General features: G+C 42.4%; 1 protein-coding gene across 2 annotated transcripts; it reads left to right on the top strand.

The window, feature by feature from the left end:
* The first annotated feature begins 22754 nt into the window (after positions 1-22754).
* WSCD2 (WSC domain containing 2) lies at positions 22755-183538 on the top strand. Of its 2 annotated transcripts, XM_007489968.3 has the most exons (9): positions 22755-23524; positions 104339-105333; positions 133830-133944; positions 142109-142293; positions 154638-154759; positions 160061-160235; positions 163511-163675; positions 172438-172638; positions 179702-183538. In XM_007489968.3, exons 2-9 carry the CDS (start codon positions 104949-104951, stop codon positions 180052-180054), a joined length of 1701 nt encoding a protein of 566 aa, XP_007490030.1. In that variant the 5' UTR covers positions 22755-23524; positions 104339-104948; the 3' UTR covers positions 180055-183538. The 2 variants fall into 2 exon arrangements, with proteins under 2 accessions (XP_007490030.1, XP_007490031.1); XM_007489969.3 differs by lacking the exons at positions 133830-133944; positions 142109-142293 and having other exon boundaries at positions 22765-23524.
* Positions 183539-237500: the final 53962 nt, after the last annotated feature.

Raw genomic sequence — 237500 nt, 5'->3', positions numbered from 1 at the left:
AGGAAGGCAGGTCCTCCCAGTATATATTTGAGATGAACAACATTGTCTGAAGTGTGTGGAGCACGTGGAAGGAGTTATCATGAAATCAGACTGTGAAGACAAGGTGACACCAGGTTATGGCAGGTCTCCAATGTCAAACAAAGAAATCTGAGTTCTATTTAAGAGACAACAAGTATCCATTGAAGATTTGTTTTTTATTAGAGGAGTAACATCCAAATCTATGTATAATAAATAGTTGTCTGGCAGGATGTAGAGGAAGAACTGAAACCTGAGGAGAAAACTTACTAGGAATTTAGTCCTATAGTTTGAGTGAATGGTAAAGGGGACTTAAAAACAGGAGAAAATTCTTTAGGTGTTTGCTCTTATATTTTGAGTGAGTCATAGTGGAGGCTTAAGCTTAACTAGGACGGTCACTAAGGGAATTTAGAGAGGTGGACAGATATGAGAGATGTTGGAGATCTTGGATCAAAAGGACTTGGTCCAGAATGATTGGTAACAACTCATAGGATTTTAGATTTAGAGTTGGAAGAGACCTCAGAGTTCATTTAATCCAATTTCCTCATTTTAGGAAGAGGAAACTGAGGCATAGGGAGTTTAAGTGACCTCATTCACAGAGCTAGAGAGCATCAGAGGAGGGATGTGAACCCAAATCTTTTTTCTATCATACCACAATGCCTCTGAGTGATTCTGGCCCTGGCATACTACATGGCTTCCTCATGAGAGGAGTAACTCTAAATCACTTCTCCTAGTCATCCACATGGGAAAAGCCAAGTGGATGAACAATGTAAAGACCCAGATTAGGACATACAGTTGACTGGGGATCCCATGGGACAAGTTCATCAGCATGTATTTCTTGGACAGGTGCCCTGGCAGGACTATACTCTAGGCCCAGAATTGAATTGGAGAGAAAAATTGAGCTGGATTGCCTTGGGGAAATTTTGTGCTTTTAATGGTCCCTAGCTATTACAAGAACACATTATTTTAATGGTAATATATTCCCAAAGGGGCTACATGTCTGCAAGCCATGGAACAACACTATCTCCTAAGGATACAAATTAATTTCAAGGGACGTTAAGGCCAATGAAAGGATGCCAGGTTGGGGTATGGAGATTGCAGCATATAAACAATGATCACTGTCCATTGAGGGATGGTTTAAAAGACATTAATAAGGACATGTGTGACCATAAAGGGAGATGGGCTGCTCATGTACCAAGAACAATGGATAATAACAGATGCCAGGTGGAAGGAGGGACTAGAAAGGCAGGAAATATTCAGGTGATCAGAGGAAGGCTGCCAGCACTGGATGGCTCCATCTCCTATCTTCTTCCAAGACTCAGCTCAAATCCTACCTTTAGTAGGGGGCATTTCCTGGTCCCTCCCCCTCTCAACTGCTCATCTTTCCATCTCAGAGATTACCTTCCAGCTACTCTGTAGATATTCTGTTTGAGCATAGATGTTTGCCTGTTGCCTATCTCATTAGAGTGGGAGCTCCTCGAGGGTAGAAACCACGGTTTTGTCTTTGTTTGTGTCCCTGGCACCTGACACAATGCCTGGAATGGGCTTAATAAATGTTTGTTGACTGCCTGATTCTTTAATCAATCTTTTCCACAGTAACTAGGTTAATATTCTTAAAGCCCATGTCTGATCAGGTCATTTCCTTGCTCAATAACTTGTGCAGATCACAGAGCTTGTGGGATTCTTAGAACAGAAAATGTCAGACCTAGAAGAGATCTTAGAATAAGGAATGTCAGAGCTTGGAGGGGCCTCAGAACATAGAATGTTAAAACTGGAAGGGAACTTAGAGCATCAATATCAGAGCTGGGAGGAGCCTCAGAACAGAGAATACCAGAACTTGAAGGTATCTAAGAACATAGGATGTCAGAACTGGGAGGAGTCTTAGAACAGAGAATGCCAAAACTGGGAGGGACCTAAGACCTTAGAACATTGGGCACAGAATATTAGAGCTGGAAAGAACCTTAGAAAAAGGAATGACAGAGCTAGGTTAGAAAAGAGAAAGCTGGAGCTGGGCGGGACCTTGAAATAGTAATAATAACAATAATAGTACCAGCTAGCATTTTATGGTGCTTTGAGGCTTGCAGAATTCCTTATATACAATTACTTCATGAGGTACAGTTCAACTTCATTTTACAGATGAGGAAACTGAGGCTTAAGAGAGCTTAAAGCGACATATCTTGGGTTACATGCTTAGTAAATGGCTGAAATAAGATGCAAACCCAAATCTCCCTGGCTCTAAATCTCATGCTTTATTTTCTGTGCTAACTGCTTCTTTATCAACCAGGACAACCCTTTACTTTAGAAATGGGGAACTGCTACCCAGAGAGGACACAAGCCCAAAGACAGAAAACCAGTTAGTAAAAGAATACTTTACCAGACTTGAATCTTAGTTCCCTGACTCATAGCCCAACTCTTTTCCTACTCTAGTACCTTCTCCAACTCCCTGACTTGCAGAATGTACTTTGCACATAGTAGGATGTCAGCCAACCTTATTTGATTGAATATGCTTCTAGGTCAGGGATAAGTGTTGTGAGAAAGAAAGATCTATGACCATTGGCAAGAAGAATTCAAAGCAAAGAATTCAGTATCTAGAATTGGCAGAGGAACCCCAGCTGCTATGGAATTAGGGGTAGGGGGAAGAGTAAATGAATGGGGATATCAGTTTCTGATTGCCCATCAAAAGAACACTAAGAGGGGCAGCTAGGCAGTACAGTGGATAGAGTGCCAGGCTTGGAGTTGGGAAGACCTGGGTTCAAATGTGGCCTTAGAATCTTCCTCACTATGTGACCCTGGGCAAGTCTCTTAACCCCTCTTGCCTAGCCCTTGCCCATCTATCTTAGAGTTGTTACTAAGATAGAAAGTAGGGCTTTAAAAAAATATCAACTGGCTGGGGGAGACAGATTGTATAGCAGAGGACAAGATCATGGGATTGAGTCAGGAGAATAGGATTTTAGTCCAATCTCTGCCATGTGTGAGTTGTATAACATTGGGCAAGTCATTTAACCTCTAAATGCCTTAGTTTCAGATCTGCAAAATGGTCCCTATCTGCCTCTTAAGGGATTTTTACAGTGATCAAGTGATGAAATGCCCACAAGAGGGCTTTGAAAAGTATAAAGCCCAGTACCAACATGAGGTGGCATTGTCATCAACAGCAGGGAACCTCAGGAAGGCACTTTCAGCTGTCACAGTAATATCAGAATTTGCAAGGGCAGGGGGCCTTTGGTTGCCCTGACAAGTAGCAGTTCTGAAATTCTCTCCCTTCTGTAGCTCAGAGACTGCCAGAGCTGTTTTTGCCAAGGGTGAGAATATGGAGCTAGCTGGTGGTGGTTCAATGCAGCTACTCTCTGGGGCTCTTGCCAAAACTGACTCCAAGCATGATGAAGACCCAGTAGATAATGCTGGCTCCAACAGTAGGCTCCATTCCCAGAAATCCTTTCCCCTATCCCCACAATTCCTCTGACCCATATGGGAACCTCTAGCCCTAGAGAATAACAAGATGCACTGAAGAGTAACTGAGCATGTGTTCCCCTCAGTCTGGCCCTGGGTAATCCTGGGGCAAGTCATTGAACCTGTCTGAGCCTTAACTTTCTCATCTGTAAAGTGGGGATAATAATACCTGTGGTATCTACCTCACAAGGTTCTCATGAGGATAGAATGAGTTAATGTGCATAAAATGTTTGTAAACCTTAAAGTATTATAGAAATGTGAGTTCATTTCACAAAACCCACGGTCCATTCCAAGCCTAGGAAAACAAAAGCCTTCACTGAAAAAAAAATCATAGGATTTAAGATTTAGAGTTAGAAGGGATCATCTACTCCACTGTCTTTCTACAGATGAGGAACTTGAAACTCAGAGACAGAAAGTAGTTTCATAAGATCTTAGATCTAGAACTAGAAGGAATATTAGAGGTCATCTAAGCCAACTTCCTCATTTTACAGAGAATGAAACTGAGGTCCAAAGAGTCATAGGATTATACTTTTGAGTTCATAGGAATCTCAGAAGCCACAAAGCTCAACTTCCTTATCTTTTGTGAAATTTCTTTTACTCCCTTTCATTCCCTCCCCCAATGAAAAAGAGAGCAATAAAATAAACATATAATGAATATTCATAGCCAAGGAAATCCCCACATTGGCCATGTCCAAAAAAATAATCCTCAGTCCATCACCTCTCTGTCAGGAGGTATGTTTCCTCAGGAGTCCCTTAGCATTTAGTTGGTAATTACCATTGATCAGTGTTCCTAAGTGTTTCAAAGCTGTTTACATATTGTTATTGTATAAATTGTTCTCCTGGTTCTGCTCACTTCACTTTGTATCATCAACATAAAAGTCTTTATAGGTTTCTCTAAAAACCACCCCTTTCGTCATTTTTTAACCTTTATCTTCCTTCTATATATTGGTTCTAAGGCAGAAAAATTTTAAGGATTGGATAATAGGGGTTAAGTGACTTGCCCAGGGTCACACAGCTATGAATTATCTTAGGTCAAATTTGAACCCAGAACCTCCTTTCTCAAGGTCTAGCCCTCAATCCACTGAGCTACCTCACAACTAGGAAGTGGCTGAGACCAGATTTCAACTTGGGTCTTAACTCATAGCTCATTCCTCTATCTACTGTGCTGCATCCCTGATGGTGCTGGTGATAGAGCAGGATTAAAGATCCTGGTGTTGATAACAGCTGTTCACATTTTTAGGACAAACAATTTTTGTATTTAAAAAAACAAAAACATTCCCCACCAAAATCCTATGAGTTGGGGATTTTTAGTTCCTTATCTGCCATTTACAGTCAGTGTTGCTGTTCGGTCATTTTTAGTTTCATTTCTGACTTCGTGACCCCTCATTTGATCCTACAGCAGTTTTTCATTTCCATCCCCAACTCATTTGACAGATAAAGAAACTGAAGCTATCAAGGTTAAATGACTTGTCCAGGATCACATAGCTAAGAAGTATATAAGGACAGATTTGAACTCATGAATTGAGTGTCCTGTCTCCAGATGCTTTATCCATTGTGTCTCCTAGCTATCCACAGTAGGCACTTATTGAACTAAATTGAATTGTCCAGTAATAGAATAAACTGAGGTGCTGAACTTCCCGTCACTACATGTATCCAAGAAGAAGTTTCATGACTACCATTCAAGGTTTATAGGATCTAGAAGGGCCCTTAAAGGTCAGTTAGTCCAACTTCCTTATTTTACAGCTGAGGAAAGTGAGGCCCAGGGAGTTTAAGTTCCTTGCCCATGATCACAAGTGACAGAGGTGGGAATTGGACCCACACACTCTAATTCCTAATACAGGTATCCCTTCCTCATCATGACTTTCCTCATCGTGGTTTAAATATATTGTGGGTTGGCATAAGAAATTATGGGAAATTTGGGGAGTTTTGCAGAAGCAACAGAAGGTATGTGAATGCCAGCAGACAACACAGAAAAAGTTTAGAAACTCAGAAATACACATAAATAGCATTGTACACTGTCTCTCTTAATACCATAAATATAGAGAGTTTATTTTTAAAGGTAAAATAAGTAAAAAAAGTTTGGGAAAAGAACAATGAAGTCAACAGATGACACACAAAGACCAGAAGCTCAGAGATACCTTCATATATAGCCTGTGACCAAATACTTTAACCCACATTTTATAATAAGATGCTGTAAACATCTTAAAAAAGAAAAAAAATTCAGACTTCTTCTCTAGCATCAGGAGAGGACCAAAAATTGTATGCAGATTTTCCAGATCGCTGAGAGCACTGCACTCCTAGCCCCCATGACATGAAAGTGATACACGTACATTATTCAATCCATTGTACCATGGTTGCTGTCAAGGGAATTGAGAATCCTTTTCAAGCTCTATAATTTTATGACTACTAGAAAAAGGCATGTCAAAGGGATGTTGTTGTTCAGTCATTTTTGATTCTTTGTGATGCCAGTTAGGGTTTTCTTGGCAAAGATACTGGAGGTGTCTGCCATTTCTTTCTCCAGCTCATTTTACAGTTGAGGAAACCAAAGTTCATAGAGTTAAGTGACTTGTTCAGGGTCACCCAGCTAATAAATGTCTGAGACCAGTGTAAGGATATGAATAGGCAATCCTCTCCTACCTTTCTAGTCTTCTTACACCTTATTCCCACTTCTTCCATCCCACCTTCATTCTTTGCAACTCAGTGACACTAGCCTCTTATCTTTCCTTGAACAGAACACTCCATCTACCATCTTTGGGTACCTCTGTGCCAGAAGCCTAGCCCCTCTTTTCCCTGGTTTTCTTGATTTCCTTCAATTCACAGCTAAAATATCACCTTCTCACTGATTATTTCCTACTTATCCTTTCTATCTCTTACTTGTATATAGCTGTTTGCATGTTGACTCCCCCAGTAGACTATGAGCACCAGATAGTTTTTGTCTTTTGCTCTATCTCCAGCACTTAGGACAGTGCCTGGCTCTTAATAGACTGACATTCTTTAAAAAGAGTTCCAAAGAATATTTTCAAAGTATTCCTTAACCTATTTTCCTCCCCTACCTACCTTTCTCTCTCCATCTTCTCCCCTCCTCCCATTCTGAGCATCCTACTTTGCTCAATTCACAAAGGAGAATTAATTTGAGTAGTTTGAATGATTGGCATCTTGCTCTAAAATGCCATCAGGATCCTAGGAATTTAATCTCACCTTGCTGGTTGACTAGTTGTCTTTGTTTCTCTGGACCTCAGTTTCCCTATATGAACATGGTTTATGGGCAGCTCATTTAGATGGCTTTTGCAAAGATCCAGGCTCTTAAGAATGTAGCAGCAGGGGGTGGGGAGTTGGGGAGCTCGTCTCGCTCCAGGCATTTTTTAATTACCAGGCTCTCAGGAGATACCAACTGGGGTGAGGCATAAAAATTGGGGATTTCAACACATAATGACAATCATAAAACTAACTGCAGAAAATCACTCTGAGGATTATCGAGTGGCAGACCCCCAGTGCTGTAACCAGGATGTTTGAAAAGGTCTCCAACATAAAGGTCATCATCTGCAATTTAAATCGATGGCTTGTTGCCTTTTTTTTTTAATTCTAGCTATGGTTGAATGCTATTAATTAGTTGAAATGTGTTTTTAAATAGGTTTTCACAGAAAGCTTCACAGGAGCCTTCCCTGAAGTTCAATGGGGGTGATGTCCTCTAAGCCCACTGGAGCTGGCAGGCTATTGTAGAGGGAGAATTCTCCTTTCAAGAAGGGACCATCATGTTTCTACAGGATGGGAGTGGGGGTGGTCTAGGCTCTCTGGTGGCAGAATGCTACATACGTCATCCGAGAGTAAGTAAGGACTCCTGTATATATTGTTGTTGAGTTGTTTCATATGTGTCTGACACTTTGTAACCCTATTGAGGGCTTTCTTGGAAAAGATGCTGGAGTGGTTTACCATTTCCTTCTCCAGATCATTTGACAGGTGAGGAAACAAAGGTAAAAAGGATTAAGTGACTTGTCTAGGGTCACCCAGCTAGTTAGGGTCTGAAGATGAGTTTTCTTGACACCACATCCAAAATTATCCATTGCACCATTTAGCTACATATGAGAAAATTGAAACAAAAAAGTTGTGACCTGCTTAGGGTCACGCTGCTAGAAAATGTCTGAGGCAGAATTTGAATTTGAATTTGGTCCAGTAATATACGCACACGCACGTGCGCATGCACGCACACACACACACACACCAAACTGGTTTCTCCTGTTACTTCAATGATTAAAGGAAACTCCCAGTGTGTAAAATCCCTATACTACCACTCATGGATACCTACTTTGCCACTTACAGTCTCAGAGAGTTGAACAGGGGTACCAAGAGGCAACTTGCCCAGGTTTATACAGCCAATATGTGTCAGGGACAAAAACTTAAACCTATGTAATGAGGTAGCACATTGGATAGAGGAAAGAATTTGAAGTCTAGAATATTGGAGTCAGAATCCTCCTTTAGATACTTTTTAGCTTTGTGACTGTAGGCAAGTTACTTAACCCTGTTTGCCTCAGTTTCCTTATGTGTAAAATGAAAATAATAATCCTAACTACTTCCCAGGATTGCTGTGAGGACTGAATGAAGGGACCTTTGTAAACTGCTTTCTAAATGCTGACTATTATTACCAGATTTTCCTGACTCCATGGCCAGATTTCTTTCTATTGTCATGCTGCCTCTGTTAAAATACATACAAAATAAGCACATAAATGAGAGGCCATTTGGGAAGAGGAAAACATTGAAGATTGCCTTTTGCCTCTTTTTGATTCCTAGCACTTAGCACAGTGCCTGACACAGAGTAGCCACTTGATAAATGCTTTTTTTTTTTTACCCTTACCTTTTTTACAAGCCTTACCCTCTTAGAATCAATAATGTGAATTGGTTCCCAGGTAGAAGAATAGTAAGGGCTGGGCAAGTGTAGTGATTAAAATAGTGGGAGTTATAAACTGTGGTAGATAAAAGAGTGGTTTGGCTTAAATTGTGACCGCAGAAATATGGTTTCAAGACACTGTCTTGTTTTAAATAAAAATATAAAGTGGTCACCAGGGAAAAATTCCCAAATATGAAATATACCCAAGTCAGCTGGGTTTTATAGAGATTTTAATTAATACAAATGAGGAATTAAAGAAAGAGAGAGAGAGAGAGAGAGAAAGGGAATAATGAGAAAAAAAGGCTAGGCCAGCTTAGGTCAGCCTTAAGAGAGAGAGATCAGTCAGTCTTCAATCCACTCACCACAAGATTTGCCCCAAGCAAAATTCTAGTGTTCAGAGAGACACCAGCTGCCTCCTCCAATTCAGCTTTTCCCAGCTGCCTGTCCTGAGAGAGACCCCTTCTCTCAGCTTCTGACCTCCTTTTAAAGGGAATTTTCTCCTATGTCACCTCCCCTAAGTTCTCACATCTACCAATCACAGTAGACGTTTTCCAAAGGACAGACTATTCTTAATTCACACCTAAGTAGGCTTAAACTTTTGATTAAGTTCACACCTGAAAAAAATCTCTGAGTAAGTTCTCACCTCTTTGCTCCTTGTAAATTCACAAGTTGCCTGACCTTTATAGGTACTTAGCACCTTTTTGTATTAGATCTAAAAATAGGCACAGCTTAAGAACTTTTGCCTTACTATAAGTATGGGTTTAAGTATTTTTCATTGTTCAGCAAGGAGTTTCTTCCCCTAAAGTATGCTTAAGTAGGGGTGGAGTAGAGGTCTCATATTCCTGACCTAAGTCCCTTCATTGTTTAAATGGGGAATGGTCTTAACCAAACCTTATGAAGTAGGGTCTGAGAATTTTTTAAGGTTCACACAAGGGGGGGTGAAGTGACTTGCCCAGGGTCACACGGAAGTATCTGAATTCAGATTTGAACCCAGGACCTCCCATCTCTAGGCCTGGCACTTAATCCACTGAGCTTCCTAATTGTCCCCCAACTAAATAAATGTTTGATTGAAGGATATTAGCAAAGGACTCCCAAATCAGTTTGGGAGTAGAGGAGGGAGGTATAGGTGTTAAGGACATAGTTTATGCAAAGACACTAGAAAATGAGATAAGGTGATGTATTTAGCTGTCCAAAGGACCCAGAGGTCTCAGTAAATCAAGGAAAAAGAAAAGCAGGGAGCTTATCAGAGCCTGAGTGTGCTAAGTCCAAGTGTGGGCAATCAAAGGAACACTGTCAACCCCATCCTTCTTTCTGCCATGCCCTGAAGCAGATCACCTCTGAGACTCTAGCAACTGATGCCTTCAGCTACTGAAATACTGTTGTATTTGCCCCCTTCCAGTCACTGAGACCTGGTTGGCCACCAGTGACTCCAGCAAACCCAGCCCCAGTTTGATCTACTCATCTGGTGAGTGAGACCCAGCTGTATCTTTCCTTTTTCAACCACTGAGATCCAATTGGTGGTCTGTGCCCTGAATCCGCCTTCCCTTGCTCGGGTTCCTCCAAAGCCCTGCCCACTGGTATCTTGTCAGGTCTTAAGTTCCCCATTGCTTAAGACGCACTAGAATAAAGGTTAACCATTTTGTGTCTTCCTGGTTCTTTTTAAACTGCTTTTTAAATTATGAACTAAACAATCATTAATAACAACACACATTTCAAAATACAGAGAACAAAAAGAGAAATGAACATGAAGCTGTGAATTTCTGTCTGTCATTTAAAAAAATAGATACAAAACTTGACAGGGTTGTTCTGTATGTGTATACCCCCCTTTGAAGGTTTTAATGCTTTATTTTAGTATTTTAAGCTGTATTATTATATTCTTTTCTTTTTTGCAACTCTATCACTCCTCGCTAACTAATCCTGCCTCTTCCCTACCCCAAAATCAAATTCTTTCCCTATGAAAAATCAGTTAAGCAAAACAAATCAAAACATTGGTGATGTCTCTGTCTTGTTTTTTATTAAAATCTAGTCCTTGAAAAAACTGGAGTAGAGAGATATGGTTGAGGGTTAGTATGGGCTGCAGCTTTGTGTGTGTGTGTGTGTGTGAGTGGGTGTTACAGGTGTGCCAGGTGAGACAGCCAGCCAAAAAAATCTTAGTGATCTTTTTAAGATAAACGGAGCATTTTAGTGATGAACAAGACAGAAAGAATGGGTTTGTGTAAAGGGAAAAGATGCATATAAATTGTTAAATGATCTAAGATATTGCCCCTGTTGTAGATGAATATTTTGATACCTACTAAAATAGAAAAATAGCTTCTGTTTTAATAAACATGTTAACTCTCATGCATCACTCTTAGACAAAATTGAAGAGAAAATGACCTGTGGTCTAGATGTGAGGACTCAGACCCTTTATCAATGAAGTGGAATGATGCCTCACTTATATGGGGAAAGTTTAATTTTGTGAACAGGCAGAGAAGGAGCTTCTGCTTATTAAAAACTAGAAAAATGTGAGTCTAAAGAATCATAGTTTCAGGGACACCAATGGGATGGAGAATCTTATCAAAGACTTTCCAGCTTCCAATTGTGATGTGTATCATGGATCATCTTCATACCCTGTTTTCTGAATGGCAAGAGTAGGAGACTGTCTGTAAATTCTATTCTGATTGTGATTGGATAGCACAGCATCCATGTCAATGGCTGACTGCATAGCACAGATACGACTAGTTTGATGGACTTTGCCTTTATCTAGTTTAAAAAGAACTGCTAACCACATTAAACCAACACTTCCTTTTTTTCTTTTTAAATTGATTAAACAAGAGGGAACTAGCTGACTCCATGGATAGAGGCCCAGGCCTGCAGTTCAGAGGACCTGGATTCAAATGTGGCCTCATATATTTCCTAGCTGTATGATCCTGGGCAAGTCACTTCATTTCCATTGCCTTCCCCTTACCACTCTTCTGCCTTGGAACCAATATTTGGTGTCAATTTTAAGATAGAAGGTAATGATTATTATTATAAAAATAAGTAAAAATCAAAATGCCTAAATGATTCTTTTTAAATTTTTATCAATAAATATTAATAATTATTTAAATATCAATTTAATCAATTAAGTAATTAATTAAAATTATTGATTTTGATTATTAAATAAATATTTAAATTTTAAATTAAAAATAAAATTTAAAATTTTTAATTAAATAAGTAATTTAAAAATTATTGAAAAATTAAAAATTAATAAAAATAATTATTTAATAAAAATAATAAAATATTATCTAGTTTTGAATTGTCTCCTTTTCTCCTCCTTGTCCCCACCCATTGAAAAGGAAAGAAAAATAAAACTCATTAACAGATATTTGTATTTATGTATGTACAGAATTGTCAGAGGAAACAATGTCCCATATTAACCATGTCCATTAAAAAGGAAGAACCAGAAAAAGTAAGAGAAAGATATAGAAAGAAACGAAGAAAAGATGGAAAGAACAAAAGAGAGAAAAAAGGAAACCTACTTGAACATCCTCCTTTTTGGCACTGGGCAGCATATTTCATCATCATGAGTCCATTGGAACTTTGGTTGGTCATTGTGTTGATCAGAGTTCCTAAGTCTTTCTGAGTTGCTTTTCTATATAATATTGTGCTCAGCCTTTCTACACACAGTTTTAAAGGTTTGAGTTCATGAAAGATTGTAAAGGCTGCGTTCAAGGAGAGAAGACAATTTTCCCAGTTGAAATGCTGAGGACTGACAGTGAAGCAGTGAGCAGAGAAGCAATTTTGTAGGTCACGTTTATTCCTGAATGGAATAGATGACTTCTAAGGTACCCTCTGGCACTAACCCATGTCCTTGACAATATATCTTTGCATCTTTAAATAGCCTCATAGTCCATAAAATGGACCAATAACATTGACACCTTTAACCAAGTTATGAGGTACTCTGAACACATGAAAGAATTTTCTTTTCTTGTTCTCGTCCCTTTCTGGCATGTGTACCCACTGCGCATCATAGCTACTAAGTGTATCAGTAGGAAACTGATCTGGGTTTAATATGTGTATTGATGTGCATTTTATTATTCATAAATTTGCTATAATATGCTGTAGTCAATAATGTCATTCTCTTGCTTAATTATTAAATAGATGCTTGTCATTGTTATAAATGGCTGGTTTTGTGAATATCATGCATTGTATGAGTTTGGTATCTCATGAGTGGCTTAACATTGCCTGGCACATAGTAGGCACTTAATAAATGATTGGTTGTATGGATAGAAAATATGTGGGAGAAGCAGCTAAATGGCTCAGTGGATTGAAAGCCAGGCTTAGAGAAAGGAGATCCTGGGTACAAATTTGGTCTTAGATACTTCCTAGGTATTACAGTGGGCAAATCACTTACCTTCCATTGCCTAGACCATATTGTTCTCCTGCCTAGAACCAACATACAGTATTGATTCTAAGATGGAAGGTAAAGGTTTAAAAAAAAAGGAAAGGAAAAAAATGGAATGGGGGCTAGAGAAGTGAGTAGTCTAGAACTCTGAAAGTTTGAACAGAGCTGTGGGATGGTGGTCTATGTTTGGGAGCTTAAATCTACTAATGTAAGAACATATTAGAGTGAGCAAACCAAAATAGAGAGAAGTAGGTGAGAGGTGGGGGCTCCCTTATGATGTGGGTTTCATCTAGACCCATATTGGTGAAGATGTGGCACGTGTGCCCTGGCATGCCAGAGGGGGCTTCTCTGTTCCCCCTCTCCACCATGCCTGAAGACATTTTTTGCATTCCCCCACCCCTCTGTCCAGCAGACTAATGCGAGTACTTCCTCCCTCTACTCTCTGGGTTAATGTGGGGGGCTCATAGGCAGCTTGAAGGTGTAGTCTGGGCACATGATCTCTAAAAGGTTTATCAACACTGGTCTAGACCCTACTTTGTCTGAGACCTACCTCCTTCCAAAACAGGTCAGATCCTTTTTGCATTAGGATGTATTAAGTATAAGCTTTAGTGTGTGGGATGACGGACTCCTGATATCCACATATTGATCAGATTGTACCTGGGGTATTGGATAGAGTTCTGGGTGCCATATTTTAAGGAAGACATTGAGAAATTGAAAAGTGTCCAGACAAGAATGACTAAAATGGTCAAAAGACTTGAAGCCACATGATGAAGTTGCTTTAAAGAAATGGAGATGTAGAGCTTGGAGAAGAGAAGGTTTGGGTGGTTGTCATGGGAAATGCATAATGGCTTTCTTCAAACTTTTGAAGGGCTACTATAATGGCCAGACTCTTAACCATAACTTTATGGTAACAGGGTTGAGATATGGAAAAGCTGAGTGATTTGCCTAAGTTCTCAGAGATTAAAACTACCAGTGCTAGGACAGTGCTCTGTCTATTGTACTTTTTCCAGGCAACATGGTATGGTGGATGGAGATCCTAACACAGTAGGTATTCAGGAAACCCCTTTCTTTGACACTCACTATGTGACCCTGGAGAAAGTGACAACTTTTCTGAAGTTTGGTATTCCACATCTGTAAAACAGGTAGAACACCACCAGTTATATGTACTTCATAGGGTTATTGAAAAACTCAAATATGTTGGGAGTGGGTGGATCTAGACCAGTTTTGGTGAACCTTTTGGAGAATGAATGCCCCACATTGCACTATCAAACTGCCCATGAGCCCCCCACAGCAGAGGGAAGGAGTACTAGAATTGGGCTGCTGGGCAGAGGGGCAGGGCAGGTGAACATTGTCCTCAGGTGTAGTGAAGAGGGGGAACGGAGCTGCCCCCTCCGGCACACTGGGGCATGCATGCCACATCTTCACCAACACAAGTTTAGACCTATAATATCATTCATGTAGGGAGTTCCCAGTGAGGATACTCCCTCCACTGATACATATCAGATACTATTCTGAAAGATATTATCTTAGAAAGGTGCCAGGACTGATGAGAAGTATATCCAGAGGCTGACCACTGCTGGCCAGGATGTTCTGACCTTGGTGCTTGCCCAGTCCCTCCTTCTATGGAGCTACTATTACTTCCTGGCTTTGTTTCAGAGCACTGATAAAGAACTGAAATTTATAAAGCTCTGAGTAGTGCAAAGAGCACAGAATGGGGATTGGCTAACATGGAGAGTGCTCAAAAATATTTGTTGACAGGTTGTATGAAGCCTGGATTCTGCCTATCACTTACCATGTGACCTTGGATGAGTCCCACCCACCGTCTAGGCTTCAGTTTCCTTCTCTACATTGGATGCAGAGTAGGTTGGACTGGATGACTTCTAAGGTGCCCTCTGGCACTAACATTCCATGACCTTGTGGGCATATCCTTCCATCCGAGCATCCTTAAATAGCCAAGATTTCCGGAGGATCACCTGATGGCTCAGAGACATCATATTATCATTGCCGATGACAACCCTGGGCAGATTCTGCTAATAAAGCAGAAACGCAGATCAGGGATCGAGGGCGGAAGCCAGACAAAGTCATCTCGACCAAGCTTCCCACAAGTTTGGAAATGAATCAGTGTTGGAAAGGGCTTCTGTCTGCCCACCTGTGCTTTCTCTTTGGCAATTTGCAACAATTAGGGAATCAAGAGGGGTGGTGCTTGTTTGGACTTTGTTCCTATAGGGGAGGGGAGTTATATTTAAGTGTCTTGAAAGAGAGGGCACCTGGCCAAAGCCTGTTAGGCACATGGGCAGCCAGAGTCCCCTACTCTCAGATGCTCAGCTTCAGGGGAAAGACAATGAACTGACTCCAACATTAACTCACTGTATGACTTTGGGTGAGTCTATTTACCTTTCTGTAAAATGAAGGACAGATTAGAAGACCTTCTAAGCTCCTTCTGACTCTAACGTTCTATGACCTAAGCCTCCTCCCAGCTCTGACACTCCCTGTTCTAAGATCCCTTCAAGCCCTGACATTCCCTGTTCTAAGCCTCCTCGCAGCTCTGACATTCCCTGTTCTAAGATCCCTTCCAGCCCTGACATTCCCTATTCTAAGCCTCCTCCCAGCTCTGACATTCCCTGTTCTAAGCCTCCTACCAGCTCTGACATTCCCTGTTCTAAGATCCCTTCCAGCCCTGACATTCCCTATTCTAAGCCTCCTCCCAGCTCTGACATTCCCTGTTCTAAGCCTCCTACCAGCTCTGACATTCCCTGTTCTAAGATCCCTTCCAGCCCTGACATTCCCTATTCTAAGCCTCCTACCAGCTCTGACATTCCCTGTTCTAAGCCTCCTCCCAGCTCTGACATTCCCTGTTCTAAGCCTCCTCCCAGCTCTGACATTCCCTGTTCTAAGCCTCCTATCAGCTCTGACATTCCCTGTTCTAAGCCTCCTCCCAGCTCTGACATTCCCTGTTCTAAGCCTCCTATCAGCTCTGACATTCCCTGTTCTAAGCCTCCTCCCAGCTCTGACATTCCCTGTTCTAAGCCTCCTCCCAGCTCTGACATTCCCTGTTCTAAGCCTCCTATCAGCTCTGACATTCCCTGTTCTAAGCCTCCTCCCAGCTCTGACATTCCCTGTTCTAAGCCTCCTCCCAGCTCTGACATTCCCTGTTCTAAGCCTCCTCCCAGCTCTGACATTCCCTGTTCTAAGCCTCCTATCAGCTCTGACATTCCCTGTTCTAAGCCTCCTCCCAGCTCTGACATTCCCTGTTCTAAGCCTCCTCCCAGCTCTGACATTCCCTGTTCTAAGCCTCCTCCCAGCTCTGACATTCCCTGTTCTAAGCCTCCTACCAGCTCTGACATTCCCTGTTCTAAGACCCCTTCCAGCCCTGACTTTCCATGTTCTAAGGACCCTCCCAGCTTGATCATCCTATAGAGTCTTTGGCTCAATATCACTGCGTCTGTGGAGCTTCTGGCTTTGTGATCCATGACTGACTGTCCAAGCCCCTGTCTTACCACTGATTTGCTATATGATGGGGAGATGATCATTGTGGCCAGCATCAACACTGTCTTTGAAAGTTTTAGAAACACTTCTGATGATCATTCTCAAGGAAATCCCTCAACAACCCTGTGAACAAGGGATTCGGGGCATTATTATCCCCTTCTGCATAGGAACAAAGGAGAAACTCAGAGAGTTGTGCCCAAGGTCACATGGCTAACAAGTGTCAAAAGCAGGATTTAAACCCAGGTATGCCCCCATTTCAAGTCTAGAACTCTTTTCACTGTTTCCATGTCATTTCAATGATCTGAATCTCAGTTTTCTCATCTGTAATATGGGGACATTTAATCAAGGAACTTTTCAAGTAATTTTCTGAGCCCTCTGTTGGAGCTGGGGAATAAAATCTTTCCTACCATCAAGGATCATAAAATCTAATAGATTTCATGGAGCTTGGAAGAAGTGGGTTCCTATTCCTTCTCTGGACAAATATTTAAGTTCTCAGAACTGTAGGCAACTCTCTTGGCCATATTTTTAATAGAATGTTCTTCTATCTGTATTGACAGAGGAAGTCCCTTCTTAGGAATTCCTTCCACCAAATAAATATATTTCCCAGTGCCCATCTAGCTTTCCTTCATTCTTATTTTACTCAAACATTTCTTCTAGCCAGGTAATCCTGTGAACCACACTCTGATAAATTTAGTTCAACCCTTTTAATTTAACCCCTTACTTTCCTGGCCCTTACAGTAAGTAAGTCACTTAACCTTGTTGGCCTCAGTTTCCTCATCTGTCAAAAGAGCTGGAGAGGGAAATAATAAGCCACTCCAGGATCTCTGGCAAGAAAACCCCAGAACAAAGAATCAGACACGATGGAAATGATTGAACAAAAACAAAAATCAATAGGGTGACACTTTTCTGAAATCAGCTCTAAAGTGTTACTGAATTCTGCCCTCCGAAACGCCCTCCAACACAGATGTGTGTTTGTGACAGCTTTGCGGTCCCACATGGCCTCTCCTCTCTGCTCTCTAAGTCTTGCCTTGGGCCCAAAGCAGTAAAATTCTGACCTGAAAAGATGACCCATCTGTGAAATGAACCTCATCTCCAAACACTGGGGACAGACCGACTCTGACAGGGATGATTGGAGATGGTAGAGGGTTTGGATTTGTTTTTAAACCCTTCCTTTCCATTTTAGACTCAATGCTATGTATTGGTTCCAAGGCAGAAGAATGGTAAGGGCTAGGCAATGGGGGTTAAGTGACTTGCCCAGGGTCACTCAGCTGGAAAGTATCCACCTAGCTGCCTCTGAGTGTTTTTTTTTTTTTTAATATTTCTAATAGCCTTTCTTTGGCTGTGTTTGGCAAAGCTGGGACAGGGTTTAGAGAAGAGGGAAACCGAATGCATATTGATATTGATTGAACAACTGCTTCTTACAAAAAAAAAATAAACAAAAAAAAACAGACATTTGTTGTTCTTTATTTGTGCTTTATTCACTCTCTGCTGTTTGTGCCAGGGGACAACTTCATTAACTCTGAGGTCCCCCAGCTTGGCTAAACAGAGCCCTATGGGGGGCCTGCACAAGATAGGGAGAGGAGTCTGCATTGGATCATCCTGAGGGTTTTGATCAGTTTTGATCATCTGTGAGAGTTGAGGAGAAAAGGGGAAATAGAGAGGGAAAGTGGGAAGATCAATAAGAGAAAGAAAGATGGAGGCTAGGAAATAGAGACAATAAATCGCTCAATCAATCAACATACATTTAAGTTCCTAAGATACAGTGGGGGCAACCATGTATCTGAGCAGTGGTTAGGGGAAGTCAGGGAAGACATCTTTCTGGGTTCAAATCTGCCCTCAGACACTTACTAGCTGGGTGACCCTGGGCAAGTCACTTAACTCTGTTGGCCTCAGGTTCCTCATCAATAAAATGGGCTGGAGAAGGAAATGACCAACCACTCCAGTATCTCTGCCAAGAAAACCCCATATAGGGTCACAAAGAGCCAATTCTCACTGAAATGACTACATAACAAAAATATAACAGGTCTTGTGCTGTAGGCTAGATATACAAAGAACAAAATAAAACAGGTCCTGCTTTCAAGATGCTGGCATTCTCCTGAGTAAGACAACAAGCACTTTAAAAAGTAACCCACACAAAATGAATACAAGGCACCTTTGTGAGAGGAAGGGCACTCATTACTGTTATGGTTGTTGACTCTTTGTGATCCCATTTAGGGTTTTCTTGGCTAAGATGCTAAAGTGGTTTGTCATTTCTTTCTCCAGTTCATATGACAGATGAGGAAACTGAGGCAAATGAGGTTAAGGAACTTGTCTAGGGTCACAAAGCTAGTTCTCCATTTCCTATTCTAGCTCATTTTATAGGTAAGGAAACTGAGGCAAATGGAGTTAAGGAACTTGCCTAGGGTCACCAAGCTAGTTTGCCATTTCCTATTTTAGCTCATTTGACAGGCAAAACTGAGGCAAATGGAATTAAGGAACTTGTCTAGAGTCACACAGCTACTTTACCATTTCCTACTTTGGCTCATTTGACAGACAAGAAAACTAAGGCAAACAGAGTTCAAGGACTTGCCCAAGGTCACACAGCTAGTTTGCCATTTCCTTCTCCAGCTCATTTGACAGAAGAAGAAACTGGGTTAAGGGACTTGCCCAGAATCTCCCAGCTACTGTGTTCAAGGCCAGATTTGAACTCAGAAAAACGAGCCCATTGCTCTATCGTTATCTTCAAAGAATTTATTTGTAAGGTGGTGCTTGATCAGAGCTTTGAAGGACACAAGGGATACTTATTTTCAATTTTAAAAAATAGATTTTTATTGACTTCTGGGGTTTTACACCACCTATATTTTCCTCTAATTCCTTTGCCCTGCTTTGTCCTGGACAACTGTCCATTATGATGAAGAAGGGGGAAAAGGGAACAAAAAAACTTTCAGCCAAACAGTCATGTCACAAAAAGAGTTTGATTTTATATGCAGTATTCCACACACATTCCTCACTTCTGTAAAGCATCTGGGGGAGGTGTTGGCTCATGTCCTTTGGGGTCAAGCTTATTCCTGATGATCTCATGATGCTCAGATTCAATTGTTTTGTCCTTCTTCTTGACATTTCTGCTGTTGTGGTCATTGGGTCTATGGTGTTCCCCTTACTTCTCTTTGCACCACTTCCTATAAGCTTTTCCATTCTCCTTTCTTTTTATCATAGCCACAATTTCTTAAGCCACAGAAATATTATGTCACTACCATGGACCACAACTTGTTTAGCTAATTCAAGATATATAGAACAAAGAATTCTAAGAGACAGAGATAGAACTGGAGACAGATAGGCAGAAGGAATATGGGAAGGAGGGAGAAAAGAGAGAGGGATAGATACACAGAGAGACAGAGAGAAAGAGAAAGGAAGGAGAGAGAAAGAAGGCAGGAGAGATAGAAGAAAGTCAAGAGAGGATTGTTAGGGGCAGCTACGTGGCCCCGTGGATAGAATGCTAGATAGAAGGACCTGGATTCAAGTCTGACCCTAGCCACTTCCTAGCTATATGACTTTAGACAAGTCATTTAACCTCAGTTATCTAGCCCTTGCTGTTTTTCTGCCTCAGAACTGATACTTAGCATCAATTTTAAGACAGAAGATAAGGATTTAAAAAAATCCAAGAGGGTTGTGCTATATGTATGGCAGTGGAGGGGTAAAAAGAGCTCTAGGCTTGAACTCAAGACCCTTGGAGGTGACTCTTGGCTTGAACGCTTCACTGATTTGTGCTCATGATCTTAGTTGATTTCTCTGGACCTTTTCTCTCTGGAAAATGAGAATAATAACACCTGGATTCATGGAGCTATTGTAAAGAGTGCACTTGATGCACCTGAGAGTAGCAAAGAACTAGAGAAGGGAGAGAATATAAAAAGGAACATAGTGTGGAGAGATGGATATTAGAGAATTATAGACTACCAGAATTCCCCAGTTTACCCCTCAGAGGATGGGTCTGAGATCCATAGAGGGGAAGTGATTTACCCAAAGTCATTCAGAATAAGGACAAACCCCCAGACCTCTTAGCTTCCAGGGAAGGTTCTTCCTACCACAGAGGAACCTAGAGAATTTTATTTTCTCCCCCTCCCCTCTCGGACATTCCCTGTCCTAAGGCCCCTCCCACCTCCCACATTCCCAGTTCTGACAGTCCCTGTGCTGAGGTGCCTCCTTCTAATGTTCAGTGTTCTGAGATCCATCCCAGTTGTGGCATCTTCTGACCTCCGAATCCCGTGTTTACTTCATTTCTCATGCTTTAAGATTGCGTCTGGCTCTGACAATCTATGAATCTTTTTGATATGTGACCATCATGTAGCAGGGAAAGGATCTCCAATTGTTCTCCTGGCTGTACTGAGGAGGGTACTGAGGAGGCAAGAGCCAAGTGCTCAGGGATGACCCAAGAGAAGGTCGTCCTCTATGCATTCAGATTCTCTGGTCTTCATCCCTCCCTATCCTGGGCTGCATCTTGTGGTTCCAACGCATAATTCACCAGAATTGTGGTCAGTGTTTCCTGCTCTAGGCACAGTAGGAGACCCCAAGATAAGTTAGACATGTGCTCTGCTGTCATGTGGTTTACAGTCTGCTTGGGGGACGGAGGGAACTCCATCAAAGTCAATATGGTCTGGGGAAGATCAGGAGAGACCTAGATGTGAATCTCACCTTCTATACCCAGTGTCTCAATTCCTCTAAGCCTCAGTTTCCTCATCTGTACAATAGGGATAATAACAATCCTTTTTTTCCCCCAGAGCCATTGCTGGAATCAAATAAAGTAATGTAGAGAGCTCTGCAAACCTTAAAACACTATAGAAACATCAGCCGTTATTTTAAAAATGGAATGTGATAAGTGTAGATGAGATATCATACGATTTAGAACTGGCTGGGGACCTTGGAGATATAAGGATAACTGCCACCTCTGTGGGCTGCATGGCATAGTGAGTAGAGAGCAGGTCTTGGAGTCCAGATAGCCTGGGCAGTCTGCCTCTGCCCCAGGCTGGCTACAGTGTGATCCTGGCTACAGTGATGGGATGGAAAACTTGCCTAAGAGATGCTGAGTTGTAGGAATTCACAGATTTCCAATAGAAATGGAAGGAGCCAGCCAGCCCAGTCATCTCCTTTTACAGATGAGCCCAGAGAGATTCTGTGACTTCCTCAAGATTACCCAAGATATAAATACCAGAAGCAGGATTTGAGCTCAGATCTTTTGGCTGGCACAGTGTTAGAGTTCTGGGCTGGGAATCAGGAAGACTCATCTTCATGAGTTCAAGTCTGTCCTCAGACACTAGCTGGATAAGTCATTTAGCCCTGTTGGCCTCAGTTTCCTCATCTGTCAAATGGGAAGGAAATGGCAGCTCACTCCAGTATCTCTGCCAAGAAAACCCCCAAAGAGGTCATGAAGAGTCTGACACAACTGAAAATGGCTGAACTGACTTCCTAGGCAGCATCCTTTTCACCATTCCATTGGGACTTCTGGGCTTTAAAATCACAGATCTGGCCCCTATCCCCATTGGTGAATGCTTATAAGCTATCCCCCAAGACAGTCCTAGGATCGATGGAGGGAGACACGTACCGGAACTAGATCGAAGATTCCTTCCGTGTAGGAAATTCCCGCATGAAGAATTTCCTTTGACCAATCCAAGTAGGTACCTTCTCTGCAACCTAATTACTTAGAGCTATGGAAGGCTGATTGGCCTGCCCAGGGTCAGAGGGCTAGCGTGTATCACAGGAAGAACTTGAACTCAGGTCTTCCTTATTCCAAGACCTGCACACTCCCCCAACATATATGGAAATTTGGTTGTCTATGTGTTTAGACACACATATATGACACATATATGTAGGGATGTTTGGGTGTGTTTAGAGCCATGTGTGCCTGCATGTATGTATAGATGTTGGTGTCTCTGTGTTTAGACATGCATGCACATTTACATGTGTGTATGCATACCTATATCTTTATGAGTGTATATAGAGAATATATATACATATATAGAGTGTATATTACAGACACATGCATGTCTGTGGATCCCTGTTTATGTGTTTCAGTGTGTTGGGCACATGTGCATGTATGTGTATGTACACAGTGTCTAGCTCTTCATGCATATCTAACATAGGTATAGCTGTTTAGGCGGCTGTGTGTATACATGTACATGTATGTATTTTACACAATGCCTGTATGTGTGTAGCCCTGTGTGCACACAGACATGTGCATATCTGCACACTGTGTCTATAAACATGTGTCTACATAGATCCCCGGGGGTGGGGGGGGTGTACACGCCTACATCCACACACCGCATCACCAGGCGGGAGTCAGAGAAGGGGTCCTGGAGGCCCGAGCACTTAAGTTGACCCTGGGGAGGGGGGGCTGCGGACTCCGCACAAGGGGGGCTCCTACGAGTGAGGGGGGGCGCTGTCAGCCGCCAGCGCCTTCCTCCGGCATCCCGCCGCCCCCGTCCCCAGCCTGGAGCTGGCCAGCGCCCCCTCCCCCGAGCTGGCTGGCTGGCTGGCAGCCCCGCGCCTTTCCCGGCTGGCCTGGCAGCCCTGAAGGAGTTAAGCGGTAGGCAGTGCTGTAGGCCTGCGAATAGAGTGGCAGCGGAGGGAGCCGCCGCCGCTGCCGCAGCAGCAGCAACAGCCGCCGCCGCGGAGGAGAGAGTGGAGCAGGGGAGAGCGGAGCCCAGGCAGCCCGATAGAGATGTTAACTAAGGGAGCGCCCGAGCCGCCCGAGCAGCAGTAGCCAGGCTCCAGCCTCCGCGCCTTGCTCGGCTCCCACGGCCCGCACCCCCTGCCCAGCCCTCGGGCCCCCGCTGGGTGGCACGGGCTCTGCCCCAAGCCGGGGCTCGGCTGCGTGAGCGGGAGGCTGCTGCGGTGAGCGCTATTGGCCGCCGGGCTCCGGGGCTCCGGGGCTCCCGTGCTGCCGCTGCCGCTGCTGCATTGGGGGGCGCAGGCCCCCCCGCCCACCCCCGCTGCTCCCCGCAGTTACTTTTCCTCCCACTGGGGCTTCTCGCCCGCACGGAAAATACCAGTGGGCTAAGCAGGAGGGAACCGGCTGCTGGCTTCCCCCTTTTTTTTTTACCTCTCTCTCTCTCTCTCTCTCTCTCTCTCTCTCTCTCTCTCTCTCTCTCTCTCTCTCTCTCTCACACACACACACACACACACTCACACACACACACAGCCTGATCTCCTCCACGCGATTGCAGCAATCCTAGACCTGGAAGGAGCTCGGGGGAGCCGGGGGAGCCCGGCTGGGCTCCGGCGCTGAGGAGGAGAGACTGGCCAAGCTCCCAGCCAGAGCTGCTGACAGAGTTGGGAAGCTCCTGGCGACCCCACAGGTAACAGGGCAAAGGGGGGGAGGTGGGAAACGGAAAGACGGAGGTGAGGGTGGGCAAGAGCCAAAGGGACCAAACTAAGATGCAAAGAATCCAGGGTTTCATCCCAAGGAGCTGGAATTGTATCCCCGGGCAACACCCTCCCCCCAACATGGGGGTGGGGGAACGGAGCCATTGGCTCATTATTCGCCAGGGATGGCTTGGGGAAGGTGACAGACAGAGCCGAACAGGTTCAGGGAGAAACTTTCACTTCCCCAGGGGGGCAATGAAGTGCCATTTGGAGCCCGGCAGCCCTCGGGCTCTGGCCGGGCAGGTAGCGGGTTGTGGACTGCGTGGAAGGCAGCTCTTGAGTGGAGAGCTCGGAGAGAGGGACCTTATTTTGGAAAGGGAACGGCGTCGTAAAGGAGGGATGGGGAGCCGGGGCTTCACTTGTTACCGGCCCTCGAAAGGGAGAGAGAGAGGCAGAGCTGCCTTCGAGGCTCAGGGGAGGCGAGAGACGAGCAATTGTTTCTCAAGTTTGTGCTTGATGATGGGATGTCTTGGAGATTTCTGGAGAGGAGAGGAGACCCTCCGGGATTCTGAGGCGGCGGGCAGGACTGGGGGAGGCCGGGAAGGAGACGAGGCACGGATGCTGCTTGCAGGACAGAAAAGCAAATCGAAGAGGTCTTAAAAGAGTCCATGAAATTGGGGGCTGTGAGCATGTCGTGTGTGTGTGTGTGTGTGTGTGTGTGTGTGTGTGTGTGTGTGTTGGAGGAGGGGCCAGTCAAGGGGGAAAAACAACCCAACCTCTGCTCCTGGTTTCTCATGAAACCCGCTCATTGTGCGTTCAGAACCCAACCAGCTGAGCCTCCAAAGACCCTGCTGCCTCTGAGTATACACAGCACAGCTACTGGGGGAGAAGGAAGGGTGGAAGTTTGCCAGCAAGGAAAAGATTCAGTGAAGGGTTCCCGGTAGACTCACCCCCTCGCCTCCAGGAGAAGATTTGTAGAGCTGGGAGAGGACCTTCCCAAAGCATGGAATTCAGTCCCTTTGTTTGACAGAAAAGAAAACCAAGGCCCAAAGAGGCTTCAGGGTTGATCCCCCCTCAGAGCTGGGACAGGAGAAGGGCAGAAACTGAGATGGCTAAACTTTTCTGCAAGTGAAGGGCTGGGCTGGAGATGGTAGTTGGAAGGGGGGCTTTTCATCTTGAGAGCCCCAGGACAAAAGATTCTGGGATAGGAAGGAACCTCAGAGGCCATCTAATGCAATTCCTTCATTTTATATATGGGGAAACCAACACCTAGAATAATAGATAGAACATGGAATAATATATGAACATAGAATATGACCATAGAATAATAGATTGCATGCTGGCAGGGACCTTGGAGCTCACCTAGTCCAACCCTCTCCCCCAATATTAAAGATGGTGCCATGATAAATTTATAGCCCAAAGGGTTAAAGTCACTCTAGATCACCTCTGACATTTTACAGAGGAGAACATTGAAGCCCAGGACGACACAGGTAGGAAGTGAGAAAGCCAGGATTAGGATGAGAGCCATATGTCACCCTCCTGACCTGATCTACACTGGCTCACCGCTACTTCTTGCTGCACTGTGGCTGGGAGCTGTGGAGGCCAAGCAGTCGATGTGTTAGTCCAGTTAGGTGCTAGATCCTAGCATAATGGATGCCCAAAGCGGTCGTCCATCTCCTCTCCCCACTGAAGTGCTCTCCTCTGAGCCCCTTGGCTCATTCCTGGAGTTCTAACTCCAGCAGGTTTTGCTCTTCCCTCCTCCTGTGGGATAGTTAGTGACAACATGGGGAGAGGCTCTGAACTAGAGTGGGATGGGCTCTCTGCCAAGCCACTGGAAATGTTAACTGGACCTCCCCCCAAACCCATGCTGGCACTGAATGAAGAGGGGTGATTGTGTCCTGTGGTTTGCCAGCAAGGCAGACACCAGGGAAAATGATCCCCCTTTGGCCTCTGGACAGACCATGGAGGCATTCCTCCAAAGCCAGGGGTGGGGGATCGCCACCACCCTGGGGCTGACAGGGCCTCCCCCAGCAGGGGCCAACCTCAGAGTTATTTCTAGAGGACTGTTCAGGCCAGGTGTCAAAGGCAGATACCAGTCCCAGATGGCATGGTCAAGTTGGATCAGCTGGCCTAAGAGCCAAGGAATCTGGACTCTTGCCTAGGTTCTGCCATAACCCAGCTAGAACATGAGGAACTGTTCTATGCCTCAGTTTCTTCATGTGTCAGATGAAAGTTTTAGATGAAGGCTGTAAGGTCCTGATTTTTCAAGGTCCCTCTCACCTCTGACATTCTATGTTCATAGGCATTGTCTGTGTCTGATATTCAATGCTCAATTTTCTAAAGTCCCTTCGAGAGACTGAGCTACTCTCAGCTCTGACATTCTATGTCTTGAGGGCCTTCTCCAAGCTAATATTTAGTGTTTGTTCTAAGGGCCCTCCCAGCAATGACATTTCATATTCTAAGGTTCTTCCCATCTCTCATGTTCTCTGTTCTAAGGCTCTTCCCAGCATTGGCATTCTGTGATTCCATTTGGCAGTCACAGCTCAGGCAGGGGCAAGTGTAGGTTTCTATATGGGCCTTTCCATGTTTGTGCCTTGGCACTTGCTGTCCTGCTAGGCACCTGCACAGCTAAGCTAGCTCTGCCCATTCTCCAGGTGAGGTCATCTGGCAATCCTGCCTCACCCCATGACCAGTGGTTTCATCCCTGAAGGCTCCACCCATCCCAGCTCCTTATAAATCCCTGAATGGGGCAGGTGTCTCTGAGAGGGGAGCCCCAGTGGGCAATGAGAGAAGCCAGCTGTGAGAGAGTGGAAGAACAGGAACCACCCAGCCAGCTGCTGGGTCGTCATGACAACATGAGGTAGAGGTAGGCTGTCTCCGATGGTTTCAGCTTTTTTTTGAGGGGGCCACGGAGGATCCCTGGGAGTCAGGTGGAGAGACTCGGTGGCTTGGTTGTCCGTCATCCCTGCTGTTCATTTGGGCAGAAAATCTTTCCCCGGCTGTTTTACCCAGCAGTTGTGGATGAAGCAAGCTTGTTTTGGGGCTGGAGAAGGAATATTGGAGAGAGAAAGAACCTGTAAGCTGAACAGTAATGGGGAAGGGAGAGGTGGTGAGAGCTCTGGTGTCAGTGTGGAATGAGGCAAAATAATAGAGTTAAGGTGAACCCTGTCTGGCTGTGTGATGTTGGGAAAATTACCTAACCTCTCTGGGTTTCCTTAACTGTAAAATGAAGGAGTTGGATTTAGGTGTCCTTTGAGTTCCTTCCGGGATCTTATGAACCTGGGCCACCCTGACTCTGGGGCCAGCATTCTGCATTCAGTCAGGATGCTTTTCCCTCCTTGTCTGCAAATGGGAGTAATACCACTTGCTTTTCCTGCCTCACAGGGTTGCTGTAAGTAGAAAGCTTCATCAGCTTAGTAGTGTCAGAGGAAATGAAAGCCGGGATTCTGAAGAGCAAAGAATTTGGTGTCCTCTTCCAAACTGTGGGGATCAAAGATAGCAACTAGGAATCTGGGGGAAAAGCCGGCTCACCTTGATTGACTTGAAGCCACTAAGGAAGAGAGGAGAAGCATCATAGAGACAAGGAAGACCGAGGTACACTTTTCCCATCCTGGAAAAATGGTTTTCTTTCTTGTTAGAGTGGGACTCAGTTCAGTAAACATGTATTGAGCACTGGAGAGGCAACCAGGCTTGGATGATGGAGAACTGACCTTGGAGCCAGTAAGACCAGTGTTCAAGTCTCACCACTGAGACATTCAGGGCTCTTCTTACCCTAGAAGACTCTCTAAGTTGCCCAGCTATACTAGTCCTAGCATAAAAGAGGGAGAAGGGGATGGAGAGGCAGGAAAGGGGCAGACGCTGTTTCAGGTGCTGAAGATAAAAAGACAACAGTGAAAGTTCCGCCCTCAAGGAACTTACATTCTAATGGAGAGAACATAGAACATTAACTATCAGAGCTGAAGAAGAACTTTAAACAGAGAACATCAAAAGTGAGAGGGACTTTCAAATATGCAATGTAAGTACAAAGTCACAACATAGCTTCAAGAGGGAGAATGCTATTAGGGATCTAGTGTAAGAGATGATACTGGAGCTTTGCTTGAAAGGAAGCTGGAAGTTGTGGGAGTGTATTAAAGTCTCTTCTCATAGAGGTTAATAAATAAGTATTTTCATAGCACCTACTATGTTATGGGCACTGGGCTAAGAACTTTTTTACAAATATTATCTCATTTCATCTTCATAAAAACCCTAGGAGGTAGACAAAATTATCTCTATTTTACAGTTAAGGAAACTGAGGCAAACACTGATTTTATTTTTTAAGGGAAGTGCCCAGGGTTACTCTGCTACTAAGTGTTTGAGACTGGATTTGAATTCAGAATGTTCTGACTCCAGAACCAGAGCTCTATTCACTGCATAACCAGTTGCCTCTTAAAGATGATGTTTCTTGTTGTTTAGTTAATTAATCATATCCAACTCTTTGGAACCCCATTTGGCATTTTCTTAGCAAAGATACTGGAATGGTTTGCCAATGCCTTCTCCAGCTCATTTTACAGATGAGGAAACTGAGGCAAACAGGGTTAAGTGACTTGTCCAGGATCACACAGATAGCAAGTGTCTGAAGTCACCTTTGAAATCAAGTTTTCCTGACTATGGGTATCCACTGCACCAAAGAGGATATTAGCAGATAAATATTTGAACTGAAATCCTTTCCAGATTTACCAGAATGAATAAAACCATATCTGTACTTAATCAAAATTCTAGGGAAAAAAATGTCCTTCATTAAGTCCTTTCCTCTTCCCTATAAAAGTCTAATTAATTTCTAAGAGGAAATTTGGTCAAAGTTTAAGAAGAAACTAAGATCCAGGAAAATGCATTGGATTAGGGTGGTTACTAGACCGAGAGCTGGAAACTCCTTAATCTAATTAAGGTCGTTACCAGGGTCCACCCTAGAGGGACTGGAAGATTTAGGAAAATTATTCTCCAGGATGCACTGACATTTTCAGTTGCTATTTTTCTGTCAGATTCATCAGAGACTGTTACCTAACATCGAACCCTTATTAAGTCTCAACCTTGGAATTTTGCATTTGTTTCTGAATACTATGAAATAATGACAATAGCTTGGGTTTACAACCTAGGGTTGTTAAGCAGAGAAGTGGATAGAGTGAGTTCAAATCCTGTCTCAGACACTTCCTAGCTGTGTTACCCTGGGCAAGTCACTTCACCCTGTTTCCCTCAGTTTCCTCATCTATTAAAAAAAAAAGCTGGAGAAGAAAGTAGCAAAGCATTCTAGTGTCTCTGCCAAGAATACCCAAAATGGGGTCACAAAGAGTTGGACTTGATGGAAAAATGACTCAACAATGACAATATTTAATACTTTTAGACATTCAGAGAAAGAACTGTTGGAGTCCGATGGATGCACCTCAAAGAATACTATCATGTATGTCAGTGTATTTATGGTTTAGGTTTTGTATGAATGTGCTTCTATTATAATGACCTATATGGAAGTGTGTTTTGCATGTGAATAAAAATTTAATTTAATTTAAAAAATACGTTTAGGGAGAACAATAGCTAGCTTTAAGGTCTGCAAAGTGCTTTATAAATGATGCTATAATGGGTTCGAATCAAGAACACATGTGATACCCAGTGGAATCATGCATCAGCTATGGGAGAGGTGGGGGGGAGGAAAAGAAAATGATCTTTGTTTCCAATGTTTGGAAATGACCAAATAAAATAATGTTTAAAAAAAATAAATGATGCTATAATAAGAGCATCTGTATTTTAAAATCTGTATTTAAAGAAGAAAATAAGACAGGGAGATTAAGTGACTTGTGTAGGATCACTTAGCTAGGCAAGATTTGAACTCAGATCTTTAGCTCCCAAAACCCAATGTTCTATCCACCTTGTCTGAGGGGAAGAAATTTGAATAACAGAGGTCACTATGCCCCTCTTCAAGTCTCCCCAAGCAGCAGTGTTTGTGTATTCATATTTTTATTAATTCATTCATCTCTGATAGAGTTCTTTGAGATATAGAATGGCACAGTGGATAGGGAACTGGACCTGGAATCAGGAAGCAGGTTCATATCCCATCTCTGATCCATAACAGCTATGTAATCCTGGGCTCTAGTTGCACCCTAGTTTTCTTATCCATGACCTGAAGGGGTTGTCACTGGCCTCTACGACTTTTCCAGCTTTCGGTCTATTAGTCTAGCCTAAACAAAATGCAGAGAATGGAGTAGTTTTTCTCCTACAGGATTCAGTGTGAGTATATGACTTTGCCTGTGTGTGGGAGAGACCAAGACAGTGGGCAGAAGGCTCTGAGCTCCAAACCCTTTGAATGCCTCCTCCCGATGCCCTCCCAAGTAGACGGTCTCTCTTGGTCGGCTCATTTTCTGGAGGGTTGCATGGAGCTAGATGGTAATTGATGACCGCTCTCCAGTGGTGGCTTGGATGGATTTCTTCCTCATTTTCCTTTCAGCCAGTTGATTTTTCCCAAGGAGCTGCTGCCCTGCAATCCTATGGTGTCTCGTGTCTTTCAAAGCTTGCCTTCCTTCCTCTCCCCCTGGCCTTATTTAAAAAGGACACGGCTCCTTTCCTCCCTCCTTTCCCCTTCCCTTCCTCCCCAATCACGAAAACCTCTCAACGCAAGCCTCCATTTGCTGGGAGTTGCTGAATAAACCTACAGATGCCAGAAGCTCAGGTATAATTTTAGGCAGAACATCTGAAAATAGGCAGCCTGGGAGTCAGTAAAACATCTTGACATTAGTGTTTCTAATTAGGAGAAACTTGTTTTCCTTAAATAAATAAATCAAGGGGAAAAGAAGACAATTGTCTCCTATCGGAGGCTCTTGGGCTCCTAGGCTGCTGGGGGGTGTCTGGAGGAAGGGAATGGCTAGGACATGAGGCCAAAGAGGGAAGGATCCTAAATAAGGTTTTTATTTAGAGCTCATTAAGGCATTAAGGTATGTTATCATTTCAAGAGGTTTTAAAGAGCTGATTAGATGCTCTTGGAAAATGACTGCTAACCTAAGAATTAATAAGAATCATAGAATTTCAGAGCTGGAAAAGGATCCCCCAAAACAGAGAAAGCCAGAATTGCCAGAGCTGGGAGGGACCTTGGAATAGGGAATATCAGGCTAGAAGAACAAGGCATAGAATGAAATGTTAGCTTTCAGATGGACTTTTGAGTCATAGAAGGTATAATATCAGAGCAGGTAGGTGTCTCAGTGGTTTGAGAGCCAAGCTCAGAGATGGGAGAACCTAGGTTCAAACCTGGCTTCAGATATTTCCTAGCTGTGTGACCCTGGGCAAGTCATTTAACACCAATTACTTAGTTCTTACCAATACATTGTATTAATTCTAAGACAGGTTTTTTAGAAAGCATAATAGGGCAGCTGGGTAGCTCAGTGGATTGATAACCAGGCCTAGAGACAGGAGGTCCTGGGTTCAAATCTAGCATCAGATACTTCTTAGCTGTGTGACCCTAGGCAAGTCACATAACCCCCATTGCCTAGCCCTTACCACTCTGCTGTCTTGGAACCAATACATAAAAGATATAATATTAAAGAAGGAAAGGAGCTTAGATAATGTGCCTAGGGGCTGCTAGGTGGCTCAGTGGATAGAGTGCTGGACCTGGAATCAGGAAGACTCATCTTTCTGAGTTCAAATCTAACCTCAATCATTTATCAGCTATATGACCCTGGGCAAGCTATTTAACCCTGTTTCCCCTCAGTTTCCTCATCTGTAAAGTGAACTAGAGAAGGAAATGGTAAACCACTCCAATATCTTGGCCAAGAAAACCCCAAATGGGGTCCCAAAGAGTCAGACAGGACTGAAAAAAAACAGCCTTATTTTTTAACAGATGGGGAAAATGAGACCTGCTTTCCAGAGAGGAAAGATGACTTGTCCTAGATTACATGGCGAGTTGGCACCAAAACCAGGAGAAGAAATTAGAAATGATGATTTCCATTATATTGTGATAAGACATTTTCCAATTCAATTAAGCTTAATAGCTTGGGTTAACCTTTAAGTGCCTACTCTGGGAGCTCCCTTAAGTAATCAAATAATGGGTCCCATCCCCAAAATGTATGAATAAGGTGCTATGATGGGGAGTTCATTGGTATTTGCCAAGCTCTCATTAGAGGTCACCAAGAAAAGGCTGAATGGCCACTGGTTAATATATCATAGTAGAGATTCCTTTCATTCGTGTGTTGGACTCAATAATAATCATGAGAAAATTTATATAGTGTTTTAAGGTTGGTAAAACTCCTTATGCATTTTATTTCAACCTGAGGTCCATGATCTTTAAATATAGGCACACAGATAGATATATATTTCAGTAGGATTGCTTTTTCTTTCTATCCTGTGTATTTTATTTCATGTACTCAAGAATAGTGATCTGAGGAGTCCAGAAACTTCTCAAGGTTGCCAAGAGAACCATGGCACAAAAAAAGCTAGATGGTTTCTGAGGTCACACCCAGTTCCAGATCTATGGTCCTCTGACCTCTTCCAGATTCTGGGGCTGAAAACAAAGATGAAAATGACAGTTTCTGTCTTTAAAGCGTTTTTATTATTGTAATAACAATAATGCTAATCATAATGTTTATATTGGGTTTATTATGCACCAGGCATGATGCTAAGTACTTTATATCATTTGATCCTCCCAGCAACCCCAAGAGGTTAGAGCTCTTACTATCCCCATTTTGTCTGTCTTTGAGGGGAGAAATCATCATGGAAAGAGAACCCACTTTTCTCATCACAAGCAGCAGCAATTGCTGACCAATTTCCACCACCAGTCAGCTAGGCAGAGGAACTCTGGGAGTGGCACCATTTTCTAGACCAATGATTCTGCTTCCAGCCCACTACTCTCAACTAACGCCTGGAAAGCAAGTCCTGGGGAGAAAGAACCAACCATGCCCCACCAATTGCCATCAAAATTGGCAAGCCAGCGTAGCTGAAGCAACAAAGAGAGAGAGAGAGAGAGAGAGAGAGAGAGAGAGAGAGAGAGAGAGAGAGAGAGAGAGAGAGAGAGAGAGAGAGAGAGAGAGGCACAGAGGATAGAGACAGTAAAAGAGACAGAGAAAATAGAGTTGAAGACAGAGATGGAAAAAGAGTCAGAGAAAGAGAGACAGGCATACACAAACAGAAAGACAAATCACCACTATCATCACTTTGACAACTATTTCCCCTCAGATTATAATGAAGATAGCCTAGGGCCCTGAACCCAAGAGCATTGGGAAGGGCAACACTTTTAGCCTAGTACTCTTGGAAGGGAATCCCTGAAAAGATGCAGCTTGGCAACTACTCCTGTAGGTGCTATAGCCATAACTACTTAAGATCCAGAAAGGGGGGCATTGTTAAATGTTTGTTGTCACTGCTCTCTTGCATATTTAGGTAAATCCTTTCCTTCATTCAACACCCCAACCTAATAGGATTTTATAAGTGGAAATGACATAAAAAAGAAGCATTAAAAATTAAATAACACTCCCCCCTCCAAAGAAGCATTAAAATTTGCTTTTCTGGGGCACCAAGGTGGCTCAGTGTATAGAGAGTCTGAGATGAGAAGTCATAGTTTCAAATGTGGTTCTTCCTAACTGTGTGACCCTGGATAAGTCACTTAATCCCCATTGCCTAGCCCTTATCATTCTACTGCCTTGGAATAAATACTTAGTATCAAGTTGATCTACCTTGCTGCTGTACCTCAAGGACCATGGGATTTTTCCATCTGATTTTGAGCCCAAACCTTCCATTAGTGTTGTCTCCTCTATTAGAACGTGGGCTCTTGGAGAGCACAGATTGTCTTACTTTTTATTTGTATCCTCAGTGTTAGGTACAATGCTTTGTACATAGGACACTCTTGGTAAATGCTTCATTCATTCATCCCAATGAGAAGGAGCCGACCATCTCCAAAGGCAGCTCATTTTTCTATTGGAGAAGTATAATGGGCATGGTGCTTCTTCCTACATCAAGCCAAGGGAAGGCTCTCTACCATTTCTGACTCCATCTCTGATACAAAAAGAAGGGAAGGAGACACTCTTTAACCTCTGCACTCCTCTCCTCTCGCCCATCAAATGAGATCCAGATATCAGGACAGGGGCTCCTGCCCTTGGGCTCCATACTCTCTCATATTGAGTGTCTCGTGGGCAACTTCTGAGATATATCCACTGCCTTCCCATCCACACAAGCTGCCATTGACCCCACCAGTCTGTCTACTCACTGCATAGAGTATCAGACTTGGAGCCAAGGAGACTCAAATTCAAATCCAGCTCCTAATGTTTATGAGCTGTGTGACCCTGAGCCAGTCACTAAAACTTGCAATACTCTAGGCAGCAGCCCGAGTCACCGATCAGGTGGCATATAAAACTGCATTGGTAGAAGGTCTTTACTCAACCTGGAGTTTTGAATATAAATGAAGTCACAGCCAACCTCTCGCCCTCTGCTTCTCAGAGTTTTTGGTCTCAAAGATTCCTTTATACTATTAGAAGTTTTTGAGAAACATCCCAGCCAGAGGTGATTTATGCAGATAATAGTTATATACTGCAGGGATTATAATTTATATATTTATGTTTATATATTTATATATATTTATATATTTATTATATATTTTATAAATATATAATATATAATATAAATAATAATAAATAAATATATATTTATTATATATAATTTCTATATTTATATATAATTATAATTTATATAAATATATATGAATGTTTAAAGAATTTTACATGTGTATGTGTGTACTCTTAAAATTATGGAAGACTCCCCCAAGAGGAAATTTAAAATATACATTATATATATATACATATATATATATATATAAGAACATACATATGTGTGTAGATATACTCTTAAAAATTTTGGAAGACTCCTCCAAGAAGAGATTTATGTGGGTTATAGCTATATATTGCAAGTATTGTAATTTTTGTACACATATACCTATATATTTTAAAGAAGATAAATATATATACACACTCACTCTTAAAAATTATTGAAACCCTCCCCCAAAGAGGGAATTTGTGTGGGTTATATAGCTGTATTATCCTTTTATATGCTTGAATGTTTCATATATATTTCATTTCTATATCTTATATATTACATTATCTATATATTTATCATATCTTATTTATATATAGTTATACTATTATATATTATATATTTTTCTACATACTTGTATATATATATATATATTTAAAAAGTATTGAAGACCATCCCCAGAGGGAATTTATAACTATTTACTGTAGGGATTATAATTTTTGTATATATATATATAAAAGCACATGTTCATGTAATTAAAAAAAAAAACCTCTTACCTTCTGAAGTCTTTGAATCAATACTGTATATTGGTTCTAAGGCAGAAGAGCAGTAAAAGATAGGCATTAGGGAAGTGACTTGCCCAGGGTCACACAGTTAGAACGTCTCTGAGGTCAAATTTGAACCCAGGACCTCCCATCTCTAGACCTGACTCTCAATCTACTGAGTCACCTGACTACCCCATATATATATACTCTTAAAAGTTATTGAATACCCCCCCAAGGGATTTATGTAGGTTATAGCTATATGCTACAGGTATTGTAATGTTTGTCTATATATTCATATATATTTTAAAGAGTATACATATATTTGCATGTATATATATATACACATGCTTAAAAATTATTGAAGCCCTTCCCTAAAGAGGGAATTTATATAAGTTAATATAACTGTATACTACAAGAATTGTAATCGTGTATGTGTGTTTTAAAGAATATACATATATGTATGTATATATACTCTATTTTTTAACCCTTGCCTTCCTCCTTAGAATCAATACTATGTAATGGTTCCAAGGCAGAATAGCAGTGAGGGTTAGGCAATGGGAGTTAAGGGACTTGCCCAGGGTCACATAGCTAGGAAATGTCTGGGGCCAGATTTGAACCCAGGACCTCCTGTATATGGGTCTGACTCTCAATCCACTGAGCCACCCAGCTGCCCCCATGCACATATACTCTTAAATTACAGGTATTCGAATTTATATATTTATAAATATATATATGTGTGCCCTTAAAAATTATTGAAGATCCCCCCAAAAGGGATTTATGTAGGTTATAGCTATATACTATAGGTACTAGAATTTATATATATATATATATGCATATATACATATATATGTTCTTAACAACAAGTAAGGACCCCCTGCTCCCCAAAGGGGAATTATACGGATTATATCTTTATAGTACAGGTATTGAATCCCCCATTTTACAGAGGAGGAAATTGAGGCTCTGATGGGTAAGTTCATAAAATCATCAATTTAGAACTGAAAAGGCCTTAGAGACCATCTAGTCCTCCTTCCCATTTTAGAATTAAGAAGATAAAAGCTTGGAAAGAGAGAGTCATTTGCCCAAGCTCACATGGTCTGTAAGTGTCCAAGGGAGGATTGAATTGTAGGACTTGCTATCTTGGAGTCCAATACTCTGTTTGCCACAGTAATATCAGTCAATCAATCAATCAATGCACAGTGTCCACCTGTGTCCAGCACTGGGGATGGGAGGACGTAGCCACAAGACAGTACAAGAATGAGGAGGCAGCAGAGTTCAGAGGAGACAGAGAGATGTAGCCAGGAAGGCATCATGGTGGAGGTGGGACTTCAGTGGCAGAGAGAATGTAGACACAGGGAGAGAAATTAGTAGGATGTGTCTGGACCCTGGAACAGCATGGCAAAGGAGTGGAAGTGAGACTGGGTATTGTGTGAGCAGAAAACAGTAAAAAGAGCAGCCTGGTAGAAGTAGAGGAAACAGGATGAGAATTCACACTCTGACTGCCTGGAATTGCTTCCAAATCAGAAAGGAGCCCAGCTTTACTTCCCATTCCTCAACATGACTCTTCTTAACAGTGATCAAATGTGATCAGGAGTCATGGTGAAGGAAAAGAACCTAGCAACACATCAGGAGACCACAGCTCTACCCCTACTTCTTTAAAAAATTTTAATAACAAATTTCCACATAAGTTTGCCAAAGTTATATGATCCATACTGTCTCCCTCCCTTCTTCCCTCCTCCCTCCCAGAGCTGACTCTGGATTATACATATATGATCACACAAAACATTTTTTCCATATTATTCATTTTTTCAAATGAATAATCTTATAGAGCCAAAATCCTAAAACATAAACTCAAATAAACAAGTGATAAATCATATGTTTTCATCTGCATTCCTACTCCAACAGTTCTTTCTCTGGCCATGGAAAGCATTCTTTGTCCTAAGTCCCTCAGAATTGTCCTGGAAAACTGCATTGCTGCTAGTAGCAAAGTCTCTCACATTTGATTGTTCCACAATATTTCAGTTACTGTGTACAGTGTTCTCCCGGTTCTGCTTATTTCACTCTACATCAGTTCACTTAGGTCTTTCCAGCTCTTTCTGAAATCATTCTGTTCTTCATTCTTTAGAGCACAATAGTATTCCATCGCTATCATATACCACAGTTTGTTCAGCCATTCCCCAGTTGAGGGACACCCCTATAGTTTCCAATTCTTTGCCCCCACAAAAAGAGCTTCTATAAAGACTTTTTGCACAAAAGATCCTTTCCCTTTTTTTTGAATCTCTTTGCCCCTACTTCTGTCATTGACCAGCTGTTACTCGTTGGACAAATCACATGCCTCCCCTAAGTCATAGGAATTTCCTCTTCTGTACAGTGAGGGAATTGGACTCAAAGGCCCCTTCCAGATCTCAAATTCCATGTTCAAGGACCCTTCCCAGCTTGGACATTTTGTAGTTCTAAATCTGAACCCAGTCACACCATGTCACATAGTCATAGTCACACTAGAACACAGTCACACCCAGACCCCATTACATGGAAGGGAAGAACAGTTAGCCAAAAGGTATGTTAGAGCTCCTGGAGAAGCACCAGAGAATTCCCTTCCCAAACCCAGTCTAACCCTGGAGATGAGGGTTTCAAGTCAGAAGATTCAATGAGGAGTGAGTCTCCAGGACAGAGCCCATCAATCACCTTGACACCCTGACAACGGACACTAATGAGACTGCTGTGCTCTGCCCAGACCTAATTGTCTACAATTCTCTTTTATGAAAGAACATGCAGGTTTACCTTTCAGTAGCAGCCAACTCCAAGATCCAGGGGATGGGAGGAGGGAGGGGAAAGTGCCGAGTTGGCAAACCCGTGGGCTGGCTCTGGGGGAAGGTGCTTCTGCATACAGTGGCTCCCAAGGGCTCCATCCCTCCATGTGCAGACAACTTGGGGGTGGGCATGAAGAAGCTATTTTAAGGCTCTTAGAATGCATTCCCTTGGGTGCGTGCCTATGGGTGCCTAGACTGACTGATGTGGAGTGGGAGGTGCCTCAAGCTATAGTTCAGTAGTAGGGTTGGAGATGAAGGAGACTGGGGGAAGCTAGGAGACAGCAGCCCCCCCTCCCCCCCCGTGTGTGTGTGTGTGTGTGTGTGTGTGTGTGTGTGTGTGTGTGTTTTCTCACATATCTAGATGCAAAGACTATGAAAAGTGGAAGAGGCTTTAGAATGGGAAATGTCAAAGCTGGGAAGGACCTTAAAGATCAATTTATCAAAATAACCACCATTTATATAGTACTTTCCAGTTTGTACTCTCTCCTCTCCCCTCCCTCCTCCCTTCCTCCTTCTCTCTCCCTCCCTTTCTCTTCTCTCTCTCTCTCTCTCTCTCTCTCTCTCTCTCTCTCTCTCTCTCTGTCTCTGTCTCTGTCTCTCTCTCTCCCTCTCTCTCTCTATCGCCCTCCTCTCTCTCCTCTGTCTCTCACCCTCCCCCCTCTCTCTCCCTCCCTTTCTCTCCTCTCTCTCTCCCCACTCTTTTTTTCTCTCCCCTCCCTCTTCAAAAATGATTGGAATCTGAGCTTTGCTAACCTCTGGTCTCACATTCTATCTTCCATTGCCTGATGTCTCAGAGGTGTGGTCATGGCACAGCAAGAGGAAAAACCAAACTGGTCTAGGAGAAGAGTCTAGTTTGAGAGACTGCTCAGTATAGTAAGTAGAAAACAGGCTGGTTGGAGTTGGAGATCCTCGATTCAAATCCTCATCTGTGCTACTCACTACCTTTGTGATCTTAGGCAATTGCTTTATCCTTTTGGAGTCCTCATCTATAAAGATGAGATAGTTGAATGAGATGACCTCTAGAGTCCCTTTTGGCTCTAAGTCTATGCTTCTCTGAGCCAAATAAAGTGATTCAAATAGGTGACCCTTAAGGTCCTTTCCAGCTCTAAAACCTATGACCCTGTTGGCTCTCTCATTAACAGAGTCACTTTGGGGAAGTCCATACCTTTTTCTGGACCTGTTTCCTCATTTTAAAATGAGTTATTTGGCCTGAATGGTCTCAAAAATCTCTTCCAGTTCTAATGTTCTTATAATGTCTTCCATCTTTTATAGTCTACATTCCAGGGCCTCATTATCCTCATCTTTTAGACTACCGTCCTAAGGAAGGTTATAGTCATACATTCCACAGAAACTCCTATTCACATGCAACCAGGAATCCTTTGCCTTAGCAATAACACTCAGTTGAGTCTGGATAAAATCCACATGAAGGAATGAATGAAATAAAAAGCATTGATTACTTGTTTACCATGTGCTAGGCACTGTACCAAGCCCTGGAGATACAAATACAAAATATATGATAGTCCTTGACCTCAAGAGACTTAGAGTCTAATAGATAATACCCATGAACTCTTAAACCATGGAAGAGAAGAGTTCCTGGACAGAGAAGACTAAGATTAGAGACATCCCCTGTTTCCATGGGAATAGAGATGGCTGTGAAGATGTAGGAATTGGGATGTCATGCATTGCCACCTCTAGGAATCAGTTTCCTCATCTGTAAAAGGAGAGAATTGGATTAGATGGTCCCTGAGGTCCCTTCTAGTTCTAGAATTAGGATCCTATAATCCAACATTTAATAAACCAGAAGAGAATTCTCTCCTCTTGAGTCTAGGATGAGTTTTCTTCAAGTCTTTGATTCTATGTTTCTACTTCAGATTCTTAAAAAATAAAATAAAATAAAGAATGGTGAAGGCAGAAGTGCTGCCTGTCCACCTCACCTTGAATTTCTGATCCCTATGCAAGTCACTGTCACGAGAACCTGGAGGAGTATTCATTTTGCTGTTGATTGTACTCCTTTCCCTTAAGCTACCATCAACACAGCCAAAACAAACGGAAATCTCTGTTCATAGAATAGGCTCAGTAGGTGTTTGATTGGGAATGTGAACGTAATTTCTGAATGTGCACTTGATGGGTCCAGATTCTTGCCCCTGTCTCCTTCAAGGGAAGGGGCTCATCAATTCAGCCCTGGATCAGTACTCCATTATAATAACAACATCCCAAAGCTTTTCTCAAGGTTTTCTCCCAAAGCTTTAAATCCTACTTAAATTCATTACATGGAAGTGGGCACTCTTTTCACAGGTATAGATTACCACCCTTCTACATCTATTCATCCTGGGTGCCTCTTTCCTCTTTCTTTGTGTAAAACATGGGATCATGGGCTGCAAGGATATGTTGGAGCCGGCTTGAACTGGATTGAGAGAGATGGTTGTAAAATTTTCAGTGTGAGCATTTATAACTCGGAAATTGGCAAATATTACAAATCAGAGCTTGATGTAGTGTTTTGTTGATTTTTTTAGACTTGAGAAAGTAATAATGCAGATTATACTTAAAAGTGAGCCATGTGTACTTCCTTCCTTCCCCCACCCTCACCAATGGCTAGTTGTTAAACATTTACCTGTATTCCACTGGATTTAGAGATGGAAAGAACCATAGGGATTATTTTATTTAATTTAAACATTTTTATATGTGGGGAAACTGAGACCCAGAGAAGGGATGTAATTTAAGATTAAGGAGTTAAAAGGGACATTTTTTGTCATTAAGTCCAATACCTTCATTTTACAGAGGAGAAAACTGAAGGACAGAAAAGGAATGTGAATTACCCAAATTCAAATAAATAACAAGTATAAAAAGTATAATTTTAACTCAAGCCCCCCGACCCCAAATTCAGCATTGATTCCACTGTGCTGTGTTGCCTCTCTGCTTCTCTGAGGCAGCAGAGTGATGTAAAAGAATCTGAGGCTTATAAGAAATGGAGTTGAAGAGAGAGTGCATTCCAGGCATCTGGGACCATCTGTGCAAAGGTCCAGAGATGGAAGGTGGAAAATTAAGCTAAAAAAAAAGCATCATGGCAGCCAATTTGTCTGATTCATATAATCTGTGAAGGAAAGTAATGGGAAATAAACCTGGAAAGGTGGGTAAAAGCATTAAAGGCATAGGCATTTATGTTTTATCCTAAGGACAATAGGGAGCAATCAAAGTTATTTGAGCAAGTGACATAATCAAACTTTAGCTTTAAGAAGATGATTTTGACAGTCCACTGGAGGTCACTCTAAATCACATGGGCAGATATCCCTTATATCTTAAACTATTTCCCTTTTCACCTCTACCTCCTCAAAGCTCAGCTCAGATACTACCTTTTTCACAAAACTTTGTCTGCTCCTTACTTTATGCATCACCCCCAAATTAGTTTATATTTACCTTGAATATGTTTTGTATTTGCTTGCATGTATTTATACTGTATCTCTTAATAAAAAGTTAAGTTCCTTCAGATCAGGGATTGCTTTATTTTTATCTTTGTATTTTTAGTGCCTCATACAGTTGTTCTTTTATTTTGGTCTTGCCTGACTCAATTTGGGGATCTTTTTGCCATTTCCTTCTCCAGCTCATTTTACAGATCAGAAAAATGAGGCAGAGTTATATGACTTGCTTAGCTAGCAAGTGTCTGAAACCAGATTTGAACTCAGAAAGATGAGTCTTCCTGCCTCCAGGCCTGGCACTCTATCCACTATACCACTTAGCTGCCCCAAATTGTACAGTGCTTGGCACATTGTAAGTGTTTAATAAATATTTTTATTGATTGACTGATTTAGTAATATTCATAGTGAAAAGGTGAGAAAGAGACAGAGAGACAGAGAGAGACAGAGACAGAGAGAAAGATAGAGAGAGAGACAGAGACAGAAAAGGAATGATAATCTTTCTGGACCCACCTTTGGTCAGATTACTATGGTGTCACATCTGAGCATCATGCTTTGGGAATGCTAAAGCTCAGAAAAAGCTGAGGCTAATGATGGCAGTTATGGGCAACAAAGGGATCTTTTAAAGCTATAGTGAGAGGAAAAGGAGGCTTAAAAGGGAAATAGTATCTTTGTTTGGGTGGATGAATCAATGATAACTAATAAGAGAGAAAAGGCAGCCAACTTTGTTTTTTTATGCCCAAGAAGATGACCTCACTAGTGGAAATGATGGCACCAAAATGACTAGCAGGGAGTTGATACCCAAGATATGCAAGGAGATAGTGAGAGTACTCACCTGCCCTTGATGAATATAAGTTGCCTGGTTCAGATGCCTCTGGCCCTGGAATAACTGATAGATGGGATGGCTGAATCACTGTTGGTGATATTTTAAATAAGAGAAGAAGCCCCAAACTAAAGGATGGCAAATGCTGGCATGATTTCATTTCTGGGAAATGATGAAACATTATTAAAGAGATGCTTGGTGAACATTTAAAAGGAAGTCAGTGATCACAGACAATCAAGCAGATGACATCAATTATTAATGATGTCAGACTAACCTAATTTCCTCTTTGGATGGGATACCCATACTAGTGGGTGAGGGGAATGCTATGGTTATGGTTTATCTAGATTTTAGTAAAACTTTTGATAAAGTCCATCATATTGTTCTTGTGAAGAGAAAATGGAATGCTATGGAATAGACAAAAATGCAATCAAATGGCTTTAGAACTTGTTAGATGAATGAACCCAACAAGTAATTGGGTTTTTTAAAAACCATTATCTTCTATCTGAGAATCAATACTGTGTATTAGTTCCAAGGCATAAGAGCAATAAGACCTAGGCAATGGATGTTAAGTGACTTGCTCAGGGTCATACATCTAGGGTCAATTTGAATCCAAGACTTCCCATCTCTAGGCCTGGCTCTCAATTCACTGAGCCACCTAGCTGTCCCCACCAACCTGTAATTGTTAACAGTTTAGTGTTAAGTGGAGTACATCAGAGATCTGTACTTGGTTCTGTTCTAATGAATATTTTTGTTAATGACTTGGATAAGGGAAGATAATCAGATTTGCAGATGACATCAACATGAGAAGGATGAGCAAGTCTAAACCCCAAAGGAACTGGGCAGACTATAGCACTGGACTGAGTGAAATAAGGTTAAATTCCATAGGAATAAATATCATGTCTTGCTTGCACTTCAGAAATGCAAGGTCAAGGAGGCAAAGTTAACAGCTATTCTGAAAAAAAAATCTAGTTGGGGAGAGCTGGGTGACTCAGTGTAGTGAAAGCTAGGCTTGGAGATAGGAGCTTTTGGGTTTAAATCTGGCCTCAGATATTTCCCAGTTGTGTGACCCTGGGCAAGTCTTTTCACTCCCATTGCCTAGCCCTTTCCATTCTTCCACCTTAGGACCAATATACAGTATTAATTCTGAGATAGGATGCAAGGATTTTTTTTAATCTAAGGGTTTTGGTGAATTGTAATCTCAAGATGCATCAACAGTGTAATGTGGGAGACCACAAACTTACTGCGACTTTGGGTTGTCAGTGGAGAGGAGCTTAACTTCCAAGAAATATGAGGTGGTAGTTCTATCGTAGTCTTCTCTCATCAGACCTCATCTGGAGTGCCCGGGACACAGCAGGAACTTAATAAATGCATGTTCACTTGACTTGGGTTTTGTATTCAGTTCTAGACACTGCAGTTTAAGAATGGTATTGATGAGCTACAGTGTTCAGAGGAGAGCAATCCTGATGATGCAGAATTTTGAGTACAAGTTGTATGAGGATAATGAAGGAAATGGATATGTTTAACTTGGTGAAGAGATGATTGAGAGGAGAGGTGATGATAGCTAACTCCAAGCATTTGAAGAGTCACATACAAGATAGGTTAGATTTTGCTCTCTTTGGCCCCAGAGGGAAGCTCAAGGAGCCCAGATCTAAAGTTCCAAAAGGGCAAATTAATTTGGATAGGTTCCAGAAAACTTCCTAACAATGAGAACTGTCCAGCAGCAGAATGTGCTGAATTGAGAGCTGGTGGGCTGTCTCTCCTCGGAGATCTTCAGGCAGAGGCTGGAAAACCCCTAGCCCTAGGCAGGCTTAGTGGGGTTGCCTTTTGTGTAGGGGTTGAGAAAGATGACTGCTGAAAAGACCTTTGAAGTTCTGAAATTCTGTGATTCTAAGAAATTGCTTTTGGTCCTTTCCTGTCTTTTGAGCATGTGTGTGAGAGTTGAAGGGTTGAAAGTTTGTAACTTCTTGCAGGAAAAGACTCCTGGTCCTGGGAATTGTATTGGTGGAAACTTAACTGATGGTAAACAATAGGGGAAAGAGCTTACTACTGGAATTGCCTTCAAGTGGAGTAAACCCATTTAATTTAACAGTCTTGACCTATGGCTCAGCACAGTCGCCTTGAACAAGTCATTTCCTCTGAAGAGACCAATTCCATCTGTAAAATGGAGTTGCACTCAATAGTGCATAAAATGTCTCTGCTCTGACATTTTGTGTTCTTTGGGCACTCTCAATGAAGACATTCTTTATCCAAAGGTCTTCCCTTCTCCCTTCCCCCAGCTCTGGTATTTTATAGTGACACAAGACTTTGTACATAGCATCCCTTTCTCCCCAGTTCTCCAGACAGCCCCACCTCATCTCATCCCTCTTTTCTAGAAGTTTCTTTAATATCCATTCTGTTTTTTCCCCCAAGCACTAAAATTCTCTCTTCCCAGACGGCACTGAAAGCCTGACTTCCTGATTCAAATCATGTCCTTGTTTGAAACATTTTCTTTGATATTTAGCTAATTAAATAGGAGCATTTGGTTTCCGCCTACAGACGACTGTGAGCACATGTGTGTGCATAACAGCTTGGGCATTGTGTATGAGGCAGGCTGTTGGGGCTGCTAGAACCTCACAGGCTTTGCCCAGTGGCACTAAATCACTGAGGAAGTCAGCTAAAGCTCATCTTTGCTTGAATCTTAGACTTCTTCTTTGGAAAATTAGAAACCAAGTTCATTAAAGCTGGAAAAGGCTTTGGAGATGATTTCCTCAAATCTCTATCTTTCCAGATGTGGGAAGTTCTGAGAAGGCTCTGAAAAGAGTGGCTTACCGAAGGTCACACAGAGCTGGGACTTTAATGGCAGAGCTGGGGGACCCAAACCCAGTTTCCCAGTGTGGTAAAGTGGAAAAAATGCTGAATTTGAGGCGAGCAGGCCTGGATTCAAATCTCATTTCTGCTGTATGCTACCTGTGTGACCTTGGACAAAAGATGACCTCAATTTCCACATGTGCAAAATGAACAAGTTGGAAGGATTAGATGACTTCCAAGGTTCCTTCCAGCTTTAAATCTGGGATTCTGCAGTCCATCACTTTGGTTTGGTATCCTCTGCCAGTCTGATCATCTTCCCTTATCCAAGTAATTAACAAAAATGTTGATTAGAACAGGACCAAGTACAGATCTCTGAGGTACTCAAAACTATACTCTTATCTTTAACAAGAACCCCGAACCACCTTTCTTTTTTTTTAAACCCTCACTTTCCATCTTGGAGTCAATACTGTGTATTGGCTCCAAGGCAGAAGAATGGTAAGGGCTAGGCAATGGGGGTTAAGTGACTTGCCCAGGGTCACACAGCTGGGAAGTGTCTGAGGCCAAATTTGAACCTAGGACCTCCAGTCTCTAGGTCTGACTCTCAATCCACTGAGCTACCCAGATGCCCCCCGAACCACCTTTCTTAAAAGTTTGCCTAGCCTTTCTTTTACCTACTGGGCACAGTCTTTCTGTGCCATGGAAATTCTTTTATTCCACTCATATACTCATCAAATATTGGACTTCTAAGTGACCGTAAGCCCACAGCATCCTGTTTGGCCATGGTCTAGTTTGACTCCTTCATTTTATAAATGAGGAAATTGAGGTTCAGAGAAGGGGAAAACCCACCCCTATTTTCACACATCTGAGTCAATAAGAGAAGCCTACTGTCGTGTCTTTTAGTTTTACATCCTCCTTCTATAGCTTCAAGGGACTTATTCCCTCCAGCACTCTAGCATTGGGTACATGATCATATCCTGAAACACTGACTCTCTAGACCTGGCTTTTAAAGGTGTTTATTTTCTGGGAGATGCCATCTCCTTGGACTTCCTCATTCCATCACTCATCTCCTTTTCCTTTCCTGTCCTGTCCTCTCCTTTCCTACCCTCCCTTCCCCTCCCTTCTCTTCTTTTTTCCTTTCCTCCCCTTCCTTCCCTTCTCCTTTTCCCTTCCCTTCCATGTCTCTTTCTGTTTCTCTATCTATCTGTCTGTCTCTGTACCTGTATCTTTCAGGCAGGAGATCACAATCCTTACACCTCCTTCCCTGGAATTCTAGAAGAATTAATTTGTGACTATTTGCAAAGTGCCTTTTGAAGAAGAAAAGTGCCATGTGTATTATGATAATACCCCTTTACTCTGCACAATGCCTTTCATTTTCTGCTTCCTTTGCCCATATTAATAAAGTAAGACTCACAACATACCTGCGAGACAGGAATTAATTTGTATTAGTCTCTTAGTCATCCCCCAGCTGCTGGCCTGCAGCCATTCCCTTGGTGTGCTCTGATCATGCTGGGTGCCACATGCTGAGGAGATTCAGTCCAGGGACTTGTTGGCTGGCAGGGATGGAGAGAGACTTCTAAGGAGAGATTATGGGTTAGGCTCCTGGACTTGATGGAAGAGACCAATTCTGTGGAGAGATTCTCTTTAGAAGGTAAAGGATCATAGAGCTGCTTGATTTTCCACTCTGGTTCATCCTCCAGATGCTTCTTTAGTGCAGATCTGACCATGTCACCTACCTTTCCCTCAAGAAACTGTTATATCTCCCTATTCCCTCCAGCATAAAATATAAACTATTGTTAAGCATTTAAAGACTTTTATTCAGAAGCTGATCTCTTCTTCCCTTCTGACACCTTCCTGTTTTATTGTGCTTTGCAGGTATTGTGTTGTTGACAAATTGAAGGGCTTTGGTAACCCTGAGTCCAGCAAGTCTATTGGCGCCATTTTCCTGACAGCATGAGCTCACATCATGTTTCTGTGTCACATTTTAGTCATTCTTGCAATCATTTTTTTTGTTATTATATCTATTGTGGTGATCTGTGATCAGTGATCTCTGATGCTACCATTATACTTGTTTTGGGTCCCCTTGAACCTCAACCATATAAGATGATGGACTTAATTGATAAATATTGGGTGTGTTCTGACTGTTCCATCAACTGGCCATTTCCCATTTCCCTCTCCCTGTGTCTCCCTATTCCCTGAGGCACAATATTGAAATTAGGTCAATTAGTAACCCTACAATGGCCTCTAAGTGGACAAGTGAAAAGAAGAATCAATGAATGGAGCAAACTTCCTTGTCATCTTATTTTAAGAAATTGCCACAGTCACTCTAACCTTCAACAACCACCACCCTCACCAGTCAGCAGCCATCAACACGGAGGCTAGATCCTCCACCAGACACTTCCTGGCTGTGTGACCCTGGGTAAGCCACTTTACCCCAACTGCCTAGCCTTTGCCCTTCTGTCTTAAAGTTGTTGCTAAGACAGGGTTTTTGCAGATTTAGCCCATCTGCAACTTACCAGGTCAGTCCTGAGGAGTTGCCCAAGGCTCTGAATTTGAGTAATTTGTCCAGTTTTCCATAGCTAGTAAGTGTCAGAGGTGAGATTTGAATTCAGACCTCCCTGGCTCCAAGCCCAGGACTCCATCAGTTCTGCCAAGTAGACTCTGTGTCCCAAAGGGATATAAAGATGATAATGAAATAGTACATGCCCTCTTGGATCTAGTACAAAGAATCCTACTTTTTTTTTTTAACCATAATGATGATATATGAGTCTGTTAGAGAGAATACTGGACCAATTTTGGCCCAGGGTTCATTCTCTGAAGGGAACCATGGGATGCTTTGATAGGTCATAAGAACATGGTCTGGGAGCTTGAATGGACCTCAATGCCCATCTAGTTCAATACCTTCATTTTTCAGAAGAAGAAACTGAGGCCCAGGGACTTTGGGGATTTAGAGACAGCTAGGTAGGGCAGTAGATAGAGCACAAGGACTGGTGTCCATGGAAGATCTGAATTCAAATTCAGCCTTAGACACTTCATAGCTATTGTGACCCTAGGCAAGGTCACTTCCTTGATGTTTGCCTCAGTTTCCCCAACTATAAAAATGAGGATAATAAAAGCACCTACCTTTCAGGCTAGTTATGAAGAGCAAATGAGATAATGTTTATAAAGTGATTAGCACAGTGCCTGGCACATAGTAGACCCTATATAAATGTTAGCTATTAATATTATTAATGCTTAATAATATTAATTATAACATGTAATAATATTAGTTATTAATGTATAACAATAGCAATTATTAATATATTAGAATGGTTTTGTATTCTATTATATACTATATAGTATTATATTGTATCCTATATTATTATATTATATAATTTATTAATATAATAAGATATAACATAATAATAAATAAAATAGCATTAGTAATACACATAGAGACATACTCATATCAGAGACAGGATTTGAACCCATGTACCATTTTTTTAAACCCTCCCCTTCCATCTTAGAACCAAGACAGAAGAGCAAAAGGGCTAGACAATGGGGGTTAAGTGACTTGCCCAGGGTCAGACAACCAGGAAGTGTCTGAGGCCAGATTTGACTCTAGGACCTCCTGTCTCAAGGCTTGACTCTTTATCCAATGAGCGACCTGACTGCCCCCTGACCCCCTGTTCTGGGTTCAAGAGTCTTTTTCATCTCTACTATAGGTAGGGCTAGATGGCTCCTGAGGTCCATTCTAGCTCTAGCTTTTGGGGTTCAATGGAAGCTAGAAAAATGGTTAATTTCATTAATTCACAAGCAGACAAGGTCATCAATGTGAAATTCTCAGCCATTTCTGGGAGACTCCTTTGAGCCAGAAGACTGATGCACACATGTCAGGACAGGAGATACATGGTACCTGCAGGGACCAGCATCTGCTAGCAGGGAAATCCAGCTGTCTAAGCCCAGGCCATTCCAAGGGAGAAGGAGACTCTGGGAAAAGGCAGCACAAGAGTTATTTAATCCTCTCCAAGTCCCTTCCACCCCTCCATCCCCCATCTCTCTGCATTGTGGTTCGATGGCCCCTGGGTTTTTTGGAACATTTAGCCCAGAAGGTTGGGGGGTTTCCTCCTGTTTTTAAAAACAAACTCTGTTTTGATAAGAGAACATTAAAAGCAGCGCCACAGAAACAACACCGAAGACTTCAATTCTCTCCTTGTAGCATCTGGACTGATTTAGATAATAATTAAATGGTCTCTTCCCATTCTGCCCTTTCTTTTCAAGGTGTTAGCTGTGTTCCACAAACATGCTCCACTGCAGCTCCTTCATAAGGGGAATGAATTTCAATGGGGGGCCCTGCACCTGACTAATGCCACACAGCATGAGCTCGACCTAAGGAAGGAGATGAACCCTTCCTGTAAAGAAAGGAAGAGATGGGGCACAGAGGACCAGAACTGAAGTCATGGGACTGTCCTAGGACCTCTGGGATCACTGTTTTCTCCTCTGTAAATGAGAGAGTTGGACCAGATGGAATTAAGTGTTTATTAAGAACCTACTATGTGCCAGGCTCTAGCAGATTTTTATTTAAGCTAACTATGTTTAGCCAATTAGACGATGAGCTCCGATTCCTTCTTTCCTCTCTTTTTTCTTCCTTTCTAGCAACCAGAGTGAAGTGACTTGGCCAGGGTCACACAGCTAAGTTTGCCATTTCTTTTTCCAGATCATTTTACAGATGAGGAAACTAAGGGTCAACAGGATAAAATGATTTACCCTGGGTCACCCAGATAATGAGACTATATTTGAACTAAAAAAAATAGTCTTCCCGACTCCAAGCCTGTGCTCTATCCACTGAGTAAAGCCTTGGCTGCCTCTGCCTGGTTACAACTCTACCAGGAGGGGAGCAGTTGTAAGTCAACAATAAAATGAAGATCCAGACAAGATAATATCTCTAAGGTCCCTCCTACTCCAGACTGTCTCTTTTCAAAATCTCCCTTTTTGCTCCTGCATTCTAGGTTCTAAATTCCTTCTAAACAAGTGTTTCCATCCTTCTAAGCCCCTTCTCTCTCCTGACTCTTGAATGTAAAACTAGGCATTAGATTAGACAAACCTAAGGCTTCCTCCAGCTTTTTATTTTCCTCCTTCTCCATGTTTCTCAGGTTTTGAGATCTCTTCCAGCTCAGGGACATTCGACAATTCCAAGGAAAGCAATTCTCCAGCCCTCACAGGCCGTTCCCTTCTTCTGCTCACCTCCAAGGAAGCTCTTTAAAGGTGGGAGGACTCCCTGGGATCGGGCTTTGTTCTCCTAACACAAAAGACAGTTGCTCAGTGGGTACAATTAGCCCCTTTCCTTGTAGGCAAAGGAGTACGGTTGCTTCACCCAGAAAGCCCTTTCAAGTGTCCCATTAAGGGAAACCCTATGACTGGAAGATAAGATGGCACAATTGGAGAGGGTCAGGTAACAAGGATCTTTGTGTTTGGCTCTGGATTGGTTTAAATTAAGACTGTGAGACTGTGTCACCCAGGGATAAGGGAACAGCGATTGGTTACGGGTCACCATGGCAGGATTCCATCTTGCCAAGCAAAGAATTTTTTTTTCATTTATTTACAGAGTCATCCTCTCAATGGCTCTGGTTTCTCCCTCCATCAAAGACTGGAAATGTGTTGATGAGGGTGATGGCAGGTTGGTTGGAACATTTCCCCATCTGAGCAGGGAGCTGGAGAGACTGGCTTTGGTAGGCAGCCAGGTGGAGTGGAAGGAGCTGGGAAGGAGGAGGAGGTGGCACAGGTAACTACCTGGGTGACCTTGGGGAAGGCATGCCCCTCACGTGAGCCTCAGTCTCACCATCTGTCAGAGATGGCTTATAAGTTCCCTGTAAGCCTCTACATCCCAGAACCCCTTTTGTGGGTTTCATGACCATAGACATCACAGAGGCCCATCTTCTGATTTGAGAACTGAGAAAAGAGGAACATAAAGGGAAAGGGAAAGCATCCTACCCAAGGTCACACAGGAGGGGAATGGTAGAGCCAGAACTTAAAACTCAGTTCAGCCCAGTTATTCCCTTTTCTGTATTCTAAGGCATCTCTGATAGGTTATTCTATTTCCAGAGAGTCTTTCTGACTCTGACATTCCCTGTTCTAAAGCCTCTTCCAGCTCTGACATTCTGTGTTCTAAGGTCCATCCTAGTTTTAATATTCTCTGTTCTAAGCCCCTTCCAGCTCTGGTATTCCTGTTCTAAGGCTCCTCCAGTTCTTACATGCTGTGTTTTCTTGGAGAATTCTCCTTGACAGCTTCCTTGAGGAAGAGAAGCTCTGTGATTTTGAACAGTAGGTAGACAGCTAGGCCAAGGTCATCTGTCCAATCCCTGTCCATATTGATTAGCTCTGTTTATCTCCAGAGCCATAGATGGCCACCCTCAAAGTCCAACCCCCACCCTCACCCCCAGCCAGTCTTCTTCCAATAACTGGATGCAAACCCCAAGGGTCACTGGGCAAAAGAAAGAAGACATTTCTCTGAAACTCATCTCTGCTGCCAATCCAATTCTCCAAAGCACCATCTGGTGCATTCAATTTCAGGTTCAGTCCCCCTTCGATGCTAGCACTGGGCATGCAAAGACAAAGGACTGAAGCTGTCCTTGACTTCAGGGAGCTCCTAGTCTGTTGGGGAGGGGGCACAGAATTATTTCTCTCCTTGTAAAGGAGGTCATTTGAGAAGGAAGAGACACTGTTGACTGGTAGGAAGAGGGGAGGGCTATACAGAGGAGGAAGCCTTGGGCTAAGCCTTGAAGGAAGTCAATGATTCTGTCCAGAAGAAATGAAAAGACATTCTGCACATTGGTGATGGCTTGGACAAAGATGCAGAGATGAGAGATGGAGTGTGACATCCTTGGGACAGCAAAGTGTTGAGTGCTGCTGGAAAACAGAGTTTGTGACAGGAAATAATATCTAAAAAAACAACAATCTGGAATGTTAGAGAGGAGCCATATTATAGAGGGTCTGAAATGCCAGACTAAGGCATTTATAATATATTCTATAGAGTAGATATAAAGCAAGCCTTGGGGGCAAGAAGACCTGAGTTCAACTTCCACCTCTAAGGTATACTGGCTATGTGAATCTCCACATACTTCTTGACCTCATTTTCCTCCTTCTCTCTTCCTTCCTTCCTTCCTTCCTTCCTTCCTTCCTTCCTTCCTTCCTTCCTTCCTTCCTTCCTTCCTTCCTTCCTTCCTTCCTTCCTTCCTTCTTCCTTTCTTCCTTTCTTCCTTTCTTTCTTTCTTTCTTTCTTTCTTTCTTTCTTTCTTTCTTTCTTTCTTTCTTTCTTTCTTTCTTTCTTTCTTTCTTTCTTTCTTTCTTTCTTTCTTCCTTTCTTCCTTTCTTCCTTTCTTTCTTCTTCCTTCCTTCCTTCCTTCCTTCCTTCCTTCCTTCCTTCCTTCCTTCCTTCCTTCCTTCTTCCTTCCTTCCTTCCTTCCTTCCTTCCTTCCTTCCTTTCTCCTTCCTTTCTTCTTCTTTCTTTCTTTCTTTCTTTCTTTCTTTCTTTCTTTCTTTCTTTCTTTCTTTCTTTCTTTCTTCTTTCTTTCTTTCTTTCTTTCTTTCTTTCTTTCTTTCTTTCTTTCTTTCTTTCTTTCTTTCTTTCTTTCTTTCTTTCTTTCTTTCTTTCTTTCTTTCTTTCTTTCTTTCTTTCTTTCTTTCTTTCTTTCTTTCTTTCTTTCTTTCTTTCTTTCTTTCCCTTACCTTCTGTCTTAGAATCAATACCATGTATTGGTTCCAAGGCATAAGAGTGTCAAGGCCTAGGCAATGGAGGCTAAGTGACTTGCCTAGCATCACACAGCTAGGAAATGTCTGAGGTCAGATTTGAACCTAGGATCTCCTATCTCTAAGCCTGGCTCTCAATCTACTGATTCACCCAGCTGCCCTAAACTTTCTAAGACTCGACGTTGCAGATAAAGCAATGACCTGCTTTGGTAGAAGGATTTTCTTCAAAAGGAATTCTTAATATGGACAAAATCACACATTCAGTCCCATCAGACACCAGGGAGCCACTGAAGGCTCTTGAGCAGGAGAGGAAAGGAGGAAGGTTATTTTTGATAGCTCTGGGTAAGGTGAATTAAAGAGGAGAGACTGATCTCAGGGATGCTGGTCCAAGCAGGAGCAGACAAGGAGCTGTCCTAGATGCATTGGCCTTGCAAGTGAAGAAGGGAATGGATTTGAGAGGCAACAGGATTTGGCAACCAGTATGAGTGCTGCGGGCAGGTGGTAAGATTATTATCTCTCTTAGCTTCCAGCATTCTTCCAGCCTCACTCTCTGTCACTGATAAGGGGAAGAGGGGGACCACCCACTGTAATGAATTCCATCTTGCTCTTGGATGCTAGCAGAGGGATGATGAAAAGGCTCAAAGAAAAGCCCCCACCCGAGGCGCATTGTACTAGTATACCAGGACACATCTCTCTGGACTTTAATTATTTAGGGCAGTATTGCTGAGCGGGTGCATCTCTCCTACAGCATGGAAAATTAATAGAGACCCAGGAATCAGAACCCGCCCTGTGGCCTTTTTTACTTGAAATTTCTTGCTAAGAAGTGGGATGAGACCAGTGGGATTTGGGGAGAATTATCAGGCCTGTGGATTAGTTTCATGAGAATCAATGGAGAGCTAGCTGTCTGCATGCTAGATAAACAATGGGGAACTGGATGGCAGAGAGACTTTTTTCCCCTCAAAAGAAAACACAACTCCCCTAAGCTTAATTGAGCACCTGAACTAATGTCTATGAAGCTAATTTCTTTAAGTTCTTCCTACATTTCCCCCCTCCCTTCTTGTGAAAGTGACTCTGCCACTGAGACAGAGTAGATGGAGCATTAGCCTGGGAGTCAGAAAATCCAAGGTAAAATGCTGCCCCTTCCCTTCTGTCAGCCATTCGAGTGACACATTAATAAATGCTTATTGGGGGCAGCTGGGTGGCTCAGTGGATTGAGAGCCAGGCCTGGAGATGAGAGGTCCTAGGTTCAAATCTGGACTCATACACTTCCCAGCTGTGTGACCCTGGGCAAGTCATTTAACCCCCTATTGTCCAGACCTTACCACTCTTCTGCCTTGAAACCAGTAAACAGTATTGATTCTAAAACATAAGGTAAGGGAAAGAAAGGAAGGAAGGAAAGAAGGAGAGAAAGAGAGAAAGGAAGGAAGGAAGGCTGACTTATTAAGTGCCAACTATGTGCCAGGCACTCTGCTAAGAACTATTATTTTTTTTAAAGAGGCAAAAGATGGTTTCACTCCTTAAGAAGCTTACAGTCTAAATGGTGGAGACATCAGGCAAACAAATAAATGCAAAACAAGTCATCCATAGGATTTCTAGAAAACAATTAACAGAAGGAAGGCACTAGAATTAGGAGATATTGGGAAGACTCCCTGGGGAAGGTGGGATTATTGTTGGGTCTTAAAAGAAGTCAGGGAGTTCCATAGTGGGAATAAAGGAAGGAGAGCATTTCAGGACTGGGAGAAAACCAGGGAGAATACCCAGAGCTAAAAAATGAGTCTTGTTCAAGAAATAGCCAGAAGGCTGGTGGTGCTGAATCAAAGACTACCTGGTAGGGAATGAGGTGGAAGAAGCCTAGAAAGGTAGATTATGAAGGGTTTGGAATGCCAAATAGAGGATTTTGTATTTGATTCTAGAGAAGGGAGCCACTGGAGTTTATTGAGTAAGGGAGTGACATGATCAGATCTGAGCATCAGAAAAATCACTTTAGTGGTCAAATGGAGGATGGATCAGAGTGGGGAAGCGCTTGAGACAGGCAGACCCACCTATAACTATTGTTAGAGCTATATTATATTTAGCATCATACATACATATAGTACTAGAGTATAATATATATTATTGTAATATTGTAATAAATGAGAACCTGCACTGGGTGAGGGACAGCATCGGAGAAGAGATGGGGATGTATTTGAGAGGTGAAATCTTCAAGAGATGCTGCAGAGGTCAAATCAATGGGAATTGACAATAGCTTGGGTGTGAGGGTTGTGAGATAGTGAGGAATCCAGGATGATTCCTGGGTTGTGAGCCTGGGGGACAGGGGGATGTCGGTGCCCTTAATAGTTATTGGGGAGGTAGAGAATAGGAGGATTTAGGGAGAAAGATGACTTCTGTTGCTTAGGATGTCTCCTGGGCATCCAGTCTGAGATGTCTGAGAGGCAGATGGAGATGTAAGATTGGATGTCAGCAGAGAGACTAGAGCAGGATGGGTAGATCTCAGATCTACTGTATAGAGATGATAATTAAATCCATGGAAGCTGATGAGATCATTGATGGTGTGATCTGGAGGAGAATCTAGGAGGGAGACTGAAAAGAAGCAGTCAAAGAGATCAGAGGAGAACCAGGAGAAATGGGTATTGACTTAGGGCAAGTGTCTTTGTGTCTCTGAGCCTCAGTTTCCTCATCCATTAAAGGGGGATAGCCAAGCTTGAATTGCCTACCTCATAGGGTTGTTGTGAAATAAGTGATTTTAAGCCCTTAAGGAGCTATAAAAGCACTAGTTTGTTTTTTAATTCTTATTTTCTAAGTATCAGTTCTAAGTCAGAAGAGCAGCAAAGGCTAGGCAATCAGAATTAAATGACTTGCCCAGGGTTGCACCGCTGAGGTCAAATTTGAATCCAGGTCCTCCCTACTCCAGATCTGGTGATCTATTCACTGTGTTACCTACCCCTAAAAACACAAGTTAGTGCCAAGTTTGATGGATTTTTGTTTTTGTGCTCACAACACCTATGGAAGTGCCTGGAACATAGTAAAAGCATAATAAAAGGTAGATTGAGGAACTCGTCATAAAGGGAGCTTCAGGGACTGAGAGCATCACATTTATAACTTTTACTATGGGGAAGTTACTTTTAGCCCAGAGAAGTTGGAAATGCCTAGAATCACATATTTATAAATGTCAAAGACAAGATTTGAGCCCAGTTCTTCCTGAATCCAGAGTCAGTACTCTAGATATCTAACATATCTAGATTTGTTAGATAGTTATAGCAGTGGCTATAGTCCTGGGCCTGAAATCAGGAAGACCTGCATTCAAATCCTGCCTCAGATACTTATCAGTTATTTGATCAGGGGCAAATTAAATTCTGTGAGCCTCAGTTTCCTCAATTATAAAATGGGAACAATAACATCTACCTCTGTGAAGAGCGAATCAAACTTTCTTTGTCTATCAATCAGCAACACTTAAGTTATGTATTAGATTGTTATATATTTGATTATATATTTATTGATTCAAATCAATAATCAATCGATAACAATCTAATACATAACTTAAAAGTTGCTGATTGATAGACAAAGAGAGTTTGATTCACTCTTCACATCTCCCAGCATTGCTAGACAAAAATGAGATAGTATTTTTGCAAACCGTAGAGCACAATATAAATGAGAGCTATGAATATACCCATGCACCTCAAAGCAAAGCCCAGTGGTCCCACCTTAGTTATTGCTTTCCTTCAGAGGAAATGAATGTTTTGGTCCCAGTAACAGAAGGAGCCAAGATCAATACAGGTAAGGGGGTGACTTGCTCACTAAAGAAATCAGAGCCCCTTAAAGCTTTGAAGTAGAAGCATTCCTAGGGGCACTCCAGGGACATCAACGTTTTTCTGCGCTCTCACTAACATTCTGTGGGTGTAGTAAGAGGAATCCAGCTCTGTTCTGTGGGATAATAATGGCCTATTAATTGCTCCCATTGGCCAGATCACATCATTTCTCCCCCTCCCAGGGTCAGAATCATTCCTTCCAACCACTCCCTAGAGCCTCTTGCCTGTGCCCCTCCGGCCACAGGGGCCCCGACAGTGAGAGCAGCCACAGATAAGGCTGTCATCAACCCCTTTTCATTGGCACCTTTGGTCATCTGAGGCCATTTTCAATGGAGGCATTTAATAGAATCTGGTCCCCTGAGACCTTCCATACAAAACTTTCAGAAGGTGGAACACACACAATTAAAAAGAAAAAAACCTTCCTCTTTCATTGACTGAATGAGATAGACTGGATGACTCAAGACCTCTCCTCCATCTCTGATTTCAGTGGTTTTGTTGGCTGCTTTTCTCCAAGTCGTTTTCCTTCCCCCTCCATGGCTCTGCTCCGAGATGGCACCCCGGAGAAGACAAACTGGATTGATCCATTTTCTCCTTAACGATTGTATTTCATCAGGCAGGGGGAGCGGGGTAAGAGGTTCAGCCTGTAAGATATGGAGCTGGACAGAGCTTTTGTCTTCTGTACAACAGGGAAGGCTAAACAAGGTCTCTCCCTATTCTTCTTGCCAATGAATGGAGAAAGGATTGATTCCCACAGGCTCAACCTGGAGGCAATCTGATTACAGTGCTGTGGCCTGAGAAAAATGGCAGTGGATATTGGGGTGGAGCCATGGAGGGGGGAAAGGGAGAAATAGCTACTGAAATTTACCAGAGCCAAAATGGTGGAGGTCAAGCCAATTGGAGACAGGCTTTCTTGTTCTGAGGGTAAATGACCACAAGGTTGGTGATGGAGATGTTGAAGGCCATGGCGCTGGTGATGGCAATGGCGATGGTGGCCAGTAGAGCAGACTAGAGTTGGCCTTGTGTAGAAGAAGAAACAGATTCAAGTGTCTCTTATGGAATCTTTATTGGTGGGAATTGATAATCCAATTCACCTCCATCAGTTTTGCTTTCCTCATCTGTAAAAATATTTTCTTCTAGCTCTCCACAACTTTAAATCTCTGGCTGATGAATATGGTCAACTGTTATGAAACTTTTCAAAACTCAGTAGCTTGATCTTGTAATCATCAAAGTAAATCAATCAGCCTTTGATAGTTTCTGAAGAGAGACAAAGTGTTGTGTCAGAAAGAACAGTATCAGAGACAGCTAGGGGACTCCGATTGAGAGCCAGACCTTTGGAGATGGAAAGTCCTGGGTTCAAATATGACCTCAGACACTTTCCAGCTGTGTGACCCTGGGCAAGTCACTTAATCCCCATTGCCTAGCCCTTACCACTATTCTGCCTTGGAACCAATACACAGAATTGAGTCTAAGATGGAAGGGTTTTGGGGGTGGTGGAATGAAATGGTTGGTCAAATCTGGCCTCAGATACTTCCTAGCTGTGTGACCCTGGGCAAGTCATTTAATCCCCACTGTCTAGCCCTTACTGCCCTTTTATCTTGGAACCTATACACAATATTGCTTTTAAGGTGTTAGAGTTGGTTTTTTTTTAAAGAAAATTAATATTGTACTAGATGAAACCTAGGATTATATCTAGCCTTTGATATTTATTAGTTATGTAACATGAGCAGGTCAAGAAGCCTCAGTTTCTTCACCTGTAAAAATAAGAATAACAATACCTTAACTCCTAACTTTATAGAGTTTTATTTGTTTGTTGTTGTTTTGGTGAGGAAAATGCTTTGTAAACTATAGCATGGAATAATGGATATAGTTCAGCCTTTGAGGTCAGAGAGATCCAGATTCAAATCCCACCCCTAGAATATGCTGGCTATATGACCCTGGGTAAGTTCTTTAATGCCTTGGTGCTCTAGGCAGTTCTAGGTTTGGAAGTTGCAGAATAAATGCAGATCAGAGCAGCTGGGTGGCTCAGTGTATAGAGAGCCAGGCTTAGAGATAGGAGATCCTGGGTTCAAATCTACCCTCAGACACTGCCCAACTGTGTGGCCCTGAGCAAGTCATTTAACACCAGTTGCCTAGCCTTTACTGCTCTATTACCTTAGTATTGCTTCCAAAGTGGAAGGTGGAAGGTAAGGGCTTTAAAAAAAAAAAGAAGTGTTGATCATCATTAAGAAAGATAATCCTCCCCCTGGAAATTCTCTAAGCCAATAAAATTATGGGTCTAAAATAAAATAGTTGATTTTATATATTAAATTTGATAGCTTTATTATTTATTATATTTGATATTTACATCAAATGTTAAAGTTATTCTTTATAAAATGTTTTGCATCCATGAGGTCCTATGATCCTCACTGCAGCCCTCTAAGGTAGGTGGAAGCCACAGATGTTATTATCCATGTTTTTCAGAGGAGGAAATTGAGACCCAGAGAGATCTGGGAGGTGTTAGGCTCCCTCTTATTGTTGGTCTTTCAAGAAGAAACTGAATGGCAATGTCTTTAAGTATCTATTAAGTACTTGCTGCTTCCAGGCACTGGGATAGATTCTCACAAATGGGAAACAATCCCTACCCTCAAGGAGCTTATAGTCTAAGGAGGAAGAAAAAAATGTTTGTTGTTGAGTTGTTTCAGTCATATCTGACTCTTTGTGACCCTATTTGGGATTTTTCTGGTAAAGATACTGGACTGTTGCCATTTCCTTTTCCAGCTCATTTTACAGATGAGGAAACTGAGGTAAACAGGATGAAGCGATTTGTGGCTTGCCATTTTCTTCTCCAACTCATTTTACTATTAAGGAAACTGAGAGAAGCAGGGTTAAGTGACTTGGCCAGAGTCATACAGCTAGTCAATTTTGAACTTGTCTTCCCAACTCCAACTCTGCCATTCTACCCACTGAGCCACCTAGCTGCCAAGACAAAATATACACAAATGTATAGGAATGGGAAACTGGGATTTCACTGGTGTAAGGAACTCTCAGGTGAGAAAAGTCCCTCTTTCAATGCAGGTCTATCCCTTCTCTGCAACTTAGAGGACTACAGAGTTTCCTGGTGCCCTGAGAAATTAAGTAATTTCCTCAGAGTCCTAGAGACCTTTATTGAAATATCAGGGGCAGGATTTAAACCCAGATCTTCCTGATGCTGAAGCCAACTTACTACCCACTCTGCAATATGGCCTCTTTGGAGATAGATAAATGTTATCTATAAAGGTTGTGTGTGTCATAAAAAATAAATGCCAGCTGATTTGGGGGAGGCACTGGCAGCTGGGAATTTCTGGAAGGAGCCTCACCTAGAAGATGGCAGGTGAGCTGAGCTGGAAAGAAATAAGGGATTCTATGAGCTGGAGGGGATGAGGGGAGAGCATTCTGGATGAAAGAAACAGCCAGGATGTGGAAACAGAGGTAGAAGATCCTGGGCCAGGTCTAACCTAGGTCAGGCTAGGAATTAGGGGTGAGAATGCAAAAAGGCTCCCACTGATCATAAAGTGCCAGTAAAGATCTCTTTACTGATAACAAGAGATTTAGATGATTCAATTTCTTATACTAAAAAGAATTCAGGATCGAATAAAATACTCTTCCCCTTACCCTCTATAGCAACTGCTTCCTTCGGAGGGGCAGGGGGGCTTCTCTCCCTCAAAGGACAGGAAGAGCACCAGTAAAGCCCATTAAGCTGTATCCTGCTAGATTGGGCATCTCACACCTAATATGAGAAGAAAACCAAATGATCTCTGAAACCCTTCAGGGACCCTTAAAACTGGTGGTGCAGAGGATAGAGTGCTGAGCCTGGAATCAAGAAGATCTGAGTTCAAATGTGACTTGAGATACTTACTAGCTGTGTGACCCTGGACAAGTCACTTTTACCTTGTTTGCCTCAGTTTCCTCATTTGTAAAATGAGTTGGAGAAGGAAATGGGCAACCACTTTAGCATCTTTGTGAATTCAAATCTGGCCTCAGACACTAGATGTATAACCCTGGGCAAATCACTTTACCTTATTTGCCTCAGTTTCTTCATCTGTAAAAATGAACTGGAAAAGGAAATAGCAAACCATTCCAGTGCCTTTGCTAAGAAAATCCCAGATAGGGTCAAAAAGAGTCAGACACGCCTGAACAACAGCAACAAAAATAGCTGGTGCTCCTACATCACAGGTGAGAGAAGGACGTCAAGGCTTATTTGGACTCGCAGCTTTGGTGAAGACATGGCATGCATGTGTAAAAATTAAATTATAATCTCTAGTAATAAAAATATTATATTTTATGAAGTTTATTAAATGATCTTTAGAAATCACGGAATAAAGAGGGTACAAAATAAAAACCATGTGCCCATGGCTGGTTAGCCATTTTCCAAATCCCCACCTTACCACCATCACCACTGATTCTACCTCATGCCCAAGAGGAGGAGCAAGACTGCCCCCTGGATATTTATTCCCTATCTAAAGGAAGTACATAATAACAGGAAGTCAGTGGGCTCTTGGGAAATGTAATTCCCCTTTAGGGTAACAGATTTTCAATTATACACATACAGATGGGAAACTGCCCTGTTCCCCCTCTTCCTAGCACCAGAGGACATTTTTTGCCTGCCCCACCCCTCTGGCCAGCTGTCCAAAGCAAGCACTTTCTCCCTCAACTCTCTCCAATACTCCAGAGCCCACAAATAGCTTGAATTTGCCCACTGGTCACTCGAACTCTGAAAACAACGAGGCATATGGTATATAGTTCAGCAGAGTCAGGCTGAAAAAGTAGGTTGAACCTAGGTTACAAGTTGTTTAATGCCAAATGGAAGAGTTTAAGTTTTATCATAGAAGTAATAGGGAGTTACTGAAGTTTATTGAGTAAGGGTTTGATGACATGGTCTTCCTTGCACATTAAGAAAATCATTTTGTTAGCTGAGTGGAGAATGATTGGAAAGGAGAGAGTATTAATTCAGGGAGTCCAAATAAGTGGCTATTGCTGGACTATCCATTTATTCCTCACAACAACCTTGGGAAATGGGACTTATTATTATCTCCATTTTACAGATGAGTAAACTGAGGTAGACAGAGGTGAAGTGACTTGCCTAGAGCCACACAGCTAGATTAGTGAGGAGTTGTTGAACTAAGGTGATGGCTATGTAAGTTGTGAAGAAAAAACACATACAAGATATCGTGGAGGTAAAAACTACAGAATTTGGCCATTGCTTGGATCTGTGAGATGATGGAGAATGAGGAGTCCTTTAAGATCCAACTAAAATCCCCCCTTATCCAGACAGCCTTCCCCAAATCCTACTAATTCCACTACTTTTCATCTCTTCATTCTTTCCCGTTTATCCTGAATATGATTTGCTTTATATGTATTTGTTTGCATGTCCTCTCCCCATTCGAGTGTAAGTGCCTTGTGGGCAGGGACTGTCTTTTGGCTCTTTTGGTATCTCCAGAATTTAGCACAGTTTTGGGTACATAGTAGGTTCTTAATAAGTGTTTGCTGAATTGAATTGAGTTAGGAATTAATCTCAAGTCTTGACTCTGGGTGATTGGAAGGGTGGAGATCCTGGGGAGATACATTTCCGGTGGATCCTCAGCCCCGAAGACTAGCTGGGTATGGAGTAGAGCTCTGCATGCTTACAGGAAGTGAGGGACCTGCCTTCTCCTAGAGTGGTAAGTCTAATGGGATGGTTTGGAAGGGCACTTGTATACCTGCAGAGATTGGCTTTAGGGAGAATTGGGCCATTGGTATGTATGGCTGCTAGGAATCACTGTTTTCTGGGAGAATCAGGGAATCTTGGAGCCCAAATAGATCCACATTGGAACAAACATTTTCTGTTCAATATCCCCAACAAGAGAACATCCAAGCCTCTCCTTGAAGATCCTCCAGTGAGCAAGATCTTAATTCTTACTGAAGCTGCCCATTCCACATTGGGACCACTTGAATTGGGAAGGAGATTTCCCTTTCCTTGATCACAAAGTCCCAAAATGGAATTGCCCATGATTGGTACAAGGAGGGTTAATCTAATCCCTTTGCCTCGTGAAGATGGCTATTAACATGTCACTCTCCCCCATACTCAAGTCTAAGCATTCCCATTTCTTTCAACCATTCATTAGACACAGATAGAGTGTCACACAGCCAGTAAGTGTCTGAAGTTGGATTTGAACTTGGGTCTCCTTGACTCCAAGCTCAGCATCCTAACTTCCCCTAAATGATTTTGAGAGTTTCAAGTTTAGGAGTTGGAGAAATTAGGAGCTGTCCTCACTAGAAAGGAGGAATTTCCTCCTTCAACCCAATCTCTCCCACATTGTCGATGTAACTTTGAAGAGGGTCTACTCAGCCAGCATGATACACAATATCTATTGGGCAGTGGAGACACCCCACTCTGCCCCAGACATACACAGATTCAAAAGAACAGTCACAAGGTCATGGGCTTCCTACGTGATCACAAGCAAGCCAATTCTATTCTCGTGTCCTTAGTTTTGTTATCTGCAAAATGGAAAAAATAAAAAGGTAAGATGTTAGACTAAATGTTCTTTAAGGTCCAATCCAGCTCTCAATTCTATTAGCATTTCCTCTGAAATTCTTGGCTTCTGTGAATTGTGAGACAGAGAATAGAAATCACAACAGAGAACTATAACTTTGGCAGGAGAAATACTTAAGATCACCAATTAAGATCTGGAAAGAACCTTTGAGATCATCTAGTCCAAAGCTTTTAATTTTACATGAAAGAATACCGAGGCCCTTGTTGTTCAGTTATTTCAGTAATGCCTGACCCTTTGTGATCTTATTTGGGGTTTTCTTGGCAGAGATAATGGAGTGGTTGGCCATTTCTTTCTCCAGTTCATTTGACAGGTAAGGAAACTGAGGCAAACAGGGTAAAGTGACTTGCCTAGGGTCACACAGCAAGTAAGCGATTGAGGCCAGATTTTAAATCAAGTCTACCTGACTATAGGGATGGTACTCTAACCACTGTGTCACCTAGTTCAAGCCAGAGGGAGATTAATAGTGATTTGTTCAGGAGCAGCTAGATGGCTTCATGGAAAGAGAGCCAGAAATGGAGACGGAAGACCTAGATTCAAATTTGACCTCAAACACCTTCAGGATGTGTGACCCTGGGCAAGTCACTTAAACCAAATTGCCTAGTCCTTACTACTCTTCTACTGTATGTAAAAGTTAAAATTAAATCTCAATAATAATATTATATTTTATGAGATTTATTAATGAGCATTAGAAATCAAGTAATAAAGAAGATACAAAATAAAGACCATGTGTCCATGGCTGGTTAGCCATTTTTTAGTCAACTCCACTTACCACCATAAAGGCTGATTCTACATCAGAGAGAGGGAGCCTCCAAAGCCCACACCTCTGTCTACAGGAAGTACGTAATGACACGAATTCAGTGGGCTCTTGGGATATGTAGGTCTTTTTTAGGGTAACAGATTTTCAGTCATACACATGGAACTGAATATCGATTTTAAGATATAAGGTAAAGGTTTTAAAAAATTATTTGCTCAAGATTACAGAAGCAGCAAATAGGAGAGGTAAGGTTCAAACTCAGGTCCTCTGCCTATAAATCCAGCATGTTTGCCACTTCTTTCAATATTTTCCCCCTATTAATTAATCTAATTTGGAAGTTTTCCCTTTTCCCAATCAAATTTTCCCTCAGTGGAACTGTCCAGGATCACTAGGAGGAGAACACCTAGTTAATTGAATCCCTTTTCACATAAAGATAGCTATTATCATGTCACTATTTCCCCAATTCTAAGTCACTAATAAATTAAATTAACTAATATAAAATAGAGGTTCGGCCGTTATATAAATCTGGCAGAAGGGGATTTATGTGATATCTAGGCAGCCCCATTTGTGTGCCAGATACCTGCCTCCTGCACTAGCCAGCAATCGCATAGGCAGATTCAGTCCCAGAAAAGTTTTATTGCTATGTTCTTTCAGTGACATACTGAAACTTTAAACATACCAGTTTCCTTAGGCTTTATGCTTCTCATCTTGACTTGAAATTATTAAGCTATCCAACCCACACAAACAAATTATTTAATAACACAATAATTGACATTTGTATGACACTCTTAATTTTATCAAGCGCTCTACAGCTCAATTGAGTCTGACTCCAGGTTGAGCCTGTGAGGCAGATATTATGTATATTATTATCCCCTTTTAACAGATGAGGAAACAGGCTCATAAATGATGTGACTTGCCCATTGACACAGAGCTAGCAAGTTTTGGAGGCAGAATTCAAACTCAGGTCCTGCTGATTCCAGTTCTCTTTGAGCAAGAACACATTGCATCTATTCAGAGCCAAAGTTAGTCGTGGCTGGTTTTATTTACAGAGTAAGATAGATAGCTACTGGCATTTCCTTTCTGGGAGTCACTAGGGAGACCCTGTGTGTGGGCTGGAGATGGAACGGGAAGTAAATGAGGTTCTTGCAGAAAGGCTCACTGCATCACTGCTGAGATCACCACCCATGCATGAAGGCAGGGATGCTTCCCATGGACCATGCCTAGGGAATAAGCTATCTCCAGACAGGGATTTTGCTTCCTTGGGAAAGTCACAGATCTTGCCACCCATCCTTGCTCATGTCTTAGCAGAGTCATTGTCTCAGTTTCCTCTGGCAAATCTCAAGGAAGGCTAGGGACTCAGAACAGTCTTCTTGGGCACCTTAGGAGGACACAACATGGTTAGGGAGGTATCCCATCCACCGAGAGACTTTAGGGGAAGAGAGTGACTCAAAGGAAAGAAAGAACCTGGAATGGAATCTCTCCTCTAATGGTCCCTGAGATCCCATCACCTTCTAGACCAATATTCTGGGACTTGAGTTCTAATTCTTCCTCTGATGATGGGGAACTTTGGGTGAGTCCTAACCCTCTTGAGTCACATTTTCCTCCAATATAAAATGAGGCATTGGGTGGAATCACTTCTATTGTCTCTTGTTGCTCTAAATCTGAAACCTTCTCATTTTCTCTAAGCACCGGCAAATAGTTTCATAAAATGCCAAGACCAGAAAATTCATTCCCTTTTCAATGATGAGACTCTCCTTACTTGGTTCTTGGATGACTCTTTACTAGGCACAAACTCAGTCTTTTTAATCCAATCCAATCTACCCAGTATGACTCGGGGAAGAAGAGCACTGGTTTTAGAATCAGGAGATATGGATTCAAATCTCAGCTCTGTTACTTTCTGGGCAGCTAGGTGGCATGATAGATAGAGTGGAGTCAGGGAGACACATCTTCCTCAGTTCAAATCTGGCCTCAGACACTTACTAGCTGTGTGACCCTAGGCAAGTCACTTCACTCTGTTGCCTCAATTTCCTCATCTGTCAAATGAACCAGAGAAGGAAATGGCAAACTACTCCAGTATCTTTGCCAAGAAAACCCCAAACTGGAGTCATGAAGAGTCAGACACAAATAAAAAACAACTGAATAACAAAATCTGACACTTACTACCCAGGACTCTGGTTGCCAGCCTCTCTGGCTCTCAGTTACCTATTATGTAAAATGGGGGTGAGGAAAGGCAGATGATGTTTAAAATTTTTTCAGCTTATCTATGAATATGAAGGACCATGTTAAATTCTGGGGAATACAAAGGCAAAATAGATTTTAAAAACCTACTTCCTATACTCTGAGACATTACCTTCTACTGGGACATGTGCCATGTAAATAGAAATGTCCATACATGTGCTATGTAAAGATAGCCACATATGTGTCATGCAGACATGTACATGAATGTGCTATATAAACAGATAAATAGCTATGCACCGTGTGAGCAGACATGTATATTTGTGTGCCTGTAGATAGACAGTCCATGTGTGTATCATAAAACATGTGAGTGTCATGCAAAACAGACAAGACTATATATGTACCATGAAAGTAGATATGTACATATATGTGCGTGCCTATAAACAGACAGTCCATGTGTGTCATATAAATAGACATATGTTCATGGCCCATGTAGGCAGATACATCTATATATGTGTCATATAAACATGTATGTGCATGATCCATGTAGATAGATAAGACCATACATGTGCCATGTAACTAGGCATGTGTATACATGATGATTTGAGGGGGGTACTAAGAATGATAGTAGCTAACATATAGTGCTTTAAAGTTTACAAAACATTATCTTATTTGATTCTCTCAACAACCAAGTCCCCATCTATCTCCTGGCCTCAGTTTCCCTATTTGTCAAATGAATGGACTGGACTCGGTCACCTCTGAGGCCCCTCCCAGCTGCAAGACTCCAAACTAGTAGAATGTAAACTCCTCGAGGGCAGGCCATGCTTCATTTTTATCCTGGTTTCCCCACTCTAGCCCAGTTGTTGGCATTAGAGTGCTTAATAAATGTTTATTGATTGGAGAATTAGAGAATCAGAATTGTTGAATGGATCAGAGAGGGATCTTCAGACTCCCAGCCAAGTCTGCCCCTCCTCCCCAGGTTAAGGCACAAAATCATTCACTGGGCTCAGGCCGATCAGCTTCTTTCATGGACTCGGGTCATTTTCCCAGGTGCTGCCAACTACCCTCCTCTCCCCTTCAGGGATCCTGTCGATGGAACCTGAGAACTCTGTGGTTCTGCTTTGCCATTTAGAGAGCAGTCTGGGGAGGGCTTTGAAAGGCTTGAGCCAAGAGCACAACTCAAACACACTGAAATAACATCAGCTCTAGGTCAGAGGAGTGTGGAATGTCAGAGCCAAAAGGGCCCTGAAGAGGACTAAGGTCAGAGCAGGGAAGAGGTCTAGAACAGGGGATGTCAGAGCTGGGGGAGCTTAAAACAGGAGGTGTCAGAGCTGGGGAGCTTAGAACAGGGGATGTCAGAGCTGGGGGAGCTTAAAACAGGAGGTGTCAGAGCTAGGGGAGCTTAAAACAGGGGATGTCAGAGCTGGGGGAGCTTAAAACAGGAGGTGTCAGAGCTGGGGGAGCTTAAAACAGGGGATGTCAGAGCTGGGGGAGCTTAAAACAGGGGATGTCAGAGCTGGGGGAGCTTAAAACAGGGGATGTCAGAGCTGGGGGAGCTTAAAACAGGGGATGTCAGAGCTGGGGGGAGCTTAGAACAAGAGGTGTCAGAGCTGGGGAGCTTAGAACAGGGGATGTCAGAGCTGGGGGAGCTTAAAACAAGAGGTATCAGAGTTGGAGGGAGCTTAGAACAAGGGGTTTCAGAGCTGGGGGAACTTAGAACAGGAAGTGTCAGAGCTGGGGGAGCTTAGAACAGGGTGTTTCAGAGCTGGAAGGGAGCTTAGAACCTGGGGTGTCATGGCTTGGAGAGAGCTTAGAACCGAGGGCATTGGAGCTGTGGGGGAGCTTATAACGGGGTGTCAGCAGGGAGGAGCCTTAGAACGGGGAATTTCAGAGCTGGGAAGAAGCTTAGAACAGGGACTATCAGGGCTGAAAGTGAACCATTTATGTCCTACAAAGACTGGTCAAAGGAATGAGGGCTGTTTGGCGTTGACAAGCGGAGGCTTTGGGGTCATGTTAAGGGTCAGCCATCCTCAGGTATCCGAGACGTAGGGAGGGGCCTTGAGAGCCAGCGTGTAAGTGACTTGGGATCGGTATCGGCTGGGCCTATCAAGTTGCCGTCCGGGTATCTGGTATACACTGTCTTTGTTATGGTCGAAACCCAGGACAAACCAGCTCTCCCCAAACACGGGGATTAGGTGTAGATTAGGTCAGGAGAAACCACAGGAATGGCGGCCTGCGGGTCTGCCTGTCCGGAGTCTCTCCAAGCACCAGCCCCCTCCCCCCCCCCGCTGATTTTCTCAAACCCTCCTCCACTCCCACCCTCCCTCCATAAACTCCGATGGCTCCCATGAAGTCCGGGATCAAAAGGAAAATCCTCTGTGCGGCACTTAAACCCTTTTCCACCCGGTTCCATCTTCTCCTTCCTTCCTTCCTCCTTTCCACCTCCTCCCGGGTCCAGCTGCCTGGCTGTGCTTCCCGCAGACCCCCGGGGCCCTTCTCCCAACCCTTTCCTCCCAGCCCGGAGGGGCCACAGCCTCTGCCTCCGGTCATGGGCCCCCAGAAGGCAGATTTAGGCCACGGTGGAAGAGGCCCGGTTCAGAGTGGGAAGGAGGCGTCCAGGGCATCCCTCCCGATGCCTGGGGGCTGCCCTGATGCCGCAGGCAGAGAGAGCTCACAAGGCTCGCTCTGTGTCAGCCCAGTTAAGCTTTCCGATAGATTCTTTAGCCGGTCGGCAGCCCCGAGGGGTCCCGCACCTCGCAGCCAGCTCGGGGATGCGCCAGACGCGAGGGGAGGAGGGGGCGAGCTCCGCGATCAATGGGGCCTCTTGTGAAGAGGGGATGGGATTGGCGGGAGGGGCCGAGCTCTGGAAAACCTTCAGCTCCTCCCTTTTTCTCTCTCCAAGCCTTCTCCAAATAGTCCCCTCTGTTTCTGGCCACTGTAGGACCGAGGGCCAAAGAAAACCCGGCAGGTTTGGATTTGGGGTGTGGGCCTTTGGACGCGTACGTGCGCGCGCGCGCGCGCGGTGTGTGTGTGTGTGTGTGTGTGTGTGTGTGTGTGTGAGTGTGTGTCTGTGTGTGAGTGTGAGTGTGTGTCTGTGTGTGAGTGTGTTCTTTCCACCCAACCTTCTCTCTCTCATCTCAGCCTCGCCATTTATTTCAACAGGCCTTTGCCCCCCGCCCCCGAAAAGGCTGATTAAGTTGGGGAATGAGGTTCCTTTAACGTATGCGAGATATCAATTCCGGAGAGCCCTTTGGTCCTATCCCACCTCCTACCCTTTGCTAGCTGGGAGGCCCCGGGCAAAAGGGCTTCTCCGAGGCTCGGTGGCCACATCCGTAAAATGGTGCTTGTAGTACCAACTTCAAAATACCAGGGCAGCTGGATTAGCAGGTCCCTGCCGGCTTTGGAGTCAGGAAGACCGGAGTTAGAATCCTGCCTCAGACATGGTGGCTGGGTGACCTTAGGCAAGTCTCGTAACTTCTGTGGACTTCAGTTTTCTCATCCGTAAAATGGGGAGACTGAACTCAATGATTTCCAACGTCCCATCCAGTTTCAAATTTGGACTCCAACTTCTGTGAGAATTAAATGTAATGCTGTATGTAAAACCTTTACCAACATTAAGGGGTTATATGAATGCCGCTGGCCCAGCCTGTTCCATCCACACCCATCAGAATGGAAGCTCTCTGAGGGCAGAAACAATTCTTTTTTTACTTCATGTTCCCAGAAGCTAGTACCATATCTAGGCCACGGAGGATGCTCAATGTTTGTTGAATTATTATTGAATAATATCATTATTACTTGAAATAATAACCTTCCCTCCTTACTAGTGCCCCTTCAAAGTTATATGGTGTTCTGTTTTGGGGGTTTCAAAATTAACAATCAATAACTACATATTATATTTTAAAAGTGTTATTGATAATAACTAGGGCAAAAGATCTGCCTGAATTCAGCCCAGTTGCAGGTCCAAAAAGGGAGGAAGAGAGAGGAGTCACAGCCACTTAAATACAATCATGCAAAAAACATGGGGATACAGGAAAAGGGAATTTTGGGAAACTCTAAGGGACTTCTGGGGGATGAAGTCCAAAGGCTCTCCATTTATACAGTATATTTGTTATAGTTTGTTTTATTCTGTATATCTGTTATATGTTGTTATATATATGTGCACATTTGGTATATCTGTATATGTGTACATATATAAATATGTATGTATCTCCCATAATAGAATGTAAGCTCTATGAGGACAAGGAGGTTTTGAATCTTTCTGGACCATACGTCCAATGCTCATGGCACTCCACCATGCTAAGGATCAATCAATCAACATTTATTAAGTACCTACTATGGATGGCGGCACTATGCTAAGCACTGAAATTGCAAAAAGAAGGCAAAAGGACTCCTGCCCTCCAGGAGCTTATATTCTAATAGAGGAGACAATATATCCCCAATAAATGCAAAATGGTGGTCCCATTTTGCAATGATAGTGATGGGGCTTGAACCCTGATTTTCTGACATTAAATTCGGTTCCCTCTTCCTGACAATCCTCCCATGACCTTACCCTACTTGACCTCTCTAAACTCTTTCAGCCCTCAAAATGGGCAGATCTGTGAGCAGCCTCAGATGAGTTAGCTTTAAGTGTATTTAATTTCTCTCCAATCACTCATCCATCCTAGGGAAAGAGATGCTCAAGGGGAAGTTCCAAGTGGCTTTACATTGGGATGTAAGATTCCTGAGGACAAGGGCCATTTTACTTTCCTCGGTTTAAGTATCCCTCATGTCCATCCACTCAGGAAAGACCCCAGGGCTAAAGAACATGGATTGCCCAGATTTTAATGTTCATCTGATTAGAATTCCTCTAGAACTTGTCCACCAACAGACTAGCTGGACTGTGAGCTGAGTCCAGAGCTGAAAAGGAGGAAGAGTGAGCCATATTGGTTTTGGGAAACTGCAAAGTCCTTTGGAAATGGTCAAGCTTCCCATTTCAGCCAAGGTCCATCTTTCCAATCCAAACATATTGCAGGTGTTACCATATGGTAGAGAAAGCTAAAGCATTGCCTCCTGCAATGAACTAAACAGGAGCAATGGCAGGGGACAGCTGGGTAGCTTAGTGTATCCTGGATTCAAATTTGACCTCAGACACTTTCTAGCTGTGTGACCCTGGGCAAGTCACTTAACCCCCATTGCCTAGCCCTATTGCTTCTAAGACAGAAGGTAAGGGTTTTAAATAAATGACAACAAAAAAAAAAAAACAAACGAATGAATGAATGAATGAATGAATGAATGAATGAATAGACAAATAAATAAATAGAGCAATGGAGAAGTGCTTGGCATGTGCAAGCAGGAGGCAACTTATAACCAATCAATGGAGAGCAGGAGGAAAGGATGTCAACAGGCAACAGCAGGACAAGGAAAAGATGAGCCAGGCACTTTGTGAGAGGGAGGACAGTGGATGAATGGAATGAGTACTCTGCTCATGCCCTCAGGGTATTGAGAGAAAGAGAAGAGGTTTCCAGTGGCTGGGTAGAGCGTCGTAGCTTGTAACTTTTTGCTGGGGATACAGAAAAGTCGCCTTGGCTAGATTGTCCAGGTTAGAGGGAATTCTGGGATGGATGAGATCATAGGTACATTTAACTGTATTGATTTCTGTATTGAATATCCTTAACACATAACAGTGCTTTTGGACACAATAGGTCCTTAGTAAATGCTTTTTGGTTGATTTCACAGAGCGCTCATGCTTCAAGCTGCCCCAAGCAGTGGTGTTCCCAAGGTCCTGGCCTTTCTAAAAGCTAATTCTGTATCTAAATGGCAGCCACATGCATAAGAGCACTTAAATACAACTGTCCTGTTCAAAAGAGGGACCAAGAAAGGAAGTGTTCTTCAATGTCTCATTATGAAATTTGGGTGTATTTGAATAGAAAAATAGTCCCAAGGACCATTGGCTGAGCCTTGCTTCTTGCCTCCCTCAGGTTTCCATTCTGTTTGCCAGTTCCAGCCTGGCAGGGGCACAGGTGCTTCTCCTGTTGCTGGGAATGGCAGCCAGAACAAACATCCCCTTCCTGGGGCAGCCTTAGTCATCTCCTCCAGTTGAGCCTGATACTACAGAAATCCAGCTGGCTAAAACCAAGAATAACAATAATTAACATTTATATTACCCTTTAAGGTTTACATATTAATTTATTTGATCCTCACAACATTATTGTGAGGTAGGTGCTATAATTGTCCCCATTTTACAGATGAGGAAACTGAGGCTAAGATAGATGAAGTGTCTTGTCCAGAGTGTGATAGCTAAAAGGGTCTGAGGTGTTCTTGATTCTGAATCTAGTACTCTATCTGCCAAGAATTAAAGATCTCCTAATCCACTATATTGCCTATTTAAAAATGTAAAAAAAGGGGGCAGCTGGGTAGCTCAGTGGATTGAGAGCCAGACCTAGAGACGGGAGGTCCTAGGTTCAAATCTGGTCTCAGACACTTCCCAGCTGTGTGACCCTGGGCAAGTCACTTAACCCCCATTGCCTAGCCCTTACCACTTTTCTGCCTTGGAGCCAATACACAGTATCGACTCCAAGACGGAAGGTAAGGGTTTAAAAAAAATGTAAAAAAAAAAATCATTTGTGCAACAAGGATTTGGGTTTGGCCCTTGGGTAATGTATTTTATTTTATTTTATTTTTAATTAATTAATTATTTTTAAAATTGAATTATTCCCAATAGTCTTAGTCCCCCTCCCCTCCCTGCACCATAGAAAGTATCACCCAACAAACATATGTATATATTGATTGTGTCTTTCATGTTTCTATTTTTCTGGATGGTAACAGTCATAAGTTAGTCTTCAAATAGTAATTCTTTAGGTGTATAAAATGCTCTCTTGGTTCTTCTCATTTCACTCTACATTGTTTTATGTAGGTCTTTCCTAGTTTGTTTGTTTTTTAATTAACCTGCTCATCATTTTCACAATCATATATCACATCTGGCTCAACCGTTCCTCAAGGGAGAGACATCCCGTCGGTTAACAGTTCTTCACCACCACAAAAAGCTGTTATAAATACTTGAGAACATGTAGCTTCTTTTCATTTTCCCCTGATTTCCTTGGGAAACACACTCAGAAATGGCAATATTTCTGGGTTGCAGGGTATATCCAATTTTATAACTCTGGACCAAATTCCAGGGTGCTCTCCAAAATGCCTGGATCGGGTCACAGTTCCATCAACAGTGTATTAGTGTCCCCATTTCTCCTCGTCTCCTCCAACATTTGTCCTGTTTCCCTTTTAGAATTTTAGCCAATCCGATAGGAGTGACATGATATCTCAAAACTGTTTTAACTTGCATTTCTCTAGTCAATAGTTATTTAGAACATTTTTTCCTATACCTATATATGACTTTGATTTCCTCATCCAAAATTATTTGTGTCTTTGGGGGGGGCAGAAGATTTTAGTATATTTCCACTTCTTATTTCAAAGAAGAAAAATCTGAGATGATTTAAAAGTAAAGTCACTCGCCTTGGGTCACACAGTTCGTAAATATCTGAGGTTGGATTTGAGCATAGATAGGTCTTCCTACTCCAGTTCTGGCAGTCACTTGTCATGAGGTGACCCACTGAGGGGTCAAGTTGTCGTTCATGAACAGGAGCCTTTGTAAAAGAATCATATCAGTAGTTCACATTTCTAGGAAGCTTTCAGATTTACAAAGCACTTGACATCCATCGACTCATTCAAGTTTCAAAACCTAGAACCTGGCACTCTAGGCTTTACTATGCCCATTATACAAATGAGGAAAGTAGTGGATTTCAACTCAGATATTATTGACTCCAATTCTAACACTGTCCATTCCATCAAGAATAAGAGATCCTCAAGGACACATGTAAAACCCAGTGGAATTGCGTGTCAGCTATGGGAAGGGGTGGAGGGAGGGGAGGGAAAGAATATGATTCTTGTAACCAAGGGAAAATATTCTAAATTGACTAAATAAAATTTTCAATTAAAAAAAATAGAATAAGAGATCTAGGGGGCAGCTGGTTGACTTAGTAGATTGAGAGGCAGGTCTAGAGATGGGAGGTCCTAGGTTCAAATCTGGCTTCAGACAATTCCTGGCTGTGTGATCCTGGGCAAGTCACTTAACCTCCATTATCTAGCCCTTACCACTCTTTTGCCTTAGAACCTATACAGAGTATTAATTCTAAGACATTAGGTGAGGGTTTTAAAAAATAAATGAATAAAAGAATAAGAGTTCTAATTTCCCTGTCTCCATTTAGCAAAGAGGAAACTGAGGCTAAGAAACATTCATTTTCTCAAGATTCCATGACTTTGAACCCATAACTTCCTGACTCCAAGTTTGTCATTCTGTCCCCTAATGTTGCATTGCTTCTCTAAAGTCTAGAATTTGGCTATGTATAGGAAGTCCTCTTATACTCAGTCAACCTTCATAACAATGGCAGACATCTAAATCTCCCTGTTTTTTTTTTGTTTCATTTGATATTCACAACAAAATGATTGTTGAAAAAAATTTCCATCAGGTTATATCTTTGAAGGAGTCTTGTATAATATTAATATATACATGGAAAGATAAGCACTTTCATGGAGAAGAAACATACTTGCTCTCCAAGGTGGTGCCTTGCCTCATCAAATCATCAAAAAAAAATTTTTTAATAGAAAATACAGAGAACTGTTGTATTCTCAAACCTCTTGGCCAGTTATATAACTGTGTAAATGTTGTCTGCTGCACAAAATCATCTGTGAAAGACTATTACCCCTTTCTTTCACATGTTTTCATCAAGGATACCTTTGATATTTGCATAGACCCTTCACATCATGATTTTCTAGAGAATGAGAAAGTAAGCCTATGGGTCAGTAGTTATTGATATAGTATCAAAGAATTTAGAGCCAGAAAGGAACTTGTCATCTACTCCCCACCCCACTTTACAAATTTGGAAACTGAGGCCCAGAAAGAAGTAATTACAAGGGCCAGGATTTTAACTCAGGTCCTTCGACTCCAAATCCCTAAATTCTTTCCTTCCCACCACATTGTAACTTAACAATCTTTCTTGGTTGTCTGGTTTGTTTTTTATTATATCATGGCAGCATAGACTTTTAATGTTGAAACCTTCATCAGAGTTGTTGGATGGCTGACCAGTGTGTTCTGGTAAGACTTCAAAGATATCTGGCTATAGTCAATAAGCCTTTTACATGTTCAGACTGCTATAAATGCTGCCAGTCTAGTCTGAACAGGAAAGAGGATTGTTGTATCCATCCATTCAACAACAATTCAGCAGGCTCCTACATGCTGGAACCCACAATGGGTCTTTATTTTATCTCCATGACAAGGTATCAGGATTACAAGGGAAGTACTGTTGGCTGTTCCAAATTGGGGCTTGTGGGTGGGCCTCCAGGATTCCACTCCCACCCTGCCATGCTCTTCATGTAGCCTTGCTGATGCCACAAAATCGTAGAATCTTAGCTTAAAGGGGAAAGCTTTGGATTTAGAGCTAGACAACCAGGTTTCCAACCTTGGTTCACCCACTGGCTTCTTAGGTCACAGTTTCCTCATCTGAAAATTAGACTAGATTATTTTAATGTAAGGGGGGGGATGTTCTAACAATTAGACCTACCCCAAAGTAGAATGGCTATCTCAGAAGATCATGGGGTCCTCTCACTTAAGCAATGGTTGGATGACCACTTATCAGATATGTTTCGGAAGTATGAGTTGGATTCAGAAATCTGTTCCTGCTCTGAGATTCTATGAAATCTAAAAATGTAAGACCTTATGACTTAATCATGGGCACGGAATCTTTGAATCCCCTCTACAACCCCCACAAATAGTGATCATCCAGCCCAAGCCTGAACAGTTCTCATTTTTAGGACATGGATTGGCTTTGTCTTCCTCTGCTGTCCTGGGCATCTTTATCTTAATGGTGCTTTCATTTGCTTAACAATGAGTTTCCTCTGGTCATAAACCTTGGAAGGCTTGGGGAGCTGGGAATATTGACTCTAGAGAAGGAAAGCCTGAGAGAGAACGTGAATGTGTTCTCTATCCATTGGAATTATTTTGTATTACTTTATATTTTATGCTGACTGGTTTGTACATGCTACATTCTCCAAAAGAATACAACGTTCTGTTTTTTTCCCTTTAAACCCTCACCTTCCATCTTAGAATGAACACTAAGTATTGGCTCCAAGGCAGAAGAGTGGTAAGGGCTAGGCAATGGGAGTTAAGTGACTTGTCCAGGGTCACACAGCTAGAAACTGTCTGAGCCTAGATTTGAACCTAGCACCTCCCATCTCTAGGTCTGGTTCTCCATCCACTGAGCTACCCAGCTGTCCTCAGAATAGAAGGTTCTGATGGGCATAAACAATTTCCTTACTGTTTTTGTATACCCAGAACATGACACCAAGTGGAAACTTAACTAATGTTTGGTTGATTTAATTCAAGGGCTTGACAATTGCTCTAGTGAAAAAGGAAATAACCTGACCTGTTTGACCTCAATGGACAGAATCTGTGATTAAGGGTCCAAGAACCAGGTGGTCTAGTGCTGGGGTGTATGGGATGTTGGGGGAGGACCAGCACCTCTGGGTTATGGGCTTGCCCAATCCTTTTCAGGGCGGCTCATTGATTTTCCATGTCCACCTTTCACCCAATTCTCACCTGTAGCTCCAAGAAACTAGGGCAGATAGTATGTGTATAGATCTAGGAAACTCAGCTTCTCTCGCCTCTCACAAGACCAAGCTAGAGCTTCTCTAGCCACTCATTTCTTTTCAAACCCACATTCTCTGCTTTTCTGTCTAAGCCCCTTTCTCTCCCTGATACTTCCACCTTCCCAGTGCAGATCCACCATTTCACACCAGGACTATTGAAGTAGCTATTGGTGGATCAGCCTGGCTCCTCTCTTCCCATCCCAGCCAGCCCACCAAAGTGACTTAATTCTTACAGTACACATCAGATCATGTCACCCCACTCAGTAAGCTCCAGGCACTCCCTGTCACTTCCGAGATCCGGTGTCATTCAAAGCCCCTTACAAGGGAGCCCCTTTCCACTTTCCAGTCTCCCTACATCTATCCCCCACCTCAACTGACCCCCCAGCATTCTGTGATCAAGTGATTTTGATCTCTTTGCCATTATTCTATTCACACCCTCATCTCCTGTTTCCAAGGGTTTCCATTTTCCTGCATATTTGTATATATTTTTATTAGATATAAATGTAAGCTGCTTGAGGGCAGGGAATGCTCCACTCTCATCTTTGTATCCTAGCTCTTTACACACAGTAGGCATTTGACAAACGCCTATTGATGAATCCATGGGGGACCTCTTTTGGGAGAAGACCCCCCACCCCAACATTTAGCCGGTTACAGACTGCATTGGGCTTTCTCTAAGCCTGATTTGGGGACCGTGGTAGTAAATGAAGAAGCCAGGGGAGGAGAGGAGGATCCTGGGAAGCAAGCACACTCTCCCTACTCATCTCCACTCCTGGCTTCTGTGGCTTCTTTCAAGCCCCAGCCCAAATCCCACCTCCTGCCTTCCAGACCCCCCTTTGAAACTACCACCAACTGACCCTGTCTATGTCTTGTTTGTACTTACTAAGTCGTATGCTTGTTGTCTCTCCCCGGTTGGATTGTGAGCTCCTTCAGGACAGAAATTGTCTTTTGCCTTCCTTTGCATTCCTAGTGTTTAACAGTGTCTGGCACCTATTGGTGCTTGACAAATGGTTGTTGACTGATTCCAAAGGAAGAATAATGGCTGCCACCTCTTCCTCACTCACCCACTCCTTGGGTTTTATCAGCTTTTTTTTTTTACTAGTTGTAATTTGTCTTGGATTCGTAGCCAGATATGCCAGCTCTAACACAGGTCGCCCCACTTTGTAAGAGCAAGAGACAGCCACTGGGAAACCTACATGTTCATTAGTATTGATTGTAAGGTCATAAATTTAGTTAGAGGAACCTTGGGGGGCACTTAGGTCACCCCTTCATTTTCTAAAGAAGAAAAGTAAGGTCAAGAGAAATGATGGATCCACAGTCACACAACTAGCAAATAGAAGAACCTAGATTTGAGTTGGGGGGTGGGGGGGAGTGTACTAGATATGCTCTGAAGTCTCCTCTGACTCTGATATTCCTCCACTTTCCTATTTTTCGAGAAACCATTTCATTCCTACCTGTCTGCCCATGTGTCTGGGCACGTGGACATGTACGTGCACAAAGTATTTGGGTGTCTGGAAGTCTTTTCCCAGGTGACATAGAAGGATTGTGATGCCCCATCCAAGTGATGCTTTTTCCCCAGTTCCCATCAGCTGCCATCCAGATAATCTCATCTCCCCAAGTTTAATAGAATCCATGCTGCAGCAAATATAAAACAAAGCACTCTTCAAATGTGTTTGCGTGTAAACACAGCATGGGGTAGTGGCTGCCTGCAGAGAAGGAATCTTGGAAGAGAGATGGCATCAGTCCCAAGTAGAACACTGGCAATCATCAGCTAGGAGCTGAGAGCAGGGCCTTCTACCATGGGGTGGAAAGCAGGTGTTTGAATGGGCTACCAGCCAGAGCTTACTTGCCCATGAGGTGTCCAAGCAAATTGTAGGATTATAGGATGCTATAATCTAGTCATGCCCCCTCATTTTACAGATAAGGAAACTGAGGCCTGGAAAATGACTTGCCAAGGTCACATATCTAGTAACTAACAGAGATAAGTCAGAGCCCTGTTTGTCTCATCCTAGTTATGGTCCAAGAATACACAGATTGTTTTATTCTAGAGCTGAAAGAATTGCATGATCAGAGATTTAGAGCTGACAGGGATCTTAGAGATCATCTTATCTTACAGAAAAGGAAACCAAACAGAGGATAGAAACAAAGAATCATAACTTGTTCCTAGGTTCTTTGACTCCAAAAGCAGGATTTAACTCCCATTTTTATTGCTCTGTTGTTTCAGATGTCTCCAATTCTTTGTGACCCAAGTTAGGGTTTTCTTGACAAAGATAGATACTGGGGTGGTTTTCCATGTCCCTCTCCAGCTCATTTTACATGTGAGGAAATTGAGGCAAACAAGGTGAAGTGACTTGCCATGGGTCACAGCTAGCAAGTGTCTGAGGCTGGATTTGAACTCAGGAAGAGGAGTCTTCCAGATTCCAAGCCCAGTGATCTATCCACTACACTGTTGGCATGAGGAGTTGAGTCTTGATCCTAACATTGGCTCGGTATTCTCCCCACCATACCTATTTTGACTTCTCTTGCCTGATAGAGGAGATCACTATGTTCTTTTTTAAAAATATATTATGTTTAAGATTAGGAGTAAATGACCTTAGTAGTCTAGTGTTTGATAAACCCAAAGATGCCAGCCTTGGTCATAAGAACTCACTATCTGATAAAAACTGCTGGGAAAACTGGAAAACAATATGGCAGAAACTAGGTATAAATCAACCTTTCACTCCTTATACCAAGATAAGGCCAAAATGGGTATATGATTTAGACATAACGGGTGATGCCATGAGTAAGCTAAGAGAACACAGCTGCCAGTTTACCTGGCAGATCTATGGAGAAGGGAAGAATTTACCATCAAACAAGAGAAAGAGAACATTACAAGATGTAAAATGAATAATTTTCACTATATTAAATAAATAGTTTTTGTACAAACAAAACCAATGTAACCTAGATTAGAAGGGAAACAACAAACTGGGGAAAATTTTATAACATTTTTCTCTGATAAAGGTCTCATTTCTCAGATCCATAGAGAATTGAGCCAAATTTATAAGAATATAAGCAATTTCCCAATTAACAAATGGTCAAAGAATATGGATAAGTAGTTTTCAGTTGAAGAAATCAAGGCTATCAATAATCATATGAAAAATGCTCTGAATCCCCCTTGATTAAAGAAATGCAAATTAAAACAGCTCTGAGATACCACCTCACAACTATCACATTGGCCAGTATGGCAGTAAAGGAAAGTGATAAATGTTGGACATTGTTGTGGCAAATATTGTGACAAAATTGGGACACTAATGTATTGTTGGTGGAATTGTGAAGTGATTCAACTATTCTGGAGGGCAATTTGGAACTAAGCCCAAAGGGCTATAAAACTGTACCTACCAGGGGCAGGTGGGTAGCTCAGTGGATTGAGAGCCAGGCCTAGAGATGGGAGGTCCTATGTTCAAATCTGGCTTTAGATACTTCCCAGTTGGGTGACCCTGGGCAAGTCACTTAACCTCTATTGCCTAGCCCTTCCCACTCTTCTGCCTTGGAACTAATACACAGTATTGATTCCAAGACAGAAGGTAAGAGTTTAAAAAAAAGCAACCTGTACATACCCTTTGATCCAGTCATATCACTACTAGATCTGTATCCCAAATAGATTTTTAAAAGGTGGGGGGGGATCTAATTGTACAAAAATATTTATTGCATTCCTTTTTGTGGTGGTAAAGAATTGGAAAATGAGGGGTTAACCCTCCATTGGGGAATGGCTAAAAAAAAACATGGTATATGATTAGTGATGGAATACTTTTGTGCTATAAGAAATGATGAACAGGAAGAAAGACCTCCATGAACTGATGCAGAGTGAAATAAGTAGAACCAAGAGAACACTGTAAACAGTAACAGCAATATTTTGGGATGACCAACTGTGAAAACTTAATGATCCAGAACAATTCTGAAGGACTTACGACAAAGAATGCCATCCCACTTCTGAAAAAGAACTGTTGGGATGCAGATCAAAGCAGATGATTTTTCACTTTTGTTTATTTGGATTTTTATTTTGGGAGTTTGGTTTTATATGAGTATTCTCTCATTGCAATGAACAATATGGAAATGTTTTGCATGATAATACACATATAACCCCCATCAAATTGCTTACCATCTCTGGGAAGAGGGAAGGAAGGGAGGGAGGGACACAATTTGGATTTTATAACTTGAGAAAATGTATGTAGAAAATTGTTATTACCTGTAATTGGTAAAAGTGAGTATCTTTATAAAAAACAAACACAATATTTTATCCCCCCAAATTATATGTAAAAGCAATTTTTTAAAACATTCACTTAAATTTTTTTTGAGTTCCAAATGTTTTCCTTCTTCTTCCCCTTCCCCCCCCCAAAGATGGCAAACAATCCAGTATAGATTTTAAATGTGTAATCATGTAAAACATTTTTTCCATCTTAGTCATTTTGAGATCACCGTCTTCTTAATGTTCACCTGCTAAGGTATCCCTCTGGAGTGTTCACAGTGAAACAAACAAACAAGAGTCCTTAGTTTCCACCAAACAATAAAGCAGAATATTGTGAAATTATAATGATCAAGAGGAGCCATCAGGAAACATCTTTCCCCTCTTCATTACAGAAGTGGGATGTCCTAGATACACGGAACTCTACTCATAACATCAGACTTCTTTGATAGTTCTATAAAACATATTTTCTTCCTCTTGTTCTTTATTTGATGTTATTTAGAGCTTGTGTTAGAACAAAGATGGGGGTTCACAGGAAAATAACACTATGGGATAATTCAGAGGTTCAGCCCCACAGACACAAAGAAATTGGCTCAGCTTGGAGGGGAGGGAGACCTGGGTGGTGGCAAAGAGCTCAGGGGTCTGAACAGGAAGGTTTTATACCTTAAAAATGGACTTGGTTGGGGAGGAGTCATTGATGCCAGATGTGAGAGGAGGGATTCTTAATGAGACCAGATGTGATGGGGAAATTGCTGGGGGCACTTATCAGTGCCAGTCTTAGGTAGGAGGAGTTTCCTTACCTCAAAGGTATGAGTTGGTCATCTGAGTCAAGGGATGGGGGTGGGAGAACAGGTATGGCTCAGAATAGCCTAGTGTTCGAGCCAATCAGAAGCTTCAATCATTAGCTGCTTAACTCAGGGTCAGAATGAATCAAGATAGTGGACAAGTATAACTATCTACCATTGCTTATGGGATTTATAGGAATTAGACCCAGTTAGCCTAAATAAGTCTATATTGAAGTCCTATCATTTATAACGATAACATCAAACAATATATTTTAAAAATCACAATGATAGGGCCAGTTGGGTGGCTCAGTGGATTGAGAGCCAGACCCAAAGATGGGAGGTCCTGGGTTCAAATCTGGCCTCAGATACTTCCTAGCTGGGTGACCCTGTGCAAATCACTTGACCCCCATTGCCTAGCCCTCACCACTCTTCTGCCTTGGAGCCAATACATAGTATTGATCCTAAGACAAAAGGTAAGGGTTTTTTAAAAATTACAATTATCACAGTTATCAAGTGAGATAATATTTAAAACACTCTGCAGTTGAGAGGACCTGGGTTCAAATCTGACCTCAGATACGTACTGGCTGTGTGACCCTGGGCAAGTCACTTGACCCCAATTATCTAGTCCTTACTGTTCTTCTGCCTTAGAATCAATACTTCATATAGATTCCATACTAAGTATAGACTTAGTATAGAAGGTAAGGTTTTAAAAAATACATTCTGCAACAATACTTCATATAGACTCCATACTTAGTATGTGTAGACTCCATACTTAGTATGGAGTCTATATGAAGTATTGATTGGTAATTATTATTATTGATTGATTATTATTATTATTTGGGTTGGTTCTTCTGGAGAGGGTGGAATGAGAAATATAGCAGGAAACAGATGAGAAAAAATATAACATGACACAATATAATTAAAGGAATATGTAAGACAACATAGTATCTTCATCATGCTTTGTTAAAGTATAGTATGGGATGGGATAGCATACATATGCATATAGGCACACACCTATACACATACATACATACATACCCTATACTAAATAGGCTTGAATCCTGCCTGTGACATTTGCTAGTTGTGTGACCCTGAGCCAATCATTTACCTTTCCTTAGCCTCTGTTTCCTTGACTGTAAAATGGAGCCATTAATGAAATCATTAATTCCTACCTTCCAGGTTAGTGGTGAGGCTCAAAGGATGCACACAGACTGTGGAAAGGGATTTTGCAAATTTGAAAGCACTGAAGGCATTTCAGCTGATATTATTATTATATTATATTATTATATTATTTTATTTATTTATTATATTATAAACTCTCTATTGAATTCTCTGCTTCGTGGATCTTTTGTCTGTCCCCCTCCCCTTTTTTAAATTTTATTTAATTGATTAATTGTTTTCCCTTTTTTAAACTGGTCCTCTAATGCCATTGGTGTGGGAGTGATGGATGGGTGAGAAACTTCCTTGACCCACGTTCACTGAAATCTGCTCTGAAGCTTGCAGGTTTAGGCAGCTGCCTCAGAGATTAAGAAATGAAATCAAAGAAATAATAAGTATATAATGTAATATAAAAATGAATAAAGAAATAATAAATAAATTAAGCCTATCCTGGGTTACACAGCCAAGATGCATCTGAGTGGCAGGATTAAAACTCAGACCTTACTGACTCCAAATCCAACCCTCTCTCCACTGGCACTTTGGGGGAGAATGAGGACACCGACCTAGGAGTCTTGTCAATTCTGCTCTTCAAACATCTCCTCTTCCCTGGCCCAATCACCACTAGAGTTCTGGTCCCTCGCAGCCTCCTCAGGCCACCTTGCCTCTGGGCTCTGCCCTCTCCCCAAGTGCTCAGATGATCATATCCCTACCCCTGCTTAAAAGTGCTAGTCTCTCCTACTTGACTTGAGGCTGAAATGCAAGCTCCTTTATTTGGTATTTAAATCCCTTTACAGTCTGGCTCCAGACTGATTTTTATTATATATTGCTCCCCTTTGTGTACTCTTTGGGTCAACCAATTGATCTACCTAAGGTCATTCATACAAGTCTTGGGACCTCTGATTTCTACACTCTTGTGGAAGGGTTTCCTCAGATCTAGAAGGCAGTCCCGTCTCTCATCTACCTTATACAATCCTTGTGTTCAGTTGTTTTCATCTTGTCTGATCCTTCTTGACCCTATTTGGGGTTTTCTTGGCAAAAATACTGGAATGATTTGCCATTTCCTTCTCCAGCCCTTTTTACAGATGAGGAAACTGAGGCAAATAGGGTTAAGTGACTTGCCTAGGGCCATATAGCTAAGATACTGGAGTAGTCTGCCATTTCCTTCTCTAGCTCATTTTACAGATAAGGAAACTGAGGCAAACAGGGTTAAGTGACTTGCCCAGGGCCACAGAGCTAAGATACTGGAGTAGTCTGCCATTTCCTTCTCTAGCTCATTTTACAGATGAGGAAACTGAGGCAAACAGGATTAAGCAACTTGCCCAGGGTCACCCAGCTAGGAAGTGTCCAAGGCTGGATTTGAAATTGGGAATATGAGCCTTCCTGACTCCAGACCTCTATTTACTGTGCCATCTAGCTGAATCCCTACTTTCCCTCAAAGTTCATCCAGAGCACCCTCTCCTATAGTATAGGTCTTTGCTCTTAACTAGACTAGAGTTTCCCATAATGCCAAATTCCATTATAATTTGAATGTTTCACTTCTGTATTTGTACCTTCATCACTTCCCACAGTGACTGGCACATTGTAAGTCCTTAATAAGCATTGGAACTTTTCCCCCTCATTCATTATATAATCTTAGGGACGGGTCCAAAGAATCATGGCCATTTCTTTCTCAGAGATGTTCTAGAGGGATTTCTTGCTCATGTTTGGATTGGCCTGGAGGCCCCTGGGGTCCCCTCCAACTCAGAAGTTCTGATTCTTAGTCTGTGATCTGAGTGAATTGTTCATTAAATGTTTAGTCATGCATGGAGTTCATTTACCTCTGGATGGTCAGAGCTGGTGTTGAGTAGACGAGACATTCCATTTTGGTTACAGTCCATTTAGGCCATGAGAATCTGCCAGAATCCCGAGTCAACAAATCCAGTCCATAAGGATCTTGGATGTCTTAACCCTTTGTTGTATAAATGTGCACGTGTATTGGTATAGTAGACACTGTCTTTTAGAAAGAGTCCCAGAATAAAAGAAGGGAGATTTGCAAGGGCCCTCGCAAGCCATCTGGTCCAGTTGCTAAAGAAAGAATCCCACCGCCATATGCCCAACAAGTGGGCCATCGAGGAGACCTCACTCCAAACTCCATGGGCTGAAATGACCATAGAAAGAGCTTCCTTCAAGATTCCACTTAAGCGACCTTGAGTTCAGTTGGGGGCTTTTCCTTTTTTTTTTTAATTTTTATTTAATTAATTAATTTAGAATATTTTCCCATGGTTCCATGATTCATGTTCTTTCCCTCCGCTCCTCCCACCCCCTTCCCAACAAGCAATTCCGTTTTACATGTGTTATCGATCAAGATCTATTTCCATATTACTAATATTTGTATTAGGGTGAGCACTTAGAGTCTACTTCCTTGGGGCCTTTCCTCATCATTCCAAAGCTAGTTCCTATCCATTGATCCAATACCCATTGATATCACCTCTCGTTGATGTTGTAAATTGCTTGTATGCACAAATTTTTTCTTACTTTTTTTTTACCTTCCTTCTTAGAATCAATATTGTGTATTGGTTCCAAGATGGAAGATCAGTAAGGGCTAAGGGATAGCAGTCAAGTGACTTGCCCAAGGTCCCACAGCTTGGAAGTATCCAAGGTCAGGTCAGGTTTGAACTCAAGGCTCGGCTCTCAATCCACTGAGCCACCTAGCTTCCCCCATGTACATAAGTCTTTGCAAGTTGTCTCCCAAATTAAAACGTGAGCTCCCAAAAGGTAAGAGACCAGGATTTTGCCTCTTGCTCCAAGAAAGAATGGTTCTCCATTGATTAACCCATCCACTGAAAGTAATTAAAACACTTTCTGATTGAATCAAACACCACTTCAAATGATCAAAGTCACTGTATGAGAGACTGGGTCACACACTAAGAATTTGTATGAAAGGAAGAAGTGGTCTTAGAACCAGGAGAAAAGATTCTGAGTATTTGGATTAGAGGTTGGAACCAGCATGGCACTTCCAGCACACCTTGGAGGGGAAAGGGAGAATCAGACTGTAGTAGAGAGGGTGATGTCAAGAACTTTGTGGTTGATTAACCATTTCAGTTGTTGTCAACTCTTCGTGACCCCATTTGGTGTTTTCTTGGAAAAGATGGTGGAATGTTCTGCCATTTCATTCTCCAGCCCACTTGACAGATGAGGAAACTGAGACAAACAGGAAGAAATGACTTGCCCAGGGTCATACAGCTAGTAAATGTATTGGGTCTTATATGAACTCGGGTCTTCCTGATTCTATCGACTGTGCCACCTTGCTGCCTTGGATATCACAGACAACCATTATCAATCATCAATAAACATGGAGCAGCTGGGTGGCACAGTGAACAGAACACCAGTCCTAGAACTTAGAGGTCCTGCGTTCAAATGTGACCTCAGAACCTTCCTAGTTGTGTGACCCTGGACATTCACTTAACTCCAATTGCTTCTGTCTTAGAATTGCTATTAAACCAGAAAGTAAGGATTTTTTAAAAATACTCAATAAACATTTATTTATTAAGCACCTACTATGTGCCAGGAGATTCTATGATGTCCTTGGTGCAAAAGACCCAGACTGAGAGAAGTCTTGAGAAAAGGTTGATTCTTTCCTCAATGACCCCTCCCAATGCCTGTCTATCTGCAGACACAATAAAAATGAAATCAATTTGCCATTTTAATACTCAGATCTTTCCAGTAAACTAAATTCTGCCTCAGCCACAAAGAAGCCAGAAGTTACCAGGAGATAAGATCCAAGTAGAAAATGAATCGGAGAACCTGGCATGTGCCCAAGTGTTAGGACTTTTACTGACTGGGGGCTCAGAACAATGGTGACTGCAAGCAGAAATTTTCATCGAAAATAAAACTCTTAAAAGCCAAAGAGAAGGGAACCACGTGAACCTTCCAGATCATTACAGTGACCCTTCGGCTTAAAATGGCCTCTTTGTTTTAACTGGTGCTACTAACTATGGCTAGTGATTAGCACAAGGCTGGCACAAAGTGAATATTTAATAAATGTTTGTTGACTGACTGATCTCATCGAGTCTTACTCATTTTGCGGAGCAAGAAGCTGAAAACATAAGGGGAAATTAATTGGCTAAGTTCATAGAGGTAGTAAGAATTTGAGGCAGGAACTGAGCCCAGATCTCGACTCCAAGCCACTGCTCTCTCCACTGAGAACTTATGTTCTAGAGCCAAAAAGAACAAATAGAACCTGGATGGTCCCTACTACAAGAACCACAAGAACATCTGGTCACCTTGAGTCTTTTTTCCTTTGGGTAAAACATCCCCATTTTCTTCAGCTGATTCTTAGATGAGATGGCCTGAAATCTTTTCTCCACTCTTGTTGCCCTTGTTGTACTATAAAACTAGATTAGAATTCAGTTCTAATTCTAGCTTGTGTGGTCTTGGCCAAGTCACTTTTATCTAGGACTCATAAACCATCGATGTAGATTGAAGAAAATGGAGCAGAATCGTAAGATCATAGTACATTGGCGATATTTTCCCCATGAGGGGTGAGTTTTAGCATTCCACGTCCATCCCTGTCAGTGTCTCTCCAAGCTCTGACATCCTGTCCTAAGACCTCCCCCAGTTTTGTCGATTTCTATTCTAAAGGGCTTTCTAGGACTGACATTCCCTGTTTTGGAGCTCTCAAGGCTCTTCTGCTTTCTGTTCTAAGTGCCTTCCTAGCTCTGACATTTTACATTCTAGAACCCTTCCAGCTCTGACATTTTACATTCTAGAACCCTCCCATCTCAGGCAATTTATGTTCTAGAACCCTTCTAGTTCAGAAAATTTTCATTCTAAAACCCTTCCAGCTCAGTTTATTATCTAGAACCCTTCTATCTCAGATAGGTTACATTCTAGAACTCTTTTAGCTCCCTTTACATTCTAGAACCCTCCCAGTTCAGACAATTTATATTCTAGAACCCTTCTAGCTCAGACAAATTTCATTCTAGAACCCTTCCAGCTCAGTTTATTTTCGAGAACCCTTCCAGCTCCGACAGTTTATGTTCTAGAACCTGTCTAGCTTGGACATTTTACATTTTACAACCCTTCCAGCTTGGACATGCCTTGCTCTAAGGTCCTTCCCAGATATTCTAAGACCTCTCCCAATTCTGTCATTTCTAGAGGCCTCTTAGCTCCGACATTCTCTGTTCTAAGCCCCTTCTCAGACCTGAAAGACTTTGTTCTAAGCCCCCCAACTCTGCCCTCCTAAGTTCAAAGGCCCTTTACAGGCCTGACATTCTAAGTTCTCCATTTCTTCATGCTTACATTCTAGCAGCCTCTGCCTGCCTCCCGCTTTGTACAGACTGTTAGCATTGGCTAAGCCCAGGCTGCCCTTTCCCTCTGTTCCCAGGGCAGCACTCTAACCTCCCTGTCTTCCCAAATGCACAGTTCACTGCCTTCATCCATTTCCATTTATCGTGCTAAAAACTGAAGGAAATAAATGGGGATACTAAGTGCCATTAGCTTAATGGCCTCTAACGCCCTTGCCATCTGTCGTGACTTAATTAAATAAAAAAGGGAAATATTGACGGAGCATATGGTGCACATTATAAATAAATATTTTAATTTCCATTCCTTGGGTAATGATTCTGATACTTCTTGCTCCAGGGTGCAAACATTATAGCCAACATCACTTCCTGTGGGATGCTGGGGTTGGAGGCAGTGGGCCGGAGGACTCTAGCTTGGGAGGCTAGATGGTTGGGACAGCTCCATTTGGGAGCAGGCTAGAGTTGGGTGCCTGATTCTGAGTACTTCATGGAAGAAAAATCCTTGACAACCTGACACCTTTTCAGAGGAGGGTCAAAATCATATCAGTCAAGAAAAGAGGTACCAGTGGGGGTGGCTGGTCCCAAGTTCAAATCTGGCCTCAGATACTTCCTAGTGTGGCCCTGGGCAAGTCACTTAATCCCCATTGCCTAACCTGAGAGAGAGAGACAGAGAGAGAGAGACAGAGAGACAGAGAGACAGAGAGACAGAGAGAGACAGACAGACAGAGACAGAGAGAGAGACAGAGAGAGAGTCAGAGAGAGAGACAACAAGACAGACAGACAGAGAGAGTAAGAAGAGGAGGAAGAAAGGAAAGAGAAAGGAAAGAGAAAGGAAAGGAAAGGAAAGGAAAGGAAAGGAAAGGAAAGGAAAGGAAAGGAAAGGAAAGGAAAGGAAAGGAAAGGAAAGGAAAGGAAAGGAAAGGAAAGGAAAGGAAAGGAAAGGAAAGGAAAGGAAAGGAAAGGAAAGGAAAGGAAAGGAAAGGAAAGGAAAGGAAAGGAAAGGAAAGGAAAGGAAAGGAAAGGAAAGGAAAGGAAAGGAAAGGAAAGGAAAGGAAAGGAAAGGAAAGGAAAGGAGAAAGGGAAGGGGAAAGGGAAGGGGAAAGGGAAGGGAAGGGAAGGGAAGGGAAGGGAAGGGAAGGGAAGGGAAGGGAAGGGAAGGGAAGGGAAGGGAAGGGAAGGGAAGGGAAGGGAAGGGAAGGGAAGGGAAGGGAAATGTGGGAGAAGCCTTGCAATTTATCCATCTCAGAACCACTTGAAGAAACTGAAGGTGTGGCAAGTTGTTACAGAGGGATAGATTTCTACTTTATAGAAGAAAGAACTTTCTTATATTTTCGTTGATAATATATAACCCAGATTGAATTGCTGGCCAGCTCTGGAAGAGGGCATGGAAGAAGAGAGGGAGATAATTCTGATCATATAATTTCAGAAAGCTTATGTGGAAATTTGTTATTACATGTAATTGGTAAAAAAGTAAATCATTTTTTAAAGAAAGAATTTTTTAATAATCACAGCTATCCAAAATTGGAACAGAATACAGAAATAGATAATGGGTTCACTGTCACTAAGGGTATCCAAATGGAACCTGGATCATCCTCTACCCCAACAACAACGCATTTAAGGATTGGACTAGATTACCTTTCTGATCTCTTCCAACTCAGGCATTCTGTATCCTAAGAACTCTCCCAACTCTAACATTCTAAGTTCCTTCACAGCTCTGACATCCTGTGTGGTAAGGTCCTAGGTGTGACTTCTGTTCTAAGGTTCCTCCCAGCTCTGACATTCTTCATTCCATGACTGAAGAGAACGTGTTTGGGGGTCTGAATGTGCTAGATCTGGAGCTCCCACTCCTGAGTTTGATTGGGGTGAGACCGAGTGGGACGAGATTACGGATTAAGCTGAAAGGCCTCCAGCGTCCTCAGCAGCACAATATGACCCCAGACACAACCTTCATGAAAAGGCAGAGTTTGAACCTTGGCAGAAAGAGCCAGAAAACAGGCCTGTTTTTTCCTTTCCTGAAGGCAAGCTGGGAGAGCCATTTTCTGAGCTGGGAACTCTGCAGAGCCTGAGCCTTCCTTGTGGCTTCTTTGGAAGAGGTGAAGAGTCTGAAGGAGGGTCTTAAATCACTATCATTAAGCCATCTGGAGCTCGTCCCTCCCCACCAGGAACTGCTGGGTCTTAGGTCAATTAGTGCACATTTGCATATATTTCATTAATACTTCTGCTAATTGTCGAGAGGAGATAATGGACCTGTCTTATTGTTTCCAGTCAGGGAATGTTTACCAACATCAACAGCTAAATGGCACCCAGGCCTCTGCCCTCTCTCTCTGCAGAGCTGCCTGGTGGGGAAAGCAGAGACTTTGGGGAAGTATAGGATGGTATCAGAGAGCTGAGAATGTGGGGGCTGGGAGGGGCCTCAGAACAGAGGATGGCGGGGCTGGGAGGGGGCTTAGAACAGGGGATATCAGGGCTGGGAGGGGGCTTAGAACAGGGGATGTCAGGGCTGGGAGGGAGCTTAGAACAGGGGATGTCAGGGCTGGGAGGGGGCTTAGAACAGGGGATGTCAGGGCTGGGAGGGGGCTTAGAACGGGATGGCAGGGCTGGGAGGGGGCTTAGAACAGGGGATATCAGGTCTGGGAGGGGGCTTAGAACAGGGGATATCAGGGCTGGGAGGGGGCTTAGAACAGGGGATGTCAGGCCTGGGAAGGGGCTTAGAACAGGGGATGTCAGGCTGTCTGGGTGCTATTCCTGCCAAGCAGAAGCTCCTTAGGGACCAGAGCTATCTTTAGTGTAAGTCTGGTGCTTGTCAAGAGATAATTAAATATGAACTGAAATGATGAAGAATCACAGGACTTTGTGGAACAGCTCTGAGGATCAGATCAGGAGGCTCCTGCCTCCTGACTTCCACCCTCCCCCAGTCTCTACCCATCATCTGTTCTCTGTTCTCTGTTCACCATCCCCTCTCCTCATAGGTCAATTTGCCTAGTGGTGAGAGCCAAGAGTTGGGCTTATCCTCGCATGAGTGATGAAAGACCTGCCTGGCCTTTAGCACCTTCACTCCTAAACTGAAGTTGCCTCTATAAAAGCCATCTGTTGGGGTCATTGCTAAAGGCCTCTAAAAATGGTACCCAAGAAGGCTGAGGCACTATTGCTCCTGACTTTGGGCAATATATTTCCTATCTTTCTGCCTCAATTTCCTTACATGTGCAATGGACTTGTATTAATCAATCAATCACTGTTCATTAAGCACCTACTATGTGCTAGTTGATAAAATCCTGGGTCTGGAGTCAGGAAAACTCTTCTTAAATTCAGTTCTGGCCTCAGACACTAGCTGTGTGTCCTTGAGCAAGTCACTTCACCTTGTTGGTCTCCGTTTCCTCGTCTATAAAATGAGTTGGAGAAGGAAATGGCAAACCATTCCAGTTTCATTGCCAAGAAAACCCAAATGGGTCTGGCAGAGTCAGACATGACTAAAAATGACTTGACAACAATAACAATGTGCCAGGCATTGTGCTAAGTGCTGAATTAGGTGACTTAATGGAAACATTATTGGAATCAGAATCAAAGAATTCAGATTAGAATTTGAGCTCTCTATGAACTACCTTGGTGACCTTGGGAAAGTCACAAAAAGTCTCTAGGTCCTCAGTTTCTCCATTTGTGTAATGAGGTTGGACTAGATGATGTTTAAGACCCCTTCCAGGTCATCCTTTGTCCATGTTCCTTTAGACTTTGGCTTATTTGTCTCAGGAACATTTTCTGTGTTTGAATTCCTAGATTCTTGTATTTACTCTGCAAGGACCATTACATCTGCAACCAAAATCCCAAAGACTTTGGCTACAAGTTTTCTAATAGGAAGTGAAGTATGAGAAAGCCAGTCAAGGAGGACTGGGAGCCTTGGCCTCAGATCCTGGATACTTAGTCAGCCTCTCTGCTTATGCCTCTGACTTAGTCCCAAATTCAGGTAGATGTTGATGGCAGGTCTTCTAGCTTTTCCCTTCTCTTTCCTTTCTCCCTTCCCCTAGCCTCTACAGGAAGTCAAAAATGGAATCTCGGGAATGCTGGTCTCATGGATGACCTTGGGCCAATTTACTTTGAAAAGAAAGAAAGGAAGAGAGAAAGAGAGAGAGAAAGGAAGGGAGGGAGGAAGGAAGGAAGGAAGGAAGGAAGGAAGGAAGGAAGGAAGGAAGGAAGGAAGGAAGGAAGGAAGGAAGGAAAGAAGGGAGGGAGGGAGGGAGGGATTGAGGGATTGAGGGAGGGAGGGAGGGAGGGAAGGAAGGAAGGAAGGAAGGAAGGAAGAAAGGAAGGAAGGAAGGAAGGAAGGAAGAAAAGGATTAGATTAGATTTGCAACAAGAATTTGGTGTATTTGACTCTAGCCAACAAAACTCTTTTGTGTTGGGGAATCAAATTAAAATATAATTGGGGGTCAGCTAGGTGGTTCAGTGGATAGAGTCAGGTTTGGAGATGAGAGGCCTTGGTTCAAATCTGTCCTCAGACACATTTTTTTAAAACCTTTACCTTCCTCCTTAGAATGGATACTATGTGTTGGTTCCAAGGCAGAAGACCGGTAAGGGCTAGGCAAAGGAGGTTAAGTGACTTGCCCACAGTCACACAGCTGGGAAGTGCCTGAGGTCAAATCTGAATCTAGGACTTTCCTTTCCAGGCCTGGCTCTCAGTCCACTGAGCCACCCAGCTGCCCCTCAGACACTTCTTAGCTTTGTGATCTGTGGCATGTTGTTTCAGTATAATTTCTGGAACTGATATTTGTATCTATTCTAAGGTGGAAGGCAAGGATTTAAATATATATGTATAAATATATATGTACACATATGTGTATATATGCAGATATGTATATAACTGGGAAATGCTTAACAAAAGAAGTAGAACTACAATACTGTATAGATAATATTAATTTTAAAGCATAGTAGACGGAGGACAGGACAAGGAAGACTTGATTTTTAATCCTGCCTTGAGCACTTGTTTATTGACTGTATGACCTTGGATGAGTAATGAGGATCTCTAGTTCTCAGCCTCTTCACCTATAAAATGAAGGGTGGGGGTTTACAACTTGATGACTTCTTAGATCTTTTCTAGCTCCAAGTCAATGATTCCTTATTTTACAGATGGGAAAAATGAGGCCCAGGGCTAGGTGGTACAGTGGAGTCCTGGGCGTGGAATCAGGAAAATTCATCTTCCTGAATTCAAATCTGGCCTCCAACACTAGCTGTGTGACCATGGGCAAGTCATTGAATCCTCTTTACCTTGTTTTCCTCACTGGTAAAATGAGCTGGAGAAGGAAATAGCAAACAACTCTAGTATCTTTGCCAAGACAACCCCAAATGGGGTCATCAAGAGTCAGACAACAACAAACTAAAGCCCAGAGAAGATAAATGACCTGCCTAGTAGCAATATTAGGCAAATTTAGAGAGCCCTTCGTGGTTTACCAAACACTTGCTCATTACAATTTCATGTGCTTCTGGCAATAATCAAGATGGCGGGCAATGGAAAGCTTTTGATTCAAAGCCCTGAGCATTGTTGTTCTAAATCTTGAATCTACCACTCCTGACCTCTAAAACTTGGGGCAAATCCCTCATTATTCCTGGGTGTCTGTTTCCTCATCCACAAAATGAAACTGTTGAACTAGATCATTTCTAACGTGTCTCCTGACTCTTTGAACAACGATCCCTTGCAGGGTAAATATTATTGTGCCCATTTTATGGATGAGAAAATGAGGCAGAGAGAAAGAAAGAGTATTGAAATGATTATTCCAAGGTCACAGATAAAAGAGGCAGGACCAACTAATTCCAATCCATACTGGAAAAAGAATTCTCATTCTAATTTATACATAATATATATTACATTAAATATATAATATATATGCTCACTATATAATAGCTAGCATTTCTGTAGAGATTTAAGGTTTGTAAAGCCATCTCATTTTATCTCTATAACAACTCTGTGAGGTAGGTGTAATTATTATTATCCCCATTTTATAGATGAAGAAACAGAGGCAAGCAGAGGTGAAGTGACTTGCCAAGGGACACTCAACTAGGAATATTTGAGGCAAGATTTGAATTTGGAGTCTTCCTGTCTTAAAGTCCTGAGATCTCTCCTCTCCTCTACCAAGCTGCTTCTTTCTAATGATCATCACAAATGGTCATCCATTTTGCATGAACATCTCCACTGAGTGAGAAGACCAGGGTGTGAATTCCAGTTTTGCCCCTCCTTACAAACTTTGATCATTTCCCTTCTGCCTAGATCTGAAAGCAGAGGATTTGGGTTCAAATCCCAGTCTGCTACTGTGTGACCTTGGATAAGTAATTTAAATTCTCAGGGCCTCTGTTTCTCCATCAGTAAAATGGGAACAGTGTGTGAAATGGCCTCCTCAGGTGTAGGCTCATGATTCTGTGATCTCCTGATACTGGATAGAGCTAAGCTTTGAATCTAGGTCTTCCTAGTCTAAAGAAGCAGGCATCCTGCTGGTGGTGCTCCTAGTGTGGAGCCTCCAGGCTACAGCCTGATGAAGTCTTTCTTCTTTTCTTCCTGGCTTACCTGTCTTCATCCAGATGGATGTCAATTATGCCGGGACTTCATAGTTCCCCAGATCAGATGGAGGCAGATGCTTAATGGCCTTGAATTCTGCAGTCTCCCTTTAATAGCATTTTGCTTCCCCACGCCCTCGTTGAGTGGATTGGGCAGGGAGGAGGATGCAGCTCTTCCAGGATGGGTGCTTATATGAAGGGCCACCTGCTCTGTCAGAGAGATGGGGAGGCAGCTGGGGGCAAGCTCCCTTTATTAAGCTGCTGTGGACCCACCTGTTACAGAAGATGCCATCAGTGGTGTGACAGAGAGAGTCCCAGGCTTGGATTCTCAGGACCTGGCTTGGCTACCTGCCTGTGTGACCTCAACTAAATCATTTCCCCTTCCTTGGCCTTAGTTTTTTCATCAGTTAAATGAGGTAAGATTCAATGAGTTCTAAAGTCTCTCTCAATTCCAAAGTTAGGTGTTCTAGAGTCTTATTCTAGCATTCCACATTCTGTAGTCTCTTCCATCCCTGACACTTAATGCTCAAAGGGGTCTTCAGCTTTGAAATGATGTGATCTAAGATCCTATTTAGCTCCTATTTTCTCACTGATGTTCTCTGTTCTAAGTCCTCTCCCAGCCCTGACATCCCCTGTTCTAAGCCCCCTCCCAGCCCTGACATCCCCTGTTCTAAGCCCCCTTCCCAGATCTGACAACCTCTGTTCTAATCCCCCTCCCAGCTCTGACAACCTCTGTTCTAAGCCCCCTTCCCAGGTCTGACAACCTGTTCTAAGCCCCCTCCCAGCCCTGATATCCCCTATTCTAAGCCCTCTTCCCAGCCCTGACATCCCCTGTTCTAAGCCCCCTTCCCAGATCTGACAACCTCTGTTCTAAGCCCCCTCCCAGGCCTGACATCCCCTGTTCTGAAGTCATTTCTAGCTCAGACAATCTATAGCTCTGACTAGTTAATGCTTCTGCAGAGCTGCTAATAACATGTAATAATAACAGTGATAGCTTCTGTGCCTTCATGGTATGCTAAGAGTCTTCTACAGAAGAGCTGAGCTTGGACATCTCTCTCATAAAGGTTTAGCCAGAGAGTCACACTGGTCATGTTCTTGGTTCCCCCAGCCTCCAGAACCTTCCTTTCTGAGACTGCTCTGTAGAGATCACGTGGGCAGCTAGTAACTTATATGTTGTCTCTCCCATTCATACATGAACTCCTTGATGGCCAGGACTGTTTTTGCCTTTCTCTGTGACTCCCACATGTAGCTCAGCGCCTCAAAGAGAAGAAATGTTTAATTCATTCACTCGGAAACCCGATGCAACAAAATACTTGTCCATCCCAAAGTTGTCTGGTTTTACTGACTCAAGCTGATCTTCTGTGTTTAGTTTCCCCACATCCATTTTAGTTTATTTGTATTTAGAAGACTATAGATTGAGAATCAGAAAGAATCTTAGAGTTCTTCTGGTCCACTCTCTCATTCCAACATTTTACAGATGTGGAAATCAATGCCCAAGAGCTGAATTGACTTATCCAAATGTGTAACCAACCTTTGAAGTCATTAGTTCAAATCCCTCTCTACCTTCCCAGATGGAAAAACTTTCCTTGATTCATTCTCACTCCCCAAGTTCATGAATGCCCTTGTGAATTCCCAACTCTTTCCAGCCTATCCCTACCCCCTTTGGTTATTTTGACACTGCTGGGATAGTCATCTTTTCCTGTTGGTTAAGTCTTATTTTGTTGGGGTTTTCCAGTATGTGAGACTCTTGCTGCCTCAACTAAGGTGCAGGAAAGAGTCCTCAGTGTGGAGTCAGAAAACCTTGGTATGAATGCTGACTATGCTAGTTACTCCCCTGTATGACCTCATACCTCCCCTCCCCTTTCTGGAACTCAAGTTCCTCCTTTTTAAAATGAAGGGACTCAATGAAATGTGTCCTGATAGAACTTTCTGGGTCCAATCCTTTGATCCTAAGTTGGTTGAGGGAAAGGACCTTGTCATGATCCTTTCTCTTGTTTTAGATGAATGAAAGGATTGCCCTAACCCCAAGGAGAGAAATCCAGTGTGGTGCTGGGGGAAAACCAACCCTAGAATTAAAACCTACTGTTGATATCTGGCTATTGTGGCATTTAAAAGAGTGGGAGCCATAAACTGTAAGAGTTAAAATGGTTGAAGATATAAATTGTGATAGATATAAGAGTGGGTGAGTAAATTATGATCGCAGAAAATGTTTCCACTACAGTGTCTTGTTTTAAATCAATATATAAGGTGGTTGCCAGGGAAATATTCCCAATTATTCAATACCCAAGTCAACTGGGTTTTATAGAGAATTTAATTAATAATACAATGAGGAATTAAAAAAAGAGAGAAAGAGAGAAAAAGGAAAATAATGAGAAAAGGATAGGGCAGCCCTGACCAACCCAGGCCTAAGCCCTTAAGAGAAAGAATCAGTCAGTCCTTTATCACTCACCACAAGATTTGTCCAAGCAAGAATTCAGAGGGACAGAGTCTCCTCAGAGGGAGTTCCAGCCAGAGTCCTCCTCAAAGGGCCTTCCAGCCAGAGACTGTTTCAAAGGACCTCTCTCAAGAGCTTCCAGAGGGACAGAGTCCCCTCAGAGGAGCTCCAGTGAGCCTTCTCCAACAGACTGTCCTTTTTCTTATATAGGGAGTTTTCTCCTATGTCACCTCCCCTAAGTTCTTCCATCTACCAATCACAGTAGACGTTTTCCAAAGGACAGCCCATTCTGAATTCACAGCCGAGTGGACTAATCCCTTTAGTAAGTTTTTCACCTTTTTGTCCTGGCAAGTTTACAAGTTGCCTGACCTTCAATAGGTACTTAGCACCCCATTGTATTAATTCTAAAAATAGGCATGGCTTAAAGAACTTTTTGCCTCATTATAAGTATGGGTTTAAGTACTTTCATTGTTTAGCAAGGAGTTTTCTCCCCTAAAGCAGTCCTAAGTAAGGGTGGAGTAGAGGTCCTCCCATTTCTGATCCAAGTAGAGTTCTCACATTTTAGATCTAAGTAGCTTCACTGTTTAAAATGGGGAATGGTCTTAACCAAATGTTCTAAGGTATAGTCTGAGAAATTTCAAGATTCACAATATCTGGCAAGACAGATCAACCATTCTCAAAAGATTGAGAGATGGCCACATTTGAAATGTTGCTTCTGAGAAATGGCATTGTGGGTTACTAGATAAAATAATGGAATTGTAAAAATTAAAATTAAATCTCAAATAATAAACTATTATATTTTAAGAGATTTATTAGTGATCATTAGAAATAAAGGAATAAAAAGGTAACAGATAAAAAAGACCACTTGTCCATGGCTGATTAGCCATTTCAAAATCCCCACTCACCACCACCATGCTCACCAACAGAGCCAAAAAAAGGGCAGGACCCTCCACGTCCCACCTAATATCCCCTGTCTATAGGAAGTACATAAGGGCAAGAAGTCAGTGGGCTCCTGGGAAATGTAGTTCTTTTTTAGGGTAACAGATTTTCAATTATACATTCTCCCCTAAGATCCATGGAAGACTAGTATCTCCAATGGATCTTGTAAACATAACCAACTTTGAAATTACAATAATTGGGTGACAAAAGGAAAAGAGAACAAAACCAGTGATTGCTATACTTGCATTGACAAAAAGCCAGTTAGGGGGCAATCCCCTTCAGCATAAGAGTATACATACAAAACCAAATGCATTCAATCCCACACAGTTCAAATCACCACATCCCAAAAGTTCACTCTGGATCTTTTGGTGCAGCGTGTGGTCTGTGCAGACATCTTCATGGTACCTTCTCCAAATAGTTCACTCTCTGGATTTGGAGAGGTAGCATGTTTCTTATCCTAAAATTACTCTCAAAAAGAATTTAAACTTTGTATTTTAGAATAATAATACAGAATGAACATTAGGAAATCTGAAATATATTCTACCACTCACTTGCTGTGCAACCTCAAAGTAGGTCTATCCCCTAAGTGGGCTTCGGGATATTTTATAAAATTCTGGGACTGGGCTAGATGACCTCCAAGAATCTTTCCACCATAGTGTGTTACGATTCTGGCAGAAATTGAAAAAAAGTCAGTGGTGGCCCCCAAGAGGATCAGGAGTTGAAAAGAAGGGGAGGTGGTGATCAGTCATGACATGAGTCCCTGGGCCCGATCTGCATTTCTGTTCCAGTGGAGTGATGATACATCAGGCTAATGATCACCATATCTTCATGGAGTTGGTTGGCAATGGGGAGGTGGGAGGCTGATGAATTTCTCCAAAGGGACCAAGATGTTTTCCCCAAAACTGAGTGAACTAATGGAATTCTGGATGCCCTGAAAATAACACCAAAGTGGCTTTGATGATAGCCCTCCAAGGCTATTTCCTAAATTGGCCACCTTAGGACTCTATGCTGAAGAGAGGGAGGGAGGAAGCTGGTAGGAAAGTCCTAGGGCCAATACCATCTGGCCTTCTCTACTGTCCTGGAATCCTCAAACTCTGAAAGCCCGTAATAGGACATAAAGGGATTTGGGTCCAAGATGTTGGAACTCAAAAGCCTGGAGGGAAGACTGGGGACAATTTTATATTTTCTGATCCATAAATAGCCTTTATAGAGACTGGTCATTCTCTCCAGGAAAAACAAAAAACAAAAATGAAAACAGAATGAGGGGATCATTGAGTTTAGAGCTTGAAAGGGCCATCAAAACTGTCAGTTTTAACCTCTTTCCTTTACACAGGGAGCCATTGAGAAAGTTTGTGACTTGATCAATGTCACAAAGGTAGAAGGAGCAGAGGAGGAATTTGAACCCAGCTCTCTTGACCCCAGATCTACAAAATTTTTCCACTCTACTTGGAGAAGGACTTGGATGGCAGTAAGATTGTAGACTTTGGGCTAGAATGGACCTTAGCTATCCTCTAAGGAGGCAACATGGTTCAGTGGACCTGGCTTTAAATCTCTTCTTTGAGGTTTGTGACTTTGGGTGAGTCACTTAATCTCAGACTCCTCCTCTGTCAAATGATCTGGTGGGCTAAATAGCCTCTGAAATCCCTTCCATATCTAGCATTATAAACCCAGTTCAACTCTCTCATCCTACAGAAGAGGAAAGGCTTAGAGTTTGAATGACTTGCTCAAAGTCCCAGAGCTAGCAAAGAACTAAGCTAAGATTTGAACTTGAGTCTCAGACACTAGCTATGTGACCCTGGGCAAGTCACTTCACCTTCTTTGCCTCAGTTTTCTTATCTGTAAAGTGAGCTGAAAAAAAAAACCACTCCAATATCTTGCCAAGAAAATCCCATATGGGGTCACCAAGAGTCAGGCACAACTGAAAGAGCCAAATAAAGAGTTGCTTGGTACCAGAGCAGGTAGAAAAATCTTAACAAATAAATGAGAGTCTTACTCATTGGGATGGTCCAATGTGAAGGCAGGGGGATATCTTGGATGCCTTTTAGCCTCAAGGACTGTACAATTTCATGGTTAATCTCTCCTTAAGACATCCTAAGAAAAAACAATGTTCTGGGACTGCGAGGTGACTGAGAGCCAGGTCTGGACATAGGTCTTAGGTTCAAATCTGGTCTCATCCACTTCCTAGCTATGTGTCCCAGGGGAAGTTACTTAACCTCCTTTGCCTAGGCCTTATTAATCTTCTGCCTTGTAACCAATATTTAGAATCAATTCTAAGATGGAAGGTAAGTGTTTGGAAAAAATAGACTAAAAGCAATGTTCTTAAACCTAAGGTCTCCTGAACATATGTAATTATCAGAATAGATAGATAGACTGGTAGATAGATGGATAGATAGACATCAAATCTGGCCTCAGACACTTTCTAGCTGTGTGACCCTGAATAAGTCACATAACCCCCTTTGCCTAGGTCTTATCACTCTTCTGCCTTGAGAGACAAACAGACAGATAGATAGATAAATAGACAGACAGACACAGAGATAGATAGATAGACAGACAGATGGATGAATGGAAGGATGGATAGATAGACTGATGGATAGATAGACAAATAGACAGAGACAAATGGGATAGATAAATAGGATAGATGGATGGATAGATAGACAGAAAGATAGATATTCTGATCATTGTATTTTGGTGTTGGTTATTAAACTGAAAAAACCCAACAACATAGAAAGCCACTCTTTAAGGAGAGGGGTAATTCTCTCAGGCCTCCACACAGAGCTGCCCACTACAAACCCACATAGAGACCTCAGATTCTGGTCGCTCTGGCCACTGACCCCTGGGAACTTGCCAACTGAGCTAGCTTGACAGCTCCAAACAATAAAAGAATTTGGGAAGCTTATATACTTTTTGGGGAACCTAGGGTCAGGGAAATATGATTGCTTGACATTACCATGGCTACAAGGAAATGGGAGGGTTCAAACTATGCTGACAGGTTTGGGAAAGAAACAGTAGCCAAAGGCTAAGGTGTAAGGGAATGGACTACTTACAATGGACACTAAAACGATGGTTCCTGCCCAAGGGTTGGTCTTCCTGTTTTTTCTTTTTCTTTTTTTTTTTTTAATTTTAAAAATTTAATTAATTAATTTAGAAAACTGTTCTGTGGTTACATGATTCATGTTCTTTTCCTCCCCCACTTCTATCCCCCTCCAGTAGCCAAAGAGCAACTCCCCTGGGTTTTACTTGTGTTATTGATCAAGACCCATTTCCACATATTGATATTTGCACTAGGGTGATTGCTTAGAGTCTACATCCCCAATCATGTCCTCATTGAACATATGATCAAGCAGCTGTTTTCCTTCTGTATTTCCGCTTCCACAGTTCTTCCTCGAAAGTCCCTCAGAATTGTCCCAGGTCATTGCATTGCTGCTAGTAGAGAAGTCCATTACATTCTGTTGTAACACAGTGTGTCCATCTCTGTGTACAATGTTCTCCTGGTTCTGCTCCTCTCACTGTGCTTCACTTCCTGGAGGTAGTTCCAGTCCAGGGGTTGTTGGTCTTCTTGGGAAAGATCTCAGATAAAGTCTTAAGACTACTTAAGACAAAGAGTACCTAGCATTTGCTTAGCCCCACCTAAAGGGGATTATCATTTACTTTAGGGTCCATTATTCTGTCCAAGACTGGCAGAATCTGTGACCTCCCTAGAGACAAAAGGGCAAACTTAGGGTCTCCATCTTTCAAGCTCACTAAATTGGGGGAGCTTTCAGATCCCACATGGCTACAATTTTGGGGGTTTCTATATTCCACATTGACAAGTTGAGGATTTTTTTGTAGTCCTCTGCATGTTATTTTATGCATCTAAAAAATTCCGAGATGAAGTCCATGATACCCTCAACCCCCTCACATACATACACATCCTGATAGGGTTAGGAGTCTAGTATTTAAAAGCTTAGGTTATAAATGAATTGCTGACCTAAATTAGAGCTGAGAATTTTCTCCCTGGAGTTCCCTCACACCAGTGAAATCACAGATTCACATCAAAGGGCAACAACCAGAACTGGCTGGGGGTCTGGATTGTGTGGGATCTTCCCTAGACCTTCCGAGGGGGAACTCTGTCTTCTCAAGTGGATCTAAAGAGGCCTGATTTTCTGTGGTAGGCAGCCTGTGAGTGGCACGTAAAATAAGGTGAGCTCTAGCGGTGTGTCCAGTTCCCAGACGTTTGGACCCCATTCAGCCTATCCAAACAACTGTAAACCTTAAAATTTCTTAGACTTATAAATGTTGGAAATTTCACCATTGGGAAATTTCATACTTGAAAAATTTCCTACTGATAGTCTATTGGAATATGAACCCCCTTGGCATGGGAGGGTCCTTCTCCTCCCTACTTAAGATTACTTTAGGACAGAAACCTTTTGCTAAACAATGGAAAGGGCTTTGACCTATGCTTAAGCATAGAACAGGAAGTTCTTTGAGTCATGATTGATTTTAGAATTGATACAATAGAGATACTTGGAATGACAGAACCAGGTCTTAGAACTTCCAATCTCCACCCTACTCAGAGTAACAGGATTTAGGAAGGGCTGCAGCAAAGGATCAAGATTTAATTATTTGAGAATATGACCTTCAACAGACATGTGCAAAGCCACAGACCTCTGGGCGGTCCTGGGTTAAGCTAGAGCCACCATTGGCACAGGGAAGACATGGACAGTGATTGGTAGATGTGAGAACTGAGGGGAGGGAACTTAGATGGTTTCCTTAAAGATAGCGGGGTCTGAGGACTGGGGAGGGGGTCGAGAGGTTTTGCTCTGAGAAGTTGTGCTCTGAGAAGTTTTGCTCTGAAGGAGGCTGGAGGTGGAGGCCGCTGAGACTGTTTCTCCATTTTGGTCACGTGAGTGATAGGGACTGATCTCTTTTCTTTGCCTCAGCTATCTAAGGGCTTGGGCCTTTTGGCCCAGCCTAAACAGAGGGGGTATTTAAGCCCTATTCCCTTCTCTCTCTCTCTCTCTCTCTCTCTCTCTCTCTCTCTCTCTCTCTCTCTCTCTCTAATACTTTTCTTCCTCCTGTTTGTAATTAAAAATTCCATAAAAGGTTGACTGCTGACTTGAGTTTTCATTTAGGAATTACATAGCTGAATTCCTTGGCGACCTTAAATTAATATATATCAGTCTTTTAAAGTGATTTCCTTGTCACACAACCAAGAGTAATTCCTCAAACTGCCTGCTCAGAGGAGGGAGTTACTGCCCCCAATGATGTCCTTTGTTTCCACCGTTGGCAGAGGGGATGGCTCTGCCAACTATCTTCCCTGGGGTTTGTGCTCCAATGCTTTTCTGTACAGCTAAAAATAGGCTGTGTTTGATTGCTCGGGGGCTGAGAACAGGCCACGGGATGGTCAGACCCTGAACTTTTCAATCATGAGCTTTCATTTTCCTGAAAGGAACCTGTCACTGGGTTATAAAAGATCTATGGGATTGTCTGACCTTGGGTTCTAAATAGTCCTAGCTCTGCCATGTGACCTTGGGTAGTCATTTGATTTCTCTGGGCCTCAGTTTACTCTTCTGTGGAATGGGGAAATGGAAACGGGTCATCTTGGATGTCTCATTCTATGAGTCATGGTGGGGTGAAAAGAATACTGACTTGCTTTCTCTTTGTATAGTCAGTGCCAAATATTAAACTTGAAAAAATACAAAACTATTAAGTAGTCAGAAAAACCACTCTTTAATTAAGGAGAGGGGCTTCAGTGCTTTCCTAATTTAGGGTCTATTGTTAATCTGAATTTATGGAGCTGGGTTTTTCCCTGGGGGGGGACTCGTGTGACAAGGTCAAACTTGAAAGCTTCACCTTTAAGCTAACTAAATTGGGGGTTCATCAGATTTTACTAGGCTACAAGTTTGGGGTTTCTAGATTCCGTGTGTTAACTTGGAAATAACACAGAACTATCAAATAGTCAGAAAAACCAAGTCTTTAATCAGGAGAGGGATACGTCCAGTATTTAATTCTTTACTCAGAGTCTGGCACCACAACTTTTTCAGGGTATAAACCCTGGACTCTGGGGATGTTATCCCTGGGAGTGCCACCACGCTAGATGAAGATTCCGAGGAGCCATTAAAGTTGGGGAGCTTAAATACCTTTCTAGGTGAAACAAGGGGGCTAAGGATGAGAGGGACAGTTGATTGACTTTACAATGGTAATAAAGGAAAATGAGGAGTTCCAGACCGGAATAACAGTGAGGGGCTGATACTTTACAATGGACACAAAAGGGAAAGACCCAGGACTTTGGCCTAAAGGGAGAAACCTTTGGGACAAAAGAGATACTCAACATCTTAAAGTCTATTGTTAGTTAGTTAGGCAGTGAAGTAGGACTTTCCCTTGAGAGGAACTCCCGGTGTGACAAGGTCAAACCAAGAGCCTTCACCCTTAAGCTAAGTAAACTGGGGTTCATTTAATCTTTCTAGGCTACAAGTTTGGGGGCTTTTGACTTTGGTTCAACCTAGCCAAACAGAGAAAGAAACTGAGGCCCATAGACTTTAAGTGACTCAAGATTTGAACCCAAAGCATCTGATTTCCAATTCTTGCCCCGGCTGGCTTGGCTTGGCTGGGAAATTCTTGCTTAAGTCCGCTGAAGAGCCAGCCTCTGATTAATGTTTCTGTTGACTTTGCAGGCACCGGACGGAACCCTGGGGCGGGAATGCATGGAGGCCTGTTAGCCCAAAGCTTCACATCGCCGGCGGGCACCTGAGCGAGTTTAGCCTCAGTGGAGAGGGCCCGGGCCCCTGGCTAAATGTCCCTACGCTCTCGGGCTGAGAGACTGGGAGAAGAGACTTGAACCAGTGGGTTCACTTTCAAGCTGCCTTTCCAGGCTTACTTCTCTCCAGAACTTTCAGTAAGGAAGAATTCAGTGCAGCCAGAAGAGAGAATGACCCTGACGTGTTCTGAGGACAGAGTCCTTTCCTGAGCTCCACACAGCGGGCAGAAGCCGGTGAAGTTCTCCTCCACCCGCTCCCGCTCTTCCGAATTCCTCGTTGCTGGGGGACCCCGGGCGGGGTCCATCCCCAGCCAGCGTTGGACCCCAGCTACCGCCCCGTCTGCCATTTGCGGGCTTGCCCAAATCCAGTCCAAGCCATATTAACCAGGACACCCCCGCGGCCCCGCCTGGGGTCTAGAACTGTCCGCTTTTATCCAGAAGTTCCTTCCCAAGCCCCGCCCCATGACTCCTTCCCGCTTTGAGCCCCCAAACTAGACCCCCAGAGGCGAGTCCGGAATGAACCTGCTATGGCCAAACTCTGGGTCAAGTTCCAGCGATATTTCCGCCGGAAACCAGTCCGTTTCTTTACCTTGGTGGCTCTCTACCTGACGGCTGGCAGCCTGGTCTTCCTGCACTCGGGCTTCGTGGGCCAGCCCGCCGTGGCTGAGAATGAGCCCAACCCAGCCGCCGGTGCCCCTGAGGGAGCTGAGCTGCCCTACCAGGACCTCCTGCACCTGGAGAGGGGCTTCCGCGAGACCCCCGAGTCTCCGAATGCAGTCCGCAGGTATGGCCCCTGGCTCAAGAGCAGCTCCTCCAAGGACTCCCCGGAGCGGGGCAGGCTGGGAGACTACGGTGGCACCTGGAGCCGAGCCCTCAAGGGGAGAGTCATCCGGGAGAAAGAGGAAGAAAGAGGTAAGGGCGCTGAGATGAAGGATGAGGCGAAGTGAGGAAGAGCGTGGGGGACTAAGATACGGCTGGTCACACTGGAAGTGTTGGAGAGGGAGATGAACTTGGGAGTCAAAAACCCCAGTTCAGATCCTCCCTCTGCTGATGATTAAGGGGCTGATGGAGCTCTTCCACGGCTCGGTTTCCTTATCTGTAAAAATGAGAGTTTATTGGATTTATTCGGGAAAGTCTCTTTAAATCCTTTAATTGTTGACCTTTGTTCTCTACTGGAGAGAGGCAGAGCCTTAGATGTTGTGGGCACTTAACAGCCGTTGTTCGGAAGAGGGAAATAAATGTCCTTGGGGAGAAGTACCCCGCCCTAGGGTTTTGGTGCAGGCTGTTTGACGGATCTCTTTGGAGAGGGCCAGAATGGCTTTGTGGAAGGGACGCTGGACTTCCTCCCATTAATCCTAAATATATCTCAGTTGTTCATAGTTCTTCATGGGTCATCTTTCCCATTAGAATGTGAGCTCCTTGAGGGTAAGGACTTTGATGTCTTCTCCTTTGTAGCTTCAGTGCTCATCACAGCGCCGGGACAAAGCACATGTTTAATAAATGCTTGTTGACTGGTTTGCTTTAAGATCAAAGGATGTGTGTGGCTCCCTCCTGATGACAAAGCCTCCCTGGCTGCCCACTCCATTCACTGGTCAAGGTAGGGCAGTTGGCACACTCCTTGCCCTCTACTGCCACTTCCGGATGCTCCCTCTACCACTATGGTTTAGTAATCTCTTGTCTTTTGAGGTTCACTCAAGCTGTATCTACCACCTCAATCCATGTCTACTCATCAAAATCCTTGTGGCTATTGTCTACAGACCTCCCGGACACTCTCTTCCTTCCTCCATGTAGTTAGTTCTTGGTTCAAAGTCTTTCTCTCCTTCTCTCCTTATTTCATACTAGGGGGCTTCCATATTGATTCTCCTTCAGATACTCTAACCTCCCAGTTCCTCAGTTTAATCATTTCCCATGATCTGCTCTCCGCCCATAGCCTTGATCTTGCCACCACTCACAACTTGCACCACTTCCATGTTGGTAAACTTGGTAATTCCCTTTTCTGATCACAGCCTGTGGTCATCCTACCACTTCCTTTGCCTTGTTCTACCATTCTACCACTTCCTTCAAACCCTGTTCTTCAACCTCATCATGACCTCCAACCATCTCTCCTGCACTGGATATGTTTTCTCCCCTTCTCCGTCTTCTGACTTCTTGGTGAACCAATTGAACTCTGCATTGTCCTCTTCTCAAACCCCTTGCCCCCTTATCCTTTCTAGAATCTTGCCCATGCCTAACATCAGCCTTAGGCTACTTTCACCATTTGCTGCTTTTGCTTGTACTCCTGCTGCTAAACAAAGCTGGAGAAAATCTTGGAACAGTGCTGAGACCACTACAAATTTGTGTTACATGACCTCAATTGGGCCTTCAGTCCTACAAAGCAATCCTTTTACATCTCCCTAATCCTTTTTACACTTTACCATCCCCTTCATCACAGCTGCTCTCCCAAACCTTTTCATCCTTCCTCATACCTCCCTTGCCTCCCCTTCCCCCACCATCTCAGCAAAGGATATTTCACTGAAAAAACTGGAGCCATTTGCCATGAGCTCCCTCTTCTCCCTTCCTCATTTCACACCACTCCAATACCTTCTGCAACTCTCTCCCCCATCTATTCACATTAAGAGGTAGCCCTCTTCACTAAGGCCAAGGGATCCCATTGCATCCTGCTTTCTCTCTCAGATTGCTCCCTCTCTCATCCTCACTTTCACTTATCTTCTGTTTCTCCTGGTCTATTGATTGCTTCGCTTCAGCCTATCTACAGCCTGTGGTTCTCCTATCTGCAATTCATCCTCATTCATCTGTCCATTTGCACTAGCTTTTGTCCTAAATCTTCTCTCTCTTTTTGGCTAAACTCTTGGAGAAGACTGTCTACAGCTGGATGCCTTCATCTTTCTCATTACTCTTCTTACTCTTCAAAGTTACTAATGAGCTCTTACTGCCCTGTCTAACAGCCTCTTCCTAATTCTAATCCTTTTTGACCTCTCTGCAACCTTGGATACTATTGTTCATCCTCCTCTCCTTGATACCCTTTTCTTTCATGTCTAGACATTGCTCCCTCCTGGTTTTCCTATTAACTATTCCTTTCCCATTTCTTTTGCTAGATCTTCCTCCCAGTCACACTTGCTAACTGTTGGTATCTTTCCTGGGTCTTCCCCATCTAAGCTATTTCCCTTGGTAATCTCATCAGCTCCCATGATTTAAAATGCTATCTCTATGCAGATGACTCTCAGATTTCTTTCATCAGCTCTAATGTCTCTTCTGATCTCCAGTTGGCCATCTGAAACTTGCTGTTGGACATCTCAAACTAGATGTGCTGCAGACATGTTGAGTTTGAACATGTTCCAAACTAAACTTGTTCATTTTCTTTTTCTCCAAACTTATCCCTCTCTCCAACTTTCCTAATGCTGTAGAGGTTACAACCAGCTTTCCTGTCACTAAGGCTCATAATCTAGGTGTCATCCTCAACTCTTTCCCCATATCCAGTCAATGGTCAAGCCCTGTTCTTTGTCCCTCTATAGCTTCTATTTAAGAGACCCCTCCCTGTCTTCTCTCACTGCTCTCACCATGGTCCAGGCCCTCAAATCTCATACCTGGATTATGGAAATCACCTGCTAATTGACTTTCCTTCCTCAGGTCTCTCCCTACTCCAATCCATTCTCTACTCAGCTGTCTATTAATCTTCCTAAATTACTTGTCACCTCCCTATTACCTCTAGTGGCTCCCTCCACTATTACCTCCAAGATAAAAAAATAAAATTCTCTTTTTGGTTTTCAAAGTCCTTCATAACCTGACCCATTCCTACCTCTATAATCTTTTTTTATGTGTACTCCATATGTAATCTAGTGACATGGGTCTCCTGTTTGTTCTCTATTCCTGGAATGCACTGCTTTCTCCTCTCTGCTTCCAGGCTTCCTTGGCTTCCTAAATATCTCATCTGAAGTTCCACTTTCTGCAAAAAGGCTTTCCTAGTCCTTAATGCCTTCCCTCTGAGGGAACTTGCTCATACATAGTTGTTTGTATGTTGTCTCCCCCATTAGACCATGAGCTCTTTGAGGGCAAAAACTGGTTTTGGCCTCTCTTTGGATCCCATTTTTAACCCAGTCCCTGGCACATAGTAGGTGCTTACTAAGTGGCAATTCCCCTTGACATACTGGATGTCCTCTTCAGGAAATGCTCTGGCTTTGCCACACCCTTCTGACATATGGCACCCCAAACAAAACACCCTTAAAGAACCTTGGGGCAGTGTAAGGACAGAAGGGTATACAATGAGAGGGTAAGGGAAAGAGAAGATGGTGTTGAACAAGGAGAGTTGGAGGAAGGCACACCAAAGCCCAACTTTGCCACTTCCCAGATTTTGCTTAGGGTTGGCCCTGGGAAGAAGGTTGCCCATGACCTTTCTTTTAATGATGAAAGCTACTTCCCTGTAACTTCTAGATCAGGGTTGATGAACCATTTCCCAGTTCTAGTGCCCAGAGGGCAAATTCAAGTTGTCAGTGACCCCCCCCTCCCCCCATTACTGTAGAGAGTTGAGGGAGAAAGTGCTTGCTTTGGGTGGCTGGACTGAGGGGTGGGGCATGCAAAAAATGTCCTCTGGTTCTGGGAAGAGGGGGAATGGAACAGCTCCCCAAGTGTTGGTTATGTGCCAGTGCCAGGGCTTCGACAACGGAGGTTCTAGACATTAGTCCTAGAAAAACCAATGCCAACAAGACACAGAGGTTTTTTTGTTTGGCTTTGTTTTTCTTCTCTTTGATCAGACCAAATCTAAATGAAAGACCAGAATACGCCCTCAGGCACCTAAGTGTTTATTAAGTTCCTACTTTATGCCAAGCACTGTGCTAAAACTGGAAATAAAAAAGAGAAGAAAAAACAGCTAGTTAGCAGTAGTAGTAGTCATTTCAGTATTAGGAACTAGTATTTAGTATTATTACCAACTTGTGTTAGGCACCATGCTGGTACTGGGGATACAAAGACAAAACCAATCTATAATCCTAATACCCTTCTCTTAGACTCAGTTCCCACCTCTGTAAAATATGGAGGTAGGAATAGATGATCTCTATGGCTCCTTCCAACTCCCAAATCTCTGGCCCCTTCCCTGTTTTGAAATCTGAGTGACATAAGAGATGTGAAAATAATTTCACATACTGTAATGTCCTGGGCACAAGTGTACGATTATTATGAAAGTCTCATTACACATCATAGCATGTTAGGTGTGAGATGAAGGAGGCTACTGCTCCAAGATGATTACATAGAACTCAATGAAATAGAGATCAGGCTTTAGCAGATCTGTTGGAGTGCCTTCTCTAAGTGGTTTGGGGAAATGATGCCAATTCAGGAATATTTCATTGTTGTCATTTTCCCATTGGAAATCCTGGACCTTGAGTCAATGGACCACCCTTACTTCATCCATGGAGATGACTCAGTGACAATAAGAAATCCATTCTGAGACCCTTTGCTCCACTCCTACCAGCAGTTGAGATGGACTGTCCTTGCTCCTTTCTCCTGGTCCCCTTTACCATGGGCAGCCTAGATCTGTGAGCCAGCCAGCCAAGGTAAAGTATCCAACCTATAACTTGTAAAAATTAAATTTATCTCTAATAATAAAAATTTTATAGTTTAGGGGGGTTATTAAAGATCATTAGAAATCAAGGAATAAAGAGGACACAAAATAAAAACCATGTGCCCATGGCTGATCAACCAGTTCAAACACCCGCCTTGCTACCACCAAGCTTGGGATTGAAAGTAAAGAGGTAGGACCTTCCACATCCCTGCCTAATATCCCCTATCTCTCAGGAAGTAAGTCAGTGGGATCCTGGGAAATGTAGTTCTTTTTTAGGGTAACAGATCTTCAATTATACATTCCCCCCTAAAATCTGTGGAAGACTGGTCTCTCCAATGGATCTTGTAAATATAACCAACTTTGAAATTACAATAATTTGGCAATAAAAGGAAAAGAGATCAAAAACCATGATTGCTAGGCACATTGACAAAAAACCAGTTAGGGGGCAGTCCCCTTTCGGCACAAGAATATACATACAAAACAAATGCATTCAACCCCACACAGTTCAAATCACCACATCCCAAAGTTCACTCTGGATCTTCTGGTTCAGCGTGTGGTCTGTGAAGGCATCTTAATGGTTCCTTCTCCAAACAGTTCACTTTCTGGATTCAGAGAGGTAGTGTGTTTATCCTAAAATTATTCTCAAAAAGAATTTAAACTTTGCAATTTGGAATAATAATACATTCCCCCCTGAAGAGGGTAATTGAAAAACATAGGGATCACTTAGGAATGCATGACTGAGTTATGAGGTATATGAATCAATTAGCAAGAGAAATCAAAAACTTCAAAAATCTTAAGTGTAAAAATTCTAAGTAAAGGGAAAAGGCTTCAGAGCTTCTCCAAGTCAAATTCCAGCAAAACATTGGTTTTGCGGTCTCTCTCTTCTATTTCCCTCTCATCTCTAACTATTTTAGTTTCCTCTTAGAAGGTGAAATTTTGTATGTACCTGTAGTTATAAGATTTTAGAAGTACAAGATGATTATGTTTAGTGATCAATTGGGGAGACTAGTCTCCCAATCATCATCAGGGGGGATTGTGAATGTTTAGATTTACTTTAGAATTCTAGCAACCAGGAATGTATACACCCCTCCTTAAGGATTAACTGTAGGGGAGGGAGGTCTGTGACCTGCGTGTGCTAGCAAGTGACAAATCAGAAACAACTGACTGACCCCCTGGGCTGTCCTAAGCCAAGTTTAAGCCACCATTGGTACATATGAGATGCAGGAAGTGATGTAAAGAATGGCCTTTATATTTTGTGTGACTTCCTGTGAGGGGGACTTTTGTGGCTTTGCAGCTTTTGTGGATTTGGGCGGTGGAATTTGACTTGGAGGAGCTCTGAAGCATGGGTCTAGGTGGGACTGCTTCCCTTAGGTGACCACATGGTGAGTGTTAAGGATGACTTCCCTTTCCCTTGATCCTTCTGAAGGTTCCAGCCTCTAAGGGGGCCTCCTAACTGGATGCCAAGTTAGATTTAATCTTCTGGGAAGGCTCCTGGGCCTCTGAACTCCCCTTGGCTCAGGCCAGGCCAGAGTAGATCTTTACCCAACTCTTTCTCCTTCTTCTTGATTTCTTCCTTCTATTGTAAATAAACCACCATAAAAATCCCATTCTGACTTGAGTATTTCATTGGGATTTAGAATTTAAATCCCTGGGGACCCCTAAATAATATATTCAGTCTCAACCCCAAATTTTACCCCTAACAAACTCTGGAACAGAGTCATATTTGTTGGGCTGCCCAGAGACCAAACCCATGAACTTGGCATCAGCACTTTAGGCTAACCTGAGCTTAAGAGAAGGTGCCAGCTTCTTCCAGGCCAGTGACCATAGACTTGGTGCCAGAGACCAAAACTCTAGTTCCCAGGTCCCTCTCCCATCATAGAACTCAGCTGTGTCCCATCTTGTCCCACTCAGATACGCCCAGAGCGCCCACTGGAGAACAGTATTAATGGCTGCAATTCATTAGATTAATTAGAATTGACATTTCTCGAATCTCAACCAGATGGTTAGTGAGAATAAACTGTCAGTCACTGCAAAAAAACCTCCTGAGTGCTCCTTCCCAACCATATGTACCATGTCCACTGCTATTAACCTCCAGGAAAATGGCTTCTAACTCTTAATGAGGGAGGTTGGGTGGATGATGAAGGAAGAGATGAGTAACTACAGGTCAAGGGCAAGTCCCACATTCGCTCCCACTGTCTGCATAACTCTGAGCTGGGTTGGCGTCTGGATGGCTCTGGCTGACCCCCTTTGGAAATGCCTGGTTTTTAGGCAAGAAGGCCAAGTTCATTCGGAAGGGAAATTGTCTTTCTGACTCCAGCCTGGGCAGCAGGAAGGGCAATGTTCTAGATGGTGGGTGTGTGGCTGCTTACGCATTGGAACTACTCCTTCCCATGAGTGAGAGGCAAAGCACAGAGGGTCACGAGTCTTGGGATGGAATATTGGAATCTTGGCTCTACATTCCCCACTGAATGATCTCTGCCATATTATTTCTTTTCTGTCATCCTCAGTGGCTTCTTCAGTAAATTTAAATAGTTGGTAGGATGTGGAGTTATTTGGGCTGTCCTGTGGAACAAGCAGCTAGGAGGTGCCATAGTGTACAGAATGCCAAACTGGAGGCAGGAAGATCCATCTCCTGAGTTCAAATCCAGCCTCAGACACTAGTTATCTATGTGACTCGGGGTAAGTCACTTAACGCTATTTGCCTCTTGTTTCTTTATCTATACAATGAGTTGGAGAAGGAAATGGCAAACCACTCTAGGATCTTTGCCAAGAAAACCCAAATAGGGTTAAGAAGATCGACAGGAAAACTTATCTTCCTGGGTTCAAATCTGACCTCAGACACTTTCTACTTTGGTGACTCTGGGCAAGTTACTTTAACCCTGTTGGCCTCTGTTTCCTCATCTGGAAAGTGAGCTGGAGAAGAAAATGGCAAACCACTCCAGTATCTCGGTGAAGAAATCTGGGTTATGAAGAGTCAGGTGTGACAATAAACAAAAACAAAAACAAATTGCAATGTGTTTGGAGAGGCATTAAAGAGTAAGACTAGATGCAATGGTTCCAACATAGAGAAGCAAATTTAGATCTGATGTTAGGGAAAAGTTCTTCCCCATGAGGGAACTACCTGGGGAGATAGTGAGAGCTCTCCCAACCTTGGGAGTCTGGACCCTCCCTCATTGGGAGATTTTAGAGCAGAGATTCCTTTGGGGTCTGATTTGGAAGAGGTAGATACTGAGGTCCCTGCCAACTTTCAAATTCCATGAGTTCTCCTGACCTCAAGTCCAGCATTCTACCCATCAGGCTACACTACCTCAAGAGAAGGAAGAGATAAAAGAGAAAAGGAAATCGGAAACTCAGCCCAAGCCCGCATAGTGGGCTGCCTGTAAAATCAAGGAGGCATCAATCCAATCTGTCCGTGATGAACTTATTCAGAGCTCAGCAACCAAAACCAACATATTCAATTAACGTGAGTCATAATGAGAGGAATTTCTGACTCGATGCTGTCTGCATTTGGTGTTTGCCCCATGTTCACTACCCCCAGGAGGGAGCAGGATCTGCCTAATAGCCTTCAGCAGCCTTTAACTGGGGAGTACTTCAGATGCCAGGGTGCCAGAGAGGATGGGGTCCTCTGCAGGAGAGGCGCCTGGGGTTGGGCTGAGCACGGCAGGGAGTCAGGATGAAGGAGACCCAGGAAGATGCTGTCTGCTCCACAAACCATTCCAGCCTGGAGAAATTCCTCCGTCATGCTCTCTACCCACCCAGCAATGAAACAGCATGGGCCCCCAGTGGAAAGCTGAGCCATTCTCTCAGAGGAAGCCATGGCATTACTGACAGTCAGAAAAATGGCACCGGGGCAAGACCCCAAGCCAGAGGTCACAGCCCTTAGGAATTCCATTGGAGCAGGGCTGAAGCAGGAGGCTTGGATCAAGTAGAGGAAAATGGAGCTTTTCCCATCCACTGCAAGTCGTAGAAGGAAGGACAGCCTTTGCCTGAATTATTTTTCCTCTTAGAAATCAAGAAATCTCACCACCTCCCCTGAGGACTGAGGAAGTCCAAGCAACTAGAATGAGTTTTGCAAGAGGGCAAATTGAGGCATGCAAATAGTGAAACTGAGCAAATATTCAATTCCATTTCATTGAAGAAACATTTATTAGACATCTATTATATGCCAGGCATGGTGCTAGGTTCTGGAAATGCGAAAAACAAAAATGGAATGTAACCTTACTTGCCACTGGGAGGAGGTCAAGAAAAGAGGAACAATATATCCTAATTCGAATACAAGATAATTTAGTGGGGAGGAGAAAAGCATTGAAAACTTGGGAGATTCAAATCTTGGACTGAGCCTTAAAGGGAAGTTTGTAATCCTAGAGGTGATGTCTCAGGGATAGAGTGCATTCCAGGCATGGGTAACAGCCTGCAGGAGGGGGGAAGTAGAATGATGTGTGCAAAGGACATAAGGACAATTTGGCTGGATGAAAGGGAGTGCATGAAAGGGAGAAATGTGAAACTAATATAGAACATCTGGAAAGATAGATTAGAGGCAGGCTATTGAAGGGCATTAAATACTAAACAGGAAGGTTGTATTACATCACAGAGTCCATGGGGAGCTATGGAAGTTTACTGAGCAGAGGAATGACACACCATCCATCTATTTACTGCTTTACAGTTTTCTTTCTTTCTTTTTTTTAAATTAAGAAGTTTATTGTTACAGTAAAGTCCCCAGGTATCTCCCTCCTTTTCTCCCCTCTACACTAGAGAAGGCATCATTTGACCAAAAATAAGCAGACATATATGTATGCTATATAAATGGAGATTTTATACCTTTGAATTTCATTTCCCAGAAGTCCCTAGTATTTCTCAAAATTCCCTTTTCCTGCATGCTTGCGTGATTGTATTTACGTGGCTATAACTCCTCCCTCTCTCTCTCTTTGACCTGTGACCCAGCTGAGTCCAGGCAGTTCTTTGGATGAATTATTATTAATAAAACTTTATAAAATATAATATTTAGTTATTGAATATTAATTTTAATCTTTACATTTTTGGCTGACCACAAAGAGATAGAATTCTCAAATATTTTGAAGGTAGAATAGATGTATTTGTCAAGCCTGCGCTCCTGCCCACCCATCTGTTTTTGTGCCATCATGGCCCCTGCACTCCACCTGCTGCCAATTCAGCCTGAGCTGTACTCGCCCAGTTATACATATTCTTCAAACAATATTTATGTTGCTATCTATACTGCTTTACAATGTTCAAAGCTCTTTTATGCCCATTTCCTCAATGGTCTTCTTAGCCACCCTAGAGAGCAATATAGGGACTTACATCCCCAAATTGCAGCTTTTCCTGAGATCACACGGGACAAAAACTGAATTCGGTCCCAAGTCTCCTGACTCACGGGACAGACAGGTCATGGACAGAAACACGTCCAAAAATGTGAGGGGCTCACTTTGTGTCTTTAGACCCCACTTGCTTCAGCTATGCCATATAAATATTGCTGATATTTACCAGTTCCCTGAACTGGGAAAGCTGCTTTCCCCTCATGAAGTCTCAGTTTCCTCCTTTGTAAAATGGAAAAGCAGGACTGAATGATTCCTTCTCACTTCAGATCCTATGAAATGCGAAGACCTTGCCTGCACTAACAATGACTTCACTCATTCAGATGCAGCAATTTTCTCTGTCCTAATTAACTGAGATCTTAAAAGTCAGACAGGCAGCAGATCATAATAGAAAAAATATCACGGATTTTGTAGTCAGAAGAACTCAGTTCAAACTCTGCCTCTGACACTTACTACCTACGTGACCTTGGTGAAGTCACCTAACCTCTCTGCTTCAGTTTCATCATCAAGGGAGGATATTGCACTCAATGATCTGAGATTCTTTCCAGCTTTACTTTTACAACCCCAGGGGCCTTCCAGCTCACAAAGGCTCTATCGTTGAATGACTTCTCCTTCTGCACTGTTGACCTTGGTTTGTCTGTCCTCAGAGACCCACTTATTCTTCCTCACCATGCTGGTCTTTAGTTTCTTGACCTTGGACCCACTCTTTTTTTTTTTAAGTTTTACCTTCCATCTCAGGATCAATACTATGTATTGGTTCTAAGGCAGAAGAATGACACTGGCTAGGCAATGAGGGTTAAGTGATTCCCAGGGTAACACTGCAAGGAAATGTCTGTGATCAAATTTGAACCCAGGACCTCCCATCTCCAACATTGACTCTCAATGTACAACACCTAGCTGTTCTCACCTTGAACCCACTCTTGACTATGGCAAGTTTTTGTCTTGCCTCCTCTTGTTTAGTCCTTTGAGACATGCCTGACTCTTTATGACCCCATTTGGGGTTTTCTTGGCAAATATACTGGAATGGTTTGCCATTTCCTTTTCCAGCTCTAAAAACTGAAGCAAACAGGGTTAAGTGGCCTGCCCAGAGCCACACAGCTAGTAAGGATATAAGGTTGAATTTGAACTCAGGTCCTCCTAACTCCATGCTGGGTACTCTAATCCACTGTGCCACCTAACTGCCTGCCCTCTCTACCTATAAGATGTGTCTAATTCCTTTGATCAATCTTTATACATCATGGAATCGAGAACCTTCCCTATCTGGGTTACCCTCCTCTGGACTCTGTCCAACCAATTAATATCCTTCTTCCAAAATGGCACCCTGAATATATTCTGAGGCAGGCAGGCCATCCATTCCATTGGAATCTGGGCTTTGGTTACTAGGCAGTGTCTGGTCCTAATTGGGCTCCTGCTTTACTTCTAGTTAAGTCTCTCTCCTTCTCTATTTCCCACATTGCCCAGATGCCATTCAGATGTGTTGCAGTCCACATATGTCAAGAGTTTCATTCTGGAGAGAACACACATCAGTCACTGACACTGAGAAAATTACTAGAGAGGTCTCATATCAGTTGGATTTATCATGGACAAGATGAGCTGACCCGAAGCCTGATCAGCATGGTGTGAATGCCAAGTTATGCTGAAAATAATTGGAAGCAATGAGCTATGACTATGGAGTGGGTATAGGGATTGGGCTGACATTTCTCTCAATCATTCCCTTTTCCTTCTCTACCCTCCAGAAAGAGAAAGTCTTAATTAGGAAGAAGCATTAAGCTGGTAGAGATGACTTCACCCAGGTCTGATAGATCAATAGCTGAAAGAATTAATTAGAGAGATTCCATGGGATTAAGAGTTAGAAGGGATCTTGGAAATCATCCCATTCAGCATTCTAATTGTACAGAGGAAGAAACAGAGGCCCAAAGACTGGTAGTCATAAGGCAATGGGCTGGAATTTAATACAGGTCTTCTGATTCCAAATCTAGATGTCTTAATACTTCATTATGCTGCTTTCTTCATCTTTGAGAAGAATTCCTCTTTCAGAGAGGTACCTATGAAGGGAGCAGAATGGCATAAGGGAAGGACAATGAGCTGGGACACAAGACCCCAAAGTTCTGATGCTGGCATAGTCACTAACTCAATGTGTGACTTAGTCTCTGGACCTCAGTGTCCTCTTATGTAAGTTAATGAGTTAGATTGATGATCTACAGGGACCATTTCAGCTCTTACATTCCCAGTTCTAAGGCCCCTTTCAGCCCTGGCATTCTCTGCTCTAAGTCTCTTCCCATGGTCTTTGGCATGGGTAACTTGGCATTTATATCTGTAAAGTGCAACTCAATAATAAATGTTCTCTTCCCCTTTTAAGACCTCCATCCATCTTCCTTCCTCCCTCCCTTCCTTCCTTCCTTCCTTCCTTCCTTCCTTCCTTCCTTCCTTCCTTCCTTCCTTCCTTTCTTCCTTCCTTCCTTCCTTCCTTCCTTCCTCCCTCCCTCCCTCCCTCCCTTCCTCCCTTCCTTCCTTCCTTCCTTCCTTCCTTCCTTCCTTCCTTCCTTCCTTCCTTCCTTCCTTCCTTCCTTCCTTCCTTCCTTCCTTCCTTCCTTCCTTCCTTCCTTCCTTCCTTCCTTCCTTCCTTTCTTCCTTCCTTCCTTCCTTCCTTCCTTCCTTCCTTCCTTTCTTCCTTCCTTCCTTCCTTGCTTTCCCCCTCCCTTCCTTCCTCCCTCCCTTCCTTCCTCCCTTCTGTGAATATTAAATTTAATTCTCCCCCAATTGTGAAAATTAAATTGTAACCCTTGCCTATTTTTAGATCTAATCACCAAAAGTGTAAACATCCCACTTAATCATTAAGTGGGAGGTGTGTGACCCACATGTGCAATAGTGGATGACAAATCAGAATTGACTGACTACCTCCTGGGCAGTCCTAAGCAAGGCTTTAGAATATGATTTGTCCTTGTAAAAAGTGGAGGAAGACACAGGAAGTGACACAAAAGAAAAGTGTCTTTAAAAGGGAGTTACAACTTCCTGAAGAGGTTCTACTGACAGATCTTTCTTTCTTTGGAGTGGAGGCTGGTGGAGAATCTGCTGACTGGACCCCAGATGTGGTGAGTGAAAGGCTGACTCCTTTCATATTGGATTTTCTGAAGAGACTAGCCTCAGGAGAGACTTCCTCAGGTCCTTGGCTTTGCCAAGGCCTAAGGACTAACTCTCCCTGCCCAAGTTGAGCCAGGGGCTGGGAGTAAATTACTTAGTGCTTAGGCTAGATATCTTACCCTATCCTCTCTCTGGTTTTCTAACTCACTCTTTCTATATTTTGTAAGTAAACTTTAAATAAATCTCTTTGGAATAAATTAAAATTCCTGGAGACCCTATTTTAAAATAATCCAGGCTAACCTTTTTTATAATAAATAACCCCTTTTTCACCATTACATTTCTTTCCCCCCTCCCTCCCTTCCTCCCTCCCTCCTTTCCTTCCTTCTTTCTTTCCTTCCCTCCCTTATTCTAAGGCAGAAGAGTGGTAAAGGCTAGGCAATAGGGGTTAATAACTTGCCTGGTATCACATAGCTAAGACATATCTGAGGTCAAATTTGAACCCAGGACCTCTCATTTATGGACCTGGTTCTCAATCCACTGAGTCATCTAGCTCTTTCCCTCCATGTCTCTTTCTACATACTTTTTTCTAATTCAGTGCAACCATAGAATGTTAGAGCTGGGAGGCAAAGGGTCAGAATTGAGAGCAGCCTTAGAAACATAGATTGTTATGTAAGGGTTAAATTTAATGGTTAGACAATAATTTTATGAAATTATGTGGTCATCAATATTTATTATATTTTGGGTCAGAAATTTATTTACAAAATGGAGAGGAAACAATAAAGTAGAGACAGGTGAAGAGATTAGAGAGGTTATTATCTATCCTAGCAACCTAAATGTTTACTCCAGGTATGCTTAATCCAGGCAGAGATTAATTAGCTCTCAAACAGGAAGACTGGTAGTGAGTAACTATGCAGACCTTCTGCAAGATGGAAGCTAGTCTCTTAGGAAACCAGGAAAGGAGTCAGCCTTTCACTCACTCAACAAAGTAATCCAGGAGTCAGAATCCAAATTGAAGCTGAGCTCCAAGCCCACAATCCAAGCAGCAGTCTACAGGGAACCTCCCTAGAAGACTTCCCCAGTCAGAAGACAATCTCTTCAGACTATCTTCTCAAAGACAATCTGCCCTGAGGGAGTTTGGGGTTTGCTTTTATGGTGGCTCCTTGTCCCTTCCCCTCTTCACAGGGGCCAATCACAGTTTCCAAATTGACTAGTACTACCCAGGGGCAGTGTGTGGGATTCACACCTCATCCTCTGAAGGTGTCAACTCTGATCATAGGATTCACAAGTTTGGGACTGAGTTAAAAGGGTGGAGCTCTCTAAGTAAGTGACTTGTGAATTCTATAAGTACCTTGCTAGCTTCTCACCTAGTATTAAGTAGGGTGTTCAATATTTTGTTGATTCAATTTAAAAGTAGACAAAGGAGGGTTAATCCTGTCTTCAGTCTAGTGGGTATCAAGATTGACAATAAAGAATTCCCTTTCACAGTTAGATATTAAGATTAAGAAATACCAAAGAACAGATAATGGAGAAGAGGACAGAACTGGGGAGCCCCGTAGGTCATAGAATGTTAGAGCTAGAAGGGACAAAAGAACCAAGAATGTAGAAATCCTGCCTCAAATACATAATAGCTATGTAACTCTGGTCCACATCTCTGTCTACCTCAGTTTCTTCATCAGTAGAATGGGGATAATAATAGCCCCTACCACTTAAGGTTGTTGTGAGACAAATGAGAACTTGCAAACTCAAACTGCTATATCAATGCTAGCTATTCCTATTGAATTAATGTCAGAGCTGGAAGGATCTTAGAACATAAAACATTAGAGTGGGAAGGGGCTGTTGAAGTGTGAATGTCAAAGCTGGAAGACACCTCATACTAGAAGAAATTTGAGAAATGAAGGATCCTAATTAGAGATTCTCTAGCCCAACTCCTTCATCTGATGGATGAGTTTACTGACTCCCAGTAGACACAGCATAGTTGAGCCCAGTTCAGAACCCAGGTCCCCTGCCTCTGTCTTAGTAAGTGAATCTACAACCCAGTTCCTTTGGATCTTTCAGGATTTTAAACAGTTTACTTGATTTGCCCTGTGACTGAGTGAACAGACTGACATTCACAACTGCCATGTCTCTGAAGCCTCAGTCCCCGGGACTGTCCCTCTGTCCACTTGTAGGTCGGCGCCATTCCTCTCACTCCTGAGAATGGGGATAGGTTTGGTGTGAGCGTCTGCAAGGGTTTCTGCAGAGCTTTGGTCAGCTCATTACCAATCACTGGGCCAGAGCTTGGTGCTAATGACCAGCAGCAACGTATCTAATCTTGTCTGGCCCTTTTCTCCTGTTATCTTCCTTCCGGTTCACTGGCCTAACACTTTCCCCTGGCCATAGCTTGTTGTCTCCCAGATATGTGCAAATGTGTACTGTCACATCACAGGGGTCTTGTGATGGAAAAAAATTATTATTAGCTTATTAACTGACTGACTCTAAGCAAATCACTTAACCCTGTTTGCCTCAGTTTCCTCATCTGTAAAACAAGTTGGAGAAGGAAATGGCCAACCACTTCAGTATCTTTGCCAAGAAAACCCCAAATGGGGCCCCAAAGAGTTCGGCGTGACTGAAACGACTAAACAACATGGCAGGCACTGTAACATATCAAAGAAAGACAAAGGCAGGCTCTACCCTTAAAGAGCGCATAGTCTAGTGGGAGCAATGACATGCAAACATCTATGGACAAACAAGGTCCCTTCTAGCTCTGACATTCCATGTTCTAAGTTCCCTTGAAGTCCTAACATTCTGTATTTTGCTTTCTTCTGTATTTTGCTTTCTTCTGTATTTTGCTTTCTAAGAGCTCTATGAATACCAACATTTTACCCCCAAGGGTCTTTCCAACTCCGATTTCTGTGTTCCAATATTCTCTGTCATTTATGTGCTTAGTCTTCTTTATAGTTCTTACATTCTTTCTAATCTCCAAGGCCCTTCCTAGTACTGATATTCTTTAGGGGGGTGGGGATTCCTCTTTTTATAATATTTTTAAACCCTTGCCTTCCATCTTAGAATCAATACTGGGTATTGGTTCTAAGGCAGAAGAGTGGTAAGGGCTAGGCAGTGGGAGTTAAGTGACTTGCCCAGGGTCACACAGCTAAGAAGTATATGAGGTTAGATTTGAACCCAGGACTTCCCATCTCTGGATCTGACTCTCACTGAGCCACCCAGCTGCCCCCTCTTGTTTTTTATCATTTTTAAAAAACTTTTTTTCAGAACTTGATAAACACCACCAAACACAAATATTTCCATATTTAAAAGAACAGAAAAAGAGAATTGAATATGAAACCACGAGACTCATTATGTACTGCTTGTTTTTTTTTAAATGTATATGCTCAATTCAGCAATTAGTTTCAAAGCTGTCTCATTCATTTGTGTTGCCTTCTGAATCTCCTTCTGATCTCCTCAGTGCATTTTTTAAAAGATGCTTCGTTGACACTTTTCTTTCTTCCTTTTTTTGGCATTGCCGTTGCATATGCCCCTCTCTTCCCACTCCCTTATTCTTCCTCCCTCGCTTCCCTTTTAAAAAGTTAGCATAGCCAAGCAAAGCAAATTCATACACTGGCCATGCCCTGAAGTTTTTGTCTCATCCTTTTTTCACCCTTTTGAGCAGTGAGAAACATGTTTTATCATCAGAGCCAAAGCGTCGAGGTTGGTCATTGCACGATCAGTGCCTCAGTCTTTCAAATGTTGTTTTGCTTTATAGAAGGGGAGTAAACTGAGTAAATCAAACACAGTGCCCTTCCCCTCTTCCTAAAGTAACCAGTAAGGTGCCTGACACCTTAACAGGTGAGCTCAACCAACCAATCACTTTCAATCAATACTAAATGTCCTTGGATGATTTGGAGTAGCATTGACGAAGTGTTCTGATTATCTGAGAAAACAATCCTGCTCTGTGGGTGATAATTTAAAATAGATTTTAAATGGGTGATTTTTAAATTAAATTAAATTTAGTTTAATTTAAATTAAATTGGTGATGTTTAAAATAGTAGACCAGTGCGGAACAGAGATTATTGGAGCATCTGTCTGAGGTCCAGATTCCCCCAACCAGTGAAATACACAAATGAATTCCAACTACTCTCCCCTCTAAAAGTCATGGTGGAGGGGAAAGAGAAGAACAGATCGTGTTGACTTTTGCCTCAGTTTCTTCCATACACCATCCCCTGCTTTTGCTACAGGAGGACCTTTCAAATTTCAGATGTCTGGAAGATTCATTTTCTCAGGACTATCTTTTTGCATCCCCGAATTAACTGATGGTCAGAGAGAAATCAGCCGTAGATTTATAGTTTACAAAGAGATCCCCAATGAGACTACAGATACCAAGCACAAGAAGAACTTCTTGAGTACGTCATAAAAAGGAGATAAGGACTTCAAGCAACTGGGAGCCAGGAGTCACCCTTTTCCCTGACTCTGTACATAGTTATATGTATATGTATTTTACACACTTTTAGGGGAATATCAACTATATGACCATAGCGAATATCTCTTTCTAAAAACTACTAAAGCCTAAGTGACTAAATGATTCTCAACTGCTAATTCTGTTGAGAAATACATTGATGAGAGCTGGTATGCTAAATGACTAGAAAAGATGCCCTCTCAGGGATACCTTAAGACACTTAAAGGAATATGATAGACATGCTTTGGGGAGGAAAATGGAATAAGCATTAATAAAGCACCTACTATGTGCCAGGCATTGTGCTAAGCACTTTTTTACAAATATGTCACTTAACAACCCTTCGTGAGGTGGATGCTATTATCATCCCCATTTTATACTCAAGGAAACTGAGTCAAACAAAGGTTAAGTGCCTTGCCCAAGGTCACATCGTTAGCAGGTGTGTGAGACTAGATTTGAACTCAAGTTTTCCTGACTCCAAGCTGAGTGCTCTATCCACTACACTATCAGCTGTCTAGGGACTGTTTTGAGAATCTGACTTGTCAGTATGTGGGTGTTAGGATAATCACATTAGAACATTTACAATGTTGTCATGTTCTCCTGCTTTTACACATTTTTACTTCTCACAAGTCTTGCCAGTTTTCTCTGAATCCATTCCTTTCATTATTCCTTTTGCTACAATAATATTATGATACATTTATATACTCTAACTTATTCCCCAGTTGATGGCCATCCCTTCAGTTTCCCTACTATTACAAAAAAGGATACTGTTGTGAATATTTTTGTACACATGGGGCATTTTATGCTTTTGTCTCTTTGGGGGGAAAATGGTGGTATACCAGTGGTCTTAGTGGGCATATACTTAGGAGTGATATATGCTGGGTCAAAGGATTCTCACAATTTCGTGACTGTTTGTGCATAATTTCAACCTAATTTTTCAGAATGTTTTAACCATATCCCACTCTTTTACCTACCCTCTAACAGTCATTGCCTATTTTTGTCATCTTTGCCATTCTGATAGCTGTAAGGTGGAAATTTGGAGTTACTTTAATTTACATTTCTCTCATAAGTGTAATTTGGAGCATTACTTTCATATGGTTGTTGATAGTTTGATTTTCTTCGGTAAGGCGGAAAAGGGGTTATTTATAAAAGGGTTGGACTGGATTATTTAAGAGTGTGGTCGCCAGAAATTTAACTAATTCCAAAGAGATTTATTAACAATTTATTTACAAATTATAGAAAGAGAGAAGTAAGAAATCAGAGAGAGGATAAGCTAAGATATCTAGCCTAAACACTAGGTAATTTATCTCCGAGCCCCCAGGCAGGGAGAGTTAGTTTCAGCTATCCTCAGCAAAGCTGAGGACTCAGGAAGTTTCTCAAGAGGATAGGTCTTTCCTGAGACCAGTCTCTTCAGAGAAAAAACAGCAGTTAAGAGTCAGCTTTCACTCACCATGTGTCAATCCAATCAGGAAAAGGGTCTCAGGTCCAGTCAGCAGATTCTTCTGCCCCTCTTCATCAGCCTCAACTCAAAAGCATGAAGAATTGAATTCCTTCAGGAAGCTGTCACTTCCTTTTAAAGACATTTTTTCTTGCATCACTTCCTGTGTCTTCCCCTAGTTTTACATCTATCAATCACAGTTAATGCTCTGCTCTAGGATTGCCCAGAAGGCAGTCAGTCAATTCTGATTAATCACCCACTATCACACACATGGGTCACAGACCTCCAACGCAATGATTAAGTGGGATGTTTACACTTTTGGTAATTAGATCTAAAAATGGTCAGATCTCCATTTTCAACTTTAAGTAGGGAGTTCTAAAAATAGTCAGGGTGTTACAATTTAATCTTCACAATCAGGGGAGAGTTAATTAATTTCATTATTATAATCAGGGGAGAGTTAAATTTAATCTTCACACTACTGAGAACTATGTTCTTTTAAGAATGGTCATATCCTTATATCAGAAATTCTTCAAGAAATTTGCCTCAAAGATTTTTCCTATTTAATCATTTCCCTTACAATTTTAGCTGCATTGATTTTATTTGTGCAAAATATTTTTGATTTTATGTAATCAAGAATTTTCATTTTATCTGTTATGAACCTACTTTCGCCTCATTTTGGTTCAGAACTCTTCTTCTATCCATTAATGCAAAAGGTTATCAACTCCTTTATTCCTCTGTGCTGTGACTATGTATATCTAGTCATGTATTCATTTGGAACTTATTAAGGTATGTGGTGTAAGATGCTGGTCTCAATCTAATTTCTAACAGACTGCTTTTCACTTTTCCCAGCTTTTTTCAAACAGAATCTTAATTTCAGCAGCTGGAGGTCTTTAGATGTATCAGACTTTATACTATCATGTCCTTTCATTTCTAAACTTTGTATAACTAATCTAGCCCCTTTTGATGATTATTGCTTTATAATATAATTTGACATTTGTTACTTCAAGGGCCTTCTCCATCCTTCTCACTCCCTTCTATATTGTTTTTCTTGAAATTTTGCATTTTAAATTTCTCTATGAATCTTATTATTTTTTTCTCTATAAAGTAAACTTTTAGTAGATTGATTTATAGTACTGGATAAAGAAGTGAAGTTAGATAGTGGAACAGTCATTTTTATTACATTAGTTGGCTCAACCTTGAGCAATTAATCTGTATTCAGTAATTTAAGTTTGCTTTTATTTCTATAGACAATAGACATTCATCTATTTCCTATTCATGTTATATTAATGAGTAGACTGTCAAATATTTTATACATACTAGAGTAATTTATTTTTTATACCTTTGCCTTTTGTTTAAGTATTAATTCAAAAGCAATAGGCAAAGGTTAATGATTTGTGTGGCTTTATTTTATATCTGTTACTTTGATGGAGTTAATAACTATTTCAGTTAATTTTTAGCTTTATCTCTATGGTACTCAATGTATACTATGTCATCTACAAGAACTAATAGTTTTATTTCTTTGTCTATTCCTATGCTCTCAATTTTTTTTCTTTACTTACTGCTATAACTAGCATTTCTAAAACTATATAAAATAATGAACATATTTGCCTCATTCATCTTTTTGGAAAGATCTTAAATGTTTTTCTGTTACAAATAATGCTAGTTGTTGTTTTAGTTAGATACTATTCATTATATTTAGGAAAGATTTACTTATTCCAAGGACTTTTGATATCTTTACCAGAAATGAGAATTATATTTTCACAGAAATGAGAATTCTATTGTCCCAAAATATTTTTCTACATGTGATTTTTTTTTGGCTTATTCATGTGATCTCCTGTGCATAGTTTTCCTAATGTTGAACCAAACCTGCATTTCTAGTGTAAAATCAACCTGATCATAATATATAATCTTTTAAATATGTTGCTTTTGCCTTTTTGCTAGTATTTTATTCAATGTTATTGCATCAGTACTTTTGTGGTAAATTGGAGTTCTTGTGGCTAATTGGTGTGCTGCTTTCTTTCTGATCTTCTGTGGTTTAGCTATTAAGATCAGTCATTTAGTTAAATTTTCTTTGTCTTTTTTGTGTAAACAATGTACGTATTATTGGAATTAATTGTTCTTAAAATGTCTATTAGAATTCACTTGTAAATCCATCTGTTCCAGGGTTTTTCCTTCCATTAGGATATCATTTATGGTTTGTTCTATTTGTTTTTCTAAGACTGTGTTGTTTCAGTTCTGTGTTTCTTGTTCTCTCAATATGGGTACTTTATATTTGTGTAAATATTCAGCCATTTTGTTAAACTTATTGATGTTGCTGGCATATCATTGGGCAAAATAATTTCTAGTAATTTCCTTTATTTCCTCTTCATTTGTTTTGAATCCTTTTTGAGGTTTGATATTGGTAATTTAGTTTTTCTTCCTTTTAAAAAAGGCAGATTAGCTAATGGTTTGTCTATTTTGTAAGTTTTTAAAAGCAGCTCCTACTTTTATGACTTTAATATTTTTGTTTCAATTTTATTAGCCTCTGATTTTCAAAGTTTCTTTTTTTGTGGCTAGTTGGTTATTTGTGGTTATTTACGTTTTTATTTCTTTGTTGTTGTTGTGTGCCCAATTCATTGATCCCTTTTATGTTAAAAAGTGTTTAGCAGTATAAATTTTCCCCTGAGGATTGATTTAGCTGGATCCCAAAACTTTTGGTATATTGTTTCAGTGTTGTCATTTTCTTTGATGAAACTATCTTTATGATTTGTTTGTTGACATCAACTCGTTAGTGTTAAATAACTTGGTCTTCATATAAATTTAAAACATTTCTTCAACTGCTCTTTTATTAGTTACATTTTACTGTGTTCTGTCCAATAAAGGTATGTTTATATTTCTGCATTTGTTAATGAGGTTTTTGTACCCTAGTACTTGGCCAGTTTTACAACGTGTCCTAACCAGTTGAAAAATGTGTATGTAACTTTTGATTTCCATTCAGAATAGCCAGGTAGCTATCATATCTAACTTTCCTAAAGTCCTATAAGGCTTTTTTGTCTTTCTTTTTTTGTTAGATTTGTCTATCTGAGAGGTCTATGTGGAAGTCTCCAACTATTGTAGATTTGATATCTATTCCTCCCTGGCATTTCATTAATCGCCTTAAGTAATTAGATGTTGTGTCATTCTGTACTTATTTTTCATGTTTGCTGGAACTTTCTTGGGAGAGATGATTGTTCATTTTTAATGTGAGTTTTTAATACCTCAGAAATCAACAAATGTTACAAATCTGCGCTCAATTTATTGTTTTGTTGATTTCTAGGTTTTCAAAGGTGATTAAAAAATGCACATTAAACTTAAAAGTGTATCATGTATGCTTCCCCCCCTCCCCAAAGAACTGATAATTGAGCACTAGAACATCCCAGCACAATGAGAGTATTGATATTATTCTTTGGTCTATGTTGCCTTTTAGTATAATGTAATTTCCCTGTTTATATCTTTTAACTGTCTATTTTTATTGTTCAGTTGTTTGATATCAAGCTAGTTAGTCCTTTTTAAGCTTTAGTTCATCTGAAGCATAATAAATTCTGTTCCAGCCTTTTATCTTAACTCTGTGAGTCTTTTTGTTTCAAGGATGTTTCCTGTAAACACCATCTTGTTGGATTTTGATTTCTAATCCATTTTGCCATCATCTATTTTTTTTTTAGTTCATCTCTTTCACATTCATGGTTATGATTGTTAATTGTGTATTTACTTCCATCATTTCCTTTTATATGTTTCCTTCTTACAAAGAAGAGGGTGATGAAAGAAAAGGGATGTGATCAGCACTAGTGATCTACAATTGAAAAGATCTCTTTCCATTTTGCATTTGTTCCTTACACAAACTTACCCTTTCTTTTAAGTGTCTGATTCTCCTTTTTCTATCCTTGCCCTTTTCCCTATTGAATTTAATAAATTATCACAGCAAATTTTGGGTGCATAAGAGATAGCATGCACTGATACCTCATTTGTCTGTTTCAGATAAGAATGAGGTTCATGTGATGCTTGTTCTTTTTTTCACGTTTGGATATTCATCTTCTGGATATAGGATGTTCTACCTCCCTTCTTCCCCGTACATTCCCTAATGTATTCCTTTTTTCCTCCTTTTTTCTTCCTCTCTTAAAACCATCTGAACAGAAGAAAATCACACCTAATTCCATTGTTTGTTTCATTTATTACCTTTTGTGGTCCTTGAAGACATTATACTTTTGAAAAGATGCTAGTGTCTCCTTCTACTTTTGAGATGTATGTTCATTACAATTTAGCCCCCAAATATGTTACTTGAATATATTTATCTTGCTAAGATTTTTCTTCTCTCATATGTTCACAATTCAAAATATCTATTCAATTCTTGTCTTTTTTATTGGGAATGCTTAAAAGCCTTCTGTTACATTAAATACCCACTTTCCTCTATATAGTCTTATAGGTAAGTTATTCAAACTTTATTTTTCTGTCTTTGGAATATTATAGTCTGAGATTTCCTCTACATTAAAGTAATTACTCTTAAATCTTGAGTGATCCTGACTGTGATTCCTTGGAACTTAAATTCTGTATTTCTCCTTGCTTGACATATTTTTCTTTGACCTGGAAACTGAATTTTGTCTATGACATTCCTGGGAGTTTTCATTTTGAACTTTCAGAAAGTAATCTATGGAATCTTTGTATTTTCTCTTTGGTTTTAATAAATGCAAGTATTTCCTATTAATTTTTTTTTCATTTTTCCATGGTTAGATGATTCGTATTCTCTCCCTCCCCTCTTTCCTCCCCCCTTCAGCACATGACAAGCAATTCCTTGGGTTATACATGTATTATCACTCAAAACCTATTTCCATATTATTCATTTTTGTAATAGAGTAATCTTTTAAAACCCAAACCCTAAATCATATGTCCGTATAAACAAGTGATAAATCATGTTTTCTTCTACATTTCTACTCCAACAGTTCTTTCTCTAGCTGGAGATAGCATTCTTTTTCATAAGTCTCTCAGAAATGTTCAATACATTGCTAGTAGTAGCATAGTCTATTACTTTTGATTGTCCCACAATGTTTCATTTTCTGTGTATAATATTCTCCTGGTTCTGCTTATTTCACTCCACATCAGTTCAGGTAGGTCTTTCCAGATTTTTCAGAAATCATCCTGTTCATCATTCCTTATAGTATAATAGTATTCCATCACCATCATATACCACAATTTGTTTAGCCATTCCCCAATCAAAGGACAACCTTTCATTTTCAAATTTTTTGCCACCACAAAAAGCACAGCTATAAATATTTTTGTACAAACAGATCCATCCCCATTTTTTTAAATGTCTTTTGGGATACAAACCTAGTAGTGGTATTAATGGATCAAAGGGCAGGCATTCTTTTAAGCCCTTTGGGCATAATTCCAGAATGGTTGGATCAATTCACAATTCCACCATCAATGCATTGGTGTCCCAATTTTGCCACATCCCTTCCACATTTATTATTTTCCTTTACTATCATATTGGCCAATCTGCAATGTGTAAGGTGGTACCTCAGAGTTGCTTTGATTTGCATTTCTCTAATCAGGAGGAATTTAGAACATATGATTATTGATAGTTTTTATTTCCTCATCTGAAAACTACCTATTCATATCCCTTGACCATTTGTCAATTAGGGAATGACTTGGTTTCTTATAAATTTGACTTAAATTGACTGAAAAATTAGATCTTTATCAGAGCCCTATTTCTTGAAAGAGAATATATTCAAGCATTTTCTTCTGACATGGTTTTCAGGAAGTTTGATGATTATTAAATTATCTCCCCTTAACTGTCTTGCCTGGCCAAGTTTTTCTTCATCATGGATATGTCATATTTTCCTCTTGTTTTTCCCAATCATTATTTATTTTTTTATTTTTATCACTTGCTTCATTTGTTACAGGCTTATAGTCTTTGTGGCCACACCATTTTTTTTTCTGGTGGAGCTCTGGTTGATAGCTGCTGTGGAATTGCTCTATTCTAGTTTACGGTCCGAGTGTCTCTGAAACTATGATGATGCTTTATAGTATTTGTTGTTTTCTTCGGCTTGGCCATATCTCCAACCTCCATTCCTGATTTGGGTTTGGGGGCCAGGCTCTTTTCTTTCCTGCACTTTTTTTTTAAATATATTTTATTTGATCATTTCCAAGCATTATTCGTTAAAGACATAGATCATTTTCTTTTCCTCCCCCCCACCCCCCATAGCCGACGCGTAAGTCCACTGGGCATTAGATGTTTTCTTGATTTGAACCCATTGCTTTGTTGATAGTATTTGCATTAGAGTGTTCATTTAGAGTCTATCCTCTGTCATGTCCCCTCAACCTCTGTATTCAGGCAGTTGCTTTTTCTCGGTGTTTCCACTCCCATAGTTTATCCTTTGCTTATGAATGGTGTTTTTTTTCTCCTGGATCCCTGAAAGTTGTTCAGGGACATTACACCGCCCCTAATGGAGAAGTCCATTACGTTCGATTATACCACAGTGTTCTTTCCTGCACTTTTAGATAGGTGATCAAGTCCTGTTACTTCCTTACCTCAATTTTCCTGGCTCTTGACACTGGATTCCATCTCCCTTGATACCCCTGTGCTCAGAGAACTAGCAGACGTCAATGACCCCAGTCAGGTCTCTGTCCTTGGCTATTCTAGTAAAGGCACTATTGTGGACCTCCCCAGTCTGGCCTTTGCTTAGGGTTTCCATTATCCTTGGATCCTCCTCAACCTGGGCATTTCTCAGCTTCTCAAACCCTTTCCCGTTCTTCTGCTTCTCCTAGTCTCCTCAATATGTATGTTACTGTGGGTTTCCAGTCAATACACCTGAGCTTGAGCTGGTTTTCCTGGCAGGATGTTTTGCCCAGAGTTCATAGTTTGGGGCTGCCTTTTTATGCTATACTGGGCTTGAAGAGGAAATGCTATAGTTATCAGATTTATTGACCACGTGACTATCTGAAACAGACACTTTCAAAATTCTATATTCTAAAGACCCTCCCACTTTTGGCATTCCTTATTTCAAGGTCCTTCCTGCCTCTGACATCTATTCTAAGTCACCTCCCAACCCTGTTTGAAGACCCCTTCCAACCATGGTATTCTTTCAGCTCTGGTCTTCTAAGACCCCTCCCCCTCTAATCCCACATCTCCCGTTCTAAAAGCCCTCCCAGCCCTGATATTTGCTGTTCTGAGGCCCCTCCCAGCTCTGACTTTCACTGTTCTGTTAGAATTCCAGTTCTTTCTGAGTTCTCAATTCTTGCAAACCGACTGTTTAAAAGATCAAGGGTGAAAAAGTGATGCTGGAGAGTTGGTCCTAAATAGGAGCAGGTCTAGCACAGGAGAGCCACAGTGATGGCTCAGGAGGATAGAAAATCTCTCCTCTCCAAACTATTTTGAATCTGCTGGGTTAATAGTTTCAGAATGTGTCTGTCTCTGGCACCCTGGGAAGAACAGGACTGCCAGTCAAGCATCCTTTGATGTTCCTGTCTGGAGTGATTCCTGAAAGACAATGGGCCATGATGAAGGGGATGAAAGGAAGGGAACAGCCCATGTGGGGGTTTTGCCTGTGAACCTGCAAAGAATGATGGTCTAGATGTGTCTTTCCCCTGAAGATCAGAGAGAAAGGGGAAAGAAAGCCAGTTAGGAATGTAAAATCAGACCAAGAGATGGGGGAAATGGGCCCTGCTTGTACATAAATGTTAAATAAGAGTACGATTGCAGAAAAATAATAGCAGTTGTGTGTTCATCATGGTCCCAGAAACATTTCTGGGAACCAACACTATGATACTTTAAAATCCAAAAAGAAATTTCCAATCTGTTCTATCTCAGAAACCTCATAATGGCCCTGGGGGTAAGGGCTACTGGTATTATGAACTGCATTTTACAAAGGGGGAAACTGTTATTGTTTTTGGTCAGTCATATATGATTCTTTGTGACCCTGTTTGAGATTTTCTTAGCAACAATCCTGGAATAGCTTGCCTTTTCCTTCTCTTGCTTATTTTATAGATGAGGAAACTGAGGCAAACAGGGTGAAATACCTTGCTCAAGGTCATTCAGCTAATAAGTGTCTAAGGCCAAATTTGAACCCATGTCCTCCCAACTCTAGCTTGAAGTTCTATCCACTGTGCTACCAACCTGCTCGCAAAATCTGTCTATACAAAATATATTATATTAAAATACTTATATATTTATTTTATTTTCATATATATATATATCATATATATATAAACAAGTTCAAGAACCCCAGGTTAAGAACCCCTGATTTGTGGGGATCTAGAATGGACTCATGAGGCATGGGGCTTGAATTAAATCTTTTTTCAAACCCTTACTTTCTGTATTTAATAATAGCTCTAAGACAGAAGAGTGAGGGTGAGGCAAATGGGGATACATGACTTGCCCAGGGTCATATAGTTAGAAAGTATCTAAGGCTAGATTTGAATCCTGGTCCTCCTGACTCTAGGCCTGGTGCTCTTTGTACTGTGCCATCTAGCTGCCCTGACTTGAACTGAGTCTTAAAGAAAACTTGGATCCTAAGAAGCAGAGGTGAAGAGGGAGTGCATTCTAGGCATTGAGGACTCCTTGGGCAAAGGCAAAAGGACTGGAAATGGGCTGTCATAAATGAGTAAGAGGAGAAAGCTGGTTTGATTTGACTGTAGGAATGTGAAGGAGATGTAACATAACATAACAGTGTAGTACAATATGATATGGCATAAGAGTCTAGTATAGTATAATATAATGTATAATAATAATGCTGTATAATAAGGCTGGAAAGGTAGGCCAAGTCATGAAAAGCTTTAAATGCCAAACACAGGAGTTTATAGAGTTGATCCTACAGATAATAGGAAGCCCCTGGGGTTTGCTGAGAAAGAGAATGATATAGTCAAACGCCAAAGGAATTCCCATGATGACATACTTGGCAAATGGTCATCTAACCACTGCTTACACTCCAAGGTAGGACTTCACTCATTCCAGTCTCAAGTCTAAAGCTTCTTTCCATTCTAGCCCACTACTCCCACCTACAGAGATCAAACCACTCTCCAAGATGCCACTCCTACCCCATCACTTCTGTGTCTTGAGCTTCTTAACCAGATGTAGGTGGTGGCATCAAAGTAAAAGTAAAGATTCAGAGATTTCCATCTCAAAGGGTCCTTAGAGCCCATAGAGTCCAACCCTCTCACTGGACAGATGAAGAATTGGGACCCAGGAAAGTGGTGATTTTTTCATGGTCACACAGCTAGAAAACAATAGATTCAGAATCTGAACCCAAGTCTTTTGATTTCTTTTGATGCCAAAATGAATGCTCTTTCCATTGTCCAATCTTGCCTATATTTAGAGATGGGAAAAAAATCTTAGAATTCATCTCATCCAATCTCCTCATATCACTGATGAGGAGGCTGATGCCCAGGGAGTTCAGAGACCTGCCCAAAGTTGTTCAAGCTCAAAATAACAGAGTCAAAGCGAGGTCCACTTTTTCCATCCAAATCCATCTCTCTTTGGGCACTCCCAATATCAATGTTGGGATTGTTCTTGGCACGGTTTTTCTTTTCCCACTAAGCTCCATCTTCAGCTGGGTCTGTTTTTTCTTCCCCCAGCAAAATACGTCGGCTGCTACTTGGACAACCCCAGCAGACGGGCCCTCCGAGGATTATCCTTCTTTGACTACAAGAAGATGACAGTCTTCCGCTGCCAGGACAGCTGTGCTGAGCGGTAGGGTGGGACGAAAGCCCAGCTGCCCCTAAGGATGTCCCTCCACTCTCCAGCCTACCTCCCCCCACTTGGTGCTCTTTATCTTTCTGTCTGTGGGGAGATTGGAGTGTGCAGGTGTGAGGGCAAAGGAGGTGTGAATGTGGGGTTTAAAGGGAGTGCATGGGTGTGTGCAAATCAGTCAGGGGCTCCAGGGGGCTTACTGATCCTCCCTACCTTCCAGCAGCAAATACTGTTGAAGTATGTGATCTCATGGCAACCCAGACAGATGAAAGTGAGCCAGTTAGCCCACAAAACTTTATCCTGGTACCAAATTTATGAAGATGAGGTCTTAGGACATAATGATCTGGTTCTTGGCCTTATGCCAAGGTGCACAGAAAAAAAGAGAAGTTACCTCAGGAGACAAAAATCTGTTGGGCCTGTGGGGTCTCTGGCATCAGGCCCACTGCTCAGCCCACCAGCAAAAGTGCCAACCATTGGGATGCAGCTCCATGAACAGTGTTTCAAGAGGGAGGACTTCCAACTTAGCATGAGTCAGTTATTTCAAGCCCCTAACCTAGCTCCCTAACTGGACTCATTTGAGATAGCATGGCCCAGTGGACAGAGAGTCTTGGATTCGGAAAGCTGGGTTGGAATCCTGGCTTTGATATTTATCAACTGTGTGACCCTGGGCTAGTCACTTAATGTCACTCAGTCTCGGTTTTCTCATATATAAAATGGAGGTGATAATAATAGCATCTAAGATATTATACTTAAAGTGCTTCACAACCCTTAAAATGCTATAGAAACATTAGTTATCATCACCACCATCATCCTCATTATTATTTATAACATTTACAGGAAAAAATTAAACTTCTCCAGTTTTTACCTTTCCTTGATTCTTTCTTTGGATCTTTGATGGGGAGACCATCAGATTCTACCTCTTTATTTTACAGATGAGGAAATTGAGACACAAAAGGTTAGGTGACTTGCTCAAGGTCACACAATTAACAAGTATCTGAAGTGTGATTCAATCTTGTCCTTACTGATTCCAAGTCCAACACTTTATCCATTACATCACCCTACTCCTTCGGGGTCACTGGTATTATCTTCTGACCCCATTCTCAAATCCATGCTTGGGGAACATAGAGTCTTACAGTCAATTGAATGTTGAAGAAAGGAAAAACTAGAGGATTATTTAGCTGGATACTAATAATAACAGCTAATATGTCTATCAGACTTTATAAGTTTTTCAAAGCACTTTGCATGCATAGTCTCATTTGACCTCAGTTTCCTCATCTGAAAAAAATAAAGACCTAGACCTAACCTGTAAAGTAACTTCTAAATCTGTGATCCTCTTGGCAACCTTAGAAATAGTCACTATTAAACTCATTTCACAGCTGAGGCTTAAAAAACTTAAATGAATTAAGTCAAATAGTCAGAAACAGGACTTGAACTCACATCTTTCTCCTTTCAAGACCAGCCCACTAGCCATTACACCTACGCCCAACTAAAATCCCTAGGTCTTCCCCAGCCCCTCTTAATTCTGGTGCCTTCTCTCTGTTAATTTTTTGCTGTATACATTTATTTGTATGTTGTCATCTCCTTCACCCATTGGATCATTAGTTCCCTTTAGAGCAAAGATAGTCTTTTGTCTCTTTTTGTATCTTCAGTACTTAGCACAGTGCCTGGCACATAGTATGTACTTAATAAACATGTATTGATTGATTGAACACAACCTATAGCTTGAGCAGGAAGCAAATGGAGGACTTTTTTTCTTAACTTGGTATTGCTTTCTCCAAAGTCTTGTGACTTCATTATTAGTCCCAACTTCCTTCTTCAAACCTTCAACCCTTCTTCCTTCTTCAACCATATATAAGAGGGATTTACATAGGGCCTATTTAATGCAAGAATAGAAATTTCCAGAACTGGGATGCCTCAGTTGAATGAGATGGAGTAATATAAATAAAGAGGGGTTAGAGAAGGCTTCCATTATTTGAGGGTGTGAGTATGAGGACACCAGTATGGGTTTTTTTTCCCTTTAAAGTCCTTACCTTCTGTCTTAGAATTGGTACAGAGTTTCATTTTCAAGGCAGAAGAGCAACAAGGACTAGGCAATCAGTTAAGTGACTTCCCCAGGGTCACACAGCTTGGAAGTATCTTAGGTAAGATTTGAAACCAGGTCAGGTCTGAGTCTAGACCTGATGCTCTATGTATAGTGCTACCTAACTTCCTCATCAGTATGATTTTAGTTAGAAGGGCTGTGTGTGTATGGGAAAATAGGGGATTGTATATGAATGTAGTAGAGAGGAGCAGATGAGCATGACTGAATATTGGTGAGGGCATATAGGTGTGAGGACACAGTATGTGTGAATCTGTGTTTATATGTAAATATTATATTATTTATATTATACTATTTATTAATGTATAAATATAATATTTATATTCTATATACTCAAAGTACCTGGGGGCTGTGTGATTGTGCCCAGGTGAGTGTATGTATACAAAGGAAAGGAAGGGAATAAGCATTTATTAAGCCCCTACTATGTGCCAGATGTTGTGCTATAGCCTTTTCAAGTATGAATTCACTTGATCTTTACAGTGAATTTATGAGGTAGGTAAAAGAGAAGGAAGGTGTATCTGAAAATGTTAGTGTACCAGGCATGAGAATTGTAGGGACACACACAAACGTGTGCTCATGTGTATTTGAGGATTTCTCTGAAGGTCTTGTTTTCCTCCCAACAAGAGGAAGACACCTGGCTAGACTCAGATTCCTCATCTGAAATGAAAATGATATTTGTGATTAAAAATAGTTCGCTGAGAGGAAAGAATTGTTTTCAAGGCAGCAATCCTGGGCATGTAAATGATGCAAGAATTCTAAATGCTCTCCCTCTGGAGGAGGAGCCTGAGGATGTATTCTTGGATGGTCCTGAGATCAAAGAAGGGCAGAACCAGAGGGACCCCGGAGACTAGCTGACCCAGCAGCCTCGTATGGAGGAAAGAGAGAGAAGAGAAAACAGATCATCTCAAAATAGTTACTTGGGCAGGTCCCTCCTGGGCTCTGCTCTGGCTAAAGTGAGAGAATCACAAACTTAGAACAGAAAGTTGGTAGGAGTCTGAAGGACTTGAGTTCAAATCTAGTCAAAGACACTAGCTGTGTGGCCCTGGGCAAGTCACTTAACCCTGTTTAGCTCAGTTTCCCCATCTGTAAAATAGCTAGTGAAGGAAAGGGTAAACCACCCTAATATCTTTGCCAAGAAAACCTCAAATTGAGTCAGACACAAATGAAACAACTGAACAACAACAAAAATGTTTCTTCTTCTCATTCCTTTGTTGTATGACTTTGAGCAATCTAATTTCCCTCTCTGGGCCTGCCTTTCCCCATGTGTCAATGGAAAATGCTGGAGTGTTTACTTCTTTCTCTGATATTTTAAATTCTGGGATCATAGATTAAAAGGGGCCTTAAAGGTTTTTTGTCCAACCCCTTAGTTGACAAATGAAGAAACTGAGTTCAAATGTTTTTGACAGGTAATAAACAGGTAATAAATAGGCTAATCAACATTTTAGCCCAGATCTTTTGATTTGAAATCTAGATTTTTTTCCTACTTCTCCAACTCTGGCCCTCTCTTCTGATATTCAGTGATTTGGGGGCTAAGACCCTTCTCAGCTCTCCCATTCTGTAATCTAAGATCCTTACCTCCTGACATCCTTAGATCTATGATCTGGTCCAGTTCTGATGTTCTAAGGTTCCTTGTGTTATATTCTCTCTCAACTCAGACATTCCCCATTCTAAACCTCCCTCCAAGTTTTGACATTCCCTTTTTTCTAAGGCTCCCCCCAGCTCTTACATTCCCTATTCTAAGGTCCCTTCCATCTCTGACATTATATTTTCCAAGGCATCTCCCAGCTCTCACATCTTATGTACTAAAATTTCTCCCAGGTTTTATGTTCTCTGTTCTAGGATTCTGACTCCTCTCTTGGCAGCTTCCATGTGCTTAGATACTTTACCAATCCAGTTCTGAGAATCTCAGGCCAAGCCCCTCTGGGGTCAAACATGGCGGCGGGCCCTCAATTCCCACCTCAGATCTCTCTAGGATTGTTGCCTTTCCTCCTTACCAGGTACTATTGAGGATGGTCCAAAGATGAAAGGTCTCTTCCCCAGGGAGATCCAGACCTGTACCTACCACTTATCCAAGATCACACAGCCAATGTGTGTCATATGCAGAACTTGAATCCAGGCCTCTCTGAGACCAATTCAGTATCTATTATGCAAGCTGTCCCTCAGTAATTATCATAATAGCTGACATTTATATAGTGTTGTAAGGTTTGCAGAGTACTTGGCATCCATAATCTCCTTTGAACTGTCCAATAACCCAGTGAGAAAAGTGCTATTATTATCTCCATTTTTCATATGAGGAAATCAAGGTTCTCAGAAATGAAGTGACTTTCCAGAGGAGGTTCTCAGTTCCAAATCTGATGCTCTACCCACTTGGTCATCCTTCTTTCCCTGTCCAATTTGTGCTTGAAAATGAATCCCCTTTCTAGAATCTCTAACAATTGGTCATCCAGTTTTGGTTCGTCTTCTATGAGGAAGGGACCCATTCCTCCTGAGGCTGACCACTAAGATCATAAAGACATAGATCTAGACCTGGAAGGGGCCTGAGTGGCCAGCCAATCTACCCTTCTCCCATTTTACAGAGGAGAAAACTGAAACCCAGGGCAGGCACACAAATGCTAAGTAGACAAGGCAGGAGTCAAACTCAGGTCCTTGGTCTCTGTCTCACCACTTTATACTCTTTCTACCACTTTATACTCATCCCACTTCTTGACATTTCCAATTCCTGGGAAGTTTTTCCTTGCATCAACCCATGTTCTCCAAAACTTTCCTCCTTTTATCCTCTGAGGTCAAACTACTTGGGGTCAGTCAGAATGCCCCAGTCTGTCCATAGTAACATCTTTCCCCAGCTTCACCTGGTACCCAAGCTCATGGCTTTCCACCCTGGAGAGCCACAGAGGCTCCATCATTTCCTAATTCACCTCCAACAAAAGCAAAATCCTTCCTGTCTCTAAGTAATGGGGCTGCCTCTTGTCTTATGATCTATCATACCTGTGAGGCCTTTTTTCTTATAAAGTGATGCTTCCTTCAGCTGAATCCCAGTAAATCACTGGATCCAGACTCACACTGTGGGGCCAGGTTCCTGCGAGCATTGGAGAGGAAGCCCAGAAGAGATCTTGCAGAAAGTAGGGAGCCCTAATGCTATTCCAGCACAGCAGATTGGGGGAAATGATGGTGGAGGAGGAAGAATGGCAAAGAGATTTAACTCTTCTCTCAACGATTTCCACATGGTCCCTTGAACAGTTGGCTTGCTGCCCAGAGGATGATTGTGTGATGGAAAGGGCACTAGATATGAGGGCCCAAGGAGCCCGACTCTGATTCATGGACAAGCCCTTTGTTTCCTCCTCTGTTTTTTAAAAAAAAGGCATGGAGGACAGGTTTTAAATCAAGGATTTAATCTGAGCTCCATGGGTAGATTTCAAATGGTTTCGTGAACCCAGCTAGGTAGGGGGCAAATATACATCTTTATTTCAGTTTAATTGGTTTCCTTTATAATCCTGGGTAGTTTATTTTATTCATTGAAAAACCTACTTCTGAGAAGGGGTCCTTAGGTTTCATCAGTCTGATCACAAAGGGGGAAATAGAAATGAGTGAGAACCCTTAGACCAGTTGGTCTCTGAGGTTCTTGTCAGCTCTAAATATTTTGATCCAAATAAGCGGGTTGGTTTGCATTATTGACTGATGTTTTGAACTAAATTCATAGGATTCACAGAAGTCATAGGATCTTAGGATTTAGAGCTGAAAGAAAACTAAAAGATCAATTCATTTACCCTTCTCACTTTACAGAAGAGGAAACTGAGGCTCCAAAGAAGATAAAGGGAACAAGCATTATTTAGGTATCTACTTTATGCCAGACATTGTGCTAATAAATATCCCATCTGATCCTTGCAAAAACCCTGTGAACTAGGTATTATTATTATGCTATTTTCAGTTGAGGAAACTGAAGCAAACAAAGGGGAAGTGACTTGTCCAGAGTCACACAGCTAGTCAGTATCAGTCTGGATTTAAAGTCAGATCTTCTTGACTCTAGTCTTAATGCTCTGTCCACTGAGCCACCAGCTCCTCACAACCAGAAGGGGAGGGCCTTGTTCAGAAACACACAGGTAGTTTGTAGCTTTCAGGATTCCAACCTAGGTCCCAAGTCTCCAAATCAATCAATCCACAAGGATTATCCACAAGTATGTATCTAGGTACTGTCCTAGGTGCTGAAGATATAAAAATGTTCTCTACTGTCCACTTGCCAAACATTTTGAGTATCATGGAAGACCCAAGCTATTTCTCAGGCTAGATGTACAGCAAAGCAAAGTTGAAATTGAAAAGTTTTATTGTGGATTCCAGTACTCTATCTGAACAATTCAGACTCCAAAGTATAGTTTGGGTTTGTTTTTTCTGTAGCGGGGTGGGGAGAGAGGTGGAAATTGAGTTGACCCAATTTGTCTTCTCCTTGAACTAGGCACATGTGGCCTCAGTTTTGCCATCTTTAAAATAGAAATTCTTTGCTTTGCTCTTAGCTCATTCTCTCTGCTCAGGCTTGCACTGGGCTCTGGACTAGAAGTCAGAAAGCTTTTAGTTCAAATCCAGCCTCAGACACTTATTGACTGGGCAAATCATTTCATCTCTCCAAGCCTCAGTTCTCTCCAGTAAAATGGGAGAAATGATAACATCTGCCTTCCAGAGGTTTTGTGGGGATAAATATTTTTTTTTATATCCTGAGTTTCAAGAAAGATTTTGATATCTTTTACATTTTACTTATATCCTGAGATAATATTTATAAAGTATTTTGTAAAACATAAAGTATCATATCACTAATATAACAATAATAATAGTAATAAGAATTATTATTATCAGGAATAGGGGCCCTTTGAACTAAGCGGCCTTCTTAGGGAGAGAATGCTGGGAAACATTTCCCAAAGAAAAGAATGTTCAATAGAATGAGAACATGTGCAATAATGATACCAAGTGCTATTCATGTTTTTGTTTATCTCTCCTCACTTTGAGACTGCCTGATATCCTCATCATTCTCACTTCATTTCCTCCTTCCTCCATCACCCTCTTTAGTCTAAACAGCTCAAGAGAGATCAGAGCATTTGGATCTCTGACACATATTAAAAGTCACCTAGCCTTAATATTTGAATTTTGTAGATGAAAAAATGACTTGCCCAAGAATGATCCTGCCAATGGTAAATGGTAGAGTCCAAATTCAAACCCAGGTCTTCTGATTCCAAGACTAGTACTGGATCTATTATCAGAGAATCAGAATTTTAGATATTTAAGGGACTATAATGGCTATCCAATTCACCCCCAAACCAGAGTCTTATATACAATATATCAATACAGCCAGATTGTTTCTGCTTGAAGACCTCTGCCTATTCTGCTTTGGGACAGTTTTAATCATTAGGGGGTTTCCCCTCATATCCAACCTAAATTTTCCTCTTTGCTACTTCTACCCCTAAAAAGTATTTTTTATTTTATCTGTTTTGTTTTTGTTTTTAATTCTTTTTTTGTTTGATTGTTTGGTTTTCTCTGACCTTGGGAGCCAAGGAGAACCAGGCTAACCCATCTTCCACAAGGCAGTCTTTAAAATCCTTGAAGTCTTCTCTTTTTCAAGGTTATCCTTAATCAGTTCAACTAGTCATCAGTTGATATGAATTCAGGGTCTTTCACCCTACTGGTCATTTCACCGGATTCTCTCCATGCCCTTCTCTGGTGCTCAGAACTTCATCACAGTTGCCAGACTCATCAGCATTTTCCTTAAGAGCAGGGACCAGTTGCCCAAGGTTTGGTGAACAGTAGGCACTTAAATGCATTTTCATTTATTCAGGTATTCTAGCAGCAAAAACATGGGCACCAATGGGTTATTATTGTCTGCTTGAAAAACAGTGTAGAGACTGGCGTGGAAGATGGGGTGGAACTGTATGGGAGCCCCAAAAGGAAGGAGATTACAAATTTCATAATCTCCATTGTTACTCTTTTTCTTAATGAGGCACCAAGACCCAGAATCTCCCCAGTGGGGTGAAGGATGCCCTGGCTGTTGGCCTCTCCACCTGAGTACACCCATGTTCCCTTCCCTAGGGGTTACCTGTATGCTGGGCTAGAGTTTGGTGCCGAGTGCTTCTGTGGCCACAAGATCCAGGGGGCAAATGCAAGCCAGGCCGAATGCAACATGGAGTGCAAGGGTGAGAAGAACAACATATGTGGTGGCGTCAACCGACTCTCCATCTACCGGCTTGAGCTGGCCCAGGAATCTGCCCGGCGATGTACGTGAGTCTGTCTGCCTGGCACCACACACTGAATGTGTGAGAGGGGTTACTGGGGATAGGGAGAAAGTGCCAGATGGCCAAGCTGCCCTCTGGGAACTTAGTGGGCACTTAGACAGAGGTCAGAAAGCCAAGACTGGTACAAGGCCCAAGAGGATGGAATGGACTGGGATCCAATGGAATGTACAGGCATGAACACTGGTTATGGTTTGCACTCTGGCCTCAACCAGCTGTGTGATTGTGAATAAGTCACCTCTCTTCTGTAGAACTCAGTTTCATTTTCTGTAAAATGAGAAGATAGATAATCTGTAAGGCCCTCCTAATAGTAACATTTATTGTTTTGGGGTCCCATACTCCTCTAACTTTTTATGTCAAAAGTTTGATGGAATGGACCCATTTCTAGCTTTGAACTCTGAATGTCCTTCTCAGCTCTGAAATCTCTGTTCTAAGATCCCTCCCAGCTCTGATATTTCATGTTCTAAGTTCTCTCTTAGCCCTGTCATTCTCTGTTCTAAGATCCCTCCCAGCTCTGATATTTCATGTTCTAAGTTCTCTCTTAGCCCTGTCATTCTCTGTTCTAAGATCCCTCCCAGCTCTGATATTTCATGTTCTAAGTTCTCTCTTAGCCCTGTCATTCTCTGTTCTAAGATCCCTCCCAGCTCTGATATTTCATGTTCTAAGTTCTCTCTTAGCCCTGTCATTCTCTGTTCTAAGGACCCTCTCAGGTCTGATACTCTTATGTTCTCAACTCTCTTTTCCAGCTCTGACAATTTGTGATTTTTTGGTTTTAAGGCATCTATCAACTAACATTCTGTGCTTTAAGACCCCTCCCAGCTCTGACATCTCCCCTTCCAAGTCCCCTTTTAGCTCTGACATTCTTTGTTCCAAGTTCTCTCCTTGCTCTGACACTTTATGTTCTAAGGTCTCTCTAAGCCCTAACATTCTCTGTTCTAAGTGTCCTCTCAGTTCTGATACTCTATGTTCTCAACTCTCTTCTAGTTCTGACAATATCATTTCTTGTTTTAAGGCATCCATCAACTCTAACAACCTGTGATTTAAGACTCCTCCCAGCCCTGACATTCTCTGTTCTAAGGGTCCTTCTGGTTCTGATATTCTGTATTCTCAACTCTCTTCTAGTTTAATAATCTGATTTCCTGTCTTAAGGGATCTATCTATCAACTTTTACATTCTATGCTTTAAGACCCCCCTCCCAGCTCTGACCTTCTAGAATTCTAAGTTCTGAATGATTTTTGAACTCATTAAAAGTGTTATTTTATCCATTTTAATTTTGGGGTTTTTGCTTTTAATTCTTTTATTCAGGTAACTCTTTCTTGTTTTTAAAATTACTTCTACATTTTAAAAATCTCTGATTCAAGATTTTTTTCTACTCTTGGGTAGACCTGATCTGTCAGTCTGTAGATCCAGTTCCTGCCTCTGGACCACTTCATACACCGGCACCATCAATATAAAGTCATCTTCAGTAGAAGGCAAGAACAAGGGACAGCAAGGTGGCTCAGTGGATTGAGAGCCAGGCCTAGAGACAAGAGGTCCTAAGTTCAAATCTGGCCTCACACTTCTAGCTGTGTGATCCTGGGCAAGTCACTTAACTCCAATTGCCTAGTCCTTGCCATTCTTCTGCCTTAGAACCAACACATAGTATTGGTCCTAAGATAAAAGATAAGGGGTTTTTTTTAAGGCAGGGATGATCATATGATCCCTTTCCTCCAATCCAACCTTTGTGCATAGCTGATAAAATAATCTTCATGAGATCAAATCCAGCCTGAGAAATTTATTATCCAATCCAAATCCAAGAAAAACTTGAAAAAGTCACTTAATCTTGTTGTCCTCAGTTTCCCCATCAGTAAAATGAACTGGAGAAGGAAATGGCAAACTGCTCCAGGACCTTTGCCAGAAAAACCCCAAATAGGATCACAGAGAGTCAGACATGACTAAAAAAAAAAGATGAACAAAATAATGTTACTAAAGTAGAAATAGGATTATGTAGTTCCAAGCTCAAAAGTCTCAGAAGTCTCTGATCTTGGCATTTAAAACCTCTCAGACATCTGACCTTCCCTTTCCAGGCTCAGGGCACATTACTTCCTCTCAAGCACTGCTTTCCAACCAAACCCACCTCACTTGCTCTTAGCCAAACTCAGCCTGCCACTTCCCACCTCTGAACCCAAGATGTCTTTCCTTCCTGAAATGTGTTCTCTCCTCACACCTCTTAGAAAGTTTCTCTGCATTCCCTGAAGGCTCAGCTCAGCGGCCACCTCCTCGTGGGAAGCTTTTTCTGATTCCCCCTCTTATCAGTGATACTTTCTCCCCCTCTCAAATTCTCATCTGGGTATCTCTCTGTAGATGTTATATCCCCCAGGAGAATGGATGCTCCTTGAGTGGAAGGACTGCTTTCTGTTCTGTCTTTGTATTCCTGACAGCTAAGCATCCCATCTTGTAGGAGCCCATTACTGTTCAGCCATGTCCAACTCTTCATGGCCCCATTTGGGGTTTTCTTGGCAAAGATATTGGCGTGGCTTGTCATTTCTTTTCCTAGCTCATTTTACAGATGAAAAAAATTGAGGCAAACAGGGTGAAGTGATTTGCCCAGCCAGGGTCACACAGCTGGTTTGCTATTTCTTTCTCCAGCTCATTTCACAGATGAAGAAACTGAGGCAAACAGGGTTAAGTGACTTGCCCAGGGTCACACAGCTAGCAAGCATCTGACACCAGATTTGAACTCAGGAAGATGAGTCTTCCTGACTCCAGACCTGGCACTCTATTCACTGTGCCCATTTAGTTGCTAGTAGATACTTAATAAATGTTAATTAAATAGGATTAAGTTAGAATTAGAAGAGAAAATAACCAGAAGAACTGTAGTTTCTGACTTAGTTAGACTTCATATATCCATATTTGGATTACTCACTTTCTCATTATTAGTTCAATATTGAGGTTACTGTGTTCCCCATTAACATATTAATCACAAGGCTGTATGGTATAGGAAAGCTGGGATAAGAGAATCTGGGTTCAGTTCCCTTTGTTCCCTATGATCAAATCCTGATTCTGCCACTTACTACTTGTATAGCCTTGATAAAGTCATTTTAAACCTCTCTGAGCCTCAGTTTCCCCATCTGTAAAATGAAGGACCTAGATTATATGGTCTCTTCTCTAAATCTCTGACTTCTAGCAGAGGGTATTCAATACTGGAAGAAGTAAGCAGCGTTTAAAAATGGGCTTTTGCCTTGGGAATGCTTCATTTGGTGCCATCTTGGGAACCATCAACCCATTCATTTTACAAAAAAGGAAATTAAGGCACAGAGAAACAACCTGCTCAAGATCAGAGCTAGGAAGCAGCAAAGTGAGACAACACTCAGGTTTTCTTTCCCCTGTATGAGGCCACCTCTCCAAATACAACTTATGTTTGGTCTGAAGACTTCCTATGAATCAAAGGATTGTAGGAGGCCATGGACTCAGCACTGGAAAGGACTTCAAAGGTCATCTAGTCAGACTCTCACATTTTACAGAAAAGGAAACTGAGACCCGGAAAAATTAAATGATTTCCCCCAAGATTGTCTGTTGTTAAAGGATAGATATGAGCTTTGAACCCAGGACCTTTGACTCCCCAAAACTGCAAACCTTCCACTGCCCCATGCTACCACTCATCTCAAAGTGTTCCAAACTAAGGCAGACACAACCACTCCTCCATCATGGACAAGCTCCAGGTGGCTAGATGGAACTGGACTGTGTAGTGTGTCATTCCCCAGACTCCCAGGTCAATCCTGAGACTGCTTAGTAATCTGGACATAAGCCAGAGCTTGCCTCTTAGATGAAGCATGTACAGAGGTGCACGTGCTTGGCATGGGAAATCCGAACTGTGTAAGCCGATGAGGCCTTTTTCATCACCCAGTCAATGGGAAGGGAAGCAGAAAGGTTACCTAAGCCAGAGTCAGCCTCCTTCAAGACTGTTGCTCTTTTCTGCAGGGTGGACATACCAAGGACCAGAGAAAAGCACTAACAATACCACAATAACAATAAAAACAATTATTTCACAATAACTCCCACGAGGATTCCCTGTTAACTGAATAGTTCTATAGTTCCAATTGTTGCTTTCTTTGTTTGGTAGTTGTTCAATCATTTCAGTTACATCTGATTCTCCATGACCCCATTTGGGGTTTTCTTGGCAAGGATACTTGAGTAGTTTGCCATTTCCTTCATATGAGGAAACTGAGGCAAACAGGGCTAAATGACTTGTTCCTGAGGCTGGATTTGAATGCAGGTGCTCTATCCACTATTTATTTTTAAACAGTTTCGTTTGCATTATGAGTGTGCCAGGGAAAAAATAATCTCCTACCACAACAGCAGCAAAGTTAGGGGTGCTTTGGTCCTAAAATAGTTGCTGTTCCCTTGTGCTAAAAGGCAAACCCAGGCAAGTGTTTGTCCCTTTCTTCCATGAGGCCCTTGCTGGGACCTTCAGAAAAGAAAAGCCACCCAGGGTAAGAAAGATGAAAAGGCTGAAGAGTGAACTGAATTTAACCTCAAAGTCCAGGACCAAAAACAGAACCCTTCACAAGAAAGAGAGAGGCTCAGATGAGGAGAAACACGTTGCAGAACCAGGCTTTCATTCTCAGCTCCACTACTTCCTCGCTGTGTGACCTTGAGCTCCAGTGACAGAAATAGGATCGAGGCAGAGAAGATGTGGGGAGGAGGTTTCAGCTTGAGAGAGAGAGAGAGAGAGAGAGAGAACGGGGGGGGGGGGAGGAACTTCCTAACAATAAGAGGGGTCCCAAAGTGGAATGAGAGCTACCTCAGGGGCTAGGCAGTTCTCTGTCCCTGGAAGTCTACAGGCAAGGAAAGGATAATCATTTGTCAGAGATGCCCACTTTTAATCACTTTGAGTCTCATTAGCAGATCCATACCTAGGAATTTAATTGATTAGAAGTAGAGAGGACAGGGAATAGTTTGTCCCATTTGGATTTAGTCACAACAAGATAGTCCCCCAGGGAATCTAGCCCCATTCCCTGCAGAACATGGATGACAACCCCTGACCATGAACCATTCACATCCTTGGAGGAGCTGGAGAGGAAGCAAAGTGACAGACAGTGGGAGAAAGAATCAGGAGAGGGATAGTGGGATGGGTGGGCAAAAAGCCTTGGCAGAAGAAAAATGGCTTAGAAATTTATCTAGGCTATCTTAAAAAAATTGAGTTTTAGGGGGCAGCTGGGTAGCTCAGTGGATTGAGAGCCAGGCCTAGAGATGGGAGGTCCTAGGTTCAAATCTAGCCTCAGCCACTTCCCAGCTGTGTGACCCTGGGCAAGTCACTTGACCCCCATTGCCTAGCCCTTACCACTCTTCTGCCTTGGAGCCAATACACAGTATTGACTCCAAGACGGAAGGTAAGGGTTTAAAAAAAAATTTGAGTTTTTCTTGTCCCTTCTAGTTGCCAACTGTAAAATTTAAATTAAATCTTAATAGTAAAAATGCTATATTTAGGAGGTTTACCAAATGATTAAAAATCAAGGGATAAAGAGGATACAAAACAAAGACCATGTGCCCATGGCTGATTAACTATTTCAAAATCCCCATCTTACCACCGCCACCATGATTTCTGCATCATGCCAAAGAGAGAGGCGGGACTCTCCCCGTCCTTGCATTATATCCTCTGTCTACAGGAAGTACATAATGACAGGAAGTCAGTGGGGTCCCAGGAAATGTAGTTCTTTTTTTTAGGGTAACAGATTTTTCAATTATACAAATGGGCTAACAGCTTCTGGTCAGGTAAAAGAATAGGTCATTTGTGCTACAGGATGCCAAAGGGCAGTAGGACCCCCCCCCAACTAAATATTGGAACCAAAAAGTAGAAAGGACCTACTTGTACAAAAATATTTATTGATGCTCTTTTTAAAAATTTTATTTAATTGATTCAGAAAAATTTTCCATGGTTACATGATTCATGTTCTTTCCCACCCCCCTCCTGTAGCCAATGCTCAATTCCACTGGGTTTTACATGTGTCATTGATATTGATGCTCTTTTTGTGGTAGAAATTAAGGGGATGTCCCTCAACTGGGAAATGGCTGAACAAATTGTGGTATACTTTGGTAATGGAATACTATTGTGCTGTAAAGAATGATAAACAGGATGATTTCAAAAAGAGCTGGAAAGACTTTCATGAACTGATGCAGAGTGAAATGAGCAGAACCAAGAAAACATTGTACATAGTAACAGCAACATTGTGGAATGATCAACTATGATAGACTTAACTGTTATCAGCAACACACTGATCCAGGACAATTCTGAAGGACTTATAACAAAGAATGGTATTCCCCTCTAGAGAAAGAACTGGTGGAATCAGAATGAAAAAGAAAGAAGATGATTTTTCATTTGTTTATTTGGGGTTTGTGTTTTAAGGTTTTGGTTTTGTAAGATTACTCACTTACAAAAATGAACAAGATGAAAATTTTTAAAATATGATTTTTTAAAAGTCGGAGCCCTGTTATTTTACCCTAGTTACAGTTCTTTTGCAGAATGAAAGAATTGAATTGGATGAAACTAATTTTGAGGGCATCACAGACAGAATACTACTAATAAACCCCAAACACCAGTGCTCCAGCATACTGATTTCAGGTCTTTGGACCCTGGGAAGCGGGGATGAAATTGTTACATGTGTATTTGTTTTTATTTATTTTATTTTATTTTTACAACCCTTACCTTCCATCTTAGAATCAGTACTGGGTATTGGTTCTAAGGCAGAAGAATGGTAAGGGCTAGGCAATGGGGGTTAAGTGACTTGCCCAGGACCACACAGCTGGGAATTGTCTGAGGCCAGCTTTGAACCTAGGACCTCCTCTAGGCTTGGTTCTTAATCCACTGAACCACCCAGTGGCCCCATGTGTATTTGTTCTTAGCAGTCAAGTCCTTACATTTTTATCTGTAGTGATGTAACTTTGGGGATAGGTTAATTAGGAAGAGGTCAAAGAGCTGAAATTAATAATATGATTATCTGACTTCCTTCAAGACTCAGCTCAAAGCTTATCTTCTACAAAAGGACTTTTTCTATATTCCTACCTTGCCAATAATTCCCTTTCAGGTTATCTATCGGTCTCTCTGTCTGTCTGTCTTTCTCTATATAGTATATGTATGTGTATGTATGTATGTATATGTATATACATATTATATATATATGTATATATATATATACACACACATGATATCCACTCATCTGCATGTTGTTTCTCCCAGTTGAGTGTAAGCTCTTTGAGGGCAGACATGGCCCAATTTTTTGCCTCTATTATGCACATCCAGCATTTAACATAGTTTCACATAAATACTTAATAAATGCTTCTTCACTGAATGACTCCTTGTAAATGACTCCCCTAGAAGGGGATTCAGAAGATCTGAGTTCAAGCCCCAATTCTGCTACTATCTATGTGACCAGGCCTGTCTCTGAGCTTCATTTGTCTCTTCAGGTAAACAACAAGATTGGAATCAAAATTCTCTCATGTCCTTCTAACTCTGAAAGTCAGTGATTATGGTAGTGCAGCCTGAGCTAATGAATTTTACAGTACAAACATCTGGATAAGAATCTGGCCAGGATATTCTGCATATAATGTAAAAATAGAAGAATTATGCATGAGCTAAGTGGGGCTAACTGGAAGTTGACTGTGTATTGATGTCATTAACCAGACAATTTTGAGATTAACTAGGAAATCTTGGCATTATCTAGAGTGTGTGACTTTTAGCTGTTGTACATACACACATGAACATGTTATACATACACACATATGCATAGTTGTTTGTATTTGGTGTAAAAATTACTGATTTTTGTACCCAAACACATCCATACGCCTGTGCATGATTGTAGGTATTTGGTTGGAAATGCTGACTTTGTACCTGAACAAGCATACATGCATAGTTGTAAGTATTTGGGATGAGAAATGCTGAACACATCCATACACATGTGCTTGGTTGAGGGTATTTGGTATAAGAAATGCTGGCTGTGGAAGGCCTTCAGTCACCTGGTAGATAGCCACCTTGGCAGAAAGGTCAATGGTCTTTTCATCTATGTTCGACAGCCAGGTGGAATTTCTTACCTAATCCCTTAAAGTCATAATGTTTTCTAGGACTCTCTTTTCCTTGTAGGATGACTACCTTGTTCCTGAAATGATTAGGAAAATCACTGCAAAGGAGGTAATCCTATAGAGGGAACCTACTCTTCTGCTCCTGTGTATCATTGTCAAGAATCCCACAGCCAGGAAATCAAGGCTGTCTTTATCATAATCAAACTCCCTCCTCTTCTGTAGATGCTCAGGCTTTTCTTTTTTTCTAAAAGTCTGAGAGAGAGAGAGAGAGAGAGAGAGAGAGAGAGAGAGAGAGAGAGAGAGAGAGAGAGAGGAAGGAAAGAAAGAAGGAAAGAGGGAGGGAGGGAGATATATAGTTAGATGGACAGACAGACATAGAAAAATGGACACAGAAGGAGAAAGAGGGGAGACAGACAGGAGCAGGAGAGACAGAGATCTGGACCAATGATTTAAGTGATGTAACTCCTAGTGAGGATGTTCCGTCCATCACTACAGTTGATAACTCATCCAGGGCCTTAGAGTCTTGAAACTTTTTAGAGTCTTGAAAGTTTTCTTTCTGGGACAAAATATTCTTTTAATTGAGTCACAGTTGGATTTTTTTGTTGGAATCTTTAGGTTTTTGTTTTGGTTTTAATCTTATCAGGAATCAATCTCTGTGCTTTCATTGTCTTCTCTATAGAATGTAAATTCCTTGAATACAGAGATTGTTTTGTTTTTGTCTTGTATTCCAGTGACTGCATGATGTCTGACACAATGTAGGACTTTAATAAATGCTTGTTGAATTGATTGGCAGTAAGCTTCTGGTGTGGAAATCCCTTTCTCCACTCATGCATTTCTCTAACTAAGTCTTCGAAAGTGACCTGACCAGTCATACAACTGATATGTATCCTCAGCAGGATTTGCCTCAGGGCAGACTCCAAAGCTAGCTGTCTATCCATTTATTAGTGAACATTTGCGTAGAACTTTTAAGATTTGCAAATATTCTGTCATTTGACCCTCACAACTGCCTTGGGGCTTAGTTGCTATTACTATTCTTATTTTACATATGAGGAAACTGAGGCAGGCAATGGTTAAATGACTTAGTTAAATGACAGCTAGGAAGTATCTAAGGGCAAATTTGAACTCCAGGTTCAGTACTCTTATCTATTATTACATCCAGCTGTTTTTATTCTATCCTACTGATAATATTAGCTGACAATTCAAAATCACTCTAAGTGCTTAACTCACATCATCTCACATGAGCTTCCTGATAACCCCAACAAAGTGTTACATGTCTTATTATCCACATTTTACAAATGAGAAAACTGAGGCATGGAGCAATAAATTATCTTGTCTATGGTCCCAGAGCTCATAAATGTTGGTGACATAGTAACACCTAGAGATACAGAAGGGACTTTAGAGATCATTGAGTCCAACCCCTTCATTTTATAGATTAGAAAACCAGGTCCCTGAGAGGGCAAGGGACTTGTCCATGGTCACAGGAATAGGCTTCAAACCCAGGCAGAGCACTCCAGGACTCTATTCACTCCTATTCATGTTTCATTATAAATGCTTCCAACTATGATGCTTGGAATGGATAGACTCAGAGATGTACTTCCCCATGCCTAGAATGCTCTCCCTTTTCACCTCTAAGCTTCCCTGGCTTCCTCAAGATTCAGCTCTAGTCTTACCTTCTGAAGGCCTTTTTCCCAGTCCCCATTGCCTATAATGCCCTCCAACCCTCTCCTCTCCATTCCCCATGCTAACACCTTCCCTCTGAGATGACCTCCCACTTATAGTGTACATATCTTGCAACTGCCTGGTCATTTTCATGTTATCTCCCCTTTTAGACTTTGAGTGCCTTGAGATCAGAGACCATTTTTCCTTCCATTGTATTCCCAGCCTTTATAGCACAATGCCTGGCACATGGTCAGTGCTTTGTTGACTGAGTGCCTGACTTCCCTCTACAGTAAAATCTAGCAGTCTCTCATCCCTGCCCTATTCCTAGGATGGCTTCAGAGTTGGGTAGCTGGGAAACAGTTGAAAATTCCACCAGGCTGCAGGTTCCTTTGCTAGTCACTAAATATAGAGGCTTCGCATTATCTCTGGATCGTTGGGCTAATTCAATTCGCCTCTGATTATAGGTAACCTTTAATAAACCACAGTTCCATGGCCTGGTTCATTCCCCACTGTATTCTTTAACATGGCAGAGCCCAGCCTAATTACCCAGGGGGCTGGCTGCCGTCTTCCTTTCAAAGAGATCTCTTCCCCTGCTCACCTTGAAGCTGGGCTTCGGTGACATGGGAGCAGTCATTGCAAATCCCCAACAAAAGGGATGATAGCATTTCTCAGGTCCTGCCAGGTGGATCGCAGCCGTTCCCATTCTCCAACCCAGCAGGCACCCCAGATCAAAGAGCAGCAGCAGCGGGTCCCCTCTACCTCCCAGATAACCAGGGCCAAGTTGCTTCGAGAGCTGTCCCCACCATGCAGTAAATGCCATATTGACATTTAAGGAATCCAGGTCACTGGGACTTTATCTCTGCCAATCACAATCCCCCCATCTTGAGAGGCCTGTGAGAGGGTTTCTGGGAAATATCAGCATGGGACTGGGCAATCAGAGACCCATAAAATGACAGACCAAAGGAATCTCAGTGGCCATTGACTCTAAATGGAGAAAGAATCCTGAGCTATCCAAGGTACCTGGCATCTTGCTTCTCCAGTCTAACTAAGGACTAACACTTTGGACCTGGATGGCTCTTACAAGTCACTTAATTCCCATGGCACCTTGCTACCTTTCTTTTTTATACTTGCATTCCTAGACCTTAACACAATAGCTGACACATTGGTTATTGTTCAGTCATTTCAGTCATTTCCTATGCTTTATTACAAAATTTGGGGTTTTCTTGGCAAAGATGCTGGAGTAGTTTGTCATTTTGCTCTCTGGCTCATTTGACAGATGAGGAAACTGAGGCAAAGAGGATGAAATGACTTGCCCAGGGTCACATAGCTTATAAGTATCTGAGGCCAGATTTGAACTCTGGGGTGGAAGGCATGCCCAAGCTGGGAATAGAGGACATGTCAAGGCTTGGAGGGGACTTAGAACAGGGGATATCAGAACTAGTCTGTGTCTGAGGACAGGAAATGTCAGGGCTTGGAGGGAGCTTAGAACAGGAGAGGTCTGAGCTAATAGGTATCTTAGAAGAGGGGATGCCAGGGCTGGGTCTTAGAACAGAGAATGTCAGAACTGGGAGGGGCCTTCAAAATTGTCCAATCTAAGGTTTTAGATAGAGCCATTCTAATTGTTTGTGGTTGAAGAAACTGTAGAGAAGAAGGCTGACTTGCTCAGTCACAAAGCAAGAGCTGGGCCTGAGACTCTGTTCTTGAACCAGACCTCAGCCCGTCTCCTTCTGCCCACTATCCAAGCACAGGCCAGTCTGAGCCCAAAGCTCACTCACTCCCTGACCGAGAAGGCCGTGGGTTCCATCCTCATCCCCTGTGCTTCCTTCTCTGGGATAGCTGACAGTGGTGGGCATTGTCTCCATGAATGGGGAGCTGCAGCTGCCAGGGAGGAGAGGCCAGGCTCCTTCTGAGGGGAGCACAAAGCTGGCACTAGAACCTCCAGGTGCTCATCAAATCCCCCAGCCCCCCTCCCCTCCCCCAAGTCTGGCAGCATCCCCAGGCTCTGTCAAATTCAGGACTAATTAGGGGCCCTCATGTCCCCGTAGCCCAAAGTTCTAGAGCAAATCTCACTGTTCTGTTTTGTACCTAGGGCAAAGCTACATCTTCTCTCTGAGGGAAAATGGGGAGAATCCTGTTTGTGCTTCTTCCCTCCCAGGGCTATGAGGAGGAATACATGTGGGAGCCCAGAGTCAGACAAATATCAACTAAGATGAATCAGAATCGGGACTCTTGGGTCCTTGCTGACTTGTGATATCTTTAAATGAACTATTAGATTTCTCTGGGCCTCAGTTTTGCCACTTTTACCTGACACATAGTAGGTGCTTGATAAATGTTTATTGACCCACCAATGAGAAGGGGTGGGAGGAATTTAACTCAAAGGCAATTTTTGGTTCTGACATTCAGTGCTTCTATGGTAAAACAGTACAACTGGGGCTTGGGGAAGGATACCTCAGTTTCATTTCAGCTTTTGCTAAGGATTGCTGTGTGACTTTGGATAAAAGGGTTAACCTCTCTGTGCCAAGTCTTGCACAAGCTTTTTTCTTTTTTTTTTTCTGAACTCACCCTTCCTTTCCAAATCCCCAGTGATTTGTTCCTCTCTCCTTTTGGTCTTGCAGATGGCAGCGCCATATTCCGAGGCTGCTTCCACAGGCCTGACAACCTCTCCTTGGCTTTACCTGTGACAGCCACAATGCTGAACATGTCTGTGGACAAATGTGTCGACTTCTGCACAGAGAAAGTGAGTGGGCCAGTAATACCCAGGGGCAGGCCAATGGGTGTGGGAGGTCTATAAGAGCTGTCCGTGGTAGTGAGGGGGGGGTGGAATGGATACTCCTCCGTGTATGGATGTCTGAGTGAATGGATAGATGAGTATATGAATGAATAGTGTGGTTGCTCAGGCAGTGAGGAGCAAAACCAAGATTCAAACTCAGATCCTTGGACTCCAAAACCAGCCTTCCTTCTCCTGTGCCTTTGGAGGCAGTAAACTGTCCTTCATAAGTTCAGGTCCTCCCTTGAAAGGACTCTTGATTTCCTCCTGTCTGACTCAAATCAAAGCCAGCTGTCTCTCTTTCCCAAGATAGAAGCAAATGTAAATCTTTTGTAAATCCCTCTTCCCCAGGAAATAAAGAAATCCTTGGGGAGGAGGGTATGGGGTGTGAAGGGGGTGGTGATTGGAAGAGGGTATTGTTAGATATTATGGAGGATTTACCATAGCAGAACCAGAAGGGAGCTTGGAATTTAAAACAATTAAAAGGACCTTTAGGGCAGGGAATGTCAGAACTGGGAGGGTCTTGGAACAGGGAATGGCATAGCTGGGAGAGACCTCAGAAAATAGAATATCAGGACCTCAGAACAGAGGATGTCAAAGCTGGGAGAGAACCTAGAACAGAGAATGTCAGAGCTGGGAGGGAATTTAGAACTGAGAAAATCAGAGTTTAGAAAGATTTTCTATAGACCAGATTATCTGTTTCTCATCCTCATTTCAATTCAGATGACCAAACTGAGACCCAGAGAAGGGCAGTCTCTCTCCCAAGGACTCATCAGCCACAAAACCCCATTTAGGACCCAGGTCTCCTGATCCTTGGCGTAGGGCTCTCTCCATTCTAATCACAGAGCCCTTAGTGGCCATCACTCTCTCACATGAGCTCCAACCATCTAGCCAAGTCCATAGAAAATGACACTTCAGGATATAAGGAATGAGGGGAGAAAAGACCGGAGGCCTGGAGTCTAAGGATTATTATCTCATCATAACTCTCATATGGGATTGTGCCACAGGTATTATTATGCCCATTTTACAGATAAGACAATTGGCTCTGAGTTGAAGGGATTTGCCCAGAGTTACGTTTTGCAGTATGGTTAATACATGACAGAGCTGGGGTGTGAACCCAGATCCCCCAGCTCCCCAGAGTCCAAAGTGTTTTCTCCTCCTCCTCCAAGTCCTCTGTAGCTTTCTAGCACAGGTCATCAACAGCAGCCAACACACATCAATGGTTCATACGTGCCCTGGCAAAGAAATGCAACCAGGTATAATTGTGTTGGGCCCTGGGGGAGACATGAAGTTTAGAGAAAAGGTACAATCCCTGCCTTGGAGACAATAGTGTGGTGGGGGAATGAGACTTCAATATATTATTCTGTGATAAGTACCTTAAAGAGAGCTATAAAATGCAGTGCTAAGTGAGGACTGAGGAGGGAAGTCATTCCTGACTGGGAATAGCAGAGAAGGGGACTTTAAAATATGAGCAGAAATTCAATTGATAAAGAAAGGGAGGGAGGACATTTCAGGCAGAGGGCACAGCTTGAGTAAATGCATGGAGGCTATAAAGAATTATTGGGGTCAAAGGGGCATCGAATTTGGAGTTCCACAAGCCTTTCTGTCGTGCACTAACACTTTGAGAACACTTTGCATAGATTATCTTATTTGTCTCATGTGAACCCATAGATGAAGGTAGGGTCTACAGATATTATCATCTCTAAAAGTCAGAGGTTAGGTGTCTTATCCAGGCAAAGAGTAGCAAGAGTCCAAGATGAGATTAAACTCATGTCTCCCTGATACCAAGGCTGCCACTATAAAAAAAAATTTACATTTGTATCATACTTTAATGTTTTGGAGTTGTTTTATATCTGTTGGGTCATTTGAGCCTCATCATAACCCCAGGAGATAAGTACCAAAGTCATTACTATCTCCATTTTACAGATGAGAAAACTGAGCTTCAAAGAGGTACAATCTCTTGCCCAACTTTACCCAACCAGTAAGTGTTAGAGTCAGAATTCATTCCCAGGTCTCATCCAGTTCCAAGTCCAGCACAACCCCCTAAGCCTTGCTGTCACTAAGATTGTTGTTCAGTTGTTTTCAGTAACGTCCCACCCTTTGTGACCTCATTTGTGATTTTCTTTGCCAACATACTGGAGTGGTTGGCCATTTCCTTCTCTAACTCATTTTATAGGTGAGGAAACTGAGATAGAAAGGGTAAAGTGACATGCCCAGGGTCACATGGCTAGGATGTGCCTGAGGCCAGATTTGAACTCAGGAAGATGAATTTGCCTGATTCCAGATCTGGTGCTCTGTGCACTATGGCGCCACCTAGCTGCCCTAAGATTGGGCTCTCCCCTAAAAGAACAGTTCTAAGCATCTAAAAAATGTCTCCCTCCTCTCCTGTCCTCAACAATGAAATCTGAGCCATGACTCCCAGGCACCCAGTTCCAGGCAATGTGGCTGCTCTCTCTGGAGGCTGGCTGATCAAGGTGTAAATAAAGTGGGGGCCCTGATTAACCTGCTACCACCGAGGCCTGGCTGCGAAATTGCCTGTCAGTCCCAGAATGTTCCCTCATAACTCTGTGCTTTAAAATCCCAAATGAGGTCACAGAAGATGCAGTCCCCAGGCTTTTAGAGACCTGCCTCCCAGTGACAAATTCACACATTATTCAGCTGCTGTTGGAAAGAGAAGAATTGAGCAGTACACACACATACACACACACACACACACACACACACAGATGTACATGTATATGTGGGAGGGAAGGAAGGAGGGAGGGAGAGAGAGACAGAAAGACAGAGAGAGAAAGAGAAAGAAAGGAAGAAAGAGAAAGAAAGAAAGAAAGAAAGAAAGAAGAAAGAAAGAAAGAAAGAAAGAAAGAAAGAAAGAAAGAAAAAAGAAAGAAAGAAAGAAAGAAGAAAGAAAGAAAAGAAAGAAAGAAAGAAAGAAAGAAAGAAAGAAAGAAAGAAGAAAGAAGAGAGAGAGAAAAAGAGAGAGAGAAAAAAAGAAAGAAAGAAAGAAAGAAAGAAAGAAAGAAAGAAAGAAAGAAAGAAAGAGAGAGAGAGAAAGAGAGAGAGAAAGAGAGAGAGAGAAAGAAAGAAAGAAAGAGAGAGAGAGAGAAAGAGAGAGAAAGAAGAAAGAAAAGAAGAAAGAAGAAAGAAAGAAAGAAAGAAGAAAGAAAGAAAGAAAGAAAGAAAGAAAGAAGAAAGAAAGAAAGAAGAAAGAAAGAAAGAAAGAAAGAAAGAAAGAAAGAAAGAAAGAAAGAAAGAAAGAGAGAGAGAAAGAGAGAGAAGAGAAAGAAGAGAGAAAGAAAGAAAGAAAGAAAGAAAGAAAGAAAGAAAGAAAGAAAGAAAGAAGAAAGAAAGAAAGAAAGAAAGAAAGAAAGAAAGAAAGAAAGAAAGAAAGAAAGAAAGAAAGAAAGAAAGAAAGAAAGAAAGAAAGAAGAAAGAAAGAAAGAGAAGGAAGGAAGAAAGGAAGGAAGGAAGGAAGGAAGGAAGGAAGGAAGGAAGGAAGGAAGGAAGGAAGGAAGGAAGGAAGGAAGGAAGGAAGGAAGGAAGGAAGGAAGGAAGGAAGGAAGGAAGGAAGGAAGGAAGGAAGGAAGGAAGGAAGGAAGGGAAAGGAAGAAGGGAGGGAGGAGGGAAAGAGAGTGGGAAGGAGGGAAGGAACAAGTGAACAACAATTGGAGGAAATGGAGGCATCAGCATCTGGGGGAATAGGGATAAAAATCAGGAAAGGCTTCAGGCAGAGGGTGTTACTTGAGCTCAGCCATGAAACAAACTAGGAAGTCTGAGAGATGGAGGTGAGGAGGGCTTGCCTTCCTGGCAGAGGAGACCTCCTGCACATGGGTACCTAGGCAAGACAGATAGAATGCCCAGTGTTGGAAACAACAAGGAGGCCTGTGTGTCTCTGAATCTGCCTTTATTCTGTACATGTGAAGCAAGGAAGGAGAGTCACAGTGCTGACCCATCCATCCTTGCCACGATTTACAGTCTATGCACATAGCATGGAGGCACTGAGATATTCAGAGATTTACTTAGGGTCCCATAGCCCATATGAGTCAGGGATGGGATTTGAACCCAGGTCTTCCTGACTGAGGCTAGCTCTCTGTTCATGAAGCCAAGTTGCTTCTCTTTTACTATTCCTATTCCAATTAATTGCTATTACTACTACCAGCTGACATTTACAAAAGAAATTATAATAATAATTCTGAAGAGTGAGCCAACCAAAATGAACTTAAATCTTAATACTTTATTCATCCACAAAAATGTCATTATAACCACATATGCAAAAAAATTAAATAGAGAATGTTCTCAAAGTTTTAAGCTATTAAATGTAAAGCTAGCTAAGAGAAGTTTTCAGTCCATTATTTTTTCAGTCTTGTCTGGTTCTCCATGATCCCATTTTGGAGTTTTCTTGGTAAAAATACTGGAATGGTTTGCCATTTCCTTCTCTAGTTCATTTTAGGAAGAAGAAACTAAGGCAAACAAGGTTAAGTGACTTGCCCAGAGTCATACAGCTTAGCAAGTGTCAGAAATTGGATTTGAACTTAGAAAGATGCGTATTCCTGATTCTAGAGCCAATGTTCTACCCACTGCGCCACCTTGGTGCCCAAGAGAGCAACCCACCCTCTATCAAACAAGATGATGGTAGGGGCAGCTAGATGGTGAAGTGGATAGAGCACCAGGCCTGGTGACAGGAGGTCCTGGGTTCAATTTTATTTTTTTTGAGAATTTAATCAATAACCATTTATTAAGAGTTTATGTGCCAGGCACTGGGAATATAAAGACAAAATTAATACAATATCTGTCCCTCAAAAGCAAGCAGGAACATGTGCATTATACTCACCTAAGTATGCACAAAATAAGTACAAGATAATTGTGGGGGAAGAACTAATGAGTAGATATCTCACTTAGGAGGTTGGCTGCCTTGGAACCAATACTTAGTTTTGATTCTAACATGGAAGGCAAATGTTAATAATAGTGACAATATTAAAAATCATAATGGCAGTATTAATAATAATTGACGTTTACATTAAGACTTGTGAACTGCTTTTGGTACATTATCCCAATGAAGGTGGTGGACATTCTATTAGATGAGGAAGCTTGAATCACAAAAGGGTTAAACTACCCCAAGCTGCCACATCTTCTAAGTGTCTAGAGTGGACTTTCTGAATCCAGTTCTAGTTTGGTGGTGAGAAAAGCACATAGGACCTGAGGTAGACCCCCACTGTAGTGCTGTGTCCAAGACCCAAGCCAGGCTTTACCAATGCCCTTTTGTCTCCCCAGGAGTACCCTCTGGCAGCTCTGGGGGGGAAGGCCTGCCACTGTGGTTTCCCCAATACTCGCTTCCGCCTTCACGATCAAGAAGATGAGCAGCTCTGTGCCCAGAAATGTGGCGGCGAAGAGTACGAGAGCTGCGGGACGCCCAATTATTTCATCGTGTATCAGACACAAGTGCAAGGTAGGCTTGGCCTCTGTCCCCTCCTGTTAGCTGACCTAGCAAGCAGCCAGTGTTGACCACAAGCCTTCTCTCATCCCCCTACCCTCTTGGATCAAATGAGTTAATATGTGTAAAGTGCTTACTTAGCAAAGAGCCTGGGAAATTGTCAGTGCTTAATAAATGCCCCCTTCTTATCCCTCTTTCTCTCCCAGGCATCAAATTACATTGTATACTCTATATAGTTTGTATTTACTTTTCATATACTTATACTGTTGCCTTCCCCTTGCCTCAGTAGAATATAAACTCCTTGAGGGCAGAAGCTGTCTCTTTTTTTATTTTTAATTTAAAATTTTAATTTATTTTTTAATTCAGGAGATGCCTGGCATGGAGTGCTTAATAAATGCTTGTGGAAAGGTAGCTAGGTGGTTCAGTAGACAAGAGTGCCTGGCCTGGTGATAAGAGGCCCTGGGTTCAAATGTGACCTCGGACATTTCCTAGCTGGGTGACCCTGGACCAGCCACCTAATCCCATTTGCCTAACCCTTGCCCTTCTGTTTTAGAGTTGTTACTAAGATAGAAAGTAAGGGCTTAAAAATAAATATATGTTTGTGGAACTGACTTATATCATATGATGGGGAACTCACTACCTCTTATGGCAATGTATTCCACTTTTGGACAGCTCCTTTTGTTAGAAAACTTGTCTTGTCATTCCTAAGTTTGCCTGTTTGCATGTCTCCCCTCACTATTCCCAGTTCTGCCCAAGATATCCACAAATATTCTGGGAAAGAATAATATCAACAATAATAATAAGAATAAGAGGTAACGTGGTCTGGTTGATAGAGAGTCATCTCATCTCACCTCAGACACATGGTCCAGTAGAAAGGCTACTCTGTATGAAGTCAGAGGATCTGGGTTCAAATCCAACCTCTGAGACATCTGAGTAATCTTAATCAAATCTTTTAAACTTCTCTAGGCCTCAGTTTCCTCATCTGTGAAATGAGAGAGTTGGACTAGATGAACACTGAAATCCCTTCCTTCTAGAACCCAATCCTAGATAAACCAGCTAGGTGTTCATGAATGAATAAATAAATAATTATTTATTAAGCTTTCACTATGTGCTCATAGAGGTAGCTATGTGGCTCAGAGGTTGAGTCAGAAAGAGCTGAGTTTGAATCTAGCCTCAGACACTTCCCAGCTGAGTGACCTTGGGCAAATCACTTAACCTCTATATGCCTAGGAGGCAGCTAAATGACTCAGTAGAGTGCTGGGCTTAGAGTCAGGAAGGTCTGAGTTCAAATTGGACCTCAGATACTTCCTAGCTGTGTCACCTTAGGCAAGTCACTTAAATCCTCATTGCCTAGCCCTTACTTACCACTCCTCTTCCTTGGAATCAGTATCAATTTTAAGACATAAGGCAAAGGTTTAATTTTTATTAAAATTAAAAAAATAAAAAGAGAGTTTACTAGCCATGTGACCTAATTATGTGTCTGATCCCAACTTTCATAGGATTTTAACCATCCATTCTTTCATTGGATCCATAAGCCAGGTAGAGTGGGAGCCCATTAGACAGATGAGAAGATAATATAAGAGAGGATACCACGATTTTCCCAGGGTCCCATGGCTAATCGATGAAAAGGCTGGAGAAGAACTAGATGTCTGAGGGTTCACAGACTCACCCAGTTAGATGCTGGACAGAAGCCAGCTCATGTCTATGTTTACCAGATGTCCGACACGTTTCCTCCTGCCTTCCTATTCCTCCTGACCCCAGGTGGGCCATGTTGTACAGCCTGCCCCCAGCCTGAAATTCCCTTCTCTCATTCCTACTGTATGGAAGAGCCAGCCAGCCTTGGCAAGGAATCAACCTACCTGCCATGGACAGCTGTGGGGGAGGAAGTACATCTTTGTCTCCTCATCTTGGCTGCCTTTTCCTGGTTTTCCATGGGTTCCCATGAGGCCGCTGGAAAGTTTCTTTCTCTCCTCTCTTCTGATCATGGATCACTTAAGCCTCTTCATAGATCTTATAATGTAGCTCATCAGAACAGACAGGGGCTTGAAAGAGAAGATGTTAGACCTAGGAAGGGCTTTAGAACAGAGAATGATAGAACTAGGAGGAGATTTAGAAGAAAGGATGTCAGAGCTAGAAGGGAGCTTAGAACAAGGATTGTCAGAGCTGGGAAGGAGCTTAGAACAAGGAATATCAGGGCTAGGAGGGAACTTAGAACAAAGAATGATAGAACTAGGAGGAGATTTAGAAGAAAGGATGTCAGAGCTAGAAGGGAGCTTAGAACAAGGATTGTCAGAGCTAGGAGAGTCCTTAGAACAGGGAATGTCAGAGCTGGAAGGGAGCTTAGAACAGGGAATGTCAGAGCTGGGAAGGAGCTTAGAATAAGGAATGTCAGAGCTGGGAAGGAGCTTAGAACAAGGAATATCAGGGCTAGGAGGGAACTTAGAACAGGGAATGTCAGAGGAATAGAAGGGAGCTTAGAACAGGGAATTGTTGAATTTAAATTAATATCCAATAACTCCAAGTATTATATTTTATAAGATTTATTAATAATCACTTGAAGTAGAAGAAATAAAAGAACAAAATACAAAACTTAAGTATGACCATGTGTGTGTAAACTTCTCCTGCCTGGCACTTGCCCAACCTCCAAAATCCAAGTTCCTGGGGGGAAAAAAAGAAGGTGGAGCTACACAAAACTTATATCTTCCCTGTTAGTTTTGTAATGTAGATATGTGAAAGGGATTCTGGGAGAGAGAGTCCCTGGGGAGCAAATTCTAATTACACAGAATGTCAGAGCTGGGAGGGAGCTTAGAATAGGGAATGTCAGACTTGGGAAGAGCTTTAGAACAGGAAATGGTAGCACTAGGAGGGGATTTAGAAGAGTATATGTCAGAGCTAGGAAGGGCCTTAGAAAAGAGAATGTCAAAGAACACTTAGAACAGAGAATGTCAGAACTGGGAGTGATTTTAGAACATAGAATACCATATCTGATAATCAGAAAAGACCTTTGAGATCACCTACTCCATCATCTTCCTTTTGGGTCTAAGGAAAGGATCCCAGTGAGCTGAAGTGACTTGTCCAATGGAACACACTTGGTCTATGTGGCAAACTTGTCTCTCCTGAATCCTTCTTTAATGTCCTCTCTGTCTACCCATCCCCTTTCTCTCTAAAGAATGGACCATCTGTTTTCAAAGATCCTATGCTCTGCCACCTCCCCTACCTCCCTCTCCAGATCTTCAGCATCAACTTCCTTCCTCCACTGACCATAGACTCTGCCTGTGCTATGTTTGCAGACAATCGCTGCATGGACAGGCGCTTCCTCCCAGGGCAGTCCAAAGAGCTCATTGCCCTGGCCAGTTTCCCAGGTGCAGGCAACACCTGGGCCCGGCACCTCATCGAACTCGCCACTGGTTTCTACACGGGTAGCTACTACTTTGATGGCTCCCTCTACAACAAAGGTGAGAATGGACATTTAGAAGGGCCTTTTAATTGGTTGAGGGAGGAAGGAGGAAAAAAGAAGGTGGAAAGAATGGGTATTTCTTTAAGAAGGAGGCCATGTTGCTGGGATAAAGTCAAGGAAGACATTGAAATACTGCTTAGAGTGCTGTGGAGTATCAACTTGGAACTTTGGCATGCCCTTAGAGGGCTTAGAAGCTAATAGTAATGGGGGCAGCTAGGTGGCTCAGTGGATTGAGAGCCAAGCCAAGTGACAGGAGATCCTGGGTTCAAATCTGACTTAAGACACTTTGTAGCTATATGACCCTAGGCAAGTCACCTAACCCCACCCCCCCGCTTAGTGGGTTATAGAGGTAATAATATTAATAATTAAAACAATTGAGTCTAACATACATAGTGCTGTATGGTTTGCAAAACACTGTGCCTTATTTCATTGGAAGCTTACAATAACCTTATGAGGGAAGTGCTATTGTCATCATCCCCATTTTATAGATGAAGAAACTAGAACTCAGGATAAGTGATTTGCTCAGCCTCTGCTATGCTGCTTCTCATGAGTCCAGTTAGAGAACCTGGTTAAGGACTTGAAATGACTGAAGATGATGTCTGATCTAATTACTTCTGGTGACAAATGACTCACTACTCCATGAAGCAAACAACTCTCTGTAGAAAGAGTCATTGACTGTTAGAGAATGGCTCTTTATGGAAAACCCAAAGGGCAACGAAAGTAATGGAAAAGGAAAATAATAGTTTAAACAGCAGAATTGGCCAAATGGAAAGAGGAACAAAAATTCAATGAAGAAAAGAGTTATTTAAAAATTAGAATTGGGCAAATAGAAGCTAATGACTTCTAGAAACATCGTGACAATAAAAAAAATTGAATGAAAAAACAAAATGAAATATGAAGTATCGCATTGAAAAGACAACTGACCTACAAAATAAACCCAAGAGAGACAATCTAAGAAATAATGGTCTAATGAAAGTCATGATCCCTTCCCCCCCAAAAAAAGCATAGAGATCATATTACAAGAAATTATCAAGAAAAACTGCCCTGATATTAATAAACCAGTAGATAAAATAGAAATTCAGTCAATTCACCTGTCACCTCCTGAAACAAATCCACAGATGACAACTCTCAGGATTATTATAGCCAAATTCAAGAGCTCCCAGATGAAGAAGAAAATACTCCAAGCAATCAAAAAGAAACAAATAAAATATCATGAAGTCACAGTCATGATTACATAAGACTTAGCAGCTTCTACATTAAAAGATAAGAAGGCTTGGATTATGATATTCTGGAAGGCAAATGAACTAGGTTTACAACCAAAATCAGCTATCCAGCAAAAACTGAATATATTATTTTTACAGAGAAAAAAATGGCCATTTAATAAAATAGATTTCCAACTGAAAACCCAAAGGGCTCTTGTTTCCCTCTATGATCTCTGCTTTTCTAGGACCCAACAGAACAGGTCTATTCCCTTTTCCCCATAAAGTGCTTGGGTTTAAGTCTTCCTTTTACTTCTTGCTATCTGTGTACTCTTGGACAGACTATTTTACTTGTCTTTGCCTCAGTTTCCTCATATGTAAAATGAAGGGAATGAGGGGGGCATGTAGGTGGCTCAGTGGTTTGAGAGCCAGGTCTAGAGATGATGTCCTAGATTGAAATCTGGCCTCAGACACTTCCTAGCTGAATGACTCTGGGCAAGTCACTTAACTCCCTTTACCTAGCCCTACCCTCTCTTCTGTCTTGGAACCAATAGGGTTTAAGAAGGTAAGGGTTTTGAAAATAATTAATTTTTTAAAATAAAAGAATGAAGTCTCTGCTGGGTTGGGTTCTATGATCCCTTGATGAGACAGGCTAGCTGTTAAATAAAACCTTGCTGGAAACTATCTGGACCTTTGGCTAGGCACTTAACAGCTTGTGTTACATGGGGAGGTTGACCGATTATAAGAGGTACAATGAGCGCCTAGGAAACTCAGGCTACTATCTGTCTCCCCCTTGCCTTGAAGACTCTGTGAACATCTTATTCCAGTGTCATATTCGTTGTCTTTTTTCATTCTGGAACCTGTGATCTTGTCAAGTCACACCAGTGTGTCAAGGAAGTTTATCCCCTCCCTCTCCTCAGTAACTTTACCTGTCTATTAAACAAACCTGACATACCACAGTTGTGCCAGGGTTGCATCGGTGTATGTTCTGTACATCAATAAAAGTTAAGGTTTGGGGCAGAACCAGGGGAAGACCGACGAGAGTACCACGGGAGAAACACAAGGAGAAGAGACAGAGCAGGCAGGTGAGGGGGAATGAGGAAGAGACTGGCAGGCTAGTACCACAAGGTCGGGTTACTTATAGGAACATTGTCTACCCTTCCAAAAAACCTTATAAAATATATAAAATATAAAATATAAAAAAATATAAAACTTATAGGAACATTGTCTACCCTTCCAATAAACTATATAAAATATAAAAAAGTACCACAAGGTTGGGTTACTTATAGGAACATTGTCTACCCTTCCAATAAACTTTATAATATATATATATGGGTAGAAATAATATTTATTTTAATTATTATACCAGAGACTAGTGTTCCTTGCACTATACACTTCCCTCTAAATGGAGGTGAAGAAGAAAGTATATTCTCCCATCATCTCCCCCCTCTTCTCTTTCCCATTCTCTCTTACTCTCCCTATCTTTTCTGAGCGAGAACTAGAGAGAGGGAAGAAGGGAGAGGGAGAGGGAGAGAGACAGAGACAGAGAGAGACAGAGAATGAGAGAGTTCTCTCTATACCACTTTCTGTTCTCCCCTTCCTCGGGCTCCTGTTCATCTTCCCTTTTTCTAATCTCCCTTCACCCTCCCTTTCCTGACCTCCTTCCTTTATCATTCTTTCCTATCTCTCTCCTTATTTTTCCTTTCTTCCTCTTCTCCCCTTCTCTCTCATGCCTTCCCTTCCTTGTTCTCTCCCTTTCTTTCCCTCTTTCATTTTCTCTCTCTTCTCTTTCTCCTTCTCTCTCTTCCTCCCTTCTCTTTCCACTCTCTTTTTCTCCCCTCTCCCCTCCCCACTGATACCCAAGAGACTGAGTGCTGAGCTAAGATCTTGGTTCTGTTCAGACCATGATCCCAGCAGAGCAAGATGCCTGCTAGGCAGGCTCCTAAGGAGAGATATGAAGGACCTCACGCTGGCTACTAGGTGAATAGCAGAGCTCCCCCTGCCATGATCTGGAAGAGCCTGGGAGCTGGCTATCTTTCACCCTGGCTGACACAGAAGAGTAATTTACTACATTAATATTATGCTAGGAACAAACGCCATTTTTCTGCCGCCAAAACTCCTGGAGGAACAGCAGTGGCAAGGATACAGTGATGTCAAAGCCGGACCCCCTGCTGCAGCCAGCACAGCAAACAATATTGAGGCCTGAGGCAGAGTTGGAAAATCTCCTGATCCAGGGCCTTTTGCTCATCACAGCCCAGCTCAGTTGTCAGGACACTCGAGCTCCTGGCTCACAGCTATGCCCTTAGTCCCATAGGACAGTTGGGATGTTGCATCCATTCCAGGCACCATATTTCAGGAAGGGCAATGACAAACTAGAGAGGGAAGGACAGCCAGGATTGGGAAGTGCCTCAAGCATGTGCTCCATGGGGATGGGATGAGGGATGGAAATATGGGAAAGAGAAGCCTCAGAAGGAGAACATGAGAGCTGTGTCTTCAAATATCCACAGGCTGTCACAGAAAGGTGGTACTAGGCTGGTCCTACCTGTACCCAGAAGAAAAGATCAAGAGTAATGGGTATAATTTACAAAGAGTGGAAAAGAAGGCAGCTAGGTGGCTCAGTGGATAGAGAGCCAGACCTAGAGAAAGGAGATCCTGGATTCAAATCTGTCCTTAGATACTTCCTAGATGTGTGACCCTGGCCAAGTCACTTAACCCCGTTGCTTAGCCTTACCACTTTTCTGCTTTGGAATCAATACTCAGTATTGGTAAGAAGGTAAGGGGTTTGGGGATGGGGGACGGGGGACGGGGCACAGTTAAAGTAAAATAAAAACTCTTTAATAAGGAAAAATGTCATTAATGAGAGCCCCCATCACCTCAGACATATCCAACAAAGGAAGGTGAGTTGGCCCCTTCTGAGATATATTGTGGAGAAGATTCCATTCCAGTATGGGTAGGAGTAGATAACCACTGGGCTTCCTTCTGCACCTGGGATTGTCTCATCATAGGATCCTATGTCTAGAAGTCCAAAGGGACCATGGAGGACCCCGGTTCTGATCCTCTCATTTTACAAAACAGGAAACTGAAGCTTAGCAAAATAAAACGACAGAATCACAAGGCTTTCGATACAGAGCTAGTAGGGAACCTGGGAGGCATCCAGGCCAACCCTCCCTTTTTACAGATGAGGAAACTGAGACTCAGGGAGTTTAAGTGACTTCCTCAAAATTACTCTAGAAATCAGCACTAGAGGTGAGATTTGAACCCAGATCTTTTTTCTCCCAAGTTGGTCCTCCTTCCAGTGTATCACAGAGATTAAGTCAACATGTGTATCTGCCTCATTCAGTAGAGGGATTTCAGTGCACATTTTAGATGAAGAAATGAAGGAGTCAAGGAGCCTGGATGAGCACTTGCTGGAGATGTAATAGATGTGATCCTCAACTGGCCTTGCACATTGTTGCTCAGTTGTTTTTCAGTCCTGTCCAACTCTGTGATCTCATTTGGGATTCTCTTGGCAGAGATCCTCCAGGGGTTTGCCATTTCCTTCTCCAGCTCATTTTACAGGTGAGGAAACTGAGGCAAACAGGGTTAAGCTAAAGGTCACTCAGCTAAGAAGTGTCTGAGGCCATATTCGAACTCAGGTTCTCCTGACTCCAAGCCTGGTGCTCCATCCACTGAGCAACCCAGCTGCCCCATAAATGTAGAAAAGAAGTTTGTACTAGACATTTGTGCCTGGTATCTTAAGGCACTCCTGGGTCTAAATCTTGTAAATGACTTTCCCAGGGTCATCCAGCTTCTAAGAGGCAGAGTGAGGATTCATCCTGCAGCCTCCAGATCCCTGGGGGAGTTCGCGCAGGCTCTCCCATCCCACCCCGCTTCCCCTCTTCCTTCCCTCCCCTTCCTCTTCAGGCAAGTTGATAACCAGATACACAAAGCAGGAGATGCTTTCCCCTTTGATGCTAGAAGGAAACCAAGCAGCGTCTGCTGGCTTGATGAGAGAGAATTAGAGCCTCCCTTTCACATTTGACCTGGACCCAGCCTGTGGGAGGCCTGGGGTTCTGGCTGGTTCCCCAGTGTTTCTGCAGCCTATCCGGCCCCTGGGGCTTAGGGATGAGGCTTCTAAGCCCAGCCTCAGTAGGGCCAGAAGAGAAATGGCTGGGGAGGACCGTTTGTCTCTCTCCCTGCTTGCCAGACCATGTTACCCCCGAGGACAAGCGATTCATCTTAGGACACACACAGCACATGAAGGAAATGCCACTCTTGGAGCTGTCTGTCTATGTTACACAGAATCGGAAAGTGGCAGAGCTGGGAGGGGGTTAGATCAGGGAAGGTCAAAGCTGGGAGGGGGCTTAGAATGGGGAATATTAGAGCTGGGAGGGGGCTTAGAACAGGGGATGTCAGAGCTGGGAGGGAGCTTAAAACAGGGAGTGTCAGGGCTAGAAGGGAGGTTAGAACAAGGACTGTCAGCACTGGGAGGGAGCTTAGAACAAAGAGTGTCAGACCTGGAGGGAGCTTAGAACAGGGGATGTCAGAGCTGGGAGGGAGCTTAAAACAGGGAGTGTCAGGGCTAGAAGGGAGGTTAGAACAAGGACTGTCAGCACTGGGAGGGAGCTTAGAACAAAGAGTGTCAGACCTGGAGGGAGCTTAGAACAGGGGATGTCAGAGCTGGGAGGGAGCTTAAAACAGGGAGTGTCAGGGCTAGAAGGGAGGTTAGAACAAGGACTGTCAGCACTGGGAGGGAGCTTAGAACAAAGAGTGTCAGACCTGGAGGGAGCTTAGAACAGAGGATGTCAGGACTGGGAGGGAACTTAGCACAGGGAATGTTAGAACTGGGAGGGGGCTTAAAATGGGGTGTCAGGACTGGGAGACCTTAAAACAGAGAACATCTGGGGTGGAGGAGCCCTTGGGCTACAGAATGTCAGGGCCGGGAGGAACCTTACAACAGAACATATCAGAACTCTAAAGGAACCTTAGAGGTCACCTTGACTAACCACTTCATTTTGCAGATTAGGAAACTGAGGCCCAAAGGTGAAATGACTTTCCCTGGGTCATACAGCAAGTTAGCATTAGAACAAAGACTAGAGCCCAGGTCATTGCCCTCCCCACTAGGCTATGCTGCCTCTAGCATTGGTGATAGAATTTAATTGCAGAAGCAAACTATTTGGAGTTGCTGTCTTCCCTTCATGCCCCTTCCAAGCTGGGATAGACCATTGGCCACACACATAATAGAAAAGAGCAGAAAATGGCCATAGTAAGCCAGGCCACTTCTTGAATACACTGAGAGCCCAGACTAAAGTCCAGTGTGCCTACTGTGACCTAAATTTTAGGGTGCTAAAGGCAGGGTCTGCCACTTCGAACCCCAATTTAAGGATGGTGACAGAGCAAAGTAAATACTATTTTATGAAACTTTAGGCAGCCCATGACACAATGCAAAATCTTAGATCTGAAGGATCTCAGTTCAAATCCTATCTCTTCTCACCAATGGTATGACTTTGTACAAGTCAGGAAAACTCATAATCTGCACTTGAATGAGCCACCACACACATAGGATATCCCATCTCCATATATTTGCCTCTGCCATTCCCATTCCTGGGATGCCTTTGCTCCCCATGTCCACCTCTGAAAATCTCTAGTTTTCTTTAATAATGAGATGAAGCATCACCTCCTACATGAAGCATTCCCTAACCTCTCCAGCAGTTAGTCAGTGTCTCCCCTCTCAAGCAAACAAAACTAAAAATTACCTTGTAGTTTGTATTAACTATTTACGCCTGTTGTACTTTCTGCAATAAAATGTAAGCCCCTTGAGGGCAGAGTCCCTTTTATTTTTGTATTCTCTGTGTCCTGTCTGGGACAGTGCCTGGTACTTAGTAGGCATTTTAAAAATATTTGTTTTATTTCTAAATATTTGTTTATGCATATTTGCTTGATTAGTGGATCCAATTCATTCAGATCCATATTAAGGGCTTCCTGTATGCCAGTCGTTGCCCTCAGTGTTGGAGATACAAAGACAAAAATAGAAACTATTCCTACCCTCAAGGAGATTACATTCTACTGGAGAAAATGGCATGCAAATAGTTCAGGCTATAGATGATAATTTGAGGAGGAAAGAAAGAATGTCAGCAATCAAAGGGGTCTGGTTTCCTCTAGAAGGTGGCATGTGAGGTGAACCTTGAAGGGATACCAAAGGCAAAGGTGAGGAGAAGGAGCATTTCAGGAAAGGGAAGCAGTTTGCGCAAAGGAAAGAGATAGGTGGCTCAGTGGGTTGAAAGCCAAACCTATAAAAACTGGGACTCTAATGCACTGCTGGTGGAGTTGTGAATTGATCCAACCATTCTGGAGGGCAATTTGGAACTATTCCCAAAGGGCGATAAAAGACTGTCTGCCCTTTGATCCAGCCATAGCACTGCTGGGTTTGTACCCCAAAGAGATAATAAGGAAAAAGACTTGTACAAGAATCATAGCTGTGCTCTTTGTGGTGGCCAAAAATTGGAAACTGAGGGGATGCCCATCAATTGGGGAATGGCTGAACAAATTGTGGTATATGTTGATGATGGAATCCTATTGAGCTCAAAGGAATGATGAACTGGAGGAATTCCATGGGAACTGGAACAACCTCCAGGAAGTGATGCAGAGTGAGAGGAGCAGAGCCAGGAGAACATTGTACACAGAGACAGATACACTGTGGCACAATTGAATGTAATGGACTTCTCTACTAGCAGCAATGCAGTGATCCAGAACAATTCTGAGGGACTTATGAGAAGGAATGCTATCCACATCCAGAGAAAGAACCGTGAGAGTAGAAACATAGAAGAAAAACATATGATCAATCATGTGCTTTGATGGGATGGGATTGCTCTACTGCAAATATCAATAACATGGAAATAGGTTTTGAACAATGATACATGTATAACCCAGCAGAATTGCTTGTCAGCTTCAGGAGGGGGGAGAAAGAGGGAGAATCATGAATCATGGAACCATGGAAAATTTTTCTAAATTTAAAAAAAGGAGGAGGAAAAGAAAGCTAAGCCTAGAGATGGGAGATTCTGAGTTCAAATCTGGCCTGAGACACTTCCTAGCTGCATGACCCTGGGCAAGTCACTTAACCCCCATTGCTGAGCCCTTAATGGTCTTTTGTCTTGGAACCAATACACAGTATTGATTCTAAGATGGAAGGTAAGGATTTTTTTTAAAAAGAAAGAGATGGGGAATGGAATGCTTGTAAGGGTACACCAAGTGGACTGGTTTAGCTGAAAAGGAGAGGGCATAAAGGAGAACAATATGACATAAGACTGGCAAAGGACACTGGAACTAAATTGAGCCCAAGAGTTTGTATTTTATCCTAGGGTTAATAGGGAGCCATGGAAAAATGTTGAGATAGGGAGTCACATGCAAAGACTTGTGCTTTATGAAAATGGTGAGATAATAGGTATGAGAGCCCTCCTATAACCAGAATGTGCCAAGCTATTATTGCTGGTAAGACAGTTGAAAATGCTGTTGAACCAATGACAGGGGACCAGTCCCCCTGTCTCACTATTAATGATTCTCTTTGTCTTCTTCTGGGGAGCAGGGTTTAGGGGTGAGAGGGACCACTGGAGGAGTGGGCGCACCATCTGCATCAAGACCCACGAGAGTGGCCAGAAGGAGATCGAGGCCTTCGATGCCGCCATCCTGCTCATACGGAACCCCTACAAGGCCCTCATGGCTGAGTTCAACCGCAAGTATGGTGGCCATATTGGCTTTGCCTCGCAGGCCCACTGGAAAGGCAAAGGTAAGGCCCCATGCAGGGTCAGGCTTCCCATCCCATCTCCAAGCAGGTCTGAAACAGGCTCAGAAAATCGGGCATGGAGGGGGGGGCAGGAGCTCTGGGGCTAGTGCGGGGTCCTCGGCCATCTGTGGAGTGTGCACAGAGCAGGTAGCTATGGGATGCCGGGTCCTTTCTATGACAAGCTCATTTCAAATACTCCTCCTTCGTGTGGACACTGTCTGTTTAACTCAATCGCGTTTGTTAGCCTCTTTGCCCTCTTGTAAGCCACCTCTTCTGAGCACCCCGGAGCCCCTGTGGGTGATGGGGCTTCCTCCAGGCCCCCCGGAACCCCCCCACTGGGTCCCAGCTGCTCCAGAGTCACCACCCTCTCTGCAGTGCTGCTCAAAAGCATATTGTGGATGCAGTTAATTATAGCAATTTCCTAATTGCTCCCATGAAACCAATGCCATTGGAAAGAGTTAAAAATCTCGAGCTTCGGGGAACATCTGCTCCCCTCCATTCCACTCCTCTTTAAAGGCAATGGCTGCTGCATCCTGCAACCCCAGAGAGCTCCCTGCCGGATTCCCTCCCCAGCGGGAAGGGAGATGGGGATGGGCTCAGGCAGGGCTGGGGGGAAGTTGAGGGTAAGAGCCTGAGAATGAGGCCCTAAGAAGGATCCCCAGAGAGCATAGAACATATCTGGGGAGAGCTAAAAGGGGCCTTAAATTCATGAGAAGCTCAAAGCTGGTCAGAATCAAAGAACAGGGAATATCAGAGCCGGGAGGGGCCTTGAACAGGGGATATCAGAACTGGGAGGGAGCTTAGAACAGGGAATGTCAGAGCTGGGAGGGGGCTTAGAACAGGGAATGTCAGGGCTGGAGGGGGCTTAGAACAGGGAATGTCAGAGCTGAGAGAGGGCTTAGAACATGGAATGTCAGGGCTGGGAGGGAGCTTAGAACAGGGGACATCAGGGCTTAGAGAGAGCCTAGAACAGGAAGTGTCAGAGCTAGGAGGAAGCTTAGAACAGGGGGTGTCAGAGCTGGGAGGGGACTGTGATCTGTAACGTTCTACACAGCATCAGCTTTGTAGGCTGGTATTGTTCTTAGAAATAAGTAATTATCTATAGTGATCCTCCACTGTACTGTATCCCCTTCCCATGTTTCCCACTCTGGAATGGCATCAAGACCTCTCCCTGACAAATAATGGCAAGGTGGACAATGCAGGAACATGGAACCTAAGCATTGAGGCCCCCATTCTTGTACATGCTCCTTATTCCCTTTGGCAACAAACCCCAAAAATCCCTCCACCTGAATTTGGAAAGGGAAATGCTAATTGACCAGACCCCAATAAATATGGCAACCCTGATCCACAGAGTGGGGTGGCTCCACTCTTCGGAGGAAGCTGCCACCCTATAGCAGAGTTGGTACTCTATACAAATGAGGAAGCTGAAACCAAAGAGGGACCATAGATTTATGGCATCTAGTTCTACTCCCCTCATTTTACAGATGGAGAAACTGAGGTTAGAGAGGGATCATAGATTTAGAGCTACAATAGACCTTATAAACCCAACCTCACTCATCTTTAAAATGAAGAAACTGAATTTAGAGAGGGATCATAGATTTAGGGTTTGTTGTTGTTCAGTCATTTTACTCATGTCTGAATCTTTGTGACCTCATTTGGGGTTTTCTTGGTGATATGGAAAATTGATATTGAATTATTTTATGATATTGAAAAATTGATATTGAAAATATTATAATATCAATGATATCATTAATATTAGTATACTTAATAACATAATTATTAACAAATATTAAATATATTGTTAATGCTATATTGAATAATACGATTATGACATATATAAAATATTGCTTCATATAGTTACAATATTGAATTTTTTTTTAAAGAAATTATGCCCCCTTAATATTCTGGAGTTTGCTATTTTCTTCTCCAGCTCATTTTATAGTTAAGGAAACTGAGGCCAACAGGGTTAAGTGACTTGCCCAGGGTCACACAGCTAGTAAGTATGGGAGGCCAAATTTGAACTCAGGTCTTCCTGACTCAATGCCTAGTTCTCTCTCCCCTGTGCCACCTAGCTGTCCAAGATTTAGAGTTACAAAGGACTTTATGGGTCATCTAGTTCTACTCTCCTCATTTATTTTTATTGGGGGGTGGGGTGTTTCAGTTACCTGTAGAAATAATTTTCAACTATTGTCTTCTGACATTTTATAATTCAAAATTTCTCCTTCCCTACCTTCCTCCCATTCCCTGAGGTGGTAAATACTCTAATATAGGTTATACCTGGACATTCCTACAATATATATTTCCATATTTCTCCTATTCCCCTCATTTTACAGAAGAATAAACTGAGGCTAGAGAGGGTTCATTGATTTAGAGCTACAAAGGAACTTCAGAGGCCAACTATTTCAACCCCCTTCATTTTATACATAATGAAACTAAGACCTAGGGAAAAGACTAACCCAAGATGATACAACTAGAGGTGAAAGTCAAACCCAAGACCTCTGAGTCTAGAATCCATGCTCTTTCCATTCTACCTGGCTTGTCCAAGATCACATGAATAAGTAAACAACAAGGCTGAGTTTTGAACTTGGGTCCCTTGACTCTTATGCCAGTCCTCTCTCCATAACCACCTCTCCCTTCTGTTTAAAGGTCCAAAGGCTCTCTGCTTCCAGAGTCCAGTCCTTCCTGAGTTTCATCAATAAGGAGAAGGGCCAGTCTGGAAAGTCTCAATAGTACTGGACTTTGCAGCAGGCTGCCCTCTCTCAGGGATAGTGCATGCAGCTGTTGGAGACACAGCACTGCCTCTCACCACCATACCACACCCCCAGTTCCAGCTGGGCATCTCCCCCATCCAGGCTGAAGGCCCCTGTAAAATCTGGATTTTGTTCCATGACATTAATTTTATGATCTCCCTGGAGCAAATCCAAAGCAAAGTTTTATGTGATATGATTACACAAGGTGAATTGTCCTGGATCTGTGTAATGAAACAGATACTGTGTTTAATGATTCTTTGGGGAATTAAGTGCAGTTAAGCTATTAATCAGGCATGGGTTCCTGCAGGAGAATGAGACAGAGAAGCAGAGACCTAGATAGAGCTCACATGCCTCGTGAGTTACAGGAACATGCCTCTATTCTAGCTCTGGATGAACTAGTGCCCATTAGCAATGTTTATTGCAGGACATGCATGCTATGATCAGTTACCAAGAAACCAGGGATAACTGGAAGGGCTTCCGGACTCCCCAGCTTATCACTGCTCCCCCCCCAACAAAAAGCACTTGGAGATGAAATGGCTCAGGGACCTGGAGTAGTGAGGTCAAAGTCCGAGCTCATTGAGGACTGTAGGATAATAAATGGAGCTGGGAAGAATCTTAGTGGCCATCGAGTGCACTCGTTTTCCAATAAGGAAACTGAGGTTCAGGTGAAGTGACTTGGCCAGGGTCACATAGACTAGTAAGTATCTGAGGTTGGATTTGAATTCAGGTCTTCTTGACTCCAGTCTCAATTTTTTATCCAATGCCCTACCCTGGGAAAGAGACTGAAAAGATCTGGATTTGAATTCTAGTTTGACCACCTTCAAATTCAAGTCCACAAACTTTAATGAAGCACATACAACATGCAGGGCACTGCTTAAGGGGCTGGGGGTGCAAAGACAAAGCTGCTTAAACCCTCAGGGAATTGGCATTCACCTGGGGGGGACACAATGTGTACACAGATAAAGAAATACAAAATATTGTTAATTTTCAGAAGACCAAGAAAATACTAACCACAGAGAGAGGAGTAGTGAAGATTCAGAAAAGGTCTTTACTTAAGAGTTGGCACCTGAGCTGAGGATATATTAGCTATGTGCCCATGTTTTATATGATATTATGACACAAACTGAATTGTCCTAGATCTGCGTAAAGAATTAGATACTGTGCTTAATGATTCTTTGGGGAATTAAGTGCAGGTAAGCTATTAACCAGGCATGGGGGTGTTAGTTTATCTCCCTGGGCCTCCATTTCCCCATCTATAAAATGAGGAAATTGTACCAGATGGTCTGTAAGATTGCTTCCATTTCTAAGTGCAATGATCAATTTACCAGTGAAGCAAAAAGATATTCTGGTCCTATGACTGTGGGTGGAGCAGAGTCTAGGGTCTGAGGGAAAAGCCTGGATCATAAGAGGAGGGAACTGAGCAGGGAGGAAGTTATACTGTGCTAGCCTGAGTAAAGACTCAACCCTACATAGTCTTTCAGGGTCTGCCAGGATGTTAGGAAGCTATCAGTGTAAATGGGTGGGAGAGGTCTGTCCCTTTTTTAAAACTCTGGCCTTCTGTCTTAGTGTCAATACTATCAATTCTAAGGCAGAAGAGTGTTAAGGGCTTAGCAATTGGGGTTGTGATTTGCCCAGGGTCACACAGGAAGGTCCACATTTGAATCCAGGACCTCCTATCTCTATGCCTAGCTCTCTATCCACTGACTACTGTTGTGTGCTCAAGGGATTATGGCTATTAGAATGAGAGCTCTTAGAGACAAAAATTATTTCCTTTTTTGCCTTTGTATCCCCAGCACCTAGGGCAGTCATTTACCCATGGTATGGGCTTAAAAATATTTGTTGAATTGAATCAAATTGTAACCAAGGGCTCTGAGTTCCTTCATGCCATCCATGGCATATCTGTGCCAGGACATGGGCAAGCCATAGAATCTCAGCACTGAAAGAAAGCTTGATTATATATTCCAGATAGTCTCAAAACAGAAATCCTCACCTTCAGCATCTCAGACAAAATTCTTCCAGTTTTCCCTCCAAAGACAGGGAACTCATTGCATTATGGAACCGTCTGTTCCATTTTTTCAATGGCTCTAATTTCCAGAAAGTTTCTCTACTACTGAATTGACATCAGCTTCCCTGTAACTTCCCCCATGGCTCTGAGGCCAAACAGAATAAGGCTGAGTTTTTTTTCCTCTACATGATAGCTCTTCAGATAATAACAACATTTATTAAGATCTACTTTGTGACAAGCACTATGCTAAGCACTTTACATTTGATCCTCACCATAACTCTGGGAAGTAGATGCTATTATTATCCCTACTTTACAGTTGAGGAAACTGAGGCAAATCAAGGTTAAGGGACTTGCCTAAAGACATATAACAATGAAGTGTCTGAGGCTAGATTTGAATCCAGGTCCAAGTCTATATCCACTTCACCGTCTAGACAGTAATCATGTCCCCTAATCTCTCCCCTGCTTCCCTAAATCATTACTAGGTTAAATATATTCAATTTTAACTTACTTCCTTGGATTACATGTCTCTGAGTCCCTTCTCCATACTGGTCACCCTCTCTCTTCATGTTGCTCATCCTTGTTGAAAGCCTTTGCAAAATGTGGGACAAGGAACAGAGTACAGTGGGGATGTCAGCACTTTGGTTCTGGACAGCGCCCTTCTCTGAATTCAGCCTAAAGTCACAGTTTTCTTTGGATCATTCCCCATCCACTCCTGCTAAGATTCCCATCCACCAGAAGACACAGCTCAGGTGCCATCTTCTTCATGAAGCCTTTCTTGGTGTCCCAACTGCTAGGACCCTCTCTCCCTAACTCCTTTGAATTCACTTCTATTTACTCTCTTTATATGTCTGTTCCAAATATATACACATATATGTGGACACATAGCAGAAATAAGTTTTTAAATACATTAAATAAAGTATATAGGATTACAAAGGAAACTGATTATGTTGAAATAACAGTTATCAAGATAGTAAAAAAAGTTCATAGACTTTCTGAGATCTATTCAGGGATTCCTTGGGTCTTTAAGAATTCCAATTAAGAACACCTGCTCTAGTCCAACATTTTATTCTCCATATGAGGCCACTGAAAACTGGGGAGGTTGCCCAAGGCCACACAAGTAGTAAGAAGCAACTTTAAGATTTGAACTCAAGTCTTATAATTCCATTGAAAAATGACTAAACATGGTAGCTAAGTGGTGCCATGGATAGAGTGTTAGCCTAGAATCAGAAAGACTCCTATTCCCGAGTTCAAATCTGACCTCAGACACTTACTAACTGTGTGACCCTGGTCAAGTCACTTAACTCTGCCTCAGTTTCTTCATCTATAAAAAAATCCAGCCTTCTCTTCACAATACCACCAGTAAAAAAAAATCAGAAAAAAAGATCCCTTGGGCTGAGAGATTGGATCCTGGTATGACAATAGTGTGATCTTGGTTGGGCAAGACTATAGTTCTCTCAACATCTACTTTCCCATCTATAAAAAAGGTTATATAGAGTGTTCTAATCTCTTACTTTGAAATTTTTAAAAGCTACATAAATGCTAGATCTTTTTTAATCATTCACATGCATCTGGTCTTAACCCATTATAACAGTCTGGGCCCAATTAGGCAGATAGAATATAATAATGTGCTTCTGTGATTTGAAAAAGTCTTCTTGTTACAGGCAGTAAAAATTCCCAAGGATTTGAAGCATCATAGAGGTGGGCTAGGGTGAGGGGAAAGCCATTGATGGAGGAAAGAAGAGAAATCTTTACTGTAAATATATTTCTTTTGCTATTTAGCATCCATGCCGGTGGACCCAGAATTCCAACCAAAGCTCCTTTCTGTGGTCTTCTGAAAGGCCATGGATTGTTTAAAGGAAGTGGGTCATTTAATGGAGCCCCATCATTTTAGAGAGGAAAAAAGACCTGAAGTGGAGAGGTGACCTGAACAAGGTCTCATAGTAAAGCTAGGACTTGAACTCAAATCTTCTGACTTCCCCCTCATTATAAAACCAAAAATCTATCAGTAGGACCTGTACTCAGAAACAAGTTTTCTTTTTACCCTTGTTCCCCCAAACTGTTCCACAATAGGGGATGAATGTTTATGATCAGTCAGAACATGAGTTTAGTGTTGGAGGAAACTTCAGAGACCATTGAGTCCAAACCCCTCACTTTACAAAATAGGAAACTGAAGTCCACAGGAAATTAATTGATACCCAAAGTCACATGATGTTGGAGACAAAATTTGAACCTGAGTCTTCTGACTTCAAATCTTATACTATATTACTCAGTACCTCCTTTGAGGGCTCATTCACTATTCCTTCTCTTTCAGAGTGGCCAGAGTTTGTGAAGAATTATGCGCCATGGTGGGCCACACACACATTGGACTGGCTGAAGTATGGCAAGAAAGTGTTGGTGGTACACTTTGAAGACCTCAAGCAGGACCTGTTCACCCAGCTGGAGAGGATGGTCAGCCTCTTGGATGTGGATGTCTTTGAGGACAGGCTTCTATGTGTGGAGGGCCAGAAGGATGGAAACTTTAAGCGCTCAGGGTTGAGAAAACTAGAGTATGATCCTTACACCCCTGAGATGCAGAACACCATCAACTCCTACATCAAGATGGTGGACAGAGCCCTCAAACTAAGGAACCTCACAGGAGTCCCGGATGACTACTACCCAAGATGATGGGGAGGCCTGTGGGGAGAAAAGTATATTGGGAGGGAGGGAGGGAGGGAAGGAGGAGGACCAAGGACCCCAGCAGAGTAGACCAGCCCCATACTCTCAGAGCACCAGAGCATTGGACTACATTTCAGTCTTGGCTTTTTGGATGACCCATTTTGCTGCTATTCCTATTCAGGAATTCTCTGCATGAAAACCAACTCATCCATAAGAGGTTGTTCAGACATTTCCACCAATCCAATAGGTTGTTCAGGCACATGCACATTACATACACAGACACACACACACACATTTCTGTCTTCCTTTCATCCTCTTTTCATCTTTTTTCTTCCTTTCATTGTTCCTTCCTTCCTTCATAACTTCCTTTGTTCCTTCCCTCATTCCTTCCTTCCTTTCTTTTTTCTTTTTCTCCTCCTCTCCCTCGTTGTCTCTTCTTTCTGTTTCCATCTATCTCCACCCATCTCTATCTCTCTCTATTCATTCTCTTTTTTCTTTTTTCCCTATCTTGCTCTCTTCTTACCTTCTTTCTCTCCTCATGTCTAATTGTCTCTGTCTCCTTTCTCTGAGTCTGTCTGTTTCTTCCTCTGCCTGTCTCTGTCTTCCCGTGTGTCTCTCTTCCCATATATCCTCTGCCTTCTCTTTCTTTCTCACTGTCTCTTCACCTTCAAGACCACTGATAGTGGTGCCAATTCAAGCCCTCTTCTATTTAACATTTCCTTGATTATTACCCTTGGTCTTCATGACTGTTTCCTCCCCTCAATTGATTAGTTTCTGCCTTGGAGTGAGAAGGCTCACCTCATGGGAATAGGGCCAGGAAAAGAAATGATTATCCTGCAGATCTGACCAGTGAAGTAGGAAAAAATGATGAAAAGAAAAAGTTTCAAACATGTCCCCCACTCTACCCCAGCTTGTTCACCTGATCCTCTTCTGGTGCCCTCCCCCAATTCCCTGCTGAGAATATGAAGGTATGAGAGGGACAGTTCTGGCTTCAAGAGAGTACCCCACTTCTGACACCTGTTAGCTATATGACCATAAGTAAGTCAGAATCTTTCTAGCCTCAGTTTCTAAATCTACCAAATGGGGAGAATACTATCTGCAGCATCTACCTTCACAGGCTCCTGTTATAAGAATCACATAAGACTGCAGAAAGAGTGCTTTACAGACATTCATGTGCAAGTCTAAATATCAAATATTATTAGTAAGTTCTTGAGGCCAATACAGAAAGAGTGGCATATAGAAAGCATGCTAGTCTTGGCATCAGGAAGACCTGGGTTCAAATCCCACTTCTGGCCTTTACCAACTTGGAAGACTTTTTAGTTTCCATGACTTTGATGGAAAGATATCCCACACAGGAAAATTTTAAGACTGAAAAAATCCTAGATGCCTCAGTCTTAAGAGAATCTGGGCTTGTTCTTTAATAATGCTATTTTTACTTGTCAATTTCTGTTGTTGCTGGGACAGTTAGGATAGAAAGTCAGACCTGGAGATAGGAGATCTGAGTTCAAATCTAGCTGGAGGCATGTCCTAGCTGTGTGACCCTGGGCAAGTCATTTAACTCCAGTTGCCTAGCCCTTATTGTTTTTCTGCTCTGGGACTGATACTCAGTATCTACTTTAAGTCAGAAGATTAAAAACCTTTACTGATGCTAAAACAAAAAATCAAAACCCCTTACTGGTACTTAGTATCAGTTCTAAGACAGAAGGTAAGGTTTTTGTTTTTTTTTTATTCTGTTCCTAAAATGTGGTATAGGAAATCCCAGAGCAACCCCTGCTTGTCTGAGGGTCCTGCACTTCCTGGCTGAGCTGGTGAGCTAAGGAAAAGACCTCAGGCACTTGTGGCCCTCAGGAGCCCGTAACCAATGGGACTTGATTTTTCACCTACCTTGCTCCAACTCTCTACAGGCATAGGAAAAATGAGGACCACACTGGAGAGGGCCTCAATGCCCACCAGGGAGAGAAAGGACAGGCACACATGGAGGGAGATCACAGCCCTAGGATGAGGTTCTCTTCCATGGCAGCCAACAGACAGACAAACTCCCTTGAACCTCGTGTCATTTGGTGCCTCCTTTTCCAGGTCCAGATACAGAGAGTGTGTGTACTGCTTGGACACTTAGGGAAGTAAACATTTCTAGCAAGACAGAGAGCACCTTGGGAGTCAAGAACACCTAGATTCTACTGCGACTGCCATATACTAGCAGTATGACCCTGGGGAAGTCACTTAACATCTCCAGGGGTGCCTTAGACAATCCTAAGACCATAAAATACTGACAAATTGCTATTCTACATTGGTGGAAGGAACTCCCACTCCTGGAACTCTCCAGGCCAATGAAATCCTGGTTCTAGAACAAAAATTGGCAATGCATTCCCATGGTGATTGAAGGTCTACAAAGTCCCTTTAGAGCTCTTGGAGATAAGTGCTGCAGGTTTTATTATCCCTATTCCTTAGATGAGAAAACTGAGGCTCAGAGGGCTTAAGAGGTGTAGGGGGTCCTAATGCATGGTGATCTAACTGCCCAGAACAGGAATCCTTAAGTCTCAACCAGATCCCTGCGTTCTACCAGTCCCACCCACCTGGCTTGACTTCTACCTCCCTATGAACATAAATAGACTGGCCTCCAGCCCTAAGACATGCCTGCTTTTCTTGGAGAGACTTTTAAAGGACCGGAGAGGGGTGGGAAAGGAGGGAGAAAGACATCTCTAGACAAAAACTGCTTTCTCGTCCTGGAGGCACCAAACCAAAGGATTCCAGGGGACCCGAGGCTCTGGAATGTCCGTCCCACAGAGATGGCTTTCTTCGGCTTAGTATGGGAAGGTGCAGCCCACTCCCTCCATCCCAGAGCCCTCATCCCCATGTTCTCATCCACCAAGGTCCTCAGTAACACCTGACAGCCTTCCCGCCTTGTGATGTGGATACAGAAGCCATATGGTGTCCACACAGATTCTTTCCGACTGTGTCCATCATGTGCAGTCCCCTGTTGCTTGGAATGCTCCCTCTGCCTTCATCTTCTGCTCACTCCCAGGAGAGAAGCACACCTGAAAGGTGGCTGGAGGCCAACAAAGAATATATTTTTTTAAGAGGTGTATGAGGAACCTGCTTCCCCTTGGGAGAGGGGACGCCCTTAATCCCTCAGTTCTCCCTCACCCACATTCCTAGACTTGACTTGATCCCTCGAATCCCTTGTCTTCATCTGGGTGTGGACATCTGTATACCACGGGACTCCCGAGCCCAGGGGCCTTGGGGGTCTCTGAATGTATTTTGTATGTAGTTCCTCAGACTGATTTTTAGTCTTTATTTAGCAAATCAAGGTGGGAGGGGAAGTTGGGGTGCCCTCACCCTGCTTGAAGGCCAGCTCTCTGGAGAGCAGCATGCCCAGAAGATGGACAGCCCAGAGCTGCTTCTGCCTGGGGGCTTGGCCCAGCCACCCACCTCTGTCTGAACACTCCTCAGGTTAATGCCATCATTAAATGAGCATTTTGTCAATTTTCTCTGAGGTGACTGTGGCCCGTGTGGTACCTTGTGCTTGGATTGTGTGATTGTATGTGAGGATGCAGGCATGTTGGCCCATTTGGGCAGATTCTCCAGTGGGGGTATGTAAAGTCTCTGAAAGAAAATCAAGGTCTAGAGCCTGACATTTCTAAATGGAAATCCATGGCAAACTCACCTAACATCCCTCTCAATATGGTACTAGTCTTAGAATCTGATGACCCTACCTCTGCTTACTACCTGTACCACCTTAGGCAAGTCCCTTCCTCTCTCTGGGCCTCAGTGTCCTCATCTGTAAAAAGAGAGGGTTGGGCTAGATGACCTCAGAAGTCCCTTCTTAGCTCTGGATTTTAAATCCTATCGTCCTAAGTCCCTTTCCTTCTATGGGCCTCAGTTTCCACATATGTAAAATGAGGGGGTTGAGCAAGATGACTTCTGGGGTCTCTTCCGATTTTAGCTCTATGAAATTCTACCTCTAAGGTAGACATAAGACTCAAATAAGGTCATGTGAGTAAAGTGCTTTGCAAACTTTTAAGGAGTATAGAAATATTAGTTACTAGAATAGCTCTGAGGGAAATCATCCAAGGGTCATTGTCCACTTTTTAGAAAATGAGGTCCTGAGAAGGATCCCAGAGCTAATAAGTGACCAACACTCATCCATTACCCCTTGGGACTGTCCAAGTTCACACCAGGACTTCTGAAATTCAGGTCTTCTGAATAGGAATAAGAAGATAGCGACTTCAATTGTTAATTAGCTGCCTTGGCGGGGGTGTTATTCTTTTTATTTTATTTAGTCAATTTAGAACATTATTCCTTGGTTACAAGAATCCTATTCTTTCCCTCCCTCCCCTCTTTTGGGGGTATTCTTGCTGGAAGTTCCTTACACTAAACTAATGAGACCACAGATCCAGGTGAAAAATAAAAAATTAGGGTTTGCAAAGCACCCTGACTTACATGGTCTCATCTGAGCCCCACAAAACCCTGTGTTATGAGATATTTTTCCCATTTTATGAATCATGAGGCAGAAGGGAAACATCTTCACAAGACTAATAGAGCTCACAAGAGTTTGAGGCAGAATTGGAAGCCAAGATCTTCCTGCCTCCAAACCCACTCTATCATATTAGTGTCCATGTGAATATAATTGTCCTGTGTGTGTGTGTGTGTGTGTGTGTTTAAGAGCAGGAACATATGAAGAGCATCACTCTGTGTATTTGTGTTTGATTCTACCCTTCAACATCTGAGTATCTGTCTTTGTCAGCCAAGAGTGGCAAATGCTGGCCTCGTGTGACCGGGAGAGTGACTCTGCCTCCCCATGTATATGGGGATGGATGTGGGTCTGGACAAAGAGATCCTGTCTCCTGTGTGTTGATATTTAGAGTAGAGCTGGGGATGGGAGGGGTTGTCGGGAAGGGACGTGAACTAGTGTCTGAGGAATCTCTTGTGGATGGGTGGGTGTCCACATCTTCAAACTCCCAAATAATTTTTCAAAGAGAACACTGTTTTTCACTGACTTTCAGGAAGTTGTCCCACTTCTGAAGAAGAAACCTGACCCAGGGGCCCCATAGGAGGGCTGCTCTGAGCCTGATACAGCAGGAGAGAGGGAATAAAGATAGGACAGAGGTCACATGGGGTTTTGAAAACAAGGTCCTTTGAGGGCATTGTTGGAAGAGCTGAAAACCAGGCAGCCCTATGCAGCTGAATTCAGAGGAGAACCACAGAATATTTGAGCTGAAAAGGTCGTTAGAGGCTGTTTTCTAACTGCCATTTTTTAGAGATGAGGAAACTAAAGCCTTAAATGAGAAATTTACTTATCCAACGTCTCACAAGTGGCAGAGCCAATATTTGGACCCAGATCTTCTGGCTTCCAATGTTTCCAATAAGCCATATGATTCCCTACTCTTGCAAACAAATAGGTCATTTGTTGTAGGGCAATTGAGAGTCTAAAAGTTGATGAAAGACCCACGTATTCCTATCCAAGATCAGGGTGGTCTTAAGGTAGAAAGTAGGCAGGGGAGCATTTCGGTGCCCTCTCTGTCTTGAAGCTTCCTCCAGGATGGGGGGATCCAGCCCATTCTCTGCTCCTAAAACAGAAGGTAGCTTGCAGCTGACAATAGGAAGCAATGGATGAACAACAACACAGTCTAAAGATAATACCCCATATTTTACAGTATAAAATATACTATTTTGTACGTTATGAAATGGGGACAGGATCTAGAACCTTCCTCTGAATTGGTTGGTGCCAAAGAAATTAAACGTCCCTTCCATGGCCACTGACTGACCTCTGATACCAACTATAGAACTAGACCTAACCTCAGTCTTGGGCAAAACCCTATATGTGGATATGGACAAAGCCCTATCACGCTCATTCCTGGATACAAGCCTTGGTCCCTAGACAGCTGCCTACCCTAGCAGATCATTTCACTAGCAGGTTGCCTTTGGTTACATGGGATTCAGGATATTTGACATTTGTCTGGTCAAGGAGATAGATTGCCTCTGCCCAAACCTCTTCCCACTATTAGAGATACAATTCAACATATCATCTTCATTGCAAGTGGAGAGTGTTATCATTGGACATAAGGATAGAGAAGTTGGTTTAATGTTTGTTTTAGCACAGGACACTCAGCTTCTACAACCCAGATTTCTCTCTAGATCATTAGGAGACCAGAGAAAACCATTAGATTGGGGACATATTTGAGAATGGAGGAGAGGGCTTTCTTAGATCCTTTCACATAACCATCCTACTCTATTCTAGAGTCAACTAAGTGGCACAATGGATAGAGTACTGGGTCTGGAATCAGGAAGACCAGAGTTCAAATTTGACCTTAAACACTTACTATGACCCTGGGGAAGTCACTTAACCTCTGTTTGCCTCAGTTTATTTAACTGCAAAATGGTGATAATCATGATACCTATCTCACAAGGATGTTATGAGACTCAAATTAGATAAGAATTATGAAATGTTTAGCACCATGCCTAGTACATAGTAGGTACTAGTTATATAAATGTTTATTCCCTTCCCCCTATTCTGCCTTCCTCCTTGGGGACCTTTTTCTGGGGGTGCTAGCCATAGTTCTGAACTTCAGCATAAGGTTCCCTCAGCATTCCAGGGCCATGACTGGAGCTATTGTCCCTGACTTCAGACTGAATTTCAGAAGACTTCAGAAGAACAGGTCAGCAAGGGGTGGAGTTTCTTTCCAATGGTCTTTGCTTCTGACAGAAACAAGTAAAAGGGGTAAAAGGATTATGGAAGTGCTAGAAAGAGAAATTCTTGGGAAAGGTCAATTTCACTGAAAAATAAACTACACATGTGACCCTGGCCAAATCCCTTCCCCCTCACCCTTGGCCTCAGTTTCCTCATTTATGTAATAAAAATCAGACTAAATGATTTAACATATCTATAAATTTCCTGCCATCTCTAAATTCTATGATTCCCACAGCCTCTATGATATGTGTGTCCTATAGCCATAGGGATTTAGTGAGTACCAGCAAACTGAGGAGGGAGGTATAAGAAGGATGATTAGATTTTGGCTTGTAGAATTTCAGAATGGGAAGGAATCTTAGAGATAATCTATTCCAACTCCCTCATGTTACAGATGAAGGTAAGATCCAGAGATGTGCTTTACACAAGGTTGAACTAGAGTGGGTATTCTTTGAGTAAGGGAGTGCAGATGATAATACTGTATAGGCAAAAATTGCAACTGATTGGATATGATTGGGTGAGGAAGAGGTTTCTTTAAAAATCCAAAGGGTCTTCACATGAAAAAGTACCTCACCTTTTCCTACCTAGCCCCAGAGTGTAAAACTAGGAGTAGCAGGTAGAAGAGAGACAGATTTAGGTATGCTGCAATTTTTTAAGAATCCAGAAGTTGAAACAAAGACTAGATGTCAAGAATGTAGAAGGGCTCCTTGCTCACAGCTGAGTTGGAATAGATAGCCTCCCAAGTCTCATCTGATGCTAATATTCCTCAATTCCTTGGACTCCCTCTCAATGGGTAAATACAAGAGTGAGCCAGGTAACCATTTTTCCATAGCTCTCCATAGAAGATTCCTATTCATTTATGACCTTGGAGGTCTCCCATACATGTGAGAACCAATAATTCTATGAGAATTAAAGTCTTCCCTGTCATAGAAGGACAGACATAAAAGCTTTAGACTGAATAACTGAAGTTGTACCCATGGAATTTCAGAGACTGTGATCAGTAGAAGGGAGACCTTAAAAGGGTCCTGACATCATGCCATGGTGGTGGTTAATTCTCCATGTAACCTTAGGTTGTTCAAGTCCCATCTTTGTAAATTGGGAGGAAAAGGAGGAAGTAGAATCAGATGGTCTTTAGAGGCCCAACTAGATCTAATTAGATGATTCCATATGTAGCAGAGCTCTTGGAGGGGAGCTTGGAGTTAGTGGATATTCTTGGGCTGGGGATTGGGTTGCAAAGAAGGAGCTTGTAGACAGTGACTTGAATAAGATGGCTTGTTTTCATCAAGACCCAATGTTTAAATCATCCATTGGCTTTCATCACTGTTTATATCCCCATAGAGTTCTGGCCCTGGAAGCCTGTGTAACTTATGCTTGATTCCAAGTACTTTCATTAAGTTCAAGAAATGGTGAGTCAGCAGAATTACAGACCACACAATCCACTGCTGTCCTTGGTGCTGGACGGCTGCATATTCCCTCTGCCAAGGAAAAGAACATTCTGTCTGCAGGGCCCCATTCACAGAGACATAGTAGAAAAGCATAGCTACAGACCTGAAAGCAGTCTCAGAGACCATCTGGTTCAAGCCCTTTGTTTTACAGATGAGGAAACTGAGAACAAGTGCACTCAAATGGTTTGTACAAGGTATCACAGATAGTTAACTTGAAAGGTATGATTTGAACTCAGGTCCTCAGACTCTAGAACTAATGTTTTTTCTACCATACCATGCTGCCTCAAAACAGTTCATCTTCTAAAGGATACCTATCTTGATGAACCTAGACACTCTACCCCTAAACAATCCCCACCAATAGCTACCTCATTTGAGTGCCTCTTACAATCAAAGTAAATTACTCCACCTTTCTGCCTTTCTCTCTGTGTCTCTATTTTTGTCTCTATCGGTCTCTGTCTCTCTCTCTATCTCCCTTGGCCTATCTCTGTCTCTCTGTATGTACGTATGTACATGTCTCTCTCTTTTTCTCTACCTTACCCCTTCCCCTTCCCATAAATCCAGGGGACAAAGTTCTGCCCTCAACTTAATCCTTGACAATTGGTAACCAGTGCTTGTCTTCATGGAAACCTGCCAGAATCCCCAGGGACAAAATCTTCCTTGGGAAGATGGATGACAAAGTGGATCTGTAACAGATAAAAAACCTCACACCAGCTAGCAATAAGAAGAGCTGACATTTATAGAGAGTTTTACAGTTTACAAGCCACTTCCAGGCACATTGTCTCAGTCAATCCTCATGAAAACCTTTTGAGATAGTTAGGACATGTCCTACTGTTTCCATTTTACAGATGAAGGAATTGAGGCTCATAGGAATGAGGTGACTTTCTCATTGTCATATAGCCAGGATAGGATTCTAGGATCTAATACTTAACTCTACCTAGATCTAGGAACCTCAGAGGCCAGGTCCTTTTATAGTGAAAGAAACTAAGGCCCCAGGAAGCAATGGCTAAACTAGGACTTGAACCCAGGTCTTTCTTCATCCTGTTCCAGTGTTCTTTATCATTGCATATGTCCATGTCCCATGTCCTCTCTTCTGTTGATATAATAAAACCTTTTATTGGCCCATAAGGCCTCAATTATGGCCATGTCAGCCTAGGGAAAATTTTGACTAATTTCAAATTCCTTCTGTGAAAGATAAATTTCGTGACATCCAAACATGCCTGCAGTCACATTGAGTGCATCATCACTGATTCATTGCCACTGAAGACAATCATTCTTTGTCCCAAAATAAACAAATAATTACTCTTGGCCATGAAAAAAACTGATTGAATTTCATTTTTCCCAACCTGGCAGTCATTTCTGAGTGCCTCAAGGATGCATTTTTTTCTTTCTTCTCTAGAACTACTTCCTGTATTGCCCCAGTAAAATGTAAACTTTTTCAAAGCAGGAGATTTTTAAAAAATGTTGTCTTCATTTTCATAGAACTTAAGGCAATGTCTAGTACATAGTAGGCCTTCAATAAATGTCTTTTTATAGTATTGGATTGGTTGTACATTATTTAAACCATCCTTAATGAATTATCTGATCTATAGCAATTAGAAGGGCGTCCCCCTCCGCCAAGGCTTCAGAGTGCTTTCAAGTTCAACAGATGATGTAGGGGGAGGAAAGCACTATATTTTGTTTTCTGACCAAGGTTAAGAATCATGGCTCTGACACCAACTTGCTGCATGACACTGAGCAAGTCAATTAGCCTCTTTGGCACTTAGGTATCTGTAAAATGAAAAACAAAAGAGATGAGATGACTTCTAAAGTCTCTCATAACTCTAATTCTTATGATCCTCTGATTGTGTTAGATGGCATTGCCCTGCCAATTCCTACAACCATATGGGCAGGTACAAAGGTTAAAGCTGGGTTATTTTCATTAAGGAAACAAGGCACCATGCTGATAAGTTCAGTATGGAGCTTGAGGGAGATGGAGGGAGCCCTTGCATGCTGTGGGTAGGGGCTCCCAAATTCAGATGATAGATCTGACTTTTTTGCACAGTACAGATGAAAACACTAATGGGCATATCATCTCCATGAACACAAAGTAGCCTTAATCATGGTTCCATCCCCTAGGACAATGGCTCCTTCCAAGTATCTGAGTCTAAGGTGTTTTGATTCCATTCTTATTCATTCTCTATCTCCCTGTTTCTGTCTTTGTATTTGTCTCTCCCCTCCTATTCTCTCTCTCTCTCTCTCTCTCTCTCTCTCTCTCTCTCTCTCTCTCTCTCTCTCTCTCTCTCTCTCTCTCCTGTTTCCTCCTCCCCTTCTCCTTCCTTTTTCTTTCTTTCTGTCTTTCTCTCGTCCTTATTCAATGTATTTTCTTTCCCTATCTTTTTTCCTGTCTGTTTTTCTATTTCTCCTCTTCTTTCTCAGCATCTCTCTCTCTGTCTCTCTCTATGTCTCTGTCTCTGTCTCTGTCTCTGTCTCTCTGTCTCTGTCTCTCTCTGTCTCTCTGTCTCTCTCTGTCTCTCTGTCTCTGTCTCTCTGTCTCTCTCTGTCTCTGTCTCTCTGTCTCTCTCTGTATCTGTCTCTCTCTCTCTCTCTCTCTCTCTCTCTCTCTCTCTCTCTCTCTCTCTCTCTCTCTCTCTCTCTCTCTCTCTCCTGCCCTGTCTTACTCTCTCTCTTCATCTCTCAATATCACTCCCTTCCTCCTTCCCTAATTCTCCCTCTGTGTCTGTCACTTTTTCCCTTTTCCCACTCCCCCCAGTCCCCATTGCTCTCTCTTTGACTCTCTATTCCCCACCCCTGTTGTCTCCTCATTTTCTTTCTGGGGGAGTGAGGATAGCTCAGCAGGAACCAGACATAAGTGAGACAAATGCAACCTGGACTGGTAACCAAGGAACCCGTTTCCTTAGCAACCAAATCTGCTCCTACTTGGAGCTCAGCTCTTTAGCTATTGTTGCCTTCAGTCTCCAAGGTGCCTGAGTGCTCAAGGAAAAAAGCCTTTTCTCTCCCCTCCCCATCTCTCTCCATTCTTCCCTTTTACCTAGTCTTTCTGTCTGAATTAGAAGACCTTGGTTAGATTTCTGGCTCTGTTATTTATGATCTGTGTGACCTTGGACAAGTCTACATTCCTCTGTTTCCTCATCTGTTAAATATAGAGGTTGGACTTGATTATCTCTAAGCTCAAAAACCTTATGACCTCAATAAAAGCATAGAACAGGGGAATTTAACTGGCACGTACCATGTTATTTGCATTACCTATTGGATTTATGTAAGCTATAACTTAACATCCTATCCTAAAACCAGTGGGCTGAGTCTGTGATAGAACTGGGCAGGAAAAAAAAACTCACAGACCCCTACCCTTTTTTCTTCTTTCTCATATACTTCTCTCTTATCTTTCTTCTCCCATCACTTCTCTTCTAACTCTCCTTTCCTTTCCCCCTCTTCCTCCTCCTTGCCAGAAGGATCTGACCAACTTATTTTCACTGGAGTGTCAGTGATCAATGAAGACAATATGAGAACCTCAAGCAAAAGATTTCCATTTGACCATTGCAAAACTCTAAGTCAATGCATAAGAGTGAGATTTCAGGTTAGTAGGACCTTCAAAGCTCCCTAAAATTCCACAGAAAAACATAGTCCCTGTCCTTACATATCATAACAAAGACAAGACAAATTAGTATGGAACCAATATAAACTATAGTCAGGGAATTCTGAGCCTTGCTAGCTGTGTGCCATTGGGTTAGTCATTTCACCTTTCTAGGCCTCAATTTCCTTACAAGTAAAATATAAATAGTAATACTTCAATGATACTCTATGGTAAGGATGAACTAAGATAATTATCTGATACATTTCCCAAAGTAGAAAGACCTAAATGTTAGTTATTATTATTATTGTCACTGTCATCATCACACTTATTAATCTTCCCTGTGTTACAGAGTGAAAATTAAATGCATTGACAAATTAATCAATCATCAAGCATCTATTAAGAACTGACTATGCACAGAGAACTGTACTAGGCACTACATATAAAGGCTTTGAAAAATTAAAAATATCATCTAAACATTCATTGTTGCAATGATAACAATGATAAAGACATTGGTGACGAGAAGGATAGCAGACATCATACAAGCCTCCTAACCTTGAAGGTCAGGACTACTTCACTTTTCTCTGTATCCTCAGGGCTTAGCATAGGACAAAATATACAGTAGGAGCTTAATAAATGTTTGTTGAAAGAATAAATAATAATATAAGTTTGTATCAAAGAAGTGAACAAAGTGGCTATTCCCTTTCACCTGAGGGCAGGGATCTCTCAAAGCCTAAGAGCACAGGACTGAGTAAAAAGTCAATGATTAATTACTGCTATTTTATTATTTTATCCAAACATGTTATTTGAAAAGTTAATCCATGTTACAGCTAAATGGCTGAGGGGATAGAGGGGTAAGGCTAGAGATGGGAAGTCCTAGTTTCAAATCTGACCTTAGCTGCATGACCCTGGACAAATCACAACCCCAATTGCCTAACCCTGACCACACTTCTGCCTTAGAACCCCTACTTGGTATTGATTCTAAGACAGAAGGTTTTTGAGAATAAGTTAACCAAGAGCCCCAATATTCTTGTCCATAATGACATGAAAGCAGGATTAGAATCCAAGGATTTCTTCTGACTTCAGATCCAAGCTCTTTCCATTACACTGTGCTGCCAAATGTCATGAAAGGATGGACATTATCAGAAGAGAAAACTTCCACACATGAAAACATACACATATCCCTCTTCTTTTCTATTGAAAAAATATATCCTATTATAGTGTCTAGAGAACCAACCTTGAAGACAGGAAGTCTTGAGTTCATATTCCACCCTTGACACATACTGGCTGGGTGACCTTGCATGAGTAATTAAACTCTCAATGTGTCTAGGCATTTCTTTTAGACTTCAATGACTGTGGAAGAGAAAGTGAAGCTGATAACTTTGTGCAATTCTTCCTCACTTAAATCCAAGTCACAGAATAATCAAGTTCTCATCCAAGATGTCACTGATCTTCTCTGAAATGAAGGATGAACAACAAGAAGACTATAAGCTGCAGAGAAAGTGTTAACCCAAACTGAAAGAGAGAGGTTCCTCATTTAGGAATTCTCCAATGAAATCAAAGGTCTAGTCCCTACCCATTGTATTGATGTGATGTTTTTGTCAGATAATTAATAATAATAATAGCTAGTATTTAAATAACACTTTAAGGTTCATAAAGTGCTTTGCATATTATCTCAAATCAACCACTTTACCATAAGCATCTCTTGTTTAAAAAAATGGACTCCCAATATAACCATTCTGCTTGGTGGTACATATGACTTTCCATGCTTATACCTGACCAATTCTTTTTTTTTAAACCCATACCTTATTGGTTCTAAAGCAGAAGAGTGATAAGGGCTAGGCAATGGGGGTTAAGTGACCTGCCCAGGGTCACACATCTAGGAAGTGTCTGGGGTCAGATTTGAACCCAGAATTTCCAAACTCCAGGCCTGGACCTCTAGCTATTGAACCACCCAGCTGTACCCTACTTGATCACTTCTTAACAGAGACAAAGAATAGGTATTTTGACCTCAGTCATCTGGAACCACAGTCAGCTATTATGTTTGTTTGATCTTAATTCCATTGCCTTCCAATATTGTGTTTCTGAATATGACTGTAGCTACTGGGCATGTTGTCCTCCTGGTCTGCTTTCTTCATTCTACATCAGTTTCACTAAATGTTCCCATGTTTATCTTAATTTTTTTGTTTTTGTCATTCTTTAGAGCATAATCATTGTCCGTGATGTTCATAACCCACCATTTGCTCAGCTGTCACTCAGCATTGTGTGCACGAGTTGTTTCCAGTCTTTTGCTACTACAAATAGCACTTCTGTGAATATTTTGGTCCATATGGGGTCCTTATTTTCCATTTAACTCATTAACTTTCAGCATATTTGGAGGAATATTCAGGGGAAAGAAATGCCAGCTCTACACGCCAAAGAGCACAGAGACAGCCCCTAATGGGTGAGTCCTTAGAGTGAACCTTTAAGAAAATCAAACCACTGAAAGTCCCAAATTGCAAAACAGATTCATTCAGGATAAATTTTTTTGCTTTAAGCAAATGATTCATTATGCTTTTCCTTTCAAACAGCTAGCTTCCTCCCCTCTCTTAGATGTAGTGAGACAGTAAAGTCTAGGAGAGAGGGAGCACTGCACTTGGTAGGGGAAGAAGTCTGTTTTTGAATCCTGTCTTTGATATTTACTAGCTGTGTGCTTATGAGCAAGTAACATAACCTCTCTGAGCTGCAGTTCCCTCATCTAGAAAATGTAGATAAGAATCTCCTGTAGTGCCTGCCTCGTAGGGTTGTTATGAGACTTAGTCAATCAATACATGTTTATTAAATTTCTACCATGTGTCAGAAATGGTATTGAGGACCAGAGAAATAAATACAAAGACTCATCATACCTATAAATGTCCTCCATTATTGTTAGATGGTTGCTTATCAATCCTCTACCAAAGGACAAAGGGCAACAGCTTCGACAGGCCAGCTAAACCTTGTGAGGGTAGCCATCGGGTCGTTGACCCCTGGTGAACCAGGGCTTTGCTCACCCAACATGTGAAGACTGCTTCGGCGGAACAGGCGGAAGAAACCAACAAGAAGGTTCAACGGCTGAGAGGGCGACGCAGCAAAGCACTGTGGAGTGCTTAGGGCGTGTTGGAGCACAAAAGACAACACAGCCATCCAGTGCAGCTGAGGAAGTCTCCAGGTGTAACGACTTTTCTTGCCAATGGACCCAGGCTTCCAACGCCAAGAGAGTGGGACTGTCTCTGTGCATCGACTTTTCCACTTAAATCTTCATGCACAGGTGTCTTTGTGCACAAAAACGCACAAAGACAATTGTCATCCTTGGTTCGAGAGACAACCAACAAACCAAAGGACAGAGAATATAAAGCTCTTTTTTTTTTAAAGAAGAGTCCAATTGAAAATTTGTTAGATATAATGATACAGCATCTGGGAAATGGCAATGATGGCTTATGGGAAAATGTGATCCTGATTTTGACACCACCTCACCTTGGACAAATTATTCTGTGCCTCAGTTTCCGACTCTGAAATGGAGGTTTGGGACCAGATGGCTACTAAGTTGTTTCCCCACTCTAATTCTTTACTGTGAGGCCAGTAAAAGAGCCACCCTAGGTGGGAGGGAATCTTTGGGTTTATATCCACTCCAAATCTGATGGTGGACTCTATTCATTTCCCAAACTATAGAGGCTGCACTAAATATGAAGAAGATACTCTAATCTACCCAGCTCATGTTCTGTGGCTACCTATGCTCATGAGCCCCCACTGGTGTTTACTTTTTCCTCTAATCAGTTAGAAGTCACAATGGGTTTAAAGCAAAAGTAAGTAATAAATGACATAGTAATAAAAGTCACAATAAAGCACTCTTCTCCCCCCACCCAATAAGTCACCTAGCTGCCTCTTCCGCTTACTAGTGTTTAAAAAAAAAAAAAACTTTGCTTTCTGTTTTAGTAACAATTCTAAGACAAAAGGCTAAGGACCAGGCAAATAGAGTTAAGTAAAATCAAATCCAGTACTCCAGTTGTTTTTCTTTTCAACCTTTATCTTCTGCCTTAGTATCACTTCTAAGATAGATGAGCAAGAAGGGATAGGCAATTGAGGTTAAGTGACTTGCTCAGGGTCACACAGTTAGAAGTGTCTGAGGTCAGATTTGAATGAAGGTCCTCTCAACCCCAGGTCTAGTGCTCTACTCTCTGTGCCATCTAGCTACTCCACCCTGTCACTCTTAAAAATTTTTGAGAATTCCCCAAAGAGCTTTTGCTTATGTGGCTTATGTCTATCCACATCATATTAGAAGTTGAAGTCTTGGTTTTATCATAAAAATAGTTTTGATCTTGCATCCCCCCACCCCAAAAGAGCCTAAGGGAAACCCAGGTACCCAGGCCACTTTGAAAAACCTAGTCTATAGTATAATGGATAGACTGTGCCCCTGATGAGGGCAGACTGGTGCCGCATAGCTACCACATTCCCAAGATCCTCTTTGGCTTAGCATACAAAAGAATTGGAGCCAGAAAAGGAAGTAAAGAACATCATGCCATTGCTCTCTAGCCACCTAGCCTGATTTCTTATCTTTTGATATATATCTCCCAGCAGAAAAAGTCAGCTTTTTGGGTGCTGTGTTTTGACCAATGAGCTTCACTGTCCCCCTATACACTGTCTATCTCCTAAGATTTCTTCTAGGAAAGGAAAGAAGGAAGGAAATAAATATTTATTAAACATCTACTATGTGTTAATAACTTTACAAATGCTGGGATATCATGCTATTAGGATCCCCACTTTGCATTGGAGGAAACTGAGTCAAAGGTCACATGTCTTGACCAGAATGGTACAAACTAGTAAGTGCTTAAGGCAAAATTTAAATTCAGGGCTTCCCCACTCCTGGATTTGTGCTTTATCCTCTGAGTCACCTGGGTCCAACTGTGTTTTAAGATTCCTTCCAGTCATAACATTCTACATTCTCCAGTCTTTCCAGCTCTGGCATTCCTTGTTCCGAGGGCCCTTCCAATTCTGACATCCTCTCTACTATGGCCCTTTCCTAAGGGCTTCTCCCACTTCTTACATTCTATGTTTTCATGTACCATTTTCAAGAAAATCTGCCTTAGAAACAACATTTCTGAAGTCTATTTTAAAAGCAAGAAATACTTGCCAATGAAAGAAGAAAGAGTGCCTTGTACATTTTTTTGGTCCAGAACTATATTTATATCATGAACTTCCAACATGGAAACTCCCTCCAACAATGTATGTCAACAACCTGTCTATAACTTACATAGTCAAAATATTTCCTGAGCTATTAAAGTGTAAAGTGACTTGCCAAGGGTCATAGAATCAGTATGTGTCAAAGACAGGAATTGAACTCAAGTCTTCCTAACTTTGACTTTTTTTTAAACCTTACCTTAGATCTTAGAATCAATACTGTGTAAAAATCTCACACATTTTAGATGTTTAACAAATGTCCATGGATGAGGAGAGGAGAGAGAGAGAGAGACAGAGAGAGAAAGAGACAGACAGAGACAGAGAGAGACAGAGAGAATCAGAGAGAGAGACACAGAGAAAGAGAGAGAGAGAGAGAGAGAGAGAGAGAGAGAGAGAGAAAGAGACAGACAGAGACAGAGAGAGACAGAGAGAATCAGAGAGAGAGACACAGAGAAAGAGAGAGAGAGAGAGAGACAGAGACAGAGACAGAGACAGAGAGAGAGACAGAGAGAATCAGAGAGAGAGACACAGAGAAAGAGAGAAAGAGAGAGAGAGAGAGAGAGAGAGAGAGAGAGAGAATCAGAGAGAGAGAGAGAGAGAGAGAGAGAGAAGATTGTGGAAGTAGGAGACAGAGAGACTGAACAATTCTTTGTCTCTGGTGTGGCATCTTTCATCATCATCATCACAGGGAAAACAACATATATTAAGGTTTAGAAAAATAAGAGATGAGAGGGAGAAACCCCTCTTCCTTCCCCCACCTCCATATGTACACAGCATCAGCATCGTAGCTGTTGCAGCTATAAATAACCATTCCCTAAGAAGAACAAATTGTCAGGACTCATTCCTTTTTGGAGACAAATTGTGCACCCAGTTCATGTTGATATTTAAATGAGTGAGGTGGGGTGGGGGTGGAGGAAGATGGAAAGAGAATCAAACAATGGAACATGGGGGCCAACATTGGCCCTTTCCTGAAAAGCAGTCAAATGGATGGGAGATGTGAGTTGTAAATCTGAATGGGTATAATATCCATTGCTACAAAAGGAACATGTTTATTTATCACTTTTACTATTTTCCCTAAAATTTACAGTCTGCAATCTGCCTGGAACACAGGAGAGAAAAATGTAAATGGCCTCTAACCAGCACTGCATCGGGGAAGGAAAAAATGATAAAATATTTATTTTCCCCCACCACTACCACCCTTAAATCCAATTTCAAACAAAGGCGGTGATTTATCCAAGGCGAGAAGCAAAGCTCTATTCCAGCCTATGACAGCTAATTGAATAGAACACTCATTATGGAATAGAATGGATTACACCAAAATGATTTTTGTATGTTCTGGAGTAATTTTCAAAACAATTACAGAAAAGGGAAAAGTAGTCCCAAAGTTGCCAGGATCAGAAGAGTGGCTGGTTGATTCCTAGAAATCTTTGCTTTCCCATACAACACAGAAGGACACAGTGGTAGTGGAGACCTTGCATGGAGATAAGATTATAGCCTGGGTCTTATGCTACCCATGTTACATGGGGGATCAGCCCAGTAGTCACTAACTGAAAGTAGAGGGAAATAATTTCCCTATCTAGTTAAGCAAAGGTTTTGAAAAACCCAGTTACTCCAATACATGGTGTTGATTCTAAGATGGAAGGTAAGGGTTAAAAAGTTAGTGAACCTACTCTGGACATCTTTAAGTAGACATTTGATGACCAATTTTTAGGGTTTTGTTAAATAGATTCGTGCTTCAGGTTGTTGTTCAGTCATTTTGGTCATGTCTGACTCCACAACTCCATTTCAGATTTTCTTGTCAAAGATCCTGGAATGGTTTGCCATTTCCTTGTCTGGCTCATTTTGCAGATGAAACTGAGTGAGGCAAGCAGGGTTAAGTGACTTACCCAGGGTCACCTAGGTAGTAAGTGTCTAAGGACAGATTTGAACTCAGAAAGATGAGTCTTCCTGACTCCAGGCCTGGAGCTCTATGCACTATGGCATCACCTAACTGCCATGATTCAAGCATGGGGATGCATTGATCATCTGCCAAGTTCTTTCCAATTCTGACATTCTATGATTCTAAGCATCAAAAAATGATCATTTATTCATTGATCCGACTAGTGTTCCTCAAACCCTACTGTGTATTCAGCTCTGTCCTAGACACTTTGAGGGAAGTAATTTTAGGATGCAAATGTAGATCTATTTCCTGTCCTCATTCTACTTGGGAAGCCCCAACACAAAAACTTAGAAAATACAAAGGAACAGAGGCAGCTAGGTGGCTCACTGGATTGAGAGCCAGACCTGGAGTCCAGTGGATCTTAGTCAAAATCTAGCCTCAGACATTTCCTAGCTGTGTGACCCTGGGCAAGTCACTTAACCTTCATTGCCTAACCCTTGTGACTCTTCTAGTTTAGAATTAATATTAGGACAGAAGGTAAGGGTTTTAAAAAATACAAAAGAACCTAGAAAAATGTATAAGTGAGCCAGTGTGATATAAGAGGATACAGGGCACAGGAGAGAGGTTTGGGGAATGATTAGAGTAGAGGTGGAGGACAGTCAAGGAAGGCTTCTTGGAGGTGTCTCAATGAGGATTTGGAAGGGTCCTGCTGAATGAAGAGGCACCATGACTTAGGGAAACCAAGATTCCAAGTCCAAAATTTCACTTCAAAAATTGGCTCTCACCCTTACTAGCTATGTGACACTATACAAGTCACATCCCCTCTCTGGGACTCCATTTCCTTTTCTGTAAAGTAAGTCATTTTGGAGATCCAAGGATCCTTCCAGTTCTAAGCACCGGGATGGAGGAAAGCATATGTATAGAATTTCAGAGCCAGAAGGTCTTTTAGGAGATTGTCCAATCCCCTAATTGTAAAGAGGAGGAAAGTAGTGCCCAGGGAGGGGAGGAAGTTTGCCCAAACACACACATCTCTCTCAAGATGCTGCCTCCTTCCTTCTTGTAAGAGAACCCAGGAGTCAGAGACTTGGTAGAAATTGGAACAAGACAAATGAAAGCCCATGGAATAGGGTACTGTCAGCATCTGAGATCATTTCCAGCCAGCACCACCCAATTTAGCACTTAATTATACACCGTCTGGTAGAGCATTCTAATTGTTTCCTGTGTGTTCCTCTCAGTTTTCCTGACAAGATTGGGAGCAGGGACCATATTTTCACTTTGGTTTTGTTCCCTGCAGTATACCTGGCAAAGAGGTTAGTATCCAGGCCATCAGGAGATTTGGCTTGCCTGACCAAGCTGACCTCGTTTCCCTTGTAAACATCACTGTTCTCTTTGATTAAAGGTGGCTCCGACAACTGGGTGATATAGTAGAAAGAGTGCTAGAGTCCTGAGCCTAGAGTGAGAAAGACCTGAATTAAAATCCAACTTCTGACTTACTAGTTGTGTGAACCTGAGCAAGTCTGCCTCAGTGTCCTCAACTATAAAGTAAGGATAATAATAGAACCCACTTCCCAGGGCAATTGTGAGAATCAAAGAAGATAATATCTATAAATCTCTTAACACAATGCCTGGTGTATAGTAGATGCTTAATAAATGTTTGTTTCAGAGTGAGCTAGGTAGATCAGTAGCTAGAGAGCCAGACCTAGAGATTGGAGGTCCTGGGTTCAAATCTGGCCTCCAACACTTTCTAGCTATTAGCCAAGTCACTTAACCCACATTACCTAACCCCATGCTGGTAAACCTATGGCACATGTGCCAGAGCATGCCAGAGGAGGCTACTCTATTCTACCTCTCGACTGTTTGAGGTAAGGCTGGGGGCCCACTTGCAGTGGGAGTCTTGTAGTTTGGGCATTTGGCCTCTAAAAGGTTCACCATCACTGGTCTAGATCTTACTCCTCTTCTGCCTTAGAACCAATACTTGCTATTAATTCTTCATTTTAAATTTTAAAAAATAAAATAAAAATAAATAACTTTTCCTTCCTTCCTGATTCTTATATCTTGGCCCAGAGTTGAACATACAATTGGTAGTTGGGAAAGGCTTGCTGGATAATTGAGGAGAACAAGTCTTCTGTTTTTCTGTATCCCTCATCGTGCTTAGCATAGCTTAGTAGGAATTCAATCAAGACTTTTTTCTTGAATTGGTCCACAGACCAACTCTTCTCAATATGACTCCAGGCTCAGAACAAAATAGAGATCCAGTAGACCCTTGTCTAGGTCTGTAGCATGCTTTGGAGTCAGGAGGTCGTGTTGAATGAGGAGCATTTCTTTCCCTCAGACCCTCTACTTTTCTGCTGCAGGCTCTATTCTAGCCTCTAGAAATGAATTACTGATGCTCCTCAGAGATTCAAGGGTAACTGCATGATATAAGGAATAGATCATTGGACCTGGAGATCATAAAACCTCAGGTCCAATCCTGCTTCACTCATATTATGACCCTGCTGTGTGACCACAGACAAATCACTTATTCTCTCTCAGATTCCCCATCCATAAAATGGAACTGCTTCCTAATGACCGTTGATATGACTTCTTGCTTTTGCTGACACAATACTTCATTTCCAGACACCAAGTGTTTGTATTGTCTCTCCCTCATTCCTGGAATACTCTTCCCTCCTTGTCTCTTCCTCGTGGCTTCCTTCAAGTCTCAGCTCAAACCCCACCTGTATAAGAAGTCCTTCCCAGACCATCTCGAAGCCTAGTGTGTTCCTCCTAATTTACCTTGCTTATCTATAGCTGTTTGCATATTGTCTCCCCCATTAGCCTATGAGCTCCTGGAGGGAAGAGCCCTGTTTTTTGCTTTTCTTTATATCTCCAGAATTTCATAGAGTGTCTGGCACATAATAAGAACTTCAGTGCTTGTGGACAAAATGATTGACTTTATAGATGGGCCCTGACAAGCCACGTGGATTAGACTGAAGAGTCAGCATTCTGTTTGTTAACAGGGCAGAATGCCTTGGATTCAAACCTTGCTTATTCCTTGGAAGGGGAATGGGAGGGTTGGTCTCTCTACCTGACTTTGATCCTGGGAAGTCTTAGAATATCAAGAGTAAGATCCCAAGTCAAAGGACATAGAACCAGAAAAGCCCTCAGAGGTCCCTTAGTCTATCATAATTTTACAGATGAGTAAACTGAGGCCTAGGGAGTAGAAGAGTCTTGTTTAAGACCCTCCAGAGCCAGTGCCTTTTCCTCTACCCAGCTGAACCCACATAGATCCTGGAAAGTGGCCGGATGACCAAAATGCCTGGCTTGCTTTAAGATTTATCAAGTAAATATATATTTTCTGTAGGGATTCTCAGCTGTGTTTGAGAATTATGAAGGGTTGCCATTTGGAGAGGGAGAGGATCTGTTGGATTTAACAAAACCAGAAGAGATAGGTGGAAGCTACAAAGAGCCCCAACTGAAGCACAATGTTAGGGAATCCTTCATAATGATGAACAGGCTGCCTTAGTAGGCAGTGGCTTCCCCACTTTGGAGGCCAACAAGCAGGTTGAATGGCCCCTTTTGGGGTGTAATGCAGTAAGGGAAATGTTTCTACGATTAGCTGGACTACATGGATGGCTGCTGAGGCCACTTCCAGATCTAAATTCTGTGATCCAATGTGGCCCAGAGGGAGCTCCTCCTCAACAAAGGCACTCAGACTAAGGAGGACTGGCAAAGGCTTCTTACAGAAGGTAGGATTTTAGCTGAGATGTGAAGGAAACTGAGAGGGAGAGATGATGAGAAAGAATATTCCAGGCATGGGAGGCAGAGAGGATATATGCCTGGAGTCTTATGGAACAGTCGGGAGGCCAGTGTCATAGGAGTCCAGAGCACGTGAGGGGAAAATAAATACTAGCAGGGCAGGGGAGAGCCCGCCCAGTTATGATTAGTCTTACAAAATCCAAAAAGAGAATTTTCTATTTGACTCTAGAAGCCAACAGAGAGTGACTGGAACCAAACCTGACTGTCAGGGGCTAGTCTATCTTGGGCTGCGAAAGTGGCAGCAGTCTTTGAAGAGCCGTTACTAATCAGGGATAATTAATAATTGGCACCTCTAGGCTCTTCTTTGGATGAATGCCTGAGAACAGCCTCCACTTCAATGGCCTTGACAAGGAAAAAGCCCCATGGGGTAATGGAAAGAGCCCTGAACTTTGGGTCAGGAGTGTTGGGTCTACTCCTTATCCTTGTGCCTATGAACAAGTGTTTCCCCTCCCTGGATCTTCATTTCCTCCCCTGAGAAATAAGAGAGTTAGATGAGAGGATCTCTAAGAGCCCAGCAGCCTCAGTATTTTCACTCACTTTCTACAGATAAGTCTCACTGGTTCCCAATTGGAGTTGTTAATCTTCATATTGCACTAAGGGCAAAATGGAAAACGGGGGGGGGGGGGGGGGGGAAGGTTTTCAAGGCCTTGATAGCCTGCATGTAGCCACTAGTGACCCCTAGGCAAGTCCCTTGACCTCTCCTAGACTCATTTACCTCTTTGGTAGAATAGAGAGCACAGGGAGCTTGGCCTAGAGTCAGAAAGAGGCATCTCCCCAAGTTCAAGTCTGGCCTCAGGCATGTATTAGCTGTGTAACCCTGGGCAAGTCACTTACCTCTGTTTCCCTCATTTTCCTCATCTGGAAAATTAGCTGGAGAAGGAAACAGCAAACCATTCCAGTGTCTTTGCCAAGAAAACCCCAAATGGGCTTGAGGAAAGTAAGAAACAAAAGAATAGAAAGAATGATATCTGACAATCTCCCTCATAGAATTTTAGAGGTGAGAGGATCTTAGAAAGGTCACCTCATAGAGAGGAGGGCTTAGCCTGGTCTTGCCTAGCGCCTGCGGGTAGAACCAGAGGAAATTCCAAAAAGGCAGATTGTAGTTTAAGATGGAAGGCAGGGAAGGAGACTTTCCAATGGGAGCTGTCCAACAGTGAAAGCGGCTGGCTGGCTCCCTTCCTTCCTCAGCAGAATGAGGGGGTCTGATTAGTGGCTTCTCAAGATTTAGGAAGGCTGCTCATCACTGGAGAATAGAGTCCCCCCAGCCCAGCCTAGGGAAAGTTGATCAGGTACCATGTAGAGGGATTTCTTGTTCAGTACAAGATAAGATGGCCAGTGAGGACGCTTCTAACTCTAAAATGATTTTCTTTTCAATTCACTTCTAGCCTCTTTCTCCTAGTGGATTTCAATATTCCATTCCTCAAGTAAGGAAATGGAAACCCAGAGAAATGAAAGGATTTACCCAGGGTGTTTTGTTTTGTTTAGGCAAACAGAGTTAAGTGTCTTGCCCAGGATCACACAGCTGGTATGATCATCTAGGTTCTGAGGCTCCGTTTGAACTCAGTTCTTCCTGACTTCAGTACTGGAACTACCTAGCTGCCCTGGGTATTAAGGAGTTTTTTAATTTTTTATTTAATTAATTAATTTAGAATATTTTTCCATGGTTACAAGATTCATGTTCTTTCCCAGCCCTCCCCTGGGCATTAAGTATTAAAGTATTACATGGCACAGTCAGGATTCAAACTCAGATCCTCTGACTAAATCCATCCCCTCTTTCCTCTCCTGGCCTCCTAAGCATACATCTTGCTCCTCTCACATCTAGCACAGTGCCTAGTGCATGGTACCAGCAACCACCTACTCCGCTGGCTGGGCTGCCTGATGGAAAGAACGGTTCAGCAGATTGTTCAGAGTGGCTGCCCATACCGATTGGATATTTTGTCTCCTTCCTTCTTCTAAGACTTCCCTCCACCCCCTTGCCATTGTGAGCTCCATGCTTGCAAAGGGAGAACCCATCTCGGTTTGCAAGAGGCCCATTTCTCAGGTCCCCTGAAAGACAGCCACGAGCCAAGAGAGGGAGAAAATCCTCCCAAGTGCCCCCGGGGCGGGTGCCTGGAGAGAGCTGACACCCGGATTAAGGGAGAAGGTTCAGCGCGCGGCATCCTGGGAGACGAGTCACATTAGCAGAACCAGCGCCTTCTCCTCGTCACACCTCGTCTATTCAGCCTCCAAAATCCATTTTGACTATTTTCGAAAGGCAACGCCCTCCTCCTAGTCTACACAAAAGAGGAAATCACCGCGTCCTTCGGAGACCGGAGGAGCCCGATTCCCGAGGTCTCTCCACGCCTCTCACGAGCTGAGCTCCGTGTTTAGATAGCTCCCTACCACATCTATGGAGAGAGACAGAGCCGGAGAGAGACAGAAAGGGGAGAGACTGTGAGAGATCCAGAGAAAGGGAGACGAGAGCTGCGGTTCCTTAGTGCACAGTTCCCCAGAACATCGAGTCTTAGAAAACTGCCTACAGCCCAGAGAGGTTAATACTTTGCCCAGAGTCACACAGCCTCTGAGTCAGAGGCAGGGCTGGAAGCCTCCAAGGGCAGCTGTCTTAGCTTTCCGTTTACTTTCCCATGAAGCCTCTCATAGCAATCGATCAATTGCCAAGTATTTGAACTTCAGGCACTACGCTAGGCAGCAGAGATGTAAGATAAAAGAAGGAAACAATCACTATTTGTAAGATGCTTAAGTTCTAATGGGGAAACAACAGAGACCTATAGAAGCATGTGCAGCTTACCAGATAGTTGATACAAGGCTGTCTGGGGAGGACAGAGCAGAGGATTGCCAGTTTAACAACCAGCTTGGAATTGGGGGTAGAGTATGTACAATATACTTTTTAAAAATTTAACACTTACCTTCCTTCTTAGAATCAATACTAAGTATTGGTTCTGAGGCAGAAGAGTGATGAGGTTACACAATTGGGGTTAAGTGACTTGCCCAGGGGCACTCAGCTAGAAAGTATCTGAGGCTAAATTTAAACTCCAGGTTTGGCTCTCTATTGGTGCTGCCCCTGCACCACACCCTTTTTAGTTTAATACATTTTCTTTACCATTTCCTACAGCCTAGACCACCAACAAAAGAAGAATAAATAAAGCCCTGATTTGCAGTGTTTGCCAATCTTCAAGGTGCAGATGTTTAACAATCAGCTCTTTTAAGTCAGTTCAAACTGGCTCTAGCACACTGCTAGAGGTGGGGACAGCACTAATAATTAGAGGGATCAGGAAAGACTTCTAGCAAAAGATGGTACCTGGGCTGCATCTTAAAGGAAGAAAGAAGAGCATCCGGGTAGCATAGTGGATGGAGAGCCACATCTAAAGATAGGAGATCCTGGTTTCAATCCAACCTCAGACACTTCCTAGTGTCCTTCTGGGGCAGTTGGATTGCTCAATGGCTAGAGAGACAAGCATGGAATCAGAAGGACTTGGGTTTAAATCTGACCTCAGACACTTCCCATCTGTGTGACCCTGAGCAAGTCATTTGACCCCCATTGCCTAGCCCTTACCACTCTTCTGCCTTGGAAGCAATATATACAGTATTGTTTCTAAGATGGAAAGTGAGAGGTTATTTTAAAAAGGAAGAGGGGGACTCTAAGAGGCAAAGGTAGGGAAGGAATGCATAGCAGTCAGCCAGGACAAAGACACAGAGGAAAAGATGGAGAGTTAATTGTGTAAGAGGATGAAAGGCCAGTTTAAATGGATTACAAAGTACCCAGGAGGAGGAGCAGGGTCCATCAAGCCTGGAAAGGTAGACTGAGGCAGGTTGGATAGGGCTTTGGCAACTAATGTTTAGGAATTCATATTGATCCTGAAAGTAAGTGAAAGCCAATGGGATTGACGGAGTAGTGGAGTTGCATGGCCAGCTCTGTGCTTAAAGAAAATGACTAAGATGGAAGGTAGTGGAGGAAGATAAGAGATATGGAAGCCAGTTAGGAGGCAACTGCAATAATCTAGATGAGAGGCGACAAGGGTGTGAACTTGGGCAGTAACTTAATAGGGGAGAGAAAGGATCAAATAGAAGAGATGTTGGGAAGGTAGAAATGGCAAGATCTGGCCAGTGACTGATTCTGTGGAGGAAGAGAGAATGAGGCATCCAAGACAACACCAAGGTTATAACCCCGGGAGACTAGAAGAATGGAGGTGCCTTTGAGAGAAATGGCAAAGATCAGAAGAAGGGAGGGTTTAGGGGAAAATAATGAATTCATTCTTGGAATTTATGAATTCTCTCTGGCCTCCTAAAAAGAGAACCAAATAGGTGCAGATCAAGTCACTAGCAGGGGAGTGGATTCCCCAACCTACCTGCTACCCTAGCACAGGAGACCCCTAGGGGGAGAGCTAAATGAACTGTAATGGACAAATCCACCAGAGCAGGGCCAGAGGAAAATCCCATTTGCGTATCTATGTCTATTTGGCATCTAACCAGCACTCTGATTCTTCCTAATCATCACTGACAATTACAAGGTGCTTGTAAATACAATGGAGAAGTCATAATCACATCATGGAGAGGGTTAGAAGAGTGAGTGCTCCTGCACTCCATCCCATAGGGTATCTTCACTTGTTTTCACATCTCTCTCAGAACTTCCACATCAGTTCCTTCATTCTTTAAGATGTAATTCATGAGGGCAGCAATGGATTGAGAGCCAGACCTAGAGACAGGATTCAAATTTGGCCTCAGATACTTTCCAGCTGTGTGACCCTGGACAAGTCACTTAACCTCCATTGCCTAGCCCTTACCTCTCTTCTACCTTGGGACTGATACTAAGTATTGATTCAAAGACAAAATCTAGTAAGTTTATTTTTTTAAAGGATAAGAATGGAGAAAAAATATTTGGCAAGTAGATCATTGGTAATATATATATATTGTATGTTTATATATTTACATGCATGTGTTTATTAACATGTTCTGGTCTGTGTGTATGTGTTTACATGTGTATACATGTATGTTATAAAGGTCTTTAAGGCTTGTAAGGCACGTGCCACACATCATCTTGCAGGGGATGGTGAGAGTTCTCCTGATCTCCATGTCTAGCCCATTTAAGACCCACCACACTGCTCTCTGGACATCTACATGTCAAGCCCCACCCACGTTCCCATCCTATTGTTGACACCCCCTCACTTTCTAATTAATTAATCAATATAGCCACTCTGGAAAGGATGAGCCAAGCAATTGGCTTATGGCTCCACTCACCATCTTTGAGACTTCTCAGACCCAAACCCCCAGCCCTGGTCGCCTTCCCCTCAATCTCCCACCGACCTCGATTAGAACCCAAGCTCCTCCGCCAAGGAGTGTTCTTGGCTTTGTATCTGTGTCCTGACCCAGGGGAAATACTTCACAAATGCCTAACTTGCCCTTTCATTCATTCTCATACCATCTCCGTCCCATTCACCATTATGCCTCTCATAGAAGACATGGAAATGGGTGTAGACACATAGATACAATTGGATATATCTGGATAGATAGAAATGTATCGCTGTGCATGTTTTAATATGTGTGTATGTATATTGTGGCAGCTCGGGGGGACGGTAAATAGAGTTTCAGGCTTAGAAGATATGAGTTCAAATTTGACCTCAGCAACTTAATAACCTTGAAGCCCTGGATACTTAACTTCTGTCTGCCTCAGTTTTCTTATTAGTAAAATGGACATAATCAGAGCACCTGCTGCCCAGGGTTGTTGTGAAGATAAAACTAGGTGATAGTTATAAGGCATTTTGCAAACATTAGAGCATTGTGTCATAATTATTCATTTTATTCTATATTATAATAATTATATTGCATATAACATATATGATATTTAATGTGCTATAAATATCATGTTATACAAAATATAAATATTTTTCATACAATAATTTTCATTTTATGATATACAATTTTTTATTATACTCCCTCAGACACGATGTAGCTCTAATCTTATGACCTTCTCTCAACTTCAGTTTTCTCTACTATAAAAGGGAGGGGGAAGTTGGGTAGCTCAGTAGATTGAGAATCAGGCCTAGAGACAGGAGGTCCTGGGTTCAAATCTGGCCTCAGATACTTCCTCACTGTGTGACCCTGGGCAAGTCATTTAACCCGCATTTCCTAGCCCTTACCACTCTTATGCCTTAGAACCCATACCCAGTATTGATTCTAAGATGGAAGGTGAGGGTTTAAAAAAAAAGGTGGGGGGTAATACTAGCACCTACCTCACAGGGCTGTTGTGAGGCTCAAATAAGCTAACATTTCTAAAACATCTTGCAAACCTATATAGTCAATGGGAAGCCACTCAAATTTCTTGAGCAAGGGAGTGACCCAAAAAGAATTGTGCTCTGGGCATAACCCCTCGGCAACTGTACACAGGATAAATTAGGGGAAAGACAAAGAAAGCTCTAAGGCAGAGAGACAAAATTAGACTATTGCAGTAGTCCCAATAAGAGATCATTGGTGACTCTGGAGGGAACAGTTTCAGCTGAGTGACAAGCCAACAAGTATATTTATTTATAAGGGAAATTCTTCAAAAACCTTAAAGCACCACAGAAATGGCAACAATTTAATTGTGCATGTGTAGACAATGTGGTACAGTAGAAGGAAGGCTAACGGTCAAAGCCAGCATCTGACATTTACCGGGGTGATACTGGGCAAGTCACTTCTCCTCCCTGAGCCTCAGTTACCTCATCTGTAAACTAATAGTTGGACCAGAAGGACTTTAAGGTCCCTTCCAGCTTGTGAAATATCCCTTTGATAAGATACAGAGGGAAGATCTCTCTCTTGGATCCTCATCTGTTTCATAAACCTTAATACCTAATACACATGCCACCCATTAACTAACATTGATATAACATTTTGAAGGCTGCAATATGCTTACTATATGTATATGCATAATACAGTTAATGTTGACCTAAAATATATTACATATGTTTTTATGTGTAATTTATATATTATATATGCTTATACATGAAATAAATCTGGTATATTTTATATAAACATATTTGTTATCTACTTCCATATACTATATTACATCTATATAATAACATATGCCATATATTTATATAAACATTCTATTTTATGTACACATATATAGTAAGCAGTATGCATAATGTATCATTATATAATTTACATACTTATTTATAATTTCTATATATTTTAGAGAGATTTTAGATATTTATAATTTGTTATATGTTAATATATTTATAATATAGACTTAATTTCTAATTATATATAATGTATATATAATATATCATTTAGATATACTTATATGTATACTATATATATAAAACATATATATATATACAAATATAGATTGACAGATGAATGGATAGACAGACAGTAGGTAGGTAGATAGGTAGACAGACACTCAGATATATATAATAGATACCTGAGAGAGAGGGGGATGGATGGACAATTAGATAAATAGACAGAGAGATGGATGGATGGATGGATGGATGGATGGATGGATGGATGGATGGATGGATGGATAGATGAATGGATGGATGGATGGATGGATGGATGGATGGATGGATGGATGAACTAATGGATAAATAGAGAGAAACAGAATGATGGATGGATGAATGGATAAATAGACAGACAGACAGGTGGAGTGATGGATGGATGGATGGATGGATGGATGGATGGATGGATAAAAAGAGAGATACATAGATAAAATTTTACCTTCACAAAAATCATGGGAATTAAATGTATTAAAATATCCATTTTACAAAAGAAGAAACTGAGGCTGAGAGGTAAAATGACTTGCTCACAATCATACAGCTACTAAGTGTTCAAGGCAGGATTGAAACTTGGATCTTCCCAATTCCAAGTGCCCACATAATAGCCACTATTCTACATAGTTGATTAACTTCCCCAATTTCAGGGTTAGGGAGGGGGTTCAGGCCCAGGTCTTCCTGACTCCAAATCCAGCACTCTCTCCACTCTACCAAGTTGCCTGTATTGTGACACTTAGATGTTTTCGGTGCACGTGTTATGGGTGAATATCTATATGTGCCCTGAATTGGGGGGTGCTTTTGTCTTTGTAACCCCTAGAACTGACAAAGGAGGTGTTTAATAAAGGCCACAATGTGATCGTTGAATGGAAGGTCCATGGTTATCCAGCTGTGTTCTGGATTGGAAGATCTGAAAGAATGTGGACTCAGCAGAAAAATGAGTGGCAGAAGCCATTGGAGGGGGGTCAGCTGGAGGCTGCCTCCTTCCCTCCTTGTCCTGGTCCTCCTGACCAACCCTCTCTTCTGCTCAGCACAGTAAGTTTAGAAGCAGCCAGTAGAAAGGGGCAACGGAAGGAAGAAAGATTGTTGAGGGGCCCCTGGAGGTCCCTCGCAAACTGTCCCAAGTATCAGAGAAGCCTCACTGACAAATGGCATCATATGTGAACCAAGATCCACATCCTGGGGATATGTGTGGAAACAGGGGGGATTTCTGGTCTTATGATATGCCAATAGCAGACAAATGCCAGCCCTGCACAGCTCCAGAGCAGCAGAACCTCCCCAGGGACTGACAGCTCTGCGATGACAGGCATGTGTTCACTTGAAAGTTTCACCCATCACTCGGAGATGACTTTGATGCATTTGTGAACTAATCCCATGGTGGCATGGATAGGAGTTAGGCTGTTCCCTCCCAAACTCTATAAATATGAGATTTCCCCATTCTCTCCCCATTGGGTCCATGGTGCCCAATGGTCCCAATTCTTTCCCCTTTCTCCCTCATCAGTGATAATGCTCCCAGTTGGAATCCATGGTTATCTGAATGATTATCTGTGTGATTGCCTTTCCCCTTTCCCCATCCAGTTCCCCATGCTGCCTGCCTTCCTTCCCTGTCCCATTCCCTGTGCCCATGCCAACTGCCTCTGTACTTTGACTCTTGTCTTGATACTCTCTGAGCTGAGTTCAGGTGACTGCCACCCCATTTCCTGCTTCCAGGCATAGTCTTTCCCAGTGAGTACCCAAAGAACCAGGTGCACCTGCCCCCTACTTCAGCATTTCATCATTTCCTAATTTACTTATCAATTCACTTCCCTTTACTTCTCCTAAAACAGATTTCAGGAATTCCTTGACAGAGTGTTGACAGTAATAATGATTCCTCTAATCATCCAGATATGGCATTGGCAGGATCTTATCTCCAGAAAATGCATGTATTTGGCAGAACTCCCCAGGATGTTGCATGCTGCTCCATGCTGTGATTAATGAAGGTTGGGAGGAGGAGGAGGCAACAGGTAGGCAAAAGGAGATAGTCCTCCCTCTCTGTTCCAAGGTCTCAGAGGAATGCCCTAACTCTGGTCTCTGTTGTTCAATCGTTTGGTCATGCTGACTCTCTGTGACCGCGTTTGGGATTTTCTTGGCAGAGATACTGAGATACATTTCCTTCTCCAGCTCATTTTACAGTTGAGGAACTGAGACAGGGAAAAGTGACTTGTCCAGAGTCACACAACTAGGAAGTATCTGAAGCCAGATTTGAATTCAGGTCTTCCTGACTCCGGGCCCAGAACTCTATCCTATGTGCCACCTGGCTACCTCAAACCCTGTCCCAGAGTCTCAGAAGTAGGTCTGATGGAGAGAGCAAATGGCCCAATATAAATTCAATATAAAATCCTCTTTGATGGCAAAAGTAATATTTGGACCTGAGTTCAAATCTCACTTCTGATATTTGCTACTGATATAACTTTGGAAAAGTCATTTTATTCCCATGGTTTCATGTTCTATACATGGCAGAAACTATTCCATCTCCCACACATGTGAATGAATTGAAGCCTCAGAAAATGACTGCTACATGCCTCCTCAAAGTTCCACGGACAAGTAAAGAGAAATGTTTTCTTCCTAATAATATAGAGCTCATGAGCCCCCACTAGTGTGCTTCTCTTCCATTAACTAGCAGTAATAATTTAATCAACCAGACTGAATTTGTTTTATTAGAAAGGGATAGGGGGCAGCTAGGTGGCCCAGTGGATTGGGATCCAGGCCTACAGATAGGAGGTCCTGGGTTCAAATCTGACCTCAGACACTTTCCAGCTGTGTGACCTTGGACAAGTCACTTAACCCCCATTGCCTAGCCCTTACACTCTTCTACCTTGGAACCAATAAGTAGTAATGATTCTAAGACAGAAGGTAAGGGTTAAAGAAAAGAAAGGGGTATTTATGAAAGTAGTATAATAAGAATAGTAAAACAAAGCTTTCCCCAAATTCTATTACACATTCCTTCACAAGTACATACAGAGACCAGAGGACAGTGGATTCCAGCTTAGAGAGGACATATAGTAATTCACAACTCCTGGAAGTCCTTTCCCAGATTCCTAAATACATTCCCTTCAGTACAGGTTGGTTGTGAGTTTTTTTCCTTCTAGGTTTTTTGAGTAGCATCCAGTCTGTTCTTGGCTCCCAATGCTGGCACTACCACCAGCTGCCACTATCCCAGGGATAATGCTAGGACACTAGCGTAAAGAACAACAGCTAGAAGTTCAAATTCCCCCGACCCTTCCTAATTCTTAGGGTCCTCTTCCATGCAAGGGGAAGGGAAGGTGGAAATGTCAATGTGCCAATGTCAAAGGGCTCTCCTCTCCTTCTCTCCTTTCTATACTCCTATTATCTCTGCTTGATAAAGTCACCAGCCAGCTCTAGAGGTGGCCAAATTTCCTCAGCCAATCATTAGACCAGGCAATAAAGGGTTTCTCCCAACCTTACCTGAAGTCTTTCATTGATTGATTGATTGATTGATTGATTGACTGGTCAAGGCATAGTCTCACTCCTGTTAAACAAGATCTATCTACTCAGGATCATCCCACCCTTACATGGAATTGAAGGGGTTAGATTAGATGGTTTCTGAGCTTAGTTTGATGTGTGGACCATATCTGGGAATGAAGATCTCCCTAAAGGGGACACAGAATGTCAGAGTTGGACGTGCTCAGGACAGGCCTGAGCACAGGGATTGTAGGAGCTGGAAGGAGTCTCACAACAGGGAATATCAGAGCTGGGAGAAGCCTTAGACCAGGGAATATCAGAGCTGGAATTGGACTCAGAACAGGGAATGTCAGGAGTGAGAGGGAACTTTGAATAAGGAATGTCAGAAATGGAAGCAGTCTTAGAAGAGGGAATATCAGAGCTGGGAGGAGCCTTAGAACAGGGAATGCCAATTTGGAACTATGCCCAAAGGGCGACAAAAGAATATCTACCCTTTGATCCAGCCATAGCACTGCTGGGTCTGTACCCCAAAGAGATAATGGACAAAAAGACTTGTACAAGAATATTCATAGCTGCGCTCTTTGTGGTGGCCAAAAACTGGAAAACGAGGGGATGCCCATCAATTGGGGAATGGCTGAACAAATTGTGGTATATGTTGGTGATGGAATACTATTGTGCTAAAAGGAACAATAAAGTGGAGGAGTTCCATGAAGACTGGAACAACTTCCAGGAAATAATGCAGAGCGAGAGGAGCAGAACCAGGAGAACATTGTACACAGAGACAAACACACTGTGGTATAATCGAACGTAATAGACTTCTCCATTAGTGGCGGTGTAATGTCCCTGAACAATCTGCAGGGATCTAGGAGAAAAAATACTACTCATAAGCAGAGGACAAACTGTGGGAGTGGAAACACCAAGGAAAAGCAACTGCCTGACTACAGCAGTTGAGGGGACATGACAGAGGAGAGACTCTAAACGAACACTCTAATGCAAATATTATCAACATAGCAATGGGTTCAAATCAAGAAAACATGTAATGCCCAGTGGAATCACGCGTCGGCTATGGGGGTTGGGGGGGAGGAAAAGAAAATGATCTATGTCTTAATGAATAATGCTTGGAAATGATCAAATAAAATATAAAAAAAAAAAAGAACAGGGAATGCCAGAGCTGGGAAGGGCTTTAGAACAGAGAATGTCATAGCTGGAATTAGACTCAGAACAGGGAATGTCAGGAGTGAGAGAGAACTTTGAATAAGGAATATCAGAGATGGAAGGAGTCTTAGAATAGGGAATATCAGAGCTGGGAGGGCTTTAGGACAGGGAATATCAGAGCTAAGAGGGCTTTAGAACAGGGAATACCAGAACCTTAAACTATAAACTAATAGAACTGAATTCACTATGAACCCCAATTCCCCAAATTCTATTACACATTCCTTCACAAGCACATATAGAGACCAGAGGACAGTCGATTCCAGATTGGAGAGGACATATAGTAATTCCAGGAACAACTCCTGGAAGAATCACAGAATCTGCATGGAATAGTGGAAAGATCATTTGCTCTATAATCTGAGGACCTGGGTTCATATTGTCCCTCTGTCAACCCTAACTTATGTGACCAGCAGCTTAGCACAGTGCCTGGTGTAGAGAAAACCCTTAATCAATGTTGTTTTGTTCATTTGTGTTCAAATCTTCCTGATCCCATTTGAGCCATTTCCTTCTCCAGTCTGTTTTACAGATGAGGAAGCCAAAGCCAAAAGGGTTAAGTGATTTGCCCAGGGTCACCTTGGTTGGGATCCCATATTTACTGGGTGCCTTGCCTGCACTCATTTGTTTAATGGCTTTTTGGACTTCTTCTAATGAAGGAGGGACGTCAAGTTGTTCAATAGAGCGGTTTGAGGGGATCTGGTCAAGGGCCCTTTGGTCAACTGAGGAGGGTAGGTTGAAGAGCTAGTTGAAGTGTTCTTTCCACCTGTTGCTGATGCCTTTTTTGTCTTTTATGAGAGTGTCACCATCAGAGGATAGCAAGGGGGCAGTGCCACCACTGCCATAGACAGTCTTGAGGGCACTGAAAAATTGTTTGTAGTTTTTTGTGTCAGCAAAGTGCTGGATTTCTTCTGCCTTTTTTTCCCACCATCGGTTTTGCATTTTCCTGATCTCACACTGCGCCATGGCTTGGAGAGATTTGAATCTGTCCTTTTTAGGAGCAGAGTCTGGGTTATTTTGCCATTCCATAAAGGCTTTGTTCTTTTTGCTCAACAGATCTTCAATAGCAGTGTTGTTCGCCTCAAACCAGTCCTGGTGGTTGCGTTGTTTGGGGCCTAGGACTACCTTTGATGTTTCCTTCACTTGTCTCTGAACTGGTTCCATTTCTTGGTTGAGCTTCCAGTGAGTGGTCCTTTGGCCGACAGCTTGTCGTCCAGACAGGACTGGAATGTTTGCAGATAAAATGGATCTCTGAGATGACTCATGTTGTAAAATGTGAGGACTGTCTGGGCGCGTTTTGGATGGCGAGGCGCAATGCGCATTTGAAGAGTCGCTCTAACCAATCAGTGGTCTGTCCAGCATTCAGCTCCTCTCATGGCTCTGGTGATCTGTACATCCTGGATGTCTCACTGGCATACAATGATGTAGTCAATAAGATTCCACTGTTTTGATCGTGGGTGCATCCATGTTGTTTTATATTGGTGAGTTCAAACTCTGAGCATTTGCTGAGTAGCAGTAGGCCGTTGTTGTTCATTTTGCCCACGCCGTGTTTGCCAAGCACTCCTTTCCATCTTTCATGGTCCTGGCCAACACGGGCGTTGAAGTCTCCCAGTAGTATCAGCTCGTCATTTGTGGGCAATGAGTGCAGGACAGCACTCAGGTCAGAGAAGAACTGCTCGATGGTCTCCTCTGTGCTGGTCAGTGTTGGGGCATATGCGCTGATGATTGTAGCATACCGGTCTTTGCTGAGAAGCAAATGGATCTTCATGAGCCTCTCGCTGATGCCCACAGGCAAGTCTGGCAGCTGTTTGAGCAAACTGGTCTTGATGGCCAGGCCAACACCGTGGATTCTGTCTTCATTTGAGGCTCTACCTTTCCAGAAGAAGGTGTATCCAGTGGTGGGTTCTCTGAGTGATCCCCCTTCTGGTAAGCGTGTTTCATTTAATGCTGAGATGTCGATATTATATCGTGCCAGTTCTTTACCGATTAGAGCTGTTCTTCTCTCAGGTCTTGGGGTATTCTCTCTATCAAGTAATGTCCTGATGTTCCATGCTCCTAGTAGGAGTTTCTTTGTGTTTTGTTTTCTTTTGGTTTGTGTGCCCAGGGTCACACAGCTAGTAAATGTCTGAGGCTGGATTTGAACTAAAGGAGATAAGTCTTCCTGACTCCAACTGTTGACTGAAATACTGACCTTGAGCAAGTCATTGAGCCTCAGGGCTGTTCTCAATGATCCTTAAGGTTCCTTCCAGGTCTAAATCTCTCATTCTTTGGTTCTGTCTTTGCTTGAATTCATATTCTTTGTCTTCTCCATCTGTATTAAGTGGGAAAATGTTATAGCATTAAGTTCTCGTATTTTTTTTTAACCCTTACCTTCTGTCTTGGAGTCAATACTGTGTATTGGCTAAAAGGCAGAATAGTGGTAAGGGTAGGCAATGGGGGTCAAGTGACTTGCCCAGGGTCACACAGCTGGGAAGTGTCTGAGGCCAGATTTGAACCTAGGACCTCCCATCTCTAGGCCTGGCTCTCAATCCAAGGTTCTGGTATTTTTGAAGACAGTATTGGCTCCATTGTGACTTGCTAGAAAGATCCCTTAACTGGCCAAATTGAGATTCTGTTTTTTTTATTTTTAATTTAATTTATATTTAATGTTCTGTATTTTATTTTATTTTAATTAATTTAATATATGTTTCATGCATATTTCATATCACAAGTATTTTACTCCCCACTTCCCCATCCATTAAACCACACCTTTAAAAAAGGAAAAAGACTGTGTGACCCTGGGCAAGTCACTTGACCCCCATTTCCTAGCCCTTACCACTCTTCCGCCTTGGAACCAGTACACAGTATTGATTCCAAGACAGAAGGTAAGGGTTTAAAAAAAAAAGGAAAAAGAAAGAAGAGGTCATCAGTTAAAACTAATGACTGCACCAAGTGATTCTGATATAACACTGTTCCACACCCATAGCCCCCCACCTCTCCAATCTTCATTGGGATAAATGACATGACTATTTCCTCTACTCTTGGGAAAATTCAATCTACTTTTCTGCCTCTATTTACTCTACTACAAAATGGGATCATAGAATCATTTTCCTGTAGGCTTAGAGTGACAAGAGGCTTAATTAATGAATGCACCTACAAGGCAAGTTGCTTTAGAAAAGCACTATTTAAGAGCTAATTATTGCTATCATCGGCTCCTTTCCACCTCATTAAATAAATGGATTCATTAATTGTTAGCTAATTCCTGTAGAGAAGTTGGAGAAGCCCAGTGATAGAAGTATCTCTTGCCCAGACAAGGGTTCCAATTCTAGACCCAAGGCACCAGGCAGAGTCACTGCCAGGGAACCTGTCCTCAAAATGTATTCTTTCCCCTGAAAGGCTAGGAACAGGGAACATCAGTCGGGAAGGTCTTAGAACAGGGAATGTTAAAGCATTTGGGGCTTAGACCATAGAATGTCAGTTGGAAGAGGAGTAAGGAATCATCTACTAAAATCTGTTCATTTTACAGATGAGGAAACTGAGGCCCAGCAAGGGAGAGTACCTGACTGTAGATAGCCCCATGAGCTGGTGGTCAAGCTGCCATGTAGAGCCAGAGCTCCTAAATACTAGTTTTGCCCAACTTCCTTGATGCTAAGCTTCCAAGCCGGTGGTGCCAGCAGCATCCACAACTACCACCCTGGTCATTAATCATTTACTCCTGTCTATTTCTATGACACTGATGAGCTAAATGAGCACGAAGGAGCCTCCAGGATGAGCAGCTTGTCAAGACCTTCTGTGTCATCCAGAGGCACCTCGGCAGGTTCTTGGAAGTGGTCCTCAAGCCTCCATTAGAACATGGGACACAGAATGGAACCTTGGAATCCTCCTGGGTGGTTGGAGTCTAGAGGATGGGCACACGGATGGCCAGGACACAGTCCTACCTCACAGCACTAGGGAAGAGGGATAAGACCAGACACCACCAATTTTCATATAATCAGATGATAATAAATTCATTGAGGGTATCCTGGCATCCTTAATAGAAGGAATACCAGCCAAAGGCTAGCGTTTATTAATGTCTACTAGTGCTGGGGACACAAAAGCCAAGTATTTTCTACCCTCAAGGAGCTTACATCAGATCTGTCCGATCAAATACAAGGTAAACTTGGAAAGAAAGACTGTCATCTGGGTGGTGCAATGGATAGCACAGGAATAAGGAAGACCTAAATTCAAATCCAGCTTCAAACATGGACTAGCTAGGAGATCTTGGAGCAGTCCATTCCCATCTTTATCAAATGAGAAGAGTAAGAGATAGGAAGGTGCAAAGAAAAAGCATTTATTAGGCACCTACTCTGTGCCAAGCACTGTGCTAACCAATTACAAATATTTGAATCCAGGCTGGTGGAGGGGTGGGAAGGATTTAGACCAGAATGCAAAGAAAAAGCATTTATTAGGCACCTACTCTGTGCCAAGCACTGTGCTAACCAATTACAAATATTTGAATCCAGGCTGGTGGAGGGGTGGGAAGGATTTAGACTATCACACTCAACTTTTTGGATTACAAGAAGGTCCAAGAGACCTGCAAGTTATTTTTTAAATCCTCATCTTCTGTCTTAGAATTAATACTGTGTATTGGTCCCACAGCAAAAGAGTGGCTAGGCAATAGGGGTTAAGTGACTTGCCCAGGGTTGCACAGCTAGGAAGAATCTGAGGCTAGATTTTAACCAAGGACCTCCTGCCTCTAGGGCTTGCTCTCAATCTACTGAGCTACCCAGTTGCCACATCCTAGAAGCTCTTCAAGCACAGAAAATAAAGTAAAGTAACCCATGGGTTCTTTTTGTTCTAACACTGGCACTTTTGCCATACCATCTTTCAAATGGGCCTTTTTTTTCAGAGTATAGCAAATATATGTCTAGACCCAAGAAAATATTGTTCTTACTTCTGCAAAGCCCTCAGCACTTTATTTCATTAAGCTCAAGGATGACAGTGGCTTTTTAATTTTAATTATTTTATTATGCCTTTATGAGATGAAAGAAAAGTATAGAATGTTCCAACTAAAAAATATCCCTTGGACACTAATACATTGTTGGTGGAGTTGTGAATTGATCCAATCATTATTTTTTCTTGTTTTTTTTTAAGGGGGGGTCTATTTTTCTTTCACAACATAGCAAATATGGCAATATGTTTTGTGACTGCACATGTATAATCTATATCAAATTGCTTGCTATCTCTAGGAATGGGGAGAGGAAGAAAGAAGAGAATTTGGAACTCAAAAATTTTTCAATTAATATAAAATTATTTTTACAAATATTGGAAAAAGACAGAATATTATTTTTAAAAATATTTCTCAAGCAAGAGAACAGGGGAACATAGCTTTGATTATGGCTGGGCCAGAGCAATTGGTACCCTTTCTCTTGTCTCAATAAAGCCATGATAAAAAAAAATGTAATTAAAATTAAAACTTTTGAAAAGCCACGATCAGCCTTGAGCCTATTGAAAGAAAGTGGTGAGGGCCTTGCAGAGGTTAGAACAATATTTTCCTGAGTCTGAACACAGAACGACTCACCACCAGCACCCTCTTCTCCTTTAACAGTAAGAGAACTTGTGTTCCAGCAGTTGGCATATTTGACCACCTGGCCTTGGCTAGGGGACATAATAGCTAATTAAGTAATGAAAGGGACAGTCCTGGAATCCCATTAGCTAGACATGAATGGAGGTCACAATGACACTCTCTGCCATGCATAGAGAATGGAATGATTTTTTATGACTTGTGGAAATTAACTGCATGCAGCCCATCAGAGGGAACGCCAGGGCGCCTCGTGTCCATCGTCACCAAAGGGCTGGGGAGGCCAGGGCAGCAGGGGATGGATGGCACAGTATCCTAGGTGCAGAGTGAAAGAAGCGCTTTATTACAGAAACATGGGACAGTTTCAAGGACAAGACCAAGAACACATTAAAAGCAATTCACACCTTCTCAATACCAGTCTTAACACGCAGTTTGGAAACTGGAGTATGGATGAAAATGGAACTAAATAGAATCTAAATAAAAATCCTTATAATATTAATTGAACAAAAGAAGTGATTACTAATTAATTAAATCATTTAAATAAAAATAATTAAATTATTATTTTCATAATTCATCATATGAATGGAATGAAAATCCACCATTCCTCAGCAGATGATAGAATGATTAATAGTTTCTCATCAAAAAAAGAGGAGAATTGATAGATGTTTTCAGATCACATGATAAACGGCTAAGAGACACCCTTTGATAGAACAGTCATAAAGGTTGGTAATAGGTACAGGGACCCTGAACTTCTGGAATACAATCAATATTGGTTCGCTTCTATTTTTTTTTAATTTTTTAAACCCTGACCTTCCATCTTTGAATCAATACTCTGTATTGGTTCCAAGGCAGAAGAGTGGTAAGGGCTAGGCAGTGGGGGGTTAAGTGACTCACCCAGGGTCACAGAGCTGGGAAGTCTGAGGTCAAATTTGAACCCAGGACCTCCCATCTCCAGGCCTGGCTCTCAATCCATTGAGCCATCCAGGTGCCTCTGATTCACTTCTATATGGAGTCCATGGAATGAAAAAGATGCAACAATAGAATCAAAAGGTCCTCCATGGACAAAATCCAAGTCAACTCATCCAATGACACATTGGCAAAGTAGCATCAAACAAATGGTGGAGTCACTTGACTTGTTTCCAGAAACAGGGCTGACACACCAGGACCAGGTCATTGCCCCTGGAATTTGGAGAAGGATTTGCCTAGCCTTAAAGATTCTGGATTTAGTCATCTGTGCAGATTATTCAAGGAAACAGTAAGGACTGTGCAACACATCACTGCTCAAATTTAAGAGCATCTGAATACCTAACAAGACATAAACTGTTGGAATTACATCTATTAAGCTCACTGGGCAGCTAGGTGACACAGTGGATGGAGTGTTGAGCCTGGAGTCAGGAAGACTTATTTTCTTGAGTTCAAACCTCAGACATTTACTAGGTGTGTGACCCTGGGCAAGTCATTTTACCCTGTTTGCCTCAGTTTCCTTATTTGTCAAATGCACTGGAGAAATTACTAGCTGCGTGATCCTGGGGAAGTCACTTCACCCTGTTTGCCCCAGTCTTTTTCATCAATCAAATGAGCTAGAGAAGGAAATGGCAAACCACACCAGTATCTTTGCCAAGAAAACCCTAAATGGAAGCCACAGAGTCAGAAACATCTGAACAACAACAACAACAAACTCACAGGTTATTAAAAATGAAGTTGACAACCCTCCCCACCACAACTCTAGAAATCAAAATGTTCTTGAGACTTGAACAAATCATCCCCGCTAGAGAAACGAACGCATTATCAGGGACAAAACTGCTTGGACAAAACATTGGACCATAAACATTTGAAAACAATTATTCTAGTGGCTAGTGGCTTGCCAGCGAGTCCCAATCTATCAACGATGTGGATTCAATCACTTCACAAAGAAAGGCCAACCAGAAGAAATCAGCATCATGTAGGAAAAGGATGTAGTCTATTTCATGCCCACCAAATGCTACTTGTATTTGTCCCCAAATGCTTTTATAGCCTGGGAAAATGGAGACTGGAAGAGCCCCAACTTGACCAAAGGTAGAATCCGAGCCAAGATCTGAATCAGTTCCCTAACTCCAAATCCTGGATGTTTGTTTTCAAGGAGGAGAGATGACACTCAGCAACAGAGCGTAAGTGATAGACCAGAATTCAGCTGTGTCTGACTCTTCCTGACTCCATTGGGGGTTTTCTTGCTGTAGATACTGTAATGGTTTTCCATTTCTTTCTCTGATTCACTTGACAGGTGAGGAAATTGAGACAAACAGAGTCAAATGACTTGCCCAAGGTCACATAGCTACTAAGTATTTGAGGCCAGATTTCAATTCAGGAAAGTGAGTCTGGTGCTCTATCTACTGTGCCATCTGATTGTCCTACACTGTGGACCTAGGAGGGTTTGGAAATGTTTTTTGTTTGTTTCTTTCAAAATCCTTCACTTTCTGTCTTAATATCAATTCTTTTTTTCACCTTTAAAACTCTTATTCTCTGTCTTACGATTGATTCTAAGTGTTGCCTGTAAGGTAGAAGAGCATTAAGGACTAGACAATTGGATTTGCCCAAGATCACATAGCTAGGAAGTATCTCAGTATCTGAGTATTTGAACCCAGTCTCTAAGCCTGGCTCTCTATTGTAAGATTTAAAATAGTTGGTGCCTTAAACTGTAAGAATTAAATTAGTGAAAGCCATAAACTGTTATATTTAAAATAGTTGATGTTGTAAACTGTAGTGAGTTAAAATGGTGGAAGATATAAATTGTGATAGATATAAGAGAGGGTGAGTAAATTTGACCACAGAAAATATGTTTCACTACAGTGTCTTGGTTTTTAAATCAAATATAAGGTGGTCGCCAGGGAATATATTCCCAAATTATGAATATGCCCAAGTCAACTGGGTTTTATAGAGAATTTAATTAATAATACAATGAGTAATCAAAGAAAGAGGGAGAAAAAAGTATAAGTATGAAGGCCTTAAGCCAACATGGCCTAGACCTGAGTCTTAAGAGAGAGAGAATCAGTCAGTTTTTTTATCACTCACCACAAGATTTGTCTTAAGCAAGGATGTCTGGGGAACAGAGTCTCCCCAGAGGGAGTTCCAGCCAGAGTCAGCCTCCCAAGGGACTTCTTCTCAAGAGATCTTCAAAGGGCCTCCTCCAAAAGAATCTATCTCCAAGGAACCAAGGATCTCCAAGCCTTCCTTGCTCCAGAGATTCCTTTTCTTATATAGGGGTTTTTTTCCTATGTCACCTCCCCTAAGTTCTTCCATCTACCAATCACCGTAGATGTTTTCTAAAAGACAGCCCATCTGAATTGCAGCTAAGTCGACTAATCCCCTCAGGAAGTCTGAACCAGAGAAAACACAGCTGAGTCGACTAATCCCATCAAGAGAAAACTTGCCCGACCCCTTTAGGTACCTAGCATCTCATTGTATCAATTCTAAAAACAGGCCTGGCTCAAAGAACTCCTTGCCCCACCATAAGCATGGATCCAAGTACTTTCATTGTTTAGCAAGGAGTTTTCTCCCCTAAAGCAGTCTTAAGTACGGTTGGAGTAGAGGTCCTCCCATTTCTGATCCTGGCGAGTTCTCACATCAAAATGGGGAATGTTTCCAGTAGGGAATTTGTTCCAATGGAGGATTCCTCAATGTGGAAATTTTTAACATTCACAAGTCTGAGAAATTTCAAGAATTACACTATCTAGATGCCCACTTAGTATCGATTCTAAGACAAAAGAGCAGCAAAGGCTAGGCCATTGGGATTAAGTGACTTGCCTAAGGTCACATAGCTAGGAAATATCTGTGGTGAGATTTGAATCCAGGTCCTCCTGACTCCAGACCTGGGGCTCTATCCAGCCCCCAAAGAAATGTTTTGTACACATTCTAGGTATAGTTAAAAGGGATCTTAGAATTTAGAACAAAATCTCAGAGATGAGAGAAGATTTAGAACAAAGAAGATAGGATGTCAGAGCTAAAGGGAGTTTATAACCCAGCATTTCAGAGCCTGGAGGGGGTGCAGCTTAGAACATGGACTAAAACAGCTAGGAGGGACCTTAGAACACAGGATCACCCAGTTCAATTCCCTCTAAGATTATCTAAATGTCCAACTATATGTCCAACCCTCTCTTTTGACAGATGAGGAAACTGGGACCCCGAGAAAAATACTATCTCATCATTTTACCCTTCCCTAGAAGTATTTATGTGCAACTCCACTGGGCAGGGTAATATTTCACCAATGATGCTTTCTCCCTAAAGAAGAGCTGTCATGCTCCAAAGGAATCCAATGTGTCCACCAGGGATGAAACTCCCTCCAGTAGAGCAGGGATCCACCCACAGGACTGAATTCAGAGAGAAAACAAGAAAGACTGGAAGGTCTTACAGGAAGACCTAATGACTTCTGCATTTCCCCCCAAGGTCTACTGGGCTACACTCTAGGATACATCTCCAGTCTTTCCTCAATTGATTAAAATGAGAATCCAGAGCCAGCTGGGCTCCCATCCTTCATCCCTAACAACAGTTTTCAACATCTTTCCTTGGGCCATTAATACAGCTACATCTGCTAAGGCGGCTGGCAGCTCTGGAAATCCAGTGTATGATGCCCTCTGGGAAGTCATTTTCCCCTGTAACTTAAAGGTTCCTTTGACAAAGAAATGGATATTCTTGAGGCTAAAGCTTAGGAAAAGATGAGAGGAGCTGTCCATTATGAGATCCTTCCTCAAATTGCTGCTATATTTCTAGTCAATCATAGATCATAGAATAGAAAATAAAGATGGTATCTTCTCTCCCCTTGGGGCTCTAGGGGTATCCCCAATGGCTTATGGGGTTCTTCAAATACCAGTGCTCTGGACCCTCATTGTGGTTTGTTAAAACCTTTTCCATCACCAGTGCCAGAGTCTCCCCAACAATAATCTGATCATTTCTTCTCAACATCAATTAACCAATTAATAAAAGGATATTTATTGAAAAGATATAGCAAGGGGACATCTAAGTGGCTCAGTGGATTGAGAGCCAGTCCTAGAGATGGGAGATCCTGGATTCAAATCTGGCCTCAGACTGTTCCTAGCTATGTAACCCTGGGAAAGTCACTTGACCCCCATTGCCTAGCCCTTACTGCTCTTCTGCCTTAGAACCAATACGTTATTGGTAGGAAGAACTTTGTATTGGTTACGTATTGGTTCTAAGACAGAAGATAAGGGTCTAAGAAGAAAAAGAAAAGATATATAGCAAGATCCAAATGGAGGCACACTTTCCCCTCTTCACCTCAGTCCCTGTGGAGAGTGGATTCAAATGTCAAATGACTCCTGTTTAGCATTAGCATAAATAAGCATTTCATAAGCACCCACTAAGGATTAGACAACATGTTCAATGTTTATGTTCTTTAGATATTTTTTCAGTTATGTCTGATACTGGACTGGATTGCCATGCCCTTTTCCATCTTATTTTACAGATGAGGAAACTGAGGAGAATAGAGCTAAAAGACTTGGCCAGGATCATATAGCTAGTGTCTGAGTCTGGATTTGAACTCAGGTCTTCCTTATTCCAAGTCTTGTGCTCTTTCCATATGGCTGTCTCTAAATGCTAAGCATGCTAAGAACTGGAATCAAATTTTTCAGAGGGATAGATAGTTGCCAGCTGTGTAATCTGGGCCCCCTTCAGTTCTCTGGTCCCAGTCTCCTCAACTACAAAATGAGGACATTAGATGAGATGGCTTCTCAAGTCCCTTCCAGCTCAAAATCTATGACCTTATCAAAGGACGACTTAGGGGAGGCAGCTTCCTGAATACTTATCAGTATTTTTATGCTATTTTTTCTTGGGTTGACATGGCCCCTGACTCATTAATAAAGAGGAGGAGGGAGGCAGAGGGGACTTGGCATATTTTTTCTCCCATCATTATTCAAGCAGAATACAGCATGTTCTTCATCAGAGGATTATTTTCTGAGGAAATCATGTTTATAGAATGACCTTGGCCCTAAGCTCTTTCACAGACTGGAGGTTTTACGGAACATTGGCCCACCTGTAGCAGCAGCAGCCACCATTGTGGGCACCTCCCCACCACCAAAGCACAGAAACATCCTTTTCCAGGCTGCCAGCAAGACCCAGCAGGATGGTACCTGAGTTTGGTCTAGTCCAAATTGTATGTGTATATCTGCTCAGGACTGGGGACTCCTGAGCCTCTCCCCCAGCCCCAATCATGGGGCCCCACTATCTTCCCTCTTACAGAAGAGAAAGAAAGAAAGAAGGAAGGAAAGAAAGAAGGAAGGAAAGAAAGAAAGAAAGAAAGAAAGAAAGAAAGAAAGAAAGAAAGAAAGAAAGAAAGAAGAAGAAAGAAAGAAAGAAAGAAGAAAGAAAGAAAGAAAGAAAGAAAGAAAGAAGAAAGAAAGAAAGAAAGAAAGAAAGAAAGAAAGAAAGAAAGAAAGGAAAGAAAGAAAGAAAGAAAGAAAGAAAGAAAGAAAGAAGAAAGAAGGAAAAGAAAGAAAGAAAAGAAAGAAAGAAGAAAGAAAGAAAGAAGAGAAAGAAGAAGAAAGAAGAAAGAAAGAAAGAAAGAAAGAAAGAAAAGAAAGAAAGAAAGAAAGAAAGAAAGAAAGAAAGAAAGAAAGAAAGAAAGAAAGAAAGAAAGAAAAGAAAGAAAGAAAGAAAGAAAGAAAGAAAGAAAGAAGAAGGAAGAAGAAGGAGGGATGGAAAGAGGGAGGGAAAGAGGAGGAAGAGGAAGGGGAAGGAAGGAGGAAAGAAGGAAGGAAGGAAGGAAGGAAGAAGGAAGGAAGGAAGGAAGGAAGGAAGGAAGGAAGGAAGGAAGGAAGGAAGGAAGGAAGGAAGGAAGGAAGGAAGGAAGGAAGGAAGAAGGAAGGAAGGAAGGAAGGAAGGAAGGAAGGAAGGAAGGAAGGAAGGAAGGAAGGAAGGAAGGAAGGAAGGAAGAAGGAAGGAAGGAAGGGAGGGAGGGAGGGAGGAAGGAAGGGAGGGAGGGAGGGAGGAAGGAAGGGAGGGAGGAAGGGAGGGAGGGAGGAAGGGAGGGAGGGAAGGGAAAATTGGTTTAATAGACCTCAAAGACCTGCCAGCATCCAATCTAGTATCCTCTGTATGACCCTTCATACTAGCCTCCCTGCTGAGGGATGCTCCAGATGTCAGCAGCTGGTGCTTGGCAGCAATGGGGTAGCAGTGACTGCTAGGCCTGTCTGTGGCTTCTGATTTGCTGAGCTCCCAGTGGGGAGCTCCTCACATTAGTACAAGGTGCAAGCATCAGATAGATGGCTTTATCTCTTGGTGCAGCTTGCTCCTTTGTGATAAATTTCTCCCTTAGATCTCATTCAAGAGCTAAGGGGCCTGACACAGACAGTCATCCCTACTCCTTTCTTTCTCCCTGCCCTGCCTCCCCACCTCCAGGAAGCCAAATTCCTTTAAGAGTCTCATTGAGTTCATTTCCTGGGTGGACACTGGCCCCTCTCTGCCCCTCAGTCTCATTCTGGACACACCACATCCCTTCTATTCATAGGCACTAACACTTAGCACAGTGCCTGGAACATAGTAGGCAATTAATAATCACTTGTTGATTGATTACCCCCAATGCCCAGGACTGGAACCCAGGTCCCTTGACTGAATCCTGCACCCTTTTTCCTCTCTGCTAGAGTCTTCCCAATATCCCTCAAATCACCTCCTCCTCCCCTGACATATGGCCAATGCTGGCTGAGCCCTAGGGCTCTGAGACCCTCCCAGGACTCAAAATCCTTCCATACTCTAAGGAGAGAGAATGTGGACATTTGCCAATCAATTCATCAATTACCATTATTGATTAACAGTTCATCTTCTGATCAAATTGGCATTTATTGAACTGATGCTTCAAAGACAAAAGAGAGACGGTCCTGCCTCCTGTGGAATTGACATCCTATAGGGAGAGAGAATGTGGACATCTATAGAGGGAACAAGGAGCATTTCAGAGCCTAGTTTGGAGTACTTTGGAACCCAATGGGCTGGATTGCTGACTGATGAGCTCCTTAAGAGCAGGGGTTGGTTTTGTCCTTTCCGTGTATTCCTAGTTCTTGGCACAGAGCCTGGCACAAAGAAAATGCTTAATAAATGTTTGTTGACTGACTGACTTCAGATCTAAGTTGCCTCCACCCAGCTCTAAATCTATAATCTTTGTTGTTTTTTGGTCATTTCAGTTGTGTACAACTCATCATGACCCCAGAGATTCTGGAGCAGTTTGCCATTTCCTTCTGCAGCTCATTTGACAGATGAGAAAATTGAGGCCAATAGAGTTAAGTGACTTACCCAGGATCATACAGCCAGGAAGTGTTTGAGACCAGATTTGAACTCAGGAAGAAGAGTCTTCCTGAATTCAGGCTCAACTACCTGTCCTCTGTGCCACTTTGCTAATCTTATAATATAGTTAACTATCTCCCCTGCCTATCTATGTTTCATATTTTGACAGATGTGCTGGTTCTAAGGTTGTTTCCCAGCCCACCCCCAAGTTTTCTAAGGTCTTGTCTTCCTCTGAGATGCTCTGTTCTGAGACCTCTTCCAACTCCTATCATTCCCTGTTCTAAGGCCTCTCCCAGCCTTGGCATTCCCTGATCTAAGGCCACTTCCAGTCCTGGCATTCTATTTTCTAAAATCTCTCCTCAGTTCTGATCTTGTTGAGAGGTCCTTGAGGTCTCTGAACTTGCATTTTTAGTATTTTTAGTAACTATCCAGCCAAGTCCACAAGGATCTGTTATGTGCCTACAATGTGCTAAACCCCAGGGAACAAAGAAAGGCAAACACACTGTGCCTGGCCTCAAGGAGCTTATATTTTAGGTGTTGAGAGCTAGACTGGAGTTAGGAACACGAGTTCAAATGTAGCCTTAAGATAGTAAATGCTCAGTAGCCTGCACTCCTTAAACTGAGCTCCCTCATGATTACACCCCAGAAACCTCATCCTCAGAAAACTCACCATCCTTCAAGATGGCACCCCTTTGGCACTCCTCCCATCAGCACTCTCAGTGCCCTCTGTTTGGAGGGCTAGAGGGAGGGATATTCCTCTCAAATCCTCCTTTTAAAGAAGACTCCCAAGCTAGCCATCTCTTCATTTTCCATTATTCTAAACACCTCAATCTGAGCTCTATCACACCCTGGAACCAGTCACCTTCCCCCTCCTCTCTGTCTTTTCAGCTTCCTTTTAGATTATCTCTTCCCCCATCAGACCATAAGCTCCTTGAAGGCAAGAACCACCTTTCTCTTCTGTATCCAGACCCCCAGCACTTAACACAGTGCCTGGCATGTAGCAGACAATTAATACAAGTCTATTGAATAACCGAATGACATCTACTAGGCAAGTCATTTCATCTCTACCTGCCTCAGTCTCCTCATCTGTCAAATGAGCTAGAGAAGAAAATGCCAAACTATTCTAGTATCTCTGCCAAGAAGCCCCCAAATGGGATCACCAAAGAGTTGAACTGGAAGGATCCAAGAACAACAACAAAATGGGGATAATAATAGCATCTTCCTCCCAGGGACTCTGTGAGGATAAAATGAGATAATGTGGAAAGCATTTTGCAAACCTTAAAATGCCATAAAACTGCTAGCTGTTACTACTACTACTTCTACTATTGGAAAGACAACATGTTAACAACTATGTATAAACAAGACATGTACAGACTCAATTAGAGATCATTTCAAAAGGATTCAATTGGTTTCCATGTCAATCCCAGCTATTTTATTTCTCATATTCTTATTTCTTTTATTTCTTATTTCTTTTTAAAAATCATTCTTATGAGAAGGGATCTACAGGTTTCACCAGATGCTCAGAGGAAGCCACAACCCAAAAACGGCTAAGGACCTCTGCCTTCTATGTTCAGAGATATTCTGGGTGCTCCTTGAGGGCAGAGACTACTTCTTCTTTAGCCTATATATTCCCCCCAAGTGCCTGGTATACAGGCGGTGCTTAATAAACATCCTATGATTGACTGACTGACTGATTGACTGTGACTGCTTCAGTTTGAGCCTGGGAATGAGGAGTGAACTAGAAGATGCCAGATTCATAAAACCTTAGACATAGAAGCTACTTTATCCTGCTCTATTGTCCAACTTCCACCCTACCCCCTTGTATTTTGAGACTCAGATGCAAAGATTTTTCTTAATTGGATTCAAATAGGCATGTTTACACTTATCACTTATTTATTTTGTTTGTTAAAAATGTGCAAATTACCCAGCGGCCTTTGGGTCCACAGCACCAAGAAACATCAATAAAACTATTAAGTTAAATTCAATTAAGCGAAGCTTCTGAGAATTTAGTGTCACAGGGCAACTCATGATCAAGGAAGCCCAGGGACTTGTGGGAATGGCATAATCCAGCTGGAGAGGGAGGTCTTTTGTTTGTTGGCCTCCTACAAGGGTCCCCAAGTTCCACAGAAGGTTGGATCTAGAAGGGATCTTAGAGATCTTTCAGGCACACCCAGGCCTTTCACAAAGGAGGAAACTAAGACCCAGAGAGGGGAAGGGACTAATCGCAATACAGCAACTTAATGTCAGAGTCAGGAACCCAGATTTCTTGGAACCCAGCCCAGGGCTTCTTCCATTGAAACAGAGGAAGGCTTGTCAGGTCAATTCAAGATCAGTGATGAATGGAGGGCAACTGGGTGGCTCAGTGGATTGAGAGTCAGGCCTAGAGATGGGAGGTCTTGGGTTCAAATCTGACCTCAGATGCTTCCTAGCTGTGTGACCCTGGGCAAGTCACTTAATTCCCATTGCCTAGCCCTTACCACTCTTCTTCCTTGGAGCCAATACATAGTAATGATTCTAAGACAGAAGGTAATGATGAATGGGGCAAAATCTGGGCTGAGATCTGGAATTCAAATGATTGACTAGGACCAAATGTATTACACTGTCATTGCCTGGGATCTAGAAGGGTTCTTAAACCACAGAAGATAAAAGAGGGGGAAAATCTTGGGGCTTAGGATGTTATCGGTAGGAAGAACTTTGAAGCATAGTGAGAGCTAGAAAGCACGTTGGAATTGAGAAGATCAGAGCTGAGAGGGGTCTTAGACCAAAGAATTTCAGAATGGAGAAGGGCCTTAGAACATGAGTTAGGATAACTCTTAGAATAGGGAATGTCATAGAGAAATTCCACATGAATTTGAACAACCTCCAGGAATTGATGCAGAGTAAAAGGAGCAGAACCAGAAGAACATTGTACACAGAGATGGATACACTGTGGCACAATTGAATGTAATGGACTTCTCTACTAGCAGCAATGCAATGATCCAGGACAATTCTGAGGTAATCATGAGAAAGAGCACTATCCACATCCAGAGGAAGAACTGTGGGAGCGGAAACACGGAAGAAAAACAACTGCTCAATCACATGGGTTGATGAAAATATGATTGGGGATGTAGACTCTAAAGGATCACCCCAGTGCAAATATCAATAATATAGAAATAGGTCTTGATCAATGACACATGTAAAACCCAGTGGAGTTGCTTATTGGCTATGGGAGGGGGATGAGAGGAGGGGAGAGAAAGAACATGAATCATGTAACCATGGAAAAATATTCTAAATTAATTAATTAAATAAAAATTTTTAAAAAGAATAAGGAATATCAGAGCTGGGAGGGGCTTTACAATCACAAACATCCTGCTCACCCTTCCTTTCAACCTTTCCCACAAACTATACAGAATCTCCAGTGATAAAATGGCTACTCCCAGTTCTAATTGTCAATTCTACAAAGTTCCTTGAAGGACACAGATGAGAGTGGGAGGAGTGAAAGTTCTAGAATATGTTTGGTGGAACAATCGATGTAATCAGTGTTAGGATTCCCTCTAAATAACTTCCTCTCTCTTAGCCTTAGTTTCCCTCCTTGAAAAGAGAGATTGGGCAGGAAAATCTCCAAGACCCACTCTAGCTATAAAAATGGCATCTTGCTACTTGGCATACACTTCTGATAGGTCAAAAGAGCCCCATAATTAGCCAGATATCCATCGCAGCACATTTTTGTGATAGGTAAAAATTGTAAAGAAAGGGGCATCCACCCCTGGAGAAGAGTCAACCAAACTGTGGTTTTTGAGTGTAAGGGGATGTCATGGCAACTTAAGAAATGATGGATACAAGGAATTCAGAGAAACCTGAGCCGACTTGTAGGAAGTGATACTGCCTGGAATGAATAGAGTCAGGGGAGCAGTAAACACAGTGACCGCCATGATGTCAATGAAGAGATCATTGAAATGAAGCTGACCCACATTGGCCCCAGAAGAAAGAAGCAATAATTCCCCCCTACAAATCCCCCAGGAGAGTGGGACTTGTTTCCTTCTTTGCCTCTGTATCTTCAGTGTCTAACATAGCACCTGGCACATGGAAGGTGCTGAATGAATGCTAATTTTCTGATTGATTGATTAGTAGAGAGGTGGAGACCATGGATGGCTAATGCTGGTTTTACTTAACTGCTTTTGTTACAAGGAAGGTGGGAATAGACAAGTAGTATTAATAAAAGAAATGAAATAATTTACTTATAAAGGCAGCTCAGGTGGTTCAGTGGATAGAAAGCTGGGACTAGAGTCAGGAAGACCTAAGTTCAAATCTAGCCTCCGAAAAGCTTACAACATGGGTATGTCACATAAGTTCTTTTTGTCCCAATTTTCTCATCTATAAAATTGTGAGAAGACAAAGACCAAAAAAAAAAAGTAATTAAGCCTGCCATAAGTTGACATTTTATCAGTCTTCTGATTCCTCATCTGTAAAGAGGGAATTATAGTCCTTGTACTTTTCCTCCCAAGAGGCTATTGTGAAGACAGTGTTATGTAAGCCCTAAAAACTCCATAGAAATGTGAGTTATTGAATATATTTTTTTAAATCCCACCAGGTCAGCTCCAACCCAAAGACTCCAGAACCTCTTTATATCCAGCAATTTTGGTCTTAGAGGAAACAACACCCCAAGTCCTGAGATGAACCCCAACCCAATGACCTTCCCAGTCCTGCCCACTTCCATCCTTATATTACCAAATATTCAAACATCTGCAAGGAAAGCAGAAACAAAGAAAAAAGAAAAAAGCCAGACACCCAGATGTTTCAGTCAAAAAGATGCCAAATATCTGGGTGGAAAATGAGGCACATTGTAGCAAGAGAAAGTTCTCAAACATCCAAATGCCTCAATTCTGTGTTTCCAAACATCTGGGTGTTGGAGGCCATCCGGATGTTTGGAGTCTACCACCTACTGGATGGAAGCTATCCTGTTGAGACATCACCTTGGTCCCTGGCCAAAGACACACCCTAGGTATGACCCTATTCATAAAAATACCCCAAATGTTAGGCAGACAGATATGTGGGGACACATCTGGTTCCTTTTTTCCTAGAATGGGTGGAAGTGGAAGAATGAGGTTCATGAAAAGGTCCATCCTGTCTGGTTTGGAAGGGTTCACTCAGTCACTGAATGGGGGTTTGGATCTGCTCTTATCTACAAAGACTGGGTGAAATGAGCTTGAACCCCAGGCAGGATGGCAGTTTGGGAGACTTTCTGGTTTCTGTTGGTTTGTCCTTCTTTTGGATTGCAGTCTGTCAAGGCTTGGCAGCTTTCAGCCCAGTAGATAACCCAGCAAACAATCATTCTTCAGCCTGTTGGCAGGCCCCAATACCAAAGAATAGTGCTTCCAGATATTTCTGCTAAAAATAGCAATTATCTGAGCAATTCACTGTGCTTGAACTTGAAACAAAAAAGGCAAGTTCCTCTTCCTTTCCTAGGATTTACCATTGGGCCATAGGGATACTGGTCCAGGAACAGATGGGATATAGGGAAGGAATAAAGCAGGAAGGCCATTATACCCTTCCATTGCCACAGGACTATAGCCTGGATCATCATCATCACCAGGATATGATAGAAAGAAAATTAGCTGGGGAGAGAGAGGATCTGACTTAGACACTTCCTGCTTATTTAAGAAGTCAATTCACCTCTTGGGCCTCAGTTTCCTCATCTGTAAAATGGAGGGGTTTGACTACATGGCTTCTGAGGTCTGTTCCATTCTAAGTCTACAATACTCTGATCTCCACCCACTCTATATTCCAGCCAACCTGGATTACTATCTCTTTCCCCCATATGTGCACCTACCCACACTCTTCCTGCCTCCCTGATGGCTGATGGGGCCACAGTGCCAAGAGAGAAAACATACCATCTGGTAGATTCCTATCTTAGTTAATTATTCTGGTTAACTAGGTGTTAGCTCAGTTGTTTCTACCTGCTGGGCAAAATGATCTCAACAACTTTACAAATACAAGAAGTCTTGGAGAGACAAGAAAAGTGTCCTGGGGATTAAAGTAGACTCTGAGAGTGGAGAGGTCAAAGTTCTGCTATCAGGGGACCTAGGGTGGGCATCTGAGCTCCCCAGAGAGGAGGAGAAGGACCAGGATTCAGGCAAGAGGGTTTGGAGCAACCTGAGGGCAAAGATCATATCATTCATACCCTATATCTGTATCCCCAGGGCTCAGCAGAAGACAAATGGTAGGAATTTAATCAATTAATTGATTATATATCATGGAAACTCCTTTCTCCTGGCTGCCCTTCTTCATGTCTGACTCCTTCTCCTCAGCCTCCTTTGCTGGTTCTTCACCCAGGTTATACCCACTGTGGATCTCCCTCAGGGCTCTGCCCTGGAACCTCTTCTTGTAAGATTAAAATTAATATCCAAAATACTCCAAGTATTATATTTAATAAGATTTATTAATAATCACTAAAATAAAAAAACTGGAGTAAAAAGACACACTCATCTGTGACTGCAAGAGAAGAGCGTGAGAGACAGAGTTATCCACAACTATATACAATACACAAGTACACAAGGTGGGGATGAAAAAGGAAAAGGATGCTGGTAGATGTAGTTCAAAGGCACAAAATTTCCATTTATACATACCCCTGTGATCCTTTGGGAGACCATTCTCCCCAATGGATCATGGAAACATAATCAACTTGAAACTCTAAAGATTTTTTTAATATTTAATAAGATTTATTAATAATAACTTGAAATAAAAAGAGAAAATAAAAGGCTGGAGAAAAAGAGAAGAGCTCACCCAGCCTCACATGCAGGAAAAGAGAGAATAAGAGGTGTAGTTACCCACAACTATATATGATACTCAAGCACACAAGGTGGGGATGAAAGAGGAAAGGGATGCTGGGAGATATAGTTCAAAGGCACAAAATTTCCATTTATACACTTTTCTTCTATGCTATCTCTCTTTATCATCTCATCAGCTTCCATGGATTCAACAATCATTTCTAAGTAGACAATTCTTGATCTACTTCTTTAGTCCTGACCTCTCTCCTGTCTCTGCTCTCCAACAATAAGAGCTTTGTGGACATCTCAAGCTGGATAGCTCACCATGGCCAAAACAGAACTCATCTCCCCCAGTGGACCCTGAGTCCTGCTCCCAACTTTCCCCTTCCTGGGCATGGAAGGATCCTTCTAGCTCTGACATTCCCAGTTCTAAAGCCTCTCTCAGCTCTGATACTCTGGGTTCTAAGGCTTCCCTCAGTAGAAGACAGGTTCTATGAAGGCCAGGGCTGTTTCATATTTGACCTTGTCTTCCCCATGTCCTACACAGAGCCTGGCACATAGTAGTTGTTTAATAAATAGTTGCCTGCTAAATTAAACTGAATTGTGATCCTCATTTTCCAGGTAAAGAACATAGTTCTAGAGCAAGATTTAGAGTTGGCCAGGAGCTCAGAGGCCATCTAGTCCATGCCTTTTATTTTTCTGATGAGGAAACTAAGGCACCTTAGCTGAGTCACCTAGTTTCCCTGGGCCTCAGTTTCCTCATCTGTAAACTGAGTGAGTTGGGCTCAATGAAGTCCCCAGTTTCCTTTCAGCAGTCAATCTTTGATTCTAGGTATCTATGGGGAAGATGATGGCCCAGGAACACCTCCCCCCATCAGTCAGCCCTGGCCCCTCTTCTCCAGCTCCTTAAGACCCTGCTATTCCACCTCCTTGGGGGGGTGGCGAAAAGCCTTGTGCACATTTCCTTTGCTTCTCATTTTGTATTTGGGATAATGACTAGACAGCATCAGAATTGACAGTTCCTGCCGTGGCCCCTTCACCTGCTGGGAGATTATCCCTCGGCTGCTCAGCAAACCCTCTGTGACAGACAGAGCCCGGAATGGACCTGGAGAAGGAGATGGATGTCCTCAGCTCACCTCTGGGGACCTGTTCCCCAGCCCCACTCCCAGTGGAATATTTAGTATTCTCAGCCAGTCCTTCAATTTGCTTGAGTTCACATCATAAAGAGGCCAGTAACCAAGCCATTTACTTGTTCTTCACCTCACTGCCCAAGCAGCCCTGGGAAGATTTCTGGGCCCATGCCATGGGCCATAGACTCTCGGAGAAATGTCAGCTAAAGGGTTTTTCTCAGTCTATACATGTCCTGTCTAAAGGTGCAAAGCTTCCTCCTGGCAAATACCTACTGACTTGTTTATTCATCTTCTTTCCACTATTCCCCTTGTGCTGGACAGCCGGCACTTTGCCAGTCAGGGAACCAGAACCATCCATCTATAGCTGGACAAGATCTCCCAGGCTGTCCAGGCCAAACTTGACATTTTACAGAAGGGGAAACTGAGTCCTTGAGGGTTTTTTCAAAGCTCTTTAAAATCTGTCCCCTTCTTATTTATTCAGTCTCCTTTTCCCCCACTCTCCCCATGGCTGGTGCCTTCCCATTTGGTACCTTCCACAGGGCACTGAGCCAAGCCCTGGGGCTACAAACATAAGCAAAAAGACTGATTATCCTGGTCCCAGGGACCTTACATCGTATTGAGAGAAGACCATACGGAAAAGAGATTTAAAGTGGGGAGACCTTAGAGGGGACATGGTGGATTAGCCTGAAGAATGAAAGATGGTGGCTGCTCAAGGACCCTTCCTCAAAATGGAGGTTCAAGAAAAAAATTCATCCATGGGAGAAAGGGGCCACAGGAGGCATTGGAATGTGAGATCCTTGAGGTCAGGACTGTCCTTCTGGTTTGTATTTGCATCCCCAGCTCTTAGCCCAACGCCCGGCACAGTCAAGAAAGGCCATCCCAGCCTTCATTGGGGAATTCTTTTCAGAAGCTCCATCTTGGGGAAGGGATTCTGGACTTCAACTTAGAACTCTGGGTTCAAAGTCCACTTTTATTAGCTGTGAGATCATAGGAAATAAACTCCTTCAAAAGTCAACAAGCATTTATTTAAGGGCATATTAGGCAGACTCAGGTCTTCCAGACTCCAGGGCCCAAACTCTATCCACTGGGCAACCTAGGATAAGGAACCTGGAAGTCCATTGGTGCAGGCAATTCCCAGGAAGGAAACATGATCCACTAAAACAGATAATCAACTTGTCTTTAACCCCTGGTCTTACTTAGAAAGTTGCCTGGCACTAATTGACTGTGACTGGCAGCATATAGTCACAAAATCAGTATGTATCAGAGGCAGGAATTTCTGGGCCTGAAATCAGAAAGACCTGAATTCA

This window comes from Monodelphis domestica, chromosome 3 (assembly GCF_027887165.1).
Source record: "Monodelphis domestica isolate mMonDom1 chromosome 3, mMonDom1.pri, whole genome shotgun sequence".
Classification (NCBI taxonomy): Eukaryota; Metazoa; Chordata; class Mammalia; order Didelphimorphia; family Didelphidae; genus Monodelphis; species Monodelphis domestica.
Note: the sequence above shows the minus strand (reverse complement) of the source record. Positions and strands in the feature narration are given on the sequence as shown.

Coding starts and splice junctions, on each gene's coding strand:
- WSCD2 (XM_007489968.3), top strand. CDS start 104,949: ATGGCCAAACTCTGGGTCAAGTTCCAGCGATATTTCCGCCGGAAACCA. Junction 105,334..133,829: donor GGAGAAAGAGGAAGAAAGAG/GTAAGGGCGCTG, acceptor TTCTTCCCCCAG/CAAAATACGTCGGCTGCTAC. Junction 172,639..179,701: donor GGCCCACTGGAAAGGCAAAG/GTAAGGCCCCAT, acceptor CTTCTCTTTCAG/AGTGGCCAGAGTTTGTGAAG.